At 37.6% G+C, this 201,852-nt stretch overlaps 2 protein-coding genes across 2 annotated transcripts; both read right to left on the bottom strand.

Annotated features, from left to right (window-relative positions):
* Window positions 1-1,142: 1,142 nt before the first annotated feature.
* On the bottom strand, window positions 1,143-121,043 carry RNF17 (ring finger protein 17). The gene is made up of 36 exons (XM_072719741.1): window positions 120,846-121,043; window positions 118,036-118,130; window positions 113,391-113,482; window positions 104,711-104,822; window positions 103,637-103,717; window positions 101,543-101,643; window positions 90,259-90,430; window positions 88,819-88,895; window positions 88,431-88,505; window positions 83,359-83,666; window positions 81,137-81,295; window positions 78,842-79,031; window positions 77,810-77,978; window positions 75,229-75,419; window positions 74,226-74,367; window positions 65,305-65,458; window positions 63,008-63,123; window positions 61,938-62,058; window positions 58,498-58,618; window positions 50,307-50,534; window positions 49,482-49,632; window positions 49,208-49,326; window positions 40,297-40,387; window positions 38,989-39,104; window positions 37,573-37,853; window positions 35,502-35,665; window positions 25,032-25,151; window positions 24,041-24,121; window positions 22,362-22,487; window positions 20,821-20,877; window positions 17,075-17,191; window positions 10,466-10,634; window positions 7,045-7,180; window positions 4,644-4,833; window positions 1,811-1,910; window positions 1,143-1,315 (listed from the first exon to the last, which is right to left on the bottom strand). Exons 1-35 carry the CDS (start codon window positions 120,973-120,975, stop codon window positions 1,812-1,814), a joined length of 4,851 nt encoding a protein of 1,616 aa, XP_072575842.1. The 5' UTR covers window positions 120,976-121,043; the 3' UTR covers window positions 1,143-1,315; window position 1,811.
* A 29,033-nt stretch (window positions 121,044-150,076) lies between these two features.
* ATP12A (ATPase H+/K+ transporting non-gastric alpha2 subunit) lies at window positions 150,077-176,448 on the bottom strand. The gene is made up of 23 exons (XM_072719738.1): window positions 176,377-176,448; window positions 175,615-175,770; window positions 173,302-173,361; window positions 170,146-170,349; window positions 169,251-169,364; window positions 168,154-168,288; window positions 167,899-168,016; window positions 167,392-167,660; window positions 166,166-166,364; window positions 165,898-166,007; window positions 164,231-164,365; window positions 160,899-161,091; window positions 158,835-159,010; window positions 158,037-158,173; window positions 155,491-155,641; window positions 154,467-154,635; window positions 154,225-154,379; window positions 152,823-152,946; window positions 152,487-152,632; window positions 151,880-152,013; window positions 151,630-151,731; window positions 151,119-151,210; window positions 150,077-151,032 (listed from the first exon to the last, which is right to left on the bottom strand). Exons 1-23 carry the CDS (start codon window positions 176,383-176,385, stop codon window positions 151,004-151,006), a joined length of 3,117 nt encoding a protein of 1,038 aa, XP_072575839.1. The 5' UTR covers window positions 176,386-176,448; the 3' UTR covers window positions 150,077-151,003.
* Window positions 176,449-201,852: the final 25,404 nt, after the last annotated feature.

Here is a 201,852-nt window from a genome sequence, read left to right as displayed (position 1 = left end):
GAAAGAAGCGGGTGGGAAAAGTAACTACAGCTGGTGTTAACTCATCAAGCACACATACCTTGACGTTATAACCCATAAAACTAGGAAGGGCACATCATCTACTTATCAATAATAATTACAAGTTGGTAGAGTCAGTGAAATATACAATAATATTAGCAATGACTCCATTTTTTAAAAAAGCTAAATGTAATTTAAATTCCAGATAATTTAAGAACTGAATCTGAAAAATGTTGCAAACTTCTCAAAATAAGGAGTTATACATATTACTTCAGGCTAGTGAAGGATTTTTAAATGGGATACAGCACAAACTTAAAATGTTGAGAAATCAATGAAAGGAGAAAACATAAGCCACAAATTAGAAGATACATACACTTGACAAAGGATTAATATTCCTCCAAATATTCCTCCAAATCAGTAAGATAATTACAACAGCTCAATAGAAAAATGGACAAAGGATATGAATAAGCAAACAAGTGACTATTAAACCAGTGAATGCATATTGAAATAATGAGATACCTTTTTTTATACTACTATCATATACTGGCAAGTAATGGTCTGGCCACACCACACATTGTGATGGAATTCAGACTACTGATGGTAGTAAATTGAGTCAATCCACTTTTTGGAAAGCAAATACCTCATGATTTAGTAAGTTCCAGTACTAAGTATATATACTAGAAAACCCATACCATGTACACAAAAGGTGCTTCAGAAGAATATTTGTAATTGGGGAAAAAACTGGTAACAATCTAAATATTTAGCAACAGAATTATGTGCAGAGACAAATAGAAGAGTGAAAGTGAGTAAAATAGAGCTCTGCATACCAACATTGATGAACAGTACAAGTAGTGAGAAAATGAAAGGTACAGTATAGCACACTCATTAAAAAATATACACAGCAGTAGTATATCTTGCTTATGGTTCCATTCATGTGTAGTAAAATGTCAGAATAAAAAACATCAAATTCACAGCAGTGTTCACCTCTGCAAGGAGGAGAATGACTAGGGAAGCACCCTACAGGAGTCTCCAACTGTACTGAGTCCTTCTTAAACTTAATTCACATTCGTTATAAAATGAACTATATTTTTTATGTGCCTAAAATATCTGATTTTGAAATTATTGTAAAATAAAACCAGAAAATATTTGAAAGCAGATATTTATTAACTATTTTTTCAAACAATTCCTGACAGTTTAACATGTAAGGAAAAAGGCCAGCACTACTGCAGAACGAGTCAAGAAAAATAAGCCTGAAATGGCCTACATATAACAGAAAACTTTCTTCTGGGCTGCCGTATAGATGTTCTGCACTGTATACCTGAAAAACAAAATGCATGTTATTTAAAACCTTTGCTTAATTACATGTTCAAACTAGTTGCTGAATCATCACTTGTTACATTTATGTGGATGAATAAACAGCTGGTTACCCAGGTACTTTGATAGCTTTGCGATTAGATCATGGATTGTCCAATATGTTCTGTGCATACCACAGTCTTATGTGCCCACTTCCTTCTGCTCTTCTACCCATCCCCAACCACTCTCTGGCACTATTAACAGTCATGATAACCATTCCAAGCATTCTTACAGATGCATATCCTCTTTGATCCTGGTATTCAGTAGGTGAAAAGGGCCTACAAAGAAGAGTCTAGAAGAAAGATTCTTGTTGAGCTTTGTCGTCATTCTTTGAGAAATCAAGGAGAGTCTGAAGAGGTGCTTTTACAGGCAATATAAATATTTAATGTATATTTAATCTCCACTATATTAGCATGCCTTATGCTGATTATAAAGGGGAACAAGAAGTCATGATGCTTACATCATTCATCTCGGTCTGCCAGCCCCATTTCTACAAGTGACATATGAACTGGATACTGTTCATCTTCATATAAGGTCACTATTTGTTCTGGTGCCTGAGCCTAAAATTAAAACATAGTTGTCAGGAAAATAACAGTAATATCTTTGCTGCTTTTTCCCTCCTACATTTGGCCTACATCACATAAGAAGGAAAGGGCATTCTCCAAACTTATTAATCATCTGTCTTTTAAAAAGGTCTTTGTAATGGTTTCCTATTAAATCCTATTCTTCCCATTCTTATAGTTTATTTAAAATATAACTCCTCCCCAAAGTTTTTCTAGATTAAGCCAATGTGCTTTAATAGTACCATCCCTGTTAAAATTCATTTATATTCTAACCCTAGGGCATTATACTTTTATGCATAAACTGATGAAATTTTGAATGTTATTCATAGAGCACAAGGTAGGAGAGGGAGCAGGAAGCCCAATGCAGGACTCGATTCTAGGACCTTGGGATTATGACCTGAGCCAAAGGCAGATGCTTAACCAACTGAGCCACCCACGGGCCCCTGTGTGTATTTTTTTCAATGATTTATATATTTGAGAAATAGTGTGCATGAGTGAGCAGAGGGTAGGAGGAAAGGGAGAGAGAATCTCAGCAGACTCCGTGCTGAGTGCAGAGCCTCATGTAGGGCTCAATCCCATGACCTGAGCCAAAATCACAGTGCAGCACTTAACCAACTGAGCCACCCAGGCACTCCAGGTGTGTGTATACTCTGTATATGTTGTGCATTTTGTCTTTTTGTGTGTTATATGTGGTGTTGAGTGGTGTATGTGTGATGTGTATGTTGTGGTGTAGGTTTGTGAGGTGAGTGTGGTGTAAATGTGTGTGAATGGTATTTCTGTAGTGTGTGGTATATTTTCACGTGTGGTTTTTGTGTTATGTGTAGTTTGTGCTGTATGTATGGAGTGTGTGTGGTATGTGTGTTGTGCCTGGTATATGAGCAATGTGAGTGTAGTTTTGACTGGTGCATGGTGTAGTTGTATGTGTTGTGTGTGAGGCATATGGTGTCAAACATGTATGTTTAATATATGTGGTATTTGTGTAGTGTAAGTGTTGTATGTAGTGTATGGTATGCATGATGCTTACATGGTGTATGTGTGATGTGTTTGTGTGGTATATATATGGTATGTGGTATAAATGGTGTGTTGGTTTCATGTGTGCAGTGTGTTTGGTGTGTTTACGTTCCATATGTGTTTTGTGTGTGGTATATTTGTGTGTATGCTATCTGCTTTAGTGTACAGTGTATGCTGGTGTCTGTTGTGAGTGGTATGTGTGTTCCAGTGTTGCATGTTTTTGTGGTGTTGGTTACGTGTGGTGCCTATGTGGTATATATGTAGTGGGTGAATGAAATTTCTGTAGTGTGAATTGTCTATTTTTATATGTGTGTGGTGTTTTTGTGGTATATGTGTGGTGTGTGTGCTATATGTTAGTGTATGTTGTATATTTGGAGTGTGTGGTATGTGTACTGTGGTTGCATGTGGCATATGCGCATGGTATGTTTGGTGTGTGGTGTGTGATATGTGGGGTAAGTACTGGGTGATGTGATATATGTGATGAATATGTGTTGTGTGTGTGTAGTCTGTAGTACAAATGATGTTAGGTGTGTGTGATGTCTGAATGCTGAGTGATCTGTGTGTGTTATATGTCTGGTATGTGTTGAATGGGTGAGTATATCGTGTTTGGGTGTTTTGGTTGCAATGTATTTTGTATGTTTTATATATGTTGTCTGTTGTATGTTTATTATGTGCAGGGTGTGAGTGCTTTGTGATGTGGGTCATGAGTGGTGTATGTATGGTGTATATTTTTGAATTATGTCATGTTGGTTTTGTGTGGGATCTATAGTGAATATGTGGTATTTCTGTAGTGGGATATGTATGGTGTGTGTGTTACATGAGGTGTTTGTGTGTCTTGTACATTTTATGTAATTCTTGTTTGTTGTGTGTGTTTAGGGTGTTCAATGTACTGTGTGTATGGTATGCGTTCTCTGACTGTGTTTGTGGTATATGTGTAGTGTATGTGTAAAAGGTTTTTGGTACCTGTGTGCTGTGTGTGGCTTCTTAAGTAGCATATGTTTGGTATATGTTGTATGTGTGGTGAGAATGTGATGTAGGGGTGTTTGTGTGCTGTATATTGTGCACACTATATTCTTTAAGTATAGTGTGCGTTGTATATTTGCATGTGCTATGTGTCGAAGGTGAGTGCTGTGTTTATTTAAACCTTTTGATACAGGTTCTACTGCATTAAACAACTCAAAATTAGTACAATTCAATTCATTCCGTGGCTTTGACCCGAATTCCCATTCTGCGGTTTCCTATTTTTAGGATGCAGCTCAATGTCACTTCCCAGACCTACCTGTTCACTGATTATTTGGCCTGCTGAGGAGGCAAATACCGTATCATATCCTCATCTCTCTAGATGGAAATAATCAGTCCTTGCACCTATACTTTTTTTTTCTATACTTTTTTTTTGTAGAACATACCTCATTCTACTTCATATTATTAATGGTTTACAAATGTTTCATTTCCCTCAATTTATGAGTTGATTATAGGATACTCAGAGCTTGGTCATTTTCATCTTATTCATTACATCAGTGATATATTATTGTAGGGCTAATACATTTTGCTAAATATAAACTAAAACATAATTTTAACAAGCCTTAAAATTAATCTTATAGTATTTACAGCTTTAATTTTTTTACATCTAGATTTGCATTGATAGAAAGCACTTTAGAAAGTGAACATAGGGACATTAGAAATAGCTTCAGTAAGATTTTGGCTAATTGAGATAGTTACCATGGAAGAAGCATACAGTTGTTTTCCTTGAAGACAGTCTATCATAGCCCACAATGCTTCCATGCTCCATTTGGGACAATATGGTATTCTTGTCTTTCCTGGATCTCTTAAGGGAGGTTTAAATCCTGCCAAGAGAACCTTTATGGCTCGGGCTGGATACTGCATAAGGTGAAGTGGAATCTGACGCAGTCTGTCACAAAAGAAATTCTTAAGATGTTCAGAATGTCACAATTAAAATTCTCTAACAGCTAAAGCTGTAATATATGGGAAAAGTTTATGGCATTGGATTTGGTGATGAATCTTAGGTAATACCAAAACACAAACAATGGAAGAAAAAAAATAAATTGGACTACATCAAAATTAAAAGCTGTGCAAAGGACATAATCAGTGAAAAAGCAACCTACAGAATGAGAAAAAAGTAGGCATTTCTCCAAGGAAAATACATAAGTGGCCAACGAGCACATGATAAGGTGTTCAACATCACTAATCATCAAATGCAAATGCAAAGCCATAGTGAGATATAACCTCACATCCATTAGGGTGGCTACTATCAAAACACCAGAAAACAGCAAGCGTGGTGAGAATGTGGAGAGCGACTGGAACCCCTGGACACTCAGTGCACAGTGGTACAGCTGCTATGGAAACAAATAGTTTGCTGGTTTCTCCAAATACTAATAATAGCGTGAGTATGTGACCTAGCAATTCCACTTCCCAGTATATAGCCCTAATGAAGTGAAAGCAGTCACAAAAGGGAATCAATCCAAATATCCATTCAATGGATAAGTAAAAGGTAGTATATACATATGGTGGAATATTATTCAGCCTTAAGAAGGAAGGAAATTTTGACACATGCTACAACATGGTGAACTTTAAGGAAACTATGCTAAGTAAAATAAGCCAGTTACAAAAGGACAAATACTGTATGATTCCACTTACATGGGCGGGATACCTACAATAGTTAAATTCATAGGCAAAGAAAGAATGGTGGCTGCGAGGGGCTGGAAGAGGGGGAAATGAATGGGGGATGTTGTTTAAAGGGTACAGAGTTTTCAGTTTTGCAAAATGAAAAGAGTTCTGGAGGTTGGCTACATAACAATGTGGGTATAGTTGACACTACTTAAGTGTACATTTAAAATGGTTAAGATGGGGCAGCCCCGGTGGCTTAGTGGTTTAGTGCCACCTTTGGCCCAGGGTGAAGGGTGATCCTGGAGACCCGGGATCAAGTCCCACGTCAGGCTCCCTGCATGGAGCCTGCTTCTCCCTCTGCCTCTCTCTCTCTCTCTTTCTCTGTCTCTAATAAATAAATAAGGTCTTTTAAAAAATAAAATGGGGGGACCCCTGGGTGGCTCAGCAGTTTAGTGCCTGTCTTTGGCCCAGGGCGCGATCCTGGAGCCCCGGGACCGAGTCCCACGTTGGGCTCCCAGCATGGAGCCTGTCTCTCCCTCTGCCTGAGTTGTGTCTCTGCCTCTCTCTCTCTATCATAAATAAACAAAATATTTAAAAAAATAAAAAAAATAAAATGGTTAAGATGGCAAATTTTATGATACATGTATTTAACCACAAATATTACAAACAAAAAAGTGGAAAATGACAAGTGTTGGTAAGGATGTGGAGAAACTGGAATCCTTGTGCATTGCTGGTGAGAATGTAAAATGGTACAGACCCTCCAGAAAAGTTTGGCAGTTCTTCGAAAAGTTAAACAAAAGCACCATTAATGTAGCAATTCCATTTCTAGGTGTACATACCAAACAACTGAAAGGGGTTCAAACAGCTACTTGTACATTAATGTTCATAGCAGCAGCATTCACAACAGCTGAAGGATGGAAACAACTGAAGTGTCCATCAACATTTGAATACATAAAACATTGTGTGTATATATACACATACACAAAGGAGTGTTATTTAGTCATAAAAATAACGAAATTCTGATACATGCTACGATTGAGTGTACCCGGAAAACATTATCCTAAGTAAAATAAACCAGATGTAAAAGGACAAATACTGTCTGACAGTAATTATGTAAGGTACTTAAAATAGGACAAATTCAGAGACAGAGAGTAGAAAAAGGTTACCAGGAGGTGAGGAAAAGGGAATGGAATGTTATTGTTCGATGGGTACAGAATTTGTTTAGGATTAGGAAAAAGTCCTGAAAATGGACAGTGGCAACAGCTGTACAACATCCAGAATATATTTAATATTAATCAAATGTATACTTAAAAATGAATAACGAGGTAAATTTTCTATTTTACCACAATAAAAAGACTTACAGATTTTTTTAAAAATCCTAATAAGTCGCTTTAAAAGTTTTTCTTTAAAAGAAAACCAAAACTTTCCCAATAATTATTATTTTTAAAACTTAAATTCTAATTCAACTAAGTTGACTTAAAAAAAAAAAACCAACCTGTTTATTGTCAGCTTTTCAGTTGATCCATAATCAACAAATTGTACCAGGACAGCTAGAGGATTAAATTCTTTAACAGACACTATCTTTGCTCTATACCATAAGCCATCATCATATTCTGCAAGGCAAGGCATTTCTGGAAAGACAGAAAAAAGAACAATCACATTGCCTTGCTAAACAACAGTTTTTTTTTTTAATTCAGAAAAGTACAAAGAAAAAGTAATCACCATAAACCCACCATTCAGGTTTAAACATTCAACAGTCTGTCATATGTTAGATTCTGTTTTTTTTTCTGTTTACAGTTTATACACTTTGTTTTTCCTAATTCCTAAGAATTAAGCTCTGAAGAAAAGCACTTCTCCCATTCTCATAGTTCCTAGTTCTTCTGCTCATGGCTTAGACTATCCTTCCAATGCCCCCACTTGTTAAGACTCCTGAAATTTCTTTTAAGCCATCATCTTCTGCAAAAGATATAAAATGGTTTCTGCTATTCCTTTCAATTTTGTCCCCTCCAATCCATTCTAAAAACACCAAAATTAAATTTAAAAAATTCAATTGCCCTTGTTTCTTCGATGGCATTATAACCATCTGCAATATCAACTGCAATTATAGGGTTCTTCACAATCTACTCCCAACCACCTTCTACCCCATATTCTCAAGTGTTACCTAGCTAGAATTACCTGAGCCTCTACTTCAGCTCATGGCCGTGGCTGTTCCCCTTATCTAGATGGCTCCCCCATATACTTTTTCTGAAAAATCTCTCAAAGATTAGCTCCAACATGACTTTTAAAAAGCCCTTACTACTTCTAGTCACTGGTTTCTCTGTGATCCTATGGTACTGTGCATCTACCTTTGCTATGAGCTGTTATTTTCATATTGAACATGGTTTTCATGTCCCCTCTCAACTAGTCCACTAGTTCTTACGTGCCGAACCGTATATGTATGTATTCCTCATATGGTACCTGGTACAAGCAATTGCTCAATAAATGAACGAATGCTAGGCTTGAGTAAAACTGAAAAAATTAATATAGTATGTACTTCTCTCCATACACTTTTAGATTTCAGAGCAAATGGAACATACTTTAGGCCCTTGTCTTGCTCTACTTCCATCCCTTGTATGTCATCAATTTCTTTTCTACATAATCTCCACAGAAGTGTAGTTGTGGGAAAGTGATATTTAAATAATACAGGACTCTAATGTACAAGATTTTTATTACAGAGTTTTAAACAATTTCTTGTGTTTATAGAAAAGATTATCAATAGAACAGTAAAAAAATCTCCTCTAATAGAGCTGTCTGCATAGTAAGCAATGGACTGAATCACTGTTAACAGTCTCAACCATTTCCAGCCTTAGAAACATGGCTGAAGGTTCCTCTCAAAACACAACTAAAAAAACCCAAAAACCAAAAACCCAACCCAACCTAGTTGTCATGTTATTTTAACCTACAAAACAACTTAATAGGCACTTGCCTATGAATCAACTTGTACATGTGCATACTTATAAAAAACCCTTTATTGAGGAATAAAAAAATACCCACAGAAAATGGAGCTATATATAACTCCATGAATGATCACATTATGCACAGAATGTTTCTGTGACTTCTCTTGAGACAAGAAGACAATGAGGAAGGAACTGTTTCTTCCAGACTATAAATCTGAGTTTATAAAAAGAAAAAATCATGAATTTATTCTTTTACTCATTCAACAAACGTTCATGAGCACCTAACTTGTGAAAGATGCCCTTCTAACTACTGGTGACACAGCAGTACAAAGAGTTCTTGCTCATAGTGCTATTTATTTTATTTTATTTTATTATTTTATTTATTTTATTTTATATTTATTTATCATTCATTCATTCATGAGAATACACAGAGAGAAGAGAGAGAGAGAGGCAGAGACACAGGCAGAGGGAGAAGCAGGCCCCACGCAGGGAGCCCAACATGGGACTCCATCCCAGGTCTCCAGGATCAGACCCTGGGCTGAAGGTGGTGCTAAACCGCTGAGCCACCTGGGCTGCCCTCACAGTGCTATTTAAAAAAGAAATAGAAGCATGGAGAAAAATCGGGTAAGGGAGAGGGACAAGCAGTGCTACTTTACATGGGGAGGACAGGCAACACCTGCAATAGGGGGACAGTTGAGCAACAATCTAAACTGCTATACAATTTGGGTGAGGAACATTCCAGGCAGAGGGAATAGCAAGTGGTCTTTATCAGCCAAACATGAGTCACAACCCATTAAAATATCATTGAGTAAAATCAGGTAAGACTTTAGGCTGATGTTTTCCTTTGCTTTAGTATATCCTCCAATTTGTACAAAATGCTATGAATAAATACATTTCTATATATCGCATACTGGTAAAAATGTATGGACACCACTCCTGGTTTTCAGAAATTGTCAACAGCAGTAACGATACATTTTCTTCATAGAAGAGTCACATATGTTTTCTAAATATGGGTAGGAATGGATTAGAAAAAAAGAGATGGCACAACTTGACCTATCTTGACAGGACAGGACACAGCCTGGGCTCCCCTACTGTACTTCAAAATTATCAACTTAGGTGGTTTGTAATTAAAATTACTGCCATTTAGGTATGAATGACAACTCTAACAATTTGAGCTTTGGCAAAACCTCAAGCTTAGAAAAATCACCTTTATGAAGTCAATTTTCCAATGCAGCTGAGTTTTGGAAAATGGAAGCGACCCAAGGCTGTTACTTCCCTTCTCTTACTCATTTAGAAAATGAGAAAGATCATCTATAGAGTGTCCTTAGGATTTGGAGAGATCATGCATATAAAGTGTATAAAAATAGGGATCCCTGGGTAGTGCAGCGGTCTGGCGCCTGCCTTTGGCCCAGGGCGCGATCCTGGAGACCCGGGATTGAATCCCACGTCGGGCTCCCTGCATGGAGCCTGCTTCTCCTTCTGCCTGTGTCTCTGCCTCTCTCTCTCTCTCTGTGACTATCATGAATAAATAAATAAAATCTTTAAAAAAATAAAAAAATAAAGTGTATAAAAATATCATGATTTCACTCATGTGGAATTTAAGAAACAAAACAGATGAACATAGGGAAGGGAAGGAGAAATAAAATAAGACAAAAACAGAGGGAGACAAACCATAAGAGACTCTTAATTCTAGGGAACATACTGAGGGTTCCCTGAGGGTAGGTAAGTGGGGGGATGGGGTAACTGAGTGATTGGCATTAAGGAGGGCATGCGATGTAATGAGCACTGGATGTTATGTACAACTGATGAATCACTAAATTCTACCTCTGAAACTAATAATACACTATATGCTAAATTGAATTTAATTAAAAAATTAAAAAATATATGCATTAACATTAGAAATAGCCAAACCTCAAAAGCTCATTAAAGCAAATCAACGGTTTATTAAGAATCCCATTTTACTCAGAAAATTTAGTATACCTGTTCTAAAATCCGTCAGAGGAGGAAATGTCTCCACATTCTTATTAAACCTCTGCAGTGCTTCATTAAGGCTCTCAGACTCAGATTCCCAGCTGACTCCGCTGTCATCTGTATCACTATGCTGGTTAAACAGATTACAACTTTCTACAGAATCAAGGCAAATATACACCTAAGTGGGAGAAAGGGAAGGAAAAAACTTTCAAATTCTGTAATTTTTAGTATTCATTTATATTGACAAAGTTATTATGGCAGACTCTAATAATGGCCCCTATGATCCCACATGATACCAGAGTTGATCTTTATAATCAAAAGAACATAAGTGAAGACATATGGCTCCTGAGATAGATCATTAAAGACATGTGGCCTCCGCCTTGGTGGTGTGCTCTTTCTACAACTGTTCGCTCTCAGGGAAGCATGCAGCTATGTTCTTAGCAGGCCAGTGGGCAGGCCCCCAGGGCAAATAACTGAGCCTCCGGGCAACATCCATGAGAGACTTTTTGGAAGTGGGTCCTACAGCTCCCTCTCCACCCTCAACATCTTGACTGAGCCTATTAGTGTGAAATCCTGAGCCAGTACTGACATAAGCTGGGGGCACAAGAGGGGTGATTGCTCTTCTGTGAGGGCTTCCAGAAGCAGCTTGAATTCCCCACTACAGGGATGAGAGAGCAGGGTGACATCATTCCCCCTCTTCACCTCCCATCAGCTTTGAGTGACCTCAGGGAGTGACACAGCACCCCCACAGTGGAGACCAGAGCTGCTTACACCCCCCCCCCCCCGTGCCCTGTAGGTGCACCCACTAGGGCAAGTCAGCCTGAGAATCAGTGCAGCAAGCTCCTCCCCTGGAAAACCAGCATAAACCCCTCACATGCACCAAGTGTACTGATCATAGAATGCTAAAAGCTTCAGCTCTAGGGGAAATAGGATTTAGCTTCTTCTTTTTTGGGGGGGGAGGGGAATCTAGCTTCTTTTTACAAGCAGATCAAGACACACCTAGTTAAAATTTTCCACAGTGGACAAGGTCCAAACACCCACCACTGCAGGCAAGGAGAAACTGCAGAGGACTGATGAGAGGGTAGGAGCCATCAAAACACAACAGCATAATGCATATAGGATCCCCCCTCATTTTTGGACTTCTTAATATAGCCATTACTTTCAAAAGCAGGAATTTGACAGGCTTTCCTAACATCACACAAAAAAACAGTGACCTAGACAAAATGACAAGATGGAGGAATTCACTCCAAAAGAAAGAATAGGAAGAACTGATGGCGAGGGATTTAATCAATATAGATATAAGTAAGCTGTTTGAAACAGAAATTAAAATGACAATTATAAGGATATTAGTGGGGCTTGAGAGAATTCCTTACTGCAGAGATAAAAGAAATAAAAACTAGTCAGGCTGACATTTAAAATGCTATTACTGACTGGATACCATGACATAGAGGATAGAAGAAGCAGAGGAATGAATCAGTGATACAGAAGATAAAATTATGGAAAATAATGAAGCTAAAAGAACAGGGAATGAAAGGTATTGGATCACAAAGAGTTAAAGAACCTGGCAACTCCTTAAAGCTTAATAACATTCATATCACAAGAGTCCCAGAAAAAGAAGAGGGAAAAGGGGGAAGAAGGTGTATTTGAGCAAAGTATAGCTGTAAATTTCCCTAAGCTGGGAAGGAAACAGACAATGAAATTCAAGAAGCACAGAGAACTCCCAATAAATTCAACAAATAATAGCCATCACCAAGACATATAATAGTCAAATTCACAAACAGACAAGGAAAGAATCCTGAAAGCAGCAAGGAAAAAAGTCCTTAACCTATAAGGGAAGATGGATGAAGTTCACAGCAGATCTGTCCACAGAAACTTGGCAAGACAGTGACAGGGTATATTCAACATGCTGAATGGGAAAACTATACAGCCAAGATATTTTATTCAGCAATGCTGTTATTCAGAAAGGAAGGAGAGATAAGAGTTTCTCAGACAAACAAAAACTAAAGGAATTCAGGACGACTAAACCAGTCCCACAAGAATATTAAAGGGGATTCTTTGGGGGAAAAAAGGATCAAAAGCAACAAAGACCAGAAAGGAAAGAGATCATCACCGGAAATACCAACTTTACAGGTAATACAATGGCACTAAATTCATATCAATAATCACTCTGAATGTAAATGGACTAAATGCCCCAATCAAAGACAGGGCATCAGAATGGATTAAAGAACAAGACCCATCTATATGCTGCCTATAAAAGACTCATTTTACACCTAAAGACACCTACACATTTAAAGTGAGATGGTGAATGGAGAATCATCTACCATGTTAAAATGTGCCAAAGGAAAGCCAGAGTAGCCATACTTATATCAGACAAACTAGATTTTAAACCAAAGACTGTAACAGGAGATGAAGAAGGGCACTATATCATAATTAAGGGGTATATCCATCAAGAAGATCTAACAATTATAAATATTTATGCCCCCACTTGGGAGCACACAAATATATAAATCAATTAAAAACAAACGTAAAGAAATTTATTGATAATAATACACTAATAGAAGGGGACTTTAACACCCCACTTACTGCAAAGGACAGATCATCTAAGCAGAAAATCAAGAAGGAAACAATGGCTTTGAATGACACCCTGGACCACATGGACTTAACAGATATATTCAGAGCATTTCATCCTAAAACAGCGGAGTACACATTTTTTTTCAAGTGCACTTGGAACATTCTCCAGAAGAGATCACATACTGAGTCACAAATTAGTCTTCAACAAGTACAAAAAGACTGGGATCATACCATGCATATTTTCAGACCACAACACTATGACAAAGTAAACTACAGAAAAAATATGGAAAGATCACAAATACATGAAGATTAAAGAACATTCTACTAAAGAATAAATGGGCTAACCAGGAAATTAAGAAACAAAATTAGATGGAATCAAATGAAAATAAAAACATGACAATACAAAACCTCTGGGAGAAGCAAAGGCAGTTCTAAAAAGGAAGTATATTGTAATACAAGCCTACCTCAAGAAGCAAGAAAAGTCTCCAATAGAAAACCTAACCATACACCTAAAGGAACAAGAAAAGGAACAGCAAATAAAGCCTCAAGCCAGTAGAAAAGGGAAATAATTAAGATTAGAGCAGAAATAAATGATATTGAAACAAAAGAACAGATCAACAAAAGTAAGAGCTGATTCTCTGAAAGAATAAAATATATAAACCCCTAGCCAGACTTATCAAAAAAGAGAAAGAACCCAAATAAATAAAATAATGAAAGAGGACAGATCACAACCAACAGCACAGAACTACAAATAATTATAATAGGGACACCTGGGTTGCTCAGTGGTTGGGCGTCTATCTTTGGCTCAGGGCCTGGTCCCGGATCTGGGGATTGGGTCCCGCATCAGGATCCCTGTGAGGAGCCCACTTCTCCCTCTGCCTATGTCTCTGCCTCCCTCTCTGTGTCTCTCATGAATAAATAAATAAAATATTTTTTTAAATTATAAGAGAATATTATGAAAAATTACATGCCAATAACTGGGCAATCTCTTTCTAGGAAATAAATTCCCAGAAACATATGAACTACCAAAACTGAAACAGGAAGAAATAGAAAATTTGAACAGACCCATACTAGCAAAGAAATTAAATCAGTAATAAAAAACATCCTAACAAACCAAAGTCCAGGACCAGAATTCCCAGCAGAATTCTACCAGACATTTAAAGAAGAATTAATACCTATTCTTTTAAAAGTGTTTCAAAAAACAGAAATGGAAGGGAAACTTCCAAAGCTCTATGAGGCCAGCATTACCCTGATTCCAAAACCAGACAAAGATGCTACTAAACAGGAGAATCATACCCCAATATCCCTGATGAACATGGAAGGAAAAATTACCAACAAGATACTAGCAAACTGAACCCAACAGTTTATTAAAAGAACTATTCACCACAATTAAGTGGGATTTATTCTTGGGCTACAGGGATGGTTCAATATATGCAAATGAAACAACATGATACACCACATAAAAGAAAGAATAAGAATCATATGATCCTCTCAATAGATGTAGAAAAAGCATTTGACAAAATATAGGATCCTTTCTTGCTAAAAATCCTCAACAAAGTAAGGTTAGGTGCAACATACCTCAATATCATAAAGGCCACATACAAAAGACCTACAGCTAATATCATCCTCAATGGGGAAAAACTGAGAGCTTTTCTTCCACTGTCAGGAACAAAAGGAGATGTCCACTCTCACCACTGCTATTTAACATAGTACTGGAAGTTTTTGCCTCAGCAATCAAACAACAAAAAGTAATAAAAGGCATCCAAATTGGCAAAGAAATCAAACTTTAACCATTTGCAGGCAACATAATACTCCTTGTAGAAAACCTAAAAGACTACACACCAAAACATTGTTAGAACTTATGCCTTCAGCAAAGTTTTAGTATATTAAATCAATGCACAGAAATCTGTTGCATTTCTATACACCAATAATGAAGGAACAGAAAAAGAACTCAAGGAACCGATCCCATTTACAACTGTACCTAAACCCATAAGATACCGAGGAATAAACCTAGCCAAAGAAGTAAAAGATCTGTACTTTGAAAACTATAGAACACTTATGAAGTAATTGAAGATGACACATACAAAAAAGGAAAAACATTCCATGCTCATGTATTAAAAGAACATTGTTAAAATGTCTATACTACCCAAAGCAATCTACACATTCAATGTAATCCCTATCATCATTTTTCACAAAGCTAGAACAAACAATCCTAAAATTTGAATGGAACCAAGACCAAAGACCTCAAATAACCATAGCAATCCTGAAAAAGCAAAGCGTAGGGTACCTGGGTGGCTCAGTTGGTTAAGCGTCTGCCTTTGGCTCCTAGGGTCCTGAGCAGGGAGCCTACTTCTCCCTCTCCTTCTGCCTCTCTCCCCCTACTCATGTCTTGCTCTACTCTATGTCTCTCTCTCTTATATAAAAATATTAAAACAAAAAAAAAGGGTAAAAAAGAAAAGCAAAGCCTTGGGCATCATGATTCTGGAGTTCAAGCTGTATTACAAAGCTGTGATCAAGATAGTATGGTTCTGGCATAAAAACAGACACATAGATCAATGGAACAGAACAGAAAATCCAGAAATGGATCCACAACTGTATGGTCAGTTAATCTTTGACAAAGCAGGAAAGAATGTTCTATGGAATGAAAACAATCTCTTCAACAAACGGTGTTGGGGAAACTGGATAGCAAGATGCAGAAGAATGAAACTGGACCATTCTCTTACACAACACACAAAAATAAATTCAAAATGGATGAAACACCTCAATGTGAGACAGGAAACCATAAAAATCCTAGATGAGAACACAGGCAACAACCTCTCTGACCTCGGCTGTAGCAACTCCTTATTACATACATCTCTGGAGGCAAGAGAACAAAAGCAAAACTGAACTACTGGGGCTTCATCAAGATAAAATCTCTGCACAGTGAAAAAAATGATCAACAAACCTAAAAGGCAACCTACAGAATGGGAGAATATATTTGCAAATGACATCTAATAAAAGGTTTAGTATGCAAAATTCATAAAGAACTTCATCAAACTCAACACCCAAAAAACCAAATAGTCCAGGTAAGAAATGGGCAGAGACATGAATAGGTATTTTTCCAAAGAACACATACAGATGACTAACTGACACATAAAAAGAGGCTAAACATGACTCATCATCAGCGAAATACAAATCAAAATCCCAATGAGATATTACCTCACACCTGTCAGAACAGCTAAAATTAACTGCATAGGAAATAACAGATGTTGGCAAAGATGTTAAGAAAGGTGATCTAGCAATTGCACTACTAGGTATTTACCCAAAGAATATAAAAATGCTGACTTGAAGGGGTACATGCACTTTGATGTTTATAGCAGCATTATCAACAATAGCCAAACTATGAAGAGAGACCAAATGTCCACTGACTGATGAATGGATAAAGAAGATGTGATACATATATACAATGGAATATTACTTAGCCATCAAAAAGAGTGAACTATCGCCATTTGCAATGACGTGGATGGAGCCAGAGTGTGTGAAGTGAAATAAATCAGTCAGAGAAAGACAAATACCATATGATTTCACTCACATGTGGAATTTAAGAAACCAAACAGATGAACATAAGGGAAGAGGAAAAAAAAATAAGTGAAGGAGGTAGGTAAACCATAATAGACTCATAACTATAGAGAACAAAATGATGGTTGATGAAGGGAGGTGGGTGGTGGATGTGTTAAATGGGTGATGGGCATTAAGGAGGGCACTTGCACTAAAATGATGAGCACTAAAATTCTATGATGAATCACTAAAATTCTACTCCTAAAACCAATACTACACTGTATGTTAACTAATTAGAATATTTTTAATTTTTTAAAATTTTTTATTTATTGTTTTTTAGCGCCCCCACCCGCCCCAGGCTGGCTGGGGCGGAGGCGGGCAACTAATTAGAATTTAAATAAAATTTGAAAAAAAAATGGAAGATGGAAGTGTGAAGAATCAATCCTAAAGTTTAAGATCAATATTTCCTGTTATATTTTTAACCAACAACTAATAATTTAGATTACATACTTCATTAGGTGAGACAACATGTTTAACTTGAACAGCGTAGAGTTCTTCTGGAGGAGGCAGAGATGAAGGCAAATATGGTGGTAAAATAGGAGTCTCTGTTTCAGACAAAAGTAATTCCTAAAGCACCACAAATAAATTCAAATTTCAGAATGACTATTACAGAAATCCTAAAGCACCACAAATAAATTCAAATTTCAGAATGACTATTACAGAAATCCAATACATTAAAATTCATTACACTGCCAATTTATTTTCAATTAGCAGAAAGCAAGCTATCTTAGAAAATGAATACCACAAAATGATTTTGTTTACTAGGTCCAAAATGTGAGTAAAGATCTTTAATATTCTTTTGTTTCCCCAATTAAAAAAAATTTGTGTTAAAACAGTCATTTATTTATGTATACGTATTTACATATACACATAAAACTCTAGAAGAATGGCTAACGAACAGTTAATAGTAATTGCCACTGCTTAGTGGGACTGAGTTATTTGAGGTACAGAAAGGGGGGCTTTTTTCTATTTATATTTATTTAGTATTTCATTTATTTTTAGAATAACTACATATTTTATAGTAAAAATGAAAATAATATATGAAATACCAAAGAAGATTTAAGTTAAAAATCATCAAAAAAAAAAAAGTGTGCTCCCTCTAAGCTCCCAAAAACACAATAATAAAAAATTATGTGATTCCCAAGAGGATTCTGGCAGTCAGCAGTTGTCAAAGCAAAAATATTATAATAATGTGGGTGGTGTTTAAGTTTTAAAAGATTCTTAAATATGGTAATTAGCATAAAAGACAAAAATAATCACATTCAAATTAGATTACTTTATTACTATTTAGCATTTCCAAACTGGTTGCAAAATAGAACAAAACCTGTCTGAACCACTTAATAAAATTCAGCAAAAAGTGACTACAACTGCTAAATTTTGCTGATTTGTTACAAAGCACTTTATAACACATTTGTTATTTTTATAATCACAGGAATAAAACTCTACTTATAAGTAACTGAAGCTTTCATTAAAACTCTCACTTCCTGCACCAAAAAGCACAAATGACAAAAACAAAAATCAAAACCAAAGATTTAAAACATTGGTGCTTTTAGGGGCATCTAGGTGGTTCAGTCGGTGAAGCATCTGCCTTCAGCTCAGGTCATATCTTAGGGTCCTAGATGGAGCCCCTGCTCAGCAGGGAGTCTGCCTCTCCCTCTCCCTCTGCCCTACTCATGCTCTCTCTTTCTCTCTTTCAAATAAATAAATACAACCCTAAAAAAAAAAAAAAAAAACAACCCAGAAAGTTTGGCACTTTAAAGGACACCATTAAGAAAGTAAAAAGACCACTCACAGAATGGGAGAAAACATCTGCAAATCATGTATCTGATAACGAACTTGGATACAGAGTATATAAAGAACTCTTAGAATTTAACAAAATCAACTCAACTAAAAATGGGAAGAGGATTTTTTCCATTCTTTTCTATTTTTATTTTCTATTTTTTCTGGTTTTATTGAGATATAATTGACATAGAACATTGTATTAATGCAAGGTATACAGCATAATTTAGTATATGTTTATACTGTGAAATGATCATCACAAGTTTAATATATTAAATATAGACATAATAATAATATAATAGAAATATAATAATCATCTCATAATAGTTACAGAACTTTTTTTTCTGATGAAAATATTTAAGATCTGTTCTCTTAGCAACTTTGAAATATACAGTAGTGTTAAGTATAGTAATCATGTTGTACATTCCATCCCAGGACTTATGTATAACTGGAAATCCGTATCTTTTGATTGCCCTCACCCATTCCCCTTTCCCCTTCCCTGGCAAACACCGATCTCTTCTCTGTATGAGTTCAGTTTTTTAGATTCCACATATTAGTGAGATCATACAGTATTTGATTTATTTCACTTTGCAAAATGCCTTCAAGGTCCATCCATGTTGTCACAAATGGCAAGATTTTCTTTTTATGTGTGAATAGAACACAATTTCACCATGTAAAGATATATATGTGTGATTACACATACACACACACCCCACATCTTTATCCATTCATCCACTGACGGACACTTAGGTTGTTTCCATGTCTATTGAAAATAATGCTGCAATGGACATAGAGGTACAGATGTTTCTTTGAATAGTGATTTTGTATCCTTTGGATATATACCTAGAAGTGAAATTTAGAATAATAATCCTATTTTTAATTTTTTAAGGAACTTCCATACTGTCTTCCACAATGGTTGTACCAGTTTACATTCCCACTAATGGCGCAGATGGTTCTCTTTTCTCCATGTTCTTGCCAGCACTTCTTATCTCTTGTGTTTTTGATGATGGCCATTCTACCATGTGTAGAGTGATACCGCATTGTGGTTTTAATTTGCATTTTCCTGATAATTAAGGATGCTGAGCACCTTTACATGTACCTCTTTGTTATTTGTATGTCTTCTTTGAAAAAAATGTCTATTCAGTTCCTCTGCCCACTTTTTAATTAGATGGCTTATTTTTTTTTACTATTGAGCTGTATAATTTCTTTATATGTTTTGGATATTAATGCCTTATCAGATATATGATTTACAAATATCTCCTCCCATCTGTAGGCTGTCTTTTTATTTTGTTGATGGTTTCCTCTGCTGTGCAGAAGCTTCTTGGTTTGAGGTAGTCCCACTTGTTAAATTTTGTTTCTGCTGGCTTTGCTTTTGGTGTCAAATCCTGGGCAAAGTATTTAAGCAGAGATTTCTTAAAAAAAAATATATATATATATATATATATACAAATGTATATATATTCTCTCTCTATATATATATTATATATATAAATGGCCAAAGAGCACATGAAAAGATGTTCGTAATTACCAGTCACAAGAGAAAAGCAAATCATAACCACAATGAGATACCACTTCATACCTATCCTAGGATGGCTGGGAAAAAAGTCAGAAAACAAGTGTTGATAAGGATATCAGAAAAAAAAGTCAGATAATAAGTGTTGATAAGGATATGGGGAAAAATGGAACCTTGTACATTCCTAGTATAAAAGTAAAATGGTGCATCTCTTTTGGAAAACAGTCTTGTATTTCCTCAAACTGGTAAACAGAGTCACCATATGACGTAGCAATTCCACTAGTAAGAATTAGGTCCGTACCAAAAGAGAGGGGAAAACAGATGTCTTTATAAAAACTTGTATGCAAATGTTCAAAGCTTTATTCACAATTGCATAAAGGTAGAAACCCAACTGTCCACCAATAGATGAATGGATAAAATGTGGTACATCTATACAATGGGATATTATTCAGCAATAAAAAGGATACATGACTATAACATGAATGAAACTTGAAAATGTTATTCAGTGAAAGAAGCTGGTTACAAAGGGCTATGTATTATATGATTCTCTTTATATAAATGTCCAAAATAGGAAAATCAAGAAAGACAGGAAAATCCAGAAATCCAAAATTAGTGGTTTCCAGGACACTGGGAAAGGGAAAAATGGGAAGTGACTCCTGTTGGTATGGGGCTTCTATTTGGGATGATGAAGTGTTGTGGAATTAAATAGCTGTGATGATCGCACAACTCTGAATATACTAAAAACCACTGAATTTATACACTTTAAAAAGGTAAATTTTATAGTATTTAAATTATATCTCAATAAATCCATTATAAAAGAAAATGCTTACTTCCTGATCTTATATTAGATCCTTTGTATTGAGGAAGTGTCCAAAGATGCCAAAATATTTGGAACAAAACTTACCTCAAATCTTATTTCCCATCGTTCATCCTCGTACTTTTTATTGTACTCTGTTAGTTTCTGAAATAATATAGTATTGTTAATAAATAAACCATTTTCAACTATATAGTATTTTTTAAGGCACTTTCATATTTCGTCCCCACAAAAACTGAGTGCATGTCCTTGCTGGCATTCATTTGGTTGTTTTAACTATGGGAAAATCTAATGTTTTGAGAGTAATCTTAATACTGCAATAAGAAGCTTCAAAATTATGTTAAACACATGTCAATGGTAATTACAGTTAACCCTTGAACAACATGAGAGTTAGGTGTACCAACACTCCTGCACAGGTGAAAATCCACATATAATTTTTGACTTCCTAAAAACTTAATTACTAATAACAAAAACAGTTAACACATATTTTGTAAGTTATATGTATTATATACTGTATTCTTAAAATAAGCTGGAGAAAAGAAAATGTTATTAAGAAAAATCATAAGGAAGAGAATATACCTTCACAGTACTGTAAAAAAAATTCACACGTAAGTGGACCCAAGCCGTTCAAACCTGAGCTATTTAAGGACCACTGCAATTTATTAAGAGAGAGTAGGAGTTCTTACCTTTTCTTTTAAAGGTTCACACTGAAGAGTACAGCTGAAAGCGAGGGACTTAGTAATCTTTATAAAACCAGTTTAACAAATGGTATATCTTTTATACAAATACATGGGTATACATACACATGCACACCCATCCCCACACACATATCCCTCTGCTTATAAAAAACTAGCAGTGAGAATTATGTGTACAAAATATTATCAAAATATTATTACAAAATATTATTTCTATGTGAGAGAAGAAAGTAGTTTTCTATATATAACTGAACATTAATGATTGTGTACTGTTGGGAAAATGAATATTTAAAAATCTAATAACTGTAAATCTCGAAATAAAAATATCTTGCTTTATAAAACATTAATGCTATTGCTTATGATGATTCTCTATTTCCATTAAGTATTTATGGCATCTTGCAATGTGAAAAACATATCTATAACATGCTAATTATGTTTTTTAAAATATTAAAAAAGAGAAGCACTGGGAAAATGGAAAGGGCTTTTTATTGAAGCTAAGCTTAAAATCCAGCTCTGAGTTTCCTGTAGGAAGGCAAAATAGAGGAAATGTTACAATGTCAAATAAAAGGAAAAAACATTTTATCTGCTGAGAGAATCCTTTTCTGACTGTGAATCTTATTAACATTTTTAAATTTACATTTCTATATTTAAACAACATTCGACACCATATGGCCTTTCCACTAGGTTTGGATACACATAAACATTAACTGAATCTTAGTGCAATTAAAGTCTTTCTCAGGACATTTACAAAGCATTAAACAGTGTATTGCTTTCTCAACAAATAATTTACGATTCTCTTTACTCAACATATCAGACACCCAGAATCATACTGAAGACTTGAAGTGTAAGGCAAAGCATGACGTTTTATCCAGATTGTTTTCTACAGTTGAGATTTTTTTTACACTTTAGATTTTTATAGAAAAATTGCTCACTTACTTCTTTCAGTATTTCTTCAGAATGCTCAAAAGTACAATATTTATGGTATGCCATAAAATAAGAAAGTGACATTCCATCAAAATAGAGATGAATAGATACTTTCTCCCATGGGTTTTCAGGTAATTCCTATTTAAATTCAATAAACAAGATTATTACTATAAAAAAGTCTGTTTGAAGATTAAAATTTTAGAGTAGGGAGATATGAAATTAGATTTCTGATGATCATAGTTTACCAGTAATACTACTGTCATGGTTTCTGTAAAGTATACCTACATATCCACAAGGTAGGGAATTTTCTGGTTATTTGCTAAAAAATTACATCATCTTATACTAAGCAGAAGGATAAGTTTGAAAAGATATATTCAGAGGTAAAGAAATGAAGTTTTGTTAAAAATCCAGAATTGGCAAGAATCCAAAGAAATTAATGACAGTCTAGAAGGAGTTATGGTAATGGCTTTAAAATTATTTTTTTTAAAGATTTTATTTATTTATTTATGAGAGAGACAGAGAGAGGGGCAGAGACACAGGCAGAGGGAGAAGTGGGCTCCTGACAGGGACCCCGATGCGGGACTCGATCCCCGGACCCATGATCATGCCCTAAGCCAAAGGCAGATGGTCAACTTCTGAGCCACCCAGACATCCCTAGCTTTAAAATTCTTAAGTCGGGGGTATCTGGGTGGCTCAGCGGTTTAGCGCCTGCCTTTGGCCCAGGGCGCGATCCTGGAGTCCCGGGATCGAGTCCCGCATCGGGCTCCTGGCATGGAGCCTGCTTCTCCCTCCTCCTGTGTCTCTGCCTCTCTCTCTCTCTATCATAAATAAATAAATAAATAAATAAATCTTTAAAAAAATAAAAAATAAAATAAAATTCTTAAGTCCCCGTTAACAGTTATTAGGTAATGAACATGTACACAGCTGACACGCTGATCATTTCTCTTTGACTACACTTGGTACTACCTTAGTCCTATTGTCTCTAGTGAGTTACTGTAATTGCTTTCCAGTAGATATCCTTGCTCCTATCTTTTCTATTCTCCAGTTTTTCTCAGCAGAGCAGAGTGAAAATACTGGAATATAAGGGTAAGTCATGTCACGCCTTTGCTCAAGTCCTCAAGTGGCTGCCTGTGTCCGCTTGACAGCTGAAACTTTCACAAATCTTCTCCCATCTCCAACTGTTCTGTCTTGCTCCTTCTGCTCCAGCCCCAGTGGCTTCTCTGCCAGTCCTTGAACACTCCACACTCTGGGCATGCCCCTGCCTTGGCTCTTGGCATGTTACTTTGTAGTGTGAAATTTTTAGGTTTATAACTTGTATCTAGTTGTTTCACTAACAAGGTAAATTGAGGACAGGGATTACCTGCACCCAACACAGTGCTACATACATGGTAATATCCTGAAAACTACTACATGTATTTAAAAACATCTCCAAATCTTTGATAATGCTTCCTGGTGAGTTGTTAATAAAGAATCAGCTACTGACTTTAGTGCTTACAGAAGTTCTTAGGAACTTGCTCAAATTTAGGTTTATTTAAAACAATCCTAGAAACCAAAGTAGTGACTTTTCTGTGTTAATAAGTATATTCACAAGGAACATGGCTTGTCATAAAAATATCCCTCAAATTATGTTATCTACAACACTTTATAGCAAATAATTTAAATCAACAATATATGCTTTAAATATAAATTACCATAATGTGAATTTCCACCTCTCTCTTTGAAAGCAGTTCCTGAAGGAGTTCTACTGCATCTGGTTGCCAGACATTCCCAACCTATTTGGGATTAATAAACTCAGATTCTTTCACACTTTCAAAAAATATGACAGAAGGCAAATGAAGAAATATAAAAGTAGGCATAAACAGATAACAGTAGACAGTAGTATAAAATATACAAGCAGTTTTAAGAGAATATCATGAGTATATGATAAAAATGATCTGAAGGAACTAATAATTTACCTGAGCTTCCCCCATAGTTCTCTTGAAACATTTTATGCTTTAAAAATATAAACCTACATTAAAAACAAAGCATCACAAAACTTTTTCTTAAAACATCAATATGACAATGTGCTGCTTGTCTAATGCCTATAGTATATATTTATTAAGGAGCTGTGATTGTGTTTTTATGTTAAGAGGTTCACATAGCAAAGAATTGGGGCCTCCTCTATCTTAGTGAATCCTTCAGATGACATTCATTGCAGCATTAGTAGGGACCCTGAGCCAGAATCACCCAGCTAAACTGCTCCCAATCCCTGACCCACAGAAACTGAATGAGGGAAAGAAAATTTGTTAATTTATACCACTAAGTTTTAGCTTAATTTGTTATGTAGCAAAAGATAAAATACCATTCCTTTATCTAATTTCCAGCTTTAAATCGGTTATGATTTTATGTGAAGAAATTACTAATTTTAACAATCTTACACTTTCTCATCTATGAAGATAATAGGTCTCTTCACTTATTCAGATGATTTTTTTATATCCTTCAGTTGATCTGTGGCCTTTATGAAACACAGTAGTGCTCTTCATAAAGGCCTTTTAGCTGTCTTATTCAACTTACTTCTAAGTATTTTATTATTTTTGCTGCAACTAAAAGGGATTTCATCTTACATTCTAATTTTTAGAAAATACTGTTAATAAAAAGGACAATATTTAAAATTAATCATCCCACAAACTGCAATTTACTCACAGGTTTGGTATTACAGAGCTGACATGGAATACAAAACTGGGGTGTATCAGGATATAGTAAAATAGGGTAAAGATGACACTGTGGAATCTTCTCGGTGAATCCATGATCTAAATATTGTACCTGAAATAGGACAAATTTATAATTTAAATTTACTATTAAAAACTAGGGGCCAGAAGGGACTCTTTGGTGTATAAAACAAAGACATCCTAGAAAAATTTCTATATCTGAATCTGAAAAATTTCTAGAAAAAAGAAACCCTATTCCTTCATCCCAGTGTATTAAATTTAATTGTCAAGTTTCTTTATCCACAAACCAGTGTTTTTTTTAAAAACCAGTCTTATTAGATTTACAAATTCCTTGATTATTTTTGAAGACAATTTAGTTTTTCTAAATATTTTAGGAGCACTGATTTACATTTAATAAATAAATATATTGGTTTTCTTGTTGAATTTTAAGATTTCTTTGTACATTTTGGAAAACAGTCTTTATCGGATATGTCTTTTGCAAATATTTTCTTCCAGTGTGTGACTTATCTTCTCAAGTCTTCTCATTCTTTTCATACTGGCTTTCACAGAGGGGAAGCTTTTAATTTAAATGAAGTCCAACTTATTCTTCAATTTTTTTTTTTTTTTTTTTTACTTGAGAGTGACTGAGAGAGCGGCTGGGGCAAGCACGCATTAAGCCAGGGAAGAGGCAAAGAAAGGAGAAGCAGACTCCCCGCTGACCAGGGAACTCTATGCGGGGATCAATCCCAGAACCCTGGATCATGACGTGAGCTGAAGGCAGACACTTAACTGAGCCACCCAGGCACCCCCAGCTTATTCCTTATTTCTTTTGTGGGTCATGCCTTTGGTGCTGTATCTAAGAAGTCATTACCATACTCAAGATCACTGAGATTTTCTCCGCTATTTTCTAGGAGTTTTATAGTTTTGTGTTTTACATTTAGATCTGTGATCTATTTTGAATTAATTTTTGTGAAGGGTATAAATGGGTGTAAAAGTCTAGATCCAGTTTTTGCATGTGGATGTCCACTTGTTCCAGCAGCATTTGTTGCAAAAATAATCTTGCTTAGTTGTATTGCCTTTACTCCTTCGTCAAGTATCAGTTGACATTTACATGGGTCTATTTCTAGGCTCTTTATTCTATTCCATTGATCCATTTGTTTATTATTTTGCTAATACCACAATGTCTCAATAACTATAACCTTATAGTAAGTCTTTTTTTTTTTTTTTTTTTTACCTTATAGTAAGTCTTGAGGTCAGATAGCATTAGTGTTTTTTCTTCTTCTTTAATATTTTGTTGGTGCCTCTGGGTCTTTTGCCTCTCCATATAAGCTCTTTAATCAATTTTTTGATATCCACAAAATAACCTGCTGGAATTTTGGTTGAGACTGCATTGACTATATAGATCAAGTTGGGAAGAACTGACATTTTGATATTGAGTCCTCCTATTCATGAACACGGAATAACCCTCTGCTTATTTTGATTTTATTCAACAGAGTTTTGCAATTTCCTCATATAGATCGACATACTCTGTTACAGTTGTACCTAAGTATTTTGTTTTGGGGGTTGCTAATGTAAATGGTATTGTGTTCTTAATTTCAAATTCTACTTGTTCATTGCTGGTCTACAGGAAAGTGATTGACTTTTGTATGTTAACCCTATATCCTGCAACTTTGTTATAATTGCTTATAGTTCCAGGAATTTTCTTGACGATTCTTTTGCATTTTTTATACAGATAAACATGTCATTTGTGAACAAAGTGTTATTTCTTCCTTCCCAGTCTATCTTTTCTTTGATCTTATTGCATTAGCTAGTACTTCTAGTATAATGTTGAAAAGGAGTTTTAAGAGGGAACATCTTTGCCTTGCTCCTCATCCTAGTGGGAAAGTCTTGAGGTTCTCTTAAAGTATGATATCAGCTGTAGGTTTTTTGTAGTTAGCCTTTATCAGGGGAGAAAGTTCCCCTCTATTCCTATTACAGAGTTTTTAGCATGAAAGAGTGTAGATCCTCTCAAATGCTTCTTTGGCATCTAACTGATATGATGGTGTGATTTTTCTTTTTTAGCCTGTTAATGTGATAGGTTACATTACCTGATATTCAAATGTTGATTCAGCCTTAAATACCTGGGATAACTCCCATTTGGTCATGATATATACATAATTATTTTTATACATTGTGGATTTGATCTGCTAATATTTTGTTGAGGATTTTTGCATATGTTCCTGAGAAATACTGGTCTGCAGCTTTCTTTTCTTTTCTTTTTTCTTTTTTTTTTTTTTTAGCTTTCTTTTCTTTTAATGTCATCGTCTGGTTTTTGTATTATGGTAATGCTGGCCTCACAGAATGAATCAGGAAGTCTTTCCTCTGTTTCTATTCCCTGAAGAGACTGTAGAGAGGTAAAATATCATCCTTAAATATTTGGAAGAATTCACCAATTAATCCATGTGGGCCAGGTGAGTTTTTTTGGGGAAGGTTATCAATTACCTTCGAAATTCAATTTCTTTATTAGATATAGGACTATTCAGTCTTCCTACTTCTTCTTGTGTGAATTTTGGCAGATTGTGTCATTTAAGGAATTTGTTCATCTAGCTTATCAAATTTGTGAGCACAAAGCTATTCATAGTATTCCTTCATTATCTTTTGATGTGCTTAGAATCTATTAGTATCTCCTCTTTCATTTCTGATATTAGTAATTTGCGTCCTCTTTTTTCTTAGCCTGGCTGGAGGCTTATTGACTGCACTGATGTTTTCAGTGAAACCACTTTTTTTTTTTTTTTGGAAAGTGAAACCACTTTTAATCTCAAAGATTTTCTTTTGTTTTCAATTTCATTGATTTCTGCTCAAATTCTTATTTTTTCAACTTACTTTGGATGTCTTTTTGTAGTTTTCTAAGGTGAAAACTTGGAAAATTGATTTTATCTTTTTAAAGATTTTATTTATTCATGACAAACACAGAGAGGCAGAGACATAGGCAGAGGGAGAGGCAGGCTCCCTATGGGGAGCACAATGCAGAACTCAATCCCAGGACCCTGGGATAACGACTTGAGCCAAAGGCAGACGCTCAACTACTGAGCCACTCAGGTGTCCCTGAAAAATTGATTTTAATCTTTGTTCTTTTCTGATCTATGCACTCAGCGCTATTAATTTCCCTCTAAGCACTGCTTTTACTGCATCTAATAAGTTTTGGCATTTTATTTGAGAAAAAAGGAGAGAGTGTAAGGGAGAGAGGCAGAGACAGAATGTTAAGCAGGCTCCATGTTCAGTGCAGAGCCTGATGCAGGGCTTGACCTCAGGACCCTGAGATCATGACCTGAGCTGAAATCAAGAGTCAGACACTTAAATGACTGAGCCACCCAGGTGCCCCTCATAAGTTTTGATAATTGTGTCTTCATTTTTTAGTTCAAAATATCTTTAAATTTCTCGAGATTTCTTCCTTGACTCATGTGTTATTTAGAAGTTTGTTATTAAATATCTTATGTATTTTGGGATTTTCCGGTTATCCATCTGTTACTGATTTCTAGTTTAATTACATTGTGGACTGAAAGCATTTGATTTCTACCCTTTTAAACTTACGGTGTGTTTTATGGCTCAGAATGTGGTATATCTTGGTAAATGTTCCATATGAGCTTGAGAATACATATTCTGCTGTTGTTTGATGAATTAGTCCAAGGATGCCAATTCTATCCAGTTGATTGATGGTGTTTTGAGTTCAACTATGTCCTTGCTGATTTTCTGCTTGCTAGACTTTCCCATTTCTGATAGAGGGGTGTTGAAGTCCACAAATATGATAGTGGGTACATCTATTTCTTCTTGTAATTCTATTAGTTTTTGCCTGATGTAGGCTGACTCTGTTGTGAGGCACATAGAGAACTGACCCCTTTAAGTAATGCCCTTCTTTATCCCTGATGTCTTTCCTGCTTTGAAATCTACTCTGAAATTATTATAGCTACTCTGCACTCTTTTGATTAGTGTTGACATAAAATATTTTCCTCTATCCATTTATTTTTAATCTATATATCTTATATTTCAAGTGAGTTTTTTATAGACAACATATAGTAAATTGGTGCATTTAAAGCACTGATCTTCAAAGCAATTACTGATATGGCTAGATTAATATCCAATATATTTGCTACTGTTTTCTATTTGTTGCTTTTGTTATTTTTTTCATTTTTTTGTCTCTTGTAAACTGAGCATCTTATATGATTGCATTTTGTTTCCTAGTGTGTCAATTATACTTTTTAAAAAGCATTTTTTAGTGGTTGCCATTTACTATAATACTGAATTATTATTATTAAACATTTACACTGAATCCAAGTCTACTTTCACATAACATCATACCACTTTACAGGTATTGTGGCATAAAATAAGAAAACAACCCAAATTCCTCTTCCATTCCTTGTACCATGGTCATTCATTTCACTTATACTTAAGTGTGCATATGGTTTATGTATATGACATATTCATATGTAGTTGAATACACTGTTGCTGTTTCTTTGAGCTATTATGCTACATCTATTAAGAATAAGAAAACTACAAGTTTTATTTATCTTTTTAGAGAGCATATGCAGGGAGGGGCAGAGGGAGGAGAGAGAACTTTAAGGAGGTTGCACACTCAGTGTGGAGCCTGACATGAGGCTCAATCTCATGACCTTGAGATTATGACCTGAACTGAAAATCAAGAGTCAGGCACTTAACCTACTGAACCACCCAGGGGCCCCACTATAAGTTTTATCTTTATTATTCCTTCTTCAGAAACTCAGACCTACTTTATTATCTTCCTTCTTTTTAAATACTTTTTTTTTTTTCTTAAGATTTGAGATAGAGTGAGAGAGAGCAAGCACGATTAGGGTGGAGGGGCAAAGGGAGAAGGTGAAGCAGGCTCTCCACTGAGCAGGGATCCTGATGCAGGGCTCGATCTCAGGACCCTGGGATTATAATCTGAGCTGAAGGCAGGCATTTATTTAATTTTTGATAATAAATTTTTTATTGGTGTTCACTTTGCCAACATACAGAATAACACCCAGTGTTCATCCCCTCAAGTGCCCCCCTCAGTGCCCGTCACCCAGTCACCCCCACCCCCCACCCTCCTCCCCTTCCACCACCCCTAGTTCGTTTCCCAGAGTAAGGAGTCTATGTTCTGTCTCCCTTTCTGATATTTCCCACACATTTCTTCTCCCTTCCCTTATATTCCCTTTCACTATTATTTATATTCCCCAAATGAATGAGAACATATGTTTGTCCTTCTCCGATTGACTTATTTCACTCAGCATAATACCCTCCAGGTCCCTCCACTTTGAAGCAAATGGTGGGTATTCATCCTTTCTAGTGGCTGAGTAATATTCCATTGTCTACATAGACCACAGCTTCTTTATCCATTCATCTTTCGATGGACACCGAGGCTCCTTCCACAGTTTGGCTATTGTGGACATTGCTGCTATAAACATCGGGGTGCAGGTGTCCCGGCGTTTCATTGCATCTGTATCTTTGGGGTAAATCCCCAACAGTGCAATTTCTGGGTCGTAGGGCAGGTTGAAGGCAGGCATTTAATAGACTGAACCACCAAGGCACCCCAAAGATTTCTTTTAGTATTTCTTGAAAGCCAGGTCTACTAGCCGCAAGTTCAATTTGTGTTTCTCATTCAGTTTGAAGGATACTTTTACAGGGCACAGTATTCTAGGTTGGTGGGATGGGGTGTTTTTCTCAAGATTTTAAATATTCCAATCTACATTCTTCTTTGTATGGTGTCTGAGGAGAAGTTGAATGTAATTCTTATCTTTGTTCCTCTATAGGTGAGGTGCTTTTTCCCTCTGGCTTATTTCAGAATTTTTTTTTTTTTTTCTGTAGTTTCCCCATTTTCTTTAGTTTGAAACGATATGCCCAGGTGTAGTTTTTTTAATTTGTTTTTGTTTTTGCATTTATCCTGGTTGGTATGCTCTTAGCTCCTGGATCTCTGGGTGTGTCTGACATTAATTTGGGGGAAATTCTTAGTCATAGTTGTTTAAAATACTTCTTTCAATCCCTTCATTCTTCTCCTACTGGTATTCCCACTATAAATATCCCATATCCTTTTGTAGTTGTCTCACAATCCTCGGGTATTTGGTTATGCTTTTTCAGTCTTTGTTCTCTTTTTCAATTTTAGAAGTCTCTATTGATACATGTCATCTGTGTCCAGTCTCCTAGTAATTAATACCATCAAATGCGTTCATTTTTATTTTTGATCTCTACTTTTTTTTCTTAGCATTTTTATGTCTTTGCTTACACTGCCCATTGTCTTGCACATGGTCTTCTGTATCTATGAGAAGTCTTAGCATATTAATCATAGTTATCTTAAATTCTCATTCCGATAATTCCATCATCCCTGTCATGTTTTGTTCTGATGTATCTCTGTCTCTTCCAGTTGTGATTTTTTCCTTTTTAAAAATTTAATTGACATTAGTTTTAGGTATGCAACATGACTTGATATTTGTATATACTGTGAAATGATCACCACAATAAATCTAGTTAACATCCATTGCAATACATAATTATTTTTGTGTGAGGAAAACTAAGATTTAGTCTTAGCAGCTTTCAAATATATATCATTAACTATAGTCACCATGCTGTTCATTAGATCCTCATGATTTATTTTATAGCTAGAAGTTTGACCTAGTTGATCCTTTCACTCATTTTGCATGCCCACAACCCTCCACTTCTGGCAACCACTGATCTATTACCTGTATTCTTTTTTATTGATCGTATTTTTTTATATTCCACAAATAAATGAAATCATACGTATTTGTCTGACTTATTTCACTTAGCATAATGCCCTATAGGTCCATTTGTGCTATTGCAAATGGCAAGATTTTTTAATGACTGAATAATTTCCCATTGTATGCATATTCCATTTTCCTTATTCATTCATCAATAGACACTTAGGTTCCTTCTATATTATAGCTATTAAAAATAATGCTACGATGAACATGGGGTTGCATATATCTTTTTCAGTTAGTGTTTTCATTTCTTTCAGCTAAATACCCAGAAGTGGAATTTCTGGATATGATAGTTCCATTTTATTTTTTTGAGGAAATTCCGTAGTGTTTTCCATCGTGGCTGTACCAATTCACATGCCAACAACAGTGCACAAGGGTTCCCTTTTCTCCATGTTCTAACTTTTATTGCTTACTTTTTGATAAGTCATTCTAACAGATATGAGGTATCGTGGTTTTGATTTGCACTTCCCTAAAGATCAGTGATTTTGAGCACATTTTCATGCATGTGCTGGTCATCTGTATGTCTTCTTTGCAAAAACGTCCATTCAGATCCCCTATCCATTTTTTAATTGGATTGTTTTTTGCTATTGTATTGTACGGGTTTCTATATATTTTGAATATTAGCACCATATCAGATATGTGATTTGCAAATATTTTCTCCCATTTGGTAAGTTGTCTTTCATTTTATTGATGGTTTCCTTTGCTGTGGAGACTCTTTTTCATTTGATGTAGTCTCAGTTGTTTATTTTTGCTTTGGCTACAAGGAGTTATTGCTTGTGTTTTCTTCCAGGAGTTTTATGATTTTAGGTCTTACATTCAAATCTTTGATCCACTTTAATTTTTGTGTACAGTATAAGATATAATCTAATTTCATTCTTTTGCATGTGACCGTCCGGTTTTCCTAATACCATTTATTGAAGTGACTGTCCTTTCCCCAGTGTATATTCTTTGCTCCTTAGTCATAAATTGACCATTTATGCATGGGTTTATTTCTGAGCTTTCTATTCTGTTCCACTGATCTATGTGTCTGTTTTTATGTTAATACCATACTCTTTTGACTGTAATTTTTTTCTTGGAAGTTGGATATGATGGACTGTGTAAAAAAAAATTGCCATAAATAGGCTTTTAGTAATGTGGTAGTAAAGTGTAAAGGAAGGAGAGGTGTTCTGTAGCCCTATAAATAGATCTTAGTCCCTTAGTGGGCCTATGACTCTAGTCTATAAATTTCATAAGTGTGTCTCATTTTTGTTCTTCTCTTTTAGGCATGGGAGAGGATGGATAAAGTGAGCTGAATTTGGGTATATCCTTTATTCCATGTGAAAGGCCAGAGATAACTGGAATTGGGTACTTTCCTTTCTCCTAGGTCAGTTAGGCTGATAATATTCTAGCTAGCAAACTAGTTTTCCAGGGGCAGGCCAAATTACAAAAAAAACAAAAACAAAACAAAACAAAAAAAAAACAATGCTCTGGCATATTTCAAAAGATCTTGATGATAGAAATATGAGGGGATTTTTCTCGAATGTTTATTGTGAGAATCAGGCTGAATACCTGAAGGTAAATGCCACAGAATTGTAGGAAGCCTTCCTATGACTGGGTCACACTTAAGTTTTTAACTTACAGAGTGGTCCACACTGAATACATCAATTTCACTTCCAGTTTTGAGTTTCTGCTCCTATAAGGTGTAATTCCCTATATTTGCCTGACTCTAATTTTGGCGCAGTGGCTTACCCTGTATACTCTCTCTGTTATGGATCCAATAAGAGTTGTTGATTTTTCAGTTCGTTCAGCTTTTTACTTGTTAGAATGATGTGGCAACTTCCAAGCTCCTTATAAATGCAACCAGAACCCAGGAGTCCTCAACAGCCCATTTTTGAAATGCTTTATTTATGATAATTCAACTTCTAAATTTAGTAATAAGGAATGTCAGTAAGTTATTTCTTTTGCTCCAGTGTAATGAATTTAACATATATCACTGTTTAATTGGGTTGGCTTGACAATCAACATTTTAAGAAATGAAACAGAATTGAATGAAAGGTATCTGAGTACATCCGAGGTAGTTAGAGTACAACTTAATGTAATATTTCTTTTATTTTTTTAAAGATTTTACTTTTAAATAATCTCTACACCCAACATGGGGCTCAGACTCACAACGCTGAGATCAAGAGTTGCATGCTTCACTGGTTGAGATGGCAAGGTGCCCCTAATGTAGTATTTCTTAATGCAGATCATAGGATAAACTTTTATTAAAATACCAAAGTACTTTAAATAAAATTTTAAAACAGATATTAGTATGAGCAAAAATAAAGCTCATCAACCATCTTATCTAAGTGGATCCCATATAGGTAAAGTTCATGGATTATAACTTGATAAAAATTGGATTTTAGTTTACTTTTATATTAAAATTGGTTGGTTACCTGAACAATCAAATGTATGTGAAACCAGACTCATTTGTAACCCATGAATCTTTAAGTATCCATATGCTTATATATTGAAAATTTGAAACCATTTGGCTTCTATCAAAATCAGTTAAAGTTTGTAATCCAGCAGAAAAAGAACATGACTTAGACAGGAGGTTTAGGAATCAGATACACGGATATGAATTCCAGCATCACCACCCACTGATACAGTGACCTTGGGCATGTCATTGGATCTAAATGTTAATTTTCTTATCAGTAAAATGGGAATAATCTACTTCTATGATAGTTGGAAACAAATTATAAATTATGAATGCACACATGTGAAAGAAGCTTAAAAACTTAAAGTGCTATGTAATTGTTAGGTATCATCATCAAGTAGGTAATTAAATTCTTGTGCAAGTAGAAACAGAAAACTTTTCTTAATTTTTCCTCCTCTCCTAAAAGTCTCAAGTGCTGAATGTCTTATGAAGTATTTTATCAATTTCATTATTTAATTCACTGCAAATGGAGGTATTTTCATCTATACTTTTATATACAGCTTTTCAAAATACATAATTCTTTCTGAAGATCTTATAGGAAACTCAAGTATTATCTCAGGACCCTGGAAAGGTAAATTAACCATTATTGTGAAAGGGTAAACTGGGCTGTAACCAAATTTGCTAAGGAAACATAAAATATATTGAAAACAAGTTGCTTTATTTAATACTATGCATACAGATAAGTGGTACCATTAAAGTACCAGAGCTCAAATCCCTACCTGGAAATGTTTTTGGTTATTCAAGTTAACAAATATACTTGAAGTTAAAAAAATCTTATTTACTTATTAAACATTGCATTTTTAAAAAGATTTTATTTGAGAGAGAGAAAGCACATGTGTGTGTATGTGTTCATGAGTACAGGGAGTGAGGGAGGAGAAGGAGAAGCAGATTCCCTGCTGAACATAGAGCCTGACATGAGGCTTCATCTCAGGACCCTGAGATCATGACCTGAGCCAGACACTTAACTAACTGAGCCATCCAGGTGCCCCCAAAATTATATATTTATTTATTTTTAAGTAATCTCTATACCCAATGTAGGGCTCAAATCTAAGATTAAGAGATGCACACTCTGCTTATTAAACTAAGCCAGCCAGGGTGCCCCCAAAATAAAAATTATTACAAATAAATGTGTAATGTATCTGACCAAGCTTCCTACAAGACTGATCTCATTAATACATGTTCTAATCAAACTTTCATATATTTAGTCTCTAAAGACCACTTACATTACAGTATCTAGCCTTAGTCACAAGAGTATTGGACTCACCTTAATAGTGCCGCCAACAACTTCCATTACCTTGCCTCGATACCACATAGTATCTGATCCTCTTACTGCACAGGCTTCTCCCTTTTTCCAGAAATAAGGCTCCAAAAGACCAAGGCATTTTAAATTACTTTGAATTTCATTCATCATTTTTATTAGCTCGAATTCTGAAGAAATTATTAAAAACAGAAAGCATTTAGGAAGAATTTACTACTATTTTCAATATGAAATCATCAATAACCTTTAATAATTTCACCACCTATACAATAGTATAAGGAATTAATAGAGCTTTAATAAAAATCTAATTCTGTCAGGGCACCTGGGTGGCTCAGTAAGTTAAGCATCTGACTCTTGGTTGTGGCTCAAGTCATGATCTCATGGGTCATGAGGTTATGCTCAGCATGGAGTCTCCTTGAGATTCTCTTTCTTTCCCTCTGCCCCTCCCCCACCAATTCAAGTGTGAACTCTCTCCTTTGTAAAATAAATAAATCTTAAAAAAATTCTAATTCAGTGGGTAGTTTCTATATGTTTCAAAACATACTATTAACTGGTAACATGTAAACAATTATTCTGATCTCTGGTTACAAATGCAAGCATTATTTGGGAATATAGCATCATTAAAAGCTCTGAACACACACCAGATAGTCTAATATAAAAGAACTACCACTTTAAGATAATGCCATTTTGCCAGCGTATCTAAATAAAATAGAACACAAGCCAGGTATTTCTTGATGCTTCGACAGATACAGCATAATGCTGGGATACAAAATTAAAATTCTTTTTTTTCTTTTTTTAAAAATTTTTATTTATTTATGATAGAGAGAGAGAGAGAGGCAGAGACATAGGCAGAGGGAGAAGCAGGCTCCATGCACCGGGAGCCCGATGTGGGATTCGATCCCGGGTCTCCAGGATCGCGCCCTGAGCCAAAGGCAGGCGCCAAACTGCTGCGCCACCCAGAGATCCCCAAAATTAAAATTCTAATGTTGCTACTTACTGATAATTGGATCATCATTTATTTTATTTTTTTAAAGATTTTATTTATTCAACAGAGAGCAAGCGAGTGAGCACGAGTACACAAGCAGGGGGAGCAGCAGAGGGAGCAGGATGGGGTGTGGCAGGCTCCCTGCTGAGCACAGCCCAACATGGGGCTTGACCTCAGGAGCCTGAGATCATCATTACCATAGTGAATACATATCCCTATAACAGATATCACTGAAGGCAGGTGTGGGGTCAGCTCTCACATCCGTTCTACCATTGTTGATTCTGGTTGTTCCTTCAGTTCCATAAGCTTCGGTTTATTCTACAAACCCGGGATAAGAGAACTTACCTCCATTATCAATACCTCCAATACAGGGGACTAAATGTAAAAACATCCAGCACACCACTTGACAGCATAACAGTCAGCCAGTTTTAGCAAAGACTATATATAAAGATCAAGCAAAGTTTCTGGATTAAGTACTACTACTAGAGGTCTCAAACACTGCTCACATCTAGAATAGCGAATTGCACAGATTTTATTTTTGAATTAAAAAATAGTATTCAAGAGATCAACAAACTTCAACAAATTCACAGCCACCTACTCATAAGTGGACTTACTATGGAGTTAAAGTTGCTTAAAGACCCATGAGTGCTAGAGATACTATCAGTTATCAAGTGTTCTGGATGCACCCAGGTTGTAGTAAGGAGACTGGTGACTTAGGAGATCTCAGGAAGGATCTGAGTATTCTCGAAAGGCCCCAAATCTCCACTCATTTACTATGGTATCTTTCCTCATTCTAAATGAATATATTCTGTATCTTTTTTCTTAGAAAGCCTCCAAAGCTGTGCAAGTGCCAGGTCTCACAAACTGGGAACCACCCCCATGTTTATTTTGGCCCGTGTCTATTCCCAACATTTCCATAAATGATCTAAATGTGAAAAGCACCATGCATGAGTTATTTCACTTAACCTTACAGCAAACCTGTGAAAATGAGGTTAAATCTTGCCCTAGGTATTTCAATCTATATCTTACTAGAGAGAACTGGAGCTGCTACTACTTTTACTGATTAGTCCTACATAACATAAAAGATATTACCTGACAATTTCGGTACTACAAATATAGTTCCATCATCACCAATGCAGCTGACAATTGCCTCAAATACTTTCATGTTAGGAATAGCTGGTGGTTTATAGCATCCAGTAGTTCTTGGTTTTGGAATTTTCGGCTGAAATTCAGACACCTTGTGTTCACTAATAACATCAGCAGCTTTTTTGTCAGGGTCAAAGTTAATCTTAGTAACCATTGAATCTTCTTGTTCCAGGGAGATTTCCAGAGACTTCTCAGATGATGACTGACTGTTACTTAATTTTTTAATTCTGTAACATCCAAAAAATAATATATCTACACATGAGCAAATCTGTTACATAAAATGAGTATAATTTAAGTTATAATAAAAATTATTTTAAATTATTCTATTTTCTTTCAAATGATAAGCCTTTATGAAATAGCTGCATAATTCTTCAACTAAGATTGTTCCCACGTGGTCCTCAGCCTTGAGATAGCTAGTAGTTTTAGTGCTGTAAAAGCAGTAAAAAATATCACAGTGGCGAATGTCAACTGTTTTAACTTGCCTAGCATTTTTCACTTCAACATTTATCAAGTAACTGCTTTAACCTAAAGCCAGTGAGCCTAAAAAAAGACACATACAGGGCATCTCTACACAGAGCCTAGCTGTATGTCAATACCTAGGCAGTTAAGCCAGCATACCACCATGCCTCATTAACTACTTCATGTCATATTTTATTTCTGATTTCTGATTTCTCATTCTCCTTCCAGTCCATCAGGACTGGGGTCCTGGTCCAAATAAGGTAAGATATAATAATGCAAGATAAAAAAAGAAATCTGGCCATATATGGTACAAAGTGGCTACTTGGAACATGTGTTTGCAATTCCAGTATACATTACAACTAGAAGGAAAGAAGTAAGAAGAGGAAGCTAGGGCTATAACAAAATCCTAAACCTTTGCCCCTTTGACCAGTGGCACCACCTTAAACCATAGACTTAGTCTGAACGGTCTTTAAATGTAAGTAGTATTCAATTACTTTTCGTCTATCCATTTCTGTTTCACATAAACACAGTTTGGTATATGTCTACCACATTTCCAACATAAAGCTTAAAGATTTGTCATTAAGCAAATGATGTCAAAGGGCTCAGATCTGGTCACCACTATGTAATTTTCTTTTCCTTTGGTTTAGAGTGTAAATGGCAAAACAAAAGGGAAAATATAAAAGCAGAAATGCCAGTAGGGGTTTAAATATGCAAGAGCTAATGAGCCTGAATAAAGTAATTAGTAATCCTGAATAAATTTATTTCTGAACTGGTTCCTCAAGGTTAGTTTATAAATCATTAGGAGCAAACAAGATGAAATTCAGGTTTGAAAGCACAGATATGAAGACATACATAGGCAAATAAGACACTTTCATTACAAACTAATGTTAAAAAAGTCTATACCTCCTTTCTCTCAAAGCCAAACCCTTTTTGATCAAATATTTAGAAACATCAACACGCTCTCCTTTTTCATCTCTGCAGAAAATTTTCACAGGTAATGGCCATGTTGTATTGTTTTCCTGCAGTGATTTAAGAGCAGAGTAAATATGAAACACTAAAAGGAAACCTTGTTATAAACATACTTTTTTTTTCTTAAAGAATTTTATTTATTAATGAGAGACAGAGAGGAGGGAGGGAGAGAGAGAGAGAGACAGAGAGAGAGAGAGAGAGGAGAGAGAGAGGCAGAGACACAGGCAGAGGGAGAAGCAGGCTCCATGCAGGGAGCCTGACGTGGGACTCGATCCTAGGACTCCAGAATCACACTCTGGGCTGAAGGCGGCACTAAACTGCTGAGCCACCCAGGCTGCCCAACAACATACTTCTTATAGGCATTTCTTCCACATTTATCCAAGCCAGAAAAATAAATCTCCAGCCAAGTAAAGTTATTTTGATATCTCACCCTATCAGAGAAAATAACAGGAGACAGAGTCAAGGCGGACAGACAGATGGTTTGTGAAATGTGTCAGGAAGATCTCACTGTCAAGGTGAAATTTACCAAAAAAGTGGGTGTGTGTAGGGAGAGGCAGACCAAAAACTTTTTTTTCAGCCCATAATAGGCTGGGGAAACATCACTTACAAATTTCTCTATTTTCCTAAACTTTTTGTAAATTACAAAACTGAAATGTATTTTCCCAGGTGTGTCTCATGTGTGTAGTGTATGTGTGTGAAAATAAAGGAAAGAACTACAAGACCTATATTCAAACGGAATTATGAAAATGGAGAATGTACACACACAAAAAGTAACATGGAAAAAAATTAAGAAATTCTAAGAAATTTTCTCATTTAAGAAAATTCTAGTTTTAAATGCAATAAAAGTATCAAATTAGAATAAAAGGGAATATTTTTAAGTGTTCTGAAAAAATATATCCCCTTTTCTCAAACCCATATTTTATTGCAATTTACACATTTTATTATATACAATTAATAACCAGAAGCCTAACTCCCCAATTTGTAAAGAGCAAAAGGCTTCCACAGTGCATTATAGCATACATACATTGTTTTTTAACATGCAAATTATCAATTCAAGAATGATACTTTAGAAATGTTTTAATTCATATAATCATTATGGGACATCTATTATCAAATAGGTGTTATAACTTGACAAAAAAGGGCTGCCAAAAAGTTTGCTGTTATTTTCTCAATAAATTATAGAAAACATGAATGAACTATTCCTTATATATATCTATTATAACTGTTTACCTCACTACACACCTGTAAGATTATAGTTGCTACAGCTCCAGTCAGGTACAATGAAAGACAGTCACAAGCTGTAGCTGTCCACTTGTCACTCCCACCAGTTGGTCTAAAACAAAAAAAAACAATAACAAGCAGCATTACAAAAGCATAAAAGTGAATATATTCACTATATATATATGTATATATATATATATATATATATATATAAACTAACTACATACATAGTAAGAAATCAATTTGACTTTGTGTTATTTTCACAATTTTCTTCCCCGTTTTCATAGCCTTTTGTTTATTCCTTTCTTCTACTTCTGGACCATATCATATGCTAACTTATGTATAACTGTTCTGAACTATACTTGAGAACACTTAAAAAGGTACATTTTAAGTATTTTTTACCTATGATGAACATTCACGCATGCTGACTAAACTATAAACTCTGAGAGAGCAGGGATAATGTATTATGTATTATGTCTATTATCATATCCCTAATGGCTAGGATAGTATCTGGCACACAGTAGGCACTTCACAATTATTTAATGGAAATTTAAAAAGAACAGTTCCTTTGCAATGATAATTCCACTGCCCAAACACTTTTGGAAGTTTCTTTCTGGAATTTAAATCTAATATGAATTGCTACCCATGAATAAAAGCCTAATTTATAGGAAATTTACTTTCTATATTCATGGTAAAAATGCTCAATAAATACTGACAGATCAACGAAAATCAGAATATCCAACTTCATCATCTATTTTAGTTTGAACTGAAACTGAGTGACCTGACCTTCTAACCATCACATTTACCTCCAAAGAATAAGAACTAATATTACTAAAGAGATTACAAGTATCATAATGCAAGCTCTGAAGGCTCTCCAGACATGGTTTCTAGATCTGGAGTTCCATTGGAGCTGACCCACTGAGTAACTAATCTGGACAATCTTTTCATGTTAAATAGTTTATATGAGTAAACTAATAAAATCAACTGTGCATTTAGTTTGACCAAGAAAGAGTTAGTGTATATGCTATACTATTTATCAAGAAACCTAGATACTGTTCTTATGAGTTAAGAAACTCAAATTGTCAATGACTCCTAGAATTAGTTATGGGTTTTTATTATGATGGCATTCAGATAAAAATCAGTGTCAGCATTAAGATTTTACTAGATTATGAATATCTTTTGCAAACATCAATTTTTAAACATCTGGAAGTATTTACATTTAAAAATTTTTTGGTTTGTATTCATAAAACTGTATGTTTTAGTTGCGAAAGATGAAAAAGTTCTGGAAATGGATAGTGGTAAATGTTGCAAAACATTCTGAATGCATTTAATACCACTAAAGTGTACACTAAAAATAGCAAATTATATGGTAGGTATATCTTCCTAAAATAAGACAAAGATTTCTCAAAAGGGTGATAAAACATAGTGATTAGAGCTCCAATTCTGAATTCAGACCTTGTTTATAATCCTAGCTCAAAAGTTAATGGATGTATTACTCTGGATAATTACTTAACCTCTTGAAGACTCAATTTCCTTATCTATAAATAATACTTTATCTATTGCTTTAAGATTTATTGTGAGGACTAAAGTAATGCCTGTAAGGGAATTAATACAGGGTTCAGAAGTGGTTAAGGTTAGCTATTATTAAATTCTTGAAATAATGGTATTCCATTAGAGTCTAAAAGATATAATCCAAGGTGTGGACAGGAACACATTCTCTACATTATTGGATACAATTAAAGGACCGATACACTTCTGTTCAATTGTTCTGACTGAACTGTTCAAGGGAGAAATAAAAACTAGGATAAGATTTATATAGTATGTCAGCCTGAGATTTCCATTCCAGGGCATGAAATTCTTTCAATTTATAGTACAAACTTGTAAATATGGTCTCGCAGTCACTATTGGTAATCACAGACAGTGGGAGAGGCACCTGTAAGATTAGAGAAATGATCTGTGCAAACAGGTGGATTATGGATAAGCTCTTCAAGGACATAAAATAAATGGTCTCCAGCAATTAGAATGGAAAGGGGTCATGAGAACAAGGTATTTTTTGGGGGAGACCAATTTTAATGCCATGTAAGGAAATACTGGTGACTGAAGCTGCCTGAAAAAGAAACAACCTCCACTGAGAGAGATGCTCCACAGCAGTGAATTCAGCAGACCTTGAATGCTCATTTATTAGGGCTGGTATACAAAAAATTACTGTCATGATGCCTCTAATATCTTTGAGTTCTAAGTCTAAGATTCTTTAATTCTTTTATTTTTAATAATGTATAATTAACACACAATGTTATACTAGTTTCAATTGTACAATATATTGATTCAAGAATTCCATACATTACTCAGTGCTCACCAGGGTAAGTTTGTCACCATACAACATTATGATAACATTATTGTTATGATATGCTGACAACTTTCAGCTCATGACTTTATTTTATAATGGGAAGTTTGTATCTCCTAATACTGTCTATAAAATTCTATAATTCTTGTTATGAAGAATTAGATTTCCATGGATTTACCAATGAAAAAAGGCCCCCTAGAAGCAAGAAATTGCCACTTCTATATTTTTCAAACAGAAATCCAAGGATAATATATATCCATATTAAGTCTCATAAGAACGTATTATGAACAGTTATACATCAACAAATGAGACAAATGGATAGAACACATAATTCTCATAAACACAAGATCTTCCAAGACATAATCAGAAAGAGATAATTTGAATAGACAATTGGTAGTAATGAAAGTGAAGCAATAATTAAAAAAAAAAACAAAAAACAAAAAACAATTCCCAACGAACAGAAGTCCAGGACCAGATGGCCTCACAAGTGAATTCTACCAAAAATTTAAGGAAAGGAAAGGAAAATACCCTCAAGCTATTTCTTTTTTTTTTTTCTTTGAAGATTTTTATTTTTATTTATTTACAAGAGATACAGAGACAGAGAGAGAGGCAGAGACACAGGCAGAGGGAGAAGCAGGCTCCATGCAGGGAGACTTTCAAAGACAACATCCAGATGGTGAACAGACATGAAAAGATGGGCAACATCACTAATCATTAGAGAAATGAAAATCAAAATCACAATGAGATATCACCTCACTCCTGTCAGACTGGCTACAAAAATACAAGCACTTGTGATGAGCACCAGGTGCTGAATCACTATACTGTACACCTGAAAGTAATATTACACTGTATGTTAACTAACTAGGATTTGAACAAAAACTTAAAAAAAAAAAGCCTAAAAAACATACAAAAAACCCCCACAAGAAATAACGTGTTGGTGAGGATGTGGAGAAAAAGGAAACCTTCCACACTGATGGTAGGAATGCAAACTGATACAGCTAATGTGGACAACAGTACAGAGGTTCCTTAACAAGTTAAAAATAGAATTACCATATGGTACAGTAATTCCACTATTAGTTACCCAAGGAATCCAAAAACACTAATTTAAAAAGATATATGTGCCCCTATGTTTATGGCAACATTGTTTATAATAGTTAAAATGTGGAAATACCCTAGGGATATACTGACTGATGGATAAAAATGAGATGTATACGTACAATGGAAAATTACCCAGCCATAAAAAAGAATCTGCAACAACATGGGCAGACCTAGAGGGTATTATGCTCAGTGAAATAAGTCAGACAGTGAAAGACAAATCCCATATGATTCCACTTATATATGGACTCTAAAAAATAAAAATATATACAGACTCATAGATACACAGAACAAACTGGTGGCTGCCAGAGGTGAGAGATGTGGGGAAATGTATGAAATAGGTGAAGGGGATTAAGAGGAACAATTTTACAGTTATAAAAATAAATAAGACAGAGGTTGTAACAACTTTGTATGGTAATAAATGGTAAGTAGACTTACTGTGGTGATTTTATAATGTATATAAATATTGAATCACTATATGGCATACCTGAAATGAATTTAATATTGTACACCAATAACACTTCAATAAGTACTTTAAAACAAACAGAACCACGGTACCATTAATCTACCTAAAAAAATTCCTTAATATCAATAATTTAAATGGTGTTCACATTTTCAAATGTTTCAAACCATTAATTTGAATTCTTTCCCTTAATGATTTTTTGTTAAAGAAACTGAGTATGGGATGCCTGGGTGGCTCAGCAGTTGAGCATCTGCCTTTGGCTCAGGGTGTGATCCCAGAATCCCTGGATTGAGTCCCACACTGGGGTCCTTACAGGGAGCCTGCTTCTCCTTCTGCATATGTCTCTGCCTCTCTCTCTCTCTCATGAATAAATAAATAAAATATTACAAAAATAAAGAAACTGAGTCATTCGTTCTACAGGTTCCATGACTGGGTTTAACTGATAGCATTTCCATGGTGTTTAATATGTTCCTCCGACCCTTGAATTTCCTTTAGATTCATAGGTAGGTCTGCAGTATTGATCAGATTCAGGTTTCTATTTTTCTTTTTCAGCAATACTATTCCTAGGCTTTGTTTGTGTACCTCTATCAGGAAGCACATAATGCCCAATTCTCTTTTTGTGGTGTTAGCAGCCATGGACAATCACTGTCTAGACTCACTAGTTTATTAAGGTTGTAAAACGGTAAAATTATAATGATATAATTCTTCCTTTGTAAGCTGGAATACTTACAAAGAACAACTTCCCCTTATCAACTATTTGATTATCCTGAGATACAGATAATACAGGAAAAGACAAATTTTCATTTTCCTTATTGACCAGTTTCAGAATAATGAGGCAGTTCCCTAGAATCCTATGAAGGTGACCAATAAGATTTTTTTTTTTTTAATTTATGATAGTCACAGAGAGAGAGAGAGAGAGAGGCAGAGACACAGGCGGAGGAAGAAGCAGGTTCCATGCACCGGGAGCCTGATGTGGGACTCGATCCCGGGTCTCCAGGATCGTGCCCTGGGCCAAAGGCAGGCGCCAAACCGCTGCGCCACCCAGGGATCCCACCAATAAGATTTTTTAAACTGCGTTATGAATTTAGGGATTTAAATATACCAAATGCTTTATTACAATTATCCTACTGATGCTAAAGTTGTCCCATATTTGGTAAGTGGAAGTTTATTCAGATTGGCTATGGAGTCTTTTTGTCATAACCTGTTTTTTTTTAAATTTTTAATTTTATCCATGAGAGATACACAGAGAGAGTGAGAGCAAGAGAGGCAGAGACACAGGCAGAGGGAGAAGCAGGATCCATGCAGGGAGCCCGATGCGGGACTCGGTCCCAGGTCTCCAGGATCAGGCCCTGGGGTGAAGGCAGTACTAAACCGCTGAGCCACCCGGGCTGCCCATAACCTCAGTTTTTTTTTTTTAATTTTTTTTTTTATTTATTTATGATAGTCACAGAGAGATAGAGAGGCAGAGACACAGGCAGAGGGAGAAGCAGGCTCCATGCACCGGGAGCCCGACGTGGGATTCGATCCCGGGTCTCCAGGATCGCGCCCTGGGCCAAAGGCAGGCGCCAAACCGCTGCGCCACCCAGGGATCCCTTATAACCTCAGTTTTTTATAGTGTTCTTGTTTTTTGCTATGACAAGATATTCTAGGTTCATACTGTACATTTCCTGTCCAAGATCTAGAATCAGTTTCCCAAAGAGCTCTAATCTCTTTTATTGGGAAATGGTATTTGGAAACCACAATTTGTTCTAAGACTAAAAGACATGTATTTTTTACAATTAAAATACCCATGAATTTCTAGTGATAATTCGGATTCCAAATCAAGAGTACAAGGTAAATTAATCTTACTATCTTTATCATGGATCAACCATACCAGGTCTCAATGTTACACACAAAATTATTATTTTGACTTATCCTGCAATACACACACAGTAGTTTCAGTAACATTACAACCAACTTTGGGATTAATGAAAAAAAAATTTTTTTTGAAGGGCACATATTTTTTTTTGTCCTTAGGATATATTCTGGTAAGGATATACAACCAACTTATTATGTTTTAAAGTCATTTGAAGAAGGGGTGCCTCGGTGGCTCAGTCAATTAAGCATCTGACTCTTGATTTCAGCTGAGGTCATGATCTCAGGGTTGTGACATATGGCTGAGTCAAGCTCTGCACTGGGCATGGAGCCTGCTTGAGATTTTCTCTTTCCCTCTGCCCCTCCACTCCCACCCTCCGTCTCATCTCTCTCCCTCCATTTATTTTTTATTTTTTTTTTAATTTTTATTTACTTATGATAGTCACACAGAGAGAGAGAGAGGGGCAGAGACATAGGCAGAGGGAGAAGCAGGCTCCATGCACCGGGAGCCCAATGTGGGATTCGATCCCGGGTCTCCGGATCGCGCCCTGGGCGAAAGGCAGGCGCTAAACCACTGCGCCACCCAGGGATCCCTCTCTCCCTCCATTTAAAAAAAAAAAAAAAAAAAAAAAGGGTCATTTGAAGAAGTATCTCTGAGAGACTATAATTTCACTTTCCTCACTAGCTTTACTAATTTGTTCATATAAAATATTAACATATTTCCCATGTTAAAATCAATATTGTTAGCAGCCTCTTCTCCCCAGTATCTTATTGGAAGTACTTACTCCTAGCTAGTAACAATAAGGCAAAAGGCAGGCTTATTCCTCTTTTCATACTTTCCTTTCTTGGTACATTTTTAAAAATTGTGCCATATCTACCTTCCAAACCATACTGCTTCCTTACAATGATCTTTTTATCTTTGTTCTTTAGGTAAAATAAATGTAACACTCACCACCAGTTCTTACATCAAATCCTCTCACTGTTGATTAATTAAAGCTTGTTCTTTTACAGCTTTCTCAGGAGTGGTTCCTACTCTGTCTGTAGTCTTTATACAGAAGGTCAGTGTGAGGGGATATAAAACCCATACCTTGCCATTTTCTTCGAGTATTTTATTTTTATTTAAAGATTTTAATTTATTTTTTCATGAAAAACACACACACAGAGAGGCAGAGACATAGGCAGAGAGAGAAACATGCAGGGAGCCCAATGTGGGACTCAATCCCACGACTCCAGGATCATGCCCTGGGCTGAAGGTAGGCTCTCAACCGCTGAGACACCTAGGCGTCTCTCTTTGAGTATTTTAAAAATGTTACTTCATTGCCATCTGGCATCAAGTGCTGGTGATGACAGTGTGATCTTCTTTCTCTTATAAATTAATAATTTTATTAGATAATCTCTGAGTGTCAGCATTGCTGAATTAATTTTCAAGATATGCAATGTACCCCTTCAATACATAGTTTTAAATCGTCTTTTATTTTAGGAACACTTTCTTGTAGTTTTTAGTATTTGTTTTGTTCTATTTCTTTTAATTTTCTTGAGATTCCTAGTACACATATGTTGAGCCTTTTTTGATTTTAGGGATCTTTTAAATCTTTTGAATTTTTGTTCTTTTTTTTTTTAAATTTTAAAACCATCCTTTTTGCCTTTCCATTTCTCTTAAGGCATTATCTATTGTGTATTTGCTTTTGTGTTTTTTCTAGTTTAGTCTATTTCTGATATGATTTTATTTCTATTCTTGAATGTTGTCATTTCTCATTTCAAATATTCCTTTTTCTATAATCAATCTTATTTCTGAGTTTTTATAATTTTATGTTGTTCTTCAGTATCATTTTCTAAATTTTTAGTACATTTTGAGATTTACAGTTTTATAGTTTTGTTAGCATGCCTTTTTGGTGGGTATCCATTACCTTTAGGGATATATTTGGCTCTTAATTTTTTTTTTCTCATAGCAGTTTGTATAGAATTTGACTATAATTCTTTCTTTTGCTCATGCTTTAAGTGTAATAAAATTTCCTATGCCTTTAGAAGGAAGAAGTGAATCATAATTGCTTTCTTAGCATCATGGCTCTAGAATTCTCTGGTGGTGTTTTCCCAAAATGACAGATAATATGGCCTCATATTCTGAGATCCTGCTCCTCTCTCCGACTTTTGTCTGGATCTTTTCTTTCGTTTGCCCCGTTGTCTGTCTCGCTCAAATTAGGCTCTATTCCCAACAGTTTCTACTCAGTATGAGGTCATGGAAGAGAGAGTATCATTTTACTTCCAAAAGTTTTATGGCTAAGGCTCCAGTACCATGAAACTGTGGCACATTTTAGATTTTAGCATCTAACTATGAAAAGCATCTTGCATTACTCCCTTCTCAGTCTTAGTTGCTGTTCTCAGATTGGCTTGCATGCTCCAGTGAAATATCATTCCCAGTCAGCTTTCATTCCATACAAATGCTGATAACCATAAGGATCCATTAGGGCATGGTTTGCCACACCTGTGTATCTGGAGGCCTAGAGGGAAACCGCCTAGTTGTCTACTTTTGTTGTAGAGATTGTGCAGTCTTTAGTTTTGCTATTGAAGTTGATCTATGTTTATGGTAGAATTCTACTAGACTCAAAAACTATTTTTTTTAATTTTTATTTATTTATGATAGTCACACACAGAGAGAGAGAGAGAGGCAGAGACATAGGCAGAGGGAGAAGCAGGCTCCATGCACCAGGAGCCCGACGTGGGATTCGATCCCGGGTCTCCAGGATCGCGCCCTGGGCCAAAGGCAGGCGCTAAACCGCTGCGCCACCCAGGGATCCCTCAAAAACTATTTCATGCCACTTTCCCAGAATCCTCTCTAATTAACTTTTTTGGTAATTTATGCATTTTTAGCTTTCCATGCAATACTATGCTTGTGAAATACATATTATTTCTATCTGCCTATGTTCTTCAAGTATTTTTTTTAATATTTAACACTGAATTCTACCTAAATACCAATCATACTGACTTATCTCTATTCTTTAGTACCACTAAAATTTATGTGCTTCTGAACTTTTATCTTTCTCTCTTAAGACCTCAAAATTAACTAGATTTATGAAATTTCAGAATGTTAGTAAAATGAAAATTGACAAGAACCCATCCAAAAAGAAAAAGATTTATAATTATTCAACAGTGAGAAAATTTATTCAGCAAGTAACTACCTTATATCAACAAGAGCGCATTCCAAAGATAATCTTCCTATTGTCCTTAAGTTTTCTTGAAGTTCTCGTAAACATGTAATATTCACGACTAGTTCAACACCCACGTCATACAGTAAGACCTATGAAAGCAAGAACGTTGAGTCTGTGGAAAAACAATATTCAAAATATATTTTGCAAACTGAATAGCAGAATCAAAATTCAATTTAAAAAATTTCAGGATAAAAACACTGAATGCATTCACCTTCACGATTACTATTTTTAACTCTTCATTTACCTCTACCAATGTGTCTGTAACCATTCTGATGATCTGGCCTCTTCGCCACTGATTTTTATCTGGGATCTTAACAGCACAGTGCATATCATTTTCCCATTTAATAGGTTCCCATTTTGAGTTTTCATATGCAGCTACCATCTTCTCTTCTAAACTATATAAAGAAAAAAATTAACTTTCAAATTTTTTCTTATATAATTCTCTGACCAAGTTATTTTCTACTGTCACTCCTTACCCATTCTACTCCAGCCAAATTGGGTACCCTGTTCTTGCTTGAATACCCAAGTATATTTCCACCGCAAGGTCTTTAACTAGCTCTTCCCTCTATGTGAGATGATCTTCCTCCAGATATCCTCATGGCTTATTCCCTCCCTTCCATCAGGATTTATTTCAAATGTCACTGTCTTCTTGAGGTCTTCCCTGATTATCCAAATTGACTTCCTCCTCAACTGCTTGTTCTCTATTGTCTTTGTCATCATCTACAGTATATATGTAATATATATTTTTTATTTGTCCATTGTCCCTCCCTCTACTAGAACTTAAGCTTCATGATAGCAAAGACTTGAAATGTTTTTACCACTATATCCCCAAGACCTAGAGTACTGGTTGTCAAATAATAGGTGCTCAATAAGTATTTGTCGAACGACTAATTCCAATATAGTGAAAATAACCAGTAAAAATACTATGTATACTTTTAACTAGTTTTTAAATGACTGTTTAGCTGAAATAATTTTACTTTTAAAATTCTACATTTATAATTTTTAAATCTTTGAAACAAAATATAGAAAAGAGCCCATGGGTAATACATAGTTTCCTTATATGTTATACCTATTAAGTAAGTTTTCTGTTAATAACCACTGAACATAAATCTTCTCAGGAGATATCACATTACAGATATGTACAGGCAGTTCCTTATTATAAAGTGATTGGAGATTCTCATTGGGTAGAGATTTTACAGACACAGGATTTAAGCTGTTTACTTCATTTGAAATAATTTCTTCTGGAGAAGGATCCCATACTTCAATATGCTTTCTGGAATTATCTTTGACGGTGTATCTAAAAAATAAAAAACAAACCCATTAGCAAAAAAGAGTAGTTTGCAAAATATTTGTATTTACTTAGATCTAGAGATGAACAAATTTTAGCTATGATTCAGTTTCCCAGTTTTGATATTAATAGTTTTAGCTTCTTTCTTTAAAAAAGGGTTAAACAAAAAAAATTAAAAAAGGGTTAAACACTACCAAAGTACACACACACACACACACACACACACACCCTAAAAACCAAACTTCTATTTTCAAAACAGTTTAAAATGCCAAGTTTGCTGATGAACTCGTGTATAGACTTTTACTCCCAGTTGTACTACAGAATTCAGTTTAGGTAAAATCTCCAGTGGTAAACCTTCTAGAAATCCCGCAATAGTGTAACTACCCTTAGCAGAGTCCTTATCACACGGAAATGGTAAGCTTGACCATCTGACCTTCCTACTACATACTCAGCTCCCTGAGGGCACAAACAACCCTTATTCATCACTAGGTATAGCATTTGCTACAATGCAACAAGTAGGCATATAAACATCTCTTGTTTATATAACCAAATAACAGAAAGAGAAAACTCGCTAATGGGCTTTTAAAAACTTCACTGAGGTATATTTTCCACGCAAAAAAAAAAGTTCACCCATTTAAATTGTATGGTTCAACGATTTTTAGTTAACTTTATCAAATGGTGTAACCATAATTATATGTAGTTTTACAAGATTCTCACCTCTCCAGAAAGATCCTTCATTTCCATTTACAGTGAAATCTCTCACCCCTAGGCCAAGGCATCCCCTAATAAACTTTTTATGTGTATAAACTTGTCTTTTCTGGGCATACCATATAGATGGAATCATACAATATACAATCTCTTGTATCTGACTTCTTTTTACCTAGCTTAAAATTTGAAGTTTATCTATGATGTAGATGCGTCGGTAGTTTATTCCTTTTAATGGCCAAATAATATTCCATTGTATGAATATATAGTATTTTGTCTATTCACCACTCCCTGGATATTTACATAATTTCCAGTATTTGGCTATTCTGAATGATGCTGCTATGAACATTTGCTTATACATTTGTATATAAACATATGTTGTCATTTTTCCTGGATAGGTAACGAGGAGTGGAATTGGTGGGTTGTGTGGTAATTTTATGTATAGCTTTTTGAGAAACTTGTAAACCATTTTCCAAAGAAGCTATACATCCCTATATATACCTTTTACATCCCTGACAGTTCTGAGGGTTACTACACATCTTCACCAACATCTATAATTGTCTTATAAGTAATAGCTACTCTAGTGGGTGAGAAAGGATATCTCATGGTGGTTTTAATTTGCATTTCCCTAATGATTAAAATTGTTATGCATCTTTTCATGTACTTAATAGCCAATTATATACCATCTTTGGTAAATATCTGCTTATATCTGTACCCATTTATTAGAGGGTTGAATTATTTGTCTTCTAAAGTTGTAGGAGGTTCTTAAGTCCTTTATGGGCCATGTTTGGCAAATATTTTCTCTCACTCTGTCACTGTCTTTCCCTTAATACTGTCTTTCAAAGTACACTAGCTTTGAATTTTGATGAATTGTGCTTCTGGTGTCATAACTAAGAAATCTTTACCCAATTTACATTCCTAAAGATTTCCTCCTAGAAGTTTTGTTTTAGCTCTTAAGAGTATAATTCATTTTGAGTGAACTTTGTGCATGGTGTGAGATAAGGGCTATGTTCATCTGTTTTTGCTGCTGGATATCCAATTGCCATAGCATCATTTGTTGAAAACACTTATCTTTTTTCTAATGAATTGCCTTTGTGCCTTTGTTTAAAAAGTCAATTAATTATAAATAAAGGATTTATTTCTCAACAGTCAATTCTATTCATTCATCTATAGATGTCTATGTTGGTATCACACTTCTCTTGGTAGTCGTAGCTTTCTTTATATTAAATTCTGAAACTGGCAAGTGGAAGTCCTTCAACTTTGTTTTCAAAATTGTTTATTTTATGCATTTTGCATTTACATACAAAATTTGAAATCTTGTCAATTTCTAAAAAAGGTCTGCTGGAATTTTCACATAGCATGAGTTGAACTTTTTTTTTTTTTTTTAAGATTTTATTTATTTATTCATGAGAGACACACAGAGAGGCAGAGACATAGGCAGAGAAGCAGGGTCCATGCAGGAAGCCCGATGCAGGACTCGATCCCTAGACCCATGAACATGCCCTGTGTCAAAGGCAGACAGACGTTCAACTGCTGAGCCACCCAGGTGTCCCTAGTTTGAACGGAATCTATAGCTAATAGACTTAAAAACATTTTAAAAAGTGAGATGAAATTCACATAAAAGTATTTTGAAGTGAGCAATCTAGTAGCATTTAGTACATTCACAATGTTGTACAACCATTACACCTCTAGTTCCAAAGCATTTCTATCACTCCAAAACAAAATCTCCCTAAAGCAGTTGCTACCCATAATCCTCTCCCCTCTACCCCTGTTGACCACCACTCTATGTTCTGTCTCCATGGATTTAACTATTTTGTATATTTCATATAAAGGGAATCATACAGTATGCCACCTTTTGTATTTGGCTTATTTCACTTAGCATAAAATTTTCCAGGTGTATCAATATTATGACATATCAAAATTTAATTAATTAAAAATTCATTCATTCATTCATTTAGGGGCGAGGGGCAAAAGGACAAGGAGAGAAAGAATCTTACACAGGTTCTACACTCAGTATGGAGTCCAATGCAGGGCTCAATTGCACAATCCTGAGATCATGAGCTGAGTCAAAATCAAGAATAGGATGCTTAACTTACTGAGCCACCCAGCTACCCCAAAATTTAATTCCTTTTTAAAGGCTGGATAAGGGATCCCTGGGTGGCGCAGTGGTTTGGCGCCTGCCTTTGGCCCAGGGCGCGATCCTGGAGACCCGGGATCGAATCCCACATCAGGCTCCCGGTGCATGGAGCCTGCTTCTCCCTCTGCCTGTGTCTCTGCCTCTCTCTCTCTCTCTCTGTGACTATCATAAATAAATAAAAATTAAAAAAAAATAAAGGCTGGATAATATTCCATTGTATGGCTATCTACCACAATTTGTTTATTTCACTGCTGATAGACATACAGGGTGGTTCCACCTTCTGGCTGCTATGAATATATATGTACATGTGTTTGTTTGAATACCTGTTTTCAATTCTTTTGGGTATATATATCCAGGAATGGAATTTCTAGGTAATGTGGTAATTCTATATTTAAGTTTTTGAGGAATCTTCAAGCTGTTTTCCACACTTGCTTCACCATTTATATTCCCAACAATGTGCAAGGGTCAAACTTCTCTATATTCTCACCAATACATGTTATTTTTTTCTTTTTTTTTTTACAGTCATTTTGGTCTGTGTGTACAGTGGTACAATAGGCTTTTAAAAGATAAATATTAATTTTTGAGAATGTATTATATATAAGGTCTAAAATTTAAAAATTTGAATTTTATGACTCTTTCCAGAGAAACAATACATATACATGTATTTAATACTTTTTTGGTTACAAAAGCTAAACATCCATAATTGATTATATGCCCAAATCTGGTGGCTTATTAAATTAATGTGCACTGGAAAAAAACTTAGTTAAAACTGTATGACTTTGATTTTTTTAAAAAACAGTTTGGATAAATGAGAGGTAAGAAAATATTTCATGATTATAATTAAAACAAACTGGAGGAATGGGAAGCTTCTCAAGTCAATGGATATTATTACTACTATCTTTAGTCAATTTAGTAACTAAATGTATAATTTGTAACTAGAAAATTCTCAATATTTGAATTTACATGTAAGGAGAATGAATATATATGGAGAGGTGCAAAAGGCATGGAAATTTTATTTTAAAAGCTAGAGAGCTCCTGATGTATTTTATAGAATGCTACTCCTCCAGGAAAGCTGCTACACTGTCACAAAGAACTCTTCTTTCCAAAATTTATTTTGCTTACTGTGGAAGAGAGTTTTGCTTTAGCTTTAGTGCTCCCCTATAACAATGGCATATCAAAATGAGGTGATGGGTGCTTGCTGTTTTCCTCTGATCCTATGATGTTTTCTTGGATTATTCATCTAATAAATGCCTTATTCCCTAAAGCTGCCTAAAACAAAGGGGAAAAATTTAAAGTTTAAAAATAGCTTTATTCCATGACTCATAAAAGAATGAGCTGAGAAGTTGAATTTCACTGAAATTAAAAATATCTACTCTTTGAAAGACACTATCAAGAGGATGAGAAGAAAACCACATACTTGGAGAAAATATCTGCAAAAGATATACATCATAAAGTACTATTATCCAAAATATACAAAGAACACTTAAAATTCAATAAGAAAGTTACTCACTTAAAAAATGGCTCCAAAACATTGAGAGGAACCTCACCAAAGAAGATATAAAGATAGCAAATAAGCATGTAAAAAGATGCTCCACATCATATGTCATCATGGAAACACAAATTAAAACAAAAATGAAATACTATCACTACACATATAATCGAATAACCAAAATCTAAAATGCTTACACCACCAAGTGCTGGTGAGGATTTGAGGCAACAGGAATACTCACTCATTGCTTGTGTGAATGCAAAATGGTACAACTGCTTTGGAAGACAGTTTGGCAGTTTCTTACACAACTAAATACACTGTACCACACAACCCAGCAATCACATTCCTTGGTATTGATCCAAAGATTCTGTCTACATAAAAACCTGCACGTGGATGTTTATAGCAGCTGTATTCAAAATTACCAAAATCTGTTAGCAAACAAGATGTCCTTTAGTAGGTGAATGGATAAACAAACTGTGGTACATCCAGACAATGGATTATTATGCAGTGCTAGAAAGAAATGAGTTATCAAAACCATGAAAAGATAGGGGGAAATTTGAATGCCTACTACTAAGTGAAATAATAAGCCAGTCTGAGGCTATATACTATATGACTCCAATTATATGATGTTCTGGAAAAGGCAAAATGATAGAGGCAGTAAAAAAAAAAATCAGTGGTTCTCAGGAATTAGAGGGGAGGGAAGGATGAAAAGACAAAACACAAGGGATTTTTAGGTCAGTGAAAATACTCTGATGTTATAATGGGGGATCATGTCGTCATACATTTAGTCAAAGTCCACAGAATATACAGTGAGTAAATTACGGATTTTGGATTATGATATGTGAATATAGTTTCACTGATATTAATAAATGTACCATTTTGGGGCTGTGGGGAGATTGTGCCCATTGGGGGTGCCAGGAGGTGAGAAATCCCTGTGCTTTCTGCTCAGTGTTGAGAACCTAAAACTGTTCTAAAAAAATAAAGTTTACTTAACAAAATAAAAAGATGACAGACTTACATATGAAATCTAAAACTATAAAACTTTGGAAGAATACATACGAGAAAATCTTTATGACCTTGAGTTGGGTAAAGAGATCTTACAGTGCGAAGTGCTTGAATTATGAAAGGAAAAATTGCCAAAGTTGATTTCAAAGCCAGAAACTTCTCTTTAAAAGACACTGTTAAGAAGCCACAGATTGGAAAAAAATATTTGCAAAGCAAAAACATCTGATGAAGAATTTGTATCTGGAATATGTATTAAAGAACTTTCACATTTCAAGAACAAGCAACATGATTTTACAAAAACATAAAACATTTGAAAATAAACCTCATCAAAGAAGAGACATAGATGGCAAATAAGCATATGAAAAGATCCTTAGTGTCATTAAAATCAAACCACTATGAAAAACCACTATATTTCTTTTAGAAGGGCCGATGTAAACACAAAATGATTAAATCAAGTGCTGGCAAGGCTACAGAACAAACAGAACTCTCAAAATTGCTGGTGGAAACCCAAAATGATACAGCCAATTTAGAAAACATGTGGCAGTTTCTTATAAAGTTAAAAAAAACATTCTTTTTTTAAAAAAATTTTTTTCTGGGCAGCCCAGGTGGCTTAGCAGTTTAGCGCCGCCTTCAGCCCAGGGCGTGATCCTGGAGATCCGGGATCAAGTCCCACGTCAGGCTCCCTGCATGAAGCCTGCTTCTCCCTCTACCTGTTTCTGCCTCTCTCTCATGAATAAATAAAATCTTTTAAAAAAACAATAAAATATGAATGTAATTTAAAAAATCTTTTTCTTTTAGGTATACATATCAAAATATTAAATGGATAAAGTTATATGGTGTCAGATTTGTGCCAAAATTATGAAGGCGATAATGTAGGTGGGGCATTAAATTAAATATAGAAAAAATAACCCACTTACCTTACAAGCTGCAATCGCTCCTAGGTATATATATATATACTCAAGAGAAAATACATACATATGTCTACATACAAGGACTTGTATGCAGGTCCTTTACAACACCTTTATTCATTAAATCTCTCCAACTGGAAATAGCTCAAATTAGGGATGTGTAAGATTTCACCAGTGTCTAACACTGGGAATGTAAAACATTTCACCAGTAGGGAATGTATAATATTGTGGTATACCCAGACAACAGGACAGTAGTGAGCAATAAAAACTACTGATGCGTGCAACATGGATGCATCTCAAAAGCATTAAAGCTAAATGAAACATGCCATACACAAAAGGCAAAATACATTACGACTCTATAAGAAGTGGTGGAAAAGTAAAAATTATAGAAATACAAATTATATCATAATTGCCAAGATCTGGGTGTGGAGGAAGAAAAATAACTACAAAGACGCCCAAGGAGCTTTTTGTGGTGACAGAAATATTCTGTATTTTGACTGTGTTAATGGTTAAATGACTGTATATGTTAAAAGGTGAATTTTATTGTATTCACCTCAATAACCCTGACTTTTAAAAAAAGAACTCCCCAACTCTCTCTCTCTCTATATATATATCTTTCTCTCTATATATATCTATATATAAATATATACAAATATATATATATACACATACATATTTTTTTTTTTTTGTAAAGAGAGGGAGAAAGAGAAGGCAGGGTGGCAGGGGGCAGAGGGAGAGAGATACAGAGAGCAAAGGGAGAGAGAATCTTCAGCAGGCTCCATACCTAGCATGGAGCATGAAGTCTGATGTGGGGTTCAATCTCACAACTGAGATCATGACCTGAGCTGAAATCAGGAGTCAGACACTTCACCAAGGAGCCACCCAGGCGTCCCTCAGTCCAATATATTTAAATGTTTCCTCTCATCTCTTTCTCTTCCCTTACTTAGGGCCTACAGTGGGAAAACGACAGGTCCTCTCTAGCTTACAGCTCCTCCAGTGTTAGGGCGGGGAGGGACAGCAGGACCACATGCTCAGCATGTACCTACAGGTTTCTGCTTCTCTGGCTTACCCTGACAGACCTTATGTGTGAGTGCTATCAAATATTTGCTTTCTTGAGAGGGGTATGTGGGAATTCATCAGAAGGTCCTTCCAGGGACACCCTTACTGCACAAGTCTGTATTGTGAAAGAACTGTTTTGTCTTAACTCCAAACCCTCCCACCCCTCCTCACCACCATTCTGCCGTTTTGCTTCAGGGTTGCTTCAACCACTAGTCTGTCTTGAGTACTAGGCACAATGACTCAACTCTTGTTTTTATTCAAAGTATTCACTTGAACCCAGGAAAAATTTACATTTCTCCAAATGGGAATGTGGGCTAATTCTACCACTAACTACCCTATTGTGCCATTTCTCCACCTAATTCCCTTCTCAAAAAAGCACAAAGGGCTGCCAAAGCAGATGTTCCACCTAGAAATAAGATGCCATTCGTCTTTTCTTAGAAGTACCTTCAATCCCTAGGAGCAAATCTTGGTTTTGGGGTCCCTTAAGGAGGGAGGGAAAAGGCATTCTACTTTCCATTAGATTAATGACTACAATTATTTTTCCTAACCCAAGAGCAGGGGAATACTCCCAAAGCTAAGCAGATATCCTAAAGGGAATGCTATCCCTGTTTCCCTTCTTGCAAATAAACTGTTATATATGAACTAACAAAGGTTTACAGGTTTACTTACCCTACTTCATAAGATGCTAGGCCCTCTTTGACAAGCTGGTCATTTACACTAGTAGGAGTCATTCCTGGAGCACCAAGAGAATCAAAAAGCTCAACTAAGAGCACATTATCTTCCAGAATTTCTGTAAAATATTAAGAGGAGTTTGGAGAAAAATAAATACATCATAAAACATACTATATGAGGCAATTAAAAAAACTAGAAACAATTTCATTTTGCAGATGTGTAGTTTTAGGGATAAAAGTAGCATTTTGCAAACATAAAACAAGTGTCCATGTTATCTGTAGCATATGCAAATTGACAAAATTTTCATTTTAGATGATTGTGTACTGTTCTATGACAAGTCAAAAAACAATTTAAAGATTTTAAATTCAGAAAAATATAAATTGTCATATATTCACTGGAGAGGTGTTCTGATGCATTTTTAAACCATTTTATTCAATTCAACCAAGTTCCAGAGGACATAAGAATGAAATTTAGGTCAATGATTATCTGCAAACGTTTACAGCTTTTGCAAACCTTTACAGCTTTTGTAAGAATGGCATAAGGTTTAAAACAACAAAAACTCAATACAGATTCGTCAACTACAGATTGGAACCTGGATTTTTTTTCCCCATCCCTGTATTTTTAGGACAAACCATTTAACTTTTAATTTCTTTTAGGAAATATGTTGGTTACTTCAATAGACTATTTAGATCTATTTCTTAAACCAAACTGACAGTCTACCTATGGGTAAAATTTATCTCTCATATGTCTGTTTACTTACTTATGGTACATAGCACAGAGAACTTGCCTAATATGTATCTGAATAAACAACTAAGGAATTTCTTTAGGAAACATATACTTCATTGTAGTTTATGCTTACACCACCTTCTATACAATAGCAGCTGGTAGCTGCAGGTCAGAATGATGTTTCCAAATAAAAGATAAATTGTTACCAGTACCCTGTATTTATTATCTAGTCATAAAAATACATTTTAGTAAACTTCTGTCAAGATCCTAAAAATAATTCCTACTTTTCAATGGGCCAGACATATCTAAAAATAAAAAGCTAAGCAATGCTGAGTCTCAATAAATTTTTATCTCCTTACTTTTCCATCTCTTGTGCTCCCTTTAGTTCTTTGACTTCATATTTCCCATACATGAGGTCCTTTATTTATTCCAACAGGGCCAACTTTCCATGTTCTGTACCTATACCACCTTCCCTGCTCTGCTAATTAAGATTTAAATATCCCTTGCTTTATAAGGGAACAATGCATATTAATGGAAGACTCCCCTTCTCATCTATGGTAGTTCATTTTACTATTAATGTCTTAAACTCTCAATCTCATCATTGTGCAGATTAATGGGGTGAGATCTTTTAGATTTAAGGAGTGCCAGGAGGCCCTGCTCAAATGAATGATCTAGCCTAATAACTATGTTGTGACTGGTGTTGGATGTTATATGTCTAACAAGTAATTAAGTGAATAAGAAAAAGAAGGAGTCAAGAAAGAAAGTCAGGTCTTGATGGGTAGTCCACAAGAGGGAGGACTATTCTATATTAAATATCTGGCTTCTCTGATGTGAGCAGTAAATTAAGGGCTTCTTAGTCCTTACTGCTCACATCAGGGACGCCAGGTACAAAAATGTTATTGACTGAGGATGCAATATATATAACCACATTCCTCCCCAAAGAAACTATTTCTTCAGAACAATTTCTCATATCAACAATGTTGTGGATAAATTATCACCGATATGCCATCAGTTCCAGATTATTATTATTATTTTAAAGATTTTATTTATTTATTGAGACACAGAGAGAGAGAGAGAGAGAGAGGCAGAGAGCCTGACATGGGACTCGATCCAGGGTCTCCAGGATCACACCCTGGGCTGCAGGCAGCGCTAAACCACTGTGCCACCAGGGCTGCCCTCAGTTCCAGATTATATAATTGATTGGTAAGCCTCAGTCTCCTCTTCTGGTGGTTGGATTCACTTAATGAGAGTATGATAAATGTGAACGAACAGATATAGTAAAAATTACCCTGGAAATTCCTATAAATCAACCCTAAGTAAATATGATCTTGTGTGTCCTGCACTAGTACTTATTAAGACCAACACAGCTAAATAAATACGACTCTCACCTCCTCCCACCCCTGCATCCAAACCCCCTCCAGCCAGATAAGTTTCAGAACTTCAAATTAAGAAAAGCTACATAAAACATATATTACATATTTTGTAATATATCCCCAGCAGATTCTGAGGCAGCAGCCCACAAGCATACATTACTATCCTGGAATGGAATATATGAATATTTGCTATATAGGAAATAAAGACTATATATACTTCATGTCAATTCAGGTCAGGTTTTGCTACTCAACACTTCCTTTTCAGAACATGCTGGGTTACAAAATTGTGAGTTAGTGGTCAGCCTGTATCCTGGACCCGACCACTCCAAAAAAGAAGTGATTTTTTTCAAAATATGGAGAGCCTACAGTTGAATTTACTTAAGTCAAATGAAATGAAAAAAAAAAAAAAAAGAAAACTATTTACCAGTTATGTCTCACTTCCCCTCACTTCCCTGCACGTTAAACTTTAGCATCCATCACATCAAAATCAGGATAGTGCCCTTGCAAAAATGCAAACTAAAATACAAGAAGTTAATTCCTGGCTTTAGGGCTTTCAAGAGGCCATGTCCAGGATGACTGGATTTTTTATACTATTATTTTATTTTATTTTGTTTATTTATTCATAGAGACAGAGAGAGAGAGAGAGAGGCAGAGACACAGGCAGAGGGAGAAGCAGGCTCTATGCAGGGAGCCCAACGAGGGACTCGATCCCAGGTCTCCAGGATCACGCCCTGGGCTGCAGGCGGCGCTAAACCGCTGCACCACTGGGGATGCCCTTTTTTTTTTTTTTTTTTTTAAGATTTTAAGTAATCTCTACCTTCAACATGGGGCTTGAACCTACATCCCCAAGATTAACTGTCATACACTCCACCAACTAAGTCAGCCAGGCACCCTTGGGATAACTTGATCTTTAATGATAATTTTTGCTTTGTACTGATTTTATTTTATTTTTTTTTAATTTTTTTCTTTTTTTTATTTACTATTTATGATAGTAACACAGAGAAAGAGAGAGAGAGAGAGAGGCAGAGACACAGGCAGAGGGAGAAGCAGGCTCCATGCACCGGGAGCCCGACGTGGGATTCGATCCCGGGTCTCCAGGATCACGCCCTGGGCCAAAGGCAGGCGCCAAACCGCTGCGCCACCCAGGGATCCCTGTACTGATTTTAGACTCTAGAGCCTGCCTCTATATCCACTATACCTAATTCTCAACAAATGTTCTCTCTCACCACTCTTACTGATGACACATTGAATTTGTTCTTAGATCTGATAAATGTATTATAATGTTATTCAAAATTATATACAATTACATATCAACAAATAAAAATGGAAACAGCTTACTAACGACTGAACATGTCATAAATTTATCTTGAGTCTTTTCTTCAAAATTTTCCTTAGCTTTTTTGGGCCACTGCTTTGTCCTTATACATGGTTCAATATAGGCCAGCCTACATTTAATTGCCTGTGTCAAATAAAATTGCACCATTAAGAAAAAGTAAATGTAATTTCTAGTTATTCTAGATTAAAATTTTGCATACAAAACACTGTTTGAATTTAATATATATTTAGAAAATAAATGCGCAAAAGCTATCTATAAAATAATTTATAAATACCAATAATTGTAATCAATAGAACATTTGGTTGAATGAGTTACTGCACATTTAGACGCCGATATAACAAGCATCTACTGAAAGAATTACAGATATTAATGATATGCTGTTAAATGAAAAATGTGGGTTATAGGACTATTTGCTTAATCCTATAATTGTTAAAAATGATAAAGATGCATCTTAGAATTATATTTATCAAAAATAATCAATAGTTCTGAATGATTCTTTTTATCTATATTTTCAAGTTTTTCCTACAATATTTTACCCATTTTTAAAATGAAAAATATTGTTTAACAATAAGCCCCATTAACCTTCCCTATCTCTGGGGAGTAGGATTCCAAGAAAAGGATAATTTATTTTTCCAGACATCTTTCTTTTTCTTGCACAGGTTATATATACTTACACATAACTGTAATTGCAGTAAAAATACTTCTATGATGAGTTTTTTTCATAAAATACATCTTCCTACTACATTATACAGATATTTTAAAATAATATTAAAAGCTGTAGACAGTAAATACTTAGACACAAACACATATACACTTATAATTAGTTCTTATTTGCTAAGATATACATTTAAACAATTTAAAGTTGCTACATAGGAAATTACAGTAATGACAGCAACTCTTTTCTATATTCCATGTATCAAATTATTTATGGACAAAAACATCAGTTAACAGAACATTTCTATGATAAAAATGATTTCTATACAATAGCAGCTGGTAGCTGCAGGTCAGAATGATGTTTCCAAATAAAAGATAAATTGTTACCAGCACCTATGACTCACAATAAGTAGATTACCTTCTCTGGGGGATTTAGAAACTCATCCTTTATTTTACGCATTTCTTTAAGTGTTATTTTTGCAGTATTGCCAAAGTCCACATATTTAACTTCAACTTCACGATGTCCAGGCAATCCTTCAAAAATTATGAAATTAGAAATCAAACTTGCAAAGAAAACAGAATTATCTAGCAAAATTTAGGTTAATCTACAGTCAACTATCTTAGAATACTTTTATGATTAATACATAAACATACTTTTTAAATATAAAAATATTTCTAATATGTGAACTTAAAAAAAAACCAACCATAATGCATAGTCTTCAGACTTGGTGAAAAGAAATTAACAATTTTAAGATATCTAAAGGACAATCAAAATCAGGATAACAACATAGCTATCAGATGCTAGGTTAAAAATTAGATGTTAAAACTGACTGGGTTAGAATCCAGTCAAATTCCACATGACTTTGAGCAAGTTCCTTTTTCTAAGCCTCATTATTTCATTGTAAAATGGATATACCAACAGAATCCAACCTCATAAGACTTTTTTGGGGATTCATCTATTTAAAATAATTAGCAAAGCATCAAAGTAAACATTTAGTAAATGTTTATTGTTAGTCAACACAGGTGATTAAGGCAAAAGATTTAATAATCAAACTAAAGATTCATTCATATAATGATACCTAACTGAAATTCTTTTTTCCTAACTGAAATTTAAAAAAAATATTTGGGGAGATAGTGTAAGAAATAAGCAGAGACAGACCTCCATGTCAATCTATATTTTACAGGACACCAATGAAGCCCCTAAAAAGTTCAAACACACGCAAGTTTGAATAAAAACCTATCATACGCTGACCTTTTTGAAAATACTCAAAATATATGGTCGACTTTAGCTTCTCTTAACACACCTATGTATAGTTCTATAAATTGGTTGCCATCATTTCCAAATTTAAAGGGTAGTACAGTATATATAATTTCAAAAATGGAAAAAGTATAAGCATTCTCTGCTCCTTAGTAGAAGTGGAAGCATATGGAACAACACTGGTACTGGAGAGGAAACTTCAAACTACTTAGGCCCTATGGTAATTTGCTTCCACAGTAATTGAAAAGACACATGTTACCATAAGTGTAAAAAGGTGAGAGAATCCCTCCATACTTCTGCAGGAATCCTCTCACTAGAAGGATATTCTCAACTGTACCAATGCTATTAGATTCCTTAAGTCTCCAAATGGAGATGTAGTTTTAGACAACACAAACAAATGGACAGGAGATAAAATTTAAAGAACATTTTTTATTCAAATTATCAATCATGTATGAGAGTAGAGTCAGGAGACATGAAAGATCTCAAAATTTACCTCCATTTATTCTGAGGAAACAATTAGGAAATCCTCAAAAAAAAAAAAAAAAAAAAAAAAAAAAGGAGGAGTAAACTGAAGAGGTAAACATGGGATTTATAAAATGAGAGATCCAATACAGGAAAACCAAGAAGTATATTGCCAAGTGAAATAAATTCTCTGAATAACAAAAGTGTAATAAGCTTTGAAGACTAGTAGTCTAACTGGGGAGATAGAAGGATGTTTTCACCATTAGAGAAAAAATTAAACTAACATTACCTGAAAAGCTTAACATGTGGAAAACTGTTTCTGAACTATTAGGAAAATGTAGCCATAAGTTTAAAGGAAACAAAGTGAAAATTTGATGCATTAAGTTGAAACAGAAATAAAGTATTCTTTATGACTTAGTGAAAATATTTATATAAAATATGGGTTAACTAAAAATTGTGATACAATTATAGGGGTGGGCTCGGAGAGCACAAGAGAGCTACAAGAAATCTAAAACTGCTATCTACCATAATAAGAATAGATAATACCTAAAACTATCAACAAAGTATTATATGTTTAGAATACATAACACAAAAATCAAAAGTAACAGCTGAAAGAATTTAAGGTATTTTAAAAAATAATCTCTACACTCTACATAAAGCTCAAACTCATGACCCTGAGATCAAGAGTTGCATGCTTTTCCAAGTGAGTCAGCCAGGCAACCCTAAAATATTTGCCTTTGAGGAATGGAGTATAAGTTGTTTATTACCATTTAAATTTTTAAATAAGGCAGACATTAGAAAACAAAAAAAACCAGTTAAGTCCCAGTCAAATCAAAATTTAAGGGCTGAGAGATTCACCTCCAAACATTACCACTAGCTTTTTAAAGATAGATAATTGAGCAAATAATACCACTTCTATGATTTAATTTGTACCAACTCAAATTATGTCAATTTTAAGCATAACATTTCCCTGTGGAAACTCTGTAATTTCCTACCAATGACTTTTGCTCGGTACCAAACTCCATCTTCAAATTTAGCTACACAGGCTTGACCTTGAACTGGACAGAGGATTTCCAGATTTTCTCCATCTTCACTTTTATAGAATTCCTCAATTGTCTTTAGTAAAAATAAAAAATCCAGGCTCTCTATCTGAGAAATAAAGGTATTAAAACACTGTAGTTTCAAAGAAGCAAAATTTAAATGTGGCAATGTATTATAAGCACTGGCTATAAAATTATGAAATGTTGGAATTACACAAATTATTACATAATTTATACTTGAAATATTTTATTACAGAAGCAGTATAAAAAATTAGAAAATATGGACATAACAAAAATTTTTAGAAATCATGTTTCTCCAGGTATCTTAAGTGTCTATCCTCCCAGATCCCTTATACACAAACTTTCCATATTTTTTAAAACAAAAATGAGATGATCTCTGACATGCAATTTGATTACAGTTTATTTGTATTTTCCATCAATTCTCACTTTTCTATTTCTATCAGTACTTCTAGACCACGTTTAGATATCCCTAACTGACCCAAACCAGTATCAAATTCAAGACACGTAAAACTAGTTATTTCAATAAATCATTTAGAATCTAGTGTAGTCCTCTTTTTAGGTCTTGCTGAAAAGAGCCTGCTATTTTTCTGCAGAATGCTCCATCTTATGGATTTACAAGGTTATATCCTCATGCTATCAATTAGCTTGTTTCTCCATTAAGTGGGGTCTGTCTCCTGAAATTTCCCCAAACCTCGAAGTTGTGTGTATAGGTTTGGTGGATTCAAACCTTTTGTGGCCAGAATACATCTTAAGTGTACTCAAGTTGCAATATATCAAAAGATATAACATTACTGACTCAATATTAACATGCTAAGATTCACCTACAGCTTAGGGTGATGATCCCTCTACTGTACAGTTATGTTTTTACCATTGGATCCACCACGTAATTCATGTACTTTGACATTATATACTCATGTATACAAATACTTTGACATTATATGAACTTCCAGTTTCCCATCAAACTTCCATCTTATGGTTTTAAAGTGAATTGATAATTCTTTAAATCAGTAATTTCAGTAAGGTTTATGAAATAACTGCATTGAGTAAACTAGAGATTTCTCTTATTAAATAATGTTTAACATTATTTGGTTACTTTAGTTCTTAAAGCTCCTATAATACCTAAAACATAGTACCCCCCCTAAATTCCAAAACACCAAGAAATGCCTTATTATCTCTCCAAATACTAATTCTTAAGGTTAAAAAAATATTTTAAAATTCACTTCAAATGGCAAAAAATGAAATTTTTCTCTTAAGTATTATAATGTAAGTGGAAATTTTGTGAATCTGTGTTTTCTTGTTATTCCATTTATATTACTTTAAAAACTTTACATTTTCTAAACTTTTATTTCTAAGTAGGTATTATTCATATTCTTTCATTAACAGGTTATCCATAGTGGGTAGTAAAAAATTCAACAGAGAAATGACATCAGCAAAATAGGAGACTAGGAAGTTCCAAGTTCTCATTCTCCCACAGAAACAAAACAAAAAACAAGGAAGAGAGAGAGGCAGAGAGAGACATCATACAAACTTTGTCAAACTATGGAAAAGTCAAAGGTTTACAACAACCAAGCAAACACCCAGACTCCTGACATTCAATGAAATCTGCCGAAACATTTTCTGAACACAAGCTAAAGGAAATGAGACTCTGATTTTCAGAGTTTCAAATGCCCAGTTTTCAACAAAAATATTAGAATACAAAGAAAAAGAAAAACATGGCTCATTCATAGGAACAAAATAGAAACCACTCACAAAGGAGCCCAGATAAAGGACTTACTTGACAAAGACTTTAAAACAACTGCCTTAAATATGTTCAAAGAATAAAGGAACACATGGATAAAGAATTAAAGGAAACCAGGAAAACAATAAAGGACCAAAATGAAAATGCCAACAAAGAGAAATTATAAAAAGGAATCAAATTCTGGAGTTGAAAAGTACAATAACTAAAGTGAAAAATACACCAGAGGGATTCAACAGCATATTTGAACAATCATAAGAAAGGATCAGTGAACTTGAAGATAGGACAACTGAAATCATTAAGTGGTGAGAAAAGAAAAAAAAAGAGTGAAGGGAACAGAAACTAAGGGACTTGAAGAGAGACCAAGGGCACCATAAGACATATTAATATACACATTATGGGAGTCTCAGAAGGAGAAAGAAAGAAGTAGAAAGATTATTTGAGGATATAATGGCTGAAAACTTCCCAAATTTGATGACATACATGAATCTACAAATCTAAGAAGGTTATTTATATCTCCAAGAAAGATATATTCAAGTCATAACATGAGAATGTGACTTTATTTAGAGACAGTCTTAATAGTGATAATCAAGTTAAAATGAGGTCATTATGGTAGGCCTTAATCTAATATGATTGGTGTTATTAAAAGGGGAAAATTTAGTACAGAGACAAATACAGGAGAAGGCTTGTGAAGATTATGGCAATGATCAGGGTGATGTAGAAATCAGAGACAACCAAAAGTTCCAGCTAATCACCAGAAACTAGGAGAAAGGAATGCAATACATTATCACTTACAGCCCTAAGAAAGAACCGACCCTACTGATACCCTGATCTCATACTTTGAGACTCCAGAACTATGATACAATAAATTTATGTTCTTTAATCCACTTAATTTATGTAACTTTGTTGTTGCAGCCCTAGGAAATGAATACAGGTTTTGGTTTTGAGAAGTAGGGTATTGCAGTAACAAATACCTAAAATGTGGGTGTGACTTTGGAATTAGGTAATGGATTGAGGAGGAGAACTTCTGAAGTGCTTGAATGAAGAAGTCCAGATTGCCTTGGAAAGAATTTTGGTAGAAATAGGAATGTTAAAGGTGCTTCTGGTGAGATCTCAGACAGAAATGAAGAACATATTATTGGAAACTGGAAGAAAGGCAATCCTTGACATAAAGTGGTAGAGAACTTAGCTGAATTGTGTTCTGTGAGACAGAAAATAGAACTTTAATATTTAGCTGAGGAGATCTCTAAGCACAAACATTGAATGCAGATTGGTTTCTCTTTGCTCATAATAAAACAGGAGAAGACAGAGATTAGGAATTGTCAAACATAAAGAAACCAAAACTTGAAGAATTTAGCATATTCTCAGTCTATCCATATTGTAAACAATGAGATTATGTGCTTAGAGAGGACACCAAAGGTGTGGCTGGATACTGCTAAAGAGATTATGGGCATGTGAAATGTAGATCTAATCAATCATCTCAGCAGAAACACTGCCTGCTTGAATTTATGCGGACGGAGATGGGAAGAAGGAAGAAAGGCTGTTGGGATTCTACAGGCAGGAAGTGAGCTGACAGGGCTATTCAACCCTGAACATGTGTTATCTTTTTTTTTTAAGATTTTATTTATTTATTCATGAAAGACACAGAGAGGCAGAGAGATAGGCAGAGGGAGAGGCAGGCTCCTTACAAGGAGCTTGATGCAGCACTCACACCGTGTGATCCTGGGATCACACCCTGAGCCAAAGGCAGATGCTCAACCACTGAGCCACCCAGGTGTCCCTGAACATGTGTTATCTTTCAAGAAAAATAATGACTCTGAAGGTTATTCAGAGGCTGGCATGTCTGCCACTGTCACCAGGAGCCCAGTGGGCAGGTGTCTGAGAGGCAGGAACATCTATCTCATTCTCTGTTCCAGGATGCCTCCTGGGTTCCAGAGCATGAGGAAAACCTCTCAATTCCAACAGGTGAGGCTGCTCCCAGGGTTAAGGTGGCAAAGCCACCACCCTAGTGTGACTAGAGGGTAGAGCAACCAGCCCATGAAGGTTATTCTCAAGTCCTAAGAATCTAACAGAATTTTCCCTGCTAGGTTTTAGATTTGTCTGGTCTCACATATTCAGACATGGAGATTTTTGCTCCAGCTTGAACAATACCTGTCTTAACCTCTACTTGAATTAGATGATAAGATTTGAGACTTTGGTTGATGAAATTTATATAGAAGATTTTAGACTTACCATTGATGCTGGAATGATTGGGATGGGATGAATGTATTTTGCATGTGGAAAGTACATGAATTTCTGATGGAGTAGAAAGCAGACTGCTTTGGGAACTGTGTCCTCACCCCCCAAAATAAATATTTTGGAGTTATAATCCCTCAGTACCTCATAATGTAACCTTACTTGAAGATAGGGTTTTACAGAGGTTATCAAAGTAAAATAAATTCTTAGGTGGGAACTAATTCAATACGACTGGTATCCTTACTGAAAAATTGAGATGGACAAGCACAGAGAAAATGCCATGTCAAGAAAGAGGATGAGACTAGGAAGAGGAAGCAGAAGCCAATGAGTGGTAAAGACTGTCAGCATACCACCAAAATCTAGGGGACAGACATGGAATAGATCTTACCTCTAAGACCTCAGAAAGAATGAATCCTGTCAACATCTTGATTTTAGACTTCCAGAGTCCATCACTGTAAGACCATAAAGTTTTGTTGTTTAAGCTATCCAATTCAGGGTACTTTGTTACAATGGCCCTACAAAGCTAATACACAATAGAATCTTGAAAGCATCAAGAGAAGCAAGTTGTTATGTACTAGGGGTCATCAACAAGATTACTGGTTGATTTCTCCTAAGAAACCTGTGGGGACAGATGAGAATAGGGAGATATATTTAAAGTGCTGGGCAAAAAACCCTATCAACTGAGAATTACATATCCAGCAAAACTACCCTTCACAAAATGAGGGAGAAATTAAGCCATTCACAGAGAAACAAGAGGTGAGGGAGTTTGCTGCCATTAAAGGGAATCCTCTAGGTAGAAATAAACGGATGCTAGAGTGTAACTCAGAGTCACATGAAGATATGAAGATCTGTGGTTCAGGTAAGTACAAGGACAAATATGAAAGCCAGTATTATTTTAATCTTGGTTTGCAACTCCATTTTTATTTCTTTATTTCTATAGGATAATATCTATTTCTATAGAACTTAAAAGATAAATGCATAAAATTATAAATTTGTGTTATTGAGCATACAAGATTAATTTGTGACATCAATAATATAAAAGGGGAATGGAGCTGCACAGGAGTAAGGTTTTTGTGCAATTAAAGTTGGTATAAACCTATATTAATTGTTACTTTAGGATATTATATGTAATCCCCATGGTAATGATAATACAGATATATACTAAAGGAAATAAGGTAATCAAAACATGAAACTACAATATTTGCACACCCATGTTCCCTGCAGCATTATTCACAAGAGCCAAGAGGTAGAAGCAAACCCAATGTCCACTGATGGATTAATAGATTAATAAAATGTGATATATATACATACAATGGAATATTAGCCTTAAAGAAGAAAATCTCACACAACAGTATGAATGAAACTTAAGAGAATTAGATTAAGTGAAGCCAGCTACCAAAAGACAAACACTATAATTCCACTTACACGAAGCATCAAAATAATGAAATTCATAGAATTGTGGTTTTAAGTGGTTAGGGATGGGGGAAAATGGACAGTGATTGTTTAGGAAGTGTAGAGTTCAGTTCTGCAAGATGAAACAGTTCTAGAGATCTGTTTCACAATAATGTGAGAGTATAGTTAACACTACTGAACTGTACACTTAAATATGGTTATATGGTAAATTCTGTTTTTTTATGAGAATGTTTTTCAAAAATATTAAAAAATGACATTGCAAGAAAACAACTAAACACAAAAGAGGGAAATAATAGAGGAAATGAGAGACAAAAAAGGTATAATATATACAGAAAATAGTAAACTGGTGGGAGTTTTTCCTACTAATAGGTATTTTAAATGGATTAAACTACCTAACTAAAAGGCAAAGATTTGCAGAATGGTTTTAAAAAATGGCCCAACTATATTCTATCTATAAGATACTTGCTTTAAATCCAAAAAATACATAGGTTGAAAGTTAAAAATTAGAAAATGTATTCCATGCAAACAGTAGCTAAAAGAGAGCTGGGGTGGCTATGCTACTATCAGAGAAAACAGACTTTAAGTCAGATAATATTACAAGATACAAAGAATGACATTATACATTGATAAAAGGGTCAATTCACCAATAAGATGTAATAATTATATCAGAGCCCCAAAATATATGATGCAAACATTGACAGAATTGAAAGGAGACAGACCTTCAATAAAAAGAGACTTCAATGCTCCACTTTCAAAAACGGAACTACAAAGAATGTCAAGAAGAAAACAAATTACTTGAACAGTACAAACCAGCTACACCTAACAGACATATACAGAACATTCAAGCCAAGAGCAGAATGCACATTTTTCTTCAAGTATACATGAAACATTCTCAGGATAGACAATATGTTAGGCTACAAAACAAGCCTTAATAAGTTTTAAAAGACTGAAAACATACAAAGTATCTTTCCTAAGCACAATGGAAGGACAACATGATAAAGGCCATATGGAAAAACCCAGATACCACAGTCAATGGTAAAAGACAAATGCTTTTTCTCCTCAGAAGAAAAAGATGTCTGCTTTTTTTATTTGTATTCAACAAGAAATTGGAATTTCTAACCAGAGCCATTAAACAAGAAACAAAAGGCATTCCAATTGTCAGAAATAAAATTATCTCTTTGCAGCTGACATAATTTCATAACATATAAAACTGTAAAGAGCTCACCAAAAAAACCTGTTAGTGAAGTTACAGGACCTAAAATCCAGAGAGAAAAACCAGTTATATAAAGCAGTAATGAACAATCTAAAAAGGAAAGTAATAATTCCTTCTATAATATCATTAAGAAAAAGAATACACTTAGGAATAAACTTAAACAAGGAAGGAAGAGACTTGTATACTTATACACCATACCAGACTGCTAAAAGAAATGAAAGGTGACAAAAATAAGAGGAAAGGCACTCCACATTCATGGCCTGGAAGATCTAGTATTACTGACAATATTTCCCAAAGCAATCTACAATTCAATGGTATCACTAGCAAATTTTTCAGATGGTTCAGACAGAATAGAAAAACTCATTCTAAAAGTCATATGGAATCTCAAGGGACCTCAAATTGACAAAACAATCTTAAAAAGGACAAAGTTGGAGTGCTGACACATCCTGATTTCAAAAATGGTCAAAGGACTGGAATAGGTATTTCTCCAGAGAAAATATATAAATGACCAATAAATACACACATGAAAAAATGTATTCAACAATACTAGCCATATGGGAAATGCAAATCAAATCCATAATGAGATGTAACTTCATGCCCTTAAAATGGCTTTTTATTTATTTATTTTTTAAATGTTTTATTTATTTATTCATGAGAGATGCAGAGAGAAAAAGAGAGGCAGAGACACAGGCAGAGGGAGAAGGAGGCTCCATGCATGGAGCCCGATGTGGGACTTGATCCCCGGTCTCCAGGATCACTCCCTGGCTGAAGCCACTCAGGCTGCCTGGCTTTTTTTTTTTTTTTTTTAAATGAGTGTTGGTGATAGTTAGAAATACTGCAACCTTTATGCATTGCTAATAGAAATACAAAATAGTGTGGCACTGTGGAAGATAGTTTGGTAGTTCTTCAAAAAGTTAAACAGAACTTTAATATTATCCAGCAATTCCAGAGCTAGGTATATACTTAAAAGAACTGAAAGCAGAGACCCAAACAGAACTTGTACCTCCATGCTTATAGCAGCATTATTCACAATAGCCAAAATGTTGAAACAATCCAAGTGTCCATCAACAGATGAATAGATAAACAAAATGTAGTATATACATACAATGAAATATTAGTCATGAAAAAGAATGAAATTCTGATACATGCTACAACTGGTAAACACTATGCTAAGTGAAATAAGGCAGACACAAAGGAAAAATATTGCTTCCACTTAAGAGGTACCTAGAATAAATACATTCATAAAAAATATAGTAGTACAGGTTATCAGAAGCTGGGGGAAGGAAAAATGGAGAGTTACTGTTTAATGATTACAGAGCTGTTTGGGATGATCAAACAGGTCTGGAAATGAATAATGGTAATGGTTGCACAAAACATATTTAATGGCACTGAACTGTACATTTAATGGCTAAAATGGTATATTTATGTTTTACTTCAATTTTAATAAAAGACAATATAAAATATTCAGTGTACGAAATATATGTAAGTCCTAGCTTAGTACCAAATAAGCAGACTTCTACAACTCATCTGGGGAGCCCTTATCGTGTGCTGCAGTGCTTGAGATGGCAGGCTCTGAATGCAGTTACACTGCCCAGTTCAATCCTGGCTCATCCCTTCTGATCTGTGTGACCTCAGGCAAGTTGCTTCATCCCTTTGGTTAGAGTCTCCATATATAAATGAAAATACTAGTATCTTTCTTACAGGATTGTTGTGAAGATTAACAGATTATTCATTCATTATGGACCGTAGAATGAGTTAACTCACATGAAACACGGACACAGAGAGACTGGTAAGGATGAACTCTTTGTTAGTAGCTATCTAAACAAACCCATCAGTCCACATTCAAAATTTAGTATGAAATGCCTTTGATCTGAATTTATTTTGGTATTTAAATTCAGGAAATTACCTAGTAAAAATTCTCAGATGTCCACTGTCAGAAACAGGTTTTCTCATAGTACTCTGATGTCAGGTCTATGTGATTTCCTATTCCCCAGATTTCATAAGGTAGCAAGAAACATATTTATTAAGCATCATTCACTGTCCTTTCCCTCCATATTTCACTAACTAGCATGATGAAGAGTTCCTTCAATTTACTATAAATCATGTGATTTTCTCATTTAAAGTTGCAGCTAAGTAACTTAAATTTAGAGAAGGTTGACAGTGGTTTGCTCTAAAATTCACACTGGGTACTCATTTCCATTATACATTTCTACTAAAATTTGAAAAAATTCTTGTCTCAAAGGAATATTAAATACTCACCAACTGAAGATAGAAATCAGTAGGACTATTTATATGACAAACCATAACTGAAACATCTGTCATTTCGTTAGGCAAAATAGGTGGGTGATAGTGTAGAGTCATATTTTTTTCAGAGAGGCTTCTTGGTGATTGCGACCTAAACCTGATTAAAAGCACAATCAAAACCATAAGCAACCCATTTTCTTAAAAAGTCTTTTTCAGCAACTTGGTCTGAAGAAAGGACTTACACATATACTGATTTATCTACCAAGAGTATTCCCTTTTCAATTTCTTTTCTGATATATTTCTTGGTATTGTCTCCAATTATCAAGCCGGGTTAAAAGTCAACTCTCAAAAATCAATAATTGACCTTTGAATTTGTTTCAGGACATTTCTAAGCCAGGCTTGTATCTTCTACTTAGTCTTTTCTCTTTCAGGAACTGACAACCACAGACTATGGTGGCACTCAGTAAGACCACCTGAGGGATCTCTGTGATCCCCTCCATCTCTATGACTACTTTTATTTTTCCACAATGAGACCTACTGGAGTCACTTCCAGAGTCATCTCATCACTCAGGACAAAAAGTATCTTTCACTATGTCCATGGTTAGTCAGCTTACTTTGTTCATCAGTGATGGGGGTATAGGAAGAAACTTCATCTATTCTAGATTCATACATTAAATAGAGTGGTGATCATGAACTTATTCCAAAGGTTAGAAAATTTAAATCAGGAACTGTTAAACTAATAATTCTTAAAACCCTAGTGGAGCTGTTTGTGAAGTTATCAAAAGTCTAAAAAATACTCAGTATCTATAAATAGTTTCTATTTTGAGCTACCTTAATTTTTCTACTTAAATTATCTGAATGCAGTTTTCAAACTGTACTTAGAAAACTCTGATAGCAATATTTTTAACCTCTTGGATTATGTTCACTTTAGAGTCAGTACATAATTTTTAAAGTTAAAATTTGCTATTCCAGTTTATAACTATAATCTCAAAAGTATTTGTTTTAATAAGTTACCTACCTTGCTAACTCCATAAAAACTAATGCATCTCTAAGAGATACAGGCATATCACTGCTTATTTTATTTGTTGGTGGTTTCTGCAGATCTACAATTAGCACACCATCTTCTTCTCTAAAAACTTTCATTAAAACAGCCTTGTTATTTACCATTTTCAAAAATTCTACTTTAGCTTCTTCTCCCCAGCCTTCATCCTGTGGAAAAAGTAAAATTCCAATGTATTTAGTAATAACTAATGGTACAATGCTCTGGATTTAGCTTTTGTTTTATAAATCCAAAATACAACCAGTCTGCAAACTTGAGTAAAGGTACTCAACCACAGATACTAAACAACTAGGGCCAGAAACCCAAGATCAGTGTTTATATATTTACAATATATGGATTTTAGTGAATTCTATGCCCAATGTGGGTTTGAACTCATGACCCCAAGAACAAGAGTCACATGCTTTATCAACTGAGCCAGCCAGGTACCTTTAGATCTTTGATTTTATGAACAGTCTCAAGTTGTCCATAAGCTGTTGTATTTTAGAATTTAGTTTCACTTCTGAATATTAATATGAAGATTACAAATATTCTAAAATAAAACATACTATTTTTCCATTTTAATGACACACATTCAAAAGATAATTTTGGGGCACCTGGGTGGCTCAGTTGGTGAAACGTCTGCCTTTGGCTCAGATCATGATTCCAAGGTCCTGGGATTGAGTCCCACATTGGGCTCCCTACTAGGTGGGAGTCTGCTTCTCCCTCTCCCGCTGCCCTTCCCTGCTGCTTGTGCTTTCTCTCTCTCAAATTAAAAAAAGGTAATTTAGAAAGCATAATGGAAGCCATGTAATGCAATCAAGATATTTATATTCATCAGTTAACTTAGTTTCCTTTAACTAGGAATATATGAGGCATATGCTACTTAAACAATAAAGAAAAATATTCACCCATTAAAAAACTTTTAATTGATCTTTGAACCTTTAAGATCCTATAACTAAATTTCAAGGGTTAAAACTACATATTTCTGGTGTTACGTTCTTTATATATTTTGAATATGAACCCCTCATCAGATATATCATTTGTAACTATCTTCTTCCATTCAGCAGGTTGCCTTTTTGTTTTGTTGATGATATCCTTCATTATGCAAAAGTTTTTTTTAGTGTAGTCTCACATACCTTATTTTTGCTTTTGTTTCCTTCGCTTGAAGAGACATATCTAGAAAATATTGCCAAAGCTGATGTCAAAGAGGTTACTACCTATGTTTTATCTAGGACTTCTATAGTTTCAGGTCTCACATTTAGAAATTTGTCTTTTTTTGTGTATAGTATAAGAAAGTGGTCCAGTTACATTCTTCTGCATGCAGCTGTCCAGTTTCCCCAGCACCATTTACTAAAGATAAGGATATACAATAGGGAAAAAGACCAAAACTCCAGTGTCATAGATTAATTGAACATATAAGCATGGGTTTATTTCTGGGCTCTTTATCCTGTTCCATTGATCTAGGAGTCTATTTTTGTGCCAGTATCATACCATTTTGGTTACTTTGGCTTTGTAGTATATTTTGAAATCTGGAACTGTGATACATCCAGCAGAGTTAGTGAATCACTATGTTGTATACCTGAAACTAATTTAACAGCGTGTCCCAACTATATTCAAATTTTTTAAAAGCTACAAGTTTGGGTTTTTTTTTTTTTAAAAAAAGATTTCATTTATTTATTCATTAGAGACACACAGAGAGAGGCAGAGACTTAGGCAGCGGGAGAAGCAGGCTCCCTGGAAGGAGGCCAATGTGGGGCTCCATCTCAGGATCCCGGGATCATGCCCTGAGCCGAAGGCAGACTCAACCATTGAGCCACCCAGGCATCCCAAAAGCTACAGTTTCTTAAAAACAAAAAATAAAACCTCTTTTATAAAGTTTACTCAGAAAATGCAAAAAAGTATAAAAGATAAAAATTAAGCCAATTTTACCATTTTGAGGAAAACAACAGCGCTAATATTTATGCTTCCTTTTACATTTTTTATTCATTTACTCATTCTTTCAAACATCTATTAAATGCCAACTATGTGTGAGGTAATCTGCTAAGCACTGGGAATACAATGATGGGCAAAGACACAGATTCCTACATTCAGATTTCATAATATAACAGCTAATATAATTTAACATATACTCTTAAATACAATTCCCGTCTTATAGAGTTTTTGTCTCACTGGGGATTAAGTATTCATAAATAATATAAAGCAGAATGCAATATGGGCTACAACTAATGCACAAAGTGAAACAAAAAAAGTGAAGAAATGTATAGAAACACACACACCACACCATATTGTAAAATTTATTTTTCTCTCCATGTGACTCAATTTAGTGGTTTACTTCGATATTTCATCTATCATTCATTCATTCATATGTTTACTCGACTCAATTTCTCATTAAGAATGTTTCCAATTATGAAAACTGAATTTCCTTTTTTACTGGCATGGATTATTTATTATGCAAAACCAATTGGTGCCTTAAACCTACACTTTGCAATCTGACTGGCAATACATAGCTAAAATCGGGACATTTAGCCCCCAAAGAAGAAATAATTTAAGTCTCACTTACTGAATTCTGTGGAACAATGTCTTTCAATGAGCATGGCAGTGCTAATGGGTGGATGTCTTTCAGCAGCCTTTCAATATATGGTTCAGACTTCCTTAGAACTAAGCATAAGTCATTTAGTACTATATGCTGCTCAGCAATGTGTTCTGATCTTGCATAGGTATCACCAACTCTAGAAGAATTCAAGTAATATTTATTGAAAATAATACTTGAAACCCAAACTTGCTTTCCCCATAAAAGGTATGCATTTCTAAGGATACTCTCCTTAAGCTAAATCTTCTAGAAAGTTGTATTCTAATTCATACTTTCCTATTACATAGATTTAATCCATATTTTATAAGCACAGACCCTATTTTATCTATAGAATTAAATCTCAATCGACTTTATCTGAATTGTCTTTTATGTATCTACTCAAGTCTAGACTTAAGGGGGATAATGATGGCCCCAAACAGAAATCTATTTATAAAGCTATGCCCATTAGTTAGTGACCATTCTATAGTTAATACTGGTCCTTATTGCAGAAATATTTTTATTATTTATGATTTTTGTTTTATATTCCTAGAAGACTGATAGAAATATTTTTGAGTACCTAGGGTTAGACATTATCCCACTTTAATATGCACTAATGAAATTACAGAAATCTGATTTAAAATTCTACTCAATCATACTGCAGCTAACTGTAAACTTTATTTAAAAGAATATTTTTGTGCATCATTCCTAGTTTTGAAGGAACATAGAAAAGTACTTGAGTTTGGGCATATCAAAAAGCTTCTTTTCCAAAAAAACCTCCAAAGACCCACTACTTTTCCAAGCTCCTCTGTAGTAATATTGATAAATGATAATACTTTACTAATTTAGTAATTAGTAAAATAAATACTAGAGCAAAATAAAAAATAGAGCTATATACCTTAGAAGAATGATAAATTACTCCTCTCTACCCCTTCCCAATTTCCTTTATTCTTTAGTATCCCACTCCTCTGATAACAAATATTTCCAAACAGGCCAGGAAAATGTAATAACAATAAAATATCATACCCTGCAACAATTAGGACTTCAGAATTTCCAAAATCTACCATGAATATCTGTATTAGTGCAACTTCATGGACTGAGAATCTGGTTGAACTACAAAGTTTTCTAATATTTTCACTTTCTATCGGAATTAATTCAGTGATAGTTCCGCGGCACCACATTCCATTTTTAATACTGTTGACAAATATTCTTGCACCTAATGAGGAAGACAAATCATTATCCGTACTTATGGAGAAAAGTATCTAATAAGCTCTAATCTATGAACATGTATATTAGTTACATCACTAAGAAGTTTTAATTCATCTATTTACTGATGACACAGTACATATCAAGTGGTATGAAAAATATAAAGGTAGGATATTGTGGCAGTTCCTGTTATATAGGTAAACAGGGAGGTAAAAACAAAGTTAGCAGTCTCTTATTGAGGACCTATATTTTATGAACTATAACAAAGATGAATGAGACCACCTTGCCATAAAGGAAGCTCAAGAAAGGAAGAGAGGCAAGTAAATGACTGTACTTACAATAAAGACTTTCTATCCCATTCATATACCCATATATGCATACAGATATATACATGCTGAAATTTGTACATACTTTAGTAGCATAAAGGAAGAAACAATTACTTTCAATTACTTTCTCTTGATAAAGAGGAATCAAAGTAAAGAAATAATGAGAGGCAGTATATGACATGCCAAAATTACATTAATATACAGAGAATTAATATTCAGAGAAGATGAAGATGAACCAAGGACCTAGCAGCAGAGGACATATTAGATGAGTTAAAAATTAATAATCAGGAAAAAAAGGTCAAGGAAGAAAGAGGCCTGAATTGAATGCTTACTATGAGCTCAGTGATGTTCTCAGTATTTTATGTTTGAATTTACTTACTCCCTACAACAACACTATGGAGATAGGGCTTCCATCATGCAGGTAGGCAAAGAGGCAGGAGGAGAATCTAGGCTGTCTTAGAGTCCACCCTCTTAATAACTAAGCTACCTATCAGAAATAAATTGGTAGACCTGACCACTGATTATATACAGAGGGATGTTGTATAAATCCCCTCTGTATATGCTAATAAAAACAGGATTGCTGAGAGGTGCATTAGGGCAGCCTTTTAATTTTTAGTTCTGTGAAAATGTTTATGTGGTCTAAAGATTGTCATCAACTTTTCTCTTATGTTGATATACCACATAAGCAATACTCTGAGCTTTAAACTACATGCTATTAAACCATTCTTTTTTGCAATAGGTAAGAGAAAGGCCTATGGAAAACATTTGCTGTTCTTTATAATGAAGAGCATAGGTATGAAAAGGGAACAAGAGGATATCCTCCTAAAGCATCACATCACATTTCTTCCCTTATCATTTTTTTCAAAATATAAATGAGTATTTAAGTCATTTACCTTGAAATAATAATTATTCTTAATTTAACAAAGGATGACTTTTTGGCTTTTTATAACATTTTCTGAATCTAGGCTGAACTCTCTTGGGCATGTATTAAATTTTAAGAGAAATATTTGTAGCCATAAAAGTTTACTACTACACTTCTCAGGACACCTGGATGGCTCAGTGGTTGAATGTCTGCCTTGGGCTCAGGGAGTGATCCTGAGGTCTTAGAATTGAGTCCTGTATTGGACTCCCTGCAGGAAGTCTGCTTCTCCCTCTGCCTATGTCTCTGCCTCTCTCTTTTTCTCATGAATAAATAAAATCTTTAAAAAAAACCCAGCAGTTTTCTCACTCCATTAATAAATCAAACACATCATAGCTTTATCTTATTATAGAGTATAACTGAATTTATTCAATGTGTTATAAGGAAAGCATTTGCAATAAAAGCCTCAATTATGGCAAATTGGGCATACCCTAAGAATTAGGGTGGACTAATTAAGTTTACCAACTACCTTCTCAGTGGCCCTAGGAAACAGACTCCACTGTCCTCCTGCATCTAAGTGCTTAATGACATCTTCAGTATTCACATGTGGATAGCAGGGGACTGTAGTCACTCTACAAGGAACCATCTTACAGGTCAATTTTCCCTGGAGATGAAGAAACAAACTACATAACCTGTGAAGGATTTTGTAATTTAAAAATAACTCCTTTCACTCCATTATGGGAGTTTTTGTATATACCTCACTCAGCAGTCAATATTTAGCTAAATTACCTAAATAAAATTATGTTATATAATTTTAAAACTTTTATGCTTGGAATACAAATCTGTATTATAAAAGGTCTATGTGGGTTGGCCAAATACTGTAATACTTAAATAAACTTGATATTGTAGCTTGGAGTAATATTTCATTACCTAGCTCCAAAATGTCTGAAGGATCAAGGTGTAAACTCTTATTGCAAAACTGATTCACCTTCTTTTCCAATACTGTTGCATCTTTAATTTGTGAATACTTCCGGATGTAAAAGTGGCAAGGATGTATTACATGGCTTACAAAAACTAGCTCTGGAGAACCTAGATGAGAATATTTAAACCACATTAATAATATTTTAAGTTAGGAAAGAATTCATGAAAACTGAATGCAAAATCCTGGAAAAAGAATACTAAGTGTCCTGTGGCATTGAAAATTCTAGAATACTTAAGTCTCACAAGAGTCCAAACTCAAAATAATAACCAGACCAATAAAACAAATAGATCCCACTTTCAACATTAAACTCTTTAGCAAATTGAACTGTAAATATTTTACTTCCCAGTATGTTACATGGAGTAGCAGTCAAGATATTCTGTAACTTTATCATATTATAACAAAACATCAGAGTTTATTTATGAACATTTTGGAACTCAGAGCTCTATTGATAATAAGTAGGTCTCTTGCATATCCCAAAAATCCTGCTTATACTATATCCAAAGAACCAATAATTAGCTCATAGACACTCGGAAACATAAATCTTACCTGGCTAGAGAAGTGTGAAAAAATGTCTAGGCAAAGCCAATATATTGAGCACCACCTAGAGAAAGATGTGTGTGTTTTGGTGTGTGTGGGTCAAATAAAACAGAAAAATGTTTTGTATATAGCAGTAATGAAGCCAAATGTAGCTACTGAAAAGATGTCCAGAATGCAATGTTTAAAAGGTAATTAAAAGAACAAAACAATATATATGGTATGCTATGTTTTGTGTACAGAAACAGAAAAATGATGTATATATTTGTATAAGCATAAAGAAACTGTGGAAGGGAGGGAGAGACTGAAATTGGACAGGTCAGGGAAGAATTCACAGTATTTTAATATGTAATTTTTGAATGATGTAGATGTTTTATTTAGTAAAAATGTTTAAAACACAAAGAATAGGAGGAGTGGAACTGGAGACAATCAAGTAAAAACAGATGATAAAAACTGAACAAATGGATCATTTTAACTATCCAATACAGATCACAAAGAAAAATACCCATATTGAGGATGAAGAGATAAATATGTGTAAGTGGGGAGACAGCTGAAAGAAGTGTTACAGATTTCAGAAATATTTTTGCCAGTAACAGCTAAAACTCTTAACATTAAAAAGGAAGAAGTTTTAGTTAGCAGTAAAGTTCATTTTACTCACTGCCTTCACACATGACAGTTATTTACATACAGCAAACTCCACAACATCAAGTTCAGAGTTGTTAAAGTACCTGCTTTTGATCCAAAAGGGAAAGACTATTTTTTCTGAAAAAGGCTTTTTTGGATCTCTAGGTGTTTCCACAAGATAATGTGTGAAGCATGCTTCATCAAAATAGGAAATAAAGGCAAATGTACTAGTTTTATTAGGTTGACAATGGCACACTATTGTTTAAAAAGCTGTACTTGAGTTGACAAAACACTGGAATGGTAAGACTCCTTTTATCAGTAGATATGACAGGCTTTTTTTAACTCACTGAAATATCAGCAATAATAATACAATGGAAACAACTGAAAACATGTCCTTTTTTTTGCATTCAAAAGGTCATTCTGGAGAATCAACCATTGAAACAGGTTGGGAAGTGGGTGGAAGAATCCTAAAACAGAACTTGAACATGGTCTTAAGGTTGGCAGTACACTAACTAACTACACAGCAGTAGTTAATGGGGAGAATACTGGCATTGTTCGTTAATCAACTGCTAGGAATACATTGAAATGTTACAAAACAGATGCTCTTATATTCATGTTAACTCATTTTATAACAGATCATATCTCAAAATGAAGATTTAGGAGAACCTGTTCTTAAATTTAAGGACAAAGCCATGAGATTGCTCTACAAATATCTCTCTTATTTGTATTTTTGTCTTTTTTTTTTTTTTTTACAAGGCTTATGTGTGGAACACCAAAAAATCAAATACCTCAATTAAACTAAATACTAAATTTACATCTCAGAGGCTAGATTACTGCACCCAAAATAAAATTATCCTAATTTTGGAAAATATGAAAGTAGGGGCAAGGAACCAATAGGTGTTAACTCATAATGAGGTATAAGATAACAGCAGTAGGTTTCTGTTAAGTACAGGGACTAATTTAGTTTCTAATTACAGACATATTGTTTCCTTGCTTTTGTATTTTCACTCACTTTCCAGGTTTTCTTCAATAATTTCTTCAATTATCACATCAGGGGTAGATTCCATTTGAGGCAGAACAGCAATGGTTTTAGGGGATGGTGCTGCAACAACCTCTTTCTGTGGCTGGTAGTCTTCTGCTTCTAAATGCACATCACTGGCTTCCCATTGCAAAGAAGGTGTTGAGGCTTCATTACTTAGAACAGACATGTCAACCTTTTTCTTTTCTTGCAATGGGTATGTATCATGACAAGAAAATTCCTTTTTATGATTATATTTCTTTTGAACATTCTGTCCCACTTCATTTTTTTTGGGATCACATCTGTTTAAAAAATAGATGGGATTAAGGAGGGCACTTGTGATGAGTACTGGGTATAGTACGTAAGTGATGAATCACTAAATTCTACACCAGAAACCAATATTACACTGCAGGTTAACTAACTGACATTTAAACAAAAATTTGCAAGAAAAAAAAAAACCAGACAGGCATATGGCTACTTTAAGTTGTTTCATCAATTTTTAATATCTACCTTCAAGCCATTTTCTTCCCACATGATAGTTAATACTGTGACACATATAAAGAGGTAAAATTATTGTATAGGTGCCTCAGATGTATTTTTAAAATAGCTTTATTACTTTTTAAAAGATTTTATTTATTCGAGAGAGAGAGAGAGAGAGAGGCAGAGACATAGGTAGAGGGAGAAGCAGGTTCCTCGCAGGGAGCCCGATGTGGGACTTGATCCCCGGACTGAGAACTATGCCCTGAGCCGAAGGCAGACACTCAACCACTTAGCTACCCAGGCATCCCAAATAGCTTTATTGTTTTTAAAGATTTTGAGAGAGTATGAGCAGGAGGGGCAGAGAGAGAGAGAGAGAGAGAGAGAGAGAGAGAGAAAGAATCTCAAGCAGACTCCATGCTAGACTCAGTCTCAGGGCCTTGAGATCATGACCTCGGCCAAAACCAAGAGTCGGACGCTCAACTGACTGTACCACCCAGGTACCCTAAATAGCTTTATTGATGTATATAATTTACACAGCATAAAATTCATTAATTTTGACTGAATTTACAGTTGTGCGGCCATCACTACAATCTAATTTTAGAACATTTCCACTACCCAGAAAGAAACTGTTGCCCATTCCCAGCCCTAAGCAAGCCAAGAGTTCTAAAAGGTCAACAAGAGGTATAATCAATGAAGCTGAAGAAAGATACAATCATGTCACAGTTTTCTAGTCCTAAAGAACAGTGACTACAGATTTTCAAAAGCACTTTGATTTGGCTCAGCTATCTCACTTTAAATTATTTTATTTTTTTTTTAATTCACTGGCTTAAAAATAAAGTATAGAAAACAGTGAAGGGTAGTCCTGAGCAAATCGTTAAAATCTCTGCCTCACCTAAAAATCACCATTAGTCAATCCTTTGGGTATTATTCAGTAGCCACTAACCCACAGTTGATTATTTATGAAGTTTACTCCATATTTTTTTACCTTCTTCACATATCAACACAGATTTAGGCTATCAATCTACAAGTACAGAAATTCTACCAAAGATATGAGACTGAATCTCAAAAAGCTTGTCTTTTTTAACCCATTTTGGATTTAGCTTCGTCACAGATCTTTTTTTTTTAAGATTTATTTATTTATTTATTCATAGAGAAACACAGAGAGAGAGAGAGAGAGAGAGAGAGAGGGGAAAAGACACAGCAAGTTCCGTGCAGGAAGCCTGACGTGGGACTTGATCCCGGGTCTCCAGGGTCACGCCCTGGGCTGCAGGCAGTGCTAAACCGCTGTACCACCAGGGCTGCCCCATCATAGATCATTTAAGAAGTGTTTTAGAAATAGCCAACAAAGTCAATTATATTTAGCAATGATATATATTCTCTCTCTTCCAAGAAAAGGTATGCTTTGAATATAAGTAAAATACACGTTGAATCCAAACACTTTCTGAGGATACATATATGTACCCAACTTTGCAAACTAAACATTTCTTTTTATAACAGTTCTTACTTGATTTGGGACATTTTAAAAAAAAAGATTTCATTTATTTATTCATGAGAAAGCCAGAGAGAGAGAGAGAGAGAGAGAGAGAGGGAAAAGCAGGCTCCATGCAGGGAGCCTGACATGGGACTCAATCCCAGGTCTCCAGGATCATGCCCTGGGCTGAAGGCGGCACCAAACCACTGAGCGACCAGGGCTGCCCAAGATTTGGGACATTTAACACTATCAACTGACTCTAGTCTCATAAACTCCTCCTTTGACTTCTAGAACACCACTTTTTTTTGTTTGTTTTTCAACCTTTGCCTACTCCATTCTCAGTTTTGTTTTGCAGGTTACCCTTCCTCAATCTTAAAATTTAGTATTTCTCCAGGGTACTGTCCTTGACATATGTCAATACCTGCTCCTACTGGGCAAATCTGTTGTTTAAGTACCACATATAATAAGTAGAAGTAGATTGGAGTGATACATTCCCTTAAAACTAGGAAAAAACTTAAGACTACTATAAATTAACCTTAAAATCAAGACAAGATCAATGCAGTCTAAAAGAGAATAGCTTTTGATATTAAAAATATTTGAAAAAAATAAAATAAAAAATAAAATAAAATAAAAATATTTGATAGTAATCATATTCAAGTTATCAAAATATCTAAAAGGATATACTCATTGGGAAGGCTCATGATTATCCATGGAAGCACAAAAGCCAAGTCACAAAGATGAATATGGTACAGGGCTCCATATTTAGGGGAAAAGGACTTGAGCCAAAGGACTGGTACTCTAGTCCTCTGGAGGTAAGAAACATATTTGGAATGTACTATCTAGGCCTAATGCTACTAAGCTATTTGACTAATCTTATTCCCTGTATTGCAAACAACACTGCAAACAAAGCAATTTCTTTTTTTTCTTTTAATATTTATTTATTTATTCATAGAGACACAGAGAGAGACAGACAGACAGAGGGAGAAGCAGGCTCCACGCAGAGAACCCGACACGGGACTCGATCCCAGGTCTCCAGGATCACACCCTGGGTTGCAGGCGGCACTAAACCGCCACGCCACCAGGGCTGCCCAACAAAGCAATTTCTTATAATTTGGCTTCTTAGGCCTGTTTGGATACTGGAAAAGAATGCCAACACAAGAATTCCAGTCCATACAGCAATTACATTTGTCTATTAATGGCCTGGCATTCTGACTAAACTGGAATTCTGGCATTCAGTTTTGTAAACTTGTCTTATAGTTTACCTGGCTAAGAGTACATCTGCTCATGTCTATTCTTGACCTTTTAAGACACTGGGCCAAACTCAGGTTAGTTAGTCACCTAAGGAAATGAATGTGGATGCTTCTTGAGGGATGATTTCCCCTAGAGACATACCACCTACAAGTGAATGAATTTACTTTCTTTTTGAGGGTTTCTAAAGCATCTATATTCTGACAGTATACTCCTAAGCCCAGAATCAAGTTCAAGACCTCATCTTCAGCTTTAGTACATACAGCTAACTGCTCTCTGTACATTTTCCCCCAGATACGTGGTAAACAACAATAAACCAACAGGTCCACTATTCCTCCACTCCTAAATTTTTTCTTGTATTCTCAATCTTAGTGAATAATAACACAATCCATCAACTTAATCACCAAAGCCAGACCTGCAAATCATTGAGGATACTTTCCTTTTCCTCATTCATCATGCTCAAACAACTAATAAGCTTTATCAGTTTTCCCTATTTAGCATTTGTTGTATCTGTTACTCTCTAGTGCTACTACCTATGTTTGGTTTCTCATCATTTGCTAAGACTATTGATACAAAAGCCCAACTGATCCTTCAGCCTCTAGCATCATACTCTTCCAAACAATCCTCTAAAAGGTCACCAGAGTTATCTTTTTAAAATGTAACCTAATTATTATTATTTTCATGTTGAAAGTCATTTAGTGGTTTCTACTGTGTACAGCTGTGCTGTCCAATAGTGAAAATGTGGGGCACTAATATGATAGCTACTAACCACATGTGGCTACTGAGCACTTGGAATGTAGCTAGAGCAACCAAAGAATCTGATTTTTTCCTTTTTTTAAAAGTAATCTCTATGCCCAACATGGGGCTTGAACTCATGACCCTGAGATTAAGAGTCACACACTCTACCAACTAATTGAGCCAGGCACCCCTCCAATTTTTCCTTTTAATTTTGTTTTAATTGATTGATGCTTAAATTTAAATGGGTACATGTGGTTACTGGCTACCACACTGGATAACATGATCTAGAAAATAAATGTTCAAAGGCTGCTGCACAGCACACAAAATCTTTAGGATTAACCTATATGCATCCTCTGCCAAGTGGAATTATAAATGCAGTTCACTGAATGTAGCATGTTATCTCACTGCCCATACCTTTCTTTCTGCTATGATGCCTACCTCCCTTTTGGCCTCCTTTCCAACTGTTACTCATTTTTCATAGATAAAATAAAATTCTCCTTTCTCCAAGTCTCCTATTACCCCCAAAAGAACTATCTAATCCCTTCCTTTATATCTCCACTAAATTCTGCATAAATTATCATAGCAATTATGCATCTTACTGTTTACATGTATCATCCTCTACAAATCACAACTTCTCTGACACACATCACAACGTTAAGGTTATTGGTGCCGATCACAAAATCAGTGTTCAACACTGGCTGAATGAATGAATCTCAAAGATAACTTTCACATATGTATTTGTTAATACTGATTCTTTCTAGATATTCTTAAATATTTTACACAAACTTAAATGAAAGAAAACTTTGCCCTTTTTGTTATTTCAGTTTTTGAATCATACATACTATACTACACATCAATTTTCCTGTCTCTTAGGTAATTTTTCTCTCAGACCTTGTCAGAAATTAATGGCATGTTGCCTTTTTTAAGATTTATTTATTTAAGAGAGCAAGAGTGTGCATGCAGGGAGGAAGGGCAGAGTCTTAAGCAGACTCCAAGCTGAATGCAGAGCTCTGTTTGGGGCTTGATCCCAAAACCCTGAGATCAGGACCTGAGTAAAAACTAAGAGCTGGATGCTTAAGTGACTGTGCACCTGGGTGCCCCCCGCCCATTCTGCCATACTTATACTTACTTTGTTAAGCGCTCAAATTCAATCTTTCCCATATTGTTGAACATACAGATGATCTCACTACAATTCATATTCAACCTAAAACACGAGCATATAAGTCAATGTTCTAATATCACTTTATTACTTTTTCTAAATAAAAGTTGCTAACATTAAAAACTCTAAAAGAATATTTTTAAGTGCTCTAATAGAAGTTTATTACTTTCTCTAAAAGTCAGCTGACAACATACTTTTCTAATTTATCATAAATTATTCTTACTTTACATGGTTGCTAATTTGGGACACATTTGTGACATAAATTTTCAATTTATAATTGCTTATTATTTAATAAATCTAGCCTCTAATACACTTTTATACTTAAATGTTAGGTTCTCCTGAATTACAATTTACTTACCTGGGAGAGTTCCTTAGTTTTAGAGAGTTAACTTGTAACAATTCACTCTCAAATGTTAATTTCAAAGTACGGATAATCTAGAATCAAAAGAGACGCATTACTCAGATAGGAATTTTTAAAAAATAAATGTTGAAACAAAATAAAATTTAAGAAGGAAACTACAGCCTTTAAGTGTCTCACTAATTAATGTGTTTAAGGTTTAATTTTAGGCACCCAAAGGAAGGGATGCAAGTAAGTTATGATTTTCCCCCCAAAGAAATTTAAAATCTTTTAGAGATAAAAATTAATAGATAACAAAATTAATAGACTGTTGTCTAGTTAATAAATGGGATATATTTATGTAATAGGAGAAAATTCTGATCAGATTCACTCTGTACCTGCATTGCTATCCTCCATCATCTTTTTGCTTCATCTTAGTAAACCTAACTAGGGTGAATACCAAATCTTATTACTTTCTTACACCTCCTAATGTCTCATATGTAATACACAGGAAATGACTATTGTTTTTAGAACTATGGTTGGAGAGAAGTCTGACCAAGTAAGATGGTGGCCAAATCTTCTCTCTTTACTTGGAGACTTTGGAAGTAGATATACCAATGGCTTCTATTTTATACTTCAGTTCAGCCCAAACACCTGATTATCTATGGAAAAAGGCCATGAAGACTTAAAGACAATAGAGTAGGATCTATAACCCAAGGGAGCAAGGTAGAAATCAGCAAAAAAGATTGATGGTTAACACTGTCATGCCAAATGGTCTCATCAGAAACGTGTTTTTATTTTTCCCATATGTGCTCCCTAGGCACATGATTAGATGATAGAACATAGGGGAAGCACTCTATCTCTTGACCTGCACATTTGGAGAAGCGGGAAGAGAAAAAAAAAAAACCTTGCATTAAATCTTAAATGAGACATATATAATTGTTTATAAAAAGAGAATTCCATTTAGTTTTATTCAAATGCCCTAGGAACATCAAATTCCAACTCAATGTCATCCTACTTGCTCTCAGATCATCTGTTATAAAGACCTTATTACTGTGCCATTTCCCTAACTGGTAAATAATAAAAGGCTAAACAAATTTATTAATGTTTGTTTTAGAATTCAAACAACTAAGAACTCTAAATTGAGGCCAAGATAAATTAGGATAATCTGAAAACACATTCTTATATCTTGGGCAGCCTGCGTGGCTCAACCGTTTAGCACCACCTTCGGCCCAGAGCCTGATCCTGGAGACCTGGGGTCGAGTCCCACATTGGGCTCCCTGCATGGGGCCTGCTTCTCCCTCTGCCTGTGTCTCTGCCTCTCTCTCTCTCTCTCTCTGTGTGTCTCTCTGATGAATAAATAAATAAATCTTAAAAAAATTTTATGTCTTAAAACATCATATTCCAAAGCCATGTAAAATAACAGACTTCAGAAATAATTCACATTATGATCAAAATTACCTGATTCAGGTCACAATAAGTCCTTAAAGAAGGAGCTGATTTTAACTCTCTTGCTATCTTCATAGCTGCAGCCAAATCATTTTTTTTCTCTTCAATGTAGCTTTTAGCCATTATTACACTTGATAGATAATCATCTGTATTTCTTACTACTTCTTCACACAGGTTCTTTTTCCTTCATATAAGATCCCAAAATTATTTTACAGAATTTCATAAATACTCATATGAAAGTGAGTTTATAGCAACTGAGTGATATCAAAAGAGTAATTTCACTAGCTTATAAACATGGTTTAAAAAGTCATTCAAGTCAATGATAACTAGAGAAAAAGCACAAGGATATAAGTTTGTCACAGATTAAGCTGTCATAGATTACAGCAGACAGATCCTGGACGATTCCACCTAAAAGAGAAATCCTATCTTATAATCACTTATGCCATTTCAAAGACAATTTGTATTCATTTCCCATAAAGATGTGCCTTCACATTTTAAAATTCTATCAACGGATACAAATTACATAAATATGAGATTTTAAAATAAGATTTCACCAAACCAGAACATAAGTATCAATTACCTATAATCTTTAAAGTAATCACTTAGGCAATTAGCAACTCCTTCATTACTTGTACCTCATTCCTCAAAATCTTCTCTGGGCCTCTGATGGAATTACCTTATTATGGCAACTAAAAAAATTTGTACCAAAAATTTCAGTGTGTAACTTACTCATTTCATTATCAAACAAATGACTTTATTATTTCCTTAAAATCCAATCTTGTCTCAAAAAAAAAAAAAAATAGGAGTGTTTGCCTGCCATATTGAAGAGTAACAAGAATGTGACATAGGCTCTAAAGGCAAAGAGATATTCCAAAAACCATTTTAGTAACTGTGTAAATAATCTGAAAGCATTCTTTAGGTGAGAAAATGGTTATTTTGTTAAGTTCTAGTATGGTTTCTAAAAACTTATGCTTACGGATTGAAGTCAGCAGAATGGCAAAACTAGGTAACTCTAAGCCCTTGTTACCCAGTGGAGATGTCAAAAAAAAAAAAAAAAAAGCAAAAATTGGTTAAAATAATCTTATAGAAACTCTGGACAATAAACAAAGGCATACAACCAAGCAAATGCAAAATCAAGAAAAAGCCACATTCAAAACAGTAGGAAATTCCATAGTATTTTGTTCTTGCCCAGCCCTCTCCTTAGCATGCTGTAATCTTGGTCTAATTCCTTCTGTCAAACCAGAGGGAGCATAGCAGACTTTATCTGCAGTGTTCTCACTTGTCTCTGGGATGTCTGAGGAACTGCTCTGTTTCACCTAACTTGGAGCTCTGGCAGCAAAAAGCAACATGCGGTACTTGGGAAGGTTGTAGAAGACTAAAAGCAACAGATCCCTGGGTAAGAGATCATAAAGACATATTGTAGAATATCCAAGGCTTCCAAAAGCTTGGGTGAGACTCTTTCGGAAATGAATAACTTTAAAAGTAGCTGTGTATATAAGGGAATTAAAAAAAAAAAAACATACTCAAGAAAACCATACTCAAGCCCAGGGAAGATGCATGTTCAGAAAAGATCCAAGAACACCTTAAGTCTTCACCTGAGGCTGATTCTAAGGCTCCAGAGCATGCTCACTCAATGAAAGACTGCCCCTGGAGAGAGCCAGTTGGCAATGACTTGAGAGGTGGCTGTGTTTTCAAATGCCCAATTTTCAACAAAACACCAAAGGCATTCAAAGACATGGGAAAACATGATCCATTCAAAGGAAAAAAAAACCAGAGTAGCAGAAACCATCCCTGAAGAAGCAGGGATATAGGCCTTAAAGACTTTAAAACAACAGCTTAAAGTATGCTCAAAGAACTAAAGGAAAACATGCAAAAGAACCTAGAGGAAATTAGGAAAACAATGAAGGACCAAAATGTGAATATCAATAGACACAGAAATTATAAAAATGAAACAAATTCTGGTATTCAAAAGAACGATAACTAAAATGAAAAATTTGCTAGAGAGATTCACCTGCAGATCTGAGTAGGAATAAAAAAGAATTAGTAAATCTGAAGCTAGGACAACTGAAATTACAGAGACTGAGGAACAGAAAGAAAAAATAATGAATAGAACAGAGCCTAAGATACTTGAGGGGTTCCCTCAAGAAAAACAACATATATATTATGGAAGGTTCTTAAAACAGGAGAGAAAGAAAGGTACACAGAAATTATTTGAAGACCCAATAGCTAAAAACTTCCAAAATTAGATAAAATACATAAACTGACAAGTGTAAGAACTCAAAGAAATTTAAGTAGAATGAACTTGAGACCCTCATAGAGAAATAATATAATCAAACTCTTGGAAGACAAATAGAGAATCTTGAAAGCAGTATGAGAAATGCAATTTGTCACTCACAAGGAATCCTTAGTAAGATTATCAGTTAATTTCTCAGCAGAAATCTTGGGGGCCAGAAGGCAACAGGATGACATACTTAAAATATTAATGGGTGCTTGGACGGCTCAGTCAGTTCAGTGTCTGACTCTCGATTTTGGCTCAGGGTCATGAGATCAAGCCCCATGTTGGGCCCTGCACTAGGTGTGGAGCCTGCTTAGGATTGTCCCTTTTTCTCTCTCTTTCTCTCTCTCTCCCTCTCCCTCTCTTCCCCTTCCCTGATCACTCTCTCTCTAAAGAAATTAAAATATAAAGTGCTGGGGGGGGGAAAGGGGGGGTAGGAAAAAAAAAATAAAGTGCTGAAAGGGAAAAACCTGCCAACTGAGACTTTTAAAATTACCAAAACTGTCCATCAAACAATAAGGGAAAACTTAAAGAAAAGCTGAGGGAGTTCATAATCAATATATCTGTCCTTTAAGAAATGCTAAACAAAGTCCTTCAGGTTAAATGAAAGGAGAAAAAGTAACTTGTACTTGGTAAAGGTAAATACATGGGCAAATATAAAATCTAGTATTATTGTAATTTTGGTTTATAATTCCACTTTTTATTTTCTACAGGATTTAGAAGACAAATACATAAAATGACTTTAAATCTATGTTAATGGGGGATCCCTGGGTGGCGCAGCGGTTTGGCGCCTGCCTTTGGCCCAGGGCCTGATCCTGGAGACCCGGGATCGAGTCCCACGTCGGGCTCCCGGCACATGGAGCCTGCTTCTCCCGCTGCCTATGTTTCTGCCTCTCTCTCTCTCTCTCTGTGACTATCATAAAAAATAAAAATAAAAAAAACTATGTTAATGGGTACATGATACGTAAAGATGTAATTGTGAAAACAAAACAGAGGAGGAGATATAAAGGACTTTTTACATGCAATTCAGTTAAGTTGGTATCAATTCAAAATAGACTGGTATAACTTAATATATGTAATCCCCCTAAAAATCCACCCATGATAATCCTAAAGAAACTACAGAATATGCAAAAAAAGAAATCAGAAGGGAGTTAAAAGATGTCACTACAAAAAAGTGAACAGAAGGTAGTAATAGAGGAACTGAATGATAAAAAAGTCCTATAACATAGTGAAAACAATATGACAAAAGTTCTTCGTTATTGACAATTACTTTAAAACTAAATGGATTAAACTTCAGAATCAAAAGGCACAGAGTCGAGGACTAGAGTTCAAAAAATGACAACATATATTTAGGGTTTATAAGATACATTAGATATACAGATATATATAGAATGAAAGTGAAAAGATGGAAAAATACATCCTGTGCCAACCATAATCAAAAGAGAACTATACTAATATTAGATGAAATACACTAAGTCAAAAACTGTTACAAGAGAAAAAAATTTACCTATTGAGAGAACAACAAAAATATACAATTAAAGGGAGAAACGCACTACAATAGTAGGTGGAGACTTCAATATCCTACTTCCTACTTCCAATAACAGATAGAAAAACCATATAGAATATCAATAAAAAAAACAGACTAAACAACATGACAGATCAATTGTACCTAACAGACATAAAGAGAAAAATCCACCCAACAACTGATAATACACATTTTCCTCAAGCATATAAGGAGCACTCACCAGCTTAGATCATATGTCAAAAACCACGTCTTTTAAAACCTAAATTTTAAAAAACTGAAAGCTTATATCTTTTCTGATCACAATGGAAAGAAACTAGAAAACATTAACAGAAGGAAACTGGAAAATTCACAAATATGTAGAAATTAAATAACATACTCCTAAACACAAATGTGTGGGTCAAACAAAAAAAATCACTAGGAAAATATATTGAAACAAATGAAAAGCAAAAATTTAAAAAATTGACATGGGAGAGGACTTAAGACGGTGGAGGAGTAGGGGACCCTAAGTATCTCTACTCTCTCAAACACAGCTAGACAGTTATCAAATCCTTCTGAATACCCATGAAATCAGAGATCTGAGAAAAGAAATGCTGCAATTCTACAAAGAGAAAAAAGAAAAGCAACCACTTTTTGGAAGGTAAGAGGTGCAGAGACTTGAATATGGGGTGTTATACACTGGAGGATATGGCAGAGGGGAGGGAGCATGCTTAAGGAGGCTACTGCAAAGTATTAAAAGCAGCAGAGCACAAAATGTAACTTTCAGAAGTCTGCTATGTACATTGCTGGCTTAAAAGTGCTCAGGTGAGACAGAATCCCAGGTGGAACAGCATTGTCTCAGGATCCCCTGGGTTACAAAAAGAACTGGCGTGTCTGAGTGCGCAGAATTCGCAGGCATAGGAGCATGAAAGCTGGTTGAAAACAGTGAGTCTAGGTGCTGGCTTTCTGTTCTGTGTTAGTTACCATAAACTGCAAACTACTGCACAGTCTTGTAACCAGTTTCCCGGCAGGGGTCCAGCAAAAGGCAGAAGCGTGGCAGGAACCCTCCTTTACCTCACCAGGAGGAACACCATGAGTCTGTGGCACAGGTGTCTGTAAAATTTGAGTTTTGAAACTCAAGTGCCTGAGATAAAAATGCTCATAGTCTGGGTGAACACAGAGATCTGATGGAAACCAGGGAGGCAAGAGTAACTGAGTGCTTTTCAATGACGGCTCACTGAAGAGTGAAGGGCATGAATGTTCAGCTCCAGGGCTAGAGATTGGGGAGCTGCCATTTTTGTCCCTCCCATCAGTGCAGAAAGCCTTCAGGGAATGAAACAGCATTACTCAGGGGAATCCGGAGCCACTTACATACACTAAGCCAGGCCCCCTGGCAAGGGAGGAGCATTTCCACCAGGGTGAGGGCACCTGAGAATCAGTGCATAGGTCCCTCCAGAATACCAGCAGGAACAACTGGCTCGCACTAAGTTTACTGATCATAGAGGGCTGTAAAACTTCAGCTCTGGGGAAGTATATAGCATTCATGGTATTTTTTTTATTAAGTTTTTCATTATTATTTTTTGAGTTGTTTTTTCAATTTCTCTTACTACTTAAAAATTGTTATATATATGCTATATATATATGCCATAGCATATATATATTTCCATTGTATTTTATTATATATACATACACACACGTTTAAAAAATAGTTTTTCTCTCTTATTTTCTTATTTTCATTTAACAAGCAGGATCCAACAAAACACATCCAGAATCTAGTTTTTTTGTTTGTTGGTTTGGTTCCGTTTTTTTTTTTTTCTTGATTTGTATGGTTTTGTTTCTGTTTTTTTTTTTTTTTTTTTTTTTTTTAATTGTCATCTTTTCTTTCTTCTATTCTTCTCTGGACAAAATGATGACATGGAGAAATTCATCCCAAAACAAAGAATAGGATGCAGTATTCACTTCCAGGGATTTAATCAATATGGATGTAAGTAAGACATCTGAACCAGGACTTAAAACAACGATTATAAAGATACTAGTAGCCTTGAAAAAAAGCATAGAACACACTAGAGAATTCCTTATTATAGAAATAAAAGAACAAAAATCAAGTCAGGCTGAAATTTAAAATGGTATTACCAAGACGTAGTCCCAAACAGAAGCTCTAAAAACAAGGAAAAAAGAGGCAGAAGAGAGTCAATGATACAGAATATAAAATTATGGAAAATAAAGAAGCTGAAAAGAAGAGAGAAAGAAAACTACTGGATTATGAATGGTGACTTACTGAACTCAGCAATTTCATAATATAAAATAGCTGGATAATGGGGGTTCCAGAAGATGAAGAGAGGGACAGGGAAAAGAGGTTTATTTGAACAAATTATAGCTGAGAACTTCCCTAATCTAGGGAAGGAAACAGGCATTCAAGTCCAGGAGGCACAGACCCTCCTCAAACCAATAAAAATAGGTCAACACCTCAACACAGAATTAATGAAGCTTGCAAATTTCACAGATAAAGAGAAAATCCTGAAAGCGGCTCGGGACAAGAGATCCTTAACCTATAATGGTAGACACATAAGACTATCAGCAGATCTGCTCACAGACACCTAGCAGGCCAGAAAGGACTGGCATGATATATTCAATATGATAAATGGGAAAATATGCAGCCAAAAATACTTTATTCAGCAATGCTGTCACTCAGACTATAGAGGAGAGATAAAAAGTTCCAGACAAACAAAGATTAAAAGGAATTTCTGAACACTAAACCAGCCCTGCAAGAAATATTAAAGGTGATCCTTTGAGTGAAGAGAGAGCCCAAAAGTAACAAAGACCAAAAAGGAACAGAGACAATATACAGGAACAGCAACTTTACAGGTTGCTGATCAAATGGCACTAAATTCATCCTTCAGTAATTACTTGGAATGTAAATGGACTAAATGCTCCTACCAAATGATAGAAGGTATCAGAATGGACTAAAAAAACAAGACCCAGCAATATGGGGCATTTACAAGAGACTCATTTTAGACCCAAAGACACCTCTAGATTGAAAGTGAGGGGGTAGAGAACCATTTATCATGCCAATGGACATTAAAAGAAAGCTGGCATAGCCATCCTTGTCAGACAAACTAGATTTTAAACAGAAGACTGTAACAAGAGATGAAAGACACTATATCATAATAAAGGGTTTATCCAACAAGAAGATCTAACAATTGTAAATATTTATGCTCCTAACTTGGGAACGGCCAAATATATAAACCAATTAATAACAAAATTAAACAAACTAATTGACAATAATACACTAATAGTAGGGGACTTTAACACCCCACTCATAGAACGAACAGATCATCTAAGCAGAAGATCCAGAAGGAAACAAGGCTTTTGAGTGACACACTGAACTAGATGGTCTTCACAGGTATATTCAGAGCATTTCATCCTACAGCATCACAATATACATTCTTCTCAAGCATACACAGAACATTCTCCATAAGAGATCATTTACTGGGTCATAAATCAGGTCTTAACCAGTACAAAAAGACTTAGATTATACCATGCATATTTTAAGACCATAATGCTTTAAAACTTGATTTCAACTACAAGAAAAAATTTGAAAGGACCACAAACACATGGAGGTTAAAGAGCATCTTACTAAAGAATGAATGGGTCAAGCAGGAAATTAATCAAGAATTTAAAAAATACATGGAAGCAAATGCAAATGAAAACATGGATAGTTCAGAACCTTTGGGATGCAGCAAAGGAGATCCTAAGAGGGAAGTATATTGCAATACAGGCCTTTCTCAAGAAACAAGAAAAGTCTCAAATACACAACCTAGTATTACACCTAAAAAAGCTGTAAAAGGAATAGTAAATAACGCCTAAATCCAGCAGAAGGGAAATAATAGAGATTAGAGCAGAAATCAATGAAAAAGAAACAAACAAACAAACAAACAAAAACAGTAAAACAGATAAACCACCTAGGAGCTGGTTCTTTGAAAGAATTAAGATCAATAAACCCCTAGCCAGACTCAACAAAAAGAGAAAGGACTCAAATAAATAAAATCACAAATGAAAGAGGAAAGATCTCAATGAACACCACAGAAATAAAATTGTAAGAGTATTATGAGCAGTTATATGCTAACAAGTTAGGCAATCTGGAAGAAATGAATACATTCCTAGAACCACTTCAACTACCAAAACTGAAACAGGAAGAAACAGAAAACCTAAACAGATCCATAACCAGCAAAGAAATTGAAGCAGTTATCAAAAATCTCCCAATAACAAGAGTCCAAGGCCAAATGGCTTCCCCGTAGAATTCTACCAAAAATTTAAAGAATACTATTTTTAGTCTCTTATGAGACTTTTTTTCTTATGAAACTGTATCAAAAAATAGAAATGGAAGGAAATTTTCCAAAATCATTCTATGAGGCCAGCATTACCTTGATCCCAATACCAGACAAAGACTCCAACAAAAAGGAGAATCATAGATCAATATCCCTGATGAACATGGATGCAAAAATTCTCACCAAGATATTAGCTAACAGGATCCAACAGTACATAATAAAATAATAAATCTTTTAAATAAATTACTTTTAGAATAAAAAGGTTAGTTTGAGATTTTTCTCAGTTCTTAAATTCTTGTTTTTTAAAAAGATATTATTTTTATGTAATCTCTATACCCAATGTGAGGTTTGAACTTAGAACCTCAAGATCAAGAGTTGCATGCTCCAATGACTGAGCCAGCTGGGCACCCCGAGATTTTTTTTTACTTCTTGAGGTAGGCCTGTATTACTATATACTTCCCTCTGAGGACTTGCTTTTGCTACAGTCCAAAGGTTTTAGAGCACTGTGTATTAATTTTCATTTGTTTCCATATATTGTTTTATTTCCTCTTTGATTTCCTGGTTGTTTAATAGCATGTTGTTTAATCGCCATGTATTTGTAGCCTTTCCAATTTTTTTCTTATAGTTGGCTTCTAAAAGGTTAGTTCTTTGAATTAATCAAAACTGAGAATTATTTATACTAACAAAAAGAGAAGAAATGACTTTCTTCCTTAAAACCAGGAAGAAAGTAGGCACATGATGATCGACTTTACAGAAGTGAAGAGGATTAGAAGAGAGTACTATGGACAATTGTATGCCAAGAAATTGGATAACCTAGATGAAATGGACAAATTCATAGAAACACACTACCTACCAAGACTGAGTAAGGAAGACATAGAAAATCTGAACAGATCAATAACGAGGAGATTGAATCAGCAATCAAAAACCTCCCAAAAAAGAAAAGCCCTAGACCAGATGGCTTCACTCATTAATTCTACCAAAACTTTAATGAAGAGTTAACGGTGACTTTCCTGAAATCTTTTTAAAAAACTGAAGGTTGGGAACACTTCCTAACTCATTCTATGAAGCCAGCATTACCAAAGCCATATGAAGACACTACAAATAAGTATCTCTTATGAGTATCAATACAAAATCCTCAACAGAAGATTAGCAAATCAAATTCAGCAGCATATTAAAAGGATAATACATAATGACCAAAAGTGGGATTTATTCCTAGAATGCAAGGATGATTCAACACATTAAAATCAATTAATGTTATATACCACAGCAGAAAGAAGTAAAAGTCCCTACATGATGCCATCAACGCAGAAAAAAAGATCTGACATATTTTAATACCCTTTCATTATAAAAACACTCAATGTACTAGGAATTTAGGGAAACTATATCAACACAAAGGCCACATGTGAAAAACGCACAGCTAACAGTACACTAGGTAGAGGAAAAGCTGTTAGATCTTCACTAAGACCAGAGACAAGATCAGGATGTGTGCTTTTGCCATTGCTATTTAACATACAATTCTAAGTTCTAGCCAGAGTAATTACGAAAGAAAAAGAAATAAATGACATCCAAATTGAAAAGAAGTAATATTATCTATTTTTGCAGATGACATGATCATATATGTTTAAAACTTTAAGGAAACAGATCTATAGATCAACAGAATACAATAGAGATCCCAGAGATAAACCTTCACTTAGGTGGTTAACTGAGTAAGGACAATCATACCAAGACCTTTCCATTGAGAAAAGACCATCTTTTCATCAAACGGTACTGAGAAAATTGGACATCACTATGGGAAAGAATGAAATTGGACCCTTCTCTCATAACATACAAAAATTAACTCAAAATTAATCAAAGACCTAAGTGTAAGTGCTAAAACTGTAAAACTCTTAGAAGAAAAAATAGGGGGGGAAAGCTTCATAATATTAAATTCAGTAATGATTGCTTGACAAGGATACCAAAAGCACAGGCAACAAAAGAAAAAATAAACAGAGCTTTATCAATAACTTATGGATCAAAGAATGCTATCAAAAGTGTGAAAAGGCAACCCACAGAAAGGGAGAAAATATCTGAAAATGACACATTTGATAAAGGATTAATATCCATTAATATATAAAGAACTCCAATCCCAGAATAAAATAAATAATTCAATCCAAAGAAAGGACTTGAAAAAACTTTTCTTCAAAGAGGATATGTAAATAAGCAATAAATAAGCACATGAAAAAATACTCAACATAAAAGAAAACGCAAATCAAAATCACAAGATTCTATCATACCCATTAGGACAGGATTATATAAAAACTCCAGGAAACGTTGGTAAGGATATGAATAAATTGATATGCATGCACTACTGGTGAGAATGTAAAATGTAGAGCTACAGTAGAAAACTTTGGTGTTCCCTCAAAAAGTTAAACATAAAATTATCATATGCCACTACACTGGACACTTAAAAAATGATTAAAAGGGCAATTTTTGTTATGCATATTCTACCGCTATAAAAAATGTTTAAAATGCATGCATGTAACTTTTAACTTAAGTGTTATAATTAAAGACCATATGTGAGATGGTACCAATATGGAAGATAAAGAGTATCAACCAATTCACTGGCAGAATCCTAATGGGATTAAAAGAAAAAGAACTAAGAGTCAAATGGACAAGTTACCACTACTAAATTTATCGCTTTTGTCATGTCAAAACTTTTATGATGTTTCTTGAATTGAAAATACAATAAAAAATTATTAAAGATCAAATATATCAAATAATTTTTAAGGTGATATATATGCAATTATGTGGTATTTGTTTAGAAACGAGTGTTAGAAAGTATTAGAGTATTATTTGCTTTGATGCAAATTAAACACATGAAAAAATGATGGAATGATGTGTAAGAAAAAGCACTTGCATTTTCCCAAGTAAGCAAAATTCTACAACATGCAGATTTTGAATATAATTTTTCTGTGCTGTTTAGGAAAGAAGCTTAAATAACAGTTAGCTATAGGACCAGATGGCAAATAGCCAAAATTTTTTGAAAATGTACAAATTGTTCTTCAATTTCAAGTTGTAGACATCAGTCTGTGGGGATCACCCATTACTTTCCAAACTTATTTAAAAGCTACTTAGTACTCAATCTACACAAAGAAACAAAGTGACACGTTTATGTTAAAAACTTCAGTTTCACTGAGTCTGTATTTTTATTACCTGGAATCAAGAGAAGTAAAAAGCTGATCAAATTGTTTCTCCAGAACCTCTATAAGACTGACCGTTTCCTCTTTTGTTTGGTTGTGTATGTGTTCGAGCATCTGGAAAGAACATAATACAAAGATCTAATTTGGTATTTTTATTTTATAGAAATTGTACTGTCCAAATGATTTTAAAAGTAAAAGGTACTTTTTGGAATTTTCAAAGTAACCATACAAAAGGAGATTAGGTGATAAAAATGGAATAAAGTTACAAGGTTCAACATTAAATCACAGTATTTGTCAGCAAGATCACATCTTTGTTGGCACTGTGCACTGATAAACTGGCGAAAAGGCCTAGAAAGTCCACTAAGTCTTCTAAACTTCTTATCTCTTTTTATCATTACAAGAAGAGTCATTCTGGAGAGCTGAATTTCTCTCTGGCTGGATTCCTTAATTGAAAAAAAAAACCTTAATATGTAATATTAAACATACTTGAATTAAAATGTTAACTATTCCACATCTTTGCATTTTTTGACAAAGAATTGTTGCTTGAGATCTGTGACCCCTTTTTTCCTTCCATCTTCTCCCTTTTAGAATAGGAATGTCTATCCTATACCTATCCAATCAATGTATTTTAGTTTTTTTTTTTTTATGATAGTCAGAGAGAGAGAGAGAGAGAGAGAGAGAGAGAGGCAGAGACACAGGCAGAGGGAGAAGCAGGCTCCAGGCACCGGGAGCCTGACGTGGGATTCGATCCCGGGTCTCCAGGATCGCGCCCTGGGCCAAAGGCAGGCGCCAAACCGCTGCGCCACCCAGGGATCCCCTTTTTTTTTTTTTTTTTTTTTTATGATAGTCACAGAGAGAGAGAGAGAGAGAGAGAGAGAGAGAGAGAGAGAGAGAGAGAGCAATCAATGTATTTTAGAAACATTATCTAGTTTCACAGGTTCAGGGCTGGAGAGGAATTTTGTCCCAAAATAGATCATACCCTGAGTCTCAGCCATACCTGATATACAGAAGATACTTAGATGAGATTTTTGGACTTACAGTTGATGCTGGAATAGATTTAAGACTAGGTTGGGATGGGGTGAATGTATTTTGCATATAAAAAGGACATGAATGGATAAAGCAGATGTGGCATATGTATACAATGGAATATTACTCAGCCATTAGAAATGACAAATACCCACCATTTGCTTCAACGTGGATGGAACTGGAGGGTATTATGCTGAGTGAAATAAGTCAATCGGAGAAGGACAGGCATTGTATGGTCTCATTCATTTGGGGAATATGAAAAATAGTGAAAGGGAATAAAGGGGAGGGGGAAAATGAGTGGGAAATATCAGAAAGGGAGACAGAACATGAAAGACTCCTAACTCTTGGAAACGAACAAGGGGTGATGGAAGGGGAGGTGGGCGGGGGGTAGGGGTGACTGGGTGGCTGGCACTGAGGGGGGTACTTGATGGGATGAGCACTGGGTGTTATGCTATATGTTGGCAAATTGAACTCCAATAAAAAATAAATAAATAAATAAACACAATAAAAAAAAGAGGACATGAATCTGGTGGGGGTGGGGGAAGGGTTAGAGAACAGACTGTTATGGGTTGTATTTTGTCCACCCCCCTCCCAAATTCATATGTTGGGGTCTTAACTCCTATGTCAGCTATAATCTTTTGATTGCCTTTGTTGTAAATTTGTTGTTGCTGGGTACTTAGGAGGTTGTTCTTTGTCACTAAATGAGTCTCTCTTTTGGGAGATGAACTAAAGGAAGAAAGAGAATAAGATTCTTTGTGTAAGGGTATACAGCCAAATAATGAGCACTGTTAGAAAGATGATCTGCAATACTTCCAAACAAAATTCAGCTCACAGAAAGAAAAAAATCATGGTTCTTTACTAGTGCTCCAATTTCAGTAGGCTGCTAGCAAAACAATGCTGCAAGACCAATCCTAGCAGGCTATAGGAGTTTTCCATTCTTTTGTATGTTTCTCTGTCATTGGATTATCATGCTCAATAACTTAGTGCTAAGCTCTAACTTCAGTGATATACATCTAAATATGCACATTTAAAAAGAACATGCCTTAATTTACTATAGAATTGAGTCATTTAAAATGCTTACTTTTACAGCAACACTTAATTGTTCAAAATTATAGCCTGCTATCTTCAACGCTTCATCAATTTCTTCTGCAGTTTTAGTTTCCTAAGAAGGGGAAGAGAGTCCACATACAAATATAAAACATAAAAATAAATGCTTACATACATCAGTTGCAAAAATATCAAGCTACAATTGACTACAAAAGTAACACAGACCACCACAGAAGTCAGAAAACAAAAATGACACTTAGTTCTATTTATCAAGAAATTAAAAACCATTAACACTTTAGAGTTTTGAATATAGATTATAGTATTCCAGAAAAATAGAAAAAATAGAATGTTCTGTGTAACCATTTTCCAACTTAAAACTATCTTGAAAAATTTATCATGGGAGTAAATGCACATACATGTAAAATTTAAGTTTTAAAAGAAGATTATAATTTGGCTATGTTAAAATTTAAATTTGAAGTAAAAGCAAGATTAAGCACTTTCTCCCTTCCCCCTTAGCTCACTAAAAGTCTCTTTAATAACAGCATTTTGGAATTTGTTCTATTTCTAATCTTAAAATAATACATTATTTAAAGTTATAGTAAAAGGTAAAATTCAATCTTCCAACAATAACATCATCATCCTCACAGTGAACGTCATTAGGCCTTTTGGCTGCGATTAAAATGGGAAAATTGCATTCAGAATTTAGAAACTTGTACTTCACACAAGTTTCACATAATCTAGATTCAATAACTAGGTTCAGGGAAGTTTCCTAAGTTTCCCTTCCTAAGGAAGTTTCCCTTCCTAAAGGGAAGAAGCTACATATGATTAAATGTTAAGAACACTAACACAGTTGGTCAAAGGGAAAATGGGCTGCCTTAGGAAGAAATGAGGATTATTCGCATATTTAGAAAACAAGAGATTCAAATAAAGAGTGTAGGTCTACCTCTTACCTTTATGCTTCAAAAAAAACAAAAACAAACAAACAAACAAACAAACAAAAAACCTACAGTTATAGGGACCGTGAGAGGAGAGGAGAGAAGAGTTAAGCTACAAGACACAAGTAAAAATGTTTGGTTTCATCTTACTTCATGAATAACATTTTTCATACCGCCATTATAGATGATGAGTTCAAAATAGTCCTGTGTGTGGATGTTGCATGTTCTAAACCAATAGTTAGCTGATCAGAAGTCTTTTTAAAGTCCTGAGAGCAATTCTTTGTCCTGAAAAGTGTCAAGTACATTATTTTAAATACCACATTAATATAAGTTTTAACCTTCTATTCTGATTTTTACTCTATCAAAAATAATTCTTGTGATGACATATAGTAACATGTACAGTGGGTTCTCAGTCATCTATGAAAGCAACGAGAGGGAAACTGTGACTAAATATGCTGCCATATAAATTTATTTTACCACGAATTCAGCTTCTTAGCAAATCCCTAAAAATAAATAAAAATTTATCCCACAGTATAAATTGTCTTTAATCTCATTACCTCTCCTTACCCGATATTTTTTGGTAGAGATGTTGACAGTCACCGAACTGTCTTTAAGCTCAATTACTTACACACAAATGCCAGCTATTTTAAAAAATGTGCTCCAAGACCTGGATAATTTACAAAAAGGTAATGAACTTACTAGGTAAGTTAACTTGCAAAGAAAAAAATTAGTTTTATTTCTTACCTACCCCTGCTAGAGTTTTTGCCTATTTTTATATCCCCATATTGGCTAACAGACAGTAAGCTCTTAATAAGTGTTTGCTGAATAAGTTAATCATAAGCCTGTAAGAGTTTATAAAAGAAACTATGATGTTTGAATGCTACCTTTTTGTTTTTTAAAGGTTTTATTTATTCATGAGAGACACATGGAGAGAGGCAGAGACATAGGCAGGGGGAGAAGTAGGCTCCCTGTGGGAAGCCCGATGTGGGACTCAATCCCAGAACCCCGGATCATGCCCTGAGCCAAAGGCAGACACTCAACCACTGAGCCACTCAGGTCCCAATGTTACCTTTATAGAGAAAAAGAAAACTGACAAGTTAAATTTTTAAATGTTCAATTCCTTTGGAACATAAATATTCGTGTTCTTGAAAACATGTGAAAGCATAACCCCTTAGGAGTCCATTATTCAATTCCTATTCCAAATATTAAATCAGGAAGAAAATATATTATTTTAAAACAGACTTATCCCTTGACACATAAACAACTATTTTAAATTTTTTTTATTGGAGTTCAATTTGCCAACATAGAGCATAACACCCAGTGCTCATCCCGCCAAGAGCCTTCCTCATTGTCCATCACCCAGTCACCCCAACACCCCCGCCCACTCCCCCCCGCCACCCCTTGTTCATTTTCTAGAGTTAGGTGTCTTTCATGTTTTGTCACCCTCATTAATATTTTCACTCATTTTTTTCTCTTTTCCCTTCATTCCCTTTCACTAATTTTTAAATTCCCCAAATGAATGAGATCATATAATGTTTGTCCTTTTCCGACTGACTTATTTCACTCAGCATAATACCCTCCAGGACCCTCCACGTTGAAGCAGATAGTGGGTATTTGTTGTTTCTAATGGCTGAGTAATATTCCATTGCATACACATACCACATCTTCTTTATCCATTCATCTTTCGATGGACACCAAGGCCCCTTCCACAGTTTGGCTATTGTGGACATTGCTGCTATAAACATTGGGGTGCAGGTGTCCCAGCGTTTCACTGCATCTGTATCTTTGGGGTAAATCCCCAGCAGTGCAATTGCTGGGTCGTAGGGCAGATCTATTTTTAACTCTTTGAGGAACCTCCACCATCTTGACACTTTTTCAGAGTGATTGCACCAGTTCACATTCCACCAACAGTGCAAAAGGGTTCCCCTTTCTCCACATCCTCTCCAACATTTGTTGTTTCCGGTCTTGTTGATTTTCCCCATTCTCACTGGTGGGAGGCGGTATCTCATTGTGGTTTTGATTTGTAATTCCCTGATGGCCAGTGATGTGGAGCATTTCCTCACGTGCTTGTTGGCCAGGTCTATGTCTTCCTCTGTGAAATTTCTGTTCCTGTCTTTTGCCCATTTCATGATTGGATTGTTTGTCTCTTGGGTGTTGAGTTTAATAAGTTCTTTAAAGATCTTGGATACTAGCCCTTTATCTAATAGGTCATTTGCAAATATCGTCTCCCATTCTGTAGGTTGTCTTTTAGTTTTGTTGACTGTTTCTTTTGCTGTGCAAAAGCTTCTTATCTTGATGAAGTCCCAATAATTCATTTTTGCTTTTGTTTCTCTTGCCTTCATGGATATATCTTGCAAGAAGTTGCTGTGGCCAAGTTCAAACAGGGTGTTACCTTTCTTCTCCTCCAGGATTTTGATGGAATCTTGTCTCACATTTAGATCTTTCATCCATTTTGAGTTTATCTTTGTGTATGGTGTAAGAGAATGGTCCAGTTTCATTCTTCTGCCATGTGGATGTCCAATTTTCTCCGCACCATTTATTGAAAAGACTGTCTTTTTTTTTCCAGTGGATAGTCTTTACTGCTTTGCTGAATATTTGTTGACCAAACAGTTGAGGATCCACTTCTGGATTCTCTATTCTGTTCCATTGATCTATGTGTCTGTTTTTGTGCCAGTACCACACTGTCTTGATGACCACAGCTTTGTAGTACAACCTGAAATCTGACATTGTGATGCCCCCAGCTATAGTTTTCTTTTTTAATATTCCCCTGGCTATTCGGGGGTCTTTTCTGATTCCACACAAATCTTAAGATGGTTTGTTCCAACTCTCTGAAGAAAGTCCATGGCATTTTGATAGAGATTGCAGTAAACGTGTAAATTGCCCTGGGTAGCATGGACATTTTCACAATATTAATTCTGCCAATCCATGAGCATGGAATATTTTTCCATCTCTTTGTGTCTTCCTCAATTTCTTTCAGAAGTGTTCTGTAGTTTTTAGGGTATAGATCCTTTACCTCTTTGGTTAGGTTTATTCCTAGGTATCTTATGCTTTGGGGTGCAATTGTGAATGGGATTGACTCCTTAGTTTCTCTTTCTTCAGTCTCATTGTTAGTGTATACGAATGCCACTGATTTCTGGGCATTGATTTTGTATCCTGCCACACTGCCAAATTGCTGTATGAGTTCTAGCAATCTTGGGGTGGAGTCCTTTGGGTTTTCTATGTACAGTATCATGTCATCTGCAAAGAGGGAGAGTTTGACTTCTTCTTTGCCAATTTGAATGCCTTTTATTTCTTTTTGTTGCCTGATTGCTGAGGCTAGGACTTCTAGTACTACTTTGAATAGCAGTGGTGAGAGTGGACATCCTTGTCTTGTTCCTGATCTTAGGGGAAAGGCTCCCAGTGTTTCCCCATTGAGAATGATATTTTCTGTGGGCTTTTCATAGATGGCTTTTAAGATGCCGAGGAATGTTCCCTCTATCTCTACACACTCAAGAGTTTTGATCAGGAATGGATGCTGTATTTTGTCAAATGTTTTCTCTGCATCTATTGAGAGGATCATATGGTTCTTGGTTTTTCTCTTGCTGATATGATCAATCACATTGATTGCTTTATGAGTGTTGAACCAGCCTTGCATCCCGGGGATAAATCCCACTTGGTCATGGTGAATAATCTTCTTAATGTACTGTTGGGTCCTATTGGCTAGTATCTTGTTGAGAATATTTGCATCTGTGTTCATCAGCGATATTGGTCTATAATTCTCCTTTTTGGTGGGGTCTTTGTCTGGTTTTGGAATTAAGGTGATGCTGGCCTCATAGAACGAGTTTGGAAGTATTCCATCTCTTTCTATCTTTCCGAACAGCTTTAGTAGAATAGGGATGGTTTCTTCTTTAAACATTTGATAGAATTCCTCTGGGAAACCATCTAGCCCTGACTTTTGTGTCTTGAGAGGTTTTTGATGACTGCTTCAATTTCCTCCCTGGTTATCGGCCTGTTCAGGTTTTCTATTTCTTCCTGTTCCAGTTTTGGTAATTTGTGGTTTTCCAGAAATGCATCCAAGTCTTCTAGATTACCTAATTTATTGGCATATAGCTGCTCATAATAAGTTTTTAAAATCATTTGTATTTCCTTGGTGTTGGCGGTGATCTCTCCGTTCTCATTCATGATTTTATTAATTTGAGTCTTTTCTCTCTTATTTTTAATAAGGCTGGCTAATGGTTTATCTATCTTATTAATTCTTTCAAAGAACCAACTCCTGGTTTTGTTAATCTGTTCAACAGTTCCTCTGGTCTCTAATTCATTGAGTTCTGCTCGAATCTTTTATTAATTCTCTTCTTCTGCTGGGTGTAGGATCTATTTGCTGTTTTTTCTCCAGCTCCTTTAGGTGCAAGGTTAGCTTTTGTATTTGAGATCTCTCCAGTTTTTGGATGGATGCTTGTATTGTGATGTATTTCCCCCTCAGGACTGCTTTTGCTGTATCCCAAAGATTTTGAACGGTTGTATCTTCATTCTCATTCATTTCCATGAATCTTTTTAATTCTTCCCTAATTTCCTGGTTGACCCTTTCATCTTTTAGCAGGATGGTCCTTAACCTCCATGTGTTTGAAATCCTTCCAAACTTCTTCTTGTTATTTAGTTCTAGTTTCAAAGCATTATGGTCTGAAAATATGCAGGGGATGATCCCAATCTTTTGGTATCAGTTAAGACCTGATTTGTGACCCAGTATATGGTCTATTTGGAGAAAGTTCCATGTGCACTTAAGAAGAATGTGTATTCAGTTGTGTTTGGATGTAAAGTCATATAAATATCTGTGAAATCCATCTGGTCCAGTGTATCATTTAAAGCTCTTGTTTCCTTGGAGATGTTGTGCTTAGGAGACCTGACAATTGTAGAAAGCTCTATATTCAAGTCACCAAGTATAAGTGTTTTATTATCTAAGCATGTCTTAACTTTGGTTATTATTTGATGATATACTTGGCAGCTCCCACATTCAGGGCATAAATATTCATGATTGTTAGGTCCTCTTGTTGGATAGATCCTTTAAGTATGATATAGTGTCCTTCTTCATCTCTTACCATATATAGTCTTTGGGATAAACTTTAATTTATCTGATATAAAGATGGCTATCCCTGCTTTCTTTTGAGGACCATTTGAATGGTAAATAGTTCTCCAACCTTTTATATTCAGGCTGTAGGTGTCCTTATGTCTAAAATGGGTCTCTTGTAAACAGCAAATAGATGAGTCTTGCTTTTTTATCCAGTCTGAAACCCTGCACCTTTTGATGGGGTCATTAAGCCCATTCACGTTCAGAGCTACTATTGAAAGATGAATTTAGTGTCATCATGATACCTATTCAGTCCCTGTTTCTGTGGATTGTTTCCTTAGACTTCCTCTTTCTTTTACAGGGTCCCCCTTAATATTTCTTGTAGAGCTGGTTTGGTGATCACATATTCTTTCAGTTTCTGACTATCTTGGAAGCTCTTTAACTCTCCTTCTATTCTGAATGAGAGCCTTGCTGGATGAAGTATTCTTGGCTGCATGTTCTTCTCATTTAGGACCCTGAATATATCTTGCCAGCCCTTTCTGGCCTGCCAGGTCTCTGTGGAGAGGTCTGCTGTTATTCTAATGCTTCTCCCCATAAAGGTTATGGATTTCTTGTCTCTTGCTGCTTTAAGGATCTTCTCTTTATCTTTGGAATTTGCAAGTTTCACTATTAAATGTCGAGGTGTTGAGTAGTTTTTGATTTAGGGGTGTATCTCTCTATCTCCTGGGTCTGAATGCCTGTTTCCCTTCCCAAGTTAGGGAAGTTCTCAGCTTTATTTGTTCAAATACAGTTTCTGGACCTCTGTCTCTTTCGGCGCCCTCGGGAACCCCAATTAGACGTAGATTTTTCCTTCTGAGGCTGTCATTTATTTCCCTTAACCTATCCTCATGATCTTTTTTCTCTTTTTTCCTCAGTTTCCTTCCTTGCCATCAACTTGTCTTCTATGTCACTCACTCTTTCTTCTACCTCGTTAACCCTTGTTAGGACCTTCAGTTTGGATTGCATCTCATTTAATTGATTTTTAATTTCAGCCTGATTAGATCTAAATTCTACAGTCATGAAGTCTCTTGAATTCTTTATGCTTTTTTCTAGAGCCACCAGTAGCTTTATAATTGTGCTTCTGAATTGGCTTTCTGACACTGAATTGTAATCCAAATTTTCTAACTCTGTGGGAGAGAGACTGTTTCTGATTTTTTTGTGGTGAGTTTTTCCTTCTAGTCATTTTGCTCAGTGCAGAGTGGCCAAAAACAAGTTGTACTTGATAGAAGTGCAAACTTTTCTCACTGTAGCATTCCAGCTGTTGTCTCTTTAAATCTCAGACCAAATTCGTAGGTTTTCAGGATGATTTGAAAGTTATCTAGGTAAGGTGGTGGGGACAGGTGACTTGGGGACCTTACTCTTCTGCCATCTTGCCCCACCTCCTAAACAACTATTTTAAACCAAACTCTAAAAAAAAAACCCCACCAAACTCTATTGAAATTAGGGAACAGGAGCTTCTAACATAAGTATACTTGACATGGAAAAAATTTTAAAAACGAGTAATTTGGAAAATAATGGGCATTTCAGATGGATTCATCTACTTATGAAAGTGAAATCTCACTTTATAACCACACTAGATATAATATATATTTAGACAAGAACACAATCAGGTTTAAGTTGTGAAAGGCTTAAATAAGCAGAAAATTGCACATAGAAGTGCAGACCTCTAGATTCTCTTGGGGGAATAAAAACAAGAATAAGATTGGCAACACTGGGTTGGTCTTAATACACAGCAATAACTGGCTGGAGCTGAAAAGGAGCCACCTCCTTTGGAGAGGGTGAACCTTCTTTCATCTGCCACAATTCATACCACTCATTGTTTAAACTGTACCTTATCCAGTAAGTCATCTGCTGGACTCCTGTAGGTACTCAAATCTGTTGACTGACTTATATGGAGCCAAAAAGATTTCTAAAGATTTATTCTAATCATTTAATACAGAGCTTATGGAGGAAATGTCTGGTGTAATACAAATATAGGGATTATCATTCAATTAAGTCTGAGTTCCACTGGTTCTGTCAATAACCAGTTGCCAGACTTTAGCTAAGTGGCTTATTACCTAAAGAGAACTGTAACTATTCTTTCAGTTTCTAAGCATCCGTTTTAAGTGTGGAAAGAGAAGCTGTAGCAGTAATGTGAAAAGCCACTGAATTTTAATCTAAAAATTTTTTGGAATTTAGGTAGGCAATGAAGAAGCATGGAGCAGGGAACAGTAGGGAAGTGCTAAGGAGGTAGTCAAAAGGAATAAATTAATAGGGTAGGAGAAATGGAAGATAAATTATGGATATGGAAGATATTGTGGAAATTATAGTCTGCATGCAGCACGCAAATTAAAGGAGATATGAGGAAATGGGGTGATTTACAGATGCTCAGAGCCATTAACAAAACTGAAAGGTTTCAAATGAGATTGTTCCTTGAAAGTCTCCCATATCTCCCACATAATTTATTACTATATTAAATATGCTTTAAAAAGTTAAGGCTACACAAAAATATAATTGTCTTCTGAGTAGGGCCTCAATGAATTAATCAAAAGTTTCTTTAACTCTTATAAAGTTGCAAAGTAAAACTATATATTTTTTTACTACTATCCATCCATCCCATAGCCAACTCTAAATTTAAATTTACCTAGGACTGAAACACGATTTCAGAAAAACCATAGCAAATGTCAAAACATCATAGTAATTCATCTAACAAGCGCTTATTACATATTTATTGTGTCTAACACCAGAAATGTAGAAAGCAGTAAAATGTGGTCTATGCCCTTACAGGGGCTTGCTTATAGACTAGCAGAAGGAGACATATATAAATAAATAAGTGCAATAAAATATAACACAGATGCTGGTTTCTAGCTGTGATAGTTAAAAAAAAAAAGTTTGCATTACTAATTCAAAAAGAGCTTTATTAATATATACATATACAAAGTCCTATTAAAGAAAGGAAAAATGAATAAAAGAATCCCAAAATTATCACTTTTCTTTTTATCAATCCAGTCACCTCACAAACCACCTCTTTCCAAAGTACTCTACTGCATCATGCTCATGATACTCTTGAGAATCAATACCTTTTTTTAAAAATTTTTATTTATTATTTATGATAGTCACACAGAGAGAGAGAGAGAGACAGAGGCAGAGACACAGGCAGAGGGAGAAGCAGGCTCCCTGCACTGGGAGCCCGACGTGGGATTTGATCCCGGGTCTCCAGGGTCTCCAGGATTGTGCCCTGGGCCAAAGGCAGGCGCCAAACTGCTGCACCACCCAGGGATCCCAGAATCAATACCTTTCTTAAGCTACACCTTACTCTTAGCCAGCACCAATAACTTATGCTGGAATGACCTTCTCAGCTTTATCTTGCATTTTCCCTCATTTAAATTAAGGACAAACTAATGCTTCTTTAGGAGCTGGATTCTCCATTTCATTAACAGATAAATTATAAAAGAGCACTCTATAATAGAAGATATAGGCTTCCAGAATAATAAGTCACTGGAATAAGAAGTACAGATTAGGGAATATAATCAACAATATTGTAATAGTGTATGGTGAAAGATGGTAGCTACACTTGTGGTGAGCACAGCATAACATACAGAGAAGATGAATCACTATGGTGTATACCTGAAAATAATGTAAACTACACTTAAAATTTATAAAATAAAGAGCATTCTATAAACAATGGGCTAGAAACATTGATCTCTGAATAACATCTTATCAATGGTGCTAAAATTATCCTTTCAGAATACACTGAGCTTCAAATACTAAAATAAAGTACACACAGAACATACTTTTTTGGCTGCAGTTTTTCCATAAAAGAATCTTCTTTAATACATCCATCTGTTGGGTAGTATCCTTGTCTCATATTTATAGTTGTAGCAACCTTAGGACAAAATAAGAATAAAAACAAAGTCATTCAATGAATTGTTTACCCAGGATTCAAACAACTAATGTGCCATTCAGAGATAAAGTTAATTCTTTTTAAATCAAAGAAAAACTGTACATGTATGATGCTCTTACCCTATTTTAATTTTTGAAGAAATCTAATTTGGCAACTATTAAATAGAACATTAATTAAAACATTCTACCACCATTCTCAAGGAAATACTTGTAATAATACTTTAAAAATCTATAAAATTTTCACAATGACATCTCAAGTTATGTTTAAAAATGTTCACAATGACATCTTAAATTATGTTCAAAACTTAGGAGTAAATTTAATAAGAAAAATAGAAGTTCTAAGAAAAGAAAACCAAATAATTTATTGGGACCACATAACAAAAAGAGAATAAATGGAGAATCATATCAAGTTCCTAGGGACAAAGATTTAATATCCTAAAATACATCTAATATAAAATACAAAAATTTTAATGCAATTCCACAGTTCATATGAAAGTATACTACGGAAAAATTATAAAAATTTTAACATACCATTCAGTAGAGATTTATCCCATCTGATAATGAAGCTAATATAGTTAAAATACTAGGGTACTGGGACAATAAATGAGTAGAATAGAGCCACATATATATGGGAACTTAATACAGAAGACAAGGGGTATTTCAACTAAAACAGAGGAAGGGTTATTCAATACAGTATGAGAAAGGCAGCTAATCATTCTAAAGAATAAAGTTACACACCCACCTGACATCATAGAAAAAAGATTACAATATGATTAAATATATATATATATCTTTAACATGATACAAATATGGAAAATAATACATAACTGAGATGGGAAGGTCTGCCTAATCAAAGAAAGCCTAGAAAACATGAAGAAAGGGGGAAAATAACTAAAAAAAATATTTCTGAATGGCTAAAATTAAAAGTGAAAGACTAGAATAGTTAAGATATACAGGACAAAGTATGAATATCCCTACCACATGAAGTATTCTTACAAATTAGGTAAAAGACAATTCAAAAGGAAAATGCGCAAAGGATTTGGAGAGATCTACTAAAGATAAGGAAGCTGATAAGACAACATGTGAAAGTGCTCAATTTCACTAGTAATCAGGGAATTGCAGTTTAAAGCAAGGAGATTCCTACTTCTTGCCCATCAAATTGCCAAACATAAAAATAAATATGACAAATTCAAACATGGATTTCATTTTAGAGTTAGAAATTAACAGAACTTGCTCACAAAATTTTTTTCATCGGAGTGGTTTTGAGGATTATATAAAGATATAGCGAAAAATTTTGAAAACCATCAAATGTTTTTAGTTAAGGGATCAGTTAAGAATTAGAGCACTTATGTACAATGTTTATTTTTTTTAATGTACAATGTTTATTATGTAGACATTAAATTGTAAGAAAAAGTAATTGTAGGATACTAGCCAATGTTTAAAAGTCAGCTAAGTTCACCTAATATACATTAGGCATATTAATTATTTGTTATTTAATGTGAACTCAATTTTGAGTTAAAAATGCATCTTTTTTCTTCTGTGTAGTACTATCAACTGATCTAATTTAAAATTGCAAATACGAAACTTTTAAAAAAGCAACTCTAGAAAACTCAGGAAAATAAGTTAACGTTAATGTTGCTAAGAAAAATAAAGCAGACTACTAAATGTTACAGCCTCCCATTTAAATATACTTTTTTGGTGAAGGAGAGGATATTCTGTCAAGGTTTTAAGTATAACATACCAAAGATGGTCATGCATTATTAATTAGGGGGAAAGTGTTACTTTTAACCAATCACATTGGACCAAATGCTATTTTTAAGAATGCCCCCCAAAAATTGGGGGCTAAAACCTTAATTTCTATATGCCTATTCATTTATCCCCCTTTGTTTTGGCATTTCACAGTAAGAGATTAATGTTACCAACAACAGATTTCATATAGAACATCTCTTCCAAAAAATTTAAGAAAATATTAAATACAATGGACTTAAAAGATTCTTAACATGTTGTATACAAAATTAAGGTTCTCTCCCCAACCCTCACAGCTTGTCATCTAAGTTTTTCCTGGTGGTTTTTCTGCTTGTTTTTGTTAACTGCTAATGAAAAAATGTGGTCAAGTTTAGACAGATATGTTTAGTAAGGCTTCCTCATCCAAGATTATACAAGTATACTCTAGTTTACATTTTAATTCACATGTTTAAAACATTTTCAATCCACATGGGATTTTAATATATATTACCTATTGATTAGATTCCCTCTTCGCATGGTATATTTTGGACTCAGGTCCAAAAAATCAGTATCAGTATTTCTGGAATAATATCTAAGTATGATCCTCTGAACAAAATCTGCCATTTTGCTATGCAAAATGCAGAATGGCTATTATTTAGTAACAATATCAATCAAAAGCACAGATGTTCTCAAAGACCCTACAACTACAAAAGATAAAGACTGACAGATAAATCCATATTCACCCAACCTGAGAAGAACAAAGTATATCCATTAATTCTGAATGGAATCATTTATGCTTAAATTTGAAATAAACAACATTATGTACGTCCTCAACATTAAAGATAATTACAAACATAAGTCTAATGTGAATATAGGTATTAAATCTTTTTAGAAAGGAGCACATAATATAAAAATAATAAACTATATTACTGAAATATTCTATAAATTCATTGTAATTTAGACTATTCTATTTGCTCTTATTTCAAATAAATATTAGATAACAGCAAAAATCCTAAATTTTAAAAATAAAAGAGTGGTAACAACTTTAGTAAGGTTTCTTGAAGGGACTCCCTTAAACAGTGATCAGCAGAGGTGCCTAGATAGCTCAGTCAGTTAAATGTCTGCCTTTGGTTCAGGTCATGATCTCTGGGGCCTGGGACTGAGCCCCACATTGGCTCCCTGCTCATGGGGAAGCCTAAGTCTCCCACTCCCCCAATCCCCACTCATGTGCCCTCCCGATCTCTCTCTTTCTCAAATAAATCTTTTTAAAAAAATAGTGAACAGCTTTAGTGTATCTAAAGTATCCAATTAGAGTCCCTTGTCAATTCCCTGGGCTAATAGGGAGAGAGGAGGGAAGGTTAAGACAAATCACAGATCTCCCAAAGAGTCAGACCTAGTCAAAATGATACAAAAGATGTATCACAACTCTAAAATCAAAACCAGTATTTGTATACATACCATAGGCATTTGTATGGATGTTTTCAAAAATAATACAAGTATGATGATTTAAGACCACTGAACATGAAATCATTTGCCAAAAATGGTAAAAGTTACTATTGTAATAAATTTGTCTGTTTTTTGGGGTATTAGAACAGGATAGGTACAGAGACAGTTCTACCTTCCTGCTTATTCCCCTTTCCTTATTCTCTACCCACCACAAGTCCTGATTGGTCAGGGATCTTCCATTACAACCACAGGAGACTAGGCCCCCCCTCTTTAACTATGTAGTCAAGCCACATCTGAGGAATCCACGGAACAAAAAAAAGAAAAAAAAAATACAAGAGAAGGGAATCTTCCATAATAAAGGACACTATTTGTAAAGTATGTAATTCCAAAACAGACATCTTTTAATATATAAATGCTTCTGCTATAATAAAACCTTAGCAAATTCATATGTGTGCATATGTATTTTTACCATGTTTAACCTACAAACCAATTAATCCACACCTAAATAATCATGGGTCAATTATAATACTCATTTTAATGGTTCTGAAGCCTGTAGAAGAACTTCTAAATAATTCAAATTTGACTCAAATCCTATAAGAAAAGCGGGTATTGTTTCCTTCTCACAAATGAGAGAATTCAGGCTTAGTGTGACAGAACAAGGATGGCATTCCAGGTCTTCTGCCCCTGTACTGTTTCTCACTGACACAGCAGACAATGGATACATACAAATCCTCATCATCTGATATCTCAAGTGGAATATTAAAAATTTAGAGATTAAGATAATTTTTCAGGGACATGCTATAGAAATTGAACTACATTTGTATTTGTAGCAAATGCAAAGGATGTTCATTAAATTTTACTTTAAATCTTTGATCTGTTCTCATTATTATGGGTCTATAGAGCAACTGTATTTTTTTAGTGCCTCTGAAGCTAACTTTAGGCCACTGTTTTCCTTCTCTTTTTAAACTACGGCATCCCTACAAATGTAGATTTGATGACACACAAAGATTGAGGGTCAGGGGAGTTCGAAATTTCTTTGCATGGTATTGGTGTGGTAAAGAAGTGTGTGGATTTAAAAGGAATATACTTCATTAAAAATAAAAAAGAGGCAATTTTCCACAGAAGTCTCTAAAGAGTCAAAAAATATGTAGGCTGATTAGTATAGAACTTCAACTCAGTACTCTTCTTGATCATTCTGAGCAATTACACAATAAATCAGAAAAGCTTTATCTCTTGTTAAGCTTTTTTGCTTTAAGAGCAACAAAAATGAAAGTTTTTAGGTTCTAACTAGAAGTATGTTTTCTAACATTTTTACCTTTAACATTAGGTTGTAATGTATTGAAGATGAAAGATGATAAAACTTACCTCACAATCAGGGCATATAATTGTGCTGTATTCTTCAGTTATTAACAAGCACAGTTCACAAAAAGCATGTCCACACTGAAGTTCATGGTGGTGACCTATTGATGAAATTCTGTTGTGAATTAAACTTTTAACATTTTGTTAGCACTGAATGTGAAGCACTAATCAGAGAGGAAAGTTTAAGAGGACTCTCAAGTATGGGAAAAGATGTCAAGTTTCATTAGAAATGTAGGAATTAGGAGCGCCTGGTTTAATCAGCTGCCTTCAGCTCAGGTCATGCTCCTACAGGCCTGGAATCAAGTCCCATATCAGGCTCCCTGCTCAGTGCAGAGCCTACTTCTCCCTTTCTTTCTCTCCCTCTGCCTTTCCCCCTGCTCGTGCTCGTGCTCTCAAATAAATAAATAAATAAATAAATAAATAAATAAAATCTTTAAAAATACCCCAAAGAAATGTAGGAATTATTAAACAAAAGTCAGGAGAAACTATGTTAAGTGAGAAGGAAAAAAAAATATCAAAAACCAGGCAGTACTATGTAATATTGTTTGCATTAACTTGGCGTTTGGTGCCTATAAAACTTTGAATTTGCCATATCTTATAATCATACAAAATGCTCTGACATACTTCACTTGATGTTTGTAAATATCTCAGCTAAGTAAGCTTGGGAAGGTTACATTCAGCTTAGAAATGAATAAACATTTTGGTGATATGGGTAAGTAAACGGTATAATCCAGACTCCAGCCTAGTTCTCTTTCCTTTCCTTTTTAAATTTTATTTTTTAAAATTATTTTTAAAGGTTTTATTTATTCATGAGAGAGAGAGAGAGAGAGAGGCAGAAGCATAAGTAGAGGGAGAAGCAGGCTCCAGGCAGGGAGCCTGATGTGAGACTCTATCCCAGGACTCCAGGATCACACCCTGGGCCGAAGGCAGGCATTAAACCGCTGAGCCACCCAAGGATCTCCTCAGTTCTCTTTCCAAGTCCCAAATTCTTTCTACTTGATCCTATTGCCTCTACTAATTTATATTTCCAATCCTGTGAAGACAGTAAGAAGGGAAGATATGAGACACTGGCAAGACCCTTCTCTGGCAAGGAGAAAAGTCAGACGCTACTACTGTCACACATACACAATGACCCATATAAAGATCACTGTCACAAACCTAGCATTTATGAGGGGAAATATCATAATCTTGAATGAAAACCTAGTATCAAGATTTTAATGCTCTAAGTAGAATTTGAAGTTTATTGTAATGAACATATTTATGTAACTTAAAAAATTGTCACTTTAAAACACTTTGCAAGAAAAAAGGAAAACTATTAAATGTCATCTTTTATTGGCAAAAAAATTAGTGTTCTTGCTGATCTGTAAGAAATACATTATTTTGATCAAAAAGCTTTGGTTTTCAAGCCAAGTGAAATATCTGACTTGCTTATGACCAAGCTAAATTTTAAAGTTCTACTTTGAGGATCCCTGGGTGGCTCAGCAGTTTGGCGCCTGCCTTTGGCCCAGGGCGCAATCCTGGAGTCCCGGATCAAGTCCCGCATCGGGATCCCTGCATGGAGCCTGTTTCTCCCTCTGCCTGTGTCTCTGCCTCTCTATCAAGAATGAATAAATAAATAAATCTTAAAAAAAATAAAGTTCTACTTAAATTCCAGAGATATTACCAAAGAAATAAAAATTATCTAGCTGTTTTATCTTTATAAGATTTCTGATACTGTTCAAATCTAATTTGTGGTGAATAGCTTACAAAGCACTTTCACAATTTTATATGCATTAGCACCAATCTAGAGTATTTCTGAACATGGTAATACAAATATATGGAAAAATCAGAGTGGTTTTTAAAAATCCTGTTCTAAAAAAAAAATTCTGTTCTAAACAACTTACTTCATTCAAACAATAGAGACTTTCTATATAACAGCAGTGATTTAAAAAAAAGATAGGAGAAACTTGGCTCTCCACCCTAAAACACAACCAATTAACTTTCTCTACAAAGGTTCGTGTCTCTCGGAGGGACTGAGGAAATTAACAACTTTCACTTCGAAAGTATAAACATTAACCAGTTGCAGGGGTAGTAATAGGACTTCAGCAGCTGCAGTTAGAAATTCAACAACTCTTGGTCGGAGACTCAGCACTCTAAGGCATTTTAAATTAAAGTAACTTGAATGTGTTTTCACTTGAGTAGATTCTAAATTAGATCAATAGGACTTCAGTGGATTTTCCCCCTTGACTACAAAGAAAAACACAAGACGCACAGAAGGAACGAATTGTTTCTCAAATTAGGTCTTAAGCCAAACTGAGCAATAATGCCTCCCTCCCAATCCCAAACATCTGTTTTTAATCCAGATTTTAAAGTCGTCTGCTTGTTACTCTCACAACAAAAACTACACAAGAAAATCAAATTCTATTACTTCTGGATCACAAGACAATGTGCTACATTTTTAATCTACTCTTTCACAAACCCCTGAACCTTTCGAAATAGTGCTCAAGAGAGCTCATACACCATCCCCTAAAAGAATCAATGAAAAGAGAGAAGCAGGTGCAAAGCAGAGAGAGCTTTGGGGAGGCATGAAGCCCACTCAACCGACCGCAGTGGGTGTCTCTGCTGCCCTGAGGGTAGCCCTGAGAGATGAGATAGTTGTTCCCGTCCAATCTTGCTACAACCAAACAGCCCCCGACACTGCAGCTCCCTCGGCTCTCAGTCCTTAGGTAGGCCTCGCTCACTCTCCACACCCAGCAGCCTGACGGGGATGGAGCTGGTGAAGGGCAGGTGGCCAAAGCCGGGGCAGGGCCCGAGGGGCTCACCCTCAACGTCCTCACCGGAAACTCTGGACACCCTTCTTCCACACTGAGTGCACTGAATCTCAGCAGCACCCCAGGGCCGACTCTTCTTCCCCATCTGTCGATAGGAAGACAGGGTGAACCAAGCCGTGGAACCTTCTGCGGCCATGTCTGCCCCTTTAGGCTCTGAGGGCCGGTACCACGTGCCAGTCCCGGCATCCTTCGTGGCAGCCACCAATCATCAGAGGCTGGCGGCTCCCAGTAGCCAATCAGAGGTGAGCCCCGCCTCCACTGCAGGCTGCCCTCGTGCCCTCCGGGGGCGGGGCTGGGTGTTTGCGGTTTGCCTCGCACTGCGCAGGTTCAGAAAGGACGCCGCGGGGTGGGGAAACTTTTTACTTTACCGTTTTCCGAAAGCCCACCACCTCAGCCCTTTGCATACAGATTAAGATTTCGCATATTATTGTTTACACTGTTGTTGGGTTTACAGGTAGCAAACAATCCTTTATATTGAAGTAATCCGTCTTGTGGGTGTATCTGGGCCTGAAGCCTAGAGCGGTGTGTGAGAGGGCTCAGTAACTGTGACCTCCGGGCGGGTGGGAGGTGGGGGGAGGGTAGCTCATCAGTACCTACCGTTGCCGAGAGCCTATTCATGTCAGACTAAGGTCTGGTTGTCCTTGACGTTGTTGAGCATGATGGTCTACAAGGCACAGCTGGGAGCAGTGGGGGTGCTGAGAATGTGCTCACTGACAGCTCCTGCTTGAGGGGTGCAGAGGTCTCTGTTCCTGCAGAGGAGGGATGGAGACGGCAAGATTTCTTCAGTCTGAGAGATATCAGTGTGACCTACCATGCTAGGAAAAGCCTCCCTAGACCTTAAAACCTGGGCAGGACTAAGGAGTAAAACAGAAAATCGGGCATTCTGGGGAGAAAGGATGGCATAAACCAAGGAGAGTACGTGGGAGATGCAGTAGCCTCTTCAAAATGTAATGTGTTGGCCAGTTGGTCAGAGCGTTAATGTCCTTAAAGTGGGGCACCTGGGTAGCTCAGTGGCTAGGGGTCTGCCTCTGTGTCAGGTCATACATAACCCTACAGGTCCCTTCTCCATGCCCCCAACCCTGCTGGGCTCTCTCGCGCTCTCAGATTCTTAATTTCCTTAAAGTGAACTTTACAGAGAGGTATTTGGTGGTCAATATTAGGGTAAAACATTTCTTGGACGCTGTATTAAGGAGTTTGGATTGTACCCTTTAAGCAGTAGACTGCGGGTGAAGTTGTCTGGTAGCAAGTGTGGCAGATACATTGTAGAGGAGGCACCTGGAGGTAGATGACAGGCTGCCTTAAGCGGAGAAGAGTGAAAGGTTGCATACAGCCCCTCTTTACCGTATACATTTAGAAAAATAGAAATATTATGTTCAAAAGTTCATCACTGCTCAAAAATGTTTGTGCTTTGTTGCCCTCAGGAGAAAGTATTAGTTTCTTAATCTATCCCCATACTATTCATCCAGTGGTTTCTACTACTAATCCATAATGGAATTTAAAGTACTGATCAAGCCAAAATTCCCATGGAACATACTGATTCTTTTTTTTTTTTTTTTTTTAAGATTTATTTATTTATTGGAGAGAGTGTGTGTGCACTCAAGCCTGAAGGAGGGGCACAGGGAGATGGAGAGGATCTCAAGTAGACTCCCCACTGAGCGTGGAGCCAGTGACTAGGCTGGATCCCACAACCTGGAGATCATGACCTGAGTGGAAATCAAGAGGTGTTCAACCAATGGAGGCACAAGTTGCCCTGGAACATGCTGATTCTTACAGTTTTGTGAATAATGTTTTATAGTCTCGTCTAGAATACCCACTCCTGCCTCTTTGTTAACTTACAGTCTTATCTTCCATGAATCATCCTCAAAACCAGCTGCTCTTCCTTGAAAACTTTACATTTCTCCCTGCATTCAATACTGTTCTACTACGTAGTGACAATCTTCTTTTCCACTAACAATACTGTAATTTGAATAATAACCTCATTGCATAGGGGTTCTTAGTGGGTCACACTATGAGTCTAATGTGATGCAGTACAGAGGAGTCATCTCTGAATGTTACCAGATATGCTGGAGAGAATTTTGCCTTTGATAATCTCAGAAGTTGAATAAATTTTGGATAATTCAGGACCACTGAAAAATACAGTGATACATGCTTACTTAATACTTACCATGACCTCTCAAATACAGCAGGCAGAATTATCTTTTTAACAATTTAGGTTGTTTAAATCCTTTGTTTGGATTCCTTTAATGGCTTCCTGTTGGCTCTGACAAATCCTTAACATGGCCTTTGAGGCCTTTGTGATTTGGCTTTTGCTTACCTCTCTAGCTTCATGTTGTACCACTTCTCATCATGTCCCAGATACACAGGCCTTTTTCAGTTCTATAAGTAGATTAGACTCTTTCTACTCTCAGGACCTCTGCCTGGAACTCTCTTCCTTTCACTATTAAGAAAATTGTTATACAATATTTTAGTCCCAAAAAAATAATAAAGAGTAAATTATGAATGTCCATGTATCCTCCAACTAATTTAACAAACAATCTAATTTAATCTGGATAATCTAGTTTTACTATGTTATTTTGGCCACTTATTCACATATTGGGCAATTCCTTGATTATTCCTTCTCATACTTCCTTCTAGGATTTTTCTTCTTTAAGGACACCCTGAAGAAATGTCTTTAGAGGAGATATATTAGTGGCAAATGCTTTCAGGTTTTATTTGGTTTAAAGTGTATTTTTATTTCATTTTCGTTCTTGAATGATCATTTAGTAACATAAAATCCTAAATTGACAGTTTTTTTTTCTCAGACTATGAAGATAACATGCTGATTTCTGACTTGTATTGTTATTGAGAAGTTTTCTGTAAATCCAATTAAGATTTTTTATGGGTAAGTTGGTTTTTTTGGGGGCATTCTATATATTTTTACTTTTGTTTTTTAAAAGATATATTCCTTTCTTTTAGTGGAAGAGAGAGAGAGCATGCAATCTGGGAGGGGGTGTGCAGAGGGAAAGAATCTCAAACAGACATCTGCCAAGCATGGAGCCTGAGAAGGGGCTCAGTCCCATGACTCTGTGATCATGTCCTGAGTCAAAATGAAGCATTGGATGCTCAACTGACTGAGCTCGTCGGGTGCCCCTGGCATTCTATATATTAATTATAATATCAAAGTGTAGATATATATTTATTGTTTGGGATTGATTGTAATTACTCAATCTGAGTATTATCTTACTGGTCTGGAAAATTTTTGGTTGTTTATCTCTTTGTGTATTATATCTTCCTTATTTTTTTTTCTGGAACTTGTATTAGATAGTAAATAAGGCCTTTTCATTCTATACCTTTCTTAACTTTTTTTTCATATTTTCCATTTCCTTATCTCTCTGCTGCATTCTGGGAACTCTCTTCAAATATCTATCCCCATTAATCAATTCTCTCTTCAACTGGATCTAATCTGCTATTTTACATGACTGCTGAGTTTTAAGTTCTCAATACCTGTTTTATCCAATTCTAGATATATATATATATATATATATATATATATATATATATATATATATTTCAAAAATTGCCTGATCTTTTTGGATAGTATTATGTTCCTTTCTCATGTTTTTATTCCATCTTTTATTATTTGAATATTTTAAGCACAATTATTCTGTTATGTAACCCCAAAATTCCTTTCTCTGATATTCTTGAAAGATATAAATATGCAGTTTTAAAATTTTTACTGATTCTTATTCATGGTGATATGTTTCCTCACGTGTTTTGTAATTTTGGATGTTTAAGCTCATGTTGGAAAGTGTTTATCTATGGGAATTTTGTGAGGCCTGTATTAGGATACATTTCTTCAGATTTCATTTTTGCTTCCTTTGGGTACCCCAAGTCATGATGATCTAGGACCACTTTAACTTAATGTCTTGGCTTCCTAGACTACTTTGATAGTACATTTTTAATCCCATGCCTACCTGAAAGCACATATGTACTCTGGGTAACCTGGGGAGATATTTTCTCCACCCAAAGGTATACAAGATAAACAGAATTCTTTGTCTCTTAGCCTACCTATTCACTCCCACCATCAGTGTATGAATGTCCTATGCAAATGCTTGGATTAGCAGCTGTTTTATTTTTTTGCTAATTCAGTGGCTGTACCACGTTATCTTCTTGTGGCCTTAATTTGCATTTCTCTAATGACTAATGAATTTTCATATTTATCTGTCATTTGGACTTTCTTTTTTTGCACTTTGGGTTGTTTCTTAATTGATTTATAGCAATTCTTTATTCTAGATTCCATTGCAAATATCCTTTTCTAGGCTATGACTTTTTGTTGTTGTTGTTTTGTTTTTACTTTGTTTATGATATCTCTTATTGTCCCAAAGCATTTTATTTTGCTATGGAATTTTCATTAAGACTTGCAATTTTTGAGTATTGTTTAAAAATCTTTTCTCAAGCTAAATTTTTATTTTATTCATTATTTTCCATAACCTTTATTACCTTCTCTTCTATTTTAAAATTCAGCTTTGTTGTTGTTGTTAATCGCATAGGAATGGGAGAAAGTGAGGTGCAAAGAAAACATGAGATCCCAGTAATTTGGATGAATAGGATCATGAACCTTGATTTACTCATTACACGTTTATCTCTATGTATACACCACTGGTATAGTGCCATCTCAGAACACAGATACAGAGATAGATATTCTACATTTTATTATTTTTTAATTTATTTTTATAATTTTTAAAACTAACAAGTATATTTTAACTTTGATTCGACTTTTGTTTCAATAAAACATTGGATTTAACATTTTTCTTCTAGACTCTCTGAAAATATCAGATTTTCATTAAAATAATTTATTATACAACATTCACAGAGCCCCATACACAGTATGTGCTCAGTAGAAATATAGTAGTAAATGCTCACATGGCATGTCAGAACACAAGCTGGCAATAGGGAGAACACACCAACGTAGCAATAACCAGCTTGACATAGTCTCAAAATGCACTAGATGGCACTAAGCCCATAACAAACAGAATTTGCAATTTGGTTTCTTCCTTCCTCCTATGCTCTGTTCAGGACTCTACTCATTAATTGGGAGAATTCTCCATCTGCATTTGTCAGGGTAAGTGGCTACTTTTCTGACTGAGTTTGTTTGGGTTAGACACCACTAGCCCAAATTTAGCCAGCAGAGGTTATCTGGTAATTCTCAGACTTAAGTGTGCTTAAGAATCCCTTGGAGAGGTTAGGGGAATGCAGAGGCGCAAGCCCTAGAAGTTCTGATAGGAGGTCAAAGTGAAGCTCACAAAGAGATAGATTGCCTTACATAGCTGACACTACTTACGACTTAGTGATTTATGTATATTTCCCTAGTTCCTTCCACTCCAAGACCTACATTTCCTGCTATATGCATCTGTACTTTTCTTTTGGAAACATAAAGCTATAGACACTGAGGGAGAAGCAACACCCATGTTTATAGTGGTTTTGTTTGCATTGATGGATGTTGTTACGATTAGAAAATCTCCAAGGGGCAGTCAGTCCAAGCTCAGATCTGTGTCTACTCTGTGGTAAAGCAGATGAAGGGAACTGCATTTTTTTTTAAAGGGAACTGCATTTGCGGATGACTTTAAATAGAAAAATAGGACCTGGTGTTTCAGACTCTAATAGTTGCTGATTGTGGACACTATACTATTAGCTCTAAGACAGTCTTGCCCCTTGAGCCTTTCCTCAGGAGCCCTGGCCAGAGGGGTAGATAGGCACATGTCTGTAGCCTCTGCTCTTCCAAACCTGTACCTGGTCATTTCTCATGGATAGAAGGCTCTCTATCCCTCCTCTCAGATATTGTAAAAGAATTTTACAATATGAAATATGTAAATATACAATACAATAAAATATGAAATATTTATATTTCATACAAAGCTCAAGAAGCAGTGACTCTTCTCTAGTTTCATGTTGTCTCATTATGGTATTTTATGGATGCCATTCTGTGTTCTAAATGCCATCCATCCTCTCCATACTCGAGTCAGATATGTCTTTGATGCAATTCACAACACTGGGTATGATTCTAACACATGACATCAGTTTCAATTATTACTTCAGAGGACAGATAAACAAATGAAGGGACGTTTAAGCTCACTGTGATAAAGGAATATTTGGAAACTATGGAAGAATGGCATTGGAGGCTGTGTTGGTGTAGCCTGAGTCAAAATATGGTCACACTTATCACCCTTTTCTCATCAGGAAATTTAATTCTCCTGTTTCCTTTCAGGGGTCCTTTTTTTATCTTATCTTTTACCCCTCACCTTTCATCTTAAGGGCAAATAAAATTCACATCAGAATTGATGGAACTTTTTTTGTTTTGTTTTTTAAGATTTATTTATTTATTCATGAGACATACAGACTGAGAGAGAAAGGCAGAGACATAGGCAGAGGGAGAAGCAGGCTCCATGCAGGGAGCCCGATGCGAGAGTTAATCCTGGATCCTGGGATCACGACCTGAGTTGAAGGCAGGTGCCCAACCGCTGAGCCACCCAGGCATCCCAAAGTTTTTAGAAACCAATGTACTCATTCCTATATTCACTGCCCTATCTCATTTTAGTGAAAACAGTATATTAAATGTCATAATTCATCCTTGTATTTTTATATAAAGTTGCTCTCAAAACCTCAGTACTTCCTTCAAACATTCCCCACCAGGGCTGAATCCAGTTTCCCACCAACACCAAGATCTCTGTAGTTGTCTGAACCATCCATTTTAACACTCAATTATGCTCTCTTTTATTTTATTTTAATTCCAGTATAGTTAACATACAGTGTTATTATATTAGTTACAGGTGTACAATATAATGATTCAACACTTCCATACATCACCCAGTGTTCATCATAAGTGTACTCCTTGGAACGCATGGATGGTTCAGTAGTTGAGCGTCTGCCTTTGGCTCAGGGCATGATCCCAGGTCCTAGGATCGAGTCTTGCATTCAGGCTCCCTGTAAGGAACTTGCTTCTCCCTCTGCCTGTCTCTGCCTCTGTCTCTGTGTCTCTCATGAATAAATAAATTTTTTTTAAAAAAGAAAAAAAAACCCGTGTATTCCTTAATCCTTATAACCTATTTAATGCATCCCCCCCACCTCCTCTCTAGTAACCAACAGTTTGTCTTCTATAGTTAAGAGTCTGTCTCTTGCCTTTCTCTCTTTTTTCTTTTGCTCATTTGTTTCTTAAATTCTACATGAGTGATATCATGTTATTTGTCCGTCTCTGACTGACTTATTTTGTTTAGCATTATACTCTCTAGCTCCATCTATGTTGTTACAAATGGCAAGATTTCATTCTTTTTTATGGCTGAGTAATATTACATTGTTTACATGTATACCACACCTTTATCCATTCATTAATCGATGAACAGTTGGGCTGCTTCCATAATTTGGCTATTGTAAGTAATGCTGCTATGAACATCAGGGTGCATGTATACCTTTGAATTAGTGTTTTTATTTTTTGGGGGGTAAGTACCTAGTAGTGCAATTACTGGATTATAGGGTAGTTCTATTTTTAACCTTTTGAGGAACTTCCATACTGTTTTGCAGAGTGGCTGCACCAGTTTGCATTTCCAGGGACAGTGCAAGAGCGTTGCTTTTTCTCCACATCATCACCAACACTTGTTTCTTGTGTTGTTGATTTTAGCCATTCTGACAGGTATGAGGTGATAATCACATTGTAGTTTTGATTTGAATTTCCCTGATGATGAGTGATGTTAAACACTTTTTTCACGTGTCTATTGGCCATCTGGATGAAGAAATGTCTGTTTCTGCTCTCTTTTTTATTGGTCTTTAATTGTTTCACATGAATTAGTCTTGCTTTTTAAAAATGGTTTTATTTATTTGAGAGAGTGTGCACAAGCAGGGGTGGGGGGAAACTCAGAGAGAAGGACAAGCAGACACCCCACTGAGCAGGGAGCCTGACCTGGGGCTCTATCCCAGGACACTGGGATCATGACCTGAACCAAAGGCAGATGCTTAACCGACTGAGCCACCCAGGTGCCCCTAGTCTTCCTTTTTTGAGGCAGACTGCATTTTCCTAAAGATGGCTCCCATATTACCCCCTGAAACGTGTGTTGACACCCTTCCTATTAGTGGTGAGGAAGATGGTACAAAAGGAAGCCGGAGAGGTGGGCAAAGGCAGATCATTCACAGCATTGTAGGCTATGCTAAAACGTTGAATTTTGTTAATCAGAGAAATGATATAACTGCTTTCTCTCTCTTTTATGTTTTGGGGAGGAGTTGGTAGCAATGGGTAGAAGAGCTTCAGTTGTTGATTTTAGCTCCCGAATAAGGAGCTATTGTCCTCATAGCCTGGAGATTCTCCTATCCAGGATATTATTTACCAAGGATATGGGTCTGTACACCACATAAGCAGAGAGGGATAGTAGAAAGGCTTAGGTTGGCCAAAGGGCTCTGTGGACACTTACTGCCCATGTGACCTTGGAGGAAGTTATGTTACTTTTTCAAGTTCTTTTTCCTCATCTGAAAATGAGCATGATAATAGTCCCTACCTTGCAGAGCTGCTTACAGGGTTCACTGAAATAATGCATGCAGACGGCTCCCACAATGCCTGACACACAGAGGGATCCAGAGGGCACATGAATTAAGATGGGCTCTCATTGACTCCCAAAGTTTCTGTTTTAGTCCCTCCATCTTTCAAGAATTTTGAATGAGAGGACACCTGGGTGGCTCAGCGGTTGAAGGTCTGCCTTTAGCTCAGGGCATGATCCTGAGTCCTGGGATTGAGTCCCACATTGGGGTCCCTGCATGGAGCCTACTCCTCTCTCTGCCTATGTCTCTGCCTCTCTCATGAATGAATAAATAAAATCTTTAAAAAAAAGAATTTTGAATGAGGAATTCACTGGGGTAATGAAAAATACTTTATACCAGAAGGCTGTGTAACATTAGGCAAGGGAATCTATTTGAGATTCATTCCCCTCATCTCTAAAATACCCAGATCATTTCTCAGGTTTATGATGAGAATTAAGTGAGAAAGGACTTTGTTAACAGTCGACTGTTAACAAGTGTCAGATATTAATGCTGTTCTTAAATAACACTTGACCTCCCATGTTCCTGGGGATGTTACTGAGTGGAAAGAATCTGGGGCTGTAGCCAAGGGCAGCATTTGTAAGCATGTAAGCATTTGTAAAGATGAATGCGTGTTGGAAACTACAGTAGCCTTCTCATTATACTTTGCTTCCTAAAATCCCTTGGCCAGACTATGTTAGCATTCACATTACACGAGTAAGATATGGCAAATGAGCTCTCCATCCATTCACAATTTTGCCAGCTCTGCTCTTTGATTGAACCTGAAATTACCTTTCAGAGGTTGGTCCAGGTGAAGCATGAGAGGTTCTGGAGAGGTCTGGCTGCAGTGCTTTGTATGTAGTCCAGACCTAACTTCTTAGAGCCATGGTTTTCCTTCCTACAAAGTAGAAATGTAGTAGTAAACATACTCCACCCCCCATTTAATTCCCACTGATGCTACAAAACTGAATGGAATTGTAAAAATTATATAAGCCTATTCACATATTTTTGAGGTTTTTAGGTTAATATATAAAAGTCACTATGGAAAGTATTCTTGGAAAGTGTGTTCTCTTCAAGTAGAAGAAATTGGAATAAATATCTTTGTATTTCATAGGTGTTGACTGATCCCTCATTTATGAGAGTATCACACAGTAGTTAAGAGCACAGACTGTGGAGCCAGACTGGTTGGGTCTGATTCCTGTCTCTGCTACTTATGTGTACCTGGGCAATATGCTTACCCTCTCTGCCTCAGTTTTCCCATCTACAAAATGGGATGATAATAATAGTATCTCCCTCTCAAGGTATATAAAAGTGTTTAGAACAGTGTCTGGCAAATAATAAACACTAAAGAAAATCCTGTAGTCAGTGCCTAGCACAGTTTTCAGCACCATATAGAGCTTCTAGAATTGTGTTGTCTGCAATACTGCTTCTTTTTTTTTCTTTTTTGAAAGTAGTCTTAAGTTTACAATAAAATTGAGAGAAAGAGAAAGGTTCCCCATATACCACCTCCTCCCCTACACATAACTTCCTTCATTATCAACATCATTCATCAAATGGCACATTTTTTCTTTTCAACCAAGATTGAACCTACATTGACACATTATTATCATCCATAGTTAACCATAGGATTCACTCTTGGTGTTACATATTCAATCGGTTTGGACAAATGTATAATGATATACATCTATCATTATATCATAGAATATGTTCACTGTCCATAAAATTCCTCTGTGCTTTGCATATTTGTCTCTTCCCCATCCTCATTCAATAGCAACCACAGATCATTTTACTGTCTCCATAGTTTTGCCTTTTCCAGAATGTTAGGTGGTTGGAATCATACAATATGTAATCTCAGATTGGCTTATTTCATTTAATAATATGTACTTAAATTTCTATCTTTTCATTGATTGATAGCTCATTTCTTATTAGCACTGAATAATATATTCAATTGTCTGGAGGTACCACAGTTTATCCATTCATCTACTGAAGGACATCTTGGTTGTTTCCAAGTTTTGGCAATTATGAATAAAGCTGCTGCAAGCAGCTATGTGCAGGTTTTCGTGTGGACATAAATCTTCAACTCCTTTGGGTAAATACCAAAAAGCGTAATTGCTGAATCACATAGTAACGGTATGTTTAATTTTCGAGAAACTGACAAACAGTCTTTCAGTATGGTACAGCAACGAATGAGAGTTCCGATTGCTCACATCTTCACTGGTGTCAGTGTTTTAGAATTTAGCCATTCTAATAGGTATATAGTGGTTCTTATTATTTTAATTTGCGTTTCCCTGATGACGTGTTACATGGAGCAACTTTTCATGTGTTTATTTGCCATCCATGTATCTTTGGTGAGGTGTCTGTTAAGATCTTTGGCCCACTTTTTAATTGGATTATTTTCTTATTGTTGAATTTAAGAGTTCTTTGTTTGCTTGGATAAGAGTCCTTGATCAGAAGTGTCCCTATTGTTTCTTTATGCTTGTTTTCCTTGTTCCACTGAGCTGACTTGACTCAGACAATGTAGTAAGGAGTCAGACTCCTTTTGATGTTTGCTTACAACTTTTAAGCTTCACTCATATCTTTTCTTTCTGTCCCAGATTTGGAAAAAATAATAAGAAAGCTTGACTGTTCTCTCTTTTGGAACCCTTGACTTATCCCCACCCCTACCACAGTACAAGCCCAAGCTGCTATCCTTTCTCTGCTCTCAAAAGCTATTTTTGGACTTGCTTGGGACCAGAAGTCTCATTACATGAGTAATAAACCCTTACATACCCTCTTGGTGTGTGTATAGAATCAACAGTTTTTACATCACAAATTTTGGGTTGGGTCCATTCTGTTTAATAATCAGAGTGGCTGCAACACCTTTTCTCTAATCATGCACTGTGAAATAGACAATTATTACTTATGAAAGAGCTAAATGAATAATATATAGGTAGAAGAGCTGCTACCTTCTGGAGAATTTAGATTAATTAAAAGGGCAAGACAGGGGCACCTTGGTGGCTCAGTTGGTTGGGCAGCCTACTCTTGATTTCTTCTCAGGTCCTGATCTCAGGGTTGTGAGATGAAGCCTTACATTAGGCTCACACTCAGCTTGGAATCTGCCTTTCTTTCTCCCTATGCTCTTCTCCCTGCTTGCACATGTTCTCTCTCTCTCATAAATAAATCTTGTTTTTTTTTTTTTTTTTTTTTTTAAGGAATAAACAGTACAAATTTGCCCTGTTGCCCCAAATCTGTCACTTTTAGGTGATAAAAACAGAACACATATTGAGAATCTAACCATTCTGGGGATAGTCTGAGTATTTGGTTTAGTATCTGAAGATTGCAGCAGCTTTCTAGACTGGCCCCCATGGGAGCTGTTTGAAAAGTTGGTGGATAGAGGAGGTGCCTTTCTCCTGAGAAAGCCCTACATTCTGTCCTTATTTGATCCCAACTGCTAAGGATGGCAAGGTTGCTGGTTCTGAGAATAAGTCATTTTTTCAGGAATTTATTAAGAGGCCAGATTCTCAGAATTCCTATATAAAATGTTTAATAACATTAAAAATGTGTTATCACACACTTAATGAGGTATCATCAAGTCATCCTTCTGGGAAGAGGGATCATCATCATAGCTCTCTTACATTTGAAGGAATTGCAGTATAGAGTGGTTAAATGAGTTGTCCATGAATATGTTTGGATGGAGAGTCCTGGGCCCCAGACCTGTGCTTTTTCTGCCAGGTCATACCACCTGATGCACAGGGTGACCATGTATCACAGTTAGTTGAGAACATCCTAGTTTATGCCTCTTATCTCAGCACAATTATTAATAGTACTTCATTTTATTTTCATAAGTGCCCCAGTTTGAGTGATAAATTATATGATTACCTCCTAATACAGAAGATCCTGGCATATATTTAGATGACTAACAGTCTGCAGCAATTTGCACCAGTGCTTATTATTGTTCTTATTAGATTCATATCATGTTGATTTGGGGAGACTGGTACTTTGCCAAGATGGTTAGAGGATTTCAGGGCCCAAAATGACTCCTTGGCCTTCTTCCCCTTGCTTCAGGGTTGAACTTTATGAGTAATGTAACTCTTGTCAAGGTTGTTGAATAACTTTCTTATTTAACAGATCTAAACCAACATTGCCTTTTTAGCAGCTTCTTGAGAGAGCTGAATCAGAAAAATCCTGCTCTGGTCATCGTGTGTGTGTATGTGCATGCTCACATGAGTTATCATTCCAGCTTGGAAATATTTTCCTTCAGAAAAGTCATCTCTAAGCTAGTGGAAAGTTGTGATAATAATCACCATGAGAATGACATTGATAATAGTAGTTATGAATTATTCAGTACTTACTATGTGCGATGAACAATACTTATCACTGTATGTGTATTAACTCTTCTGATCTTTAAAAAAATAATATTAGGTGAGATAATATTATTACCATTTTATAGAGGAGGAAACTGAAGTACAGAGAGAGAAAGCTAAATCAATTCAAACTGAGTAGGTAAGGAAACAGCTCTGGCAACTGACAACCAGGCCACAATGTTCCCAACTGAACATGAACAATTTTCATAGACTCTAACCAAGACTCAGATGCATCCACTCTGTGCCTAGGGTGGAACAGGAAGGTAATAAACTACTTGGTTCATGTGTGATCCTAGAAAGAGACAAGGATGCTCTGCAACTACAAATAACTAAATATCCCTCTCTTCCAGCTAACATGAGTTTCTTTATCCATGATGGCTTTAGTCCCCTTTAATTCTCCCTTCTCCTAGATAAAAATTATCAAGATACCTAAATACCAATTTGCCCTTGCTTCTTGAAGGCATCCAATCAAAACTGACTTTTGCTCCCCCAGACACTCCTTAGACTCTCCCAGGATGAACCAGGTCCTAAAATGAGACCCTCCAAGTTCTACTTCACTGAGAGCCCCATGATTTTCTTCGTATGCTCTTTCTTTTGAAGCAGCAAGTTAACTTAACCCTGCTTGTTTGACTGCAAGCATGTTCCTGGTGCTCTCTAGTTGGTGGGTTTGATGATGCCCAAGTAGGCTGACTCCAGGACCTATATCTATTAGCACTATTACAAACTGCCTTTTTAAATGCTTTTTGACTTCCAATTTTATGTCACAATTGTTTGGTGATATCACATCCATATGTCCCCTTTCCAACCTGCTCAGGGAAGAACACAGAGCCAGGGAAATAAAAAAGAAAGGAATTTCTAGAATATGGTATGAAATGCTGGACTGAGTACAATGAGGACTGAGAAGGGGTCACCAGACCTGATGAGAGCTGTTCCAGTGGAGAAAAAAGTCAGACCTCAAGGAACTTAGGATAGGGCAAGCAGAAGCAGTGAGAGATTTTTTTTTAATCACTGTCATTTTATTTTTGAGTATTTTCCTCTTTTCAGAAAGCTGAAAAATAAAAACAGTATATAAAACAAACAAACCAGCCTAAACAAAGGATCCTTTTGTAGATCCATTGGTAAAACAAGATAAAACGTGCAAGTGTCCATTTCCAGAAGGTATAAGCATAATGAAATGCAAGACAGCTGCCTTTTAACAAAGGAAGCTGGCTGAAATAGTGTGAAAATATAAGCAGAGTGTACTCAAATAATGAAAATTCACAAGTATTTTATGAAGACTGACCCAAGACAGCCTCCCATTCTTTTATTGGAATATGTTAGAGAAAAGGTGTATTTTAACAGAGTGAGAAAAATACCAAACATTTATGGCACCTTAGATTTTTTTTCACTTTCTTTACATGTTCAATGGAAACTTTCATAAAATTATAAATGAAAGGACACATTACAAATACTTTCTTTGCAGGGGAAAAATGGGGGTCATACCTGGAAGTAAAATTTTGAAGTCTATATTCTTCTAGGGGAGACTGCTTTTTACAAAGTTTGAGAATGAGGAGGAGAGAGATAATTTCTCTGCTCAAATTACAAATTATAATGGCCATTAATGACTACTAGCTACTCATCAATCAATTAACACACTCCTGGGCTCAGCCAGTTTCTTTTCTGATTTGTTCACTATTTGGTAAGTATTGAGATCCTGTTATTTGTCTAAAAATAGAATAAGCTCCATGAGGAATGTAAAAGAACTAGAGGACATACAACTGACACTAATAGAACACTGTACGTTAATTACACTGGAATTAAAATACTACCTCTCTCCCCACCCCCCAAAAAGGACTAGAGGACATGTCTATGGCTATGAATAGTTAGAGAAATCTTCTATTCTCTTAAAGGAAAGCATGTGCAGATTGCTACCCCTGGGATAGCCTAGGAAGATTTTCTCAAAGGCCAAGAAGTCAAATGAATGCAGAAATTAGGGCATTACCTATATTTGCTACTTTCTACATATTTGTAAAGTTTACTTTTACTCCATTCTGAGTACTTTCAAGTTAATACTATGTTATTACTACTTTTATTTCTTTATGGTTATATAAGCATGGAGAAAAGTGAGAAAGACTCCATACCATTTTGATAATATAGGTCACCTGGAGTGCAGGTAAAGGAGAAGCAAGAAAAAAAGAAAAAAAGATTGCACAGCATACACAAAAATAGACTCAAATGGTTGGAAGACCTAAATGTGAGACCTGAAACTATAAAAATCCTAGAAGAGAACCCAAGTAGTAATTTCTCTGACATCAGCCAAAGCAACATTTTTTTAGACATGTCTACTAAGGCAAGGGGAATGAAAGCAAAGATAAACTTTTGGGATGCCATAAAAATTAAAAGATTTCACACAGCAAAGGAAACCATCAACAAAACAAAAAGACAACCTACTGAATGGGATAAAATATTTGCAAATGATATATCTGATAAGGGGTTAATATATAAAATATATAAAGAACTATGCAATTCAATCCAAAAACACCTGAACAATCTGGTTTAAAAAAGGGCAGAGGGCCTGAATAGACATTTTCCCAAAGAAGACATATAGATGACCAACAGACACATGAAAGGATGCTCAACATCACTATCAGGGAAATGCAAATCAAAACCACAATGAGATATCACTTCATCCCTGTTAGAATGGTTAGAATAAAAAACACATGAAACAATAAGTACTGGTGAGGATGTGGGGAAAAAAGGAACTCTTGTGCACTGTTGGTGGGAATGAGAATTGGTGTAGCCACTGTGGAAAATAGTATGGAGATACTGAAAAAATAGAAATACCATATGATCCATTAATTCTACTACTAGATACCCAGGGAAAATGAAAACACGAATTCAAAAAGGTAAATGCACCCCTATGTTTACTGTGGCATTATTTACAATAGCCAAGACATGGAAGCAACCTAAGTGTCTATCAACAAACAAATGGATAAGGAAAATGGTATAAATTTACAACGGAATATTACATAGCCATTAAAAGGATGAGATCTTGCCATATGAGACAACATGGATGGACCCGGAGGGTACTATGCTAAGTGAAATAAGTCAAACTGAGAAAGACAAATACTATGTGTCCACACATAAATGGAGTCTAAAAAATGAATAAACAAAAAAGCAGAATCAGAACTATAAATACAAAGAACAAAATGATGGTTCCCAGAGGGATGGGTGGGGAAGGAGATTGGGCAAAATGAGTAAAGGAAAGAGGGAGATACAGGTCTCCAGTTATGGAATGAATAAATCACAGGAATAAAAAGCAGAGTATAAAGAATACAGTCAATGATGTAATAATCATGTAATGGGACAGAGGGTGGCTTATACTTACAGTGAACATAGCATGATGAATAAGCTTGTCAAATCACTAAGTTGCACCTGAAACTATGTAACATTGTGTGCCAGCTATGCTTAATGGTTAAAATGAGAAAAAAAAGATTACATATAAAAAGTATAATATGCAAGGCATAATATGACCCCATTTATTTAAATTATATATGTATGTGAGTGTTAATGAAAAAATAGATCAAATCTGGTGACTGTAAAGTGAAAAAAGGAGGAGTAGCAACTGAAAGATATTGAGGGCCTCATAGGTATTGTGTTTCACAGGTAATTCCCTCAGCTGCCCCACGAGGTACTTATCATTATCCCTATTCTAGAGATGACAAATGAAGACTCAAAGAATGCCATGTAATGTAACAAATGGCAGGGAACATCTACACTAGCTCTATCTGATGCCATAGCCCAGGATGCTGTTCCAGTGTGAACAATCTCCTTTTCTCCCTACCTTCTGAATCCCTCCCCTTTTCTCCTATCTTCTGAATATAGGCCTTCTCATGCTCTGTTTCTAAGCCTGTTTTCTTGACTCATTCCCTTGTTGATTGCAAGCTCCTCCATTCATTAATTCCTCAAATATTTATTAAGCATGTATTATTTGCCAGGCACTCTTCTAGGCCTTAGCAATGAACCAAGGAGACCAGGAGCTTACATCCCAGGGCTTGTCCATGGGACATAAGTAATCAAACAGATCAGCATGTGAAACATGGAGCATGACAGATGCTGAAAATTGCTATGGAGAAAGATGAAGCATGGAAAGGGGAAGGGAGTGTTTGGGTAAGGTTGTGTGGGGTGTTTATAGTCATCAGGCAGATCTGGGAAGGATGGGGGGGAAAGAAGTCTAGGGTGTTTAGGAGAAGGTATTTCCAGGAGAGGGAGCAGCTAGCTCAAGGGCCTGCCTTTGGCGACCACTTGGCATCCTGAAGGAGCCAGATCAACAGGTGAACAGATCTCAGTATAGAAGTAAAGGTACATTGCATAGGGCCTTGTAGGCCAATAAGGACTTGTGAAGTTCTAATGGGGTCAACCAATAGCTTTTGATCTGCTAGTAAGTGCTTGGAACTCTTCCAGGCACTTACACACGTGGGCTTATTTAATCCTTATGATCCCTAAGAGTTTGGCCTTCTTCATCCTTCATTGCCTATGGAATGAAGTCCTGACTCCAGAGGTAGGCACTCAAGGGCTCCAATGTCTGCCTACCTGACTCACCTTCCACTCCCCTCTGGGACCAGTCTCTGCTTTCCCACCCTAGACATTAAAGGGAATGATCAGGGATCAGTCAGGGGCAAATGCCCCCTTAATCTTACCTGGGAGTTGACAGCTTCAGAGTCTCATTCCAGCATGACTGTTGTCCTAGAGGCTCAAGTACGTAAACCAGGTGCTGATTTAATGAACTTACATTATGAAATAACTGCTGGGGGCATGAGGTCTCCATATTCCCCAGCCAGGCCTTCTTCCTCTGGTTGCATCAGAAGTCAGAAAGTCGATAGGTGAGCATGGAATTAGAGGAAGCAGAAGTGGCTTTGTGACGCAATGTGGGCCTGACATGCCTGTCCCCATGTTAGGACGAGACTTGCCAGGGATGCCATTGCCTGGCTCAGTGGAACCAGGCCCCGTCCTCCCAACAGGCATGAGAGCACATAGCAACCAGGCCTCAATGTTCCTTTTCTTTGTCTCTGTTGTGGAGTGCTGCTTTCTGACTGTCAGGCTTTAGCATGGGTTTTCTTAAGGTAATTCTATCATCTCTGCTTTGGCCCTGGATGTGTTCGTTTGAGTTTTACTCTCGTAGGCAATCTTTTTTTTTGTCTCGTGGGGATTTGGTCACAGATACTGCAGGCCCTAGAGGTGCTAACAGGCAAAATACTAGACTCAGGCTCACAGGGGCCAGGAGACATGTGTCTCTCTATCCTCTAGTTACTACACCCAGGTAGCTTGAAATCTACCTCATAGGGAGCTGGCTTCCAGGACCCCCCACTGGGACCCACTGGGACCCACCTCTCATCCCTGCTCCTTCCTTTCCCTACCTGTGATCTCTCCCTCACCTCTGTCATTGAAATCCTACCTCCTGAAGCCTCAGTGAGCCTGCCGAGGGTGGTCTCCTGAATACTTATGACACCGACACCATGTGCCTCTGCTGCCTGCCTCAAACCCTGCCCTTGAGCCACTGGTTGTTTACAGACATGCCTTTCCTGTTGTATTCTTTGCTCCTCTGAGGCTAGCACCACACTGATCAATCCTAGTTTCCTCCCAGGGTTTAGCGTGGTGCTGTCTACCTAGCAGGTGCTTGATTTTGTTGAAAAATGAAAACAAGAGGAAGAAATTCCATGTTATAACTATAAAATGCAAAAAAGGAAAGAAAAAAAAAACCTAATGTCGGTACTTTCAGGCTTACCATGTGCTTTTCTCCACACTATCTCAATTTATCTTTACAACCCTGTAGAGGGGAGCTTTGATCCCTTTAAGGTGAATCAGGCTTTCCTCTTAAATTTCCATTAAACTTTATCTTAGAGCCTCTGGACCAAGAAGATAAAATTCCCTGAGTTGGGTTCTGGTATGTCAGAGGGGAGGAAGGAGTCTGCCCAGAGATCTGGTCTGAAGCGGAGAAAACAGCACCAATGAGACAAAAGTGGAAGACAGGTCCTGGAGCTTGTTTGGGTAGCTAGCTGGGTGAGATTAGCACACCTGGAGTCCGAAGTTGTTGAACTGCACCAAGGCTAAGAGCCCCTGGAAGGAGCAAATGGCGGTTTTCTTCCACTCTTTTCACTGTGAAAGGATATTTTTCAAAGAAAAGGTAAAATCATGGCTTGCCTACAGCTATAGAATGAACAACTGTTAAAGATTTTTTCTTTTTTCTATATATGCATTTATTTGTTTTTGTATATTTTTTATTGGAGTTCAATTTGCCGACATATACTATAACACCCAGTGCTCAACCCGTCAAGTGCCCCCCTCAGCGCCCGTCACCCAGTCACCCCAATCCCTGCCCACCTCCCTTTCGACCACCCCTTGTTCGTTTCCCAGAGTTAGGAGTCTCTCATGTTCTGTTGCCCTCTCTGATTTTTCCCACTTATTTTCTCTCCTTTCCCCTATATCCCTTTCACCTTTTTTTTATATTCCCTGTATGAGTGAAACCATATAATGATTGTCCTTCTCTGATGGACTTACTTCACTCAGCATAATGCCCTCCAGTTCCATCCATGTAGAAGCAAATAATGGGTATTCGTCGTTTCTAATGGCTGAGTAATATTCTGTTGTATATATAGACCATATCTTTTTTTTTAAGATTTTATTTATTTATTCATGAGAAACAGAGAGAGAGGCAGAGGGAGAAGCAGGCTCCATGCAGGGAGCCTGACATGGGACTTGATCCTGGGTCTCCAGGATCACACCCTGGGCTGAAGGGGGCACTAAACCACTGAGCCACCCAGGCTGGCCTAGACCACATCTTCTTTATCCATTCATCTTTCGATGGACAACGAGGCCCCTTCCACATTTTGGCTATTGTGAACATTGCTGCTATAAACATTGGGGTGCAGGTGTCCCAGCGGTTCACTGCATCCATATCTTTGGGGTAAATCCCCAGCAGTGCAACTGCTGGGTCGTAGGGCAGGTCTATTTTTAACTCTTTGAGGAACCTCCACACAGTTTTTCAGAGTGGCTGTACCAGTTCACATTCCACCAACAGTGCAAAAGGGTTCCCCTTTCTCCACATCCTCTCCAACATTTGTTGTTTCCGGTCTTGTTGATTTTCCCCATTCTCACTGGTGGGAGGCGGTATCTCATTGTGATTTTGATTTGTAATTCCCTGATGGCCAGTGATGCGGAGCATTTCCTCATGTGCTTGTTGGCCATGTCTATGTCTTCCTCTGTGAAATTTCTGTTCCTGTCTTTTGCCCATTTCATGATTGGATTGTTTGTCTCTTGGGTGTTGAGTTTAATAAGTTCTTTAAAGATCTTGGATACTAGCCCTTTATCTAATAGGTCATTTGCAAATATCGTCTCCCATTCTGTAGGTTGTCTTTTAGTTTTGTTGACTGTTTCTTTTGCTGTGCAAAAGCTTCTTATCTTGATGAAGTCCCAATAATTCATTTTTGCTTTTGTTTCTCTTGCCTTCATGGATATATCTTGCAAGAAGTTGCTGTGGCCAAGTTCAAACAGGGTGTTACCTTTCTTCTCCTCTAGGATTTTGATGGATTCTTGTCTCACATTTAGATCTTTCATCCATTTTGAGTTTATCTTTGTGTATGGTGTAAGAGAATGGTCCAGTTTCATTCTTCTGCCATGTGGATGTCCAATTTTCCCCGCACCATTTATTGAAAAGACTGTCTTTTTTTCCCAGTGGATAGTCTTTACTGCTTTGCTGAATATTTGTTGACCATACAGTTGAGGATCCACTTCTGGATTCTCTATTCTGTTCCATTGATCTATGTGTCTGTTTTTGTGCCAGTACCACACTGTCTTGATGACCACAGCTTTGTAGTACAACCTGAAATCTGGCATTGTGATGCCCCCAGCTATGGTTTTCTTTTTTAATATTCCCCTGGCTATTCGGGGGTCTTTTCTGATTCCACACAAATCTTAAGATGGTTTGTTCCAACTCTCTGAAAAAAGTCCATGGCATTTTGATAGAGATTACAGTAAACGTGTAAATTGCCCTGGGTAGCATGGACATTTTCACAATATTAATTCTGCCAATCCATGAGCATGGAATATTTTTCCATCTCTTTGTGTCTTCCTCAATTTCTTTCAGAAGTGTTCTGTAGTTTTTAGGGTATAGATCCTTTATCTCTTTGGTTAGGTTTATTCCTAGGTATCTTATGCTTTTGGGTGCAATTGTGAATGGGATTGACTCCTTAGTTTCTCTTTCTTCAGTCTCATTGTTAGTGTATACGAATGCCACTGATTTCTGGGCATTGATTTTGTATCCTGCCACACTGCCAAATTGCTGTATGAGTTCTAGCAATCTTGGGGAGGAGTCCTTTGGGTTTTCTATGTACAGTATCATGTCATCTGCAAAGAGGGAGAGTTTGACTTCTTCTTTGCCAATTTGAATGCCTTTTATTTCTTTTTATTGCCTGATTGCTGAGACTAGGACTTCTAGTACTACTTTGAATAGCAGTGGTGAGAGTGGACATCCTTGTCTTGTTCCTGATCTTAGGGGAAAGGCTCCCAGTGTTTCCCCATTGAGAATGATATTTTCTGTGGGCTTTTCGTAGATGGCTTTTAAGATGCCGAGGAATGTTCCCTCTATCCCTACATACTCAAGAGTTTTGATCAGGAATGGATGCTGTATTTTGTCAAATGTTTTCTCTGCATCTATTGAGAGGATCATATGGTTCTTGGTTTTTCTCTTGCTGATATGATCAATCACATTGATTGCTTTATGAGTGTTGAACCAGCCTTGCATCCCGGGGATAAATCCCACTTGGTCATGGTGAATAATCTTCTTAATGTACTGTTGGGTCCTATTGGCTAGTATCTTGTTGAGAATATTTGCATCTGTGTTCATCAGCGATATTGGTCTATAATTCTCCTTTTTGGTGGGGTCTTTGTCTGGTTTTGGAATTAAGGTGATGCTGGCCTCATAGAACGAGTTTGGAAGTATTCCATCTCTTTCTATCTTTCCGAACAGCTTTAGTAGAATAGGGATGGTTTCTTCTTTAAACATTTGATAGAATTCCTCTGGGAAGCTATCTAGCCCTGGACTTTTGTGTCTTGAGAGGTTTTTGATGACTGCTTCAATTTCCTCCCTGGTAATCGGCCTGTTCAGGTTTTCTATTTCTTCCTGTTCCAGTTTTGGTAATTTGTGGTTTTCCAGAAATGCATCCAAGTCTTCTAGATTACCTAATTTATTGGCATATAGCTGCTCATAATAAGTTTTTAAAATCATTTGTATTTCCTTGGTGTTGGCGGTGATTTCTCCTTTCTCATTCATGATTTTATTAATTTGAGTCTTTTCTCTCTTATTTTTAATAAGGCTGGCTAATGGTTTATCTATCTTATTAATTCTTTCAAAGAACCAACTCCTGGTTTTGTTAATCTGTTCAACAGTTCCTCTGGTCTCTAATTCATTGAGTTCTGCTCGAATCTTTATTAATTCTCTTCTTCTGCTGGGTGTAGGATCTATTTGCTGTTTTTTCTCCAGCTCCTTTAGGTGCAAGGTTAGCTTTTGTATTTGAGATCTCTCCAGTTTTTGGATGGATGCTTGTATTGCGATGTATTTCCCCCTCAGGACTGCTTTTGCTGTATCCCAAAGATTTTGAACGGTTGTATCTTCATTCTCATTCGTTTCCATGAATCTTTTTAATTCTTCCCTAATTTCCTGGTTGACCCTTTCATCTTTTAGCAGGATGGTCCTTAACCTCCATGTGTTTGAAATCCTTCCAAATCTCTTCTTGTGACTGAGTTCTAGTTTCAAAGCATTGTGGTCTAAAAATATGCCAGGGACAATCCCAATCTTTTGGTATTGGTTGAGGCCTGATTTGTGATCCAGTACCTCGTCTATTCTGGAGAAAGTTTCATGTGCACTTGAGAAGAATGTGTATTCAATTGCATTTGGATGGAAAGTTCTGTATGTGAAATCCATCTGGTCTAGTGTATCATTTAAGACCCTTGTTTCTTTGGTGATGTTATGCATAGGAAATCTGTCATTTGGAGAAAGTGCTGTGTTGAAGTCTCTTACTATTAGTGTATTATTTTCTAAGTATGTCTTCACTTTGGTTATTAATTGATTGATATACTAGGCAGCGCCCACATTAGGGGCATAAATATTCATGATTGTTAGGTCTTCTTGTTGGATAGATCATTGAAGTATGATATAGTGTCCCTCTTCATCTCTTTCTACAGTCTTTGGGATAAATTTTAATTTATCTGTTACGAGGATTGCTACCTTAGCTTTCTTTTGAGGACCATTTGCATGGTAAATTGTTCTCCAACTTTTCATTTTCAGGCTGGAGGCATCATTAGGTCTAAAATGAGTCTCTTGTAGACAGCAAATAGATGGGTCTTGCTTTTTTATCCAGTCTGAAACCCTGTGTCTTTTGATGGGATCATTTAGCCCATTCACGTTCAGAGCTACTATTGAAAGGTATTAATTTAGTGTCATCATAATACCTATTCAGTCCCTATTTTTGTGGGTTATTTCTTTGGGCTTCCTATTTCTTTTACAGGGTCCCCCTTAATATTTCTTGTAGAGATGGTTTGGCGGTCACACATTCTTTCAGTTTCTGCCTATCTTGGAATCTCTTTATCTCTCCTTCTATTCTGAATGAGAGCCTTGCTGGATAAAGTATTCTTGTCTGCATGTTCTTCTCATTTAGTACCCTGAATATATCCTGCCAGCCCTTTCTGGCCTGCCAGGTCTCTGTGGACAGGTCTGCTGTTAATCTAATATTTCTCCCCATATAAGTTAAGAATCTCCTGTCTCAGTGCTGCTTTAAGGATTTTCTCTTTATCTTGGAATTTGCAAGTTTCATTATTAAATGTTGAGGTGTCGAATGGTTTTTATTGATTTTGGGGGGAGGGACCTCTCTATCTCCTGGATCTGAATGCCTGTTTCCCTCCCTAAATTAGGGAGTTCTCAGCTATGATTTGTTCAAATATGCTTTCTGGGCCTCTGTCCCTCTCGGTGTTTTCTGGAACCCCAATTAAATGTAGATTTTTCCTTTTGAGGCTGTCATTTATTTCCCTTAACCTTTCCTCATGGTCTTTTAATTGTTTTTCTCTTTTTTCCTCAGCTTCCTTCCTTGCCCATCAACTTGTCTTCTATGTCGTTCACTCTTTCTTCCACCTCATTAACCCTCATTGTTAGGACCTCCAGTTTGGATTGCATTTCATTTAGTTGATTTTTAATTAGGCCTGATTAGATCTAAATTCTGTAGTCATGAAGTCTCTTGAATCTTTTATGCTTTTTTCCAGAGCCACCAGTAGCTTTATAATTGTGCTTCTGAATTGGCTTTCTGACATTGAATTGTAATCCATATTCTGTAACTCTGTGGCAGAGAGTACTGTTTCTGATTCTTTCTTTTGTGGTGACTTCTTCCTTCTAGTCATTTTGCTCAGTGCAGAGTGACTGTATGAGTGGGCTGAGTCAAGAATATCAACCATGAGCTAAGTAAATTTCACCCGAGATTATTCTGATGAGGTCAGAAACCAGAAAATGAAAACAAAGATCAGAACAAAATAAAACAAAAGGACCACTAAAGTGAAAAACAAATTTTAAAACAAAGTAGTAAATAATAAAAGGCCAAGAATCCCCCCAAAAAGAAGATAAAAAAGCAAAAGTAAAGAGGAAAAAAAGAGAAAAGAAAAAAAAAGAGAGAGAAGAACAAAGGGGAGGGGGGACTGGGAAATGGTGGTAGTGAAGAAGTTGTAGCAAAGGGAGAATGTAGTCTACCTGAGGGGTCCTAGAGGGTGATCCTCTTGATTCTGAGTGTATTAATTTCTGTATGTTAGAAGATGCTCAGTCCCAAATTTATATAAACCAGCAATACTTGTAGAGAGCCTCAACACTGACCACCACAACATAAACAAGATAAAAGAGAGGGGAAGAATGGGAAGGAAGAGAGAATATAATCTCGCAGAATGAACCAGCAGGGTATACCACTTGGTTCTGGGTGCATGCTGGTCATGTTTTAGAAGGTATTAACTTACACCATTGTAGAACAAAATGAGGCAGAGAAAACAAAGACACAAAACAAAAAAATATATCTCGTATATCTCCCAAAATTAAACTGAGTATGTTGAAGGGAATCTAGAAGTGGAAAATATATCTAAGACATGTAATTGTAGAAATATGTAAGTCTAAAGGGACTGGTAAAATATCATAGTTAAGGTGGGAAAAGAGAAAAAATATTGGAAATTTTTAGTCTGATGTAAAAACGAGTTGTACTGGAAAAAGGGGGGGAAGAGGGAGGGGGACCCTCTAATTTTATATACCCTAAATCTCTCGACTTTCCCTGGAGCTTTCCAGCGCTGCTTGGTCAAGAATGTTCTCTTCCCCTGGTCTTCTGGGGGAGGGGCCTGCTGTGCTGATTCCCAGGTGTGTGCACCTAGGGGAGCTGCCCTGCCCCCCGCTAGGTGCCGGGTTCAGTGGGAGCTGTTTATCCCGGGAGGTCCCTGTTCCCTGGCAACCCCGACCCTCCCAGGCACAGGGTGACAGCAGGAGGAACAACACCACTGGCGGTGGCCAGCGCTCCAGCCCTAGAATCAGCTCCCGCAGTAACTACCGTAGCAGCTCCCAGTCCTCAGTGGCCTGGGCTCCCGGGGCGGGGTGCGTTCATCTGCACAGTTCGGGGGCGCCCGGCAGCAGGAGCGTCCTCGCTGTCCTGTGCCCTCCCCGCCTCCGCCTGTCCCGGGGGGAGTGCAGGATCCTGGGCTGTGTCCCTGGCACCCTGGGCTCTGGGGCCTGCACCGCTGGAATCGCGCTCCCAGGCCGGGGATCCCGAAGGCAGCAGGGCGCAGCCCCCTCCGCGGAGCAGCCGCCCGAGCTGTGAGCTCCAGCCCTTTGCCGTGCTCAGCCCGCGGTGTTCGGGGCACTCTCCTCGGGGCGCGCTCTCTCTATTAGTGTCCCTGGGGAACCCAGGAACTCCAAGAATCTGGGGCGGATTTTTTAAAGTTCCCGCTTCTCCAGGGCGGGGCTCTCCTGTCCCAGAGGCTTTTGCCATCCAGCCTTAGTCTGGCTCCCCGCAGGGCCCCACCCCCATTTGATTCTTTTTTATTTTATTTTTTCCCACCTTTCTACCTTGCTAGAAGCAAAAACCCTTCTCTGTAGCGTTCTGGCTGTTTTCTCTTTAAATCTCAGGTCGAATTCGTAGGTATTCGGGATGATTTGGAAGTTATCCAGGTAAGTTGGTGGGGACAGGTGACTTGGGGACCCTACTCTTCTGCCATCTTAGTGTTAAAGATTTTATTGGCTCATTATTTAGATGCGGGAACTTGTTAGAATTGGTTCAGAGGACAAAAAAAAAATCACACCTGGAATGTCAGAAGATTGTGCAAAAGGAATAAATCGGGCTTTTCCAGGGGAAGCAGGACTGTACCTCATAGGACGGAGTTCATTTACATACCTATAGACAAGGAATATTTTGAATTGCTGTTGGTTCTTGGTAACCTTATATAACCACTGAAGGCTGTTTGCTATGGAAGCACAAATTCTTCCTACATCACTTCACAGATCCTAAAATTGAGCTGTTCAGTAGAGCAGAAGAAATCCACAGTGTGGGGCAAGTTACCCTGAGTCTCAGTGCCTTTATTTGTAATGTGAGGTTGACACTATTCACTGGTCTGGTCGTTGTGAGCATTAATGAAATAATGCTTTTAGGAGGCTATCACTGTGCCCAAACATACTAGGTATTTAATAAATATCAGCTGTTGTTACTTTCCTGTTGAGAGACATTAAACTCCACAAGTAGAATGATGATGGCAGAATGAAGGAATGTAGAAACCTTATATACTCTTTATAAATGTAGAGTCAGGAGTAACTAGCATATGTGCATTTAGGTGTATATCTTGTTCTATTTAAGAAGTCTCCTGGGAGGAAGGTCCTTGCCTCAAAATCTTTCCTTTCCCTCATCTTGATAATCACAGAGTCCATCAGGGGAGTTGATGGCCTTTCTAGTGGCCTGATTTGGATCATCTACAAGTAACCTCCCTTAGAAAATTCTTCCGTGGAAGTCTATTTTTCTAGTTAAAGGTATGTACACATATTCACAAGAGCCAGGTGCTTCACACACTGTCCTCCTACCTGTTGCCACCTGCCTAGTCTAAACCATAGCTTTTCTTGCCTATCTCATCTCCTTGCATCCATTCTTGCCTGGCTTCCTCTCCTCGTCCTCTATGCAGAAGCCAAAGTGATTATAACATGTAAACTAGAGTGAGCCACTGCCCTTATTAATAATTTTCAAAAAAATAATTTTCAATAATGTGACATTGTATTTGTAATGAAATTCAACCTCTTTCACAGGAACTATGAGACCCTATCTGATAAGATTCTTGCCTATTTCTCCAGCTGTGCAATGAACCTGTTGTCTGTGTCCTCTGTGTCCCTGCACACCTCACTGTGCCCCCTCTCCTAGAATTCTTTTCTCTCTGCTTGTGACAATGGCTGCTCCTTCTCACTCATCTCTTCAAAAAGGACTTTCCTGACCACTCCACTTAAAGTAGGCTCACCGCACCTGCCCACCTTCTAGCTTACTATCTAAGCCTCATTATGTCTTTTAAAGCCTTTTTACCATTTACATTGTTTTTCTGCCCCTTCATTAGAATATCAGATCCATGGTTCTGTCTCGTCCCCCTCTGGGTGCTCAAACTACACAGCAGTCACTCTGTACATCTTTGTTGAATGAATAAAAATCTCTAGTTGCTGGATCTTTCATATCTTTATGACAGGCAAAATAAATATTTATTTTATTATTGCTGATAGGAATGTAAATTGATACAGCTTATCTGAAAATAAAGTTGGTAATGTGTATCAAGAGCCTTAAAAATGCTCTTAACCTTCCTTCCCATTTTGAGGAGTCAATATAAAATAATCAGAGATGTAGTGTAAGGTTTAATGACAAAATGTAGCTTTTTTTTAAATAAAAAGATGAATAGTCAGAAATAAACAAACCACCTGACAATGGGGATATGGTTAAAATGATTTCAATGTGGAATACTGTGCATTCGTTAATCACATATTCAGTGGTAAGTAAAAAGGCAGAATGGAAAACTTTTTATTTCAATTTTGCCTAAAAAGAAATAAATGTTTAGAAAAGCCCCAGGGAAATAGCTATTCGTTTGTTTAGTTATATTACTAGGTAGTGAAATTTAGGGTGATTTAAATTTTCTTTTTACTCTTGCATATTCCAAATTTTCTAAAACCAGCTGCAGTTTTATGATCAGAATAAAACATAGATTATTTTAAAAAAAATAAAGCCTCAGGGCACTCAGTGGCTTAAGCATCTGCCTTCAGATCAGGTCATGATCCTAGGGTCCTGGGATGGGATCTCATTTCTGAGATTCTTTAAATTAGTTATGTGTTCATTTTTATAAATGTTTGAGTGTCAATTTCTTGCAAGAGTAGGTATATACAATATGAAAGTTACTACAGACAAGATTCCTTCTGTAAAGAAAATTCCATTTCAAATGTTACTCTTTTCAGCCCCTCAGAGCTTTGCGGTATATTCATAGCCTCCCCTGGCTGGCTCTGGCAGGACCAAGAGCTGCCAACCGTCACAGCCAGGAACACTCAGACAGCCTGGCAGGAAACAGGGTGAGGACAAATTATTCCTAGTTGAAGTTTAGAACACATTAGATGCTTTGTCAGGACTGGAATGAGAAGGCTATGATGTCGCTGCCTGGAAGGGGTTCCCAGTTCACTGCTACTACTGTGAGATTAGCCCTGTGATAATTGTGGCTGAAAATAGAGATGAAAGACCTTGAGGATACACCAATACGATTTTCGCTTACAACACACATTGTACATTATCATCTATTCACATAAAGTTACAGTAGTGGCCCCTGACCTCTTTGATGCTTCTCAGTGTGACCCCTGAGAAAATGGCAGAGAACTGTGGCTCTGTGTTCCCCTCTTCCTGTCCCAGAGATGCCAGCCTAGAGCCACCACCAGCAGACCGACCTGGCCTAAAGGTGTAATGGAGGAGAGGTGATGGAGTAGGCCAGGGAACGAACGGAAAAGTTAAACCAAATGCAACTTTCAGGTTCTGTCAAGTCAACTGTTGTGTTGACTGCTTTCCCCAGTGCTGCTGCTGAGAGGTGTATCTTCCCCCAGAAATCCTGACTTAACAATGTGGGCACATCAGACTTAGGACACATAGTGGGGATGTTGGAGAGGGGTGTCCAGAAGGTAAATCCTATATTTTTAGACCTTCCACAGAAAATGGTTGCAAGAAGCAACAACAACAACAAAATTGAAATCATGTCTCATTTTTTGTGGCCTATGCTCTGCATTCTAGAAAAACTCTGATTAAAATACCACAATCAGGCTAGGTTTTATAAAACATCTTTTACTTAAAAATGAGGCCTCCTGGGGACTATTAACATGGATGTGTCACCTGTGAATAAAGCGAAGTTAAAGCATGAAACATAACTGACATAAAATTGGTGAAGAGTGCTTTGCAACCATTTTACACTAATAAATATTACTCTTTTAAACCCCAGTGCATCCCTACTGAGCTTGAATCCTGGTATATGAAAACCCCTTTGGGTTGGGAGAGCATTTGGAGCTGGGATGTGCAAAATGGACGTGGGGCTCAGTTTTGGAGTTGGTGGCAGGGGTGGAGGGAGGGAGGGAGATGTCTAGCTGGGAGGAGAGAGGGCACCAAGGGACTGACAAGGTGGTGAGGGGTGGATGGGTAGGGGTGGAACTGGGTGACTGAGGACCATTAAGAAAGATGTCTGAGAGTCAGAACAGGTCATCCGTGTTGCTGTGATGTAAACCTGCCATCACTTCCACCTCCTGCAAACCTTCCATTGAATTCACCTTGTATAAGCAAGGTGACCATGAAATTATAAGCTCTCTGGGAATTCACAGAAATCTAGGAAGGTTACTGGACTTTTAATAGGGTATGGAATGGAGGTTTGAGCAATCTTATCTAGCAGGGAGGTCTGAGCAGGTGGCTGGATTACCCAAAACTCTTTAATGTGAGTGAACTTTATATACATATAAATATGTCATTCTTCCTGTGAAATTCACATATTTTTAAACAAGGAGATGAATAGAGAGATGCAAATCATATATCAACAATTGAATTTGTTTGAAAGTACAAAAGCTCAGTGAGTATCTTTCATACTATTCTCTGCTTTCTCTTTCTGCATTTTGATATGTCTCTACTGCAGCAGTCTCTCAGATGCAGCCAGAAGATGAAAGACATTCCCAATGTGCAACTGGGAGGCCTGGGAAGTAAGGTGGTCTTAATAATACATGTTCTTTTCCCACCAACCTGTAGAGGTAGAAAAAAGTCAATGAGAAATCAGGAGTCTGTTGAAGTAGATAAACAGAGTCTCAAAAAGTCCTATTACTACTTACTTCCAGGGTAGAGTCTGATGAAAAGTTTTCGCACCTCATCATACACCCAAATCAGAATGGCATATGGCACAGCCACAAACCAATACTGAGGCCTGGAAGCAGAAGGGAGGACGGTAAGTCTGAATGGATCCAAAGAAAGGGCCGAGCCCCCTGCCAACGGGCAGAGGGCTTCTTGTTCATTTTCTCTGCTCTATTGGAAAGAAAAGTACATCCCTTGGGTCACATAAAATTGGAAAGCTTCTATTTAAACTGGACTGGGACTGGTAGAAGCAACATCTGCCTTTAAAGCCGCCTAGTGGATGAAGATAGAGATGGGACGGTGAGGTTTGGAAAACCCATTCCCTCTTCTGACAAAACTAGCGGGTCAAAATCTGACTAAACTAGAACTGATTTGGTTTTACCTCTTTTGAAAGTCTGGAGAGGAAAAGACCCCCTGGAATCCTGATGTTTATTTAAGCTGTGACAGCTCACAACAGGGCTCTTTCCTATTCATTGTTGAAGGAGAACTCACCGGAGCATTGTGAAATTCAGGGCTGTGATACTTCCAAGTCCATAGGACAGGATTAATGCAATGATGATCTGCGAGGCAATTCCCACCCAGATGACTTTATTTCTACAAGAAACATAAAAGCAAACAGATTCTGAACTCACACAGTCACAGGACCACACACCCAGTGTAGTCAAAGCCTTGTGTATTATATACCCAACCATTCCTGCGGAAGGCCCAGGATTCAACCCAGGAGATTAGATGTGAGCAGTACCTGAAGAGACCCTGCTGGAAGATGGAGTTCCTCCTGGTTTTCCTGATGATTAGATCTGCTATTTGCTGGACCATGATGCCAACAAAGAAAGCCGTATAGCCCGTCCATTCTAAGTATTTCCTCTGGTACCATGTCTGTCAACAGACAAAAAGGAGACCATGAGACCCCAAAGGGAAAACTGCAGGAAGATTTCAATGTAGTTCTGTAAAGTTTTACTCTCTCCCCACCTCACCAAGATTGACAAAAGTTCACCTTCTAGTGTCTGAAAAGAAATTTTTTTTTTCTTTACTCAGTTGAGTCAGGAAAGGTGCTAACTTAATTGATCTGGCCCTACTGTGGGTGTTGTTGGACTGGTTACTCTTCCACACAACTGCAAAGCCAATGTAAGAAAATGAGCTCAAGGCATCAAATTTGAAAGCAGAGACTGAGTCCTGGCAAAGGCCAAACCTACGTAACAAAGGGGCACACAGCCCTATTAACTGAGAAAACTTTCACATCCTCTCTCATTAAGGCTGTCCAGGGCATGAAAGTTCTGTATCAGTCTGGGCAAAGCAGTGAGAGTAGGGCAGAAATGGGGGATGCTGAAGGCAGAGTCTCCTTCTCTTACCCACTGTTGTCCATAGCTGTCTTCCAAGTCATTCACGTTGCTGTCTTCCCATTCCACCCGGAGGTTAATGAGAATATTGGGTTTAAACCCCTCTTGTGCATACACAGTGAAATACACAACAAAACCTCCCACGGCTTGTATGAGGCCTAAAAGAACAAGAAAGATAAAGGCAGAGGTTCTATCAGGACTTTGGAATTGCCCCTGTGCTCACTCTCCTCTCAGTCCCTCCTCCCATCTCCAGCCCTGCCCCACGAGGAGAAACACAGTTTCTGATGGACTGGAATGAATTCTTGGGGTGGTCCCTTGTCTGATAGGTCAGAGATGCTCTCATCGTACCGATGTGCAGGTAAGAGTATATGGCAAGTTGCTCGTTCACCAGTCTATCTTTTTTCTTGTGGCGAGGCTTCCTGTTCATAATGTCACTTTCAGCTTTCTCATAGGCCAAGGCAATGGAGGGGATCTAGAGGAGGAGACAGTCCATGAGACTTAGCCCTGGAACTCTGTGTTGTATCAGCAGAGTGATAACGACAGTGGCATAGCCAGGAGGCCTCAGGTTGAGCAGTGAGGCTGGTGGATTGTGGTGAGGGGTGGGGCAGGTTATGGAACTGGTCTATCTAGGGTGTATGCAATAGGGGTGCATTGCTTCTAAAGAATTTAAAAACAGTTGGCTTTAAAAATCAATCTGCTTTTTTATTATCACCATGTGCTGGCAGTTTTAAAGATGCTAGCTATAAAACACTTTTCCCTTCTGGGGCAGATGTTTTCTTAGGCATGCCACTGGATCATACCATTTCCTGCACAGATCCTCCTGCCTGGAAGGCTTGTTAAAGGACAGATGGCTGGGCCCCACCCCCCACCTCCAGTCTTTCCCAAGGTCTGGGCTGGGCTCAGAGAATCTGCATTTGTAACAAGTTCCCAGGTGATGCCTGGACCACACTGCAAGAAGCACTGCTGTGGAGAAAAAGAAGTGACTTGAAAGAGCCCGAAAATGATTTGACTGTAAACCATGAGGACTGCAGTTCCCCTCTAAATAAGAATGTCTTTGGCCTCTCTGCAATGTGTTGATGGCCTGGGTATTATACAAAACAAGAGAGTAGGAGGCGGCCATTTGCAGCATTCTCATTGTGAATTCAGTTCCCTCCCTGTTGCCTTTTTCCCCTTTGCCATGTGGATAGTTTCCTAAATGGATACAAACCAGAAGAGGGAGGGCTTAGGTGACATTATTGTACATCAGTGTGAGGCCTGATCAGGTCTGAATAACTGCTACTTCTAACTGTATTTTGGTGAGGGGCTTTCAGGTCACAGATTCTTCTACTTGACAAGGGGGCAGTTGTAGGTTATCACATTGGCCACTGGGCCCCAGCGTTACAGGGGCTATTCATGGATAGTTCTATGTTCTCAAAGGGGAGGGAGGCACGGAAGCTGAAACTGACCAACAGCACGTTTTGGGGGGAGGGCAAAGAACTCTTGTCTTGAAAAGCTCTTACACTAAGTGAAGTGGTTTTAACTTCCAAACATTTGACAGATCTCTCTAGTCCTTTACTTTGATGTGTGGCTGGTGGACCAGCAGAATTGGCATCACTTAAAAGTGTGTTAGGAATGCAGGACTTCTGGGCCCATCATGTCAAAGTTTGAGGAGCACTAATTTCGTCTAACTCCTTGCCCTTGAGGGTAATGCCCTGGAAGTTTACATCACCTGGGACAGTTATCAGGTCCTGTTCCCTTTAGAGCTACTTACTATGTCTGTGCCCAAGTCGATGAACAAGATAGTAATGGTGCCAATGGGCAGGGGAAGCCCAACAATGATGTAGATCAGAAAAGGGCACAGCTCGGCAATGTTCTTGGTCAGGGTGTAAGCGATAGTCTTCTTCAGGTTGTCGAAGATCAGACGACCTAGGCAAAAATGTTGTTGCCATAGGACTTGCTTTTGGTCTCTCAGGTGATCCCTGTCTTGGTTAGACCCCTAGAGACCTCACTCACCTTCCTCCACCCCTGTGACTATGGATGCGAAGTTGTCATCCAGCAAGACCATATCAGCTGCATTTTTGGCTGCATCAGAGCCTGCTATCCCCATGGCGATCCCAATATCTGCCTTCTTTAGGGCTGGAGAGTCATTAACTCCATCCCCTGTCACGGCGACAACTGCATTCTGTGGGGACACATGAGACACTAGGAGTCAGCAGGTCCAAGGGGTCACAGGTAGTGCAAGATCAACACAGTCTCCCTTCCCTCTGGAGGATGTAGGGAAAACTGGAGCTGAAACGAGGGCCTGTTTGGGGGAAAAGATAAAGCCGGGAAATCCCAGAAATAAGTACAATGAACTCCAAAGATGTGCTCCATTAAAACCATTGTGTACAGCAGGCTAAAGTTGGGCACTGGGTGTCAGACTATATGTTGGCAAATTAAATTTAAATTAAAAAACAAGACAAAACAAAGAAGATGCTAGTTGAAAGAGGCTTTCTAACCAGGAAAAAAAAGTAAAGTGGATCTCTTATATCTTGTATGTCTTTACAATTTTTTTTCTGTATCTTACATTTTCAGATATTTCTATACCCACACCTACCATAGTACCAAAGGTTTCACTGTCAGAAAGCCCTGCATGCAGGAGGGGCTCTCTCAAAGGAGAGTAAAGGGTCAGCCCCCTGAGAGGGTAAAAACATAAGGTGATGAAGACAGGCAAAGAATTGTCTTGAGGTGTTTTTTTTTTTTTTTTTAAAGATTTTATTTATTTATTTATTTATGAGAGACCAGAGAAAGGCAGAGATATAGGCAGAGGCAGAAGCAGACTCCCTGCAGGGAGTCTGATGTAGGACCTGATCCCAGGATCCTGGGACCATGCCCTGAGCCAAAGGCAGATGCTCAACCACTGAGCCATCCAGGTGCCCCTCATGAGAGGTTTAAAAAGTGATTTAGCCCTGATCTGGGATCCAGATCTCAGCCCTGCATTTCCCCCATAGGATAGTGACAGACCTGGAAGGTTCTCTAGGCACTGCTGTCCACCTACCTGCCTTTGACACCCCTCTACGATGATCAGCTTCTGCTGGGGGGATGTCCGGGCAAAGACAATCTCTGAGTAGTTGGTTAGGAGCTCATCCAGCTGCTCTGGGCTCATGTCCTTCAGCTCTGCGCCAGTCACCACAGCAGCTTTAGCATCCCTAGAAGGGCCAGAAGGGACTGAGTGAGGCCAAATGTCGGATCTTAGGCTAAAACACTGTTCTGGGCAGGAAGTGGGCTGAAGCCTCTTTGACTTTACCTGGCACCCACAGTCCTTGACACCTAATACTCTAGTGGGATAATAGGGGTTGTGAGTTCTGGGGACACTGGCCTCCATTTCAAGACACAGAACACTGAAGCTAAACAGTAAGGCCATTTCCTGATATTGTATGATAGGAATAAGCCAAGTAGCCTTTTGCTTGCAGGAATGGGTGGAAACATTCCTGGGGCAATATTTTACTCAAGGAGTAAAAGGAAGGTAAAAAAACCTTCCTGTTCATGTTTTGGGTCTTAGAATCAGCTTCTGCCAACACACATGGGTAAACAAGTCTTTGATGTTGCTTATTTCAGATTTATAGTGTCTATTGCACAATATGCTGTGTAGGGAGAACAACTTATTACTGAGGTCCTCTTTGATGAGAACTACTGTCTGCTGCTGATAAAAGTAAGGTTCTAGAAAGTACTGATAATGCAGATCTGATTGTGTCGTTCCCTGCTAGAACATTTCAGAGGTTTTCTGTTGTACTTGGAGCAGACCCCAGAGTTCCTAACTTGGTCTGCAAGGCCAGGTGCAGCTGGTGCTGCTGGGCTTCACCTCCTCTTTGGCTCTCCCCTGCAGCCCTTCATGCCCTCCATTGCCCTCACGTCTTCATAGGTCTTCCACCTTTGCCAGGAATGGGCATATCTCACCTTACCTCCCCTGACTAACACTCTACATTTCAGCTTTCAAATCTTAACTTATAGACTATACTTAAAAAACACTGCATGACTTTTTCTTTACATTTGTTTGTCTTAAGCTTTTTTAGGTATGTGTTTTCCTGTTGGTGCTAAAAACCAGAATCCTAGCACTTGACTCGAACTATAGGTATCCCTGTGTTCTGGTAAAAAAATTATAAAGTAAGATGAGAAGAAAAGGGTGTGTCCTTTCTCCCCACAGTGGCAAAAAGTATAGTTATTGTATGATCATGAAGCTACAGTTGATAAAGTAGATAACTGAAAATATTCACAAAAGAATCTATGCCATCTCTTGTTCAGTTAAGTGAGTTGCACAAAAATGTATTACCCTATTATTTTTAAAAACAAAACGAATTTTAAAAGTTCCAAAAAGTTTTGTTGAGGAGTGTTGTTTACACAAAGGAGTGTTGGAATACTCTTAGACTTCAGATGTTGTTGTTTTCAGAGGCTATGATATAACTCTGTTTGGTTGTCTTAACTGGTAATTTGCTGTCCTGCTAATAACTTATTGACTGACAGCTCCGTATTCTAAAAGGCATAAATGCTTGGGGTAAACTACAAGAGGTTCAATGGTCTCTCCTTTTTTCCCTGCATTCAAGAAATTATAATAATGCCAATGACATTTATTTTTACACTGAGATTTTGGAGTCTTTATCATTTATATTGTCAAGAGTCCAGGTGACTCTGGACTCCTCTGACTGCTTGAACCCTTGTTCTCTGTGTGTCCTTCATTGTATTTCACTGTACTTATCACATCACAATTAGTTTTTATTTTTTCTTTTCCTTTGCCTAGATGGAAAGCTCCCAAAGAGCAGGGATTGTGTCTGGTCTGTTTGCTACTATAGTTCCAGTGTCCAGGACAGTGCCTGGCATATTGTTGGCACTCAACAAGTAATTGTTGAGGGGCACGGGGGCAGGGGGCTCAGTCAGTTAAATATCTGCCTTCGGCTCAGGTCAAGATCCCTGTTTCTCTCTCTCTCTCCCCCTCTGCAGCTCCCCCTGCTTGTGCTCTCTCTCTTTCTTTCAAATACATAAACTCTTTAAAACAACAAGAAAAAAATAATTAATTGTTGAAAGAATTAATACATGAGTGAGTGAATGAATGGATGAATGGACTAAAGGGTGGACATGATTACAAGAATCAGGAGACAAAAGGAAAAACTGAATCTCTCCTCAGGAAGCTTTCATTCTATTTACTACAAAATAAAAAAAGAGAAGTGCATGTTCACATAGCTATACATCATGAAGCAACTGAATAAATAATATTTTGAGTGCACTAGGAAAGTGCACCAAACACAGAGGGTTTTTAATATTTCTGATTATACAACTGGATCAATGGCAAGTAATTTCATATAAATTTTGTTTCAGTTTTTCTCACTCTAAATTTGGTGCTGAAGTTTTCAGATCTACTCCATTGGGTTTTTAAATTTCTATACAGAATACATCATGGGTAACTTTCATGGTACAAATACAGTTTAGCGTTACCCTGAGAGAGTGCCTGGCAAAAAGGGGATTTGCTCCAAACAGCACAGCTCTTTAGGGCCAACAAGGATAAGGACTTGGGTAAGACTTTAGTTTCTGCTACATTGGTTCTGTGCTTACCGTTTGTTAACTTGCTCCACAGCAATGTGGAGGCGTTTTGCAATGTCTTCCACTGTCTCACTGTTGGCTGAAATGATACCCACACTCTTGGCAATAGCTTTGGCTGTGATTGGATGATCACCTGTAACCATAATAACCTAGAACACAAACAATGAGAAAGACATGTGGACAATGAGAAACTCAGCTGGCCAGACAGAGCAGGGATAGTTCAGTATCACCTACTCTATTGTGACCTGGTAGAATGTGATTGGTGAATCATTGTGGTTTGCCCTTATGGGCAGTTCTTGATCTTTAGATCAAAGACAGAAGTACCTCATTGGATCTATCCTTACTTCCAAGCTGCTTATATCTCTTCCTCTGACATTAGAGGAGGCCCTTTCCCTGTGAAAGGGCTAGTGGATGTATACTTGAGACAGCCTCATATTGCTTCAACAGTCTTCATATTAACATGGACTGGAATCAATATTTTGGCTTTGGTATTATGAAGACAAATGGATTTTGAAGGCTGAACCTTGAGATTAAGTAATAAAACCTTTTATTATCTATCATATCTAGGGCAAGATAAAGTCAACTCATGGCATTTTCACTGCAGTTACTATTGTGGTTTGTTCCACATAAACACATTTTGCCTTTATTGGTCAGTTAGTAGAATTTTAGTATAGTGAAAGTAGAGATAAAAAGGGGGTGGGGGATTATGATATTTACCTGAGACTTAAATACTGACTATCTCCTATGATATTTTTAGAGAAGGATACAACATAGATGGAGGACTTCTTAAGAGAGGAAAAGAACTCCCACCTTGATCCCCGCACTCCGACATTTGGTGACTGCATCAGGTACAGTGGACCGAGGGGGATCAATCATTGATAAGAGCCCCACAAAACAGAGGTTAGATGTGGGAAAGTTTATGGCATCTACATCAAATGTGTAAGTTTCTGGAAACTCATCTGCTGGCAGGTAGAGATGACAAAAACCTGGAATGCATGTGAATTTGAGAGTCAATGAAGTTAGGATAAGAAATAACAAAAGAAAAGGAAAAACATTTTCACATACTCCTTTACTATTTTACTAATACTTGAGAGTATTCCAGAATTGTTTAATTCTTTCAATTCCATAAGGCATGCTATAATTAGGAAGGACATATTTCATCCAAAAGTAATTTACTGTGTGTCCACTGGATTCTCTGTTATGTTCTGGGGATATAGAGACCAAGAAGGGATAGCCTTTGCTTCTGAAGATGTCTCAGTTTAGTGTGACAACAAAGACATAAAGAAGTAAAGCATAAAAAAGCACAGTGAGTGTCACAGAGTAGAGCCACCTGGGTAATCAAGAAAGACTTCTGCAAGGAGGTAACGTATGAGTAGACTCTTGAGAGAGGAGTTAGACATTTTCTAGGGAGAAGGGAGGGAGGGTTGGGGATGGGAAGGCCATTTGAGGCACAGAAAACAGCATGTGCTACTGCAAAAACTAGGGAAAGAATCCAGGGTACCAGGGGGATGGTGTGAAGCTGTCTTTAATCAAGGTAAGTATGAGAGAAAGGCCATTTGCAATGGAGAACTTTTTGTAATTCAGAAGGGATCTGCTTCAAACAGGTTAAGGTGGATGGGATTCCTCTGTCTGGTGGGACTCCCAAGATCACATGACTTTTTCATCAGCTTTTATATCAAATTTATTATCAGCATGTCCCACTGCCTTACACACTTCAGTAAAGCACAGGGCAGAGTCTGAGAGGTCAAACACCAGGTTCCTAGAGCAATTCTTGTCAGATGGGTATCAATCCTGCATTGAAAACACGAGCTGGTGCTGTGGGTTATTTAAGGCATGCTTAAAGTATTATCACCTCATTTAATTATTTCATTTGCCCTACAAGCTGAAATATCCTTTAGAAACACATTCCACAGATTCCATCTCTATTGGCAAGAACCTTTATGATGTTTAATGAGCCTTATCATCAACTGTGAACTTCTGTTACCTAGAATTCATATTCTGTAGTTCACAGGTCCCATTTTGTCAATCCAGGATTGAGTTTTCATGACAGAACATACCCTCTGAGATCACTAAAGTTACCACAATTAGGCTCCTACCACCATGGCAGCATTTCTGTGGTTCCTTCCACCTCTGACAACTTCTGTCTCTATTACTGGTAGTAGTGTCCCTACTAAGCAAGTGAGAAACTTCCATATTATTTTAAACTTATTTTTCTCCTCTGACTAGTGGCTAAATCTTACCAGTTCTGCTTCCACGAAGTCTGTTGTGTCTGACCCCCTCCTTCACATTCCTAGTGCCTTGGATCAGATTCCCACCCTCTTTTACCTGAATGAGGGCAACCACCTCCTCCTGAGACCCATGCCTCTCCTCTCCTTGCTGCTGCCAAGAATTATCCTTTAGAAAACACTGTAATTCTGACTGGTCCACTCACCACAAAGCCTTTAGTGGCTCTCTCTGACTATGGGTTGGAACCCCAGTTCCTCACCCACACAAGGCACTCCTTATCATGCATGCCCTCCAATCTCTTTCCTGCCCATTTCCTGGGACTATGCCATCTCATCTACCTGTAAAACTCAACAGACTGCCCCACTTATAATGTGTGCACACATCCCATCCACTTCTAACTCTGTGCTTTGGCTTATGCTGTTCCCTCTATGCCAATATTTTCCCTCACCTCCCTTCAAGAATTATCGTGCAAGGCCCAGTTTATCCTCATATGTTTGTTTGTGATATTCTTCTTCCTATGATTCACATGGATGCCATAGCCACTCCACTAGATAACAAGCCTGTCTCCTCTTGTGCCCTGACCTGGCATAAGGCTCTAGAGCCTTACACCCAAGGTAACAGATAAGGGTTCTGCAACCAAGAGCTCACCCAGCACACGCTCCCCTAGGCCTCCCAGCTCCATGTATGCTGTGTGGAAGGCCTCGGCTGTGCTCTTGTCTAGAGGCTGCTCCTGGCCATTGACCATGATGGTGCTGCACTTCTCTAAGATCCTCTCAGGGGCCCCTTTCATCACCATGAGGAAGCGCTTGTCGTTGGGGTCATCCGTTTTGTGTATGGAGAGCTGAGAGGGAAGGAATTGAGCGTGTTAGGTACTCCCTGCCATCAGATAATGACGCCATCCTTACTTACAGGGGCCTGAACCAGACAGACCTCTTAATTAGCAATATTACAAGAAGCTTAAAGACATCCTTTCTCTCATGCAGCTACTTATCCTTGACATGCAGAGGAGAATTCACTATAGGCGTATTCTATCCTTTTTGTTTTGAGGTCAAGTAATATGCAGAGATCTAGACTCGGTCCAGCTCAGAGAGGCACTCTGAATTTGAATCCAAAGTAAGTAAATCTCATCTCTCAAACAGAAACTCATTGCTTTTGGGGAGGCCAGATATGGTTGTCACCCTGTGAAGTCATGTGTATTGAACCAAATCTCCTGAGGATGCCTGTGGGGGTCAAGGGACTGTGAGGTACCTCATCTCACTTCTTTTCTCCACCTCCCTGTCATGGATAGCACCCTTTCAGTCCCAGGCTATTTTGAGCTCAGGCAGACAGAGGGTAGGAAGTGGATACTCTCACAGGCTTTCAGGACAGTTACAAAGTAAATAACACAATTTTAACATCAATATCCTCTCACCTACTGATTCTACTTCCAGAATCATCCTAATAAGGTAATGAGAAAAAATCTGAAAAAAACAAAACAAAACAAAACAAAACAAAAAACATATAAAATGGATGAGTCTTATGGAAACCATTTTCATATACCAGGTGCTCTTCTAAGCCTTCAAAAGGAATTTCGGGAAGCTGGAGTGTTTAAAAGAGAAACTGAGTTTTAGTAACTCAGTTACTGAACAAAAAAACAAAAACCAGAAACAACACTACCATTTTAGGTCTATCAATTGATTCTAAATCAGTAGTTCTCAGCCTTCTGGATACCAGAGAGGAGCACAATAAAAAATTAAAAAGTAGAGGGCAAACATAGCTTGTTTTTTTTTTTTTTTTTTTTTTTTTATGGCCATGTAAGCACATTAAAAAACCTCAACTAACTAAAATCAAACCAAAACTTTCCATCTATTATCACTATCATTTTCTCAAAGATAGAATATTTGAACACTTAAAAAGTAAGAATAATAAACATTTTTATAGTGCATATTCTTTTAAGTGCTCACATATGACTCATTTAATTCTCAAAACTACCCTAAGGCTGTGGGTATTATTATTATCACCTTTTACAAGGAAGGAAACTGAGGTGCAGAGAGGTTAACTGGCATGTGCAAGGTTATGCCATAATAGGTGGCTGAGCTGGGATTTGAATTTAGGCTAGTAGGTTCCAGAGTCCCTGCCTTAATCTGGTAGCATATAAAGGATAATCTTTTAAATTAAATACATTCATCCTTACATAAAACTTTATAAAATACTGTCCTAATTTTCCAGTTTATCACACACTATTGGAAATATTTCTATGGGCCGGTCTCAGTTTGGGGAATTGCTATTCCTCTTTCTATTTTGTTTCCTTTGGTTGAATGATACCCTAGGGACCTTCCAAGGCCATGACCTCTAAGACTCTTTTTTGAATGTTGCTCATATGTAGATATAAAATGGCACTGACAGCCTCCAAAGAGGCTCTTTGACCTCTTCTGTAGTAACCCACACAGATCCTTCTATCTAGTCCCAAATCTGGGTAGCCTACTTTCTCCCTCAACATTTAGTACATGAGGCCTCATGGAACCTGCTTTTTTCTCATTCTCATATGATGAGGAAAGTCTCTACTAGAGTAGATGGAACCCTAGCAGGATTCTGAATCTTAGTCTTGATTAGAAGACCATTCAATCTACCTCTTAAGAGCACAGACTCCCTGGGTCTGTTTGAATCCTGGCTCTGGCCCTTACTAGCTGTGTGATAATGCTCTGTACGTCAGTTCCTCATTCCCTACCTTGTAGAGTTGAGAGAATTCAGTGATGGATTACATGTGGAAATTAGCATATAATAACTAACATTACTGTTGTTATTTTAGGATCGTTACTCAATCTATTTTCACTTCTGTTTTGAATAAGACTTCTGATTTACTGGCTTTAATATTTGACTTCATACGTTTTTTAGTTGTCTATTTGGCTAACTATAATTCTTCATTGGCTTGTTATCCACAAAGATGTTTGCAACACAGTTATTTCCCAATCCTAAATGCCATCCAAACAAAATGTGTCAGTAAACACAGGAAAGTTTTACACAAGCATGGTTACCTTATTTATATACTTTCCTGTTATGCAAAGACCAAGTCACAACATCCTGCTCTTAGCTTTGGAGTCTTTGGGAAGTCTTACCTGCAGCAATAAACTGGGCTACAAGCTCTCATTTGTCCCATCATGGACAAATGAGAGGAGGATGGAGCTATTTGACTGTTGGCCAGCCTGGAATGAGGGAAGACAGCTAGGCAATGATGGCCATTTTCCCTCTGAGCAATGGGTAGAAAGGAGGTCCCTGTCAACTACATGGGGAAGAACTAGAAAGCAATGTGGCTGGTAACAGTCACCTATTCATTGGTCTTCACAAAGGGCAATGTTTACTCACAAGGCCCAAGCTAAACTGTTCTGCTTCTGTGTTGTGGTAGAGAAAGCATGGCCTTGGGAGTTGAAGAGATAATGTGAAAATTGGTTGTGCCACTTAGATGCTTGGATAACTCTGGTCACATCAACATTTCCTAAGGGCCTGTTTCCTCACCTAGAAATTGAGATTAATTAGTCCTACCTCAGGCTTATCATGAGGATTAAAAGAGAATGTATGTAAAGTGCTGGATACAGACTAAGGAAGCAGTAAATGTTAGTTCTCCCCATTCTCTTACTTTTCATTTATCCTTTGGGATGTGGCTTTTGCCCCTCACCTGTGCAAAAGTTACCTGTGGGGGTGGAGGTGGCATGTGTGTGTGTGTGTGTGTGTGTGTGTGTGTGTTTGGAGGGTGTAATATAAATCAATCATTTATAGGAATAGCCAGGCCCTGACAAGGTCTTCACTTCTCGTTTTTCTTTACCTACTTCTGGCAAAGGAAAGAGGCCAGCAAGGGAAACTTGTTCTGGGCATACCAGATGCCAAGGCCCTGTATTCCTGTATTTTTGGAGTCAAATATCATTCAAAATACATACTAAAAGAACACTTAGAGGTAGAAACGCCATTCTTTGATAACAAAGATTTGGTTGTGAGGGAAAACTCACCTGAAATTTGTTGGTCGAGTTAAAAGGAATTTCAGCTACTTTGTGGTTTCTTTTTCTAATTTCCATCACATCACCCAGAATGACCTCTGAGAACTTCAGAAGAGCAGTTTCTGAGGCATCTCCAACCACAATTCTCTGAGAATCAAGAGATAACAAATATTTGTAGCAATATAATCTGTTCTTTTGTAATTATTTTCAATGAGCCAGCATGTAGCCTAAACTCAAAAAGCAACCACACCACAATTAGCCACTGACTGAACCATGGTGGAGGTGTTAAACTGAATGGTGCTGCCTATTGGCATTAAGGAAATTCAAAACACATAGAGCTCTATGAGACCTGGAGGGTTGCATGAAAACACTAGCTATGAATTAGTCTTAAAAGATGAATAAGACAGACAAAGGAACAGAAGAAAGCCTTCTGGAAATTAGAATGCTATGAATGAAGGCATGAAGTGGAAGTGTTCCACTGTAAGTGCTGGACATATGGGTGGACTTGGGGGATGCTCTGAAAGTCAGGTAAGGTCTAAAATTCGAGAAGCATAAAACAGATGCATGGAAAGTTTTTGAGCAAAGTTAAGTGAAGCAGTTCCTCTAATAAAGTATTTAAGGAAAATTACTGGTATGCAAGAAAGACTAGAATCATAGAGGCCAATCAAGAGGTTGGTATAATTAGTTAAATGTAAGGTACTGGCAATAACAGAAAAGTAAAATTATATAGTTATTTGAAGCAAGAATAAAAGGACTCGGTGATTCACTAGATATTAGGAATGAAGAAAGTTAAAGATTACTCCCAAAAGTTTTGGCTGGGATGACCATAAAGTGGTTATGTCATAGGAAAATAGAAAAGGGACAAGATAGTGATTTAGAGCCAGGTTGCGTACAGGTGGAAGGTGTCAAATATGATTTGAGAGTCTAAGCTGGCGAAACTTTCAAGTGGGAACACACAGCTAATTGGAGATCCAAGGAGTTTGGGTGAAAAATCAGGACTAGAGAGAAGGATTTAAACGATATGGACAGAGAAGTGATGGGCCAAGGAGAGAATTGATGAGCTGTCAGACAAAGAAAGAAAACCAACCAAACAAAAAGTATAAGAAAGAGTAAAAGTCAATGAAGGAAACAGATGGCATATAGAAAAGCTAGGAGAAGATAGATTCAGTGACTCAGAGGGAGAAGGAGGGGAGGAGAGGAGAGAGGAAGGGGAGGAGGGAAGGAGAGAAGGAAGAAAAGTTTGTTTTTGTATATTCTAACATTCCAGGGCCCCTTAGAACTGCATCTGCTGCCAAGAGGAATATATTCTAAGGTCAATCCTTCTATTTCCTTCCAGTTATATTTTAAACTTCAGTGAATGGCATTTATGTAATAGAGAAACTTTGATTATATCTCCTTAGCTTGTAAAGGAAAGTAACTTAAAGGTACATTCATTTTCAGGAATGAGACAAAATTTTCAATAGACCTCAATCAATGTTCTGAGGACTTGTAGACATCTCTGTGATTTCTCAAAGCTGGGCAGAGTGAAGAAAATTTTCTGCAAGGCTTGTGAGTCAGACTTGCTCTTACTAGAACACACTTTACTCAGTTGGAGAGATTTCAATCAAGCATCAAATCAGAACAAAGAAAGTAATTTCAAACTGGCTGTGATTTAAGACCGAGTGATACTGAAGCTTTACCTTCATGATGGGGACACTTTCTTGTCCTGGTTTGAACTCAGCTCTGTTACACAATGTTATTATCTTTGATAAGGAGGCCCAGGTCCCAGAGCTTTGATCAAAGACTTGGTCTGGAAAACAGAACAGTGGATGCTGTGGATGCTGGGCCTAATATCTATACTATTCAAACAATTCTCTGGGATTGCAGACTAAAGCTGCCATGTTCTCCTTGGCCCCCTCTGCTCGAGTCCACAGCTTCAGGCCACACTGAATGTTCCAGAAGACTTACTTGAATGGTCTTCACTGGTGTCAGCTATGAAGATCTGGTTGTCAAACCACAGATGGGCCACGGTCATCCTATTCTGGGTCAGAGTCCCAGTTTTGTCTGAGCAGATGATAGAAGTGGAGCCAAGGGTCTCCACCGCTTCCAGGTTCTTCACCAGGCAGTTCTTCTTGGCCATCCGTTTAGCTGTCAGGGACAGAGTCACCTAGAGAGAGAGGGAGAGGACGAAGCTTTGAGAAAAATCAACATTTTGAACTCAGGCTCCATAACAAAGAAGCAGCAGAAGCCAAACTAGTTTCAGGAAAAAGGTATAGTTACAGATGCAGTGAAGCTCACCCAGTGGCTGATAAACCACATAAAGCCCTATCCATATGTCGTAATCCTTTTATTAAATGTAGGAGGCTGGGATGCGTGGGTGGCTCAGTGGTTGAGCGTCTGCCTTTGGCTCAGGGCGTGATCCTGGAGTCCCAGGATTGAGCCCCATATCAGGCTTCCTGCATGGAGCCTGCTTCTCCCTCTCCCTATGTCTCTGCCTCTCTCTCTGTGTCTCTTGTGAATAAATAAATAAAATCTTTAAAAAAATGTAGGAGGTAAACAATGCGCCCAAGTTCCTCCGTTGTATAAATGGCCAAGGATTCTTTTTTCTTTTTAAGGAATGTGAGAATTTGGGACCCCTGGGTGGCTCAGCGGTCGAGCGTCTGCCTTTGGCTCAGGGCATGATCCCGGGATCTGGGGATCGAGTCCCACATCGGGCTCCCTGCGAGGAGCCTGCTTCTCTCTCTGCCTATATCTCTGCCTCTCTCTCTCATTAATAAATAAATAAATCTTAAAAAAAAAAAAAAAAAAAAAGAATGTGAAAATGTAGAGAAGGTGTCAGGCTTCCTGAAAATCTGTAAGTGGTGGTTTGGGTCTGTCTTATATAGTTCCTTTTTTTTTTTTGTCTTTTCTAGCTCCTAATGAGAAAGATAACATGCAATTTGCCGATGGAGCCCTTAAAAATGAAAATATAAAGTTTTCTAGGACAGAGTTAAAAATGTTAGCAATATCACAATGTCTTTTGTCTCTCTAAGGAACAATCTATTCAGGATATCCCATTGTGTCCCATGACAGTGAGGGACTGTCCCTTTGAAGATGGAGGAGATTTGAAGTGTATGGGTGAGTGCTACCCAGCACAGCAGAATGCCACGTGTTCCTAGGGTCAAGGGACAGGCCACCTGGAATCATGGACTCACAGTGACAGTGGCCAGGAGACCCTCAGGCACATTGGCCACAATGATGCCAATGAGGAAGATGATGGCGTCCAGAACCTGATACTTCAGGGACACTGCGATGATGAAGAAAAGGATGCCGATGGAGACAGCCACTCCTGCCACAATATGGACAAAGTGCTCGATCTCAATGGCAATGGGTGTCTTCTCATTTCCAACTCCTGAAGCCAGTGAGGCGATCTGACCAATGATGGTGCGGTCGCCTGTGTTGATGACCATGCCAGTTGCTGTGCCTACAGGTAAAGTAGACATTTTATTCCGGGGATCCTCAGCTATGAGGATCTGCTTCCAGTCCTCTCTTTGCTGGTTTACATGATCAATTAGTACACATTACAAAGTTCTCTGGACTCTTTAGTTCCACGTTTTGTCCTTGCAAAGCTTTATAGCAAGAGATGGTAAAAAGACAAGAGCCTGTGGGGGGCAGAAGTGATATGGGTGGGGCATACGGTCCTGAGAACCAGCTGGACTTACCTTCAAGACAGGTTGTAGAATAGAAGGCAATGTTCTTTGTTTCCAGGAGACTATCATGGGTAAACTCAGAGGAGCGGGCCTGGGGCTCAGATTCTCCAGTGAGAGATGAGTTATCTACCTAGAAGAAATTTTGAAAAAAAAAGCTCCAGATCTGGCATCTTGTTCCCTGTCCCAGTTACACTGAGATCTAAAAGGACAACAGAACGTCAGCTAGTTATCAGCATGCTCTTTGGGGCACCCCATGATGATGCTTACCTTACACCCCTGAGCAGACAACAACCTGATGTCTGCAGGGACCCGGTCTCCCCCCTTAATCTCCACTATGTCCCCCACCACCAGTTGCTCTGCAGGGATTGTCTTCTTCTCCGAATCTCGAATGACAAAAGCTTGCTGCAAAAGAAAACAGTGAAGGTGGCCTCAGATCCTGGAATGACCCCAACCCTCCTCCACACACCCCCACATCTCAGGGATGGAAGCCACAGCTGTCAGAATGGCAACAATGTGACAAAAAACTTTTACTTGGGGACAGAAGACACTAAGTACTATCTCCTTTTTGAGGAAGAACTCTTGGAGATATTCTTCAAACCAGAAAACTCTGTGGGCCGATACAGCAAATTGACAGTCCTGAGCATGACAGACAGACAATTAAGCATGAGTGATCTTGGATGGGATGTTGAGGAAGAACCCTGATGGCTGAGCCAAAGGGTTTAATACTCTTGCTCGGGTCAGGAAAACTTTCGTGGAGTAGGAGGCTGATCTCCCACTTCTTAGCATGGATGATTCCATCCAGAACCCTCTCCAGCAGGCAGCTCTATGGGCCAGGGCAGTATGGTGTTTGCACTGTGCTGACAGTGGTGCAAGATCTCCCTAGAGGCCTCCTTCATGGGGTCTGGCAGGAAGACAAGAGCAGTGGGCGTCCCTCACTGTAATTTGAGGCAACATGCCAAGACGCTCCAAAATGGGTGCAAAAATGGTCACAGATAACAAATTGCAAGTTGACCTCCTTGGCTACCAGGGAATATTCCCAAACTTCTACAGGTCACTCTTGGAAGCACCTGAATTACTTTTGTTTGAATAGTTCACCAAAGCTCAAGAGCAGTAATAGAAAATATTGTGCAGTGACTGATGTTTATCCTATTTTGCTCGACTAAGCATTTTCCTGTATCTTATTTCTCTGATCATCTCAAAACTCTATGCAGAAATAGGGCTTCAAAAGGATGGTCTAAGACTTCTCAGATAGCATAGGGGGGTGGAGCACAGACCTTCTGCCTCAGAGGCCCCACTCTCCTCCTTATCTGATGCTTCTTCATTTGAAGTGATATGGAGACCAGAGAGGGATGGCTGCCACTCACCTGTGGGATCATCTTGTTGAAGGTGGACATGATGTTGGTGCTTTTTGCCTCTTGGTAGTAAGCAAAGATTCCTGTTAAAATAACGACCAAGGCAAGCACACAGCCCAAGTATACCTGGGTAAGGAGGAGAGCATCAATCAGAAAAACATTAGGCATGAGGAATGGGCCAGGTCCCTGGGCTAGAGCTCTCCATGGTAAGGAGAGACATGGCAGTGGTATGCTGGTGTCATTTACAGGCCACAAAATTTACCCATTTTAAAGTATGTAAGTCAATTATTTTTTATGAATTCATATAATTTTGCAACAATCACCACAATCCAGTTTTAGAACATTTCCATCATCCTAATAAGACCACTACTGCCCAGTGGCAATTATTCCCCACTCCCACCAGTGCTGGCAACCTCTGACCTGCCTTTGGTCTCTAGGGTGTGCCTGTTCTGGACATTTCAGACCAAAAGAATCATAAAATATGTGGCCTTTTGCATCTGGCTTCTTTTTCTTGGCATCATGTTGGTCAGTTCAGTTTTTTTGTTTTGGTACTAAGTTATCAGTAGTCACAGATGCTCCCCATGTTAAAGGGACACAAGTAGCTTCGAGAAGAGAGAACCCCAAAATATTTCACATGGATATAGATCTTTTTTTCCCCTTAGGAACTTATAGTTTGTCTCTCTCTCTCTCTCTCTCTCTTTAAAATTCATGCTTATGCTGCCTCTGAGACATCAAAAGTCAGCTATAATTTCTATTTTACAGCTGGTAAAATTATTGATTTTCCCAAACCTGCACAGGGATTGGTCAGTGTAGACTCCTGATTACAGCCCACCACTCTGCCCACTAACAGCCTTAATGGTTATTTCCCATTACTAGTTTAGCAAACCCTGGAAGAAGACCCCCTTACATCATCTAGGGATGAGGACTTATTCATGGAGTACTGGATCCCATACGCAATCCAGCACAGGATGGCTCCTATCCACAGAAGGATGGAGAACCCCCCCACCATCTGCTTGAGGAACTTGATGATCTCTGGTGTTTCCTTGGGAGGAGTGAGGGCATTGGGCCCATTCTGAGCCAGGAGCTCAGCAGCTTGGGTGCTGGAGAGACCCTGAGAAAGCCAGACAAAAACACATAGAAATTAGACATTCCTCTTCCCTCAGATTGGACATTCATTTTTCTGCAGGTTGAGGGTAGGAGGGCCTGGGAAAAGTGGATGATGCCCCACCTCCCTCAACTCTCACCTTTTTAAAAAGAATATTTAATATTAATGCTTAATATCAGCTAGGCAATGTACTCCATCAATTTGCTATTTACTCTTCAAAATAACCCTCTGAAGAAGGTGCTATTATTAGCCTCATTTTACAGATGTGGAATTTGAGGCACAGGGAGGTTAAATCATCCAGCTAATAAATGGTACCAGGCAACCTGGCTCCAGAGCCACTATATTATACTCTGCTAAGGCATTTTAATTTCTTGGAGATTTATCCAGATATAGGAGTAACTTGGCTAAGGAGAATTTGAAATATAAAAGCTAATCACCGGGTCACCTGGGTGGCTTAGTGGTTAAGCACCTGCCTTTGACTCAGGTCATGATCCCAGGGTCCTGGGATCAAGTCCCACATTGGGTCCCCACAGGAAGCCTGGTTCTCCCTCTATCTATGTCTCTGCCTCTCTCTCTCTCTCTCTCTCTCTCTCTGTGTGTTTCTCATGAATAAATAAATAAAATCTTAAAAAAAAAAAAGCTAATTGCTACAGTTAAGGGCAATGTGGTAACTATCCAGAAAATATTCTCTATTCTAGAACTTCTACATATTGTATGGGCTAATTTTTCATCCTTAAGTTTTGTGTCTTTCTGCTTTTCTCTATATCCATCCCAAGTTCTTTTTGTTTTTTTCCACCCCAAGTTCTAAGTTCTTTTTTTTTTTTTTTTTTTGCAAGTTCTAAGTTCTTACTCATCTTCAGAGTCTTAAATTCTACCAACCTCTGAGACCCACACGAGCAGTCATTTTTTGCTCGAAGCCCTCGCTTGTAAGCATGCCTGCACAGGTGTACAGAGGCCCCTCCACCTGCCTTGAAATCCTGTATTGTGATTCATAAGGGTTTTTTTTCCTCCAAAACTATCCTTTATGGAGAAAGTCTTGTCATTACTTTTTCTTCCTTGTCATATTGTTAACTACTTAAAGGACAGCTTATATCCTTGGGATACCTAGGTGGCTCCATTGGTTAAGCATCTTACTCTTGATCTTGACTCAGGTCATGATCTCAGCGTCATGAGATCGAGCCCTGCCTTGGGTTCCACACTCAGAAAAGTCTGTTTGAGATCCTCTCCCACTGCCCCTCTCCCCACTCGTGCACATGTGCTCTCTGTCTAAAATAAGTAAAATAAATCTTTAACACAAAAGAACTCTATCCTTGTTGATTTTTGTGTCCTTTATAGGGTGTACTGCTTGTTCTGTAATAGAGGCTCAAATATTGGCTGAATAACTGGATTTGAAGTCACTAACTTATAGTCAAAATAAAATTCATCACCTTCTCCTTTCCACTTTTTTCTCTAAACTCTCAGTCCCATGCCCTGCCATGGCCCTCTTGACCACCTGACCAAATCTCCTCCTCCTCTTGCTTCTCTGCCTTTGTAACTGGGATCAGGGATTTGTTAAAAAAAAAAACAAACAAAACAAAACTCAGTGAAACAAAGTCCTCTCAGTTATTTCACTGAAATGTCTCTTGAATCTGTCCCTTTCCCTTCCTATCTTACTGCTGCTATCCTATTTTAGTTCCTCATTTTATATTCCCAGGTTATTGTCTCATTCTTCTAGACCCTTCCATCTTCTACCTTAGGTTAAAAAAAAAATCTATCCACCTACCTACCTGCCTACCTATATCTATCTCTTCTACCTACCTATACCTGCATATACCTACCTACTTATATCTGTATATCTTACCTTTTGAAAGCCAATCTTATTTAAAATTACTCCCCTGTTTAGAAATTGTATATAACTAATGTAGTCCTTATTCCTTAGTCTGATATGGAAGCGCTTGATGGTTTCACCCAAACTACCTCTCCCCAATCTCCTTTTCTCCCCCTTCTCTGCCCTTTCCACACACATTAGCTCCCAGAAATCCCATACTGCTCTCCAAATGTACTCTGTCCTCTCCTGTCGCCTGGGCACTCTGCTCACGTAAGTTCAAATCCTCCTCCTATGTCCTGATTCAAATGCTGCACCATCCAGAGAGCCTGTTCTGGTTCCTCTGGTCAGAATCTATCACTCACTCAGCACACCATTTAAACCTCTCTTTGCCATATAAGTTGAACAGACTGGATGTTATAATACTCCCTTATACACCTGCCTCCCCTGCTGAACTGCTTACTCCTTAAGACCAGGGATCACCTGTCCCTCTTTGGCCCTCACTGCTAGTCTTGTGCGTTGCACATGGTATGTTTTTTTTGCTGAGTTGAACAGATGTATCCAAATCTCCTCATGTCAAGACACCAAAACTTGTGAAATTTAATTTGAGTTTAAATTCACATAAGGAAGCAGTCTTCCTGTGGTAGGGGAATTTGCTAGATGCCTGAGAACACAACAGTATGCCCCAGAGTCATTGTTCCTTCTCAGAGGAAGAGGTGGACAAGCAGGGTTCTAGACTGTGACTCTGGATACTCACTTTTTAACACTGGTTTTCCCCATTCTTTGATAAGATCATTATACTTCCTGGACACAGGGATTAAAAGTAACCTCTGACCATGACCATAAGGAAGTTTCTGAGCCTTTCTGGGGAAACCACAGCTTTCCTGAAGTTACAATCAAAAGAAATGTTTATAGCCAGGTGTCCAGCTCAGCAGAGGGGCTTGACTCTGGGCCTTGGTTCACACACACCAGCTCTTGAGACTAACAACCATCTCTCACATGCTGGGTGTGTGGGTGACTGGCATTCTCAAAGTTGTTGCTTCATCCTAAAGATGATATCTACTTGTCCATACACCCTAAGCACATGGCTTTGTACAGCCCTTGGCATAGTCCCAGGGCTTCTCCTCCCAATCCCCAGGCCCCTGATGACTTACTGTAATGATGTTTGTACCATATTTCTTTTCCAGTTCCTTAATGCTGAGTTTGTGGTCATCCTAGAGTCCATGAAAGGAAGAAGAGAGTGCATTAATAACTCCAAAACACTGAACTCTAAGCTTTGACCAACCCATGAAAACTGAGAGTAGCACTAAGGATAGGAGGGGGCCAGAGAGTAAGGGAAAGAGAAAACTTTCTGTGCCAGGTGGTTATTGCAGTGAGGGAAGAGAGAGCCTTGCTACAGAAGAGGCTTGCTCTTCTGATTCACCAGCCAGGGGATTTCCTGGCCATCCCTTGAGTTCAGACTTAATTTGCCATTTACCACATATTAGCTGTCTTTAGTTTTTACAAACAAAGCAATGCATTTCATCTCAAACTGCTCTCCAACACAGGCAAGTTCTAGCACACCTGTCTGCTCTCCAGCTACTAGTGATCTGGATACTTAGTTCAGATCTGAGTTCGGGGGTTAGTTGAGGGTGATGAGCAATACCAAACAGGGGCTCAGACTTGAAGGGGCCTGTACTGAGAGGCAGAGGGTCCTCCTCCGTTAGCCCTATCTTTGGGGATGAGAGCATGGGGGAGAGGCTGGTGGGTGTGGTGGGGGCCTGTGGCGCACTCTGCTGGCCAGCGGTACAATAGCTCAAGGTATCACCCTGTGGCCAGGCATAGTCATGGTCATTCTGCAGCCAGGGACACTTTAGTTCTCCTCGAGGTTCGAATGTGCCAGAGGGCATCCCAGTTTGCTGTCACAAATTAAATTACAGGATTCTTGTGCAAATGTTGGGAAAGAATGACAGATGTTCCTCCCTCAGCACAGAAGCAAGGTAACACTGGCTAACACTATGAAATTTATTTGTCTATATTATACATCTTCACAAAATGCTCAAAGAAGGGAGAGTCTCCTCATAATAAATAGGCATATGATAGAATGGATATATGTTCATGTTATAAGTGGCAATTTCAAGGAAGACTAAATATGTCTTCAATCCTAAATGATAGAGATACGTAGGAAATAAGAACGACTATCTATTATCCGGTGCTATTTCTCCTGCTTTATGTCATTTAACCCTCTTAACAACTCCAACAAGTAGGCACCACTTTTAATTCCTATTTTTCGAAATTGGAAATGAATGTCAATAAAACTGGATTTCAGGTCTGTCCAATTTCAGGGCTGTGTTCTTAGATGTTTCTCAGAACATACACGGGCAAATACCCAGTGTTGTGCTGCTAAACGTTTAACAAGCTCTTCAGGGAAAATAAATGAAAAGCTCTGATCTGTAGCATTTACTGATTTCTCACCATAGCCAAATTCCAAGCTGCTAACCCAATGTCAATCAACTTGCCAAATTCCTGGATATTTAACAATTGGCTCTCTTAGCTCCCATGAATCCATATTACTACTATCTGCTCCAACAATAACAGAGTTTCAAAGTCTGCAATGAACTGCAGGGACAATCTAGTAAGACTTTGAGCTCAGTGTAAAAGTTTTCCCCTGACATTCCTAAAACATAACCTGTCACATTTCAGTTCTGAGGCAGAACTGAACCTGTAACCTGTAACCAGCTTTAATAACTCCAAAGTTCTTCCTTAACAGTTCTTCCTTAATAATATCAGGCTTCCATAAATTACAAAATTATGAATTATAAATTATAACTTAAATCACAAAATGCACAAATTACAAAATATTCTTACTCTTTCCTCACTTTTCTCCCTCACCCATGCAAACTGTTTATTTCCCACTTTACCTAAAGAAAATGGAGCTTACATCAAGGAACTGAAGCTGGTAGTTTGCTCCTAGTTACCAAACCCTGAAGCGGAACTTAATTGAGCCTATGGTCCTGTGAATCCAAGCCCAGTATTCTTACTAGTGAAAGGATTCTTTCTCACAGGGCATACATAGCCACACACCTAGCAAGGTTTAGTGGTTTTGGTTTTCCTGCCGCATGGTTCCAGCTCCAATAGTTTACCTTATCAGCTAAAAACTGGTAGTTGGCTACTGGTATCTTCACAAAGCAGCCAGGAAAGGAGAAAGGTCTGGGCTGTGCCTGTGGAGACTGGAATCAGAGGCTCTTTCCTTAGAGTTCCAGCTGGGAGTGCCTACAACCAGAATGCAGGAATCCCACAGAAGGCCTGACCCCTGGGCAGATATTATCACACCATTTATTTTAAACAAGGAAACAAATCTCACGGCGATTTTCAAATCCTTGAGACTGATCTTACTTTTGTTAAGAGGTAGGTTATAGGGGCAAGTTCTCCAGGGGAAAGGGCAGTACTCAGCGCATCCATTTGGCTAAAAGACCACATCAACTGACCAGATCCAATTCTTTCTTCAGCTTCTCTGTATGGTGATCCTTTTTGGAGTGGAAGCAGTTCTTCAGGCCTCTGTACCTTTCCTTGCCATCCTCCTTGTCTGTTTGCTCAACGTCTTTTGTTCCACTCAGCTCCACAGAGTAAATTTCCAATGTTTTCTGAAAGGAAAAGCAGAGGTGCAATATTGGCCCAAGATGGGTTTTCTGAAAAGGTGTGGAGTGCTTCTGTCTGTGAGTCAGGGCCTACGGGGAAGGGAGTCCCCTCGGTGCTTGCGTTCTCTCCGCTCGGGATTGTGGATTGTGGAGAGGTTCTCCCCATTTCCAAATAGCAGCACCCAAGCCCTCTCCTTTCTTCACCACAGCCCTGCGGGCCTCTCCTCCAGGGAAGGTGGGCAGTGACCTCCTCCAGCTGGAGACAAGCCCCCCCTCCGGGAGCCCCAGGGTCTCCCTGGGACCTCGCTACCCACAGCGCACGCCGGCTGTGCGCCCCTCCTTGGATGGGGCGGGCCCCCCTGCGCTCGGCGAGCCTCAGTCTCCGGCAGAGCGGGCTTTACCGATCCTCATGCAGCCGGTAACCCTCGCCGGATCGGAGCCGGCCTTGGACCCCCGGATTTGGGTCTTCACCCCGGGCAGCCCCGGGGCGGGCCGGGAGCCAAGCAGGATGCAGAGGGAGCGCAGAATAAAGACCGCCAGGCCTTCCTCTTGCCCCCGGCGCCCCCGGCGCCCCCGTCCGCACGTCCCCGGCAGGCGGAGGGCCGCACGCACCTTGCCCATGGCGAGGCTGCCGGCGGCGGGCGGGCTCCGCGGCTCCGCGGCTCCGGGGGCGCGCAGGGCAGGGCAGGGCGGGCAGGCAGGGCGGGCGTCCCGGCGGCGGCGGCGGCGGCGGCTCGAGCCCAGGCGCACCTCCCGCGGCCGAGCGCCAGCCGCTGCCCCGGGAGGCGGTACCCGCCTTAAATGCCGCCCGCCCCGCCCCCGATCCTACCGGTCCGCCGCCCCGGGAGGCGGGAGTCCCGCGGGCGCGGGCCGGCCGTGCGGTCCCCGGGCGCAGCCTGCGCTGGACGAGCCCCGCCGGCCTCACCCCCTCACCCGCCGGGCTTGGCGGATCCGCCGGCGGCCGAGGACTGGCGCGGGGGCCAGCGGCGCGGGCGGGGGGTGGCCCCGGGCACTAGTGCTCCCTGCGGGGTCCTGGCCTTTTGCAAAAGGCAGCTTGAGGATGGGAGGCTGGGATCCCTGGGTGGCGCAGCGGTTTGGCGCCTGCCTTTGGCCCAGGGCGCGATCCGGAAGACCCTGGATCGAATCCCACGTCGGGCTCCCGGTGCATGGAGCCTGCTTCTTCCTCTGCCTGTGTCTCTGCCTCTCTCTCTCTCTCTCTCTGTGACTATCATAAATAAATAAAAATTAAAAAAAAAAAAAAAAAGAGGATGGGAGGCTGGATTTGCGCGGGCCGATGAGGCCCACGTGGCCGACGTGGTCAGAGGGACCTCGGCATGGCCCAGACAGCTGTGAGGAGTGGCTGAAGTACTTCGGGGATCAGGAGAGAAAACCGAGTTCCAGAAACACCGTGGGGCAGGGAGTGCGGAGGAGAGACGCGAGGACGCGGCCGTGCGGGCCGCCTGGCTGGACGGAGGCCGCAGGCTGCGGTCACATCAACACCTGCATCCCTTTCTCCGTGTCTGGCCAATGCTGTGAATCCCTCCTCCCTTCCTTCTCTCTTGCTTTCCATCCTCCCCTCCTTCCTGCCTTCTTTTTTTTCCAAAATGGAACACTCTGAAGTCAGATTCCCCCCACCCCCCAACACTTCTACTGTGGGGCTGGGCAGCACCAATGAGTTCTAAGCGGCAAGGGACAGGAGAATTCGGGGTGACATCTGGTTTGCAGACACACATCACAGGTTCTTTGGAGTCGGAGGGACATTAAATCCTAGTCCAAACTCAAGTAACTGTGAACCCCTGGCAAAGGCTGTGTGGTGTCCTGTCCCTCTCCTCCCCTGGAGAATGCTCTTAAGAGGAAAAATTTGAAGACAGGGCTAAGGAGAAACAAAATCTGCCCACAGCTGAAATTCCCACCGTTTGCTGGGAATCCAAGAGGGAGGGTTTAGCAAGTGGCTGCTTGCTCACCTTCACCTCTTTTAGCTCCTGCTCTACCTTTTTGAACAGGTAGAGAATAGAGAAGCAGGATGGCTACAGAAATACCCCCAACCTCAAGTCTAGTTCAAGCTTCCAAAGCAAACTCAGATTCATACTTACCTGATTAGGGGAATAGGAGAGGAATGGGCTTATGGAGAGATGATAGCATAGAGTTTAAAATCAGTAAATTGTTAACAACTCCTCCTAGAGAAGATTGCTGTTTATTCTTGTTGGTGTCAAGCTTGGAGTGGTGTTAGTCACTACCAAATTGGACAAAAGAGAACATTGGCAGATAATCTAGCACCTCTCTGGTCCTGCAGAGTTCCTGGTTCCTGTCAGGGGCCAGTCTTGGCCCATGTGGCAGCTTCTGATGCTATCAGGTATCCTGGAGTGTGATTTCTATCAAAGAGGACAAATGGGGCCGCTCCACACCCACCCACCCTAACTCCAGGTGCTGCTTTGCTGTTGCTCATCACCTTGCCCCAAAGTCCAGACATCCCAATATTTCTTGAGGAGAATGTCCTCCAGGTATCTGTGAGGCAGGCCCCTGGAGTAGTCCCCACCTGATAGAACTAGGGACTGGATTTCCCCCTCAGAAGCACAGACTCATTTCTTTTTGGCCCCAGGGACTATCACCCGTCCTGTTCCAGGCTATGTACTCTGAACTTCACCCAATTCTATGGCTTCTCTTGAACTAGCCATAAAGGACACCTTCTCAAGTCAAATACTCTAGTAGCAGCTTCCGCTTGAGGCTGGATTTTCCTGTCTTTCAAAAAAGCCTTATCCATGCCAAGAATCTCTTGTAGGATTGTTCTCATTGGTAAATATTACATATTTGGGATAGGCTGTCATAATACATATAACTACTCCTAGCTCACTGTAATTGATTAATGCACACAATGAACGTGAAACTGTACTAGACATAGGGTGATGGGAAGAAGTGGTACTAAAATTGTGTCATTCTCTGCCCTCAAGAAAGTTACACTTGAGTTGGAGAGGCAAAATTAATGAATAGACCAGAGTAAATGACCCAAGCCAGAAAAGAATTTAGCACTAAATGGTATAGGCTCTAAGTGCTTTAAAAGTTTAAAGAAAAGATGGCAAGATTTTTATTTCTTAAAATTAATTATTCAGATTTTTTTCCTATCAATTTTCACTCTCTGTGAAACGTGGGAGGGAAGCAGAGAGTGGCTGAGTTAGGGCCTTATTTACAGATCACTCTTGCTGCCCTGAAGGCCCCCCTCCTGCTGCAGACAAAATTCTCTGTAAAGGGACTCCCACCAGCTGGCTCAAGGATATGAATACGAATGAAGACTGAACCCTCCAGCAAAGTGGATCCAGGTGCCAATGGAAAGAGGAAGGTTCACTTCCTGCCTCCCATCTGGGTCAACTAGTGCCACTTCTGCCCACTGTCTTCTTCCTCTCCCTGGATTCTTATCCTACGCACACGGGCAGTCCCCACACACCTGTATCCACTCATCACGCCAGGCTATGACGAGGCTGCATTTCTCCACCGACAAGGGCGCCTGGATCAGAGTCAAAATGAAAAAAACAAAAACAAAACAAGACTTCAGCCAAGCACACCGCTACACTGTTTCCTCATTTCTTCATATATAAGAAACCCTGAGGTTGGCATATGAACAACCTATAAAAAGGAAATCTGCTTTCAGAAATAAGCCCCAATACCACAATATTGGCCCTGCCTGAGGCTGTTAGAGGCCATGACCAGAGTGGATCAGGGTGATTCCAGAAGTAGATAAAAGGCCTGCATGAGGCTTAGATCAGGCCATGGGGATATGCCACAGGGCATGTTTTCTCCCCTTGTGGTTATAGCTCCCCAAAATGTTAGGTTACTACAGCGTTTATTCTCTGTCTTATCTTGGGTAATAGATCCTTTAAAAAAAAAAAAAAAATACCGGGCAGCCCTGGTGGCAGAGCGGTTTAGCACCGCCTGCGGCCTGGGGTGTGATCCTGGAGACCCGGGATTGAGTCCCACGTTGGGCTTCCTGCGTGGAGCCTGCTTCTCCCTCCGCCTGTGTCTCTGCCTCTCTCTTCGCTCTCTCTGAATGAATGAATAAATAAATCTTTTTAAAAAAAATACGATTTTCCTTTTAATAGGTGATTGAAAAAAAATGATTGCATTCTGAAGTTCTTACATTTGTTTTTGAATCTTAGGGTGAGACAGATTTTTCCATTTGAGTCATCTTCACCTTTATCATGAAAGTTATACCACATATAGTATGACATATAACATGTATGCCATGAAGGATATTATTCATACAAATATGCTTGGTTAACTTTCTGGGACTTTACCTCTTCTCAAGAGTGAAGTACTACTCTCTTGGTCACCAGCTTCCTCAGGCTTCAGTTAGGGAGCCAAAAGCAGATACTCCAATATTTTATTTACTCTGAAATATTTACTGGAGGCCTGTGATAAATGTGTAGGGCCATACCAGGTCCTTCCTCTGAAAGAGCTCTCGACCTGGTTGAGGAGGTGAAATACATCATCCCAGGTTAGAATATTAATGTAAAGCCATGTCAAAGGCTATACCTGGTCCACCACTGAGTCAGTGGGCAGACACCAGAACTCCAGAGGAACCAAGGAAGAAGTGAGCTCTAGGCAGTGGAATGATGGGTGCCTCTTCAGGGGAGCAAGTGCAAGTGGATTTTGAAGGCTGTGTAACCTGGGACAACTATGGAGGAGTAGGGCAATGTGTGCAATGTGAGAGGAGGAAAGAGGAAGGCAAGAGCTCCTGCAATGACCAAAGGAGTTCCTTTGGCAGTGTTCCAGGGAGAGAAAGAAGCCTGGTAGCCAAAGCAGACAGGTTCTCTCAGGGAGTAGCCAGCACTCCAGTTGTCAAGGTGGGACTGTACAGGGGCTGGACTTTATCAATATGCCTTAGGGAGCCCTTGATGATGAGGGTAGTCTAATGGAAACAACATTTTGGGAAAGATGAGCAGTTTTAGAGCAAAAACTGAAAGCCCTCCTGACTCTGAAGTTATTGGGTTTGCAACTATCCCAACATGGGTCTCGAACCCAGTTCTCTTTATCCTAGATCCTGTCAGTGAGCAGGTTCTAAACAAGGTGTCTTGCTGCTTTTGTCAAATGTACTTTCGCATCCCAATGCCCTAAGCATGTCTAGTCTCTAAGCAACTGTTATTTTAGACAGAATTTATTTGTTCTATCAAGAGCCTTTGGAATGAAACCAGAGAGAGAGCAAATGGTAGTCACACAATCTATGTTAGGGAAGCTTATAGGACTCTGCCCTCTCCATGCCCCAATACATTTATTTCCAGGGTGAATTGAGCTGTTTTCTAGGAAGGGGAGCTATGGATTTAAAAGACATTACAGGTGACACAGTCTGTCTCATCCACAAAGAACGGCTTCAAGTTAGTAAAAATGGTGATCTGAGTTTGTGAAAAAATGTAGAGTTTGATCTTTTTTCAGTGAAATTAATACAACTGTGTTCATCTCCCCCAATTTTCAGGTCTTGTGAGATGCCAGGTTTGGTGTTTGGGTACATGAGAATGATCTTGTCCTTACGGTGTAAGTGTTCTATCTATATGCTTGGTTATGTGTCTCTTTCTATCTGATGTACTTTACATAATTATGAAAACCCAACATCTTAAGTCAGCATGACTATGAACATATCTGTCTGGGATCAGCACTTCAAAATAACAAAAATTCACCAAAGAAACAAATAGGAAAGAAAGAAAAAGAACAGCCTGAATTCCTGGTCTCATTTACAGCAGGGCCGACTTAGTTCTTGCTGATCCAGAAAGGTGTACAAGACTGGACCATGCCACAACCCAGTGAGGAGCTCAAAGCATGGCTTGAGACTTTCAGCATTTTGTATATAAATAAGGGGATGTAAAAAATGAGTAAAGGAATGAAAAACTGCTTTCAAGGGACATTTAGGAGAAAACTGGCAAATGCTTGCCTGCAAATTCTACTGGGAAGCTCCCCTAAGAGGTGAGTCAGTAGTGGAGATTCTGGAGTTTTGTCTGCCCTCACTCCGGGGAGACAGCAAAGGGTCAGATCTGCTCTGTAAAGGGCAGCTGGGTGCTTGGGGAGGCCAGAAATGAGAATGGCAAGAAAAAACACTTAGTATATTTATAGGCCGTCTTACTGTGGCTGCTGAAGTGTCCCCTTAGGAAATAAAGCCACTGGCCACTGAAGTGAAATGTGTTAATTAACATGAGACCCGCTTGATTACAGCCTGGGAAACAGGCAGAGTCAGAAAAACAGGACAAGCTGCATTTAGTTAATTGACAGATACGATAGTGTGGGGCCTGTCTCCAGCTCTAAGGAAAGAAAATTAAATTAAAAGGGTCTTGGTAGGCCTGGTTATCATCTGTGGTCTAATGGTTCAACTGTCTCCAGCTTCCAGCCACTACTACATTTGGGCAGTATTCATCTAACAGACTTCTTTGCCTCTGGACGGACGTTTCTCCTCATATTACTTTTTCCTCCTGCTTAGGGTTGCCAGATAAAACACAGGGCTCCCACTAGTGTTGTATTTCAGATAAAAAAATGAATCATTTTTTTGTATGTCTTAAATATTGCATAGGACATACTCACTTAAAAAATGATTCATTTTTTAGTTGAAATGCGAATTTAATTGGATATTTGCTAACTCTGGCAATACTATTCCCTGTAGATGCCTTGGGGGTCAATCCTTTATTGCTCCCATAAGCAGGCACATTTTGGGAAATTGACTTAAACTCTACTGGCCTTTTTAAAAAAATTTTTTTTTAATTTTTATTTATTTATGATAGTCACACAGAGAGAGAGAGAGAAAGGCAGAGACACAGGCAGAGGGAGAAGCAGGCTCCATGCACTGGGAGCCCAACATGGGACTCAATCCCGGGTCTCCAGGCCCACACCCTGGGCCAAAGGCAGGCGCTAAACCGCTGTGCCACCCAGGGATCCCTCTACTGGTTTTCTTATTCTGAGGGCAAACATGAAAATAAAAAGACTCAGATTTTCTCTTTTTGCCCGTTCCAAGAGCCCACGTGAACTAGATTTGCTTTAAGACAGTCAACTTGAATGAGTGTGTGAATAAGTTTTATTTTTTTAAGCCAGATAGCTCTTCAGCTCCCAAATTCTTACTACTCTGCCAAGCTCACATTCTTGGGTCTGAGAAGTGCACTCAACTGTTGGAATGCAGTGCTGTCGCAAAACCAATTTTCAACTTTTAGAGGTGACCAGCAGGGGGAGCACATTCCAAAAGGACACACTGGGCTCAGGCTACCTAGATGAGATCATCACTGTCAAGGCCACCTGGCATCACTCAGGCACCAAGAATTTATGGAACCCCCGCAGGCTTTGCAACTGTGTGCCAAATATTTCACTTCTGACTGAGCAAAGGACAACTTGGGTAAAAGACAAACCCCAAACAAACAAATCAGGGAAAAAAAACAACCAAGGAAAAGAAGCAACAAAACCTCCAATTAGTATAAAGAAACAGCAAACTACAAGATTTTTTTTAAAAAAAGATTTTATTTATTCATGATAGTCACAGAGAGAGAGAGAGAGAGAGAGAGACAGAGACAGAGACAGAGACACAGGCAGGCTCCATGCAGGGAGCCTGATGTGGGACTCGTTCCCAGGACTCCAGGATCAGGATCTGTGCCTAAAACCACTGAGCCACCCAGAGATCCCCAAACTACAGGATTATAAGAAAAGAAAAGAAAAAAAACCAGGTGTTTTTTTCCCTACTCCTAGGACTGGATGGGATTTGGAAACATCATGTTCACCTCTCAAGACTTGCTTCTTCTGCGAGGCATTCTCTGAGTAACAGTCCACTTACCTACTCCAAAGGACTATCAGAGTCCTGGCCCCATAGCCCCTGATTGCTTCCTTTCATTTGCTTGTTTCCCCATGAAATAAATATGCCCTTTGTTGCCATGTTTTATACTTTAAGTCTCTCAAAAATATGGCCATGGTGATTGGCATGTAGTAGGTGCCTCCATACCTTAATTCTCTTGAAAAATGAAAGAATATTTAAAAAAAATTTTTTTTAAAGTAAACTCCATGCCCAGTATGGAGTCCAATGTGGGGCTTGACTTTGTAACCCTGAGATCAAGACCTGCGCTGAGAGCAAGAGCTGGCACTTAACTGACTGAGTCACCCAGGTGCCCCAGAAGAATATTTTTAAAATATCATTTTATTTTTTTTATTTTTATTTTTTTAAATTTTTTTATTTTATTATTTATGATAGTCACACACACACACAGAGAGAGAGAGAGGCAGAGACATAGGCAGAGGGAGAGGGAGAAGCAGGCTCCATGCACTGAGAGCCCGACGTGGGATTCGATCCTGGGTCTCCAGGATCACGCCCTGGGCCAAAGGCAGGCACTAAACCACTAGCGCCACCCAGGGATCCCTAAAATATCATTTTAAAAGGAGAGTCCGCAATCCTCCTTCACTGCCCTTGATTTTAGTGATTGACTCTTGCAATTAGGAAAGCACTTTCCTTATGAACTACTGAAAAAAACTCATTTAGAAGCATTTTCTAGGTGTAAGGAGGTTTTGATGAAATAGAAAAAAAATGAAACAAAGCATAGTTCAACATTTTTGTGAAACCTAAAATATAAAAGTAGATATTTCTTTCCAGGTTGAAAGAAAGGCTTAATAGTTTCTTCATGAATAATGCCAAACTGAGAACTGTAAAACTGAATTCTAGTCCTGGCTTTCTTATCTGTTGACTGTATTTGCTGGGGCAAAGACTTTTAACATATCTGTGACCTCAGGACAGTGTTAGAGCTGGGTAGAGCAATGGTTTCCAAACCTGACTGATTGCCAAATATCCTGGAAGCTTTAAAAACCTCACACCCAAATAAGTCTGGGATAAGTCCTAGAAGTTAATTTTTTTTTAAGCTCCTCAGGTGATTCTTAAGAACAAGTGGGCTTATTAGAAATGACAAATACCCACCATTTGCTTCAACGTGGATGGAACTGGAGGGTATGATGCTGAGTGAAGTAAGTCAATCGGAGGACAAACATTATATGTTCTCATTCATTTGGGGAATATAAATAATAGTGAAAGGGAATAGAAGGGAAGGGAGAAGAAATGTGTGGGAAATATCAGAAAGGGAGACAGAACATAAAGACTCCTAACTCTGGGAAATGAACTAGAGGTGGTGGAAGGGGAGGAGGGCGGGGGGGGTGGGGGTGAATGGGTGGCGGGCACCGGGGGGGGGGCACTTGACAGGATGAGCACTGGGTGTTATTCTGTATGTTGGTAAATTGAACACCAATAAAAAATAAATTTATTTAAAAAAAAAAGAACAAGTGGGCTTGAGAACCATTTGACCAGATCACTAGCCCTCCTGTGCATACCCATTTCCAGGCCTCCAGAGAGTGACTTCAGTGGTCTACTGTGATCTGGGTTCCCAGGTGGATCTAACGTGCAATGAAGGTCAAGGCCCTGGACAAGGTGTTCATTAAGATCCCTCTGACTCTAACACTTTATGGTCCAAGAACTTTTACCTTGTCTTTATAAGTACTTATGTGGTAGTTTTATTGCATTTATTAAAATGGGTGCCTTGCTCTTGTGGCTCAGATCTGTAGATTAAAGGGCAAATGTCTCATAGCTACCCCTTGACAAAGGATCACTCTTGTTCCTGGGAAGAAGGGGATGTGGGAGTGTGGATGGGTCAGCACAGGCCAGCTATGCTATCAGGCAGACCACCTGAAGTGCATGTTTACCGACAGCAAGTTGAATGTCCCAGCCAACTGCTGGCTTCTAGTAATATAGAAGTATTGACATCTGAATAGAGCTTTTTGTGAACAGGGATGTAAATTCATTCTACAAACAATGTATTGAATTGTGATCCCCTCAAGGTAACCACATTCCTAATTATTTCTATATTTTAAAATGTAACTGCTGTGTGTGTTGTGTTTACACAAGGAGAGAAGAACACATTGGGAGCATGACAGGGCTTCCAGCTTGAACCTAAATTGTGTTCAGCAGTAGGACCTGCCTGGGCATGTCTGGTTAACCGGTGGGGCAGGCCAAAAGGAAGGTTGGGTGGAGGCATCTCCTTTCAGGCAAAAAAGAGTGAAGTGTGCAAAGATTGGTCCAGTACAAAAATCTTAGTCATTGGAAGGACAGTACAATGTGTTGTCATTCTCATCTGTCTCTTGACCCAGCTCATCGATACACCTCCGGCCCAAGGAAGAGAAAGGACTGAGAGTAAAAGCTCAAAAGCCTATACCCCCACGCCTCTCTGAAACTCTGGGGTTTGGCACCTCTAGGTTCTGTATATTCACAGTGGCCATGCTTCATAAAAACTGAGGTTCAGCAGGAACTTGCAGGAAGTGGTGCTGACCCTTGGTGCCTGATAGATGGGGAGTTAGCAGCAGAATGTGACAGGGCTAGAGCAGAGAAAGGGAAGGAGGGAGACTTGATCTCTCCCAGCACCCCAGGCCTGCAGGAGGACCCCTGTAGATGCCAGGATTCTGAAATAGCTAAGTGGAATGAGAGACTGTTCAACAGAACAGAGTTGACATCATAATGCCAGTTTCTAACTCCCAGAAACCCATTCTAGGACCCAAACACATGTGATCTCTTTGGGAAATTTTCTAGTTCAGTTCAACAAATGGTAGGCTTTATCGATGGTCTCCAGTCCTCTGTGATGAGTTACTTGGTCTTGTTGCTATCATCAAGAGTATGTAAGAGGTGGTTCATTTGAAAGAAGAATAGCATTGCTTCTATGGTAAGCAAGTGACTGGAAATCCTACTAGTCTAGATGATTATAGGTGGTTTGAATCTCTAATACCAACCGCCTCTTCTCAGAATGTCTGTGGGAGCTTATCAGCACATATGTGGCAACTTAGAAGCACCTTTCTTCTACTTCTCTCCCTCCCTATGTGGGCAGGAAAGATGAACTGGGGTTGAGTTTAGAATAGAGTAGACAGACCCTGGGCTGTGGCCTGGAGCCTCTGCTTTCACGAGGGGCTGGGTCTGACACGGGTTGTGAACCAGATCTTCTGCCAGGGGCATCCTTCAGCTCCACTTCAGCAAGCAATGAAAGACATGCCACATAGAAGAAAAAAAAAAAAAAAGCTGGTCTCATTTCAATCACTCCATCTTATTTCTGATGTAAGCTTTTAGCTCTTAGAAAATTCTGAAAGGTCTGTGATGGTTGACTTTATGTGTCAACTTGGCTAGGTCATGCTACCCAGTTTTTGATCAAACACCAGTCTAGATGTTGCTGTGAAAGCATTTTTTTTCCATCGTGATTAACAGTTAAATCAATAGACTTTAAGTAGATTGCCTTCCATAATGCGGGTGAGCCTTATTCAATCGGTTGAAGAGAAAACAGACTGAGATCCCCCAAGGAAGAGGGAATTCTGTCTCCAGACCTCTTTGGACTCAAGCTGTAATATCAAGTCTTCCCTGGGTCTCCAGCCTGTTGGTCTGCTTTATATGTAGATTTTGGACTTGCTGGTCCTGACAACTCTGTAAGCTAATTCTTTAAAATAAATCTCTCTATATTTAAACATCCTATGGGTTCTGTGTCTCTGGAGAATCCTGAGCTAATATGAGCTAATGCAAGCTCTTTAAGCTCATCTGTCCAGTAAACCAAACAGATAACTTTTATCATATGGAAAAGAAATCAGTTGGCAAAGGCAGTTTTCTATCATTTGCCTACAACCTAAAGGAGACCTGTATGATTGACCACCTTTTGGGATGGGGTTTATATAAAAAAATTTATTGATTTCTCTTAATTGAATATTACCATCAACTGCTCCATTTTCATAAGCACTATTTAGAACCAGATTTCCTTGTGATTTGTTCTAAAGCCATTTTATTAATGTTTGGGTATCTGGGTAGCAGTGGGGAGGCAGACAATGAGTAGTCACCTTCAGGTAAGAGAAGCATGAAGCAGAGGCTCTAGTTGTAAAAAATTTGAGAGGCTGCAGGAACTGATTTGAATTCTTAATTTTCTTAGGAACTCAGAGAAGTCAAGCTATTTCTACTAAATCTCATGTTGGTTATAAGCTCTGTTTTAAATGCAACATTTAAACTATTTCTACAGAATAATAGGAAATAAGGCACCCAGTAACTTTCTGGTGAATTTGAAAAGCAATAGACATCAAGTCTGCAGCTCAGCGGATCACTTAGGTTTGGAGGTTTGGGAACTGGAAAGATCCGAATAGCTGCCTAAATATCCTTATTTTCTTGGCTTCTTTGGACTTAGCCACATAGAATCAGATTATTCAACTATGATTATTAATGTATGAGAAGAGGAAACACAGAAAGGTGATTTTTTGACAATTCTACTTATTTGTAGTTCCCCAAATGTGTGCCATGGAGTCTTAGTTCTGCAACATGGTTATAAGGACAAATACTCTAAAAAATGTTTTATTTTAAGATCTTCTCATCCTTGGAGAATTTCCATGCTATTAGCATTCAGGAGGTACTAGGATCCCTACCTCAGAGGGTGATAGGGAAAGTCATCCAAAAGAAGTGGCTGCCGGTTCACCTGTGAGCTGGACTTCACTCACAGCACTCAGAGACTCCTCATCCCCTCCCCTGTCCTTGGAATGTGGGTTCTGCTTGCCTTTCCTGATCCCAGACGCTGTTCCAAGGACATAACATTGAGATATGATGTGGTACTGAGCTTACCTGCACTGTACACATGACTGAACCCAGTTAGGGCACCTTTTAAAAAAATTATTTAAATTTTATTTAGTTAAAATATACCATACTATTAGTTTCAGGGGTAGAATTTCATGACTCATCATTTGCATATAACATCCAGTGCTCATTACATCAAGTACTCTCCTTAATGCCATCATCCAGTGATCACATTCTGCCCCCCACCCCCCAACCTTCCATCCAGCAACCCTCTGTTTCCTGGAGTTAAGAATCTCTTTTGGTTTGCCTCCCTCTCTGTTTTTATCTTATTTTATCTTTCCTTCCCTCCCCCCATGTTCATCTGTTTTTTTTTAATATTTTATTTATTTATTCATGAGAGACACAGAGAGAGAGACAGAGAGAGAGGCAGAGACACAGGCAGAGGGAGAAGCAGGCTCCATGCAGGGAGCCTGATGTGGGACTTGATCCCAGGACTCCAGGATCACGCACTGGGCTGAAGGCAGTGCTAAATTGCTGAGCCACCCAGGCTGCCCTGTTCATCTGTTTGATTTCTTAAATTCCACATATAAAGGAAATCATATGGTACTTGTCTTTCTGACTTAATTCACTTAGCATAATACCCTTTAGTTCTATACACATTGTTGCAAATGGTAAGATTTCATTCTTTTTGATGGCTGAGTAATATTCCATTCTATATATAGACCACATCTTCTTTATCCATTCATCTATTGATGGACATCTGGGTTCTTTCTTTAGTTAGGGCTTCTTAATAAACTTTAAAAATTTGGCAGGCATTGGGGATCCACTTATCTTAATGCCACCCAAGACAAGCCTAACTTCCTTTGCTTATCAACCTACTAACCGGGAGTGGCCTCCTCTTTCTTTGGCCTCTCTCTTCCTCCTATATATGGGGACAGTTTCATATTACATGCAGAAAGCTCTGAGCTGATTGTGACCACAATAATTGGTTAGCCAGTCAGAAGATGGAAGAAATGAGCCTTGAGAGTGAGGCATCTGTGAGGAAGTCCCAACTTGGGCATGGGTCTTTATGGGAGGAAGGGTAGTGTATATGTCAGATGCTTGTGGACCACCATGTAAGTATGGGGATACCTGAAAAATGCAGAAGAGAAAGGAAGTTCAAAGTTGCTACAGTGGGTTGGTTTCTACTGTGGGGAGTTTGGTGGCTACCAATGCCCAACTAGAGGCTAGAGCTTGAAGTAGAAAATTAGAACAGGGGTGAAAATTAGCTGAGGGGTGCCTGGGTGGCTCAGTCAGTTAAGCGTCTGATTCTTGATTTCAGCTCAGGTCATGATCTCAGGGTTGTGAGACAGAGTCCTGCACAAGGACCCACTGTGAAAGGGGTGTGTGTGAGACTGTAAAGGGCCAGTCATGAAGAGGAATGTTGGGGAAGGTCATTGAAAAGACATAACTGCCAGTTCACCTGTGAGCTCAACCTAAACACTCAGAGGCTCCTCACCAACCCCTTTCTTGGAATGTGGGTTTCACTTTCCTTTCCTACTCCCAGAGGCCATTCCAAGGACCTAGTCTTGATATTGTGATGTGATATTGAGAATACTTAAATGATATACATGACTAAACCTAATTAAGCCCTCTTTATAAACTTTGTAAGATTTGACAGGCAGAGGCAGGGATACACTCATCTTGCTGCCACCCAAGATAAGCTTCATATGTAAGTTCCCTCTCCTTGTTAAAACTATTACCTACCAACCTGGAATGGTCTCCTTTTCTTTGGTCTTTCCCTGTTCTCCATAACAATGAGTCAGTTTCAGATTACACCAGGGAAACTCCTGAGAGGGTGGTAAACCAAGACAGGGACATTTGCTGGAACTGGGAACTTGCTCTAAAAGATCACTGATTTTATAAATCCATATTAAATCAGAAGGAAAGGTTAATTAGTCCAAGTACAATAAGAGTAGTAAGTATACCATTACCATATGCAGAATCTAAACTCGAATAATGAAAATGCTTCCTTTCTTCTAAGCCTGCAAACTCCTTTTTAGATCCAGCCTGCCAGAGGAGCTCTTTGGGAGAATTGGTATTTCATACATGGAAGTAGAGGTGAGATTCTTCCTTTCACCTGTGCTAGGTGATGAGCAGGAAGTGCATAATTACAGCATCTACAAAAGAAGGAAGAATGTTTTTTTATTCAAAAGTTTAAAAAATTACTTGTATAAATGTGTTCTAGTAGTGCTTTTTAAATCACAAATACTTGGAACTATGCAAATGGCTAAAAGGGGGCTATGACTTAAAACTATAGCATATTAACATGAATAAATGCTATAGATTAATTGGAAAAAATGATAAATATATAGAAAATGTCAATACTAGTTATGCCTAAATGAAATAAAGTTAGGTGAAAATACCAGAAAATAAGTTACATGTACACTGGTTGCAGCTGAGTGGAATTATATGTACATACATGAACAAATATGGGAGAATTTGAGGTTAGTAGTTTAGAATTTAATATTCATTGTTTTTTTTTTTTATATACAACTGCTCATGTTTCTAAAAGAGCAAGTTTACTTAAAAGATGGGCAGGGAACCTGGGTAGACATTTTTCTAAAGAAGACATACAGATGGCCAAGAGACACATGAAAAGATGCTCAACATTACTCATCATGAGGGAAAAATGCAAATCAAAACCACAATAAGATATCATCTCGCGGGGAACCCCAGGTGGCTCAGCGGTTTAGCACCTGCCTCTGGCCCAGGGCATGATCTTGGAGTCCTGGGATCGAGTCCCACATCGGGCTCCCTGCATGGAGCCTGCCTCTCCCTCTGCCTGTGTCTCTGCCTGTGTCTCTGCCTCTCTGCCTCTCTCTGTGTGTCTCTCATGGATAAATAAATAAAATCTTAAAAAAAAAAATAACACCTCGCATCTGTCAGAATGGCTAAAATTAGAAAGATAAGAAATAACAAGTGCTGGCTAAGTTGTGGAGAAAGAGGAATCCTTGTGCACTGTTGGGAGTGCAAACTGAGGCAGCCATTGTGGAAATAGTATGGAGGTTACTCAAAAATTAAAAAAAGAACTACCCTATGATCCAATAATTCCACTGCTGGGTATTTGCCAAAGAAAAGGATGACACTGGGAAGCCTGGGTGGCTCAGTGGTTGAGTGTCTGCCTTTGGCTCAGGGTGTGATTTTGGGGGTCTTGGGACTAAGTCCCACATCGAGTTCCTGCAGAGAGCCTACTTCTCCCTCTGCCTATGTCTCTGCCTCTCTCTCTGTGTCCTTCATAAATAAATAAATAAAATCTTTTTAAAAAAGAAGACACTAATTTAAAAATATATATGCACTCCTATGTTTATTGCAGCATTTTTTTTTTACAAGAGCCAAGATGGAAGCAACCCACTTGGGTTGACACTTGTCCATTGACCGGTGAATGGATAAGAAAGATGTAATATATAGACACAATGGGATGTTATGTGGCATAAAAAAGGGATGAGATCTTGCTATTTGGGACAACATGGATGGAACTAGATGGTATTATGCTAAATGAAATAAGACCATTTGACTTCACTTACATGTGGAATCTAAACAAAACAAATGAATAAATGAACAAAAAGCAGAATCAGGCTCATAAATACAGAAAATGAACTGAGAGGCAGGGGAATGGGCAAAATTGGTGGATGGGGAGTAGAAGATACAGGCTTCCAGTTATGGAATGAATAAGTAATGGAGATGAATAAGTAATGGGAATATAGTTAGTGGTATCAATAGCATTGTATGGTGACAGATGGCAGTTACACAGGTGGTGAACTTAGCATAGCTTTTTAGAGATGTTGAATTACTGTGTGTTACACCTGAAACTAATGTAACATTGTGTGTCAATTATACTAAAAAAACACTGAGAAAATAACTATATAATAAGTAAAAGAGCAAGTTTAGAGAGAAGTAAGATGGCAGAGGAGTATGGGATGCTAATTTTGTCTGGTCCCTGGAATTTAACTAGATAATCAAATCATTCTGAACACCTACCAACTCAACAAGAGATCTGAGAAAAGAATTGCTGCAATTCTACAAATGGAAAAGTGACCTCTTTTTGTAAGGTAGAAGACGTGGAGAAGTGAATCCAAGGCGGTATATTGGAGGATAAGCCATGGGGGGAAAGATCCTCTGTAAGCAGGATACTGGAGAGTGATATAGGCAGCGAAGCATAAAATCAGAACTTTTGGAGGTCTACTCAGTGGGGGATGTCTCTGCCTGAAAAGTGCTTAGGTGGGACAAAAAGAATGGGTGTGCCTGAGTGCAGCAGAGTTCCCAAGCATCAGAGCAGGGAAGTTAGAGTGGGCTTTCTGCTTGATGTTGCCATAAACCACGAAGTGCTGTACTGTCAGATGACTACTATCCATTGATCAGGGGTCCAGCAAGAGGCAGAACCACAGTGAGACCTCCTGGGAGGAATGGTGCAGGTGCACACTGCAGGAATCTGTAAAGTTTGGAGACTTGAAATGTGGTCATGTGCCTGAGATAAAAATGCTCAGTCACAGGCTGAGGTTCTGAGTGAACACAGAATATGGATGGAAACCAGGGAGACAGGAATTATTGTTTTTCTCTGGGGGCTCACTGAAGAGTAGGGGGGAATGAAATTTCAGTGCTGGGGCTAGAGATCAGGTGCTGCAATTCTCATCTCTCAGATTGGTGCTGAAAACCTTCACAGAACAAAAGCCACATAGAGAGCCCAGCACCCTGGCAAGGGGGGTGCAATTCCCCCTAGGCAAAGACACCTGAGAATCTGAGCAACAGGCCCCTCCTCCAGAAGGCCAGCAGGAACATCCAGCTAATACCAAGTTTACCCATCATACAGAACTGCAAATCTTCAGCACTAAGGGAAAATAGTATATAGAATTTGTGTTTTTTTCTCATGAATCTTTAGTCTTTCAGTTTAAAATTTTTTCCTTCTCAACTAATTTATTTTATCAAATCTTTTAAATCTTTTAAAATTTTCACTTTTACATTTACATTTACATTTTATATATATATATCTTTTTCATATTTGGCTTCCTTTCATTGTATTCAATTTTATTTTCATATATATATATATGTTTTTCTTTCTGACTTTGGGATCTAGTTTCTCCTAGCAGACTGAAATACATCCAGGATCTAGTTTATCGCTCTGTTCACCTTCTGTTTGATTTATTTCTACATTTTTTTTTCTTTTTTGGTTTCTGATCTCCTCTGATTTGTTTAGTGTATATTTTTCTCAGTGTTGCTGTTTCTATTTTTATATTTTTGTTCTCTCATTTATTTTTCTCTGGACATAATGACAAGATGGAAGAATTCACCCCTAAAAGAGAACAAGACACAGGGATCACTGTCAGGGATTTAATTAATGCAGATACAAGTAAGATGTCAGAAACAGAATTCAAAACAATGTTTATAAACATACCAGCTGGGCTTCAAAAAAGGATAGAAGATATTAGAGAATCCTTTACTGGAGAAATAAAAGAACTAAAATCTAATCAGGTCGAAATAAAAAGGCTACTATTGAGATGCAATAAAAAAAATGGAGGTTCTACTGCTAGGATAAATGATGCAGAAGAGAGAGTAAGTGAGACAGAGAACAAATGATGGAAAATAAAGGAACGAGGACAAGAGAGATAATTACTGGATCACAAGGATTGTGAAATCCTTGAAAAGAGGATTCAAGAGATCTGCAATACCATAAAGCCAAACAATGTTGGAATTATTGGGGTCCCAGAGGAAGAGGAGAGAGAGAGAAAGAGGGGGCAGGAGGTTTATTTGAACAAATAATAGCTGAGAACTTCCCTAGTCTGGGGAAGGAAACAGGTATTCAAGTCCAGGATGCACAGAGAAGCCTCCTCAAAATCAATAAAAATAGGTGAACATCTCAACATATGATAGTGAATCTTGCAAATTTCAGAGACAAAGAGAAAAATCCTAAAAGCAACTCAGGAAAGGTGATCCTTAACTTACAAGGATAGAAATATAAGGCTGGCAACAGACTTGTCCACAGAGACCTGGCAGGTCAGAAAGGGTCTATCCAACTAGAAGATCTAACAATTATAAATATTTATGCTCCTGACTTGGGAGCAGCCAATTACATAAACCAATTAATATATTCAGGGAGCTAAATGAGTAAAAATATGCAGCCTAGAATACTTTAACCAGCAAGGCTGTCATTCAGATTATAAGGAGAAATAAAGAGCTTCCAGGACAAACAGAAACAAAGAATTTGTGATCACTAAATCAGCCCTGCAAGAAATATTAAAGGGGATCCTGTACATGAAAAGAGAGCCTAAAAATTACAAAGACCAGAAAGGAACAGAGACAATATACAGAAACAGTGACTTTATAGGTAATATAATGGTATTAAACTCATATCTTTTAATGGGCTAAATGTTCCTATCAAAAAAAACAGGGTATCAGATTGAATAAAAAACAAGGTCCACAGATATGCTATCTACAAGAGACTCATTTTAGACCCAAAGGCACCTCCAGATTGAAAGTGAGGGAGTGGAGAACCATTTATCATGCTAATGTACATCAAAAGAAAACTGGGGTAGCAATCCTTATATCAGACAAATTTGATTTTAAACCCTAGAGTGTAATAAGAGATGAAGAAGGACACTATCTCATACTTAAAGGGTCTATCCAACTAGAAGATCTAACAATTAGAAATATTTATGCTCCTGACTTGGAAGCAGCCAATTACATAAATCAATTAATAAAAAAATTTAAGAAACACATTGATAATAATACACTAATAGAGGGGATTTTAACACCCCACTCACAGGAATAGACAGATCATCTAAGCAGAAGATTCACAAGGACACAAGGCCTCTGAATGACACACTGAACCAGATGGACTTCACAGGTATATTCCAAGCATTTCATCCTAAAGCATCACAATATACATTCTTCTCAAGTGCACAGAGAACATTCTCCAGAACCACGTACTGGGTCACAAATCCAGTCTTAACCAGTACAAAAGACTTGGATTATTCTCCGCATATTCTCAGACTACAGTGCTTTAAAACTTGAACTCAATCAAAAGGGAAAATTTGGAAGGGAAATACATGGAAGTTAAAGAATATCCTACTAAAAAATGAATGGGTTAACCATGAAATTAAGGAAGAATTTTAAAAATTCATGGAAACAAATGAAATGAAAACACAACTGTTCAAAACCTTTGGGAAACAGCAGAGGCAGTCCTAAGAGGGAAGTATATAGAGATACAGGCCTTTCTTCAGAAACGAGAAAAGTCTCAAATACACAAGCTAATCTTACATCTAAAGGAACTGGAGAATAGCAAAGCCTAAACCAAGCAGTAGAAGAGAATTAATAAAAATTAGAGCAAAAATCAATGAAATAGAAACCAAAAGAACAGTAGAACAGATCAACAAAACTAGAAACTAATTCTTTGGAAGAATAAATAAGATCAATAAGCCCCTAGCCAGACTTATCAAAAGAAAAGAGAAAGGACTCAAACACATAGAATCATGAATGAAAGAGGAGAGATCACAACCAAGACTGAAGAAATACAATTATAAGACAATATTATGAGCAATTGTATGCCAACAAATTAGGCAATCTGGAAGAAATGGATGCATTCCTTGAAACATTTAAACTACTAGAACTAAAACAGGAAGAAATAGAAACCCTGAACAGACCCATAACCAGCAAAGAAATTGAAGCAGTCATCAACTGATGAGTCTCTGAATTCTACCTCTGAAACTAATAATACACTATCTGCTAATTGAATTAAAATAAAATAAAATTAAAAAGAGAGAGAGAGAGAGAGCACATTTAAAATGTCCCAGGTATGTGAAGTGTAAGTCATTATTTCACAGGCCTGGGGCTTGGCAAGGACAAATATTCATGTGAAGGTCAGTTTGATGTGTCCCCTTAGTGAGGCTACAGTGTCTGGTTATTCAATCAAATGCTCATCTAGGTATTGTGTGGTATTTTGAAGATGGGACTCAAGACTATAATCAGTTGACTTTAAGCAAGGGAGATTGTGATGGAACTTGGGTGGGTACAATCCAAAAAGGTGAAAGCCTTAAGAGCAGATCTGAGTCTTCCCCGAACATAAAATTCCATAAACCTGTTATTCAGAGGTCCAGCCCCGCTTCTGAAAGCCTTCAGACCTGCCTCACCAGCCCCCAGAATTGTGTAAGCCAATTGTTTGTAATTAGGGTCTATTTCCTACTGGTTTTGTTTTTTTGGTGGAACTCAGCCTGATACAGTTGCTACAAGCATTTGGTAGGTGCGCAGGTGGAAATTCATTGGAATAAGTGGCTTTCACAGTATCACAGAGCAAGTGAGTGACAACAAAGGACCAGATCCAGGCCTGAAATCTGGAGTAATTTCTGCTATGTAGCCTCTTCATTTTTCTGACGCTGGGCAAAAGGGAAGGGAGAATTTATTAATCATTCTCTGTCAAGTTCCACAGAAAGTTTTATGAGAATTGATAGAAACAGGCAGCCTTCCTCTGAAATAGCTTCTCAGCTATTTGGCCATCCCTCTGCCTTCATCACACCCTTAGAACAGTACAGGCTCTTCTAGAACTCCCTGGGAGATGAATCCATTTTTCTGCTGCTCACCTTCAAAGTGCTAAAGGTAGCCTCAATGTGGGGTCACAGGGACTTGACAGGCTTCCAAGAAGCGGTGGCAAAAAGGGATTCCAACGTGGCCCAGCCATTGCAGCTGAGTGAACTCATTTCCCATCTCATGGGCATATAGGAGTTTCAGTGGCCATAGTCTAAGTATTTGACGGGATTGAATACGGCAGCCAGCAGACCCAAGGACAAGGGGAGAGAGGAGTGTACAACACTTTCCCACAGGCAATAGGTAGCTTTTTTTTTTTTTTTTTTTTGGAAACCTGAAAAATTATTTTACTGAGGAGATAGGGAGATACACAAGGAAGTCTTAAAAAATTCCTTCCAGGAAAAATGAGTTTTTAGGTAATGAGGTACAAAAGGATAGCTCCTCCCAAACTAGAAAAATCTCCTGTGCTTAAGTAGAGAGAACACTCCCCAAATATGTTTACTTGGAATAAACTTTGTAGTTTCCTTATGAGTTCATCGTATCTAAAAATAGAATCCTTATCTGTATTCTCCATAAAGTCTGGGTAAATTATAAATTCTAATGTAAATTGGAAATTACATCTTCAAGGCCAGATGTGTGATTGGAGCAAAGGATTCACTTTCCTCAAGTAATCCCCTTTGGGGACCAGGGAACCAGGACAGACGGAAAGGTAGATATCCTTATCTTTATTTTTTGAAGTACCAATTACAGCAGCATCAGAAGCTGAGTGGCTCTTGTTTTATTGAGAATAGAAAGGAATCCTGTGCCAATATATAGAGCCTATGATGTAACTTTTAAGTAAAACACAACTGAGCAACTGTTTAAGTAGCATTCCTTTTCTAAATGGTCTTGGAGGACTTATTTAGATAATTTCAAAATTCTTTAGTTTTATAATTGGGTGATTAGCATTATCATTTAGTTTTAGGGTGAGCATGGCTCCTTTTCTATTTTGACAAGTATATGGAGGTGATTGAATCTGTACTATTTTAATAACTTTTGGGGATTCAGGTAGTTAGTGGAAAACCCTTTAAGTTAAGCAATTTGATGCATTCACTAAAATGTAAAAGCTCAAAAAAATTCATGGCTTTTAACTAGTCATTTTGGTAGTATCAATCACTGATGAACAAAGAATTATTTGCTGATGACGAATATTGATTTGTGTGTGCCTGTGGGTGTGTTTAATGAGATTTTTTTTATTTTAAAGCCTGGCAGAGATTGGGAACAGCACTGACTAGATATAGTAAAATGCTCTTCCATTTACACTTCACAAATACATCTTACAATGATCCTGGCTGTATGAGAAAAGTTTTATGAATACAATAAAGTTCTTTATATGACATCTTTGGATGTTGTATATAGTGTGAGTAATCGTCTTTTTTAGTAAACACAACATACAATATGCTAAGCCTAATAAAACAGGGAAACAACTCATTTTATGTATTGCCCATCCTCAATAATAAAATGCCATGTGTCCAGGTGGTGAGAAGTGAAAGTATTGTCCAGCCTTACAAGGCAAAAAAGAAGGCAAAACCAGGACAACAGAAGCAGGGGTATAATGATGGGATTATGAGAAATTCTGTGGGTAGCCAGTAACAGACTAAAGAAGCTCAGATTGGTGCTGCATGAGAAATGTAAACTAACAGGCGACCACAATCATCAGTTAGTGTTCAATTGTTTGATTCCAATGACTATCAGCATTCTAATGGCCTCAGACAAAAAATTTCAGACTGATATATTATTTCATCTATTTGCCTCCCTTTAAAGTAGAAAATAGTAGGAAATTAGTAAGGAAATAATTTTAGAGAGCTCATCATTAAAAATAATTTTTTTCCATAAAGTAAGACACACGTGTATAATTTTGGAGAATACCTGTTTAAATATCAAATTTTACTTGAATTTATGTACTATGGTCTGTTTAGAATTTTTAAAATATTTACAGTAATTCATTTGGTTAAATGCTTGATCAGTAAGTCAAAATATCCTGTTTAAAGATCAGGAAATAGGGCAGCCTGGGTGGCTCAGAGGTTTAGCACTGCCTTCAGCCTAGGGTGTGATCCTGGAGTCCTGGGATGAGTGCCTCGTTGGGCTCCCTGCATGGAGCCTGCTTCTCCCTCTGCCTGTGTCTCTGCCTCTCTCTCTCTTGAATAAATAAATAAAATCTTTAAAAAAATAAAATAAAGATTGGGAAATAAATAACAGTAATAAGGACAAATCCTTAATTTCATGACTTGTGGATAGTTGTCTTACAAGAACTGTTGTTTTTCATTGACCTTCTCAGTAGTAGCTATCATTTATTGAGGGCTTACTATGCACTAGGTATATTATAAACATATTTTATTTTTTTCTTTCCTTAAAGTTGATATATAATTGATGTTATTTTTTAATTAATTTTTTAAATTACAGAAGTAATGTAGCACTGTATAAAGTAAACGGGAAAGCTTCTGTGCTGCCTTCCCTCCATCCTTGCTCTCAGAGATCATTACCTTAACAGATTGCTGGGGAAGATAGTTTCTGTCACTTATAGAGGTCACCTAAGCTGCAGCCCAGGTGACTTAGGTTGAGAGTCATGACCCTGAAAAATTTTGAACATCAAAATGTTCATGCAGAGGGTAAAAAACTCAGATCATAAACTTGGGGGTGTGAGAAATAGAACTTTATTTTTCTATAACTAAGTTTAATTTCTATTTCAAAAGTCAGTATTGCTATAATGGAGGTCTCCCAGCTGTCCCTATTGTTGGGTCTGTGAGGTACAGAGGGCTTATGTAGTTCAAGGTGTTTGTGGAGACACCCGTCTGTTCTTAGAGTTTTCTGTCTCCCAGAAGGACAAAATTGCTGTAGGTTTGATGTGGGAGACAGGAAATCCTAACTATGAAACATTAGGCATTAAGGCTAGGTGGCCAGGTGTCTGGAGGTACAAGGCTGCCCTGCTGGCTTACCTGGTGCTGCATACTGTGAAGTCCTACTTGCCTCCAATCTGGCGAAGCTAGCTTCAGGGGAGCTGAGGAATGGATCTGTTGAATTCTCTTCTTGTCTCACAGTAGAAGGAGATGGTTTGAGAGATGAATAAACTGGAGAGAAGAACCTGACCAACAGCCTCCCTTTTCTTTGAGGCACCTTCGCAGAGCTGCCACTCTCAGTCAGAGCTGCTCTGTGCATTCGCTTCCACATATTTGATAAAAAGGGTGGGGGGTGGGGGTGAATGGGTGACGGGCACTGAGGGGGGCACTTGACAGGATGAGCACTGGGTGTCATTCTCTATGTTGGCAAATTGAACACCAATAAAAAATAAATTTATTATTAAAAAAAATAAAGATGAATGACAAAAAAAATTATCACTTGCAAATAAAGATTTTCCCCCTCCGCTTAACCTAACATCTTTGCTTCTTTTCTTGCTGCATTGAGTTAGCCTCCAGAATAATGTTGAATAGGTTGGTGGGACTAGGTGCCTTTTTGTCTTGCTTCCGACTTTAAATGGACTACTAAGGTTTCACAATACAGTTTGATGTTTTTAGCAGGTTCTTCTTATCAGGTGAAGGAAATTCTTGTTTATTCCGCGTTTGCCAAGAGCTTTTAAAATTCATTCATTCATTCATTCATTCATTCATTCATTCAATAATAATTCAGTGAGCAGAACCTACTGTCTAACAAATGATGAATAATTGTTGAATTTTAATTATTTTTCTGCTTTTTGGTCAGTAGACAATTTTTTAAAAGCTTTTATGTTTACCGATAGGTGGCTCAGTTGTTTAAGTACAGACTCTTGGTTTCAGCCCAGGTCATGATCTTGGGGTCCTGGGATGAGCCCTGTCTGGGGGGTAGGGAGGGGGGAGTCCCTACTCAGTAGAGAGTCTGCTTGAGGATTTCTCTCCCTCTCCTCTGACTGCACCCCCACCGTACACTTTCTCAAATAAATAAATTAATCTCTTTTAAAAAGTTGAGCAGTTCCCATATAACCCACCACCCCACACATTCACTTTGCCCTATTATTAATATCTACATTAGTATGGTACTTTTGCTAGAATTAATGAACCAATATTGATATATTATTATTGACTAAAGTCCATACTTAATTCAAATTTCCTTAGTTTTTCCCTAATGTCCTTTTACTGTTACAGAGTCCCTTTCCAGGAAATCACAATTCACTGAATTATTGGCTCCTCTTGGCTGTGACAGTTTCTCAGACTTTTTTTGTTTTTAATGATTTTGGCAGTTTTGAGGCATACTGCTTAGGTATTTTGTAGAATGTCCCTCAGTTGGAATTCATCTGATGTTTTTCTTTTTAAAAATTTTTATTTACTTAATTTATTTAAAAAATTGAGATATAATTGACATATAGCATTATATTAGTTTCACATGTACAACACAGTGGTTTTTATATGTAGATGTTTTGAAGTGATCACCACAATAAATAGTTAATATTCATCACCACTCATAGTTACATAGTTTTTTTCTTGGGATAAGCATTTTAAGATTTTAAAATATTTTCAAATATATAATGCAGTATTAATAACTATAATCATCATACTGTACAATCCTCAGGACTTATTTTTTAACTGGACATTTGTACCTTTTGACTCCTTTCACTCATTTTACTCACTTCCCAGTACCTGCCTCTGGCAACTACTAATCTGTTTTGTGTCTATGAGTTTGTTTTTTGTTTGTTTTTGTTTTTTTATGATTCCACATATAAGTGAAGTCATATGGTATTTGTCTTTCTCTGATTTATTTCACTTAGTATAATGACCTCAATGTCATAATAGCAGGATTTTATTATTTTTTATGGTCAATTAATCTTTCATTGTATATGTACCACATTTTATTTATTCATTCATCCATTGATGGATATTTACACTGTTTCCATTTCTTGGCTATTGTAAGTAATGCTATGAATATGGGGGTGCTATACCTTTTTGAGTTAGTGTTTTCATTTA

The sequence above is a fragment of the Vulpes vulpes genome, chromosome 9, assembly GCF_048418805.1.
Source record: "Vulpes vulpes isolate BD-2025 chromosome 9, VulVul3, whole genome shotgun sequence".
Lineage (NCBI taxonomy): Eukaryota > Metazoa > Chordata > Mammalia > Carnivora > Canidae > Vulpes > Vulpes vulpes.
Note: the sequence above shows the minus strand (reverse complement) of the source record. Positions and strands in the feature narration are given on the sequence as shown.

Excerpts from the sequence above, each read along its gene's own strand:
- RNF17 (XM_072719741.1), bottom strand. The coding sequence starts at position 120,975 with ATGGCCGCAGAAGGTTCCACGGCTTGGTTCACCCTGTCTTCCTATCGA. Across the intron at positions 75,420-77,809 it reads ACATTGTTCCACAGAATTCA|GATGAAGGCTGGGGAGAAGA; the intron begins GTAAGTGAGACT and ends CTTTTTCCACAG. Across the intron at positions 35,666-37,572 it reads TGTAGTACCGAAATTGTCAG|AATTCGAGCTAATAAAAATG; the intron begins GTAATATCTTTT and ends TAATTTCTTCAG.
- ATP12A (XM_072719738.1), bottom strand. Across the intron at positions 154,636-155,490 it reads TAGAGGGGTGTCAAAGGCAG|AATGCAGTTGTCGCCGTGAC; the intron begins GTAGGTGGACAG and ends GTGTCCCCACAG. Across the intron at positions 151,732-151,879 it reads TTCCAGCAGGGTCTCTTCAG|AAATAAAGTCATCTGGGTGG; the intron begins GTACTGCTCACA and ends TGTTTCTTGTAG.